We start from the raw sequence: 288,358 nt of genomic DNA on the forward strand, positions 1-288,358 counted from the left end.
TTACGAGACAAATGCCAACGTGGGAGCTGCTGCATCCTCCATGCACTTTCCAAAAACCCTCCCTCCCCTCTCTTAAATCCTCCCTCAATGACAACAGAACTGCGTCCTGAATTCCTCCCCCAAAAGGCATCCGTCCGTCTATAGCTAATGAAAGGAGCTTAAAATAATGTATTTATATCGTCTGCAATGGAAACCCTCATATGTTCCAAAGCTGTTACTTTCCAGGGTTTAATTCAAATTCAAAAGCAGCTTGCAGATCTGCTACTTTGTTCTTTCTTTTTGTCTGATGCTGTGGTACGTTCAAGTATACGAGGTTCATCTACAAAGAAACGAGGTTTCTGCGGCCCGACAGCAACGCAATTACTCTTCGTTTAATATAGGAATGTTCCACTCATACAGTAGTGCTAAAGAGGACGACCTTTATGTCTCCCAAACCCATTGTATGTTGGACAAGGAAATATTCATAGTTTCCTTCCCAATGTGAGAAATCCCACTCATGGCCGGTGCATCACCCCAACAAGTTGAAAATGTGTACAAAATCTTTTGAAAATAGCAGATCAACAAGCGCACACTGCGACACATTGTGAGCTAGCTTGTAGATCGGCTATTTTCAAGCTTTTCGTATAGCTGTAATGTTGATGAGTTTAACGTCGTTCAATACAAGCTGATCGGAAATTTCAATTTCATCAATGGAGGGTATTCCATTATAAATATTAAAATAACTAGTGTTGTTGCAAACTTGTGTAAAATTATTGAAAATTGGAAATAAAATAAATATATATATGTAGTTAACTACAGTACTTCAATAAATGTACAGTACTTTCCTATAGTTACTTTACACCGCTGCAAACTGAGAGGTGCTTACAACAACATGAGCGGAAAATAACTCTCGCCTGCTGCATGCTTTGGTTGATTCTGAAAACTCCCACTCATCATGACCCTAAAACACTGTCCAGGGATGACAAAAAGCGCTGCCTCGATCGGTTCAAACAAAGCCTTTGTGTTTGTTCTCCACGATGAGGCCTCCCAGAGTGACACGTGTGGCTCCAGAGAGATGATCCAGCCAGCTGTGAGGTATAGCGTGAGTCACTCAGACCATGGCTTTACTTTGAGGGGTCTCTCTCTCGTTCTCTCTCTCTCTCTGTCTCAGGCTCAGCCTCTACATACCAGATTATAGAATTTAATTAGAGTTTTAGTGACACCGACGTGAGTCACTCAACTGTATACTCATTGTCAGCGCCTGCTGGTCTGTGTGGGAGCTTTTTTAATGTCATCCAATCGGCACACCGTGATCCATTTTCACATGAACTTGTTGTAATCAAGTTTAATATAGGCCTGCTGGTCAGACCGTTATCAGTGGTGGTGATCAATGCTCATGGTCATGTCGGCTTCCTCCAGGACATTGATCGGTGTGTCTGTCCCCTCCTCCCATCTGACCCTCACAATCTTTCATTGATTGAAATATTTATTAACAGTTTGCAGAATTACTGTACATTTCAAGCACAACTCAATACATTCATAAGGATATTTGCGCGTCGTCCCCGGAACGCAGTATTGGCTGACGACTCGAGTTAGGCGGGCTAGGCACTATCTCTACAAGACGACGTTTCATGCAACAGGTTCCCTGTCATGACGCTTTTCTACGTTCCTCCTGGTGTTGATTTTGACAGTAAATATTTTCATAGTCTTTTGAATACAATTCTCTCAGCATATTTTATTCATCTGAAATGTTTTACTTTTAGTCTAGTTTGTTGTAGTAAATATCATAAGACTTTAGTCGACTAAATCTACAGTTGATTTAGTCAAGGCGGGCCTTGGTGGCGTCGTAATGGCAGATTTTACACTTGGTTGTGTGTTGAAAATAGCCGATCTACAAGCACAGTGAGCCATGTTGTGACTAATGCAATTGAATGCAGACATACCCATCTCAATAGAGGGTATGCGCATGACATCATCATCATACCCGGAAGTTATGCTCAAACCCACAATGCACTAGGCCTATTTTGTTTTCAAGAGTATTGTTGTGTACAAAAACATTGGTAGCATTACAAATTAATGCAACAAACCCGCTCTATTTCGCATTCCAAGTGCATTTGTCTTATATGTAACGCCAGCTCTGTTATTCCAAATTTAGACTATTTTCTGCAATGGTTTAATAGTTTTTTTGGTGGGTATATCTTGTTGAGCTGGTCATTTTGAAAGTAGCTCTCAAGTCCAAAAAGTGTGGGCACCTGGGCCTTGCTCTATACCAACTCAGAATTAAGTTACACTCGAACGAGGCACCATGGCCGAGCATGTATGCCCACGCTGGTGTCTGCCTCTCTGCCGTCTCGGCGCCGTCCCTCCGAGTTGAAAGCCGATATAGGCTTGGCATCGCACAATCTTCCGTGTCGACAGACATGCAATGCGACGGGAAAGGCTGTTGCGAAACGGATATATCATCAAACATCTCATGCTTTCTTAACTCACTAGTTAGTATGACGTGTGGGGGATGCGTGGGGTGGTCCGTGCCTCGATCTGCTCCAAGTAATCTGCTCCATTACTTGTTTAGTATTGTACTGAACAAGTACAAGTTTGAGGTATTTGTAATTTTCTTACTATTTCCAAATTCCAATGCTTTTAATCCTACTCCAATCAGCGGCAACTGTTTCAGAAAGGACATAACGTCAATCAACCATGATTTAGCCGAGGGAGGGGACTCTGCCTTCCACTGTAAAAGTATCCTCCTGCGGGCGATTAATGAGGCGAGGGTAATAACATTAAGTAGTTTTTTGGGTAAAACTACATCCTCCTCCGGGATTCCAAAAAATTCAATTTGGGGGCAAGGCAAAATGGTTGTCTCCAGCACCTCAGAAATGATGTCAAAGAAAGATTTCCAGAATGGCAACAAGACCAGAACATATGGGACAGATTTCCTGGTGATTGTGAACATCTATCGCAACTGTCTGTCACGCCCGGATATATTTTAGATAATCTCATTACAGTAAACTGTAATGAGTTCTGTGGAGAACTTTGAACTGAATGAGGCTAAGCCTAGCACAGGAGGAGGAGGAATTAACCCTCTCCGTTGCCTGCTCCCACCACTCGTCTGAAAATGTGATCCCCAATTCGGCCTCTCAGCCTGCCCTAATCTTATCCAACCCCGGGTCTCTGCGGGGGATAGTCTCATAGAGACATGGAACAACACCTCTAGCTAGACTTGCTGCAGGCATAAAGACCTCCACACCCGACCGTGTAGGTAACTGCGGGAATGTTGGAGAGTGGGTCTTAACAAAGTGTCGAACCAGAAAATATCTAAACCGGTCAGATTGTCGCAGGTTATAGGTTTCACACAAATCTCCAAATTCGGCAAATTGGCCATCTAAGTCTCGGAAGTAAATTAAACCTTCTCTCCCCCATGCAGCAAACTGTTGTCCTTTTACACCACTACATGTATTTGAAAACGTTAGTTACTAGTTATTTGATTATTATTACAAAACATACATGAACCACTTTAGCCCTATACATTTCGGACATTTGAAAATAGCAGATCTACAAGCTCACAATGCGTTACATCGGGCACACGTGGGGGGGGGGGGGGGGGGGTTGGTGACGTAAAACGACTATGTAAGATTGGGAGTTTAGATTGGGGCATTTTTTTTAGGTCTTGCGGTCTTCAAAGACTCTTAAACATCTTTATCTTACTTGTGTGTGTGTTGTGTTTTAAAAAGAAAAATGTGTGGTTCTATATACATTGAATTGCGATTGTTCAGCTGTGAAATTTCAGAGCCTCAATAAAAACACATGAAAAAAATAAAAAATAAACCCTGCAATACAAAAAAAACAAAAAAACAAAAAAAACATCTTTATCTTTAATTGCAAACAGACTGAAGCTCAATGTGGCCCATTGAGGTTCAGTCTGTTTGCAATTATTAAAGATACAAAGTGGATACAATCAGCCCTAAACTAACAAGTAACAAGTCCACTCTGTCCCTGAGCGAATTCCACCTAATGCTTCCTGTAGTCTCGCATATCCAGGTTCTCACAGCAGACTCAGGAAACGGTGCTTTGGATGAGGTGGACGTCCAAAATATATATGCGTACCTCTTTTTTGCATGCACTGTAGATATTTTATAATATATTAGATTTATAAGAACCTTGCACACAGCCTCATTATGCAGAATGTCCTGTTTCAAAAATATTTCAAAAATAGCAGATCTGTATACAAATAGCAGGTGTGTAGATCGCCTACCAAAATTAAGTGTTTTGTAATAATAATCAAATATTGTTTCAAATATGTTTTCAAATGAATGCAGTGGAGTAAAAGTACACTATTTGGATCCGAGATGTGGTAGAGTAGAAGTAAAAGTACAGAAAATTGGAAATACTCCAGTAAAGTAAAACAAATCCTCTAAATTGTACTTAAGTACAATACTTGAGTAAATGTACTTAGTCACTATGCACCACTGGTTCCAGACATCACAACGCTGACCTCTCTCACGCCTTTTTATCTGGTGTCACATCGAAGTCATTCCTTCTCTCGTTCTACAGAGGGAGTGAAGTCATGGACTCGGCATGTTAGCTTTAAAGGGATAGTTCAGATTTGTCAACTTAAGCTGTATGAAATACTTTCCATTAATATAGTGGTTGCAACACTATTAATTGATTGCCCGAGTCCTGTGGTGGGAGTTCTGCTCTGATTTTGGTGAAATATTAAGTAGTTCCAGTCATTTTGTGGGGGGTACAGGGGGCCACGCAGTAAAAGTAAATTAATCCACAAAACTAACGTAATTTGTATTGTTGACCTATTTAAAAAATATTAGTGCCACTTTCGTTCATTTTTTACCCCTCTATCACACGGAACTATGCTTTTTTTGTCCATATCACTACGCCAAAAAAATTGTTCCATGTGATAGAGGGGTCAAAGTTGAACGAAAGTTGTGCTAATATTTTAGAAATAGGTCAACAATACTTTATTAATTTACTTTTACTGCATGGCCCCAGTACACCCCACAAAATGACCGTAACTACTTAATATTGACCAAAACCAGAGCAGAACTCCTACCACGGGACTCAGGCAATCAATTAATAAAATTGCAACCACTATATTAACGGCAAGTATTTCATACAGCTTAAGTTAAAAAAATCTGAACTATCCCTTTAATAAGCAGCTTGTTCTCCCACTATCGGGAGTCTCGGTCTGTGAATGTTGCACTGTGTTGAACGTGGATGTGAATTTGACTGCCATTGCTGTATGCACCTCAGAGCAAATGAGTGCACGTGTGTGTAAAGTATGAATAATCACAATACCGGTATTTAGTTTGGAACAGTTCCCTTTGTGTATCAGGGGTCATCGATGTGTCCCTCCGTACGCAGACAAATGTGACCAGATTTGACTGAGAGAGCTGCCATCGCGCAAATTGCAGCTTTTCACCAGAGGAGAAAAACTTTTTTTTCTTTCCAAAATGAGTTAATATCACATAACAGGCAGACTCTTCACATACTAGAGCATGTCTGAAATAAATGTCAGAGCTGAAATCGACATGTAAATATGAAATAAATGCTTAAACATGTAGCTACAGTAGGTGTAATGTTAGAGTCCACAGAAGTGAACCTTTCAAGCCTGTTTTCTCAACTCGCTGTTTTCTGCAAGGCATTACTCTATGATATAAGCCATATCTCCAAAACTGGTGGGTCAAACTGAACAACCAATATGTCAATTTGAAGCTATGATTCCCTGCTTTCATATGACATGGAAATTCAAAAAAATCCAATGGCAGTCCCTCAGTCAAATTTAGTCACAAATGTGTTTGTGGCATGACTTGTCCACATCCGAGGTAAATCTTTGATGAAAAGATCCAATTATTGCAATTTAGGGCTATAGGTCTATGTGTTTCTGGTATTATAGAGGGTCGGCACATGCATAAAGTGAGTGGCAAATCGAGTGGCAAAGTGAGTTTAACGTTGTCTAATGTCGTTCATTGCAATCACATAGGATGTGTGGGCTGTCAAGGCCAGGAAGTATAGTTTTCAGTCACGCAGTAGACGTTCCCGCATAACTTCCGGGTATGAGTATGATGATGTCATGCGCATACCCTCTATTTATTGGTCACTCATTTTGTACAGTATGTCTGTGACAAAAAGAACAAACAAAACGCTCTAGTATCTTGTGATTCACTTAAGCCCGCTGTGCTTTTGTCCAGAATCACCTCAGCACTCCCATGGCATTCTATCCTATAACGAGCCAATTAAAACGGCTTTGCCAGTTCCCAGCACTACTTGTGTATAAGCATGCTGTCAGCTATTGTAAGCCGAGTCCTGATGGAGTCTGTTGAATAGCTCTGCCTTTCAGGCCTCTGTCGGTGCTACCAACTAAAGCCTATAGCCTCTCTCTCTTGGGTCGGCCTTTTTCCAAAGCTCCCACATGGCCCGGTGTGGCTGAGGAATGCAGCATATTATGCCAGCTGGGCCTGGCTGGCTAGAGAGCCTTAGAAGAGAGGCAGTGCATGACATGTGGATCCTGTCCATGCGCTGCCCCTCTGCATGACAATAATACACTGACTAGACGCACTGGTCTGGTCAGCAGATGCAGGAAAGCTGAAAGATTATGAGGAACTCTGGTATGCATGTGGACTGGACAGGGGAGACGGGGTGAAGCGTCCGCGGTGAACCCAGATGTGTTTTCTAAGATCTGCTGCCAGTTCCACAATCTCTATAAGTTCAGTGGGCTCAGTGGCCAAGCTGGTTGAAGCGGTTAAATGTAACATTGTCCATGTGTAACTTGTTACTACAATATTACTTTTGGGGTGGTAGTAGTTAAATGTCTCTTCTATTGAGACATTTAGATCCTGTCAAAGGTTGTGTCAACCTAGCCTCGGAAACCCAGGCGTTTGTATTTCCAGGGAGAAAGAATCTGGGGCCGATCGAGTTCACTTCAATTCGGCATACAGTAGCCCAAACGTGGCTCACTCTCTGCTGATTTCTGATCTTCTGCACCTTTGTTAAATTGACGCACACTATATACACAGACTACACACTCCTCTCTCTCTCTCTCTCTCTCTCTCTCTAATTATGAGTTTTGCCAAGGATCCAGCTGGCCTACAGAAGAAGATTTTGTGAGATACATAATTAGCTCCAGCATCTTCAATCACACCACAATCACATGGCTTTTCATTCAGAAGAACATTTATTTGTCTTGCCGCATGTTTTCTCATTTTTTTATTTATTTATTTATTTTACACACCCTCCGCCAACCTAGTCCCCATATATGGGGGACACGGGGAGAGCAACGGACTTAACTCATGCTTCCTTCATGCCTGAGTGTCCAAGTTGCATTGCTCCTTTACACCTGACATGGGGGAGTTTCCCTGGTTGGACGTATTGGCCTTATTCCAACCAGTTCCTTTCCCCTCCATCAGGCGCCCCGGCTGGCCAGGGGAAGGCAGTTTAGAGACCAGGATTACTGCATGTTTTTTGGGAACCAATGCTGTGTAGTACTGTATATACTGTACAACAACTAGGGGGAAAAGGCACAATCAAAGGTTAGAACATGACCTTGACCACAGCATTGTCCTAGGCCGTGTGCAAGGTTCTTATTCCTATAGGTTATCAATCTAATATATTATAAAATATCTACTGTGCATGCAAAAAAGAGGTGACGACCGGAAACTACAACATGACGTCACGCCACGGTGGTCACAGGCGCTCACACAACACATCTGTTTGTTTGTTTTTTAAATAAAAGGCAGACAAAAACAGACAAAACAACAGTACACAACATCCTATAAACAATCATAAGTACATGATACATCCATAATCTGCATTACATAATAATAATAATAATAATAATAAAACTTTATTTGTATAGCACCTTTCATGACATGAAATGCAGCTCAAAGTGCTTTACAGAGCAATGGAGAAAAAAGAAGAAAAAGAAAAGCAAGGCAATGACATTAAAAAACAAGCAGTAATGCAATACAGTGAGGACGCAAAAAAATTGCAAAGAAAATTGCAAAAAAAAGATTTGCAAAAAAGAAAATTGCAAATTGCAAAATTGCAAATGGTGAATTGCAAAGTTGTGTCACTTTGCCCTGGCTGAGCTGGGAAGGCTGACAAAGGGTGAATTGCAAAGTTGAAAAATTGCAAAAGATTGCAAAAAAATTGCAAAAGAAATGCAAAAGAAATGCAAAAAAATGCAAAAATAAAATTGCAAAAAAGAATATTGCAAAATTGCAAAGAAAATGCAAAATTGCAAAATTGCAAAGGGTGAATTGCAAAGTTGTGTCACTTTGCCCTGGCTGAGCTGGGAAGGCTGACAAAGGGTGAATTGCAAAGTTGCAAAATTGCAAAAAGAATAGCTAAAAAAAAATTGTGCAAAATTGCAAAATAAATGATTTGTTTTTTTTAGCAAAATTGCAAAAAAAAATCAAAAAACTGACAAAGTTACACAACTTAAAAGCAATGTTGTAGAAGTGGGTCTTGAGCTGTGCTTTAAAAATGTCTACAGAGGCTGCCTGACGAAGGTACGAAGGTAGGAAGGAGCTTGTTCCAGGCCGTCGGCCCGTAGAAGCAAAAAGCTGCTTCCACGTGTTTTTTAGTTGCCATTTTTTTAGGCAAATCGAGCAGGCCAGCAGTGGAAGACCTTAGGGGGCGGTTTGGGACATATTTAGGCAGGCAGTCATGTAGGTAGGAAGGTGCGAGACCATTGAGAGCTTTATACACAAGTAAAATAATTTCACAGCAATCCACAGCAATCCATTCACAGTATACTTTTAAATCAAAAGTCCAGCAGACCTCACACATCCTCAAGCAGAGACGGATTCAATTTCCCGAATGAATTGAAAGAATGGACCCCATATCCTCCCAAACTTATCGGAAGAACCATTAAGGCCTTTGGAGTTTTAATATGAGTGAATACAGTATGGCAATCCTGTGGTGTCCTAGTATTTCAGTGGTCAGTTATATTTTGCAACTTTTCTTTCTCCTTCCCTTTGTTAGTTTATTAGCAGCATGGCCTTCACAGTGACCATGACCTTAATACATTCCTCAGAGTACACTCAATGCATGATATAAATATACACTATGACAATATTGTGGTGTCCCGCACAGTAAAAAAAAAATCTAGTGTTAACCTAACTTCGATGAGTTACATGAATCCTTAGGATTTCACTGATGTTATTTTGCAATCTCCCCCCTCCTTTGTTAGTTTATTATGGCCTTCACTCAGAATGACCCCCCTTTCGGGCCGCTAAATTCCCCAGAGTGCCGTCAGTGGCTCAAGTCAAGCAATACCAATAATAGTCTCGCAAACATGCCAATGTGGACTGAATTGGACTTTGCTCTGAGGCGAGACCAGCGACCGCAACCGTACGTCCCGGGGCAAAGCAGTTCACACCTCTTACCCAATTTCTCTGACTGTGTGTATATTATGCTATGTTGCAGTCGTGGGCAGAAGTATAGGCCTACCCCTCCTTTCTCTGTTCACCACTCTAGTGCGACTTGCCTTTCATGGCGATGTGAATACAGAATGCAGGGGCGGCCGGCAGTGACGCCCACTTGATACTGTGTGACAAGTCCGTGAGGGACAGCCCTCTCTCTCTCTCTCTCTCTCTCTCTGGGCCCCACAGAGAGAGAGAGAGAGAGTGAGAGTGATCATCATCAATGAGTCATCACTGGTGGTGGGAGTGGGAGGTGATAGCCAACAAGCCTTGGGCATAGTGCAGGTATAGCTGGTGAATGATTCCCTTATACATCCTGTGGAGAAAGAAAGACTTGCCACAACCGTGTATACATGGAGAATCTTCAGTGGCGTGCACAGATAGACACTAGGGGGTGCTAGAGCTTCTAATATATTATTTAGGCCCCAAAATCTATAAATCTCACATTATTAAGGCAACCGTCCGGTTCCACGTGCTGCACAAGGTGCCCTTTTTTCACTTGAGCACCTGCCCCTCTAAATGTCTGTGCACGCCACTGAGAATCTTGAATGGTATTGCTAAATGTGCCTTCTTCTGTCACACAGTTGCTATAACATGTCATGATGACTCAGTACACCTTTGAGTTGTAGATCTGCTATACTATAGGGTTGTATCGTCACAATTATTCTATAGCCTGGCCCAGCCACCGTGGTTTCTGGTATAGAGGTGGCGGGTGCCGCCTATAGGATCACTGCGTTCGATCACATTGGTTCACCAGATCTTTGATTAAGAGGCAAAACAGAAATGTAGAACAAAGGGACTCTATACCAACACACCTCAAGCCTGGAACGGCTGGTCCGGTGCATCACGGGAACAAGGACACAGAGGAGAGGACTCTGGAGCAGCTCACGGACATTTCAAGGCTATTGTGACTGACTAGTCACTACCCAGGGCAAGGAAGGACACAACACAGGGCAGCTTTCTTAAGTAGACTGGTTTATTCCTCTCAGGAATAACACAACATATGACACTTTACACAGGAAAGCAGATATAGCTCCCCACTGTCCAGACAGAAGCTCCTCCCGAGTGTTTGTGGAGATGACTGATTTATCCTCTTGTGCCTTGATCAAGTCCATGATGCACAACAGGTGCGCAGCCCCAGCTCTGAGTCCAGTTCTAGTTTGACTCAGGCCAGGTGTGACTGCTTAAATCAGTCATCCTCCATCTCACCACCATGGGCAAGACCTAAGCTGAAAAGACTATCAGCGGAAGTTGCGGGATTTTAGCGGAAGTGAAATCGTTGATGCTTTACAAATCAGTTTACATTCTCCGCGAATGAAACAAGTGTTGTGATTGGTCAATACATTTGACGGCTGTTCCGGAGGATACAACCGCCGATAGCTTCTCTGCCTTAGGTTGTGACCAGGCTTTTCTTTTCGCAGATAAGTAAGCCTGGGACCGAGGCTACCATCTCACAGCTTTTTATTAGGTGCTATAGTAAAAGACTAAACTATAGTCTAGACTAGTCTTTTCTTGTACTAGCACCCAATAAAAAGGCTTGAAATGTCTGTGCTGCTCCGCAGTGTCCTCTCCTCCTTCTGCAAACAGAAATGTAGAGCAATTATTTTGCCCGGCTGCGGGCCCCCAGCTAAAGTGGTTAACATGCAGGCGTCAAAATCAAATTTAACAATTGCACAGCAGATGTACACGCTCTCAGCGAGCTCTCAGCGAGCTTGTACGGTAGATTTTCGATGAAGAGATTTTAAGGGTGTGGAATGGAAAAAGGAGGGGACCAAGTATAGACCCCTGGGAGTGAAGTGCCTGAGTTGAAGTGGTTAATGTGAACACTCTCAGGGCGGTTTGAATGATGCTCAATTGAGATTCTGTGTGTCTCCACTGAGTTTGGAAATGTGCCATGCGTAGTGCACACCTGGAACACCGGCGTGCAGGCTTTGCTGAAGTACTGCTCTCTTGTTTCCCCTAGGGCAGTGGTTTCCAACCCTTTTTATGTCAAGGCCCATTATTTATTCAGCATTTGAGCCACGGACCACCATTTGATGAGACTCTCAGACCCATACCGGTGAATATTTTCTTGTTGTTGGATAATATGATTTTGTCTACAATTCCACGCTGTATTGATGTTGGTACCATTAGGAGAGATAACAGGCAAACGTTGAATTGTGTAGACTTGCATTATTTAGCTGGGGGCCACTTGGAACCCCCTCAAGGACCACTGGTGGTCCCCGGACCACTGGTTGAAAACCACTGCCCTTCAGTCGGATATATCAACTTTGGTCAATCTAAATTGCACACCTGTTTTAACTGATCTTGATAAACCATGACATTTCTTTTTACTGCAGTGGGTTTTCCGAGAATTAAATAAAGGTTGAAATGAAATGAAAATAGGCCTAATACAAGGTGGTGGTGGTGATTGTTGTTTTTTTCGTAGGGGGAAGATGAGGCCACAACTAAGAAGAACATTCTGTACCTGGTACCAGGTTATGGGAACTCTAAGGTAAGACAAAGGAAAATATGGTCTGGTTTGTTGACACTGTTAAATGAACCACTCTCAACATTTAGCTGCTGGTTAATCATTAGGCTACTTTGTTTGAACCCTTCATGGAGAGATTCCCAGTTCCCACTCAGCCATGAGACTTTCTTTCCTTCTTGAGGGGCACCATCCCCTCCAACGTCTGGCTTTCGGAAATTGCGTCATATGGCAGCCAAGTCTATGGACTTTTAATGTTTGTTTAAAGAACTTTAAACAAACATTACCAGGAGCCCCTCACTTCACACGAGTGTGATTTATTTAACATGTGTATTCTCCTGCTGTAGATTAAGATTTCCTACTTTTTGAGGGGCGCTAGGCTAGCCCCTCCTATATACAGGTTTAATGTTGTCAACGCCATTGACAATGAAGTCAAAATTTACGTTATTTTGTCCCTAACACAAACATTAAATGTAACCTCGCCTCACCAGGCTTTCTACCTCGGAGGAAAGCCTGGTCTCTGTTACAAAAGTGCTGCGTGAACCGGTGTGGAAAGCCTGGTGACTGAGGCGAGTCAGTTAACAATAAAGATAATTTAATGTTTGTTTTTTCACCGTTCGTTTTACATCACCATTACATCACCTAATCAACATGAGTTAGACTTTAATATATTAGCGCCCCTCACTTCACACAGGTGTGATTTTTTGTTTCCACCCGAATTAGGCCTACTTGTTTAATGAGTTTGTAAAATATATAGGCCTACAGTATAATATTTTCGATATTGCACTATAAGGCAGGAAATGGGTCAGGTGTTGAGAGGAGGATGTGGATGAGTGGGTGTGAAGTTAATAACGGTGAAGTTGAGAAAGCGTGCTTGAGAGACACGGAGGGCTGTATTTTGCGTGTCTTAAGTACCAGCTATAAATCATTACATAATATTATTATTGGCATGATGAAACCGTGTGCTGTAGATCAAAAACTTCAAAGAACACCAAAACAGCTTGCTGGGAAGGAGGCCATATATTTAGGAGGGGGGAAAAAGTATTTAGCATAGTTCTCATAGCTGTGTCTTGCATGGTAGTTCTCATAGCCTTTTTTTGAAAGGGTCACGCAATCATCCATAACTCCAACTAACATAGAGCGTCGCAGTCCCGCCCCCTTTCAGAACGACGAGTGGCCCAAGAAATGATTCTCCATTAATTTTCTCCATAGGCTTTTCAAAAAGTATTTATATAAAGACGGTTACGCCGCGGACAAAGCCAACTCGGATCGTGACAAATCATGACAACAAACACAATATTTTGGGGCAGATCAAATAATTAGGAAGAAGAAAATAAAGGCAGGATACAACACTATTTGTTTTGTTTTTCTTCTTATAAATTATTTGTTCATTGTCATGATTTGTCACGATCCGAGTTGCCTTTGTCCGCGGCGTAACCGTCTTTAAATAAATACTTTTTGAAAAGCCTATGGAGAAAATGAATGGAGAATAATTTCCTGGGCCACTCATCGTTCTGAAAGGGGGCGGGACTGCGAGGCTCTAATAGCCCATTGCGTTAGGCCTAACCCTTCTTTTTTCTTTTTCTTTTACACAGGGACGGATTAACGCCGATGAGGGCCTCTGGGCCGGTAATATTTGAAGGACCCCCATAGCGTGCGTGCGCGTGACATTTTCGTGTTTCTCTGTGTTTTTATCATCTTTTTAACCTAAATTTAACAATCAACAGCCAATGAAGGGCCCCAGGAGCCCTTTTCAGGGCGTCAAACCTAGTACCTTACGGTCTAATTTCCCCCGAAGGGCCCCTGAGAGCCAAGGGCCCCTGAGAGCCAAGGTCCCCTGGGCCCCACTGGCCCAACGGCTAATTTGTCCCTGCTTTTACGGCAGTAAACTTAATACTGGGACAGGTTTCCTTAAATTACCATTAAGTATGAGTAAAGTAAACGGAACTTTAACAAGCACGACTTTAGTGCATTATAGGCTATCTCCCTGGCTGGCACACTGCTGGCCTCAATAACTCATCATTCTGTCCTGTAAAGGCTGCCATCTTTTGCTGACTCTGGGAACTGCAGCAAGTATGGGGTTCACACACTTTTCAGGTCGAGACCCAAAAAGAGAGGTTTGCCTGGGACTCAAACGAAAATAGCAGATCTACAAGCGCACAACGCATCGTGTCTCACCGCATTGTGCGCTTGTAGATCTGCTATTTCTTCTTAATTTGTTTTTTGTAAAATCATTAAAAAAATATATAAATATATATATATAATATTGATTATATATATTGATTTTTACTCAAGTCGTGAACCATAAAAACGGACCCACATTGACCCGCATTTTTTGTTCTGACAATATATTATTGGTCTGGCAGTCATTAGACAACCTACCTCAAACCCTAACCATAACCGCAAGCACGGGAGCAGCGCATGTTCAACCGCATGTCTGAGGCTTCGTACACACATATCAGACGAACATGCTCTGTGCTGTCCGTGTTTCACGGCCGCCTCAATGCTTTTCCAATGGAAGTCACGTGGTTTGACCAAACAGTTGTGTGTGATGGGGGGAGGGGGGGCAATCAAACACAAGTGTATGGTCAATCCACGTGACTTCCATTGGAAAAGCATTGGGGCGGCCATGAAACACAGGCAGAGCACAGCACAGTTGTTCTTGGTGTGTGTACGAAGCCTGACCGTTGTCGGACTAATGCTCTGTCGGAAATGACCACCGGATCCCCACTGTGCGGTAACTAAGCAGATGTGACTGCTATGCCTTGGAATGTAGTCACATCTGCTGCTGCGTTTGGCAAACAGTGGACTAAAACCATCCAAGCCTGTCTCCAAACATTACACGGCTACAGATAATGTCAGATAATGATGTGTGTGTGTGTGTGTGTGTGTGTGTGTGTGTGTGTGTGTACTGTGTGTGTGTGTGTGTGTGTGTGCAGATAATGCAGCAGTCATTTCAAGATTAGATTTATATGCCTCTCTCCAAAAAGCATCTGTCAAATTAAAAGAAAACTTTGGCACACCTATCTATCATAACATGTTTCCCTCCAAATTAAATTCAAATTCAAACTATTCAAACTACATATTATATCAGTGCTTATGTGTTGGGCCTGGATTGTGTGTGTGTGTGTGTGTGTGTGTGTGTGTGTGTGTGTGTGTGTGTGTGTGTGTGTGTGTGTGTGTGTGTTTGTGTGTGTGAACATTCGGGGTTCGAACCTTCGCTCGTTAGGGTTGGCACTCGAATCCTAATTAATGGGCTTGAACCATTCGTTTGTTTTTGTTTTTTTCCCTTTTTTTTCTCTCTCAGCGAGAATAAGAGTACTATGTTAATGTTGTGTTTACATCGGTTGTAAACTAGCTACTATGACACTTTCCCAAAGTTGTGTGCTTCCTTCTTCCGCATTCCAAGACAGAGACCCAGACAGGACAGGGTCAAGTGTAGCTGGACGGTCAGTGTGGGATCCACAGGGACAACAGAGTGGAGTGTTTATCAAATCCTCCCTTCCCATTCACACACATCCTGTTAAGGTCTAGGGGGAAAATCCCCAGAATCAACATTGCAATTGCAGATTGATTAGGTCTGATTAGATGTATTGAGTGCTGTTCAGAGGTAGGCTAATGTTGAGTATCCAAAGTATAGAATGATGGTTAAAAGTGGTTCAAACGACACATAGGTTTCCCCAGGTTTTAATGGGTTCAGACCAAAAAGACTAATAGCTGTATTAAATACTACTTGGGATGCAGACAGTCAAGTAAGAGATTCAAAGTAAAATGTTTACAGTGATGATAAATCACAATGATAAACACATTTATTACACATTCATTGTGATTTTTCTTTCAAACGGAACCAGCAAGGCTCCACAGAACTGTTATTCAGGGCTATCTATTTACGTGTTTCTGGTAATATAACGTCTCGGAATCCCCCAGGAGGAAGTCACTAATGTTGCTCTGGAGAGGGAAGTCTGGAGCACTCTGGTGGAGCTGTTGCCCCCGCGACCCGACTACGGATAAGCGGTTGAAGATGGATGGATGGATGGATGGTAATATTATTGTCCACTCATTCTGTATGTCCGTGGCAAAAAGAATATGTTGACAAAAATGTCCACCACAAGCCAACATGGCGACGATGACCCCTGGGCGACGATGACCCCTGGGCGATGATGACCCCTGGGCGTGAGTGACCGCTGTGTTTTGTCACTGACCACCGACGGGTGCTTCTTCCACAAAATTGGCGGGAAATATACCAATATTTCCATGACACCGGCCTTCATACCAGTGCTCGTCGACTGTGGAAGAGAAAAAACATTCATTACAATAATTTATAACGGCTTCTTGGATTCTTTCTTTTTTTTTTTACTTTTACAAAGCCGTACACTCAGAAATGAATGCGTTTTCCTATAACCACTTATGTCCTTACAGACTACTTTGCCCCACGACAATAGCAGAAATCACAGATCTCCAAGCTCACAATGCACCATGATGCAACACGTGAGCTTGTAGTAGATCCGCTATATATATTCTTTCTTTTGCTAGTACCATACAAAAATAGTTTGCCCAAAACAACAGGAACGCCAGGGTTAAAAATAACATTTTAATTAAATTGTGATGTTATGAAACATTCAACTACATTTCCCAAAAGTTACATTTAATTTAATTCCGTCTGACCAGAAGCATGGATAAAACATTATCGCCATGCATCAGCCATTATGAAATTAATTGGATTTTCTTGCACAGAAGAATTAAATCCAACCCTGAGCTCACCTTTGGAGAGAAGTGTGATGGCGTCTCCCTTGTTGAACTGAAGGTCCTCTGGGTTGGGAGACTCGTACGAATGAAGAGCGACCAGTTGAGTCTGCTGGGCTGGCTGTTCATCTGTGTGCTAAAAACACAATAACATGACACAGATCAGTGGGTTTCAACAGTGGTGGAAAAAGTACTCCATTATTTTACTCAAAGGGGAATACCACTCATTTTCAACATTTTACTATGTCATTAATATACCTTAGAGCTGTTTGGATTGTGTGGATTTTTATTTTTATTTTTTAAGTAAATGATTCACAATGTTAATGATTTTTTTCCATTTCATTTCAACACAGAATGGGGGGACTTTAATTATTTCCACACAACAGCTCTAAGGTATATTAATGACATAGTAAAATGTTGAAAATGAGTGGTATTCACCTTTAAGTAAAAGTGTCAATAATACTCTGTTACAACTAAGTGAAATACGTTATCTATTCAGCATCGGAGCCACGGACCACCATTTGCTGAGATTTAGCCTCTCAGACACAAGGCACAGAATATTTCATTGTCGACGGATAGGTTTTTGACCACAATTCCATGCTGTATTGATGTGGTACCATTAGGAGAGACAAGATGCAGATGCAAACGATTCAAATAATTGATAAGTTAATTATTATAATTAACATTATCTAATTGTAGTCTTCTTGTAAATTAACTAATGCAGATCTTTAACAATAATTGAACTCTTGAGAGTGTAAAATTAAACCAAATGGACCCGTAATTAAGGCTCTATTTGAGATACAAAAGAGACCAGTTTCTTACCTCCTCCTCCTTCAGATCCTGATCCTGGTCCTTCTTCTCGCACCTTAAAGTGATGCGACCGCCGCTGGCCCGGCTCCAAACCTCCTCCATGTCAGTGTTGGGATCCATCACTGTTTGTCCGTTCTCTGCGGAGCTTAGACTGGGAAATGAATGTATGAATGAACGAATTGTTTATTTTCTTAGTTTACAATGAACCAATATAGACACCTAGCAAGCCAAGTCATGATGACTCCGTTCAGGACTAGGCCAGATCACAGTCCACATGGGGATGATCTTTACGTCATTTCCAAGACGTCTTCACCAGTTAAAATAATATAGCTTATTCTGGGCTAGATCTGACTAGTTCAGTCTGACTTTGATATGCCTTAAGTTGATCTGGCATCTTTTGGACTCTCTCTGATTCATCCAGGGACGTTTGTCTGTTGTTAGTGGGCAGAATGTATGTTCGTTGATATCAGGTTTTATTCTGGGCCAGATCTGACTATAGTCTTGGTTTGACTTGATTTGGCCCCAATAGAGACGTCACTAATTTGTCGTAGGGATGCACCGCTATGCAGTGTGACTCAAGCGTTATTCATAGTCTGGATTTTCGGTGGTGAGGTGACCACCGAACTGCAACATTACGTCAGAGCCGCGGTGAAGAGCAAACCACCGCCACTGCCCCAGCCCTTCTCTCTGTTTTTACTCACCACCGCTCAACGTTATTTCATCTCCGGTGGTCACCTCACCACCGAAAATCCAGACTATGAATGAGCCTTAATAATATGACCAAAAATGTTCGTCGACCACCTTTTTTCATCATTGTTTTATAAAAACTTAGCCATGATGACTAAAACTATGACTAAATATACTGACAATTTCGTCAAAAAATAAAAACTAGACTAAAATGTTAGGAAGGGACTAGTGGACAAGAGATCCAGTAGAAGTTATTTTACACTTGGTTGCATGCTGAAAATAGCAGATCTACAAGCTCACAACGGCGTCGCAGTGCGATCGGCTATCGTGTCATTATGACGGCATCAAGGACCGCCAAAATACATTTTAGTCGACTAAATCAACTGTAGATTTGATTTTTTTTTGGCGACTAAAATCGTATGAACTAGACTAACACTAAAACATTCCAGGTGACTAAAATATGACTAAAACTAAATGAAGTTTTATTCCAAAGACTAAACTAAAATAGAAATTTGCTGCGAAAAACATCACCGCCGCTATGGAAGTGACCGGTATTGACTGTACCTCAAGGTGATGGAGCCAGCGGGCACGTTGAGTTTCCTGCTGATTTCCTGGACCATCGCGGCGTACGGAGATCCTGAGGACACGGACACGGCTATGGTGTACGTGTAAAACACTTTGACTGTGCACAGCGGGCTTTCACCAGGCTCTGAACTCTAAAACACGTACAGGCAGAGATATCAGATTCCAGTGCCACTATACAGTTTAACACTGATATATAGTTAAAATAGTGATGTACAGTTTAACTGTTAAAACTGATATACAGTTAAAGATGGAGTGCCGTGATTTTTTACCACCCTAAAACATGATCATCAGGTATTATTATTATATAAGGAGGAAGAAATGTTTCAGAAAAGTGTGCAGTATTTGTTAAAATGCTGTTTCTATGTGGACATGCCCACCAGTTCATTAAGTAGGCCTGGTTTGCCTGATGGGTGGTGATCCACCTGAACTGAAGCCGCACCCACAGCTGTCGTTGTATGATAAAGGGGGAGGGGTTAGGGGATGGGATGATATTGTGATGGCACTATATCACTGTTTTTTTTTTCATTGGCACGTCAGCCTCCAGGAAGAAACATCAATACAAAGGGAAGATATCATTGCACATAACAACCACACCAAGGGGTCTAATGAAGTACTGTCACCTCTGACCTCATAAACACATGAAAAACTGGGAAAAATTTAATAAATCACGGCACTCCATCTTTAAAACAGCATTATACAACGGGTTGTTTCGAGGAATCAATCTGATTGGTTGAAACAGCCTTCTAGCCGTGCCTCAAACGAGCTTGATGGAACACCTAATCAAAACAAAGACATCACCTGCTTTATTCTCCTTGAGCACAGCATACTCGGTGGCTAGGCTATCGAGTTTCTTGGGACATTTGTGGTCGTAGTGGCTACATCTGTCATTAAAATATTATGATTTCTTTTTGCGATTATCTTAATTTTAAGGTTAATCGTTGTACAATTGCAATATTACACTCGAGGGGGTGCATTAATGTCATTAATGCACTTCTGCGCTGCCTTTCTTTCCTGCAGCATTGCAGGCATGCATTATGAAGTTAAACTACGCCGTCTCGTGTAATATTGCTTAAATGAGCTTTTGGGGTAGGCTGTTATCACGCAATGATGTGCCTCGGCATACCTCTTCCAACGCGTCTCGTTCACTTTTAACGTCGGGAGTGTAGCCTGACATGATGAAAGAAAGAAAGAAAGAAAGAAAGAAAGGGAACAATTAGCATTTTCATCTTTTCCTTCATGTGTATCATGAAACCTTTATAGTCTACATCAAGAACATGACCTGTCACAGTTATTACATGATTGCCTGATCACAATTATTTGAGCTATTAAGCATTATGTTATACTTTAGCTATTGAAAAATAGCAGATCTACAAGCTACGAGCTTGTAGATCTGCTATTTTTGAAGAATCGTGCAAATGTGGCGCAAATCTTTGAATATAATATTCTTTCAGAGCAAACTTTCAGATGGGGGTCCGCGGCCAAATACAGCTAATTCTGGGGGTCCTTGGGCACCACTGATTAACCACCACTGATGGGTTAAATCACAATCCTTGAGTAAAAAAATTACCCTGTGATTCACCTGGCATGCCAAACTGTACCTGGTTGGTGTGTGCTTGCGGTGGTGGTGGTGGGACTCCCTTTCCTCTCCAAAGCAACAGGACTCCCTTTCCTCTCCAAAGCAACAGGACTCCCTTTCCTCTCCAAAGCAACAGGACTCCCTTTCCTCTCCAAAGCAACAGGACTCCCTTTCCTCTCCAAAGCAACAGGACTCTTCTCAGCTGGTCTGTCCGGCTCTTCTCTCCTCTGAGGCGGAGCTGCTCCAGACCCGCTGTTTTTCAGATCCTACAACATACAGTATATGGTACGGTATGGATACATTTATTCAATAGGAGTCACCGGCGACAGACGACATACACCACACAATAAAAGATTATGTAGGCTATTGTTCACAAATTGTTTATAAACATGTTTAGAAGTAACATGAATATTTGATCTCACGCGCGCACGCACACACACACACACACACACACGCACACACACACACACACACACACACACACACACACACACACACACACACACACACACACACACACACACACACACACACACACACACACACACACAGAGACACACACACACACACACACACACACACACACACACACACACAAAATCCATACCTGATACTGCTTAGAAGACAAGCTTATGGGTTGCAGGAAATTGTAAGGAACAAGACCCTTCTGTAAATGAAATAGCAGTGATGAATGATGAATATAGTAATATAGGCTATATATTTTTTTTCTTTCATTTTTTTGCTTCAGTGAATTCACGGCTATATCTCTGAATCTGCAGCGCTTGTAGATCTGCTATTTTCAGAGTGCAACCAAGTGTACTGTATAAAATCAGGCATTGCGACGGCATCAAGGCCCACCAAAACATTTTTTTAGTCGACAAAATCAACTGTAGATTCAGTAGACTAAAACTAGACTAGCACTAAAGCATTTCAGATTACTAAAATATGACTAAATACTGTACCACTTTATTTAGAATCTGAATCTTAGCTCGGTGGTACAGTACAGTACAGTGTTGATTTCATCGACTAATACTATGACAAAACGTTTTCGTCAACTACCTTTTTTTTCACTGACAAACTAAATGGAGACAATATATGTATTCACAATTTCGTCAATAAATAAAAACTAGACTAAAATGTTAGGAAGGGACTAGTGGAGAAGAGATCCAGTATAAGTCATTTTACACTTGGTTGCATGCTGAAAATAGCAGATCTACAAGCTCACAACACGATCTACAATGTGAGCTTGTAGATCTGACACTTTTTTTACAGCGTCAAATCAGCTATTACGACGGCATCAAGACCCACCAAAATCCATTTCAGTAGACTAAATCAACTGTAGATTTAGTCGACTAAAATAGCATGACATTTAGTCTGACTAAACCTAGACTAACAGTAAAACATTTCAGGTGACTAAAATGAAAACTATTCAAGAGACTATGACTATAACTCAAATCTATAAATCTGCTGTCAAAATCAACACCGGTACAGTAACAGTACTTACTCTGTAACAGTACAGTAACAGTACAGTAACAGTACAGTATCAGTACTTACTCTGCCGTTGAAGAGCACGGAGGCCCAGTTGTCCTGGCCCTTGTGGAGCATAAAGACCATATTTCCAGGCACCACGGCCAGCTCCTCGCTGTTCTGAGGGACGAACTCGTACAGGACCATGTGGGGTTCTCCTTCAAACGCCCTGCAGAGATATAGAGGAACACAGACACGTTTTGGTCATTTTATTGTCCTCGGGTTTATGTGTAACACCCGACGTATACCCAGACAGTTTTCAAGTTGCTCGATTCAGTATTTAGATATTTGATTATTCATTTTAGCTGTGCCCGTACGTAATGCCAGATGTTTAACGATAATTTAACTCTTGAGAGCGTAAGATTACGGGTCCATTTGGTTTCATTTTACACTCAAGAGTTAAAGATCTATTCATATAATATAGCTGGGGACCACCTGGAACCCCCTTTCTGGACCACTGATTGAGAACCACAGACTTAAACCCCAGCATCCCCTCCCCTGGGCAATATGTACTTTGAAATTAAGGTTTATTAGGACTGTTGGCCTGATGGTGGTGCTAGAGGAACGTCTATCTGGTGACCAAAAATACAGGTTTATTGGTTACGCCTTCTGGGAGCATGAGTGTGCCACTGTATGTAGGAAATGTTTTTTTTTAATGGTCTGGAGTCATTTATGTAAAGTGATTTGAATAAGCTTGAATACTTGATATTTAAGGCCTGCTACAAAACCTGTGGCTATAGCAACTTGCTATGGACATTAGCAAGATAATTATGTAGCATGAATGCTCAGATCATGTACTATACGTTACACTTAGGTCAGTTAGGTGCCAACTCGTCCTGTCAGGCACGTGCACATCTGCCGTGTAGATCTGCTATTTTCAAATGGCTGCAAAATGTTGTATACAGGGCTGATGTATGTTTTGTAATGATAATCCAAATCTATATAGTAAGTAAGTAACTAACTAGCGGTAACTAAACTTTTCAAATAATTGTAGTGGAGTAAAAGTACAAAAAAAGTAAAAGTATTGGAAATTGGAGATACTCAAAGTACAAATGCCTCAAAATTGTACTTAACGTAACAGTACAGTACTTTAGTAAATGTACTTGGTTACTTTACACCACTTAGAACGCTCTACCTCAGAGTCTCGGGGGGCTTCGGATCGACCGGACTGTCTTCAACCTATAAAATGAAAATACATATAGATAAATAAAAACATTATCTCTGAGGAAAATCTAATACATACAGTATTCAGTATTCACACAACCAAATTTCAAAATAATGCATGCTTTTAACGTAATCAAACATTATAGGTGCAGTGTAGCCTACAGTGTTCATTTTGTCGAGTAGAACTATGGCGAATTTTTTTTCGTCAACTACCTTTTATCAATGGAAAAAACGAAGCTATGATTTCTAAAACTGAGACTAAACATATTGACAATTTCGTCAACAAATTAAAACTAGACTAAAATGTCAGGGAGGGATTAGTGGAGAAGAGTTCCAGTAGAAAGACAAGTCATTTTATGTTTGGTTGTGCGCTCTGAAAATAAGAAAGTAGATTTTTAGAGGTGCAAACAAGTGTAAAGATCAGCCATTACAACGGCATCGGGTCCCGCCAAAATACTTTTCTGTCCACAAAATCAACTGTAGATTTAGTCAACGAAAACCTTCGTCTAAAACTAGACTAACACTAACACACTTCAGATGACTTGAAATATGACTAAACAAACAAAACTATTAGGGCTGTATTTTGCGTGTCTTAAGTACCAGGTCTTATTAACTTAAGACCTGGAGGATCAATGCCATTTGGCTATTCTGAGTGGCCAAAGAGCATTGACCACGCCTCCAGGTCTTAAGTTAAGTAATAAGACCTGGTATACTTAAGACACGCAAAATACAGCCCTATGACTAAAAGCTGACGTCAAAATCGACCGTGGTAGCGTTGGGTATGCCTGACCTGTGGTTGCAGGGGAGCAAACCCAGAGAAGCCAGCGTCCCGAGGGCTAACAGAGGCAACCACCTGAAGGAAGGAAAGGACAGCTGAGTTATGAATACAACTGGTTCCCAAACAGGAGGTCATCCCCATGCTGGCTTTGTGGTGGACATTTTGGGTCAAAATGAAAGTTTTGCCACGGGCCAGGGGTCATCAATACTGTATGTCCGTATACACGGACAAATGTGTCCATGGCAAAGACTCCGTTTTGTCCAAGGCAAATGTTTTACACAAGTCTCCAGATTTTCTTCAGAATATGTACTGCATGACACTGATTTACTACGACACTATAGCATACAACTGTGGTTCTCAAATGTTTTATTTGCAAGCACCCCCTTAACTCTCAGAGTTACACACATGGGTATTCAGGGCTAGCTCTTTGTATTTCTTGTAATATTATTGTCCTGTCCGTGGCAAAAATATAATTTTGGCAAAAATGTCCACCACAAGCCAACATGGCGATGACCCCTGCCAAGTACAGACATACAATATGAGTGGACATTGGACAATAAATATTACCAGAAAGAAACGCATAGAGAGCTAACCCTGAGTGACCATAACATGGTCCATAACTCTGAGCGTGGATGGATTTGGTTCCATTTGCACACACTCAGAGTTAAGGTGGTCCTTGCAAGTGTCATACATATTCTGAAGAAAACCTGGAGACTTGACATTCAGTAATTGGGTCTCATGATGTGTGAAAAAATAAAATAAAAAATGTTCCACGGACAAGGGCCAAGTCTTTGCCACAAACACATTTGTCTGTACGGATATGTTGATGACTGCAGTTGTTACCAAACAATATTGCAAGTAAATAGCTATTATTTTATCATTATTATATAGTCTTGAGCTAAAACATCTTTGGAAATCACTAAGTTATACTGTATAGGCCTATATGTAGCCCATTCCCAAGTTCTCTGAAGAGCAATGCCACTATATGTTGACTGAGCATGACTTTGACATTCACTCATTCGGATATAACCTCCAAAGTTTAACAATATCCTACTGTACAATATCATGATGGCACCCCCATCACGGACATACAAAATGAGCAAAATTAAATAATAATATGACCAGAAAACACAGCTAATCCTGAATGACCATAACAGGTCTGTAACTCTAGAGTGTGTACAGTGTGTACAAATGGAACCAAATGGACCCATTTGTGCACACTCAGAGTTAAGGGGTCCACTATGGTAAGCATGACTTTGCCATTCACTCATCCGGGTAACCTCCACATTCAGTTTAACAATGTCCTACTGTACAATATGATGGGCCTGGCGGGGGGGGGGATAGTACATTATGATATGAATCCTTTGAAGTAAAACGGTACCTTAGCTTTCCCTAGGTAGTCCTTCTTTTCCAGCTCGGCCACATATTTCTGGTTTGGTTTAAAGAGCAGTTTCGCTGGGACCTCGGCCAGCTTGAATAGTTTCCGTTTCTGTCGGCGAGAGAACATTCTAATAATTATTATTTCACATTGGTATATTCCAGAGCCGGACTTACCATTGGGCTAGGGTGGGCTGCAGCCCGGGCCCCCCCCAAAAAGAATATATATATATTATTATTATTATAAAATTGTAAAGTATTGAAATCCAATTCAAGTGAAATGTGTGCCTGCCTCTCTTTTTAGGGGCCTGGGTACCCCAACATGAAAACAGCCCGGGGGCCCTCAGCAAGGTAAATCCGGCTCTGGTATAATCCTTCAACCCCATACCGGAGAGCAACGGAGACTCTTCCGGTCATCCAGTTATTGGCCCAGGAATGTGACCAAAAGAAAAACCATCCCCAAGACTTCAAAATGATAATTGGTGCATTTATATAGCGCCAGGGACGTGCATAGACACTAGGAATGATAGAGCACCTGCCCTTTTGCCCTGTGGACAGCAATGTGTCCTTTACATAGATTGTGCATTACATTCACCGATTCATTATTTATTCCTTCTTGAAGTTACTGAAAATAAATCATTGAACTTTGGGTTTGGTTCATGAAAAGTTTAGCTTTGGGGGGGGGGGGGGGGGATGTTTTTTTTTTAATGTTTTGAAATAATAACAATTAAAAACCAAATCTAGGAAACCAAAAATTTAGGCGACTCATAACAATGTGTCTGCGACCCAGAAAATGGTTCCGGACCCAGTGTTTGGGAAACACCAGGTGCAGTGTTCATGCATGGTCGTTTGGGACTAGCCTGGGCGGCATTCCATGTCGGGTTTATGATCCGGTCGGGAGCAGATGGTAAGTTCCGTCATGTTGTAGTCACTGATTTGTGTGATGTAGAAACTGCCGGATGCTAACTTGCATAATGTTGAGCAATTTTCATAATTGGCATAATATGTGACCATACCATTAACAACCTATATAGAAGGCAAAATATTAAACATTTCATTATGCTTTATCTAGCATGTGATGAGTCAAACTAGGGGGTTTTCATGATGCTGAATCCATTCCAAGCATTAGTTTAGCAAAAAAACACTCATTGGGCTTAAAACGGCCATGCCCACTTGTGATGACAGCATTGGCCGTTTTTAGCCCAATGAGTGTTTTTCTACATGCTGGGGACCCATACTAAACATTTCTAACATAAAACCTTGGTGTACTCAACATGTCCGGGTTCACAATGGGGCTCTATGGGCTGGCTACTAGACTAATCCGCTCCAGACCGGTTCACGCGGCGATTCTGGAACACAGCCCTGCAGGCTTTCATCTGAGGTGGAAAGCCTGGTGACGTGAGGTTAGTTTGGGACTGACCAGTGTGGCCTCCAGGGCTCTGTCCAGGAGGCTGAGCTTGACCTCGGTCTTGTAGTTGAGTGCAGAGACCAGGTGCTCCTGGGCCTTGTCCCATCGGCCCATCTGAGCCCGAGCCAGCGCCATGTTGTGAAGGACCTGAGAGGGACATGCAGAGAGACAGGGGTCATCAATATGTCCGTACATACGTACAGAATACAGATATGACTCTTTTTGATACCGAAATGGCGGCAAGACTAAAGGTGGTTGCACACAGGCCGCGTTTTTCGGAAAACCCATGGAGAAACGCCGCTTTAAAATGCGAATTCGTGCTTGGTGTGTTCAGAAGAGGAGAAAAACTGATTTTTATTTTATTTTATCCAAAATGAGTTAAATAGCACAGGCAGACTCTTCACATACTAGACTGAAATAAATGTCAGAGCTGAAATGTAAAGCTATTGAAAAATAGCAGATCTACAAGCTCATAGCGCGCCTGCTATTTTTTTTAAATCGTGAAAAAGTGACGCAAATCCTGACAGAAAACTGTCAGGATTTAGAAGACATTTTATACATTTTGACGTCAGGCCTAAATGGAACATGTAGCTGGTAGGTGTAAGAGGCCACAGAAGTGAACCTTTTAAGCCTAAATTCTCAACTCGCTGTTTCTCTGCAAGACTCTATAAGCCATATCTCCAAAACTGGTGGGTCAAACTGAACAATTTGAAGCTATGATTCCCTGCTTTCACATGACAAAAAAAATCAATGACTTAGCCTCAGTCAGAAACGGTCACAATTACCATTCTAATGTTCTTATTTTGATCATACGACCCCATGAATTACTGAATGCCAGTCTCCAGATTTTCTTCTGAATATGTATGACACTGATTTATGACACTATGTATGACACATTAGGAGTCCAACTAGTACTAGTTGTTCTCAAATGTTATTATTTGCAAGGACCCCCTTATCTCTGAGGCCCCTTTTCCACCGGTTGGTTCCCAGTGGGAACCGGTTCAGTTCTTTTTGGTTTTTAGTCCATGAGCCAAAATTGGAACGTTAATTATGAATTTAGTGTGCAAAACCATACTTTTTGATTGTTATCACCATGTAACTTAGCAAAGTTGAGTACTTACACGAACACAATGATTTATTGTATTACAAATTTTACATTTTCAAATGAGTCATTATGTAGGACAATATGCAAAATAATCGAAAATATGAAAAAGCTACTACTGTGGAAGGGTTATCATGTATTAATTTACTTGTATTGATCCTATAAACAATTTACCGGTAATATAGGTCTAGTTTTTCCCACCAATTTGGAGCTCTGGCTCATGCAGACTAAGAACCTAAAAGAACTGAACCGGTTCCCACTGGGAACCAACCGGTGGAAAGGGGGTCTGAGAGTGTTCAAATGGAACCAAATGGACCCGTAATGGTCCATTTACAGACCATATGTTATGGTCATTCAGGGGCCAGCTCATTATGAGTTTCTGGTAATGTTATTGTCCACTCGTTTTGTATGTCTGTGGCAAAAATAATATTTCACCACAAGCCAGCATGGTGATTAAAACATTTGTGTACTTTTACGTCCACCACTGAGCATTTGGTATACAGAAAGATAGGGCCCTCGTTGACGTTTAAAATGTGTGTGGGATACTGTTGGTTCTCAGACGTTTTCATGTCAAGGACCCCCAAATTGACAATTATCATCCCGCGGACCCCCATTTGAATATTTTCACAGCTCTAACAGTGACTCTCAACAATTTTATTTTCAAGGACCCCCCCCCCCCCCCCCCTCCCCCAATTAATGGCATTTCAATCTCTGGGACCCCAAGTTTAATTTAGTAAAATCAATGTTAATTTAACTCTGAGATTGTACAAATGGAACCAAATGGACCTGTACACTCTGAGTTACTGATCCACAAGGGTCAATTTGGTTCCTAACTATCATTTAGCTGGGTACCCCCTGGAACTCCCTCAAGGACCCCACTTTGAGAACCACTGGGATACTGTATTGTATTGTGCAACACAGCAGCAGCATGTGTGTGTGTGTGTGTGTGTGTGTGAGCACGCGTGTGCTTGCGTACGTGTGTGTGTGTGTGCGTACGTGTGTGTGTGTTATGATCCATGAACCAGGTGAGGTTTTTTTTGTATACTATTTAAATAGGCTTGAGAAACAAATTCTGCTATTTGTCGCTAAGTGACTGCAAAACTAATTATCTTTTTATTTAATTTTATATAAAGCTTTAAAAATAAACTAGGGCCTAGTGTATAACATGTATATAGGCCTATACTAACAATTGCAATGTGACATAGCTCTGTTTACAAAATGATGTAATTCCTCCAACTGTATATACTTTCCCCATGTTCAACTGTTTTTATTATATTTTGACACTTGCTTTGGCAATGCAAACGTATGTTTTCTCATGCCAATAGAGCTACTTTGAATTTAATTTAATTTAATTATATCGTAGGTGGGGCTGCGTCTTGTCACAGTCTTACTAGTGTGTCAGTCACATTTGGCTGTTGTGTGATGACATCATGCGCCTTTCAGCAGTGTTGTTTTTGGCAGCAAGTTTCTCTTTTAGTTTAGTCATATAGTCTTTAGAATGAAACTTCATTTAGTTTTTTAGTCATATTTTAGTCACCTGGAATGTTTTAGTGTTAGTCTAGTTTTAGTTGACTAAATATCCTAAGGTTTTAGTGGGCCTCGATGCCGTCGTAATGACTGATTTGACACTAGCTGGTTTTACAATAGCAGATATACAAGCTCAAAACGAGTCACACTGCGACGTGTTGTGAGCTGGTAGATATGCTATTTTCAGCATGCAACCAAGTGTAAAATGACTTGGGTCGCGCCTTACTTATACTGGATGGCTTGTCCACTATAGTCCCTTGCAAACATTTACATCTAGTTTTTATTTGTTGTCGATAATATTTAGTCTTACTTTTAGTCATCATAGCTCATAGTTTTCATGAAATTCATGTAGTTTCCATTTAGTCAGTGAAAAAAAAGGAACATTTCTCGCCATAGTATTAGTCGCCTTTCAGACTGCCTTTCAGACACTTACCTCACAAGCATATAAATGGTATGTGAGGCCGAGGCACTTGTAGTCGATAAGCTGGTTGCCTTTAAGCTCCTTTAAGGCATACTGGAAGTCATCGAGACACTCCTCGAACCTTTAAACAGAAAGTCAGAAACATACCAGTCACTCAGTCACCACTGCAATGAATGAACCCACTAATATAAAGACCTGAGGCCGATTCTACTAAATGTCGTCAAAGTTTTATCCTAACCGTTTTCTGAAAAACCTAATATGTTGCTATATCAGTGGTGGTCAAGGACCCTCAAAATTATGTGTATTTGGCCGCGGGTCTTTATCTCAAAAAAGGTTTTGTTCCAGGCAGGGACCCACCAGAAGCAAAGCTCTGAGTTAAAGATGTCTGCTTTATAGAATATATATTCACAGATTTGTAGCAATATTTATGATGTTTTTTCTTCAAAAATAGCAGATCTACAAGCTTGTATATCACATAGTATTATTATTAGTATAGTTAAAGTGATACAATTCTAAAATGACACTGACGCTTTCCCAAATGTAACGGGTTAAACCAGTTAATGATTATAACAGGAGCGTGTTTATGCATTAACCAACAGACACACAGAACGAGTGGACAATATACAGAAACACATAAAGCGCTATAGCAATGACCATGAAAGGTCTGTCACTCTGAGAGTGAACAAATGGAATGGTTCCATTTGTACACTCAGAGTTAAGGGGGTCCTTGCAAATAAAGCATTTAAGACTCATACCATAGTGTGTTGTGGTACGTCAGTGTCATACATATTAATTAATACAGTAAATGAGTGATGAGAAGAAATGAGAACATTGTGTGTAAAACATAAAATCTAAAACGTGCCACAGACAACAAGACTAAGTCTTGTCTGTGGCACGGACGGACACACATGTTGATGACCCCATGATAACAACAAACGATAACAACAGCATTTTGCATTGCATTGGATTTCATGACGATGAGCGAGAGACTTGCCTCTCCTTTTTGTAGAAGGTGATTCCTCTTTGAAAGAAAGCGACCGCCAGATGCTCATCTTTGCCTATGCTGCGGTCGAACGCCTGCATGAAAGAAGAAGAAGCAATGGAGGGAGAATCAGGTAACTTCCTTAATTCTCCTTTTCTACGTGACTTGAGAAAAAGAGAAGACAAACACAGTTACAGGGGTGGAAAAAAAGTACTAAAATGTTTAAGTAACTTGACTTATGTAAAAGTATCAATACGGCAATGTAGAAAAACTCAATTGAAGTTAAATCGAATAAAAGTACAACATGGAAGTATTGGAAATACTCATCAAACCTGTACTTATAAGTACAGTACTTAAGTAAAGTTACTTTCCACCACTAAACAATTATAAAACAGATTTCAGAGATGACATTATAACCTCAGACGTACAGTACCTTCTCGGCAGCATCAAAGTCTTGGTTGATCAGTTGGAGACAGCCAATGTTGTAGTAGATCTTGGAGTTTGGCTCTTGGATAGACAGGAAGATACTGAGGGCTTCAGAGATGTCTTTTCCGTCAGCGCAGGCTACGGCCTTGTCCCAGTGTCGCAGGGTGTCCACGAAACTCATCTTGTCACCTCAGACGCAACCGAGCCGACTGGCTAAATAGAGGAACTCGAAGCCTATTTGAACACATTTCCCAAAAAGGAAGTGTGGCCACACGATGTGACAATTTAGTTCAGACCACAACCATCTTTTTTATGTGATTTTATGTGATTTTTATTCTCTGTTGGCTATTATTTTGTTCGTTTCTTTCATTTTTTACTTTCAGTAAAAATATATTATATATTTTTAAGTAGTCTACTACATACAGCACAGTCATCACATGATTCACTGCTGCGACTACTAAAGTAGACTATAGTAGTCCAGGTGGTCTTCACTCCATGCAGCAGCAAAATGAGGAACTATACTGCAAGTTAGAGTTCTTTTATTGGAAATAGGCCTAGTACAGAGGAAATAGGCTACAACACGTGACACTTTTTGATACAGAGACCGTCATGGGCAAGACTATAACTGTTCTGGAGAGGATATTGCTATTAACTCATTTTAATCCAAAATTAGTTAATAGCACAGGCAGACTCCTCAAGCTCTTTTGAATTGAATTGACTTTAATACATTACACACTACCCTTTAATTTCCTAACAGGAGGAAGTAGTCACAGTGCCGGTGGTGACGGTGTTGACATGCTCATGCTCTCTTGACTCTGGCCCCACAACCAGTGTTGCCATGTCCGCTTGTTATAAGCGACTTTGGGTGCTTGTCTTTCTCCAAAGTTGCTTGTAAATATTGGTATAGTTGCAGGGTTGCGCTTTTTGGGGCGTTCATTGTTTCTAAAGTGGTTATTTGCTTATTTTGGCTTGTTTCTTAATGTTGTTTAAACCAGAGTAAGAGAGTGGCGACACTAGCATTGACTCCCATAATTCCCATTGTAACAATGGAATGCGGAAGTGCTCATTTTGTCTCAATGGGATAGTTCCAGCAATAGGAGCGATGTTTGGAACTATAGCTCATAGGCACCCGCTTTGCGTGTGTCGCTACTCTCCTACTCTACACACTCTGATTTAAACCAGTGGTTCTCACACATTTTCATGTCAAGGAAAGGACCCCCATGTGTTTGTCCACAAGGAGCCCCCCATCTGGAGAATGTTTTGTGCCAGGGAGGGAGGGAGGGAGCCGGGCCCCAGAATACCAACTAGGTATACAGCAGGCGGCGGAACTGCTCAGCCTGGACCTGGTATTCCTAAAGTAAGCTAAGTAAATGATGCTTAAACGGTTAAACCTCAACCTTAATACGTTAATTATGCCCAGGATAGCCTGACCTAAGCAGAGACATTTCTGGTCTAGAGGGGCGGGTCGCGCCTCAGAAATGCGCGCACCCTGATTGGATCTCATCGATCTGTCCGTCACCCCCGGCCCCTCCTCTCCCCCCTAGTGCAGCGCTACGTCACATCATTTAGAGCGACGCCCACCCGGAAGGGTTGACTCCCACTTTTAGACTGGTTCAGCCCACGGCTTTTTCCAGGCTTTCATCTTTCGCGCAGACGAAATGAAAGCCTGGGTATCGAGGCTATGCCCAGGACTACCTTTCACGCAGAGCCTCGGTTTCGATGGGCCCTGATGGGACGCTTGTTTTACAGCGCCAGCTACTACCTACCTCAAACCCTAACCTAACCATAACCGCTAGCACGGAGCAGCGCATCCCTCGCCAACCTTAATCCGGTCGTTTTAACGGACCCCTCACCAACCTTAATCCGGTCGTTTTAACGGACCCCTCACCAACCTTAATCCAGTCGTTTTAACGGACCCCTCACTAACATTAATCCGGTCGTTTGAACGGACCCCTCACCAACCTTAATCTGGTCGCCTGTAAAAGAAGCACCCCCTCAGTGACCATCGACTACCAGGCTCTGCGTAAAAGGTCATTCCCCTTATTCCCAACCTTGTCCTTAACTTTTCATACGACGGCCCCCCGGATCGCTTGTTTCTGTCGCAGGCAGCACAATCTGGCAACACTGATGACACATACACACACACACACACACACACACACACACACACACACACACACACACACACACACACGCACACACGCACGCACGCACACAGACAGTCACACACACGGCAGAGCAGTAGACCAGACAAAACAAACATGGCCGCTCCGAGGAGGAGGAGGAGGCGACACTGGAGGCGACTAGAGAGAGCAAATAATCAGACAATAATAACACAACGTCCTAGAACACCATGCCGACCAATATAACAACAACGCTCTTGCTTAGTAATAAACCCGCGTATAGCTTCTTGTTTGTTAAAGCGCGTGTGTATAATGTATATAACAAAAAACTAAATATGTATTCTTAAAGCTAAAAGCTAAAAAGGCTAAAACAGGCAGCCCACCACCCCCCCCCCCCCCCCCCCAAAAAAAAGAAGCAACATGGACCTGGGAACAATGTTGTACAACAATCTGAAGGATGTGTCGTGGAGTGGGACATCTCTGCCTCTAGACCAGCTGGTCAGCTCCTACAGGCTGCCCCAAATCGTCAGACTGGACAACGGTGAGATTAAAGGATAATATTATATATATATATATGGGTGTCATTTATTTAATTAACAGACCCCTTTCCGGGACACCTCGGTTTACCTTTTCTCTATTTGGACAGCCGTCCAAAATACATAAGAGGTAACTGTTGGGGGCATTTATATGTAATGCATGGGTCAATTATTTTATGAATAATCTTCTCACCACAGTGACATAACGGTGGCTAATGGTCGTTAGCCATTTAGCAACAGGGGGGGGGGGCTATGTGTGAGATGATGAGTGACACATTATAAACAGAAAAAGCAACTCAAATGTTTCACTGCAAGTGAACAGTATCGACAATATACTGCAATATAGCCAATGCTCTGTTACAAGAAGTACAAGTCCCAGCATTCAAAATGTACTTAACTTGGGTAAAAGTATAACAGAAGTATGTATGTAGCTACTTAAAAGTACCAAAAGTGGAAAGCACTATGTTAAACTATGCTTAATGTCCCATTTCAAGTTTTCAAATGTATATATAAATCTTTTGAAAATAGCTGATCTGCAAGCTCAAAATGAGTGAGCATCCTTAGCTTGTGTGTAATTTATAGCCTATACAGCTGATGTGGTTAGTGTATATGTTTTGTAATAATAATTAAAATTTACAAAGTAACCAGTAACTAAAGCTGTCAAATGATTGTAGTTGTAACAAATTGTAAAAAAGTGCAAGTATTGGAAATTGGAAAGACTCAAGTAATGTACAAAGTTACTTTACACCACTGATTATAACAGTGATGCAAATAGCCTGCATCCTTTCACTAAATTGAGGAAGGACCCAATCATTTTTTTGTGATGTATTCCCATGCTTTTTTGTTCTTGCTTAATGTAAATCGCTCTGGATTAAGTCTGCTAAATGCCTAAATTGTAAATTGTAAATCACCCTCCAGGGGTCCTGGGATGCAATACTGTACTCAGTACTTGTCAAAAGGCTCATGGAGACTCTAACGCTGTTGAAGTGGGACTAAATAACAATAAAATGTCCCTGGGACCCATCTAAAAGACCCTGGCCCTTGGTCCCGGGCAGTGGCGTATCCAGGAATTACATTTTTGGGCAGGCAAGATGTGTTATTGTCTCTACAATCGTATAGCACTAAACTAGGTTTTCAAAGAGCTATACCTGCCAGACGAGTATAGGATACAGAGGCACCCATTCCAATGGGTGATTGAGGGTCGCGCTCTACCGCGACGGCCAATCAGCTGTCCACTAATTGTTCTCAGGTCTTGTTTTTGTCCTCTTTTTTTTTTTTTTTCTCATTGTATGGATTTTGGCCAGGCCAGAAATGGATTTGGACAAGCGGACGCCTGCCCTCGCCTTATTGTAGATACGCCTCTAGGTCCCGGGACCCATTACACTGAAAACCTATTTGAAATCACTGTATAAAGTACAGAGTGCTGCAGTCCCAACTCTGTAAAGCAGTGGTTTTCAACCCTTTTCATATCAAGGTCCATTATCTTTTTAGGCATTTGAGCCACGTAACCACCATTTGACGACATTCAGAGTTCAGACTCAAGACACCAAATTCCCACATTTTGGCATGTTTTGTCGTCGTGGGATAAAGATGTGTTGGTGTTTGGAGAGATAACAGGCAACGTTGAACAAAATAACATCCTCTAATTGTGCAGACTTCTTGTAAATTAAGCACTCTGAGAGTGTAAAATGAAACCAAATGGTCCATTTGGTTTCATTTTTTACGCTCTCGAGTTAAAGCTCTGTAATTTGGTTTACCAACTCTCCATCATTTTACTGGAACCCAGGACTTTCAGGACCTCCCTTGTGACTTTATACCTGTCCATTCAAACTCTAGACGGGCCCGCCCCAAAGTTATTAGTGCTGCCGCGCCCGACAGCCGGCGAAAACTAGAGTTCTCAACAGACCCAAAAATGAAGGCCTGGCCCTACCTGGGCCCTCATCAAACCCTGTACACTCAAGACATGCCCCCGCTGCCACCCTTAGATGATAGATCTCCATATATGGAGCTGACCTGTTCTGACATTCCATATGTTGATCTGACCTCATCAAATCCTATACACTCAGACTCAAGACACGCTCCATATATGGCCAGTACAGAATTCATTCCATATGTTGATCTGACCCCCCCCATGCCAAAGCGCCAGCGCTCGCCCAGCAGTCTGTCATCACCCCAGGATGCGTGCACACGATCTTGCCCTTTAGGGCGTCTTACTGGTAATATAATAATTCATATCTAAGCAATAAGCTTGAATGAGGTCTCAGGTTATCGGGCTGGGGGCGTAGGCTACCCCCCAGCCATTGTAAAATACCCGGTAAGCTGGGGCCTCGAGTGGCTTATTGCTTTTCTAAAACGGTTACAAACATATAGCCATATTAACCTAATAAAACTATTGAATTCACAAAAGTAGCTACGCTGTGCACCACCAGAGCGAGCCTTGTTGTGTTCGGCAAGTAGGCTATGTGACGGGAGAATAGCGATTGATGTCTTTACGGGGCCGCCTGGAGCCACACATTCACAGTCATATGAGCCGGGCGGTGCTTAGACGCCCCGCACGGCATGGGTTTGTAAGGCAATCAAGCGCTCCCCTTCCCCAGTACAGCTACAGATCAGTTGCGAATGATATAAAGTGATTGAAGGTGTGGGTTATCGGTGAAATTTACACCGGTCACGTGACGGTAACCAGCCAATCAGAATCAAGTATTGCGACTAACCGTTTTAGAATGTATTGTAATCGCAGTTATAATTATAAGGGTCCATTTGCCGATAGCTGGAGTACTCCTCTACTGTGCACTCATCTACATTACATAGCAATGAGCGTTACGAAGCAATGACCTTCACCTTCTTACATTACAAAGGGGGCATCGATTCCCCCCAGGAGCCAGGGGAGGGGAGGGGGGTACTTTATTTAATGAATGGAAAGGGTAGATATTTTGATGTGGTGCAGTGTAATGCCGTGTGGCGTGGTGCTGAAGCCGCAGTCGAAATCGGGGTTGGTTTTTGGTCCCATTTTAGTCATCTGAAATTGTTTAGTCTTTTATTCTAGTCTTAATCGACAAAATTAACACTGGTGAATGTGTGATATGTTGTAGATGCATAGCCTTGGATCAAGACTCATCATAGATCATACATTTAGATTTAGTCATTTTGCATACACTCAGAAAACAGAAACTACTATCTACCCAAATATATTGGTGAATCATTTTTACACCCTTAATTATCGAGTAAACTTGACTGCTATGAAATCAAGTAAAATCTACCTTAAAAATTAAGTAAGTGCAAGTAATATATTAAAGCAGGTTGAAATGACAATTATTGAGTAGATAAAATTAATATGCATTAGCACCTTGAAATGACAATAATTGAGTAGATAAACTTAATATGCATTAGCACCTTGAAATGACAATAATTGAGTAGATAAACTTAATATGCATTAGAAAACCTAGGTTAAAATTACATATAAATTTGAGTATATGGGATTGAAATTGATAGGTTGATTTAACTATATACGAGTGTATGATTTAATAAAATATATGCGTTACATTTACTCAATATTTTAACTGTATTCAACTCATAGTATTTTAATCAAAAAGGAATTCTGTATTTACCTTTGTCAAAGAGAATACACAATGCAATTATACAGATAAGTACGTTTTTAATTGACCAAAGTGAACATTCAAGTATTAAACATTCACATACTGTATGGGAGGAAACAGTCTGGCCACACGAAACAATGTGCAAATTACAATGTCAGCAAATACATTTTAAGAACATTAAACATTTCCTACTATGGCAGGTAAATAAAACAAAACAAAAGTCCACGCACACTATAGTTGAGAGGACAAACATGATAGGATGGTCATTTGACTTTTTTTTTTAGTCAAGGCTGGGTTTAATGAATTACCTGCCGGTGTCCCACCGAAACTATACCGTATACACGCACGCACACACACAATTTGATTGTCTACCCCCCCCCCACACACACACACACACACACACACGTCACACTATACTTGACATAAACATTTTAGGTTTAGGTTAATTAATTTGCCTGCATGCCGGTGTCTAGCACCCAAATTAGCCGATCTACAAACATGCGCACACACCTGAAAACACAATTTGATTATCTATACCACACACACACAATTTGATAGGCTACTTCATCATAGCAAAAATAGCTGCCATTCTTTTTTGAAAACATTCATCTATGGTCACATGCAGACACCATATTGAAAGTATAGTTGGTCAACAGCCAACACGCATACAATTAAAACCTGGTGTAGTTGTAAAATTGTACAGCACCGAAAAACATGAACCCCAAAAGCATTATTTAACAAGACCCAGACAAATGAACATTAAGTATAAAAGAACTGTGGCCCTTTAAGCAACAAATGTTAGTTTTTAAAGTAATGTGCTTGGAGCAATCAATAACCCATTACTGTATAAGAAAAAAAAAGAAAAAGCAGGAAGGTCAAATGGGGAAGAATTTCTTAATATAGAAAAAATAAAAATAACGTTTTACTGTCTATCGGTGAGGTTTGTACAGATTAATACATTCTAATTGGCTATATGCACTGTGTACACATAAGCACCTCCACTTCAAAACAAGTCTGTCAGACGCACAGATCTGACATGCTGCTGTATGCTTTATACAATAGGCTTTCCTTTTGAACAGTGCAGTATCAGTCAGTGTCGTATGTGATGTGGTTCCCTACTAATCTGTTTCCACTGAAAACATTCAAACTGAAGTTGTCAGTCAGGACACTAGCCAAGCAGACAGTTTTTCAGTGTCTGCACTTTGGGTGTAAGCTGTTGAGGGTCTAGTCCAAGCAGTACCTTTTGAAAAACCTCCAAGATGCATTTGAACTTCTTGGGGTACTTCAAGTTAAACACGTAGGTCAGTCCCAGGAGATAGCAGCAGGCTCTGCTAATATCGCCGAGGTTGTTGAGGACAGGGATGCCCTCAATAACAATACCTACATCAGCAGCTGGTGATTGAGTTTGCAGACTGTAGATAGTCATCAGTTCCCCCGACAACTCCTCTTCTACATCGACACCAGCATCCTGCACACATTGTAAAAATAGAATCTCATGAATGAAAACGTAATGATGATGTTCACGGTATTATCATTCTAAACAGTTACTACTGTTGCACAATTCCCTGCTCTGGGTGGGACCTCCGTCAGTGTCTTGAGTTTGCAATTGAAAACGTTTGCTGCCAACCAGTTGAAGAAATCACAGATTGAGGCCAGATTGAGACCATTCATGTTCATGGAAGAAGCTTGTAAACATGTATTCTATTGCCAATTTGTGACCTTGTAGATCTGCTATTTTTGCTGTACAACATGCTTCCATAATTAAGACATGCTGCCGTCTATGCTGCTATGGAACTTGTATCCATGTGCAGTGCAGACCTGAGTGTATCGTGACCTTACTTAGTATGTAGGAACACATGTCTGAACTGCAGTAGCACTAGACATGCCATCTCACAACCTGATTCTCTGGACACTTTCTCACAAAACAAGCTCCTCACTCTGCCGTTCTTGGCACGTTTGAGATATTGTCTCACAATTAGCCATGATGATGACATTAGTTAAAACTACAAATTGTTAAATACTTTATTTTACTAACTTCAACGTCCTTGATCAGGGCACCAGGCTCTTCTCCCAGATGGTCGATGAGGCACTTGATCACGATTCCTCTGGTTAGCTGTATGGGGTTTCCACTCTGCAGACAAAGTTTTATCCTTAATACAATGCATTACTTTGCACATTCAAGCTGGGCTTTTGTTTACCAACTTTAAAGTCTACCGTTTCAATTGTCTGCACACAGTTTTAGCATTTAGGGCCCCATTTCCACCAGTGCTAAACACATTATCCCGAAACTTCTTTGCCTTTTTTACTCTTTTGAAAAACAAAATTGGTCAACTAGCCAATCTAAATGAACAAAAATGTTTTTCAAAATAGTAAAAAAGCAAAGAAGTTTAGGAATAAGAGGGGTTTAGTACTGACAAGACTATTAAGACATGCATTTCGTCTATCAGGGAATGGACAGGACAGAGACATAGTGATGACTGTTTAGGATACATTAGTATCTAAAGTAAGTGATCGTAATTAACTTAATGGGACTGATCTAGGACATTTGACAGGTTTGCGTTACAGGCAAGATACTACAGTGGAAGTCAATGAGGAACATTTCTCACCCGCATGTGAAGTTACAACATGTCAAGGAAATTACAACACAAACTTTGTTCTAGCTTTTTAAAGTGAATGAATACCGAGAATAGAAGATCTGCAAGTTCACAGACTTCAGTGAGATGCAATGTGAGCTTGCATATCTGCTATTTTCTGATTTAGAAGCCGTTTTTAAGAATCATCCTCAGGTCTAAATGGTTTATTACCTGAAGCAGAGCACTCTTCTTTGCCCGATGTGGCTCTCCTACAGCACCTCTCTTAGATTGGAACATGGACAGCAGTTTAGGTGTGTAGAGGTCCAGTTTAGGTGTGTAGAGGTCCAGTTTAGGTGTGTAGAGGTCCAGTTTAGGTGTGTGGAGGTCCAACATCTCCATGAATTTCGGCTCAAGCTTCATTGTAGTGATCAACTTGAACTCTGCGCTGACCTGAAAAACAGATGAGGGGAAGGGAGAAAAACAAAACACATTGTGATCTTGTACATCCATTTTCCACCACTGTTGCTCCAGGAATGGGTACAATTGGTTAAATACAATGTAAATGTGTGTCACATGCAGGATGTCATTTCTGTTGAACCCTGCTACAAGAATCCAATTTACTCACTTGTGAAGCATCAAACAAGGCCAGCCATCTCTCCTTTACATCCTTGACGCTCATCTAGAAGAGATACACTAGGTGTTAACAGGGAACCAACAGACTGATGTAATGTTTCTTTCAAAAATGAGTTTGACTAATATTTGTCATACCAACTAATCTATAAAAATCACACCTGTGTGAACTGAGCGATGCAACTATATGCATCGTACTGTACTGTACAACTCATACTCTACAGTATAACTCGTACTGTACACTGTACTATGGCTGCTGTGTGTGTGACCTGAATCAGCCCAATCAACCCCAATTCGTACTCATCAGGACATACATATGGACATAGCAGTTGGAGCCGTCAGGCACCACTCAAATCCATATCACTGATAAACTACATCTACTGAGTCCCAACTGTAAAATCTCAATGATTCAACATTTTAATTATCCTCCTCAAGGATCAAAATATTACACAGGGAAGAATTATTGAAGCAGCTGTGTTCATATAAGGCAGCGAGCAGACAACGCAGTGGTAAATGAATAATATCTGCAACACAATGTTTCAGGAATATAGTTGAATAACTGTATAGAAAGGTTGTAAAACAATTATTAAACAGTGTCCTACCAGTAAGGTATCCAGTCACTTGTTTGTCCAGACTGTTGAATTGCTGTCTGTATGAGTCTAGATGCCTGGGGGACAGCCACCGGGAGGCAAAGAGGACAGCATACCGGGAGACAAAGAGTTGAGGTGTAGCTGGAAGACATGGACAGTAGAAAATAAGACTAAATACACAAAAATGAAACCCTGTTAATTTCCCATCAGGCACACTGTTCAATCCTTAGCTCTTGTCAATACTTTGCATTGATTCAATATTTATAAATGCCACAAAGACTAATAGTTTAAAACCCCCAAAAAGCTGAAATTGCAGATTTACAAGCATGCACACAACGCATCACAATGAGACATGCTGTGAGCTTGTAGATCGGCTATTTATTGCTACTTTAAGCGAGCAGACAACGCAGTGGTAAATGAATACTATCTGCAACACAATGTTTCAGGAATATAGTTGAATAACTGTATAGAAAGGTTGTAAAACAATTATTAAACAGTGTCCTACCAGTAAGGTATCCAGTCACTTGTTTGTCCAGACTGTTCAATTGCTGTCTGTATGAGTCTAGATGCCTGGCCCTGGGGGACAGCCACTGGGAGGCAAAGAGGACAGCATACCGGGAGACAAAGAGTTGAGGTGGAGCTGGAAGACATGGACAGTAGAAAATAAGACTAAATACACAAAAATGAAACCCTGTTAATTTCCCATCAGGCACACTGTTCAATCCTTAGCTCTTGTCAATACTTTTCATTGATTCAATATTTATAAATGCAACAGAAAGACTAATAGTTTAAAACCCCCAAAAAAGCTGAAATAGCAGATTTACAAGCATGCACACAACGCAATGAGACATGCTGTGAGCTTGTAGACCGGCTATTTATTGTTACTTTTGTGCAGACACTGTAGTATTGGTGACAAAACATCAAACGTTGAAATATGGAGATATGAGGTTTCTGCCCAACAGCAACGATGTATATATGAAATTATTAATACATTGTGTGTGTTTTTTACGGTTGTTACCTCCTGGAACCCAGGTCAAGCAGTGGTGAGGCTTTATTGTTGGCAGCAGCAGGGAAGGAGAATCAAACAGAGAAGGAGCCAGACATTGATGCCTACAGAGTCTACAGACAAATATGCAGACATGCACATGATCAGACAAAGCAACATACATTTTTATACAGGACTTTAGTCCATAAATAGTCAAATACCTAATCTTGCGATCACAGTCACACGGACAGATGCAAAGATACAGTCTAGTCTACTATTATTTTGTAATGGAAGTGAGCGACATGAAGATACAGCCAATGTTTGTAGCTTTGTATCTTTTGCATCTGCCAGTGTGATTGCAGCATAAGAAGTTGGCTAGTAGTAGGCTAGTACATAAAATGCCTTAATGATACTGGACTTACAGGCTATAGTTGACAATGTCCACTCTGTCTGATGTTGGCTCTTGGCTGCAGTGATTTATTCAACAGTCTACAAAACAAACATTAACCAACATTAAACTGTATACTTTACACTGTATACTTTAAAAACATAAATGTGGAAATATAGCTCATCTACAAGCTCACAAGCAGGCTTGAGTTTTTAGAATGATTACTTTTGCTAACAGACATTTAGCACTGATCTAAATGCATTTCGTTACATGCAGTTTATAATTCCAATGATTGTGTTGGATGACAATGTCCACATGTAATTGCACTGTCTGACCCTGCCTGCAGATTTATTCACCGCATTCTACCGCAAACTACGCAGCTGCGTAGAGGCCCCAAGAGTTCTCCCTGAAAAATGTTTAATATCGCAGCCCCGCCAGCCCGTTCCGCCTATTGCGGTCGGTTAGGGGGGGCTCCGACGGCCCATGGCGTCGCTTCCTCAGCGTCACTTCTTCATGATCCTCCCCCGTTAAGCGACGCCCGGTCGCGGCCGTCCGTCCCGTCGTGGGCTCCCCTGTTGGTCTATGTCCCCCTTAGCAAAAGTAATATTTCTAAAAGCTCAAGCCTATAGCCTATACTGCTGGTCTACGTAAAACATGAACCGCACGCAGGCACCGCAAAACAACAAGCTTATCGTCTAACGTTTACTGTATAGATGAAGCATGTTTAGTTTAGTATTACAGCATAGAATTCAACATAATAAATAAGCCCGCGTTTATAGCGGCCATTTTGATAGTTCTTTCAGTGAGCCATACATACAATCGTAAGTCAAATGAACTACAATTACCATGCAGCCCTGAGCCCTTCCCGTTCGGCGCGAACTTTCCCTCGCAAATAATGTGTAGGCTATTCTATGCATTTTAACATGATATTGTGTATATGTACATGGCTGAAACATGTGTAGTTTATGTGTATAGTGTCGACGACCACAGGCGTTACGTTATGGTGGGGCTGAATGAAAATTAGCATGCACTCTTTAGTCTTGACAGTTGTTAGTTTTGCTAGCCCTATACGAGCGTCATGTAAACCATGGCTTTAGTCCGGTCCAAAAAAAAAGTATGAAGACACGGTCAACATTTAATTAACATTTGATAGCTGGCTACTTACCATGAAGGAGAACTTCTCTTGTAACTTCACTTGCGTGGCGCGGCTCAGCTGCTGCTTCTGCTGTAAATTTTGTAATGGCTGCCAGCCTGCCACTCGGGATGACTCGTATCGGTCCGGCTTTCATCGCTGTTATGAACTCTGGCCAATAAGAGGCAGGTAGGCGTGTCTAATGGGTATCTTAGATCATTTCAACCCAATATTATTAGTAGATACCGTATCTACTAATAATATTGGGTAGGAATGAGTAATAATTACATTTCTTCAAACTGATCTGTATGATTACTCCATTCTCAAATATTATGATGGAAACTTACTGAGACTTGTATATATATTTGACCAATATTACCAGTTTGGCATATACTCATTTATTTTCATGAAATTAACTAAAACAATAGATGTACATTTAACTCACAAATAACAGTTGGATTTTTACTCAATAATTATTGTATATCCAACTAAAATGATCCCATAAGTGATATTCACAGATTTTATTAAGCTAATATACCTTTTTTTAATAGTCGTACTTACAAGGCGATTGTTTTACTTTTTTGAGTGTAGTTATTGATCCGTGCAAAAGTAAAAATGTCAGTCTCGAAAAAACACATCTATGATATCATTTATTCTTGATCCAAGGCTGACAGGTGACACATTATTGCAAACTTCATACGGGGTGCAGGCCGACTCTGTACAAGTTATGCACCGTCATGTGAGTTAATGGTTGATTGATGCTCCGTCCGTGGGTAGAAACATGGTTTACTTTAGATTGTGTCTTGTTTTAACCCATTTAGGACATAGGAACTCCTTTTGCTACTTTCTGTTTTTCTGTTGCTGAAATATCTAGAAACACATATTACACACATTAAAAAACCTCCAGAAAAGTGTTTCTTGTGTTTAAATAAGATCTTGGTTGCAAAAGGTAAAATTTGTAACATTAGTAAAAAATAAAAAATCACACCTGTGTGAAGTGAGCGGTGGAACTATACTGTAATTGTTACACTGTACTGAACTCCTGTACAGACAAGACACTCACTGTGCTCAACAGCGCCACTTTCTCACCTGCTGGTACCCTAAACAGACAAAAGGACAAGCAAAGCTATAGACCGATTCAGAAACGGGCCTCATGGTCGCCTACAGGTATTTCCTGTAGGCGGAGAGGACATATCTGCAGTTTAAATCCGCACCTCTTCTACTACAGTGAATGGAAAAGTGACTGATGTTGGTCTGTCTCAAACGTTACTCTTTTACCTGCGTTTTACTAACACTAACATTACAAAGATGCCCCAGAACATCGGAATGAACCTGTGCAGTGTATGGCTGCTCCAACAGTAGTGGCAACATTCCCAAAAAAAAAAAAAAAAACGAATGTCAAAATATCGGTGGCTGTGACCAGAGCCATAGAGTAATGGTTGAGACAAAGCAGTGAAAGGTCCTGAAAGATACATAACGTCAGTCTTACCCAATACCCAATCTTTTGTGTTTTAGGAACACAAGGCTGCTGTGCTTTATACCTCACACTAAGCATTTAACCCATTCTGGGCGGGAACCCCTTTTGGTGTTAGCATTATGTTGTTCTTTAGCTATTGAAAAATAGCAGATCTACAAGCTCATATAGCGCGCCACCGAGTGGCGTGCTACGAGCTTGTAGGTCTGCTATTTTTGAAAAATCGTAAAAATGTGGCGCAAATGTTTGAATATATAATCTTTCAGGGCGAACATTTTTTAACTCAAAGCTTTGCTTCTTGGGGGGTCCCTGGAACAACATATTTTCAGCTGGGGGTCGGCAGCCAATTACATATGTTTTTGGGGGTCCTTGACATAAAAAATGTTTGAGAACGACTGACATAGAAACATGAGTTTTTCAGAAAACCGTCAAGATTCAGAAGACATTTGTAGAATCGAGCTCAGGTCGAAAGTGAATGTTTTTAACTCGGGTCTAAATGGGTTAAAGTATGTTGTAGACGGTGTTGCGCCCCACCGCTCAAAAAGTAAAAATGTGTGTTGCGCTCTTCTCTCCCATCGCTGCCCCCTGCAGGCGAGCTGGTGGAAGGGCTCCGCGACAACGACTACCTCTTGCTGCATTCCTGTCGCCAGTGGACCACCATCACCGCCCACAGTCTGGAGGAGGGACACTATGTCATTGGGCCCAAGATCGAGATCCCGGTACACTATGAAGGTGAGATAACAGCCAGACTACACACAGTAGTACCCACAGTACACGCAGTACACACAGTAGTACCCACAGTAGTACACACAGTCTGGAGAAGGGCCACTATACAGGGGTTGACACTAGTGACTACATTCAAATAGAGGTATTGGTTTTTCAGTTTGGAGATATATGGCTTATAGAGTAATGTCTTGCAGAAAAGAGTTGAGAAAACAGGCTTGAAAGGTTCACTTATGTGGTCTCTAACATTACTCCTAGCTACATGTTTAAGCATTCATTTCATATTTACATGTCAATTTCAGCTCTGACACTTATTTCAGTCATGCTCTAGTATGTGAAGAGTCTGCCTGTGCTATTAACTCATTTTTGAAAAAAAAAAGAAAAAAAGTTTTTCTCCTGCTGGAGTTTGCGCGATGGCAGTCTCTGAGTCAAATCTGGTCACACTGTAGGTTTCAGAGGCACTTGCCCAGGTCATGTTCTACTTGGCCATGGCATGGGCCATTAACCTGACGCTGCCAGATCCAAGAAGCTTGCTACACAAATTTGTTTCACAGCTTATTGGGATCTGGGATCGCGGAAGCAAATTCGATGACGGGGCTGTTCCTTTTTTTCAAGATACTTAGTAGATGATTCGATGGGACCGTCTGTCTATCACCGTGTGGGCGTGCAAACACAACCAATCATATTGACGTGTCTATATAGCTTCACGTCCGGTTTCGCACATATCCCGCCCTTAGCTCACGCTGATTGGTCCGGTACGGAACGGATTTTTGTCAGCTCAACTGCCTGAGAGATCCCAGATGATTGCTGTGTTGGGAAACATGGTTACCCAATACCGCCCTCATCTGGCAGCGTCAGGTTAATGGGCCATGCCCACTTGTCCGAAAAGTAAATCGTCCTAAAGTCGGCTCTTCGGTGCTACTGAGATTTTCTGACGAGCCGAAATCATTTCGGCACTACAGCGCCGAAACAGCGGTAAAATAGGAGTTTGAATCGGCCCTTAGACCTGAGGTCGATTCTATACAGGATGCACACGCAGATCCGACACACCACGAAGGTACGACATGCGGAAAACGACGGTCGGACATGCGGGCTCCCGTGCGCTGCTCCCGTGCTTGCGGTTATGGTTATGTTAGGGCTTGAGGTAGGTTGTCGGTCTAATGACAGTCGGGGACCAATAGTATGTCGGAAGTAAAGCCTGTAACCGATTCTACCCAAGTCTTACTTGTAGAATACTAACGGTTTTCCGAGGGGAAAAAAAACCCTTTTGTTGCTATATCAGTGTTTCTCAAGCTCCTTTGTGTATGTGAAGGACCCCCAGAATTTTATGCATTTGGCTGCAGACCACCATACCATCTCAAATATTTTGTCCCAGTGAAAATAGCAGACCTACAAGCTTGTAGGTCTGCTATTTTTGAAAAATCCAAGAACGACTGACATAGAAACATAGCTTTTTCAGAAAACTCTCAGGATGTAGAAGACATTTTTAGAATCTGATCTCAGGTCAGAATGGGTTAAGGGTTTAAAACGGTCCACGGGTCGACAGCAGAATATGGGTGACGAATCCGATGAGCTGCTCACACTGTCCATTGTTGCGCCGTCCTTCTGTCAGACAGACAGACAGACAGACACAGTTGCAGCGACATCACAAACAAGCATCCTAAAACATAGATGTTATTGTGACAGGAGACGGCCTGTGGCGTGCACCGTAAATCCATACAATAGTGCCTCTTTCTCCTTTTGTTTGCATATATCGTCTGTTCAAGATGTCATATGTCCAAGATGTGCTACTTTCGATGCTTTTGTGCGATGCTGTAGTTTGGTCGAGTGGAACAGTTTCCCCATTCAGGACAGGAACCTCTTTTGGCGTTTTAATTTTAAGCATTATGTTATACTTTAGCGCTATTGAAAAATAGATCTACAAGCTCATAGCGCTTTGAATATATTATATATATATATATATATATATATATATATATATATATATATATATTCTTTAGTAAACATTTTTAACTAAAATATTTGCTTCTGGGGGGGGTCCTAATAGTTTGAGCGCCACTGATATAGAAACATTTTGTAGACGTTTTTCAGAAAACTCATGTTTTAGAAGACTTTTTAATTTCGACGTCAGGCCTAATTGAGTTAAAAGGACTGTTTGCGTATTCTACGTCTCTTATTCTAAATGCTAACGATGAGAATAATAATATAATAATTATCTTTATTTATAGAGCACCTTTCAGACACAATTTCAGTTCAAAGTGCTGTATGCAAATGAATAGTTTCAAACCTGGTCAGTATTAAAAGTAAGACAATTAGTTAAAATCAAATAAGTTAAAATACTGTGAAAATAAGATCAGTTGAAAGCAAGGTCATGGAAATGGGTTTTTTAACTGTCTCTTAAAGCCATCGACTGATGAAGCATGTCTTCATGAAAATGTCCCAACTGTATTGTGACTGTTGTCCCATGCTGTTCTTAACCCATTTAGACCTGAGGACGATTCTTAAAGAAATGGCTTCTAAATCCTAAAAGTTTTCTGAAAAACCCTATGTTTCTATGTCAGTGGTTCTCAACCTTTTCCATGTCAATGACCCCCAGAATTATCTGTATTTGGCCGCAGACCTCCATCTGAAACTATGTTGTTCCAGGGACCCCCCCCCCCCCCATGCAGAAGCAAAGATTTGAGTTAAAAACGTTCACTCTGAAAGAATATTATATTCAAAGGTTTTTAGCCACATTTTCACGATAAAAATAAATAAATAGCAGACCTACAAGTTCATAGCGCGGCACTCGGTGCCGCACTATGGGCTTGTAGATCTGCTATTTTTCAACAGCTCTAGCATGACATAATGCTTAAAAGTTAAACACCAACAGGGGTTCCCGCCCAAAATGGGTTAAAGTAAGTGACTTTTCATTAAATAACAGTTTATCTCTAAAACGAACAACCTATTGCTTTGTGCGCTCCGACATTCTCGAGATTCTCGACTGCTAAGTCTTCCTGGACCACAAGCACTCTGTAAGCACTGTCGATAACATTCAGACATTCCGTTTTATGTTTGTTCTCAGGCACAAAGAACTAAAACCAACACTTTATTGATGATTAATCATACAAAACATTTCGATTAATAATTTAATTGGGTTTTTGGCATTGAACAATGGAAATATATATTTGTTTAACGTTTCTGTTTGCCTTTCTTTTCTTCCCTTTTGTATTCCCAGTATCCATCTATCTATAAACGCACCATGGGCTCCATTTTCGTCACCGCTTTAAATCCCTTATCCCTGAACTTCTTTGCCTTTTTTTTTACTACTTTGCCAAACATTTTTGAATAGTTAAAATGGCCAGTCTACAAGCTCACAACGTGTCAATGTAGATTGGCTAGTCAAAATAGTAAAAAAAAAAGGCGGCCGATTACGTGTTATTTCCGGGGGGTCCTTGACATGAAATGGTTTGAGAACAGCTGACATTAGAAACATCGGCTTTTTTTTTCAGAAAACTGTCATGGTTTTAGATTAGAAGACATTTTGTAGAATCAGTTCTCGGGTCTAAAAGGGGTTTTGTGCGGGAACCCCTTTTGGTGTTTTAACTAAGCATTATGTTATACTTTAGCTATTGAAAAATAGCAGATCTACAAGCTCATAGAGCGCCACCGAGTGGCGCGCTACCAGCTTGTATAGGTCTGCTATTTTTGAAAATTCGTAAAAATGCGGCGGCAAATCTTTGAATATATATTCTTTCGGAGCGAACGTTTTTTATTTTATTCCGACGTCAGGCCTAAATGAATGTGTTGTCCACAATGTCCTCCTCTGTGTTGCCAGGTCAGTTCAAGCTGCTGGAGCAGGACCGGGACGTGAAGGAACCCGTGCAGTACTTCAACAGCGTGGAGGAGGTGGCCAAGGCCTTCCCTGAGAGGGTGTACGTCATGGAGGAGATCACCTTCAACGTCAAGGTATAGGTTTCTGTCATGGAGGGGATACAACCTTCAACGTCAAGGTATAGGTTTCTGTCATGGAGGAGATCACCTTCAACGTCAAGGTATAGGTTTCTGTCATGGAGGGGATACAACCTTCAACGTCAAGGTATAGGTTTCTGTCATGGAGGAGATCACCTTCAACGTCAAGGTATAGGTTTCTGTCATGGAGGGGATACAACCTTCAACGTCAAGGTATAGGTTTCTGTCATGGAGGAGATCACCTTCAACGTCAAGGTATAGGTTTCTGTCATGGAGGAGATACAACCTTCAACGTCAAGGTATAGGTTTCTGTCATGGAGGGGATCACCTTCAACGTCAAGGTATAGGTTTCTGTCATGGAGGAGATCACCTTCAACGTTAAGGTATAGGTTTCTGTCATGGAGGAGATCACCTTCAACGTCAAGGTATAGGTTTCTGTCATGGAGGGGATACAACCTTCAACGTCAAGGTATAGGTTTCTGTCATGGAGGAGATACAACCTTCAACGTCAAGGTATAGGTTTCTGTCATGGAGGAGATCACCTTCAACGTTAAGGTATAGGTTTCTGTCATGGAGGAGATCACCTTCAACGTCAAGGTATAGGTTTCTGTCATGGAGGAGATACAACCTTCAACGTCAAGGTATAGGTTTCTGTCATGGAGATCACCTTCAACGTTAAGGTATAGGTTTCTGTCATGGAGGAGATCACCTTCAACGTCAAGGTATAGGTTTCTGTCATGGAGGAGATCACCTTCAACGTCAAGGTACAGTATAGGTTTCTGTCATGGAGGAGATCACCTTCAACGTCAAGGTACAGTATAGGTTTCTGTCATGGAGGGGATAAAACCTTCAACGTCAAGGTATAGGTTTCTGTCATGGAGGGGATACAACCTTCAACGTTGACCCATGTAGGCCCTGACGTCGAAATTCTTAAAAAAAGAATTCTTTAAAGGTTTTATGACATTCATTTTCATTTATTTTTCTTTTTTCTTTTAGGTTTTATGACCTCAATTACACCCAAAAAACCTGAACTTTGAACATTCAGTGGATTTTCTGTGGTCTGAAGTTTTCTTTGGGGTTTTTTGGGCCTTTTGAGCTACAATGAAAACAGGCAACACAGTGAAACAGTGACATCTGCTGGCAAATCCCATTGACATATATGGGATTTGCAGTAAGTGATGCGACTTACTGCCGGCAAATCAGAGCACCTGTTTGAGTCAGAAAACCCCAGATCACAGAAAATCTACTGAATGTTAAAAGTTCATGTTTTTTGGGTGCAATTGAGATTAGAAAACCTAAAAAAAACAAGAACAATTCCACATTGTCACAATCCCTTTAAAATCATGACAATTTTCTGAAAAAAACCTCATGTTTCCATATCGGTGGTTCTCAATATTTCATGTCAAGGACCTAAAAAAAGATCTAATTGGCTGCCATGCAACCCTCATCTGAAAATATGTTGTTCCAGGGACCCCCCCCCCCAGAAGCAAAGATATGAGTTAAAAACATTGGCTCTGAAAGAATATATTATTAAAAGATTTGCGTCACATTTTCACGATTTTTCAAAGATAGCAGAGTGCCGCGCTATGAGCTTGTAGATCTGTTATTTTTCAACAGCTAAAGCATAACATAATGCTTAAAACACCAAAAGGGGTTCCCGCCCCAAAATGGGTTAACGTAGGTTTCTGTCTTGGAGGAGATCACCTTCAATTTCGTAATTATTATTATTTTAAAAGACATTCTAGAGATGTTTTTCACCCCACAGAAAATGGATGCTGGGTTCAAGTGGTTAATCGGTTCTTTTGATATATTATATCTACTAGAGTGTTGGCCTACGTACAGTACGTGGAACGATGCAAGTTGGAAATGCATGCCCCGCCCAGTTACGTCCGTGTCCCATGCCCATATATGGAGTTATTTGTCAGGCATGCCCAAATATGGAGTATATGCAGATATGTCCAAAACAACTTTGTGAGGTCAGAACAGGCCAGCTCCATATATGGAGATGTCTGGGGCAGGGCGGCTCTGTCCAATAGGCTGGCCAGACGCGAATCAGCCGTTGGCAAACAAAAAAGCCTGCCGGCGTGATTTGAGTCCGCCTTATTAGCCAGGCTACCTGTCCAGCTCAGTGGCCTTGTGGTTAGAGTGTCCGCCCTGAGACTGGGAGGTCGGGGTTCAATCCCCGGCCGGGTCATACCAAAGACTCTAAAAATGGGAGCCAGTGCCTCCCCGCTTGACACTCAGAATCAAGGGTTGGATTGGGGGTATAAGTCCCTGCGACATACTAGCGTCATGTCCAGGGGGTGTACTTGTACATCAAGCTGCCTCACGCTACAGAAACAGGAGATAGGCTCCTGCCCTATGGGCCTCATGGCTACAGAAACAGGAGATAGGCTCCTGACCTATGGGCCTCATGGCTACAGAAACAGGAGATAGGCTCCTGCCCTATGGGCCTCATGGCTACAGAAACAGGAGATAGCCTCCTGCCCTATGGGCCTCATGGCTACAGAAACAGGAGATAGGCTCCTGCCCCTATGGACCTCATGGCTTGGCAAGGCTACTTACTTACCTGTCCAGAGCCTGGGGCTCAGAGGCTTTTGTGCTGGTTCTGGACAACAGGCAATCCGACAGACTCGACACCGGGGCACTGCATTTCCCGGTGGGGGTGTGGAACGCGTGTGTCGAAAATGAAGTCGGTGGGGCGAACGGTCCTCGAGTTACGTGGATTTAAAGACGCACGTACGCATAGAGAAGAGACGTGGTATTTATTTAGAGGCCATTCTCTATTACTCAATGTCCCACTTAATTGAAAGAGTAAACAATAGAATAATCATCAGGAAAATAATAGGTACTTGCAACAGTAGTTACACTGGACATTCTCTCACAGCAGTCATTAGAGCAGGGGTGGGCAACTTTGACGATGGCGAGGGCCAATATATTTCCACACTCACTCCAGAGGGGGCCACAGTGCATATTACTGTCGTAGCAAAAATGTGACGCGTTTTGAGCTTGTAGATCGGCTATTTTTGCTATATTTGAAAACCTGAATAATTATTTTGCAATTTTTTAAATTGGAATCCTGAAAAGTAACCTTTTTCATGAATTTCAAATGCATTTAGTTTATAGTTATGTTGACTTCATGAACTGTTAATAGTTCTACATTGGACACAAAAAGACAATAACATTTTAATAATAGTCATTAAGTACTAGTCATTTATTCATGAAGTAATTAAAGCGGGTTTGGAATTGTAACAGCTGAAATCAATACTATATCAGTATTCTGATATTAACATATTAGGTGAAGGTGGGGGCCGCATGTGGCCCCCGGGCCGCCAGTTGCCCACCCCTGCATTAGAGTGTACAGAGCTCAGGTGTGATTATTATTATTATTGGTAACCTAGTTGCTATACCAGTACTAATAATGCAACAGTGTTGTTGCGTTAGCTTCCCCCGTGGCAGGGAGCGCTGTCGCAACAACAAGAGGGTTTGGAAGCAACATGTAGGTTGGCTCTATGATAACATTGCATTACAACATTTACCCAATCCAAGCCATCCACTATTATTGCCATCTGGGCCATCCAGGAGACACACAATATTTGATTTAAACATATTAACCCATTTTGACCTGAGATCAGATTCTAAAAATGTCTTCTACATCCTGACAGTTTTCTGAAAAAGCCATGTTTCTATGTCAGTCGTTCTTCGATTTTTCAATAGCTAAAGCATAACATAATGCTAACACCAAAAGGGGTTAAAAAAATATTATTGGTACCTTTTTTTCCCCCGCTTCCGTTGCTACCCTCCACAGGCCTCCCAATGTAGAAACGGCCTCCATGAAAATCTGCGGTACATGTGCACAGTGTTATTATTGTTTTTTCTGCTCAAAATAGGACAAAGTTAGTACCACGTGTGGGACCTTATAATTAAAAAAAAAACCATGCTCGCGCCGAGAAAATGTATCCACCGCGAGTCGTTTTCTTGCAATATCCTGTTGAGGGTTCTGCCTCAGTGCCAAAGGATTAACACGTTATTGAGTAAGGGGGCTGTTGAGAAACCTTGCAGCCTTGTTACAGACTCTCCGTTGCCTCGCAATGTGCTTTGAATAGCTGAAACACCTCCTAATGCATATACATGGGCAACTGGCGGCCCGGGGGCCACATGTGGCCCCCACCTTCACTTAATGTGGCCCTCAGGTGATATAATATTGGTTTCAGCTGTTAAAATTCCACAACATGCAAACATGACCCGCTTTCATTACTTCAGTCTAAATTAGTAGCTCAATGCTCAACACAAGTAATTCAAGGCATTTGAAATGACATAAAAATGTACATTTTCAGGATTCCAATTCAAAAATAGCAAACAATAATTCAAGATTTAAATTCAAATATAGCAAAAATAGCAGATCTACAAGCTCAAGACGCATTTTGAGCTTGTAGATCTGCTATTTTTTGCTACAACAGCAATGTGGCCCTCTGGAGTTAGTGTGGAAATATAGTGGCCCTCTCCATCGTCAAAGTAGCTCACCCCTGTCCTATTGTATGTGCTGAAATATATAGACGACAACTCCCATCTACTGTACGTGAATATGAACGCTTTAAACCTTTTATAGTGAATGTCCAGGTCCAAGACAAAAAAATAAGAAGAAAGACATGCCATCTCCCGTTTACTTTCCTTATCGGCGTGACGTAGGCTGACTTTTTAGGAGATAAAGATAAAAGATAAAGATAAGAAAAATTTATTGTCCATTAAATTGACATAAAATGGAAATTCGTGTTTGGCACACCGGCAGTCAGTTACAACAATAAAACATTACAAAAAATACACGGGTGCATTACAATACATATAAAATGCATTCACATTAACACAGCAACAGTGATCATGAGCAGTGGGGATTAGACTATTTAAACATTTTATTTATTTAAAAACAAGCCACAATATTTGGCACTAATAATATGGCTTTTTTCAGAGAGGAGAGAAAATTAACTCTATTATCGCCTTTTCTCTGTCCCTGCAACACCCCCGCCTGCAGGACTCTAGCACCAGTAAACATACGACTTCATTCGTGGCCAAATATCGAGTTTGATCAAAAACCTAAAATGTGGAGAAAGCCGTTCTGCCCGACAGCAACGATATAGAGGGTATGCGCATGCTTAAAGTGAATGGCACATCGAGTGTCAAAGCAACATGCAAAGTGAGTTTAACGTTGTTTAACGTTGTTTAATGCAATCAGATAGGACTTTTCTATTTGGATGTATTGTCTGTCAAGGCCAGAAAGTAGTTTTTTGCCACTCGGTAGGCGTTCCTGCATAACTTCCGGGTTTGATGATGATGTCACGCGCATACCCCTCTATATATCACTTTGGGGGTCCTTGACACAAACAAGGTTGAGAAGTATATGGGGTTAATTTGGTTAAATGAAGAAAAAAGTGGAATGTCCGCACATGATATAGTTCTGCTCCCCGTCTTTTTTATTTCAACCTAAATATAACAACGTTTCATTCATTCAATCAATTGATAAGCCAATAGGGCCTATTGGCTTATCAATTGATTGAATGACGACACCCAGTACGGCCTATTGGGCTGTATTTGAAGATCCACTCCAGAGCAATACAAATACACCAATTATTCATACCAAAAGGTTTAAGGGTTCTCAATTCATATATCCAAAAATGCTTCCAAAAATCTTTTTTCAGCAGGACAGACTCCCAGTCTCCTCCCCTACGTGTTTTTCTTTTTTCCACTTTTTCTATTCCAATGTATCTTAAAAGCAGACACATTATGGCCAGCTTGCATGAAAATGAGCCGCCACTGGACTGCTGCATATTCTATTCTAATATCACTCCGATGTTCGGTGATGCGCGTCTTAAAACCCATTTTGGTGTTAGCATTATGTTGATAACGATGAGAAATCGACGACTGACATAGAAACATAGCTTTTTCAGAAAACTCAGGATGTAGAAAACATTTTTAGAATCTGATCTCAGGTCAGAATGGCTAAGCGCTCTTGTCGGTCATACCAACATAATATATGCCAGTGAACATGGACACTTTAGCATGTATACTACACGTGTTGATTTACGTGAAATAACCCCCGTTAATTTGGTTGTTTGAGAAGCTCACCGTCATCATTTTTTCGACCGCGGTCGAGATCACGGCTTTCAGAATGCCATCCCATCATAATGTCCTTCATTGCCATCCACCAGTTACTGCTTACTGTTGCATGTGTTCTGGCTTCACTTCACTGGCTTCCGGTTGTTTTTAGGATTGATTTTAAAATTATTTTACTTGTTTTATAAAGCTCTAAATGGTCTCGCACCTTCCTACCTACATGACTGCCTGTCTAAATATGTCCCAAACCGCCCCCTAATGTCTTCCACTGCTGGCCTGCTCGCTTTTCCTAAAAGAAATGTCAACAAAATACGGGGAAGAGGCTTTTTGCTCCCACTGTACCTTCGACAGGCAGCCTCTGTAGACGTTTTTAAAGCACAGCTCAAGACCCACTTCTACACCCTTGCTTTTAATTTATCTTACATTTTTTTGTTATTCATGTCCTCACTGTATTGCATTAATGCTCTTGTTTTTGCCTTGCTTTTCTTTTCTTTTTTATTCTCCATTGCTCTGTAAAGCACTTTGAGCTGCATTTCATGTCATGAAAGGTGCTCATTATTATTATTATTATTATTATTATAGTGATAACATCAGGGAACGACAGTTTTCTACCTCTTGGGTCTGCTTTGAGGCAGGACTCCAAAGAAGGGAAGATATAACCTCATTGAGAAACTAAGGTGGGTTTATGGGGGTTCATTGCTTATTGCTTATTGCTTTTCTAAAACGGTTACAAACATATAGCAATTTTAACCTAATAAAACTATTGAATTCACAAAAGTAGCTACGCTTTGAGCCACCAGAGCGAGCCACATAACTTCCTTGTTGTGCTCGGCAAGTAGGCTATGTGACGGGAGAATAGCGCTTGATGTCTTTACGGGGCCGCCTGGAGCCACACATTCACAGTCATATGAGCCGGGTGGTGCTTACACGCCCGCACGGCATGTGTTTGTAAAGCAATCAAGCGCTCCCCTTCCCCAGTACAGCTAGAATCAGCTGCGAATGATATAAAGTGATTGAAGGAGTGGGTTATCGGTGGAATTTACACCGGTCACGTGACGGTAACCAGCCAATCGGAATCAAGTATTTGGGACTGCCCGTTTTAGAATGAGTTACTAACATGCTCCCCTCGTTTCTTACCAGATGGCGTCGGGCGAGTGCAACGAGGACACGGAGGTCTACAACATCACGCTGAGCACGGGAGACGAGCTGACGCTCATGGGCCAGGCGGAGATCCTCTACGCCAAGACCTCCCGGGAGAAGTCGCGCTTCAACACCATCTTCAAGAAGATCGGCAAGCTCAACTCCATCAGCAAGCAGCTGGGCCGCGGCAAGATGCCCTGTCTGATCTGCATGAACCACCGCACCAACGAGAGCATCAGCCTGCCCTTCCAGTGCAAAGGTATATAGGCTGTTCTCGCACCTGCTGTACTAACGTCGTCCATAGTAGGGGTGGGTGATATGGTGGAGAAAAGAGGTTAACCCATTTAGGCCTGACGTCGAAATTTAAGAAATGTCTTCAAAATCCTGACAGATTTCTGAAAAACCTTATGTTTCTGTATCAGTGGTGCTCAATATTTCATGTCAAGGACCCCAAAAAGTATATGTAATATGCCTCCGCCCCCCCCCCCCCCATCTGAAATTATGTTCTAGGAAGATTTGAGTTAAAATGTTCACTCTGTATATATATTATATATATATATATTCAAAGATTTGAGGCACATTTTCACGATTTTTCAAAAATAGCAGACCTGCTTGTAGATCTGCAACATATCACACTAAGAACATCATTACATTTTTCAGTCATGACATTTTATTTAGCTTCGTTCCGTTGCGCACGTGCGCGCGTGTGTGTGTGATTTCTTTTTCTTTTTTGACCAAAGTTTCTTTATTAATTTCAAGTCACATATGAGTCAAAAATAGCATACACATTTTTTTTGTAACTTTTTTACCTCTCCCTCCCCCCAGAGTTCCCGCTCTGAAAGAGCCACAACCCCCGGTATCTTGTACCAATGTAACAATGAAATAAAAGACACATACAAATATACATATACATATTCAAAAATAGAAGAAATCAATCAAATATTGGACACAATATGCAAAGAAATAATAATAATAATGAGTGTGATCTTTTTTTTGTTAAATAGGTTTTTATTGAGAACAGATTATGAATTGTTGTAGTTTAAACATTGTGACATAATTACATTTTCCTTTTATAGAAAAGAAAAAATGAAAAAGACAAAAAAAAAGAAGGAAAACCCTCAACCCTCCCACCCATACTGCTCAGCGACACTGCATACTATAGAATGAAATAGTAATAATAATTTTAAAAATGGAAAACATCTAAAAAGAAAATGGTGTACACAGTCAACCATATCAGTGGTATCCTGTCTATTAATTGTTTCTACTCAAGTAATGGACAAGGGGACAGCCAAATCTTATCAAATTGTCTCTCCCTGTTCCTCAGGAAATACCTTATTCTCCCCCAGTGTGCTGTGCTGATTGTAGGGTGGATACAGGTGCTCACTAATTGAGAATACAGCAGTGATAGGCTAAGAGGTCAATTTGAGGAGGTCATCATGACCTCAGCTCAGTACTTGAGTATATTTGAGCTGGCCTTTTTCGCACAAGATGAAGCGAGTGTGATCTTTGACGTTGTATTTTTTTCCCCCCGTCCGTCCATCCGTCCGTGCAGGCCGTTTCAGCACCTGCAGCCCTCTGGAGCTGCAGATGCAGGAGGGTGAGCACACCATCCGCGACATCGTGGAGAAGACGCGGCTGCCGGTCAACGTGACGGTGCCCGGTGCGCCGCCGCGCAACCAGCACGACCTGCACCTGATCCGCGAGGGCCACCGCTACAAGCTGGTGAACGTGGGCACCAAGACGGTGGTGGTGTGCTGCGTGCTGCGCAGCAACAAGATCGTCCCCGTGCACTTCCCCTTCCACGCCGCCATGCCCCGGTGAGCGTGTGCAGCGACTTGTTGTTCGACGCAGTTGGTGTACGCAGTTGGTGTACAGTCAGTAACTACTGGATTTAGGCCTGACGTCGAAATGAAAAATAATGTCTTCTAAATTCTGACAGTTTTCTGAAATGCCTATGTTTCTGTTGCATAAGGTGAAGAGACTGGAGCCTTAAAATTATTAGGTCTACAAAGACGTTAGTCTTTGTATACACACATACAAAGACGTTAGTCTTTGTATACTTTAGCACCTAATAAAAGGCTCTAAATGTCTGTGCTGCTCCAGTCTCTTCTCCTTCTGCAACCTATGTCCTTGTACCTGTGAAGCACCGGATCAGCCGTTTCAGACTTGAGGCGTGTTGGTAGACTCCCTTTGTACCTATGTTTCTGTATTAGTGGTGCTCAATATTTCATGTCAAGGACCCCAAACATTATATGTGTTTGGCCGCCGACCCCCCCCCCCCCCCCCCCCCCCGCATCTGAAAATATGTTATTCCAGGAACCCCTCAGAAGGAAAGATTTGAGTTGAAAATGAAAGAATGTATATTCAAAGATTTGTGCAGCATTTTCACATTTTCACATATTGTGCCGCGCTACGATACGATACAAGCTTGTAGATCTGCTATTTTTCAATAGCTAAAGTATAACATAATGCTTAAACACCAAAAGGGGTTCGTGCCCAAAATGGGTTAAAGTTCTCAGTCGCCACGACCGATTTCAGTCATTTGAATTTTTCGGTTATTAGTCATTTCAGTCTTCCATCCAGAAATCCCTAATGATAATGATCAGATATTTCATAACCGCAATCGTTAACGCCCCAATCTGCAATTTCTTCAAACTGATTAGCTTGTATGGCTACCAAAACATTGTCATTTTTACATTAGTGTGTTAAATGTGTGGGTGACTCCTTTCACGCTGTTTCACAAATTACATTTTAGGACTTGGCCTATATATAGCAACATTTTTCACTTGTGAGATTGTCTTTTGCTTTAATCCACGACATGTCCGCCACAAGCCAACCCTATTAGGTCGACGTCTCGGTCCCGGCTTAGACCTTCATCAGGACAGACAATGGAGGTCTAAGCGACCGAAACGCCTTTTTAACCCGTTTTGGACTGAGGTAGATTTTTTTTTAAAGGCTTCTAAATCCTAATTTTTTTTCCTGAAGAACCTGTGTTTCTATATGTCAGTGGTGCTCAACCTTTTTTCATGTCAAGGACCCCCAGAATTATCTCTATCGGGCCACGGACCCCCATCTAAAAATATGTAGTTCCAAGGACCCCCCAGAAGCAAATATTTTAGTTCAAAATGTTTGCTCTGAAATATATATAATATATTCAAAGATTTGTGCCACATTTTCACGACTTTTCAAAAATAGCAGACCTACAAGCTCATAGCGCGCCACTCTGTGTAGTAGATCTGCTATTTTTCAATAGCTAAATTATAACATGTTTAAAACACCAAAAGGGGTTCCCGCCTAAAATGGGTTAATATATGCTCTATTGCCATACGCACCCGTCACCAGCCTTTTGAGGTGTGCATCTGCCTTTTTTTCTATAAAAATCTTGATTTCTATAAAGATCTTGATTAGAAAACATACATTAACCACTTCAACGCTATACATTTCGTCCATGCGACGCAGTGTGAGCTTGTAGATTGGGCTATTTTCAAAGGATTTTGTACACATTTTGAACTTGTGAAATGAGACATTTTTGCAATACGGGTAACATTCTGCAACGGGGACGTACATAGACATCTAAGGGGTCTTTTGCCCCTGCCCTTTTACCCGTCTATAAAACAACTGCCCTTTTACCCGTCTCTAAAACAACTGCCCTTTTACCCGTCTATAAAACAACTGCCCTTTTACCCGTCTATAAAACAACTGCCCTTTTACCCGTCTATAAAACAACTGCCCTTTTACCCGTCTATAAAACAACTGCCCTTTTACCCGTCTATAAAACAACTGCCCTTTTACCCGTCTATAAAACAACTGCCCTTTTACCCGTCTATAAAACAACTGCCCTTTTACCCGTCTATAAAACAACTGCCCTTTTACCCGTCTATAAAACAACTGCCCTTTTACCCGTCTATAAAACAACTGCCCTTTTACCCGTCTATAAAACAACTGCCCTTTTACCCGTCTATAAAACAACTGCCCTTTTACCCGTCTATAAAACAACTGCCCTTTTACCCGTCTATAAAACAACTTACCCTTTTACCCGTCTATAAAACAACTGCCCTTTTACCCGTCTATAAAACAACTGCCCTCTCCAGACCGCGAATGCAGCATTTACTACGGTGAAAGAAATGCAAATGCCACTCCTTTCCATGCCATGCCGGAAGACAGCATTCAGGAGAATTGCTTTTTTCCCCCGAAGTCTCCTGAACTTGAACACAGTATGTTGCGTTGAACACATTTGTTTAAACCATTTAGACCTGAGAAAAGATTCTACAAATGCCTTCTAAATCCTGACAGTTTTCTGAAAAACCCATGTTTCTATGTCAGTTGTTCGCGATTTTTCAAAAATAGCAGACCTACACTGCTATTTTTCAATAGGTAAATTATAACATGCCCAAAACGGGAACCCATTTAGGCCTGACGTCGAAATAAAATTAAAAAAAAGTATTCTGAAAGAATATATATTCAAATATTTGTGCCGCATTTTCACGCTAAAAAGAAAATAGCAGACCTACAAGCTTGTAGCCCGCCACTCGGTGGCGTGCTATGAGCTTGTAGATCTGCTCTAGTATAACACAATGCTTAGTTTAAAACACCAAAAGGGGTTCCCGCCCAGAATGGGTTAAGAAAGAAATCCATGTCGTACACTAGCATCTCATTCTCCACTAGCTAAAGAGCTCTGGGTTTACGCCCTGAAAATGCAAATTTTGTCCAAAAAAAGTGCCCTCTTGCGGGATTTCAGCCCCTTGCCCCTCTTAACACTCTCTGCACGTCTCTGTTCCTCTGCAATACAAGTTCATTATTATTAAATTGTCTTTATTGGTTTTTCTACACACGACAAGACATACCAACATACATACAGCACTAGACTACACATAAGCATACAATGCATTAAGAAAAATAAGTAAATAAAAAAAATGACTGAAATACATTACAATGTTCTCAAACAGATCGTCACTTGCCATACAAGAATAATTAAACTATTAGACAGCTGTCCTACACCTGAACATCCTCAGCCGGGAACTTTTGTTTAAAATAGTCCAACAATGGCTGCCAGACCTTATAGAATTTATGGGCGGAGCCCCCTGGTAGAATATTTGAGCTTCTCAAGTTTGTGCCATCACATCTCCGACCCAGCGTCGATGTGATGGGGGAGTTGCAATACGTGTTCATTCATGGCAGCTCCCCGTTATAGTTTCCTCTGTTGGTAGCGAGCGTCCGGGTTAATCTCATGGAAGATCGTGAGATGGTCTCCGCCGCAACAGAGACAGCGCGCCGAATCGGGGAGGTCGGAGGAGATCAAGTTGCAGGCGTCCGGGGAGTGACTTCTGCCGCACCTGCGGCACCTGCCGCCTCCCTCTATCCATGTCACCTTTTGGTCTCTGGGTGTCTTCTGGAGGACCGGGCATTTGTTCGTGTAGTGGCTCCTGGAGTCGCAGAACGGACAGTGTTTGTGTTCCCGTTTGACGGGCACCCGTCCACCGTCGGTGTCGTCCGCGGCGTAGCCGGGCGGGTTCTCGTCCTGAGCTTGAACGAAGTTATCGATCGCGGCCACTGGGCCGTTTTGTCCACTGCGGTTGTTGTTGTTGTTGTAAACGGGGTTCTGTCTCCAGTTCTGATCTCCCCTGTTGTCGTACCGTCGCGTGCTCCTGTCGTCGTGGTAGCCGTTTGAGGGGTTGTGACGGTTCTGAGGGCCTCTTCTGTTGTTGTCCGACGACGGGTGATAGTTTCGTTCCGGGGAACGGTCTTGGCAGTAGGAGGACGGGCGATCCTGACGGTAGGAGGACGGTTTGGGGTCATTGGGGTAGCAGCGCCCTCGTTTGGGGGAGTGGTCGTCGCTCGGACGTGGGGGTTGTTCCCACGAGTCCTGCTTGTTGCGGTGTTTCCATCGTTTGGCTTTGCTGTCATCCGAGAACCCCGCCAAATCTTTGAAAGTGAGCGTTTGCTTGTTTTCTTCTGCTTTGTGATTCGACCCGTCGTCCCGTGATAACTGCGGCGGCGGTTCGTCGTCGACGGTCTTTGCGAGGAGCACGTCGGCGCAGCGGGTCGCCTGCATGGCCTCCACCTTCTCGGCGAGGAACTCGGCGAGCTGGTCGCACTCGGCGGCCGTCTGCACGCGAGGAGGCCAGTTGAGCGCTCTGTTGTAGAGGATCCTGACGACGGTGTCGAGGTCGGCGTACCGGTCCCGGAGCTTCTTCATGGCGGCGGCGTACGCCTCCGCCGCGTCGGGGATGGAGAGGGAGCGTTCGGTCAGCCTCCGGGCAGGGGCGGCGGTGTGCCGCTCGAGGAAGTTCACGCGGTCGGCGTTCGTCACGGAGGCGCCGCGGTGATCGCCAAAGTGGTTTTGAAAGTCTCGTAGGAACTTGGGGAATTTTAGATGGTCGCCGTCGAAGGATTGGATTTTGACGGCGCGGTTGGAGCGGGTTAATTCGGCCAGGCTGTTATTATTGCTGGAGCGGGCCAGTTCGGCCGGGCCGTTGTTGAAGCAGTCCAGGGGGGTCGACTGATCCATGGGTTGTTCTCGCTGGCGGTTATTGTTGTTGTTGTTGGTGGAGCTGTGGTTGGTCGGCCGAGGAGGAGGAGTGCTCGTTCTGAATCCCTCGTCTCCGTCCTCGGCGTACGAATTGGAGGACGCCGCCGCGTCCGCGCGGGGGGGGAGCTGTTCGTTCTCCGTTTTGAGCTGTCTGTTTTCTCCTCTCAAAGTTTCATTCTCGAGGAGGAGGGCCTCGACGTATTCGAGGACTCTGTCGTTGGGGTTCGTCTTTGAGTCTGTGTTTGCAGACATGTTTTACTGGCTATAGTTGCGCCGGCACCGAGTTGTCCAAGATGTAACCGAGATTTCCTGTGTTTGCAGTGAAGTCTATATAAGGGCTCCCTTTTTGGGGAGGCCTTGTAGTTTAAGGACCTGTATCTTTCCTTAGGTGCTAGGGAGCTGTTTGTAGTTTAAGGACCTGTATCTTTCCTTAGGTGCTAGGGAGCTGTATGTGTGAACTAGTTGTAGTTTAAGGACCTGTGTCTTTCCTTAGGTGCTAGGGAGCTGTATGTGTGAACTAGTTGTATTTTAAGGACCTGTATCTTTCCTTAGGTGCTAGGGAGCTGTATGTGTGAACTAGTTGTAGTTTAAGGACCTGTATCTTTCCTTAGGTGCTAGGGAGCTGTATGTGTGAACTAGTTGTAGTTTAAGGACCTGTATCTTTCCTTAGGTGCTAGGGAGCTGTTTGTAGTTTAAGGACCTGTATCTTTCCTTAGGTGCTAGGGAGCTGTATGTGTGAACTAGTTGTCAGTGAGCCCGAGCCCGGTATTAGTTAGGTACCTCCTTATGTAATTCCAAATACTTACTCACAGTGAGATACTTATACCTATATCATTAGATAATGTACTTGTGGTATTATTGCTGAATGCTTCCATGTGCCATACTTTATATATTGATGTGACGCCATGGCCTAATGTCACGCTGTTTCCGTGACAACGCCGGTACTTTGTACTTTTAATTGAGTACATTTTGAATACAGGACTTTTACTTGTAACGGAGTGCAACTACATTATAGTATTTATACCTTTGCTTAACCCATTTTGGACTGGACTGGATTTAAAAAAACAGTTTTCTGAAAAACCTATGTATGTCAGTGGTGCTCAACCTTTTTCATGTCAAGGACCACCATAATTATCTGTATTTGGCCACGGACCCCCATCTCCAAATATGTTCTTCCCCCCCCGGAAGCAAAGCTTTTAATATATATAAATATATATTCGAAGGTTTGCGCCACATTTTCACGATTTTTCAAAAATAGCCAGATCTACAAGCTCGTAGCGCGGTACTCTGTGCCGCGCTACGAGCTTGTAGATCTGCTTATATTTCAATGGCTAAACATAATGCTTAACCCATTTTGGGTGGGAGCCCCTTTTGGCGTTTTAACTCAGCATTATGTTATACTTTAGCCATTGAAAAATAGCAGACCTACAAGCTCATAGTGCGCCACCGCGCTACGAGCTATGTAGGTCTGCTATTTTTGAAATATCGTCAAAATGCGGCACAAATCTTTGAATATATATTCTTTCAGAGCCAACGTTTCTTTTTTCTTTTTTTACGTCAGGCCTAAATGCTTTAAAACACCAAAAGGGGTTCCCGCGCCCCAGAATGGGTTTAGTAAAAACATTTTGAGTACTTTTTTTCCCTCCACACCACTGCCTTGTGCTGCTAGAACTAAAACCCAAACCGCCGCCCCATGGTGCACATTGATCCCATGTACAGTTTGTCAGTAATTGGTTATTGAATGCAGCTTGCGTCCACCAAAGAGAACTTTAGAGAAGGCATGGACCTGAACTAAATATTCACAAAATAAGGCCTATAGCGACATGTACATACTATATACCGTATGAAACAGAAGACTCTCTGCTTTCATAAGAAAAAAACTAATACTGTAATAACTAGAAAATTCGCAATTTTAAAAAATTGCAGAGTGTGGTTGCCGCAGTGTCTTACATATGCCCCTCCCACTAGTATTGCCAGCCAATTACAATTTCAAGTCACGCCTTAGATCATGCGTAAGTAATTCGGAGGGGATTTAACCCCCGAAATTCATGTTTTTGCGACAAACGGTTACATTTCTCGCATTTGCGGCGCCCCCTATGGATGAAAATGGAATTGCTTTTAGAACTTGGTTGATTGAACCACCCCGGACATGTGATTGAAATTTGGGATGGATTGGACATTCCGTTCGTGATTTATGGCATTTTTTGTGATATAGGCCCCTCCTACTAACTTCGGAAGACGATTACGGCCGAACGATACACACTTTCAAAATTCTGCGGCTCAGTTTTAATTGGATGGGTCCAGAGATCACGTGTGCCGATTTCTGTGAGATTTGGACAAAATCTGTAGGAGGAAAAGCAAAAAGTGTGTTTTGGACAAAATTCAAAATGGCGGAAAATCTATCATGGCGGAAATGGGCGTGGCCTATATGGGGAGATGCGTCATGACCCAAGGAATCCAGGGAAAGAATAATTTTTATTTTACGACCTACGGTTCAAGAGTTATAAGCCAAAAGGTAAAGTGGGCTGTTATAGCGCCACCATGAGGCCGACCGATAAAAATTTAGGGTTAAATAATTTTAGTGATAATGTTGAAATATCCCTAAAAGTTTTGTAACTATAGTGATTACAGTCTCCGAGGAACAAATACTTTTATGTGAATTTTTGCCTTTTCCCATTCATGTCAATGGGGAAATTTAATTCACTAATAAATTCATATCAATTAAACTATACAACATTTCTCTTAACAAAATACAAGCACACGATTCCCGATTTTTCCGGTCAATTTGACATATGGCTCAAGTGCGTACAGCGTACAGTGTGGGAGGTATAAAGCGTCAAAATAAAGACTACTCCAGTGAAATAATAAGTATAAAGTGTTACAATTACTAGAGTCTGGTTGCCCATTCGGGCAACCACACTAATAATAGCAGCACACTGCCTTGTGCTGCTAGAACTAAAACCCAAACCGCCCCCTCAGGTTCATCATTCCCTCAGGTCTCCTCCAGGGGGAGCTGTGGTTGGACACCATGGTGCACCGCTGGTTCACCTTCTGCCAGGAGCAGTTCGACATCGACGACTACTCGCGGGCCGTGCGCGACGTGCGTGTCGACTGGCCCGACGACGGCAAGAGCCCCAAGAAGAGTGAGTTAATTTGCGTTTAACCTATTCTGACCTGAGACCAGATTCTAACGCACAGAAGAATGGTGGTTCTTTAAAGTTTGCATTTATTATTTTAGATGATCGCGAATTATTTTTTGCATGATGTGTGCCTAAATTAACCCATCGGTGTTTTACCCCCTTCTGCTGGAGGGGGGGACTTTATTTCAGAAGACTTACAGTAGGTCAGTATTTAGAAGGTGTTTTTAGAATTAGTCCTAAAGCTTAGGCTGTAGAAAAGCTATTTTGTATTTATTAAAGTATAAAATTACTAAATATGTCAGTCATTTCTGTCCCCGTGCAATCTTTGATTACGAAGCCTGATAAAAGGCAATCTCAAAATGTTCCAACGTCAAAAAACACAATTAAATCTTTTAACCCATTTTGGGGCGGGAACCCCTTTTTGGTGTTAGCATTATGTTATGCTTTAATAAGCTATTGAAAAATAGCAGATCTACAAGCTCATAGCGCGGCACCAAGTGCCGCGTTACGAACTCGTAGGTCTGCTATTTTTGAAAAATCAAAGAACAAAACTGTCCCCTGTAAAATCTGAATCCCGATTTTCAGAAGACATTTTTTAGAATCTGATCTCGGGTCAAAATGGGTTAAATGTGTGTATAATCGTGACAGGCCTGGGCGGCGTCGGCCTCAACGGCATCTGCGGAGGCGGCAGTAACAGCGGCTGTCCCGTGTCCTCCTCCTCCTCCTCCCACGTGGTTGGCTCCTCCTCCTCCCACGGCGGCGGCGTGCACGTCGTGCCCAGCTCGCTGACGTACGCCCGCGACGAGCTGACGCAGTCCTTCCACCGGCTGTCGGTGTGCGTGTACGGCAACAACCTGCACGGCAACAGCGAGGTCAACCTGCAGGTACGGGTAAGAGGGAAAAACACTGGGGGGGGGGGGTTGTGTTGTTTTTTTGGGGGTTTTTTTACGTCTTCTTGGGAGCCTGTCTTGTCTGTCTGTCTGTCCGTCTGTCCGTCCGTCCGATTGAATATATATCCGCTGGTGCGCAACACCTCTGAATGTCAGATAATTGCTCGTTTAGATTTATTCCACCTGCTGCGCAGCACAGCGCTAATCATTGCACAGCATAGGCTATACAAAAGTATAAAAAAAGAGCAATTGGAAACAGTGAAAACAGGCCGTTTTATAGAGGAATATGGACGGTAAACAATGTGTTTATCCTTCGGGTCTCTCAATGCAAAGCCGTTTTGAAGTTACACAAATAATGTTTAATTTCCAACCAAGAAGACGAAGCACTTCGATGAGGTCCATGCGTGCTGTGCAGTGTGCACTGCAGTCAGACCTGCCTGAGAGGAACGGACATATAGCCTATATACTAATCTATTCTACACCATTTAATAGTAACAATAATGTAGAAGATCATCCGTTTTTTTCCTTGTCTTTCCAGATTGGTAATCGCCATAATTAATATCCGTTCTCCAAAAATAGCTCCTCTACAAGCTCATGCATGCGGGCTGCAGATCGGCCATTTTTGGAGAAGAGATTTATAGACATGTGCAAATATAAAATAGCTGTGATACTTATATGTAAGTGGTTGTGGTGAAATAAACCATTAACACTAGTTAGTTTGGAGGGGGGCGAGGGGACTATATGACATCACCGTTTCAGCAAATTAGGCGGCATTTGCTATACACACGGAGACGAGAAAGTGGCGTCTCCAAACTTCCCCACTCTGGAAGGTGGTTTCAAAATGAGCCGTTTAAGTCCCCCAAAATGCCGTCTCCGTGTGGCAAAAAGGGCAGATCGGCTAAATACTTGCCCAGGTAACTCAAAATACGTCCTCGTCTGGATGGCCCCTAAGAAGCCATTTTTTTAGAATCGGCCTCAGGTCTAAATGGGTTAATAATAATCTAATTTAGGTAGCATTTTATGTAGACATAGCACTACAGTGTATATGCATAGTTTCATTATATATATTGCACTGCTAGGTTCTTAGCGTACGTATGGTCCTTGATGACTATATGTTTTCTATGTATTTGGCGTATTGCCACCAGGTGTTGTTCTTTGCTTACTGTGAATCGCTCTGGATTAAGAGCGTCTGCTAAATGCCTAAATTGTAATCTCTCTCTGCAGGGATGCATGGCCGCTGTGCGGGGACTGGGCCCTGTGCTGATTAACCCATTCAGGACCGGGAACCCCTTTTTGTGTTTTTAAGCATTGCGTTGTACTTTTATTACATGGCTTTGGTTTGAATGCTTGATTCTGATTGGTCAATCGCTTAATTCAGCGGTGAGTTGTCTCATCATAACGACCGCTGCGCTGTATAACAGACCGCTGCCTAATCAAACCCTCTGAGCACCAGCTGCGCGGCTGCGCCCCGCTTGATTTACTGCTGTTTCCAACATGACAGCCGTGTAAACACGCACAAACACACACACACACACACACACACACACACACACACACACACTAGTGACACACAATGCCATTTACAGCTAAACATTGCTCTCAACAATGTTTTTGAAAACATTTGAGCGAGAAATAGACGAAGCAGGACCCGGAAATGGATTCTATTTGATCAATTGACCTCCTTATTTTTCCGACAGTGCTCCAGCCCTGCAGCTGTGCCAGACGCAGCCAGTGCAAACTTACGAAATACTTATTTTGTTGTGTTTTGGGCCAATGTATTATTTAATGTTAGGTAGCCATGTAATAAGTGGGATAATATCTTGCTAGGTGGTCATTGTCGGGATATAAAACTCCCTGTCGGTGAATTATCTCCAGACAAATGACCACCTAGCCAGATATTATCCCTTACATATATTCTTTCAGAGCGAACGTTTTTAACTCAAACCTTTGCTTCCGTGAGGGGTCCCTGGAACAACAGATTTTCAGATGGGGGGGGGGGGGGGGGTCGACGGCCAAATACAGATAATTCTGAGGGTCCTTGACATGAAAAAGTTGAGCACCACTGACATAGAACCTTTTTTTTTTTAGAATCAGCTACAGTCCTAAATGCGGTTTATAATAATGTGTCTCGACTTGTCTGCAGGGATGCATGACGCTGTGCAGGGACTGTGCCCTGTGCTGTTTAATATTAATAGTGTGAAGTGACGGGGCGCTCTATTCATCGTACATTCAATAAAACTAAATCAAAATAAGACATGTATTGTCTAATACAACTGCTGTTCTAAATCCTTTAGACCCATTATTGACCTTTTTATACCGACCCTGAAACGTACCTTAGTTACACATCACCAATAATAGTGGTCCCTTATTGGCCAAGGGTTTCCACCGACATACCGACAAGGCGATTTGCTCAGACACATAATGACGTAACTTCTTCCATTCATTGTCAATGGCTTTTTGCGTTTTTGTTAACCCATTTTGGGCGGGAACCCCTTTTGGTGTTAACATCATGTTATGCTTTAGCTATTGAAAAACAGCAGATCTACAAGCTCATAGTGCGACACCGAGTGCCGCGCTACGAGCTTGTAGGTCTGCTATTTTTGAAAATAGGCAATTACATATATTTGTGCGGGTCCTTGACATGAAATAGTTTGAGAACCACTGACACATAGAAAACATGGGGTTTTTCTGAAAACTGTCAGGATGTAGAAGACATTTTGTAGAATATATCGTCTATAGCTGTGTATAGGATGGTCGCTCTAGCCCTCAATAACAACGTGTCTCTGCTCCGCGCAGGGATGCATGACGCTGTGCGGCGACTGGGCCCTGCTGCCGTCGGACTGCGCGCTGCCCACCGACTCCTCGTCTTCCTCTGGTGGCGGCGGCGTGTCCGAGCCGTCGGACCACTTCTTCCCCGAGCTGCTGCTGGACAACAACAGCGGCCACAACAACGCCCCGCCGCAGCCCTCCTCCCTGCTCAAGTCCCAAGACTCTGTCCCGTACGAGGAGCTGTGGCTGAACCACCTGCGAGGAGTCCGCGCCAGCGGCGGCGTCCTCAGGCAGCAGTCGTCGTCGAGCGAGGGGAGCGGCGTCGTCAACAGTGGCGTCGGAGGAGGAGGAGGAGGAGGAGGAAGAGGGGCGGGGACGAACACGACGGCGGCGACGAGCGCCGCCCTGTCTTCTTACCCCGTCACGTCGTGCCCCGCCCCCTCCCTAATTGGTTCTCCCGTCGTGACCAGCCCGGTGGTGGTGGATAATATGTCCCTGTCGCCGCCCCCGGTCCCGCCCAAATCTGAAGCTGTGAGTTTATATACAGTTCAGTTCAATTTCAATGGGCTCTATTCTGTGCACACATGTATGGCCGTTTTGGTAAGAACTTGGGCCGAATGCCTACTAGGGCGTTCACTTCTAGTCATTTTTTACTAGTTGACTAGTTGCCTAGTTTGCTCGTCGACTAGTCGACTAGTTGTTTGATCCATTCTGCACGGGAACCCCTTTTGGTGTTTTAACTAAGCATTATGTTATACTTTAGCTATTGAAAAATAGCAGATCTACAAGCTTGTAGGTCTGCTATTTTTGAAAAATCGTAAAAATGCGGCACAAATCTTTGAATATATATTCTTTCAGAGCGAACGTTTCTACGTCAGGCCTAAATGGGTTAACTACCTATTATCTAAAAAAATTAAAAATCTTTTTTTTTTCTTTGGAAATAAATATTTGTACATTTAAAAACTGTGTACATTGGTGACTATAACTATAATCTACCTGATCTTGAGGCCTACAAAATTGGGAAGAAAAAAACAAAAAAACGTTTTTTTTTTCTTTTCTTATCAACTACTCAACTAGTACCAACAAGGTCAACTAGTGGATTTACTAGTAAACTAGTCGACTAGTTGCTTAATGCCCTACCCGCCTACTAACTTCACAGGTGTTACCGATGATGCTAATGAAGGCTCTGTTCCATTCTGGTCAAATAATTCTCTTGTGTCTGCGTCTCTCTCTGTATGTATGTGTCCAAATGTTTGGCTGCAGCGTAGATTCCCACGCCGTTTTAATATCAACATTATTCAAGTGAGATGTGTTGGTTTTATACATATTTAACAGCAATATTAGGCTAATATAATAATAATAATAATAATAATAATAATAACCACTATGTATAACACCTGGATTTACCCAAGGGATATATTATCATCTATCGATGCAGACAAACAGACTGACTTGCTGTGGATCTGCTGTTTTTGAAAAATCATGAAAATGTTTCAATATATATTCTTTCACAGCAAACTCTTTTTTTTTTTTAACTCGTATCTTTGCTTCCGGGGCGTCCCTGAAATAACACATTTTAAGATAGGGGTCCGTAGGCCCAGGCCGTAGCGTAACGGTCTGGGCACCGGACTGGTAATCCAGTCGCAGTGTGCCGCGGGTTCGACTCCCGGACCCGACACGGCCTTTACTGCATGTCATCCCCCCATCTCTCTCCCGTTTCCTGTCAGCCTACTGTCTGTCCCTTCAAAAATCAATAAAAGGCGTAAGCCGCAAAAAAAAAAAAAAAAAAAAAAAAGAAAAAAAGATAGGGGTCCGTGGCCAAATACAGATAATTCTGGGGCTCCTGGAAATGAAATGATATACTTAGAACCACTGTCAGGATTTAGAAGACCATTTTGTGGAATCTGGCTTAAAAAAATGCACCTATCAATGTTTTGTTTCCCAGGTGAGGGAAGAGTGCCGCCTGTTGAACGCCCCGCCCATCCCGCCCAGGAGTTCCAAACAGGCGCCGGTCATCTCCAAGGCTCGGCAACAGGAGACGCGCTCTCCCAGTCCCACGCTGTCTTACTACTCCTCTGGACTCCACAACATGTAAGCCAACAAGAACACTGAAGAGCATGGGACAATATGATAACAATGCTTTATATGTTTTTTTATTTGTTTTTCATTAAAAGTGTTGGGAATAGAGCGTCGCAGTCCCGCCCCCTACAAGGGCCCAGGAAATGATTCTCCGTTAATTTTCCTCATAGACACTTCAAAAAGTATTTATTTAAGGACGTTTACGCCGCGGACAAAGCCAACTCTTGTCGTCACAAATCATGACAACAAACACAAATTTTTGGGCCGAACAAATAATTAGAAGAAAAAAACTGCAGGTTACAACACTTTTTTTGTTGTTTTTCTTCTTTGTAATTTTTTGTTTGGTCCGAAATATTGTGTTTGTTGTCATGAGTTGTCACGACTTGAGTTCCGATGATACTAATGAAGGCTCTGTTCCATTCTGGTCAAACAGAGTCAGTGTTAATGATACTAATGAAGGCTCTGTTCCATTCTGGTCAAACAGAGTCAGGGTGCTGCTTATTGTGTCATGTTGGCTCACTGGAAACACTCTGCTAAGTGGGTCTCAAAGTGTCCTTGAGTGGGTTCCAAATGGCCCCGTACGGGTGTGTAACTCTGAGTGTACAAATGGAATTTGTAAAAGAAATGTAATACTGTTTTTATTAGGCATTTTTTATATGACATAACTTCAGAATATCATTGACAGATAATGAGTAATTAAGTAATATAAAACGAAAAAAATAATAGTGACGGGTAGTGTAAATGTTCCAAATACAATACATAATAAAAAGGTATATAAATGTGATAAACAAGAAAAAACTAAAAACCAATCAACTTAATTACAGACATTTTTCTTTTTAAATGAAGAATAAAAGTAAAGAAAAAACACTGTTTTTTTTTTTGTTTTTTTTTTTCAATTTTTATTGTGTCATCTATTGTGTAGGATCAGTATCAGTCTGCGAGCCAGTAAGTAGAGTCACACATTTGACCATGTTATATTGGAAAGTAGACTGTTTGACCCCGGGCCTTTTGACTCCTAGAACTGCTGTCAGTGGATCCGGGTCAAAAGGTCTTCCAACAATGTCTGACAGTGATTTAAATATACTTTGCCAAATACGATGTTAGTTTAGTGCAGTGCCAGAAGAGCTAGAGTGGCCTGGCGACTGTCCACATCTGTTGCAGGCCGGATTCACATTTGGATACATTCTGTTGAGTTTTTCCTTTGACAAATGTAACCTATTTTATTCTTAATTGTAGAAGACCATGCCTGGCGCATACTGAAGAAGAGTGCACTAATGTTTTGAGATGTAGACCATTGCTCGTCCGTGATAGATATTCCTGAATTGTTTCCTCAAGCAGTTTTTAAATAATCCAAGGAGGCATTACTATCTAAAAATGAGAGAGAATTATAAATAATAGAAACACCTCCTTTGACCAATGGGTCAGGTAGAAATATAGATTCCATTGATGAGTTGGTAGGTATGTTTGGAAATGAAGCAGTGTGCTGTGTTATCGTATCTGTAGAAATCTAAAAAATAATAATGTGATTGGGGTAAACTAAATTTGCGTCGTATTTGTTCAAAGGTCGGCAATAACCCATCAATATAAAGATCTTTGAAGGAGTGAATACCATTTCTATGCCACACTTTAAACAATGAGTCAGAAAGGAATGGCGAAAAAGCATGGTTAGCGACCAATGGTGCTCGCACAGAACCACGGGTGCCAACCGAAATGCCTCTTAGTATTGAGAGCCACATCTTGAGAGAATGTGAGACTATGGAATTCTTTGGCAACTTAGTATATTTAGAGGCCACTGGGGAAAAGATTAAAGCTGACAACGATGTCGGGGGGTGGGGGGGGCAACAACATTGACCTTCAATAAATGCCCACGTAGGCAATTGATCTTGGAGCCAGAACCAAATGTACCTTTTACAGGTCCATTTGGTTTCCATTTGTACACTCTCTAGAGTTACACATAAAAACGTATACTGGACACTATAGTATCTGATGATCATGTTTTAGTGGGGGGAGCAAATCATGGCACTACCTCTTTACCCCATTTTGGGCGGGAACCCCTTTTGGTGTTTTAAGCATTGTGTTATGCTTTAGCTATTGAAAAATAGCAGATCTACAAGCTCATAAACTTGTAGGTCTGCTATTTTTGAAAAATCGTGAAAATATGTCGCAAATCTTTGAATATATATTCTTTCAGAGCGAAGGTTTTTAACTCAAATCTTTGCTTCTGGTGGAATAACATATTTTCAGATGGGGGGTCCGTGGCATATATATTACATTATCATTTTTTATGATACAATGCTTTATATGTTTTTTATTTGTTTTTCATTAAAAGTGTTGGGAATACATGCCGTTTTTGGAAAGAACTTTGTTTGGGCCCCTTGCTCCTTACTTCCTTCACAGGTGTCACCGATGATACTAATGAAGGCTCTGTTCCATTCTGTTTTCCCGCGCGTATAGCGGAGGCTGCGAGACGGCGGAGGCTCCGGAAGCGGCGACGACGGCGGAGGAGGAGGAGGAGGAGGAGGAGCATCAGCCGAGCGGCGTGTGCTACCCCTGCAGCGGCTGGTCTAAAAGCGCCAGCGACGAGGCCAACGGCGGCTGCAGCGGCGGCGTCGTGTCCCCCGGGACAATAAGCCTGCCGTCGCCATCGGACGCAATGTCCTCCCGCCTGTCCTGGCCCAACAACTTCAGCGGCGGAGGGGAGTCCCACTACGGCGCCGATGACTTCCCGCCGACGAGCGCGTCGAGCTGTAGCCGGAGTTACTACAGCTACCCGCGCAAGCGCTCGCCCAGCACGCCGAAGGCATGGATTTAACACCATTTTGACCTGAGATCAGATTCTAAAATTTGTCTTCTACATCCTGACGGTTTTCTGAAAAAGCTATGTTTCTATGTCAGTCGTTCTTCGATTTTTCAAAAAAAAAACAGACCTACAAGCTCGTAGCGCGCCACTCGGTGGCGCGCTATGAGCTTGTAGGTCTGCTATTTTTCAATAGCTAAAGCATAACTTATTGGTAACACCAAAAAGCCCCCACCATGACTGATTTCAGTCATTTGGGTTCCATAGAAAGCCAAGCGTGTCTTCTGTGAAAGCATTGCTGCGGCACCGAAAATAGCGGATCTACAAGCACCCGAACACGTTGCAGCGTGACGTGTCATGAGCTTGTAGATTGGCTATTTTCGGTCAATATATCTAAGAGGAAAGCGTGTTTGAAGTGATCAAACTAGCAATAGAATCCAAGTTTAGAAGCATCTCCCATAAACACGAATGGTCTCAGAAATGTCCTAAAAGCAAAGAGGTTAATGCCTCAAATCTGTGATTTTTTTCCCCAGTGGAATGTGGAACAGCAGCAACAATAGGTTTTAGAATAATCATTCCTAAACATCATCATTACATTTTCAGTCATTATATCATTATATGTTTTGCTTCATTCCATGTGAAGGCCTGCAGCACCACCACGTCCAGCATGTTCGACTTTGACGGGAGAGAGCGCTCGCTCGGCGTCAACTTCCGAGCGCAGAGAGCGTCCTCGGGCCAGTTCTGCGTCACGTCTTCAAGCTACACGTCTTCGTCGGATGCGTACGCGTACCACAGCAAGCCCATGGACGAGCGGAGCGCCAGAGCGCAGAGCGTGTCCTGTCCCATCCTGCCGCCGCGGACGCCCAAATCGAACGCGACGACGACGGTGGCGGCGCCGCCGAACACCACGGATTCTCTGGCTCGCGACAAAGAGCGAGGAGGAGGAGGCGGGACTACTACTCCTCCTCCTCCTCCCAAGCGGCCGCTCAGCCAACACGAGCAGGGCACCACCACCACCACCAGGAACATCTACTCCGCCTCGTACTCGCCCAACTACCTGTGCGTTTTGCCGACGCCGCCCGCCGCGCTGTGGCGGCCGCCGGCGGAGCTGAGCGGCCTCTCCATCGAGGAGGTGTCGCGGTCGCTGCGCTTCATCGGGCTGCCCGACGACGTCGCGGGCCTCTTCGCGTCGGAGAAGATCGACGGGAAGCTCCTGCTGCAGCTCAGCGACGAGATCCTGAGCGAGGACTTCCGGCTGAGCAAGCTGCAGGCCAAGAAGCTCCTGCAGTTCATCGACGGCTGGAGACCTAAGATATAACGGGGGAAAAAGTCCTCCCCCCGCGTCGGATGTTATATAGACCGATAATCGATTCCCCCCCGATGAAGTTCCTTATCGAGACCATGCGATGGAGGCGATGTTGTCATTTCCTACATACTGCCTATATTACCGCGAGTAGGCGACTAGGAAACGCGGATGTGAAATGACTGCCGCCGAAGCGAAACCGAGGTCGAGCGGGTACAGGGATTTAGTTTCCGACACACCAAAGGTCCCGACAGTCATTAGACCGACGACCTTCCCAAAACCCTAACCTTAACCGCAAGCACGACGCACTCAGGAGCGACAGGTGATTTCCGCATGTCAAACCTTTGCCGTGAGTCATTGGTTAGACGTGGGTTTACGGTTAGGTTTAGGTGTGCTGCCCTGTGGGAGGTTAGGTTTAGGGTGAGGGTTTGAGATAGGTTGTAGTTGTAGGACTAATGACTGGTCTAACCAATGGCTAGTCTAAACCAAAAACTGTCTAAACTAAGTACTGCACCCCATGACACTGCGCTCAACAACTTCTGGCCGGTTAAGACTGAGGTTAAAGTTAGGGTCAGTAATAGGGTTTAGTAGTTGGACCAACACTATACCAACAATGGCCGACAACAACATCAACATGTAAGGAAATGTCCATACTGCCTCCATTGCATGGTCTGTATAAGGGCTGATGACGGAGATTATAATCGTCTGACAGCATCCGAAACCGGCCATAAAAAGTACAATAGAAGACACTACAAAAATCTTGCATTTATTGAAAAGCCCGGGAAAAAAAAGAAAAAAAAACTGACAACCTTTAAAAAAAAACACAACACTATGCACACACGTGGTTGTCGCACAGGGCTATTTTTTTGTTTGTTTTTGTTTTGTATACTAAGATGAATATGAAAAAAAAAAGAGCTTTTGTTACCAGGTCCTGGAGGTGGGTTTGGTTCTCAGCCCACTTGATAAGTCAGTGACTGCTATTTCATAACTGAATGGAATCATTTGGCACTTTTTTTTTCCTACCGACATTCTCGTGTTATTTGATTATTTCCCATCATGCTCTCCGGTGTCGCCCGCATGTATAGAAGTGCTGTGGGCGTCGCCACTCCCATCGTTTATTATGTAAGCCAATGGGAACTAAGCCAGTTGGCGAACAACGCAGCTATCATCATTATGACCCTTGACCCTGGGGGGTCACTGCTGCTGCTGGAACTTACCTGGTCAGCTCCAAGACGAGGGCATTGTGTGTGTGGCTTTGTTTCTTAAAGGAGAATACCACCCCGTTTTAGGCATTTCCATGGCAATACCACCCAGTTTTAGGCATTTCAACAGGAAAACTGGACAATTTTTTTGCCTCAGAGTGTGGCATCCAGCACCATCCTAAGCAAAAACTATTACGATTACAAAGCATTGTTGACTAAATGAGAAATGCGTGTCAAAATTCTGGGGGAAAAACTCCCTCTTGACGATTTACTACATCGAGACCTTACAATGTACCAGTGGTGGAAAAGTATGCAAATGTTTTACGTAAGTAAAACATTTTATGTAAGTAAAAGTATCAATACTGCAATGTGGAGATACTCCTGTTACAAGTAGAAGTCCAGAATTAAAAATTTTACTTGGGTAAAAGTATTAAAGTATTGGTATCCAAATTTATCAAAAAGTAGAAGCTACTCATTATGCAGAATTTCCCATTTTCGCAAGTTTTCAAACGTATAAAAACTCTTTTGAAAATAGCAGATCTAGGGCTGAAGTGGTTACTGTATGTTTCGTAGTAATAATGATTATTACTACGAAATAATAATAATCTACAAAGTAACTAAAGTTGTCAAATAATTGTAGTGGGGTAAAAGTACAATATTTGGATCTGAGATGTAGTGGAGTAGAAGCGAGATTCGGAAAAAAGTAAAGTACAAATGCCTCAATTGTACTTGAGTACAGTAGTAAATGTACTTTCCACCACTGGATGGGAAGACCTTATATCGGTTTTCTGGATTTATGGGTTTTATCGTGGAATAGTTCATATTCGCCAGTGATGGCGCCAGTGTTGATTTCGTCGACTTATACTAATTGAAACTAAATGAAAATTAAGCTATGATGACTAAAACCAAGACTAAATATATTGACAATTTTGTCAATTAGTGGACAAAGAGGTCTAGTATAAGTAATTTTACACTACTTGCTTGCATGAAAATAGCCAAACTACAAGCTCACAACGCGTCGTGCTATTTTCAGCAAGTGTAAAAATCAGTCATTACGACGCTATCGAGGCCTGCCAAAATAAATTTCAGTCGACTAAATCAACTGTAGCTTTAGACGACTATAATCGTATGATATTTAGTCGACTAAAACACTGAGACTAACACTAAGACATTCCAGGTACTACAATCACATTTTGCTGTCAAAATGAACACTGGTCGATTGGCCCAGTGGGTGGAAGTGGCTAGTGGTGAATAATTCTGTGGCATTCAATTGTCAAACCGTGGTGGTATTCTCCATTTCTAAAGGGCCACCACACATCCACTTAACTATGTACAGTTGCCAAGCCAGTGTGTGTGTCTCGTTTTAATTTGATGCCTTGTGTCAATTTCTATAGAGGGGAGTCCTTGTTACTTTATCCCAGTGTCTCCTCAAAAAAATACTTTTATTTATGAAAAAATAATAATAATAACTTGAGGCCCTTTTAACCAACTAAAAGAGTTCTGTATCCAACACTAATATGCATTATAACCACATGACTAAAATTATACAGACCACAACACTATCATACATCGACGTCATGCATTATGCACTTTGGCCATTTTGTCATCCATCCACCCATCCATTCATTCACCCACGCATCCATCCATTCATCCATCCATCTATTCATCCATCCACCAATCCATCCATGATTAAAGGACCACTTCACCACTTTTCAACCTGTCTTCATATCATTTGTCCTCACTAATGTTCATGATAAAACAACACCAGTCTGTGTCTCATAGGAGGGCTGTTGGCAGCTCAGAAACCACCAGTCCACTGTCCACCAGTGACATCGTCGATGGGGAATCCAAGCTAATAGAAACTGAGGGGTTTCTGTTCCTGGAAAATTGCAATGCGATAATGGAAGCCAGCATTCTCGCGATAATAAAAATCTAAATATTACAAAAAATATATAATAATAATAATCTTGTTTGCCTAATGATGATGTCACTGGTGGCCATGTTTCTGAACTGCCCACAGCCATCTTATGAGACACAGTAGTAGGGGGGGAAAAGTGTTATTTTATCATGAACATTCTCGAGGATCAATTATATGAAGATAGGTTGAAAGGTGGTGAAGTGGTGCATTATGGCTGATTATAAGACGATACGAGCCTCGTACGACGATAGACATTAGCGAAGAACCTGAATGCACTACATATACTTTTGCAAGGGTGAAAGGTACTTATCTTTTTCTTGTTTTTTTTTTCATGTATCAAGTGTCCTAAGAAGTAGTAAAAGAATAATAATAAAATAAAACCTTTTTATGCCTTAACCAACTGACCTTAAAACTATTTAAAATGAAGGCGATGTTTCACTTTGGTAGAACATGTTCACTAGGTGTGACATGAGTGACCACACTAAAGGCTCATACATACTCCAGTTTTTGGTGATAGCTTATCACCGCGGTGTAGTTTTTAAAGGGTTGGAAAACTACACCATTACGTCAGTCGCGGTGATGATCAGCTATCACCGCGGACACAGACCCATCTCTCTGTTTTTACTATCAGACAAGTCTTTTCACTCTGGAGCTATCACCCCGTTCACTGATTGGTCTAGAAGTTGGGTAAACCACAGGGAGGTGGGGTCACCTATCACCTAAAACAGTGATAACCTATCACCAAAAACTGGAGTATGTATGAGCCTTAATGGGGGATTCACACTATGGTCCCTGGTGAGCATTCGGGACCACTTGGCAGATGTGGTAGTGTGAATTCTGCGTACCGTTCCCCGGGAGCGGATCACCCAACTGTACCCAGGACCAATTGTAGTGTACTCGGGTACGGATCGATGCAATGTGAAAGCATTGAATACAGTTGATTGAAGTGTACTCGGATACGGATCGATGCAATGTGAAAGCATTGAATACAGTTGAATGAAGTGTACTCGGATACGGATCGATGCAATGTGAAAGCATTGAATACAGTTGAATGAAGTGTACTCGGATACGGATCGATGCAATTATGTGAAAGCATTGAATACAGCTGAATGAAGTGTACTCGGATACGGATCGATGCAATGTGAAAGCATTGAATACAGTTGAATGAAGTGTACTCGGATACGGATCGATGCAATGTGAAAGCATTGAATACAGTTGAATGAAGTGTACTCTGGGTATGGAAGAATCAAGGCCAATATGAATCATGGCCAGCGGGGACCAGGCAATTGTTTTACTTCAAGGAGCATTCAGTGATGTTGGGCGTGTCAGCGTCACCGTCAGGGAATGTTCCCTTTTTAATCAATGAAGGGTGGCTCCACTACCCGTGTTGCGTTGCTTGACTCCATTAAAATTGCCCCGGTTAGTTTTTTTGACGCACGCGACGGAGACGCAACTCGCCCGGTGGAGCCCCGCCGTTATATGGTTAGCACACTCTATAATAGGGAGGGATCACAACAAAAGAAGTGATATTTGAATTAAGTGAAATCACTGAATATACCTTTTAAGTAAAAGTATAGCAATACTGCAACGTAGAATTACTCTGTTACAAGTAAAAGTCTGGAATTCGAAATGTACTAGTCGCTTCTGCGACTTTTGTTCCAGTTTGTCACTCACTGCCTCATCAGATGTACACTAGGGCTGTCACCTTACACATTTAAGTTTAATTTAAGATTAATTGTGACGCAAATAATTGCGATTAACGATTTAATTGTGTTGTTTTTTTAACATTGGAGCGATTTAACAATTTTTCAGATATTTCCTTTTTTGCCTTTTAGGCTTTGTAATCAAAAATTGCACAGGACTGATAAGACAAATATAAGCATGAACATGATACAAAGAAATCCCTGACACATTTAATAATTCTTTCTTTACAAAGAAATTATAAAATAGCGGTATAAACTAGTTTACAATTTTGTGACGTGTTGTAAGCTTGTAGATCAACTATTTCCTGCTATTCTTTAAACAAAAAAGAAGATGTATATGGACATTTTTCAACATGAAAATGATTGACGATTATGCAAAAATGTATTGCAATTATCTCAAATTATTGCGATGATGCGATAATTGTGACAGGCCTATAGCGTATACATGAGATTATGCCAAACGGTTGGAACTGGATGGTCCCCATGTTTGGTGGTTCCTGGATTCTATGCTAAATAATATTCTACCAGGGTGAAATAATTGCTGCTTTGTTTATTCCTACCAGACGTACTATTTTCTATGGCCTCGATTCAGAGCTGACCGACACTAATGCAACTGATCAGCTCAGATATATAAACTATGCACAAGTAGTTTAAAAAAATAAACATTCTTCCTAGTTTTCTTCATTGGTTAAATGTTGTCACTGCGGGGTGGAAATCTCGCAATGTCCAAAACTGTGACTTTTCAGGATTCACATTCATGAACAAGCTCGAGATGGTGGATGTGGTGCTTTTGAAGCTTTTGTGGGACGCTGTAGTATAGAATCTCTTTGGTATGATCGAGTATTGACCTTTTGCAGACCGCGGCCATCTTGCAGTCAGAGTTTGGAAGCACTCGTTTTCAGTAAAGAGACGTCCCACTGCCTCTTACATTGTGCAAATTGTAAACGGGTGGTATGCGGGACTGTTGAGTGATTATCCAACAAGCACTTCTAAACTCCCAACACTAAAAAGAATCACCTTGCAAGGACAGAAAGTAGCTCATAACATGTCTACAGTGGATTTTCCTTTTTAAACAAACACTTTGCAGATAGAGGATAATTCAAGCTTTTCGTACAGCAGCAATGTTGGTGAGTTTGATGTCGTTTAATTCAATCAGATTAATGGGCTGTCAATGGGGAAATTGCAGCTACAGTAGTTACCACCCTGCCATTAACTTATATGGCAAGATGGCTGTGGTCAATGGCACATGGTCAATGGCATTCATTTACCAAAAAACAGTTTAAATGTAGAGATGGTTTCTGCCTGACGGCGTCAACAGTAATTATGACACCAATGTCTGATCTGACCCTTTATTATTTTGTAGTACATTAAACAGTGTACCGTATTTACAAACTGTAGATCTGGTGATCGAGCTCTTCTGTCGTGTAAAAGTCTGGCAACGCATAATTTGGAAGTACAGTCCACCGTTTAAAGCAGTGGTTCTCAACCAGTGGGGGTTCCAGGTGGTCCCCAGTTAAACTAAAATGTTGGAGAGTTGGTGACCAACCACCAGATATTTAACTCTTGAGACCGTAAAATGAAACCAAACGGGTTCATTTGGTTTCATGTTACGTTATCAAGAGTTAAATGATTGTTAAACATCTGCATTAATTAATTTTTAATTAACAGCTCTACACAATCAGTTATTTTACAAGTCTACACAAGTAGAGAATGTGGAAGTAATTGTCATCTTGATCAACGTTTGCCTGTTGCTGTATCTCTCCTAATGCACCATGGAATTGTGGACAAAATCGTATCCAACGATAACAAAATATGCTTTGGTCTGAGAGGCTGAATCTCGTCAAATGGTGGACCGTGTGGCTCAAATGCTGAATCGATAATGGGCCTTGTGATATAAAAAAGGTTGAAAACCCACTGCTTTAAAGAGAAAAGAAACTCTGTCTAGGATGGTTTCTCAGTCACGGTACATTGCTGTGTTGACCACAGTGTGATAATGCTGTGTAATTGTGCAGCTGTTTGCGTCTTTCTGTACCCATCCCCCCAACCCACCTGTTGCGCTGTTTCTCCAGCAGTAAACATCTTGGCCAGTGGTTCTCAAAGTGGGGTATGGGACCCCGCAAAAAAATATAATACTTTTACACTTCAAACCTGGATTTAAACCTAGGTCTGATTTTTTTCTTTTTTTTTACACCACTGAGCCTGCCTGCTTGCTCTGTCAGATGTCTCAATAGAGCACCGCAGTTAATTTCCCATATTTTTTTCCATAAACTATTTAAAAACCTTTAAGCCTCGGACAAAGCCAACAGCCGAGTTAACAAATCATGACAATAAATTATTAAATATAATTAGAAGAAAATGAAAAAAGCTATCTGTGCTCGGACGGACCCAGCCAGCCAGGGGGACACATTGCTGGGCAATGGAGTGGCTGCACCACTCAAAAAGAACAGGGTACAACACTTTTTATTTTACAGTTTTTCTTCTTTCTAATTATATATTTTTTTAAATACATAATAAGTAGTAGGTCTTTGAAGTGAACATGTTTGACAACCCACTGGCCAAGGCCACCTGGTAGGCTAATCAGATTTATTTTGGTAATAATGACCTATGACATTCAGGGAAAAGGCCAAATAAATAACTCAAGGCGCCGGTATTGTGGAGAACTGGTTCCTTGTGATGTGAACATTAGCATTTGACTTGCAACGATTATGACAGGTTTAAACTGCGCAGCATAGATAGCACTCAATATCGCTAGGTGGGTATTGCTTTGTTGCATGTACGCTGATCCACAGTCTGAATCGAGGCCTATGTGAATTATTGCAACTTTATGCAAAAGAGAGGGATACGATGCAAAGTGTCACTGGGTTGATACAATAACAAACAGTTATGGTATTGGTACATTGTCAGTATTATAGAAGAAAACTAAAAAAAACTGGCAACTTATGAGTGGTCATCTGTTTTATAATTAACTCGTCCTTTTGTTCCTTCCTTTTTCTTTGGTTGTACATTATATTAAAATGGATTTATTGATGTCTGGGTGTTTTGTCTATAATTAGATCACATGGATTAATGTCCATGTGGGCCAGGCAACAAGGGATCCTTTTGAGATTTTTTTCTCTTCTGTGCATCCTGAAGTTTTACCCTAACATCGGATACAAACGTCTGAACACATGTACAAACCATTAACACTAGAGCAGTGGTTCCCAAACTTTTTCATGTCAAGGACACCCAAATTGACACTAAAATGCCACAGACGAAAAACAGTCTAAGTCCACACTATTGATCCATAATGTATAAATTATAGATAAGGGTTCAGGACAACGAGGCCTTTTCGTGGAGGGGTCAGAATGAAATTTGGACTTAGACTGTTTTTCGTCTGTGGTACTCAGTTAGCCTGCGGAACCCCATGTGAAAAGCTATGCCAGAGACCCCAATAATAGAATCATTTTACGGCTCTAGCAGTGATTCCCGACCTGTTTAATTTCAAGGACTCCACCAGTTTGTATACAAATGGATCATTTGTACACTCTGAGTTTCAGACCCATAAGGGTCCATTGGGTTCCTAACTATCATTTAGCTGGGGACCCCCTGGAACTCCCTCACGGACCCCTGGGGATCCCCTGACCCCAATTTGGGAACCACTGCATGTGTCTGTGAGATCTTTCTGATGGGTCTTTTTGACCCATTTTGAGATTTTGAGGTTCCCCTTCCATGACATTTCCTAAATATTTGATTAAAATCATATGTTTTTCTTTCTTTCTTTTTCCATCTGAAACATTTCTCTCTAAACATGAATTTTGGCATACTTGTATACCATCGCTGCCTGTTCGTTTTCGGTCAAAATGACCCCTGCCTTTCTCCCCCATGGGAGTGAACTTCACACCTCCAGACAGCCCCTGGGGAGGAGAAGGTGTCAAAGTGTCTTGTAGCTCCAACGGGATACAGTAGAGGAGTAGCCAATATAACATTGCAGTGGAAATGTTTTTGACCTGAAGTCAGTTTGTGTGGCACATGGTGGTACCTGGCCTTGCTAGTGAGTGTTGTATGTTTGGGACACACTTTTATTTTATATCCAAAAGGAACAACGCTTGACAATATGAAAAAGTAAACAATAAGTGAACAGGACAGAGTTCAAGGAATTGCATAACCGTTTGACATACAGTAGTTTCTATATATGTTGCCAACGTTTAGCATTGATGTCCCAAATCAGACTAGCTTTCTCCCTGCTACTGACTGACAGCTTTCTTAGCCTGCACTTATACTTAACCAAATGGACCTCGGATGCAAAAGTACTTCTGTCTGCTGCTCTCGTTTCCTTCTACACCAAATCTCTTCACCGGAAATAGTCAATCTAGAAATTCCTGGCAAATGGTATGTCCCCGATGTCCCCCTCCAACCCCTGATTAAGTGTAATGGTCTCTGTTGGGTGTAAATCTCATATTAGTCCATGGGCTAGAGGCCTATTTCTGGGATATCTGTACCACTAAAAGGGACAAAGGTTGCATATGATTTTTGCATTGCCACATGTCTGTAGTCTATGAAATGATATGATAGCAATCTTAAAATGGCAGCTGATTGCTTGTTTTCAGTTTTTTTTATACCGGGTATCTGATGAAAGCAATTGGTACATAGTGAATGGCATAACTAATGGGCCGATTTGGATGATTCTGCTATCAAAGTGTATGTTTTCTGGGGTGCTGAGTTGATTTCTGAGATGACTGAAGCAATTCAAGTTCGGTCAAAGGTCGAAGGTCAATGCCAAGGTCATTTTCAATCCAAAATGTTAACGGAACTGGCATAACTTGGCCTTCATTTTTATGTTGACCTTGATCTCAATAATACGTAACAAATACAATAAAGATTTGTAGCGAATACACAACAAATAAGCTCAATAGTTTTCGTTTTTTATTATCAAGATAATCAAATATTACATCAGTCTCATTTACTTCCAAATGTATTGTATTTTGCCGTCTGTTCTCCCCTGGCCAAGGCCTTTTCAGTCATGTCCTTATTTTAAGGCAAAGATTAGCCCAGGTCATAAACCGGAAATTAGCAAATGGCTATAACCTTCGATCTCTTTATAATTCACCCGAAATGTAACCCCAAGCTAATCAGATGATAACTAGAAAAAGTGCCCTTCTGGGCACAGGTTTCCACCAGGATTTCTTCCTCAGCCTAGTGGGAATATGCGTGCACAGTTTCATCGCAATCGGACGCTGCGTTGAGGAGTTGTGGCGATTTGTACAAAGCGGGCTACTCCTGAAAACTGTAGGAGCCAATCGTGGCCAATCAGGATGGAATATGAGAAATCAAACAAACCTGCCTTGATCACATGACTATGGAGATCATGTGTACCGATTTGCGTGAAATTTGGATAAAATGTGAAGGAGTAATAATAGAAAATGTGTTTTACATATGTCGGCCTCCTGGTGGCGCTATAAAGAGCAGATGTGAAAAATTCCAGGCAAAGGTTTTTCCTTGGCCTCTAGGGAGTTGGCATACAAAGTTATCCACAGATCCGTAAAAGTACTTTACGCGGTACAAACAGGTAAAAACACTTTTCGGCCAGTTATAGCACCACCTTGAGGCTGAGTTGAAATTGTTGATGTGGCATTTTGTCCTCGGCCTAGTGGGAATGTGGGTGCACAATTTCACGGAAATCACGCGATGTGTTCATGATTTGCAGCATTTTGTTTGAAACTGAGCACTCCTGTGAACTTTGGAAGCCAATCTTAACCAATCAGGATGGAGTGTGAGAAATCTGAAAGACCGGTTTCGTTTAATGGCTCTAGAGAGACTGTGGACCAATTTGCGTGATGTTTGGACAAAATCTGTAGGTGTACTGTGCAAAAACTTGTTTTGCACAAAGCGGCCTCCTGGTGGCGCTATAACAGGCCGTTCTGGAAAGTTTGGGGCAGAGGTTCATCGTTGGCATCCAGGGAGTGTGTGTGCAATTTCTTTTGCACAAAGCGGCCTCCTGGTGGCGCTATAACAGGCCGTTCTGGAAAGTTTGGGGCAGAGGTTCATCGTTGGCATCCAGGGAGTGTGTTTGCAAAATTTGGCATCGACCGGGTTAACGGTGGCCGAGATTAGCTGCTCACGGACACACGGACGGACGGACACACACACGGACGGACGGACGGACACACGGACGGACGGAGTGCAAAACATACTCTCCCCACATGCCTTCGGCCTGGTGGAGACAATAATTTCAGAGACCTTTCTGAATACATATCTAAATATTCTGTGGGTCTTGAAAGATTAAAGTAAAAAATGCTGGCAGTGTGTGCAGACTTTTCTAGAGAAACAGTTAATGAGTTCATAGAACTACGCAATCTCTTCCTCATCACAACTGTCCTGTTCAACTGTAGGCATTGAGTCTTCCTCAGGTGCTTGGTTGTACAGTTCTGGAGTTTGCAGAGGTCTGTACATTTCAACCCACTCAGACAACTGCAGTTAGGAAGCTTGCATAGACCTGCACATTTACAAGCCAAAAACTCAAGGACTACATTTGGTAAAGGGGCTGTGCGCATCCAGTGAATTGCTAACTGTCCATCATCAACAGTTGTCCATCCACTCTGTATGGGATCTGGTGCAGGGTCTGCAGAGAGCATCCCCTCTCCTGGCACCGGAAATCTGGTAGCGGATCTTGTTCACGTCACTGGAGGTGGTCCCAGACAGGTATCAGCTACAAGTGAACTGCTGCAGTTGGTCAAGTGTCAAGTGTCAAACTTCAAGCATGTCTTAAAGACATAAAGAGTTGGATGACCCGTAACTACCTACTCCTCAACTCTGACAAAACGGAAGTTATCGTGATCGGCCCTAAGCCCCTAAGAGACAAGCTAGCCGATGAGAACTTTTCTCTAGATGGCATTACCTTGGCCTCCAAGGCCACTGTAAAGAATCTGGGAGTTACCTTTGATCAAGATATGTCTTTCAAATCACACATCAAACAAATCTCAAAGACTGCCTTTTTTCACCTGCGAAATATTGCAAAGGTTAGGCACATCCTGTCCAAAATAGACGCAGAAAAACTTGTCCACGCATTTGTTACCTCAAGGCTAGACTACTGCAACTCGCTATTATCAGGCTGCCCAGGTAAGTCTCTGAAAAGCCTACAGCTAGTTCAAAATGCTGCGGCGCGTGTGCTGACAGGTACCAGAAGAAGAGACCATATCACTCCTTCACTGGCCTCTCTACACTGGCTCCCTGTCAAACACAGAATAGAGTTCAAAATTATTCTTCTTACCTACAAAGCTCTCAATGGTCAGGCACCACAATATCTCAAAGATCTCATTGATCCTTACAAACCAAATAGAACACCAGTGCGTCTACAGTATGCAAAAATGCTTACTGTTCCAAAAATATCAAAAGTTACAATAGGAGGCAGGGCGTTTAGGTCCCAGGCACCTCAGCTGTGGAACCTTCTCCCGGCTTCGGTCCGTGGGGCTGACACGCTCTGCACATTCAAGACTAGGTTGAAAACCTTTCTCTACGACAAAGCCTATAGCTAGAGTTGTCTCCAAGTCTGGCTGGATACCATGGTCGTACATTGTTGTGTGGGTCTGTCTCCCAGCAGTACTTGTAATATACACTATATAGGCTCCAGTAAGGCCTGCCACTAATCCAACATCCGGGGAATCTCTCCCCGGAGTCTCTTTTCGTCCTCCCCGTCGCAGTTCTGTGGACCTCTAATACTAACCCCCAACTGACTGAATGAGCGTGACCGTGGATCAGGCCTCTTCATGGAGCCCACCAGAAGTGTGACCTGGACCCGGCCTCACAGAGCTCGACCAGATGTGGACCAGATGTGGACCAGACCCCTCCACGGAGCCCACCTGTCTATTTCTGTCTATTTCTCTCTGTCTATCTCTCTCTCTCTCCCTCTACCCCCCCCCCCCCCCCCCTCGACACGGTCGAGGCAGATGGCCGCCCACCCCAGAGTCGGGTTCTGCCTGACGTTTTCTCCTCTCCTAAAGGGGAGTTTTTCGTTGCCATTGTCGCAAAATCGAAATATTGCTTGCTCTGGGTGGATCTTTGTTGGTTGTAAAGTGTCTTGAGACAACTCGTTGTGATTTGACACTATAATAAAATTGAATTGAGTCAAGTGTGTGTGTGTGTGTGTGTGTGTGTGTGTGTGTGTGTGTGTGTGTGTGTGTGTGTGTTTTTCTCTAGACTCTCTATAAGCTAAGTCTAGTGTGTGATCCTCATTTACATGTTTATTACATGGTTTCCTGATTTGAGTTGTGTGCTGGGGTCAGTGGGGTACAACCTTGAGTTTGAGAGTTCCTGACTCTTCAAAGTAATGTCTAAAAGGTTTCTACATCCTCATAAACTCATAAAAAGACGTATCACTCATGATTCTATGATGTTTAATTCAGAAGTTTAAGATGTACCCTGTTTCAGAAAGGCAGTCGTTGTGGATTTGCCCGGTATGGCTACCAGAAGTATAATTCAGCATGTTATATTATGATGTTGGTCATGTCCATCTACGTAAAAAATGTGCATACATTTGAATACTTTTGGAGTTTAGACAACAATGAATGATAAGTTTTGCATAATCACAGTATACCACTAAAATGGTATTCAGCTGCCCTTCTGAAACTGCATTTTCTCACTCTGACACACATGACGCTGTTGTATGAACAAGTAGGGCTGGTAGATCGCGATCTACCTTTTGGGCACCCCGTTAGACTAATCCGCACCAAAAGGTTGTTTTCCATTTAAAACAAAAGTGTGTATAGAAGGGTTCATACAGGTTTGTCAGTCAACTTTCATTTCATATATCCATTGTTGTTGTTTGTAACAGATTTCCAAATAGTTTCTTTCTTTTTCTTTTTCTTTTAGCTTTAAATATATTCCCGACTGCTTAGAATTGTATCTGTCGGCCCAGGCCGTAGCGTAACAGTCTGGGCACCGGACTGGTGATCCAGTCGCGGTGTGCCGCGGGTTCGACTCCCGGACCCGACACGGCCTTTACCGCATGTCATCCCCCCATCTCTCTCCCGTTTCCTGTCAGCCTACTGTCTGTCCCTTAAAAAATCAATAAAGGCGTAAGCCGCAAAAAAATATCTTTAAAAAAAAAAAAGAATTGTATCTGTCTTTCTCAGTAAAAAATACTATATTTTATTTTATGGCATTCAAGCGGAAATGTGTGTATGGTCTGCTATTTCTGCTATTTTTGCTTAAAAAACTGTACGGACATTTTTCAACATGGAAATGATTGACGATTAGCTGATCATGTAATAATTGTGACAGGCCTAGCAATGTTACGTGTTGTGAGATACTGAGCTTGTAGATCTGCTATTTTTGGTGAAGAGATTTTGTGTAGAGGGCTGAAAAAGAAGTACAGTGCCAACTCAGGTCTGTTTTAAGTATAGAGGATGTGCTCTAAGCTCTAAGATAAGTTAAGACTTAATATTTGGGGGTTCTGGGGTACAACATGTCACATTGATGACCTTCATTGGTGTTCATCTCATGTGGAATTGTGACAGCATGCTTTGCATGTCTGGGATTTGGTAGTTAGGAAGATTTGATGTTTGAAACAACGGAAAATACAATGTTGTTATATTTGGTGGATTTTACAACACATGTTCAGATTATCCAGTGTGCAGACTGTTATATTGTTGTTCAGAGACCTCGTGTCTCACAGACTGACACAGTGTATTCCTAGAACTTGAAATGTCCTTCCTTGTAACACTTTAGATGGTCATTAAACCATCTAAACTAAAATGTGGAACACCCTACCAACAGCCGTTAAGATATGTTAATCCCTAGACTCCTTCAAGACCGCTTTCAAAGAGCACCTATGGGTTGCTGCAATTTGAAACTGGCCCCTGTAAAAAAACAAGTTAAAGTCCCCTTCCCACCACCATTTTCCCATACTGTACACTGCACCGTACATCATTATCAGACTTAATTTTATCCTTGAACTTCTTGTTTATGCCCCAATATGACTGGTTATACAGGTTTTGTAGCAGTTGTAGAAATATTAGACCTAAATAATGTTAAAGCTCTTCTAATCATGCAAAGCATACTTTTCTTTAAAAAAAACTTTTTATATATATTTTGGGGGAAAATAGCCAATTTAACACAGAGGTGCCCACTATTCCTTGGTGCCCAGTCTGCCCACCTATCCTCTTACCGTACTGTAACTAAACTGTGCCCATGATATGAATAATTAAATATGTTTAGCGGCAGATAGATTTATTTCATCTTTCTATAGAGCAAATAGAATGTTCCAAGCTAGGAGGTCAGGGCCAGGCTTTTACACTGGAACTGAGTTGAGTCTGTACTTGAGTACTTCCAATTTCCAATACTTTTACATCTACTCCACTACATCTCGGATCCAAATATTGTACTTTTACTCCACTACATTTATTTGAAAAGTTTCTAGTTACTTTGTAGATTCAGATAATTATAACAAAACATACAGTAACCACTTCAGTCTTCAACACTAGGCTATACATTTTGGCCATTTAAAAATAGCCGATCTACAAGCTCACTACAAGCTCGGAATGTGACGCATTGTGAGCTTGTATAGATCGGCTATTTTCAAAGGATGTTTATACATTTGACATCTTGAAATGGGACATTCTTCACAATGACTAGCCTACTTTTACTTTTGGAACTTTAGTAGGCCTACATGTTGAATTCCGGACTTATACTAGAGTAGTTCTACATTGCAGTATTGATATTTACTTCAATAAAACATTTGAGTAGTTTTTCCACCACTGTAGATTGGATAATGTTCCCTGTCTGGAATTTTAGATGCTGGGGTTCTCAAATGGTTGCGTACACATTCTGAGTTGTTGTCCAGCAGGTGGCAGTAAAGGGTTAACATCTACAGTTGCTCAGTGAGGAAATGAAAGAAAAGTTTGCTGGCAGCGAGCTAGTCTTTAGTCTAGTACTCTGACCTTATACACAAAGTCTCTACAGAACCTTTTAACAAGACAAATACTGACAAAATCATTGGTGAGTAGGCTACTGCATTTAGTTAATGATTTATCCTACACAAGGAAACCTGCCTCTCAGTCAGTCTGTCTATTAAACTCTGATCCTGATTTTCTTCCCCTCACGTATGACTATCATAGCGTTTTTCACTTCCCCAAAATGTGTGAGTGTGTTTTGTAGGCCGCATCCAGCTATCTAAATAGGTGACAGGTAGTCTCTGTGGTTAAATATCAAAGTGAATGAACAGTGTGAGATCTGTGAGAGTCTACTCTGTAATCCTTCTTAAAGTCAGGTAGTGATTATTCTTTTGCAATTTTATTGTAGTGTCTTAATGTTGATCTTGCCTCCTTTTTAATTTGTTCTCTATTTTATGTAAAGTGTTTTGGGCTGCATTTGATGTCCTTATAAAAGTGCATAATACAAAAAATAAGAAAATCTTCTTTGGCCTATTGATAATCACCTGTCAGGAGAAGTGATCATTTCCTCTCCATGTGGCCTGCTGAAAAGTGGATTTTCAGGCCTGTTTTAAAAAACAGTGATCTGCATTGTTGAGGGAAGGGGTCAGGACATTCCACACTTGGGTGGCAGTGCTGTAGAAGGAGAATTTACCCATGTTTGTTTTTATAAGATCGTCGTTCTAGGGCACAGTAGTATTGTGGATGTGGGTGTTTTTAGATATTTAGTCAGATACTCAGATATCTGTGAGAAGTAGCATCCAAAAATAAAATATGTTTCACTTTTGCCAATTGGGAGGCCTACTGTATGTTTGCAAAGTTTCACATGGATCCAGTCCAGTGGTGCCAGAGATTAGCTGCTCAAAGACAGACACACAAATGATAATCTCCGGCCTGGTAGAGATACCTGTGAAAAGTAACATCCAAAACTAAAATAGTTTCACTTTTTTTGTTTGCAGTGTGTTGAAATGGCGTGTGCCAGCAGTCTCCTGTCTGAAAAGCAGTTCCTGTGTTCTATCTGTCTGGATGTGTTCACTTACCCAATCACCACTCCATGTGGACACAACTACTGTAACACCTGCATCACACATTACTGGGACACTCGTGATGTGTGTCAGTGTCCTCTGTGTAACAAATCCTTCTGTAATAGGCCAGAATTCTCTGTTAATAAAGTCCTCTCTGAGATGGCCGATCAGTTCAGGAAGTCAAAGCGGCAGAGACAAACTTCCAGCACAAACCCAGAACCTGCTGAACCAGATGAAGTCTCCTGTGACGTCTGTACTGAGACCAAACCCAAAGCCCTGAAGTCCTGCCTGGTGTGTCTGACCTCCTACTGTGACACTCACCTGGAGCCTCACCTGAGACTTGCAGGGTTAAAACGACACAGGCTAATCGAACCTGTGAAGAACCTGGAAGACATTCTGTGCAAGAAACATGACAGACCTCTGGAGCTGTTCTGTAAGACTGACCTCATGTGCATCTGTCAGTTCTGCACTGAGTCTGAACACAAGTTACATAGAACTGTATCTCTGAAAGAGGCATATGAAGGAAAGAAGGCTGAGCTGGGAAAGACAGAGGCTGAAGTTCAGCAGATGATCCAGGAGAGACAAGTGAAGATTCAGGAGGTCAGACACTCAGTGGAGCTCAGTAAGAGAGATGCAGATACAGTCATGGCTGTCAGTGTGCCGCTCTTCACTGCTCTGATCAGCTGCATTGAGAGAAGCCAGGCTGAGCTCATTGATGTGATTGAAGAAAAGCAGAAAAAAACAGAGAAACAGGCTGAAGACTTCATCAAAGAGCTGCAACAAGAAATCACAGAGTTAGAGAAGAGAATCTCTGAGCTGAAGCAGCTCTTACACACTGAAGACCACCTCCACCTCCTCCTCCAGAACTTCACATCCAACACTCCTCCACCTACCAAGGACTGGACAAAGGTCAATGTCCATCAGTCTTCACATGTGGGGACACTGAGGACAGCTGTGGCTCAGCTGGAGAAGACACTCAGTCAAGAGATAGAGAAGAACCTGCATGATGCTGAGCTGAGGAGGATCCAGCAATATGAGATGGATCTAACTCTGGATGCTGATACAGCACACCCTGCACTCATTCTGTCTGAGGATGGAAAACTAGTGAGTCATGGAAATGTAAGGAAGAATCTCCCTGACAACCCAGAGAGATTCAATTCCAATGTCGGTGTCTTAGGAAAACAAAGCAACTCCTCAGGAAGGTTTTACTATGAGGTTGAGGTTGGAAGGAAGACTGACTGGACAGTAGGAGTGGCCAGAGAGTCCATCAACAGGAAGGGAGACATCACACTGAGTCCCACCAATGGTTACTGGACTATAATGTTGAGGAATGGAAATGAGTACCGTGCTGCTGCTAGCCCTCGTGTCGTCCTCCATGTAAGAGAGGAGCTCCAGAAAGTAGGAGTGTTTGTGGATTATGAGGAGGGTCTAGTCTCCTTTTATGATGTGGAGACCAGAGTTCATCTTTACTCTTTCACTCATGGCTGCACCTTCATGGAGAGACTCTATCCATACTTCAGTCCATGTATTAATAAGAATGCTAATAACTCTGCTCCTCTGATCATATCTCCTGTCATTCACACAGATTAGATTAATCGGCACCAAAAGGTTGTTTTTCTATCAATTTCAATTTGTATTCCTGTTTTCCTTTTCGGCTTCGTAATCACAAATTGCACAGGGCAGATATGACGAATAACTTAAAATATACAAAGAGATCACTAACACATCACAACGTGTTGTAAGCTTGTAGATCTGCTATTTATTTTATTTTTGTAAAAAAGTTTGAAAATGTTTGGACATTTTTCAACATTGCAACGATTGACGATTATGCAAAAAATAATCGCGATTATCTCAAATAATTGTGATTAGGCGACCATGTAATAATTGTGACAGGCCTAGCAATGCTACGCATTGTGAGCTTGTAGATCTGCATTTTTTTGGTTTTTTGTTTTGTATGGGGGGGGGGGGGGGGGCAAGTACAGTGCCAACTCGGGTCTGTTTTACGTATAGTGGGTATAAATTGTGATTTGGGCGTTCTAGGTTACAATATGTCACATTGATGACCTTGATATAATACTGTATATGTTGGTGTTCATTTTTATGTGGAATTGTGACAGCATTATGTTTTGCATGGAATTTGCTGGTGAGGAAGATTTTGATGTTTGAAAGTAACAATGAAAAATACTATATTGTTATTGGGTGGATTTACAATAAATGTTCATGGGGAAATTATCCAGTGTGTGCAGACTGTTTTTCTGTCCAACACATGGTGTTTTACTGTTTGTATGTACAGTACTGTACATGTTTAATTTATTATATATTATTCTTCCCCTATATATTACAAAGGATGTTTAATATACATTTGACATCTTGAAATGGGACATTCTTCACAATGACTAGCTTCATTACTTTTGGAACTTTAAGTTCTTTGAATACTTTGAATTCCGGACTTATACTTGTAACAGAGTAGTTCTACATTGCAGTATTGATATTTTTTACTTAAATAAAACATTTGAGTAGTTTTTCCACCACTGTAGATTGGATAATGTTCCCTGGCTGGAATTTTAGATGCTGGGGTTAGTCCGGTTCCTTATGTAATTTTGTAGGCTTTAGACAAAGATTTTTAAAACTATATATTTTTGGAAACCTTATAGCCTAACGTATCAGAAAATGTTTGTTGCCATTTTTTTCGAGGTCGGTAAAGCGGCCATCTTGGAGCTTTAAAAATAGCTACTTTCAAAAACGAATTTCTCAATATCTCTCCTACTAAATGACCTAAAATCAAGATTGCAGTGGTTACATCTACATTTTTGGGGGCAAGGAATCCAATGGAGCTGATTACATTCCATATGAGGCATATATGGGTGGGTATTTCACATTTTTACATGATATATCACGTAAAAATGCTAATTTCCCACATTGGGGAACCCCCTTTTTTAGATTTCTTCATTTGCCCTGCTATAAAAAGTTGGCCACCAGAAATAATATCTATGAACCAGTAGGAACACAACCTATATGGACAAACCAGTCAACTTGCTGCTGGAAATCCAATATGGCCGCCTCAACATTGACCCCTATCAGAAAGTACAGTAGCTTTGCCAATAACTTTTGAACCAGGTGGAATAGAAATGTCTATTTCATAATTTATGAGCATGAGAAACTCAATGGAATACTTACCTTACCTTGATTGGGTGTGTCTGGACCCCTAATTTGCATATTTCCAAGATGGACACCACACAAAAAATAGTTTTACTGTGACTTTTACAGTGACAGTTGACCGTTATGGCAAAAAGTCTGCTTTTAAAGCAATTTGAGCACATTTGGTCAGTTTGAGCTCTCATTTCTATATTGACAATATGTCTGCAGTCATAATGTATGGTATTGTCATCTTCCCTCTGATTCTATCTAGAGTTGTGGGGATGATTGCAAAGAAAAATCTGAAAACGCCCACAATGTAACTTTAAGATGACCCACACACACACACACACACACACACACACACACACACACACACACACACACACACACACACACACAGGTGCAGGTCAAAGGCATTCTCTGTTGTGTCCCTACCACCTTACTCCGGGCAATAGAGACCATGTACACAGCAACAAGATGACCCCAGATGGCAACAGCGAGGAGTTTGACATCTTGGCTGGGGTACTTCCTCTTACTCATAGTCCTGGACTACGTGCTAAGGAAGGCTATCAGTGGACGAGAGCACGAGAGAGACACCCCACTGTCAGACAGACCTGACTACGCAGACGACATCAACCTGCTCTCCGACCACGTGGAACAAGCTCAGGAGCTCCTGACCAGAGTGGAGGCAGAGTCTGCCAACTATAACATCCCTTTGGAACATCCACTTCTGACAACAACAGAAGGCACTGCTTTGAAGGAAGTCAAGGACTTCAAGTACCTGCACGCATGGGTCAATTCAACAGAGCAAGATCTTAAAGTGAGGAAGGCACTTGCATGCAGGGCAAGAGAGACCTAGAGAGGTAGCAGCTTTCAGAGGGTTGATCTATTATTGAGGAACGTGTACACTCTAAGCTTACCCAAGGTCAAAATCCTCTGGGTGGTCAGCTTTGGATGTATATACAGCAATTGTGAGGTTTTGTGCCTGATTGGTGAAAACTCTTCTGATTCCCTCTCAGATGACGTCATCAAACTCCTCAGGTGCAGGGAGATCCAGACACATGCTGGCCTTGAACTATGCCTTCTTGCCAGTTAATGCTGGTGTCGTTACCACTTAGATAAAGGGCAGGGCAACGACACTGTGCGAGCCCCAGTGCTGATACAATTTGATGGACAGGAAGGTATGCATATTGCTCTGGAAGGCATCTGAGGTGGGTTGCTGCATAGTAAAGGCACATGATGATGTCTGTGTCATTGGCATGGATGGCAACTCTGTCAACATTGCCATTCTGGACACTGTAGGGTGTGGAGTATTCTTGTATCAGCCTCCTGTTGTGTGGATTCTACGTCATCTCAAGCATGTGACATGTCAAACTGGGGGGTTTTCATGATTCTGAATCCATTCCAAGCATTAGTTTTGCACAAAATATACTCCTTACGGCCATAGATATCATGACAAATGTGAAGAGGTCAGCACATTTTGGGCACATTTGGGCAAGTGGCTATGGCTGCTTTTAGCCCAAGGAGTGTATTTTGTGCAAAACTAATGCTTGGAATGGATTCAGAATCATGAAAAACCCCTAGTTTGACATGTCACTCACATGCTACTTAAAGCAAAAGGAAAGTTTGACATTTTTGCCAGCCATAGGATGTTAATGGTAGGGTCACACAAGAAACCCCTATAAAAAAGATTACCCAATACTAACAGCCGGTCAGCAAGTGGATTAATGTATGTATGAATATAGACAATATTTTAGGCCAATAAAAAAGACTATAGGCTATACTACATTTCCCGCTTTAAACAAAAGACGGCTGCCGGACTACAATACTATACATTATGACTGCAGCCATATTGTCAATATAGAAATGAAAGTTCAAACTGACCATATGTGCTCACATTGCTTAAAAAGCAATCTTTTTGCCATAACAGTCGGATGTCACTGTAAATTGGAAATATTTTGGAAATATGCTAATTAGGGGTCCAGGCACACCCAATCATAAAGATAAGTATTCCAAGAGTTTCTCATGCTCATAAATTATGAAATAGTTACCAAGTTTGCATTTCTATCCCATCTGGTTCAAAAGGTACTTTCTGATGGGGGCCAATATTGAGGCGGCCATATTGGATTTCCAGCAGCAAGATGACCGATTGACCGGGTTGTCCATATAGGTTGTGTTCCTACTGGTTCATAGATATTATTTCTGGTGGCCAATCTTTTATAGCAGGGCAAATGAAGAAATCTAAAAAAGGGGGTTCCCCAATGTGGGAAATTAGCATTTCTACGTGATAAAATGTGAAATACACACCCATACATGCCTCATATAGAATGTAATCGGCTCCATTGGATTACTTGCCCCCAAAAATGTAGATTTAACCACTGCAATCTTGATTTTAGGTCATTTTAGTAGGCGAGATATTGAGAAATTCGTTTTTGAAAGTAGCCATTTTTAAAGCTCCAAGATGGCTGCTTTACCGACCTCGAAAGAAATGGCAACAAACATTTTCGTCTAAACTCTAAAGCCTACAAACTCATATGGCTGACCACAGGGAACTGGACTAGGTTCTCTGGTTGTGTACACACATTCTGAGTTGTTGTCCAGCAGGTGGCAGTAAAGGGTTAACAGCTACAGTTGCTCAGTGAGGAAATGAAATCTGGTGAAACGAAAGGTAACAGATAAAGGTTTGGTGGCAGCGACACTCTCTAGTCCTTAGAGTATATAAGCTCTAGTCTAGTTAGTAGCCTACTCTCTACAAAACCTTTTTACAAGACGTTATACACAAAGTCTCTACAGAACCTTTCAACAAGACATTTTACACAAATACTGACAAAGTCATTGGTGAGTAGGCTACTGCATTTAGTTAATGATTTATCCTACACAAGGAAACCTGCCTCTCAGTCAGTATGTCTATTAAACTCTAACCCAGATTTTTTTCCTCATGTATGACTATCATAGCGTTTTTCACTTCCCCAAAATGTGTGTGTGTGTGTGTGTGTGTGTGTGTGTGTGTCTGACTGTGTGTTTTGTAGGCCGCATCCAGCTATCTAATAGGTGCAGCTAGTCTGTGTGGTTAAATATCAAAGAGAATGAACAGGTGTGAGATCTGTGAGAGTCTGTAATCCTTCTAAAAGTCAGGTAGTAATTATTTTTTTGTAGTGTCTTAATGTTGATCACATCTAGGGATGTGTAAATGTGTCCAAAATGAAAATCGATTTGTATAATTCAATATTAACGATTAATCAATGAATCGTTTTGAGGGGGGGGATTTTTTTTTTATGAACCCAAATAATCTTCCCCCCAAGGGGTACCTAAGTCAAACAAGTTTGTGAACCACTGATGTAGATGATTAACAATCATTTTAACTCTTGAGAGTTAATAAGGGTTACTAACATCTTTTAAATGAGGACCACTGGTGGTCCCTGGACCAGTGTTGAGCCAATTGATCACCATAGCAACCCCAGCCTAGGCCTGATTAGGTAAATTCCCAACACCTGCTAAATCCTCCAAACCTGCATCTTGATTGGAATCAATCTCCACTCACACTCAGTCACTCACACTCCTCTCAGTCATGCAGCCACACAGACACATCCCAGGCACACTTTGGTAGGCCTATAGCCCTGTTCTGTTTGGATGACAATATTGCCTTTACAACAGATTTTCATAAAAAAGCAAAAACAATATATATCGATTATTAATTTTCATAATCGATTTTGGGTCCTATTAACGATAATCGATGACCCATCCCTAGTTTAATCTGGTTTAATATTATGAATGTTATTTTTCTTTTATTCTCTATTTTATGTAAAGCACTTTGGGCTGCATTTGATGTCATTATAAAAGTGCATATACAAAAAATAAGATAATCACCTGTCAGGAGAAGTGATCATTTCCTCTCCCTGTGTGCCATGGTCTCTCGAGACTGAAGGCCGCTACTGGCCTGCTGAAAGGTGGATTTTTTAGGCCTGTTTTAACCTGCAGTGATCTGCATTGTTGAGGGGGTCAGGACATTCCACACTTGGGTGGCAGTGCTGTAGAAGGAGAATGTATCCATGTTTGTTTTTGTAAGTGTTAAGTTTTTATAAGATCGTCGTTCTAGGGCACGGTAGTATTGTGGATGTGGGTGTTTTTAGGTAATTAGTCAGATACTCAGATATCTGTCTGATATTTCTGGTGATTATCAAGCATCCAAAAATACAATAGGCCTATGTTTCACTTTTGCCAATTGGGAGTACTGTATGTTTGCAAAGATTCACGTGGAATCTGTCCAGTGGTGCCAGAGATTAGCTGTTCAAAGACAGACATGCAAATGATAATCTCCGGGCCGGTATATACCTGTGAGAAGTAACATCCAAAACTAAAATAGTTTCACCTTTTTTTTTTCAGTGTGTAGAAATGGCGTGTGCCAGCAGTCTCCTGTCTGAAGAGCAGTTCCTGTGTTCTATCTGTCTGGATGTGTTCACTGACCCAATCACCACTCCATGTGGACACAACTACTGCAACACCTGCATCACACATTACTGGGACACTCGTGATGTGTGTCAGTGTCCTCTGTGTAACAAAACCTTCTGTAATAGACCAGAATTCTCTGTTAATAAAGTCCTCTCTGAGATGGCCGATCAGTTCAGGAAGTCAAAGCAGCAGAGACAAACTTCCAGCACAAACCCAGAACCTGCTGAACCAGATGAAGTCTCCTGTGACGTCTGTACTGAGACCAAACCCAAAGCCCTGAAGTCCTGCCTGGTGTGTCTGACCTCCTACTGTGACACTCACCTGGAGCCTCACCTGAGACTTGCAGGGTTAAAACGACACAAGCTAATCGAACCTGTGAAAAACCTGGAAGACATTCTGTGCAAGAAACATGACAGACCTCTGGAGCGGTTCTGTAAGACTGACCTCATGTGCATCTGTCAGTTCTGCACTGAGTACGAACACAAGTTGCATAGAACTGTATCTCTGAAAGAGGCATATGAAGGAAAGAAGGCTGAGCTGGGAAAGACAGAGGCTGAAGTTCAGCAGATGATCCAGGAGAGACAAGTGAAGATTCAGGAGGTCAGACACTCAGTGGAGCTCAGTAAGAAAGATGCAGATACAGTCATGGCTGTCAGTGTGCCGCTCTTCACTGCTCTGATCAGCTGCATTGAGAGAAGCCAGGCTGAGCTCATTGATGTGATTGAAGAAAAGCAGAAAACAACAGAGAAACAGGCTGCAGACTTCATCAAAGAGCTGCAACAAGAAATCACAGAGTTAGAGAAGAGAAGCTCTGAGCTGAAGCAGCTCTTACACACTGAAGACCACCTCCACCTCCTCCTCCAGAACTTCACATCCAACACTCCTCCACCTACCAAGGACTGGATAAAGGTCAATGTCCATCAGTCTTCACATGTGGGGGCACTGAGGACAGCTGTGGCTCAGCTGGAGAAGACACTCAGTCAAGAGATAGAGAAGAACCTGCATGATGCTGAGCTGAGGAGGTTCCAGCAATATGAGGTGGATCTAACTCTGGATGCTGATACAGCACACCGTAAACTCATTCTGTCTGAGGATGGAAAACAAGTGAGTCTTGGATATGTAATGAAGAATCTCCCTGACAACCCAGAGAGATTCAATTCCAATGTCGGTGTCTTAGGAAAACAAAGCAACTCCTCAGGAAAGTTTTACTATGAGGTTGAGGTTGGAGGGAAGACTGACTGGGATGTAGGAGTGGCCAGAGAGTCCATCAACAGGAAGGGAAGTCTCACACTGAGTCCCACCAATGGTTACTGGGCTATATGGTTGAGGAATGGAAATGAATACCGTGCTGCTGCTGGCCCTCCTGTCGTCCTCCATGTAAGAGAGGAGCTCCAGAAAGTAGGAGTGTTTGTGGATTATGAGGAGGGTCTGGTCTCCTTTTATGATGTGGAGACCAGAGTTCATCTTTACTCTTTCACTGGCTGCACCTTCATGGAGAGACTCTATCCATACTCCAGTCCATGTCTTAATAAGAACGGTAAAAACTCTGCTCCTCTGATCATATCTCCTGTCAATCATACAGATTAGACTAATCCGCACCAAAAGGTTGTTTTTCTTTCAATTTAAATTTGTATTCCTGTTTTCCTTTTAGGCTTCGTAATCACAAATTGCACAGGGCAGATATGACGAATAACTTAAATATACAAAGCGATCACTAACACGTCACAATGTGTTGTAAGCTTGTAGATCTGCTATTTCTGCTATGTAGCCTACAAGTACAGTGCCAACTCGGGTCTGTTTTACGTATAGTGGGTATAAATTGTGATTTGGGGGTTCTAGGTTACAATATGTCACATTGATGACCTTGACCTTGATATAATACTGTATATGTTGGTGTTCATTTTATGTGGAATTGTGACAGCATCTGTTTTGCATGTATGGGATTTGCTGGTGAGGAAGATTTTGATGTTTGAAAGTAACAATGAAAAATACTATATTGTTTTTGGCTGGATTTACAATAAATGTTCATGGGGAAATTATCCAGTGTGTGGCTGTGTGCAGACTGTTTTTCTGTGTATAACAGACATACTGTTTGTATGTACAGTACGTTTAATGTATTATTTATTATATATTAACTGTCGTGCAGAGACATGGCGTCCCAGACAGTGTATTCCTAGAACTTGAAACGTCATTATTGTAACACTTGGGTCATTTAAACATCTGCCTCACACTGTGACAGACAATAGCCTACATGCGCGAGGAGAGCATGAAGGCCTTATGGAACCGACTAATCACTAATCAGCCAGGGAACAGAGTTGCTAGGAAGATTTTCAACTGGGATGTATCAGTAAAAGGTGCATGGGCAAGTGCAATAGAGGACACTCTTGTACGAACTGGGTTACATGACAGTTTTCTAAATAACAGTGTTGTAAACATCTGCCTAATGTTTCTGTATACACCTCTATGCACATAATCTATTATTTAAACCAGGTATCAGGGAAGGCGTATTTATTTTCAGATTGGAGGAGGTGTCTGAGGCTGAGCCACGTCTAAACATATAGTCCTGTAGGACTGTCGAGGTGTCCTGACTCCTGACCTTGGGCAAGACACTGAAGTTAAGTTCTGACTGTAGTTTGTAATAATCTCCCTATGTGAACAGGAGGAGCCGGGACTCGAAGTGCCGACCCAGGGATCATTGGACGACCTGCTCTACATCCTGAGCCGGCGCTGTCTCATAGCCAATCTGTTCCTAAATATCATTATCAGGTCTGCAGTTTGTCAATGAATCATTCACTTCAGTGGTGTGTGTGCGCATGTGTATGATGTACAGTATATCATTTATTTTTATTTTTCAGCAACGATACTGTTTTTTGTGGGAAGGAAGGGCCCTTGCTTGGCCTCGTCTCATCAGAACAACCAAATATAGATAAACAGCAACTGGCTGAATATCCTTTCCCAGTTGTCTGGAGAACCAATTAAATAGGCTATATTTACCCAGAGATTGATTATTTCACTGCCAGCAATGATGTGATAGAGAACCCTCTGTAATACACATAGGGAGACAGTTGTGTCAATTTTACCTAAGTTTAGATTTAGTCAGTAATGCAATCTATGCAATACTTTAAATTGAATCAATCCGTATCGAATTGATAGAGCAGCTCTGGATAGGCTCTAGGCTTACTAAGGCCCGCCTCCTCCCACAGGCCACAACTGATTGGAATGCCCAGCTCTTGCGCCCACGCAGAGATGACCAGAGTCCACTTTAGAGTTACCGACGCCCCAAAGGCAGCAACAAAGCTAGAAGAAACTTAGCTCTGGTTCATACTGTAGCTCTAATATTATAAAGAGCAGTAAGGATATGGACCAGAGCTAGAAGAAACTACAGGACTATATGTTTAGACGTGGCTCAGCCTCAGACACCTCCTCCAATCTGAAAATAAATACGCCTTCCCTGATACCTGGTTTAAATAATAGATTATGTGCATAGAGGTGTATACAGAAACATTAGGCAGAGCAAAACCCTTTCTAATCTGGTTCAGAATCTTCAGGGAGTTCCTAATAACAAAATTATGATCTAACCGTTTACGTGAAGGCTGTGCTCTGGAGAGAAGCACAGATGTGGTAGTAATGGGAGTGAGGTTTCCGACAGTACCATGGATTCAGTCTTTAACTAGAGTGGGGCGCCAGAGGACCAGTCATCACCGGGAAAGCCCCACTGCCAATAGGTAAATTAAGGCCAGGGCCTCCTTATCTTAATACATCCATCTGCCTCCAGATTGTCTTATTCTTCAGAATATGCACGACACTGATTTACTACAACACTACGGCACATTACTAGGAGTCAACTATATTACTAGTGTGGTTCTAAAACTAAACTAAAACATTTCAGATGACTAATATGACCCCAACTAAATTACATTTCACTCAAAACCTATGACTAAAACGAAATCAAAATGTGCTGTCAAAATTAAAGTTAGTAGTTTTTTGTTAAAAGGTTAAATCTCTATATTCTGATAGTAATCATTGCTATGTGTGTGTTGAGTAACAGGGCTCTCCCTGTCGCTCTTTAATAAACAGAAAATACATTTTCAGGTAGGTGACACATTTTCAGCCAATCATGAGAGAGTAGCTATTTTGTTATTTTCATAGTGTGCCAGTTCCAATTCTGTCTGCTCATTTATTTGTGTCATCGCTTACAATTGATCCACTTGTATACACTGTATTCTGACTGCGTTTTCTATCCTGATTGGATAAAACTGCATGCATTTTTTTTGTTTAATAAAAAGCTGGAGAGACAATTAAGGAGACTCTGGTTACTGAACAAACACTATGTGTGTCCGTAAAACTCTATATGTGCATGTGTCCCTATCATAGACTGTAAATGTGTGTCCCTGCATGTGTCCGAGCACGGAAAGCTGCAACACGGTCATTTCTCGACCGTTTCGGAGGTTGGAAGGCTCTGGATGTTCCAGGGACCCCCGGGGACCCCTTCACGTTAACTCTTTCTCAAAGATTTTTTCCCAAAATAATCAAAGTACAGTACAGAGCACAGTATAGTACAGTAACTATAACAAAACGGTTTTCCGCTTAGGTCTGGAAATGGGGTGAGACACCCCGTTTCCAGACCTAAGCGGAAACCGCAGCTTCTTTTCCGAGTTTTTAGACAGCTGGTGGATGGAAAAGAAGCTCCACATCCGCGGACGACTGCCGCGGAGAAGAGCGTTTCCGGGAATCTGGCCGTCGGGCAAGTCATCCGCGGAAGTGGAGCTTTTTTACCATCCACCAGCTGTATAAAAACCCGGTTTTTCGGCTGTCCGCAGCCGAAAACTCTTTTGATAGTGTGGCAGTACCCAGAGGGAGCGAGAAAGAGAGAGGAGGCGAGTCTCGACGGAATGAGCGAGAATAAAGTAATATTTTATTATCGCGGTAGTAGGCTATTGTTCAGGGGGCCGGGCCAAATGTGGAGGCGGGCCGTATCCGGCCCGCAGGCCGTAGTTTGGGGACCACTGCCTCAAATCATCCAATTGCCATCCAAGGTGTAAGAATAAATGGCACCCTTTTCACATTGGCCTATTATAGCGCCACCAGGAGGCCACAACCTGACCTGCCCTGGTGGAGACCTGTGCCCCGAGGCCGAGGGGCACTTTTTCTAGCTTCCATTATGGTGCTCTGCACAAGCAAACAAAAAGATGACAATCGACATATTATGGTGAGAGGCATATCTAAAAAAGAAAAAAAATAACAATTCATGTAAAACATCACTCAATGACATTATATCAAATAAGATAATATCTGTCTTCTATCTAAATGCACCAAGTCTCTGGGTCCGGAGGAGGGGGAGAGTGACAGACCCCCGCATACCCACCCCCGTGAGCATGATGCAGAGGCACGGAGCCCCCACCGGGGTCGAGGTGGGCAAGGACAGAGAAACTATATTCCGGAGGACGAGGACAGGGACAGATACGCCCACCAGGGCGCACGACCACGAAGCCCATGGGGATGGGAGCGGGGACGGGGTCGGGGGCGACAGAGAAGAGATGGGTCAGTGCCATGATAGGTAAATGCCCAACCCACAAAACTTGAAAACTGTACATTAGTGCACTGGAATGTAAATGGCTGGACAACCGGGAACTGTGAGCTTAGAAAACAAATATTGCTAAATACTAACCCTGACATTATCTCTTTAAATGAGACCCATTTGACGTGTCACCAAGATATATAACTGACAGGGTACACTTGGTTTGGGCAAAATCGTAAAATGCATAGGAGAGCTGTTAAAGGATCAGGGGGAGTTGGCATTTTAGTAAAGAATACAATATTTGAAAGTTATGAAGTTAATATAATTGACAAAACCGTGGAGGGAATATTGGGAATGCGTTTTAAGAATAGGTTTTCTATGAATTGTTTTGGTATTTTTACCTGTTACTTGCCGCCTGAGGGATCTTCAAGAACTATTTCTTCTCATATATTTTTTAGCCATTTACTGGCTCATATATATAGTTTATCTGATGTAGATGATTTGTACCTGTGTGGGGATTATAACGGACGTATTGGCAATCTTAATGACTACATTCCAGACGTTGATAATGTACCACCAATAAATAATATAGACACTTCGATTAATAAATATGGAGAGGTTTTAATTGAATTCTTGAGAGATGCAAAATGCTGTGTAGTAAATGGGAGAACATCAGGTACTGATAACTTTACCTCTGTCTCCACTAGAGGCAGAGCTGTAGTAGATTATATGATTGTTCCCCACGAAGGGTTAAACAATTGTAATACATTTATTGTTTTAACCCCAAATGAGTTATTGGAGAGTTTGGGGCCAGTTACTAGGAGACAGATGTAAAGTGCCTGATCACTCAATATTGATGTTATCATTTCAGACTAGGACAACATTTTGTAAAGAAGTGGAAGTACCCAGGAATCAAAATAATTTAAGATCACAAATGAGAAGTTTCCCTGAAGGTTTTTTGTCATCTAACACATGTAATAATATCTTATTGGAGCTTAATGACCAGTTGAAGTTAAACCCAAATAACCAAGCCCATATGGATGCTTGCTATGATACATTTTGTGAGTGTTTATATACAGAAATGGATAAATGTGGTAAAAACCCTATTAAAAAAGGTTCAAAAAGAATACGTAAACCATATTGGAACCAAGAGCTACAAAGGTTATGGGACCATTTAAGAGATGCAGAGAGGAAATTCCTAAAATGTGTAAATAAGACATTGAGAGCAGATTTGAGAAAGAAATGTAAAGAGAGTCAAGGGGAATTTGATAAAAGGTTGCGTGCAGTGAAGCGCAAGTTTAACAGAGGAATATTGAGCAACTGCAGACTCATAACCCCCAGAAACTTTGGAAGGAAATTAATAAATTGGGTCCCATTAAGAAAAGAGAGATTCCTATGGTTGTAGCATTGGAGAGTGGGGAATGCTGCTCTGACGTAGTATTAGAAAAATGGGAGAAGGATGTCACAGATTTGTTTTCCGGGTGTAATCACTCTTTATTTGATGAGGCTTTCTTGAAAGAAGTTAGCAGTTTAAAAACGTTAATGGTATGTGCAGACACTTACAATTGTAATCCTTATTTAAATGGTAATTTCACTACTGAGGAAGTAAAGAGAGTGATTGAAAAAAGTAAATCAAGAAATAAAGAATCTATATATCTATCTATCTATCTATCTATCTATCTACAGTATCTATCTCTGTCTGTCTGTGTGTAATCCACGTAACTTGAGAACCGTTCGCCCCAACGACTTCAAATTCGACACACGTGTTCCTCACCACCACATGGGGGTGCAGTGGCCGGTGTCAAGTCGGTCGGACACACGGTTGTCCAGAACCGTATATCCATATATGGATACTGGGCATATATAACAAACGGCAGGTTACAACACTATTTTGGTTGTTTTTCTTCTTCGTAATTATTGTTTGGTTCAAAATATTGTGTTTGTTGTCATGAGTTGTCACAACTCGAGTTGGCTTTGTCCGCGGCGTAACGTCTTTAAATAAATACTTTTTGAAATGTCTATGGGAAAAATGCATTGGGCATGATTTCCTGGGCCTGGCGTCGTCATGAAAGGGGACTGCGACGCTCTATAGCAGAGGTCTATAGCAACCACAATGACATCACAACATCCCGTCCAATCAGCAATAACCTGTGACACACCAACATCGCAGAGTATGTGGGAATATAAATAAACGTAAACGTCCCATTTCCCCTGTTTCCAACCGTAGACGTTTTTGTCAGTGCGCCGGTGTTACCGAAAATGGCCTCCGGAATCAAAGTGACAGACGAAGTCCTGGCGATATTCAACGACATGAAGGTCCGCAAGGCTCAGGCCACCAAGGACGAGAAGAAGAGGAGGAAGAAGGCCGTCGTCTTCTGCCTCAGCAAGGACAAGCAGAACATCGTCCTGGAGGACGGCAAGGAGATCCTGCAGGGGGACATTGGGACCACCGTCCAGGACCCCTACAAGCGCTTCCTGGAGATGCTGCCCATGGACGACTGCCGCTACGCCCTGTACGACGTGACCTACGACACGCGGCAGGGCGAGATAGAGACGCGCAAGGAGGAGATGGTGTTCATCTTCTGGGCCCCGGAGAGCGCGTCCCTCAAGAGCAAGATGATCTACGCGAGCACGGTGGATGCCTTCCGGCAGATCTTCACGGGCCTCAAGCACGAGTGGCAGGTCAACAGTCTGGAGGACATCAAGGATCTGAACACGCTCGCCGAGAAGCTCGGCGGCACGGACGTCGTCGCTCTGGAAGGTTGTGCTATAAAATATTAAAGAAGGAATGCCGTGTTCCCCCCCCCAATAAAAACATCAGGTATTATGATTTTACTAGGAGAAGGATTTGTTTCAAAATAAAAAGGTGGACAGTAAAAGTGTTAAAGCGATCTTTTTATGTGGCTACACCCACCAGTTCTTTAAGTATGCCTGGTTTTCCCACTTGAACCGAAGCTGTTGTATGATAAAGGGGGAGGGGTTAGGGGGGTGATATTGTGATGTCACTAACGTGGTGTATTCCAATTGGGCCTTTTGACTCGAAGGTTTTCAGAAATACACAGGGAAGACATATTTCGTAATGTTAACTCCATAGACACATACAAAAATCACGGCACCCCATCTTCGAGGCCTATACCAGAGAAGAGACATCTATCAACCTAAAGTAGATCTGTTCAGTGTCTGTTGAGAACTGCAAATACTAAGGAGGTTCTTCTCCTCGCTGCATAAACTCTATCTAAACACTGCAAACAGAGATAGAGAGTCTTCTGCCTGAGAACAACCGAAGCTTGACAACATGTCAGAGAATCCAGACATATTTGACTGCATCAGAGCCACTCCCTGTCTACTTCCCAGGGGAACTACTTATAGATCCGAAGTCCCGTTAGTCCGAACATGCACTGCTCCCGTGCTTGCGGTTAGGTTTAGGTTTGCTCCCGTGCTTGCGGTTAGGTTTAGGTTAGGGTTAGAGATAGGATAGTAATTTTGGAACAATTAACCTTCTGACTAATGACACGGCACCCTTCCCAGTAGCCTCTGTAGGCCTACCTGGCTTTCTTTTTCGTCTGCGCAAAAAGGGAAGCCTGGAGGAACGCATTGGCCGCTCTGGTCTAGAAGTCCAAATGATGTGACGTAGCGCTGCAATAGGGGGGAGAGGAGAGGAGGAGGTGACTGACGGATCAGTGAGATCCAATCGGGGCGTGCGCAAATCTCTGCTGCGACCTGCCCCTCTAGACCAGAAAGCTAACACATTAGCTCAGGCTAACCCCCCAGTAACAGTATCCATTATACTGTGTATTTAATATACAGTGTTCTGAAAGTGTGGTCCAGGGTTCATTGAGAGACTTCCAAATGGATCCTTACAGGTCTGTAACTCTGAGAGTGTACAAATGGAACCAAATGGACCCTCACACAGGTCTGTAACTCTGAGAGTGTACACATGGAACCAAGTGGAAACATGTGCATGCATTGAACACTGCATGCAGGCCATGAAAAAGTTATTTTTTTGAGGGCCGCTAGCTGCTCCAATGCATGGCTTTTGAAGATTACGTATATGGCGGCCAAGTCTATGGACATTTTAATGTTTGTTTAGAGCCCTTATGATGTAAATCGAATGGCAGCCAAGTTTATGGACCTGTCTGTCATTCAGCACTCAGCAGTTAAACAATCATTGACGACGTGAGACGCCGTGACCGATAGAAATAGAGTGGGCGCCCCTCACTTCACACGAGTATGATTTTTTTCACTATAGCTCTGAGCGAAGGTATAAGAACTACTCTGGAATAGTTGTCTTGAATAGCGATTGGTCAAAATGTCACAAATCTTTTTTTGGTTTTTGTTTTTGAATTCAAGACGTGATTGGTTTTGGCTTTCCGGCCAGTGCCACCAGCCCGCCAGCACCTTTTTTTTGTAAACATACATACAGTAGGTAATGTGGTCTATGAGCAATGTTCAAGGTTGTACCATTGTGTACAGGTATAGGCTACATGTATACATGTAGTATTTATGTAATTAGGAGTATTTATTTTGCTTATTTTGGTTTGGCTTCCTTTAAACAGAATGAATAGTTTTTTCGGTCTTCTGCATGTACTGATCACAACAAACTTTGCAGAAAATATTTTGACCAAAAAGGTGTAGGCTGAATTAAGCTGTAACTTATATTATACTAAAACAATTATAGCAATGATGAAAACAATAACAAAACTTCAGATCAAACAAAGAAGACATATAAAATATTTAGATGAAAGAAAGACTGCAAAGAAGAGCAAAAAGAGAGCATGCAGGTGTGTAAAGCAGGAGCCAGTTGCACCACCCCTCACACTAAAATTAACTTAACCTATAGTTATATCTTAAATTGCTTTTAAGTCAAGAGTCATTACGCCATTTAAGCTCCATCTGTTTTATTGCTTTTACTTTTCCAAATAAAGTTGTACTTTAAATGTTCCCTCCCCTGGCCCCAACACATGTAAAGCATCTTTGAGGAGGCCTACTCAAGAAAAGTACTATATAAATCGCAGATATTATTATTATTATTATTGCAATGAACTGGCTCCAGAGCATCAGATTTGGACGGTAACTGTATGTTATCAATGGATCCCATTCCAATAAGAACAAGATAAAAAAGTCGAGCTAAATCCCACAAAGAGGAGATTGAGGCAAAATGTTTTCAATTCACAGATTGCCCCCAGTGTGGACCTTGAACTGTATTGCACTGTATTGTCATTTCACTTTTTCTTAGATGTTTGTTTATGTCCTGTGTATGTAAGACTGGGAGTGCTCTGAGCAAAAATAATGTTCATTGTATTTATACTCTGTATTTATACATATGACAAATAAACCTGAACCTAAACCTGGAAACATACATTTTTATTTTGGCCTGAATTGAGTTTTTCTTTCTCACACTCAAATATCCTTGAATAATTTCTACAATAATCTAATCACACTTCCACACCATAGACATCTCCACCAAATACACAGACAGACACAACCTGCAACTACATAACTATATCTCAGAATTCAGATTTTAACCATAGCCTATTTCAGAATTCATTGTCTTTTCTTTTTTTAAGCAACTATAGGCCTATACTGCCTCACTCTTTTTAGCACAAACAATGAAACGAACAAAACCAGTCAACCAACTATAACTAATAAGTCATATACTCATGCTCATGACCAGTCCACTGATACAGATACGCACGGACATTGCTGGTTATAGGAGTGGCAGTGGTTGCACCACTCAAAAAGTCAAAACAGACAGACACACATAGGCGCTGTCTATAGTGGCTAGCACCACTCCAAAAATAAATCACAGTTCTGAGGTGTAATCTATAGCAAAGTAAGTATTTTATTTTGAAAGGTGTCACAGGAAGTCTGGGTATTTCCATGCGGTCTCACTTCACAGTCAATAAGGAGGCGTGGTGTGTGTCTTTGTTGTGATTCCAGACAGCAGCAGCAGCAGCAGCACTGCAGTTTGAGTTTGTTTGGATGTTATTTAACATTAATGCAGTCTAGAGAGAGCCATGGCTTCTTCTTCCTCCTCCATGCAGGCTCTGCTGGTGAAACTCCACGCGTGTCTCTCAGAGGAGGAGAGCCGAGCCGCGGCGGCCGTCAAGTGTCACGACATCATCGGGGACGTGGGGCAGGAGTGCATGCTCTCACACACCGACAATGAACTCTGTAAGACCGTCATGTCTGTCCGTCCGAGCGCTTATACGTTTACAAATACAATTCATTATGTTCCTGCATGCATTGCATGCTGCCTGCCCCCGCCAAAAAGAACATATAGTCTACTATTTACAAGCTCAACAACTTTTTGGTCAAGCAGTTATTGTATGTTCCCTGCAGCAGCTTCTGAAAGTCTTTTAAGCTTTTTTTTTCTCCACTGGGATTTTAGAAAGTGCATAGGCCTACATATTATTGTGCTTATAAATATTATACTCATTGTTTGTCCATAAACAAGCCAGGGATTAAAGATAAAAAAGGGTACATATGACGTATCTATTTATAACAGTGTCATAAGTAGTTTGGAAAGTAGCTTCAACGATTTGTATGAATGAATGAAAGGCGCACCCGCCATTTTCTCCCTTCCAATGTGCAAATAAGGTCTCACATATATGTTCAGTTTGAGGCTGGTAGAATGATATGCAGTGGGATTAATTATTGTAACTATATTAGCTTCTCAAATCTCAACAGTGTTATGTTGTAGTACTACAGTCACCTAAGTCAGTGGTTCTCAACCATGCAGTGGTCAGGGGACCATGCACCACCAGTGGTCCTTAGGGGTTCCAGGAGGTCCCCGACTCCCCAGCTAAATGATGGAGAGTGTGTGGACTCTTTGTGTTCTTTTGGGGTGTAGTTGCTTATTTGGGCTTGTTAACTTGTTAACTTTAGGCATAGTTTTGCTGAGGTTACATTTAGGAATAAGGTTAGGTTTAGGCTAGCTCTGGTCCATAGCTCTAATGCGTTTCATTTAGAGCTAGTTACTCTCAATTTCCGCCGCTTGCATGAATGCAGACCAGCCTCTCCTCTTTAGCGTAAATAAAAATAACGTTTTTGCTACTCACCAAAACAAAGGCGGGTTGTGTCATTAGAAAGTCTACTTTCTTTAGTGGAACCACTCTGAGCCCCCCACCACACGTATAAACTGTACTTTTTGTCCAGAAAGGGATTTTCTCTATATAATATTATATTTATAAATATTCTCTATGAGGCAATTCACTGGGCAATATCGGTAGAAGGCGCAGTGGAGTCCCCTTTTGCCCAAAAAGTACAGTTTATACGTGTGGTGGGGGGCTCAGAGTGCGTCCACTAAGAAAAGTAGGCTTTCTAATGACATGACCCGCCTTTGTTTTGGTGAGTAGCAAAAACATTATTTTTATTTACGCTAAAGAGGAGAGGCTGGTCTGCATTCATGCGAGTGGTGGAAGTTGAGGGTAACGTAGCTCTAAATGCAACGCATTAGAGCTATGGACCAGAGCTAGGTTTAGGCATAGTTTTACTGAGGTTACGTTTAGGTAGGAACAAGGTTAGGTTTAGGTGGCATAGTTTTACAGAGGTTAAGTTTAGGAATAAGGTTAGGTTTAGGCATAGTTTTACACTGAGGTTACGTTTAGGAACAAGGTTAGGTTTAGGCGGCATAGTTTTACGTTTAGCACTGCCTTTTAGACCAGCTCTACCTTTATTTGACCACTGGGCGAGCCTTCTTGTAGTGTCTGATAGTCTATGTGATGCTGCAATTTGCCAGGTACATGAACTATGCACACCCACTTCTTGGAAGCTCTTGTTTCATATTGAAGTTATTCGTTGCTATTTTGTCTCAAAGGTCTACAGACATCCTTGCTGTTCTCGAAAGAATATGGACTGCTCGTTTTCCTCAGAAAGTCCCTGGCGTTGGAAGAGGTAGGTCTCTCAAGACAACCGGCAAATGACAATAATAAAATAAAATGAGTGAATGAACTTGTGTCGTCGAGCGATCTTGAATGAACCAATCTGTTTTTCCAGCTCCGGGATACCAGAGTTGAGATCTTGTTTTTCCTCGATAAGTTCTTGGAGAGGATACGTGGAAGAGTCAAAGGATGGGAGATGAATTATGCTGTGGAGATACGGGTATGTTTACGTTATGTGAATTAAGGTTGACTTGACTGAATCTTGACAGAATTGTAGTATTTTTCCTTGCTGAATGTCATGATCGTCAAATGTATGGGATGTTTTACTTTCATTTGAAAAAGAAGACTCATAGCTCGCTTTGTTTCTCCAACCTTTTTCAAAGATTTGCATGTCACCTCTGTCGGTTGGAAACCTCTAAAAGTGTTACGTTTCAGGATTCAAAATAAAAAGCATCTACAAGCTCAAAACGTGTCGTTTTGCACTACTTTTGATGCTTTACTGTATGTGACGCTGTAGTGTGATCGCGTTAATTTACGTATTTACTTTTGTGTATTTACTATACTATACTATACTATACTATACTATACTATACTATACTATACTATACTATACTATACTATACTATACTATACCATTAGTCCCACTTCAACGACGTTAGGAGTCATATTTTGCCATTTGTACAAATTGCAGCATTTAACTCCCATTTCATTTGATATGGTTATAATGTGGTTATATTCATGTAGAAAACAGTAGAATAATTGATTATTATAACTAAAGCTAGCAAAATAAACTAGAATAAAAAAACGTACAGTAGTGCATCCCGTGGATGCAGAGGTCGTTGTTTTATTGCGTCCCTTGACTATAGACTGTGTTTTGGGATGCAAAATGCACCCTATTTTAATCTCTGCTATACTATACTCTCTCATGCAGGACACATGCATGGCTGTGTATACCAAGGAAAAAGCTGCAAAAAGCCGAACCCAAGGGATGGAGCTCCTAATCAAGGTTTGTCTGCTTGTTTTTTTTGCCATGGTCTCCACCTGGATATGTTGATTGTGTTTTGATTGAATATTTTATTAGACAATAAGAAAAAAAATGCAAACACAAGCACAATGTACAGTTCACCTCCTCTCCCTCTGACCTGCTGACAGGTGACATTTTAGGTCTGTTTCAAAGGAGGCCAGTGATTTGCTTGTTTTAAGGGAAGGGGGCAGCGCATTCCACACCTGAATAGAGAGTATGCATGATTTTCCCATCAGGACACGCCACCCCTCATCTATATTGAGTGGCAAAACATTGAGCAGCATGGAGTGTTGGACTTTGGAAGCGCTCGTTGGAAATCACACCAGATCATTGTTTACGCTATGCCTCTAGTTTTGTGTGCAGTGCTAGCTGGTCTGGTGCTGCGCGGTCCTTTCCTTTGCTCAAATGTGAATCTCAATTTTCCTCCACAAGAACCGAGATTACGGTTCTCACACAATTCTCATATTTCCCATGAAAAAAATATGTATTGTCTTTAGTCTGTAGTTGCTCAACATTACTAAATTCAGAATGTGGCACCTGGAGCCATAACTACTGGGACTTTAACGACCCATTTAGGCCTTGACGTAAAAAAAAAAATAGTATTCTGAAAAAAATATATATTCAAAGATTTGTGCAGCATTTTCACGATTTTTCAAAAATAGCAGACCTACAAGCTCGTAGCATGCCGCTCGTAGCACGCCACTCGGTGGCGCGCTATGAGCTTGTAGATCTGTTATTTTTCAATAGCTAAAGCATAACCTAATGCTAAACCTCTCTTAAAGGGTTAGTTCAGATTTTTGGCCTTAAAGCTGTAGGAAATACTGTACACTTGCCATTAATATAGTGGTTGGCTGATTGCAAAGGTATTAATTGCCATTTGGTGGGGGTCTGGGGGCCACGCATTAAACATAAATGAATCCACAAAACTAGCGTCAGTTGTATACTTGACCTATTTCTACCATATGGAGCAACTTTCGTTGAACTCTGTCACATAACGATTCATTATACGCTCTCAGCGACGCCGGCCTCCTCGAGGTTCCCAAAAAGAAAGAAAAAAACGCATATCCTGGGGGCGACAGGGCCTTCTCTGTGGCCGCCCCCACCCTCTGGAATGCTCTCCTCAAACACATACAAGACTCCCCCTCACTTCCTACCTTCAAATCTGCACTGAAAACCCAACTGTTCCGAATTGCATTTCCAAGCTGATATGTTTTAAACTTGTTATGTGCATAGTTTTATTGGTTTTATTCTTTTAATTGTTTTTTTTCTAATAAAGTTGTCTTTTTCTTGTCCCCCCCCCCCCCCCTGGCCCCCACACATGTAAAGCGTCTTTGAGTGTCATGAAAAGTGCTATATAAGTCCCAGATATTATTGTCTCCACCAGGCCGAAGGCATGGGGGGAGAGTATGTTTTGCACTCCGTCCGTCCGTGTGTCCGTCCGTCCGTCCGTGTGTCCGTCCGTGTGTCCGTCCGTCCGTTAGCAGCTAATCTCGGCCACCGTTAACCCGGTCGATGCCACATTTTGCACACACACTCCCTGGATGCCAACGATGAACCTCTGCCCCAAACTTTCCAGAACGGCCTGTTATAGCGCCACCAGGAGGCCGCTTTGTACAAAACAAGTTTTTGCACAGTACACCTACAGATTTTGTCCAAACATCACGCAAATTGGTACACAGTCTCTCTACAGCCATTCAACGAAACCGCTCTTTCAGATTTCTCAGACTCCATCCTGATTGGTTAAGATTGGCTTCCAAAGTTCACAGGAGTGCTCAGTTTCAAACAAAATGCTGCAAATCATGAACACATCGCGTGATTTCCGTGAAATTGTGCACCCACATTCCCACTAGGCCGAGGACAAAATGCCACATGAACAATTTCAACTCAGCCTCAAGGTGGCGCTATAACTGGCCGAAAAGTGTTTTTACCTCTAACTGCACGGATCTGTGGATAACTTTGTATGCCAACTCCCTAGAGGCCAAGGAAAAACCTTTGTCTGGAATTTTTCACATCTGCTCTTTATAGCGCCACCAGGAGGCCGACATATGTCAAACACATTTTCTATTATTACTCCTTCAGATTTTATCCAAATTTCACGCAAATCGGTACACATGATCTCCATAGTCATGTGATCAAGACAGGTTTGTTTGATTTCTCATATTCCATCCTGATTGGCCACGATTGGCTCCTACAGTTTTCAGGAGTAGCAAATGGCCACAACTCCTCAACGCAGCGTCCCATTGCGATGAAACTGTGCACGCATATTCCCACTAGGCTGAGGAAGAATCCTGGTGGAGACCTGTGCCGATTGGCACTTTATCTAGTTATTATTATTATCCTCACCTGTGCTTTAACTCTTGTTGTCTAGGTTCTTCTTCTGACCAAGACGTCCAGCGTTGCTTCAGACATGAGAGTCGGTGAGATATTCAACAGATACTACATGGAGCTCGGCCAGAAGACCAAAGTGGCAGATTCCGGTGAGTCTACCCATACACTTTATTATCCCTGTTGCCTTTAACACATTTTAGAGCCGAGCTCGATTCTACAAAATGTCTTCTACATCCTACCAGTTTTCTTAAAAATTTAAATAGACACATTTAGTTTCTATGTCAGTACTTCTCAAACATTTTCAATAGGGCTGTGAATCTTTGGGTGTCTCACGAGTCGAGTCAATTCGATTCCAATTCTTGGGGTCACGATTCGATTCTCAATCCAAAAACTTTTTTTTTTTCATTCTAAAGCATTTTTTTTCCTCTATTCAAAATGATTCTCGATTCAATACTACAATACAATACAGCTGTGCTGAACTGAAGTGACTAGTACTGACTACAGTAACTTGTACAAATGACTGAAGACATGATGGTTATAATTACTGTGATTAGGGTAAGCTTACATTTCATAACACGAAGCTGAGCTTGTAGATCTGCTATTTTTGAAAATGTTTGCCTATAATAACATGCCCAAGATAGGCATGACCGCCTGGTTGAAATGAGGACACATCGAGTCGCATCATTGCCAATATATTGGCCGGGCCAGTTAGCTCATCGCTAAATCCCACCCCAAAAAAGCGATTGTCCAATGCATATCCAAATAGTTTAGCAACTGTTGCTATGCAGGACAAGCTTTCGCCACCTCATAGCTGTCAATGTTATTTTGCATGGCTGTGTTGTTGAACATACTGTATACACAGCTTAACGTCGGGAAAGTTACACGACTGACCCACCCAGGTGATGGCAATAATACTAATGACCGTAGTCGGGTTGTCGTTAAAAGTAGATTTCTCCCTCTGTCATTTCCTTGTATTTCTAGTTTATTTAAATAATAATATGCAAATTTGTCCAGTGCATAGCCTACTGCAGGCCTGGCTCACTAGATTTTAGAAGACATTTTGATGCTCTTTCTACTGAAATGATGGATTATTTGTATGGAGAAATCCCGTCATTTAACATGTATCTCTCTCTGTGGGGGAAAAGGTCAGCTTGCCCTGTCGCCTCGCTGCTGCCGTGCCTATTGGACAAGGACGGGTTGGGAAGGGACTATTTTGGTGTTAGCATTATGTTATGCTTTAGCTGTTGAAAAATAGCAGATCTACAAGCTACGAGCTTGTAGATCTGCTATTTTTGAAAAATCGAAGAACGACTGACATAGAAACATAGCTTTTTCAGAAAACTGTCAGGATGTAGAAGACATTTTTAGAATCTGATCTCAGGTCAAAATGGGTTAAACCAAAGTTGTATACCTGGCCGTAACTTCATCATCCATCCATTCCAAGACTTTACTCAGATGTTGTTGTTTTTTTGTTTCTTTTTTTCCCTCCTGTTGCAATAGTCCTTGGTAAAATCTACGAGCTGCTGGGAGTCCTAGGCGAAGTCCACCCCAGTGAAATGGTCAACAACTCTGAGAGACTCTACAAAGCCTATCTGGGAGAGCTGAAGGAACAGGTTAGTGAAATGGTCAACTCTGAGGTCCCTTTTCCCCACCGGGGTTGAACCGGTTCGGTTCTCCACCCCCCCCCCCCCCCTCCCCACACCTAATATCGAACCAGTTCAGAGTGTTTCCACTGAACATTAATTGGTTCAGAACTCTAAAAGTCGGTTCCGTCAAAGCACCAAGGTTCCAAGAATCTAGCCCATTTAGGCCTGACGTCGAAATAAAAAAAAGGCTTCTAAATTGCTTGTTAAGTACCTGCCAGACAGACAATCAGATGCAATGAAGGCAGTTGTAGAGTAGAGTGTAGACTAGTGTTTATATCAAGTACTTCATACCAGCCCCTTATGAAACTACTTCTCCCCAAATCCAAATGGATTTCATTTTCCATCCTGAATGGCAGTAACTAGCATGCAATGAGAACTGAGAAGATCTCCACAAAGGTTTACTCATCAAAACTTGACATTATGGTCATTCAGGGCCATAGGGTTTCTGGTGATATTATTGTCCTGTCCGTAGCAAACGTGGAACTTTGATGAAAAATGTCCACCACAAGCCAGCATGGCGATGCCCCATGGTTCAGTTATGTTCAGACGTGTGCCTTTCCAAAGATTGTGTGTGCACTGCATTCATGTTCAATGTCTCTTTCCCGATAGATGACCTCTTCCACGAGAGAACCCAAACTGTTGGTCGTGGGTGGGTGTTTGAGGGGACTCACCGCTCTGATGGTCAATTTCCCCAAAACCATGGAAGAAGGTCAGAACTAGAACAAAATGTCAAAGATATTTGTCCAATATGGCTTGAACCAGAACATGTGGACAGGTGTCGTCATGGCTTTCACAACTCTGCTCGCAAGGCGACATGTATTGTTGCAGTGGGGAGATGATTGTCCACCCCCACACTAGCTCTGGTCCATAGCTCTAATGCGTTTCATTTTGAGCTATGTTACTCTCAACTTCCGCCGCTCGCATGAATGCAGACTCTACTCTTTGGCGTAAATAAAAAGAAAGTTTTTGCTACTCACCAAAACAAAGGAGAGTTGTGTCATTAGAAAGCCTCCTTTCCTTAGTGGACGCACTCTGAGCCCCCACGTATAAATTGTACTTTTTGGCCAAAAGGGGATTTTGTTTCCACCGGGAAAAAAAAAAAAATAGTTACTCCGCTGCGCCCTCTACTGATATTGCCCAGAGAACTGCCTCATAGAGAATATTTTTCCTCCGGTGAAAAAGAAATCCCTTTCTGGCCAAAAAGTACCGTTTATACGTGTGGTGGGGGGCTCAGAGTGCGTCCACTAAGGAAAGTAGGCTTTCTAATGACACGACCCGCCTTTGTTTTGGTGAGTAGCAAAAACGAGAAAAAGAGGAGAGGCTGGTCTGATTTCGATTTGAGATTTAAAACTGAACGTCCCATAGCCTTACTGCGCAGGGCAGAATCGTAGAAGCAGTAGAAGGCTATATGGACCAGAGCTACCCTCACACATGCAATGGCTACAGGATACTGTATGTGTGTGAAATTATGGACATGTGTTTACTTACTGACCAACTGAACTGTTAGTGCGTGCGTGCATGCATGGCTGCATGCGTGCGTGCTATATGTATGCTCATGTTTATACAACTATACACCTAAACTATATGATCATGCGTGTGACTGTGTGTTAGCCTGTCTGACTGAACCACTATTATGTTGATTCGTTTTTTACTTTTTATAAAATGTTTATAAATGTTTATAAAATGGTTTGTCTCTGACTCGTGCAGACCCAGCAACATCAAAGCAGATATTTGAGTATGCCCTGAAGACGATCAATCCACAGGTACGGTACCTGTCCTTTGCTATCCATTAATGTGGCTGTGTGTTAGGCTTCGTACCAGGGGGGCAGTCAGCCAGATATTTCGTGAAGCCTCATTTGAAATCGGTAGTTCATATAATGGCCTGTTGGACTGCTGGACTGGACCCAAAAAGCCCCATAGCTCCATAGAGGCCCATGTATTTTGGCCCAACTTCACCTAGACTGTATTACCTTAATAAACATGGTCATGAATACTTTCTTCTTCCAGTCACTAGTTTAAAGTCTCATTTCTAATGTCATAATATTCTTTTTGGAAGATTATGGTCCCATTAATTAAATGAAGACAAGAGTCTTCTCCTCCCACTCGAGTCAAAATAAAAACCAACGGAGAAGAAGGGGGGAAGTCCCGCCTCGTTGTCTGGGCAGCCAATGACCAGCTGGTACAAAACGGAGCCAGCCAATGGCCAGCTGGTACCAAACGGATCTAGAAAGATGGCGACTTACATCAGGAATTAGCATATCATTACAGGCTTCATTTTACGTTCATGTTAGACCCGGGGAACGCTTTGTCCATATTTTTTACAGTCTATGCTTCGTACACACAAAAAGAACAACTGTTCTGTGCTCTGCCTGTGTTTCAATGCTTTTCCAATGGAACTCACGTGGTTTGACCAAACACTTGTTTGATTGCCCCACTCCCCCCGCATCAAACCATGTGACTTCCACTCAAAGCTTTGAGGCGGCCATGAAACACAGGCAGAGCACACAACAGTTGTTCTTTATGTGTGTATGAAGCCTAATGCTCAATTTGTGCTCTTGTCGTGCAATGGTGCCTCTTCTGGATTATACCGTATTGTCCAGAATATAAAATTACTCTGATTATAAGACGACCCCCACTTTTCAAGACTCATTTGTGGAAAAAGAACATTAAATTTGACAATAGTCTAGTCCCCGATTATAATATGACCCCTGTGTTTATTAGGATATTTCCATTGGATGAAATCCGCACAGTCAAGTCAAGTGTAGAACAGTTGATTTAACTTTTTGTTCTTTACTTATCAGTTATGGTACTGATCATCTAATATGTTAATGCTGTCGAGGCCTATTTGGTGCACACTGATGTTTTTTTATGTCACTTTATGTAACCAATTATTTGCAAGCAATACGATTCAACAGATTGTTCTCGCAACTTTCTTGTAGGTGGAAATGAGTCGCTATGCTGTCACATTTGGTAAGTCCCTAAACACTGAATTCCCAAAATAAATGGTATGATATTATAGGCATGTTATCAACTATCCACATTCTTTTTGAGGGGCGCTAGCCCCTCCAACGTCTGGCTTTCAGACATGACGTCATGTGGCAGCCAAGTCTATGGACTCTTAATGTTTAACCCATTTGGCTATTCTGAGTGGCCCAAGAGCATTGATCACGCCTCCAGGTCTTTCGTTTACTCAAGTTAGGGAATAAGACCTGGTACTTAAGACACGCAAAATACAGCCCATAGTGTCTATTTTACGTCATGATGATGTACAACGATAAGAGCGCCCCTCACTTCACACGGGTGTGATTTTCATTTTTAAGGGGCAGCTTTTGTCCCTACACGTCTCAAGATTTGCCATTGAACACGTTAAGAGCATTCCAGTCAAATGTCCGCTAAATTTTGTTCCTGCCCGTCTCAAGTTTTGCCGTTTATGGTGAACGGAGAAATGACGTCAGATGACTGCTTTTTATGACATCAATTAAACATCAAAACATTAAACGCCATTGACATTGAAGGGAAAATGTACATAAACGAGCAAATCAGCTAACCAATCACAGGCAACAGGCATTCTGATTGGCCAGAATGAACCAATCACAGGCAACAGGCATTTTTATTGGCCAGTATGGGATGATCCATGATGATGTATGATGATAAGAGCACCCCTCACTTCACACCAGTGTTGCTTTCGTCGACTAATACTAAGACGAAAATTGTAAACTAAATGAAAACTAAGCTATGATGACTAAAATTATGACTAAATATATCGACAATTTCGTCAACAAATAAAAACTGGACTAAAATGTTAGGAAGGTTCTATAGTGGACAAGAGATCCAGTATAATTATTTTTATCAAGGCCCGCCAAAATACATTTCAGTCGACTAAATCAACCGTAGATTTAGTGTACCAAAATCTTATGATATTTAGTCGACTAAAACTAGACTAACACTAAAACATTCCAGGTGACTAAAATGTTTTAGGTGACTAAAATGGGACTAAAATAAAATGAAAACTATTCAAGAGACTATGAAAATGTGCTGCCAAAAACGACACTAGCTTCACACGGGTGTGATTTTCATTTTTCCATTTTCCTAGCTGGGCTGAAGCTGTTGTCCAAGCATGCGGCTCAGTTTGGCGGCTGCCTCATGGACCACTACAGGTCCCTGTTTGAGGTCATGTCCAAGCTGTGTGGACACAACAACGCCGAGATGAAGAAGAGCAGCTTCTATGCACTGGAGGCCTTCCTCAAACAGGTAGGCTCGGTATTGCAATTCATCATGAACCCATTAACCCATTTTGGGGGCGGGAACCCCTTTTGGTGTTTTAAACATTATGTTATAATTTAGCTATTGAAAAATAGCAGATCTACAAGCTTGTAGGTCTGCTATTATTAAAAAGTCGTTAAAATGTGGCGCAAAACATTGAATATATATTTCAGAGTGAACATTTTTAACTAAAATATTTGCTTCTGGGGGGTCCCTGGAACTACATATTTTGAGATGGGGGTCCGTGGCGGGCCAATAGAGAAAATTCTGGGGGTCCTTGACATGAAAAAGGTCGAGCACCACTGACCACTGCCAAAAAGTCCTCAGTCCAAAATGGGTTATGAAGTGGTTAATGTATGTTTTGTAATAATAATCAAAATCTACAAAGTAACTACCGGTAGTAACTAAAGTTTTCATATAATTGTAGTGGAGTAGAAGTAAAAGTATTAGTAGCTACTACAGTATCCACCACTGGAACTCTTTACTCTCAGTATCTCATTACTCTAACTTTTACAGGTTGCGTCTCTCGTGGCCGAAAACATTGAGGAGCACAAGGGCAAGTTGAAGTTCTTCATGCAGAAGTTCTGTGGCATCATTAAGACCATGGACTCCTCACACAAGGAGCTGTCCATCGCCATACGAGGATATGGATTCTTTGCAGCGGTAAGTTCCTCATTGTGCACGTCGTGCTAGTATAGAAAGCGGTAGCCTTGCATAGCCAGCCGTCATATTGCCCCAGGCAGATATACATGCAGTGATATTTTGGGGCGGAAACCCCTTTTGGTGTTTTAAACATTATGTTATAATTTAGCTATTGAAAAATAGCATATCTACAAGCTCATAGCGCTACGAGCTTGTAGGTCTGCTATTTTTGAAAAATCGTGAAAATGTGGCACAAATCTTTGTATATATATATTTCAGAGCGAACATTTTTAACTAAAATATTTGCTTCTGGGAGGAACTACATATTTTGAGATGGGGGTCCGTGGCCCAATAGAGATCATTCTGGCCGGTCCTTGACATGAAAAAGGTTGAGCACCACTGACATAGAAACATGGGTTTTTCAGAAAGATTTTAGGATATAGAAGCCCTTTTTTATCGACCTCAGTCCAAAATGGGTTAGTATCGCTACGCGAGGCTAAGAAAGCGGTGGTTACAGCTCAATTTGCATATACGACAAAAATGCAATTGCAAAAAACAAACAAACAAAGGATTTAGGAGTTAGGATACAAATAGAAAACTGTGGTATGAGTTGGAAAAAGTGTACGCAACTTGTGGAGGTGAGGTGGGACTTGTGGGGTGGGAAATTGTGGGCTAATCATTCAAAAACACTGGTGTTGTCCTTTTTAACTCGACACTCTTTTGATGACTTTTTTTTCCATTGGCGCTCGCCGGCAAGACTGTCTTTTGACTTGTTTTTATATATTTATTAATTCAGAATGGTCTTGCTGACATCCACCGTCTAGCAGAGTCCGGCCCGTCGCCAAGTAAATGCTTGGCTCGGCCTAGGTGCCCTGACCAAGTCATATTTTAAGCATCTGAATTTGAAGTTTTAGTCTGCCAGGTAGTTTTAGTCGACTACATATGAGATTTTACTCGACTAAATCCACTTTTTTTTTTTGTCGACAAAAACATATTTTGGCAGGCCCTTCCTAACTTTTTTTTTTTTTTTTTTTGTGGCTTACGCCTTTTATTGGTTTTTTGAAGGGACAGACAGTAGGCTGACAGGAAACGGGAGAGAGATGGGGGAAGACATGCAGTAAAGGCCGTGTCGGGCTCGGGAGTCGAACCTGCGGCACACTGCGACTGGATTACCAGTCTGGTGCCCAGACGGTTACGCCACCGCCTGGGCCTTCCTAAGGTTTTTGTCTATGTTTTATTTGTTGACAACAGGGCTCCAGCGTGCGACTTAATAGGTCGCATATGATACTTAATTTCTTAACGTGCGAGTTAAAATGTAATGAGGTCGCACGGGTGCGACTTGCTGGAAGGATGAGTGGAGGGGGGAAAGAATCCTGTAGTCCTTGCCCGTTCCATTGATAAAAACATTGGACGTTCGCCTGACGCCCAGTGTTGTCCCTGAACGCGTTCAAAGAACGATCGTTCACGAAAACCCACCAATAAGCCCTCCAGACTTGGATGGTCAGAGTGGCGCGATTACATACAAAGTCAATGCAAAGACAAGAATTGCACAAACAGGCACAGCGCGACCTGCCGCGGTACAAACTGGACGAACCGAGGCGAATATATATTCAGGTCTGAACGCATCTTATCCGACACAAATTAACAAATCTTTCTCAGCTGGACAATTTCACTGGAGCGCAGCGTGCATATCTGTCGGTCATCTATGCAGGCAGCCGACTCCTGCGAAAAATAGCTTCCAAAGCTTGTTATTTTTGCACCGAGGAGGTAGCCTTTGTCCATACATGATGATCGGCCAACAAAAGACATCTCCCTCCCAGTGAGTGAAGCGCACTGATGCCTGATTTATTCTTCGCCGTACAAAGTGTTCCGTGCTGAAAATAGCTGATCTACAAGCTCACAACGTGTCACGTCCGCGACGCGTTGTGAGCTTGTAGATCAGCTATTTTCAGCACACGGCGATATGCAGGCTCTGAGAACATTCAGAAACTTTTGCCTTCACAATACAATTATGCAGCTTTCACAAGTTGGCCCATGAAGACAAGGAAAAGCATTAAGAATTCGGTGGCATTTCAGATTGCAAAAATATTATAATAAGGAATTAATTTGGATAATGGTAATGGAGATATTGTAAAAATTGTCACTTTATTAATCCCAAAGGTTTGGACTGCATTTAATGTTCAACACAAAACCTTAAACTGACTTTCTGTGTGTGGAATATAAGTATTGCCTTTATTGACTGAGTGACTGTGTTGGGTTGAGACCATTTACACTTGAAGTATAACCAGGTAGGTTGCTGTTTTTTACACAGTGACCTTTGTAGGGGTTTTACCAAATGAAAAGGTAGGTGGCACCAGTGCTACCTGTGAAAAAGTTAGTCTGGAGCCCTGGTTGACAAAATTGTCAATATATTTAGTCTTAGGTTTTGTCATCATAGCTTAGTTTTTATTTAGTTTTCATGATTTAGAACATTCTTCGTCGTGGTTTTAGCCGACAAAATTAACACTGAGCCCAAATATCTTCCCTAGGGCTGTCACTTGACACTTTGTCACTTTGAGAAAAAAAGAGTCATTATATTTAGAAAATACTTTAAAATGAAATGGATCATTAATGTTGTTTTGTTTCTCAAGCCTATTCTACAATGTAATACAATTACATTGTAGTTGTAGTTATGTAATACAAAAGACAAGCATTCATTTCAATTAATTTGCATTTATTTCTGTATTGAAAACAAACGGAAATATAAAATACAAAATTATATACAGTAGACTTCAGCTGTGTATAGTATAAAAAGCATATATACAGTAGGCTGTGTCAAATGTGCCAAGAAATACATCTGATACAATCTGATTCAAGCATTTTCTTCACTTTGAGAAAAAAAAGTGAGGGGCGCAGAGCTACAGTAGTAGCTTAATGTAGATATTGCATCTCTCTGTGGTCAGAATTGTGTTCCAAAACGTATCCATCACGTGGAAGTTCATCTTTGGTGGTGGGTTTAGCTTCGCCTTTCACAAATGCTTTTGTTTTCACCAGAGTCCAACCAGGACTGCGCCTGTTCCACACGCAACATCTTATTTTTGTCACGTGTAAGTGGCAAAGTTCTGTAAATAAAATAACAATAATTAAAAATGAATAAAAAATACATCCTCCAAACAGTGTCACATTACAGAAATGTTTCTTTTATCTTTTTCTAATTACCGGGTCTTTCCGTGCCTCCACTGAAGTTTTTTGAGAGCTCTTTTAATCGTCCGCACTCCCAAGCTAATATTGTGCCTGGATTCCAGCGCTGCTTTAATTTTTGGTGTCGTCCGTTCATCATTCTCTATAAGCAGAGAATGGATAATTTGCAGGACCTCACTGCAAAGAGAAAAAATAAATACTGCTTTTAATGTTTTTTGTTTTGTTTTACACACACACATACACACACAATTAATTTGATCAAATTATTACAGAATGTCGGCTTACCTGGTCAATTTGCGTGCAAGCCTGGGTTTGTGTGAGAGTCTCGCGACTTTATATCTCCTTATCGTTCGAATCGTCACGTCAGTCCCAGACGACACAAAAACACCACAAACATAAAAATAAAATAAAAAAGGCATCGACATTGCGTTTCAAATTTGTTACATTACATTTTTCTAGGCATTTACTATTGTTTCTCATTCCCCCATACTCTTAAATATTGTCCAATTAGACCATTTGTCCTGCATTTTTTCTAGAATTGAACCTTATTATACAGTATTTTCTGTGTTGGCCTGTCCTCCAGCTGGATAAGGTGAATGACAATGAACCTGAACTTATCAATTGGTCTTGAGTGGTCTATCAGGCAGTGTCAACATTAACAGAAAAGCACGTGCATTGTGTATGATGTTTGATTTATACAACAAATTAATTAATTTTAGTCTCTCTCTCTCTCTCTGTTGATGCTTTGACTGGTCGCAGATTTTTATATAGCTCTCTACTCCCCCTAGTGGACATATCTACATTGTGAAATGCAGATCACGCAAACCTCTGCAAAATAAAAGAGACAATGTCAATGGCCCACAACGGCACGTCTATGGGAACAATGCACGGGCCTGTCATCATCATGAAAGATGAGTAATTTCTTGTTTTTGTGGGTTTTTTTTTAGTCCTGCAAGAAGGTGTCCCCTGACGACGTGGACCTGATGTACACGGAGCTGATCCAGCGCTGCAAGCAGATGTACTTGACCGAGTCCGACACGGACGAGGAGAACTTCTACCAGCTGCCCAGCTTCCTGGACTCCATAGCCAGCGTCCTCATTCACCTCGACAAGGTACGAACGATGGATTCAAGTTCTCAAGTCGAGGTTAAATCAGGACTCCGTTAGGTCGATTACTTTTACTCCTGTAAACAAAGTCTGATCCATCCATGTATTATGTTATACGTATACGTCATTGTTGTTTCCCTCTCCTGTAATGTCTGTGCTAACCCGGGGTTCTTTAAAAAAAACAAAAATAAAAAGTTGGTCACAAAAAAAGTTCTCAAGTCGACACGACCGATTTCAGTCATTTGGATTCCATGGAAGCCGGCGTGTGAAAGCATGCTGCGCACCGGAAATAGCAGATCTACAAGCTCACACAACATGTCGCTCTGCAATGTGATGTGAGCTTGTAGATCGGCTATTTTCGGTCATTAGTTATTTTAAGATGAACGGGTATTTGAAGTGATCAAACTAGTAATAGAATACAAGTTTAGAAGCATCTTCCAGGAACAGGACTGGTCTCTTTTTTCCCCCCAGCTGGTCGGCTGGTATGTAGAACAGCAACAACAATAGGTTTAGAATAGGCATGTAACGATGAGACATTTTGGGCGATATCACTATCCGATATAATTAATTGCTGTTATGGCCGATAACCGATATAACCGATGTCGATATGATCTTATTCTGTATTAAGAAAATATACGGTAATCATTTTTGCCATTCTGAAAAAGGCTTAAAAGCCTCCCCAGAAAACATTGATATAATTTGCAGCCTTCATCATAACAAAAGGCTTTTTCAGGGCTTTTTTCCCCTTTTTTTCTAACATAATAATTATAAATATAAAATATCTGCTAAAACCGATATATTATTTCACCGATACCGATTACCGATAATATATCCTTTCAAGGCCGATACCCATGTGTTTGCCCATCACTAGTTTATAGAAACATCATTGTATTTTCAGCCTTGAGATTTTACTTTTGCTTTATTCCGCGGTGTCCTCATTCTACCTAGACGACGTCTACCAAAATTAAATTAAATTAAATTAAATTAAATTAAATTAAATTAAATTAAATTAAATTAAATTAAATTACATTACATTACATTACATTACATTACATTACATTACATTACATTACATTTTTGTATTGCTCATTCTAGATCCCTGAGGTCTACACGCCGCTGCTGGAGCGCCTCCTGGTGGTGCAGATGGACAGCTTCACGCGCTGCGTGGAGAAGATGCAGTTCACGTGCGTCCGCGCCATCATCAAGGTCTTGGTGGCCATGGCCTCCAAGGGCCCCGTGCTCTGGAGCTTCATCAGCAGCGTGGGTCAGTGCCGTTTCCTTCTGACCTGAGATCAGATTCTAAAAATGTGTTCTACATCCTGACAGTTTTCATTCTGACCTGAGATCAGATTCTAAAAATGTCTTCCATGTCAGTCGCTCTTCGATTTTTCAAAAATAGCGTACCTACAAGCTCGTAGCCCAAAAATGATATGTAATTGGCCACCGACCCCCCATCTGAAAATATGTTATTCCAGGAACGCCTCAGAAGCAAAGATTTGAGTTAAAAACGTTCGCTTTGTGCCACATTTTAGCGCATTTTCAAAAATAGCTTGTAGATCTGCTATTTTTCAATAGCTAAAGTATAACATAATGCTTAAAACACCAAAAGGGGTTCCCGCCCAAAATGGCCTATAAGTTTGATTCTACAAATGTCTTCTAAAACATGACAACTGACAACTATGTTTCTATGTCAGTGGTATTTAATTTCAAAGACCCCCGATGTCATTATGTAATTGGCTGCCGACCCCCTATCTGAAAATATGTTGTTCCAGGGACCTTCCAGAAGCAAAGATTTGAGTTAAAAATGTTCGCTCTGAAAGAATATATTCAATGATTTGCGCCACATTTTCACGATTTTCAAAAAGTATTTTTCAAAGTATAACATAATGCTTTAAAGGGGTTCCCGCCCAAAATGGCTTAAAGTTCTCAGTCGCCACAACTGATTTCCGCGACTTTTTGGGATTCTGGAGATGCCAGCATTTCTTCTATTTAAGCCTTAAAGCGAATAAGCCAAAGTAGTCTATTCTACAAGCTACGAGCTTGTTGAACGCTAATATCTCGGATTCTTCTTTTTGGGTCAAGACAAGCTAAATGGGGGATTTTTTACTTCCTGACTTGGAGTTTCCAGCCAAACTGGCTTTCGATCTAAGAGCCTCGCCCATTGAGGGTTATGTGTGCCGCTCTCAATAATACTAGGAAAGTATAGGGCACGGTGGCACAGTCGGTAGTGCTGTCGCCTCACAGCTAGAAGGTCCGTGTTCTCTCCTCCGCGTCATCAGTGCCCATACCATACCCGAGGCGGGCTTGGCGAAAGGGCCTTTCTGTGTGGAGCATGTTCTCCCCGTGTCCCCTATAGGGTAGGTACCTCCACAAAAACATGCAGTAATCCTGCAAGTAGGGTCCCAGATATAAATGGCATTAAATGGGGGTCAGTAGCCTATGCATGTCAAACTGGGCATCCTTTTCAAATGGGGTCTTGCCCTGAAAATTAATTTTCAGGGCAAGACCTCGACCTCGCGCGTGCAGACTCGGCCCCCAGCCTGGTACGCAAGTCAAAATATGGCCCTTGAGGAAAATTAATTGGGGAACCCTGCTCTAAACTACCTCCCCCTGGCCAGCTGGGGCGCATGATGGAGGGGAAATGAACTAGTCAGAATAACGTGTTCCTTCCACGCTCTACGTCCGGTCAGGGAAATTCTCCCCTGTCAGGTGGAAAAAAAGCAGCTTGCATAGAAGGAAGCATGAGGTCAGTCCGCTGCCCCCCCCCCCCCCCCCCCAGGTTGGCAGAGGAAGTGTAGCGCCCAGGATTACATTAGATAATTGACACTAGGTGAAAAAAATGGGTTGCAAAATCGTGGGATATATATATATATATATTTTTTAATAATAATGATAATTCTAGGACAGTCCTACGTCCATTCCTGCATAATTACTGAACTCGATCATTCTAGGTCAGTCCTACGTCCATTCCTGCATAATTACTGAACTCAATCATTCTAGGTCAGTCCTACGTCCATTCCTGCATATTTACTGAACTCGATAATTCTAGGACTAGGAAAGTCCTAGGAAAGTAAAGCTGTGGTTTTGTCTTTCCTTTTCAGTGCACCAGGGCTTGATCCGTGTCTGTTCCAAACCACTCATCCTTCCAGAGGTCAGACCCTTTTCCCTTTTGATAGAGTTCACAACGTTAACCGTCTTACAATTCAGGCATTTGGCATTTATTCCAGAGAGACTTAGTTCGCAGAACGGGTTACAGTTCAAGGAAAGTACAGGCCAATACAAAATCTGCTAAGAGGATAAAACCAGAAAAAGCACTAAGACTTGTTTACATGAGGGTCCTCCATTTTCAATTCATCAGAAAGTAATTTAGCGGGTAATACATCAAATACATAGACGTAGTCATATATCTTTATTGATAATAAGATTGATCATCTTTATCTTTCTGATTTCAACTTTGGAAGACTTGTGTTGCCACTTGCCACCCACTGAGTGTAATCACAAAACAGTAGTAGATTTAGGATTCTTTACTCTTACTGTATACAGTATGTACTGTCGGTTCATATGGAAATATAATGACCAATGAATGAACCCGTCCTCCTCAGGACAAGGACGGTGACGGCGACGGCCAATCCCGCGGCGGCACCGGGAACAGGAAGGTCCCGTCTAGCCTGGACTACCTGGCCCTGTTCAAAGGTCTTCTGGACTGTGACCAGCTGAAGGTACTTAACCACTTAACCACTTTAGGCCTGAGGACGATTCTAATGTGTTGTTCCAGGGAGCTTTGCTTTAGATTTTGGACTACATTTTCACGATTTTTCAAAAATAGCATACCTAAAAGCTCCGCCGCGCTATGAGCTTGTAGATCATGATAAGAGTATTAATTTAATTTAACGGTCTACACATATTTTACTTGAACTTTCTACATTGAACATGGCAGGAGTACGTCTTAATGTTACAGGGTGCATACTGTCCATTGTACTTAACCTGTGTCTACATGTAGATCTAGCGTATAATAAGAAATGCTTCATGTTCTAACAATTATGTGTACGGATGGTGTCACTTCCCTTAGTACATACTGTGATGATGGTTAAAACTATGACCAAAAATAGTAGTTGTGGACGTGAGTTGATATGTTATCTGACAATTGGTATGAATGACACATGACCATTTACTCTTGATGGTCAATTGAGTCAGTTGTGTGTATTGTCACGGGTTGCTCCCATGGCTCGCTAAATAACAACTATTTAGGAGCTACCCTGACCTAAAAGACGTGGATGGACGTGTGTGCGTTGTGATGTTGTATGCATATGTCAAACTAAATCAAAAGCGGCACTGTCCCCCGTATCAACAACACTCAGAGGTCCACTCACCTGCTGGCTACGGCCAGCTCTGTCGTTGGCCCACAGCCGAAGCGAGGTGCTGGGTCGGTAGTCGTTCAGGTGCGGGGATAACAACCCGCGTAGGTATTATTTTTTATAGCTTTCATTTGTTTTCTTCTGTTTTTTCTCCCGTAGGGTATTTTCTCTTTTTATGTATTAGTCTGTGCACCGCGCCGACACGGGAGGGCAATAAGTGACCGTCAGTAACCTTTCCCAATACGTGAAGCTCCACTATACTCTCAACCCACTTTAAACTATAAGCCTACGTAGGACAGCGCTATCCATCCGTTGCTTATCTTCTGGTCCAGTGAAGCTGATCGGTGGCCTCCGTATGTATGGGTCGGTACTCCTGAGTCGAGTCCTCCTAACAATTGCCTCACTCCCTAAACACCATGCTGTCCAAACATTTCCTCCGTCTCCCATCCCGTTGTGATGACGTCTGTTTTATGACGTCGTACTTGCAGTGGCCGGCCTCCCATGTTGTGACGTAGAGGCGGTGCCAACACAATAAACCAAATAAACAAGTGGAATGATATGACTGATGTATGTATATGTGAACCCCTCTGCTGCCCCAGAGCACAATATCCTAACAGTATGTGTAGATGTGTGTCTTTACATGTACGGTGAGCATGACACTACTGTGTCGTATCAATAACAGTGCATTATTTCTAGTCGTAGGCTATGGTAATTCCACCTTTATCTACTGTGTTAGAAGAAATAGGCTGTGAATGTTGTGGAATGTTTGTTTAGGAGCATGTCTGATTGTCTGTGCCATTGTTAATGGACAGGTGATAATGGGTTTGGGTGTGCCACCCTATTGCTGAATGGATCGACCAAACAATTTGCATGTGATCCTTTTAGTGTAGATAAGTAGAGTGCATACAGCCTACTCCTACAGTATAGTGTGAATGGAGTGGAACATGTATATAGGATTGGGAATTTGCATTTAAATGATTTAGACTGGAAAATTCTTAGCATCCCTGTGACAACATCTGAAAGGTGACAACTTGAGCTATTTGTCACCCCTATACATTTGGACTTTACAAGCTGAAGGTTAAGCATTCCTAATCCTAAATTCACAGCACACAGCAATAGTCATTGTATGACGTCATTCTCTCATGGTCAACAGACATTTCACACTTCAGCCCTTTTGCAACCATATCTTTCCTGGTGGGTTTATGTGGGAAATTTGTGTTTTTAGACATTTTAGTATTTCAAAAATCCTCCTAAGTGTGATGTCATGGACACTGGTCCCACTGCTGGATTACTACAATGACCATAATGCTTTGCTGCACTTGTGGAGAGGGAGAGGACTCTCTTTCAATTATGTCCATGACATCATTGGCACTTTGCGAAACTAAAATATCTAAAAATGATTACACACAAAAAATGTGTTTATTGTTTCCCAAACATCATTAGAATTAGATATGGTTGCAAAATGGGTGAAATGGCCCTGTAAACGCAAGGCAGGCTTGATTTTCTCTCCATGTACAGAACATGTTGAAACTACATGTGCAGAACATGTCAAAACTACTACAGCTACATTCTTCCTATTTTGATGACAGGTGGAACATCATCATCTACAATACATTAAAATAGGGCTTGAGCGGATCAATCGTGACAAAATAATACATCAATAATAATAATAAATTAACTTGAAATAATGCAATTTTAAAATACTACTGTTGGTCTATAAAGCATGGTTTGGATCATCTGATCATGTGTTATATCATCCACCATTGGTCATTTGGGAAAGGTTTGCTTTATGACCCTAGAAAAAAAAACATAATATTCAGTTTAATGTGTCATAAAAAAAAACATGCATGTTTTCATTGAGAATTATTATTCTACACTGACAATGTATTTAATTTATTTAAATTATTTCATTAACTTCCGTTCAAATCCAGGGTCAAATAAGAAAGTTATTTTACTGTATCTGATTGCACTTTTATAATGTTTAATTTCCTTAATTAAATGTGTTTTATATAAAACACATTGCATTGCCTTGTTGTTGTGAGCAGTGATTGGCCAGTTTTGTTTTTGGTGTGTCCCGCCCCACTCACTCTGATTGGCCCACTGTTAGTATTTAACAAGAGCTTGGTCTGCTTTGTGTCACTTTAATCTCTGCTAGTTAAGAGCTGAACCTCTCTGCACTATAGCTGAAGCATTTAGTTTTTGTTTTGGTTCTACTTTACTACATACTTTTATAATATTTTCGCTCAATTTAAAAATATATTTCGGCAAGTTTTGAGTTATGGCTTTACTACAAACATTGAAGTCCTTGGTCAACCAGAGACTATCTGCTGCTGCGGAAGAGATATTTGTGGTTGTTGGAAGAATTCTAACAGAGTACGAGGATGAAGCTTTCCACATCAAGCAAGAAACTGACCGCCAACACAGACTACTGGATATTTTTTTTACAACCAATCGTCAAACTACACAGAGCCGGTTGGTAAAACCTTTACTATGTTTAATCTAACCGTTAATGTTTGAACACAGTTGGAAGAGGAACTGGTCCATTCATGTTAGGGTTAACATAAAAACATTATCTGTGGACATACATGATAGCAATAGGTTGTAGCTAATGATAAATTATATTTGAGGAACAAGGCACTTGTTTTAGAAATGAAGCGTTATTGAGGTAAGAAACAATCATTTTGTGACACTTCACACTGACATCAAAACATTAGGACAGATATGGAACTAACAGCAGCATTTTCATGTTCAAACATGTAATAATGTGTTTCTCTACTGTATCTTCTGTCTAGACTCCATACACATTGTGTGTAAAGAGGAGGTATTTACTGAGCAGCAGGAGAGAACATCCAGTCTGGTCAAAGAGGAACCAGAGTCTCCACAGATTAAAGAGGAACAGGAGGAGATAACCTCCAGTCTGATCAAAGATGAACCAGAGTCTCCACAGATTAAAGATGAACAGGAGAAGATAACCTCCAGTCTGATCAAATATGAACCAGAGTTGATTAAAGAGGAACAGGAGGAGATAATATCCAGTCTGATGAAAGAGGAACCAGCGTCTCCACAGATTAAAGAGGAACATGATGAGCTACTTCAAAGATCAGAGGAGGATGGTGGATCAACAGAGACATTGCTATCAGTGAAACATGAAGATGATGATGAAAACATACAAAGAGAAGCTGTAGCCAGCACCTCATCTCAACAAATGGAAACACAAGCTGATGTAGAGGACGGTGGAACATCACAACCAACTAGTGATGATCAGCTCCTCTCTTCACACTGTTCTGAATCGGACATCACTGAAGACAGTGATGGGTGGGATGAGACCACAGATGACCAGTCAGGTTTAAACACACTGAAATTGTGCAATACACAACACATGGGAGGAAATACTTTGTCTTTGAGCAACAAGCTGCTCCATGTCCTCAAATCATCAAAACAAAGTCACTCCACGAGGAGTCACATAGGTAAGAAATGTTTTAACTGTGCAGATTGTGGTAAAATGTTTAATCGCAAAGAACATCTAAAAAGACACATGATGACTCATACAGGGCAACGGCCATTTGCTTGCACTGTTTGTGGCAAGGGTTTTAGGATAAAGACTGATCTAAAAATACACATGAGGGCTCATACAGGGGAAAAACTATTTACGTGTACAGTTTGTGGCAGGGGCTTTATTCATAATGGGGATTTAAAAGTACACATGAGGACTCATACAGGGGAAAGGCCATTTACGTGTACATTTTGTGGCAAGGGCTGTAATTTAAAGACTGATCTAAAAAGACACATGATGACTCATACAGGGGAAAAGCCCTATACGTGTACAGTTTGTGGCAAGGGTTTTAGTTTAAAGGCTGATCTAAAAAGACACATGATGACTCATACAGGGGAAAAGCCCTTTACGTGTACATTTTGTGGCAAGGGCTTAGTTCAAATGGCTAAACTAAAAATACACATGAGGTCTCATACAGGGGAAAAACCATTTACGTGTACAGTTTGTGAAAAAGGCTTCAGTGTGAATTGCAATCTAAAAACACACATGAAGAGGTGTCATAAAGAGGAAAAAGCTGTTAAATGATTTGTTTTCTTCTTCAAATAAGGCATTATGTCGACACGTAATGTAAAATTTTCAGTTTAGTCCAGCTATATACATTAAACATGATGGACTATACATCAATTATTTTAATCAATTTTTAACTTGCATATTGACCTGCTGATATTGATATAACAATATGCGAAGCAGTGTTTGCCCACATTCTTCAGCAATTAAAATGTCACATTCATTAATATTCACAGACTAGTGATGCAATTGTAACTTGTCTCTGTGTTGACATGTGTTGTTTGGACTAACATATCATCATAGTGTGTAGGAGCCATCTTATTTGATTTGACATATTCGTGACCAAATGGCGCCCCCACTGGTTGCCTTGAGAAATGGCACCATGGTTCCCTTTAATTAAGCCACAGGCCCACAGCTGTAGGTGGAAAGACGCCAGTAGAGTTACAGATTTCAACAGCTCGCACGCAACGCAAACAGCGCAGTTAAAAGAAAAGAAAGGAAAGAAAGAAAGAAAGAAAAGTAGCCTACTTTATTATTTGTTTATGGAACGCTGCGCTCGTCTGTTTTTTGAGACCTTTATTTAGTTTATGTCTGGAGCCTGTTCTTGTTTTGTTTGCCCCGTTTATTTTGAAACCATTGCACTCACAACACAAACTCCTACCATAACATCAACCTGTTGCAGTCATCAATCACCATCGACAAACTACAAGTGAGTAAACAACAAGACGCCCATGTCACAAAGTGTGAGCCCGTTGCTAAACCGTATATATCTGGTGATGTAAGAAAGAAAGGCATATTGGCCCTACATTCAAGTTGAAATCTGCTCTGATACGGACACAAGTATTGAAATTGGATCGATTGGGAGGATCTAACGATAATGGATGTGTCACGCTATTGAAGCTAATGAAATAAGCGCTGCTGTTGTATTCTAAATACGGACTATAAGTTTGGATCTGGAAAATAAGCGCTGCTGTTGTATTCTAAATACGGACTATAAGTTTGGATCTGGAAAATAAGCGCTGCTGTTGTATTCTAAATACGGACGTCACGTCACGTTTTGATGTCTGTAAATGGAGCGGAGAAATTACTCCAGTGTGAAAGAGAGACAGCGCATGAAGATGTTGTTCATGCTACTGATAAAAGTGCACCAGCAATTGAGGGTAAAAGGCAAGTGAAGCCTACACCAAAGGCACTTGAAGCTAATTATGCAAAACAATGCAATGCACGAAAAAATAAACTTGGACAGCTCACAAACAAACAAAATGTATTACAAGCACTCATGGTTGATCACAAAAACCTTGCATTAGTTAAACAAGAGTACGATGAATTTAGTACTAAAACAAACGATTTCAAATCACTTCACAATTCTGTACAGCATTTATTATTAGAAGAAGAGGCCTTAGAGGATCATGAGCAGTGGTATAAGCCTAAACTTCAAAGCATATGTCAATTTCATGACAAAGTTATATCATGGATGAATAATGCCCCTGCTGTTATGGCACAAGTCCCACCAGAAGTGACACCGGATGTTCAACTTCAAGTGACACAAGCAATTAGTGTGAAATCACTGTCAAAATCAATCGATAATGTTTCAATTGGCATGATAAGCAGAAAGAAAACAGCTACAAGCTCCTCTGTATTGAGGGAGGCAGAGGCTGAAAGGGCAGCTCTAGTTGCACGTGCTGCTGCTCTTAAGCAAAGACGAGCATTTGAATTACAGGAGGCACAGCTCAAAGCCAAAAGAGAAGCCTTTGAATTGGAAGTTGAACTCGCAGCCGCTGATGCCAAATTGAAAGCATTAAATATCGGTAAACATGTAGACACTAACTTAATTAACCCATTAATCCACATCAATGAATATTTTGCCTCAATGCAATCTTTACCAGTAGACAGCCAGAAGGTTGATAATTATTATAGATTGGATGATGAAGAGGAAGATGATGATGATGATGAGGATGATGGTGATGGTGAAGATGACGATGATGATGATGATGATGATGACATTGATGACTATGATGAAGAGCAAGGAGCTACTTCACATCCACCACGGAGACAAAGGTCTCAGCATGCCCCTCGTAGCCAATCACGGCAGCCACAGAGACAAATGTCTCAACATGCCCCTAGTAGCCAATCACGGCAGCCACCGAGACAAATGTCTCAGCAGCGTTCACGGTCACGCTTGCCTGTTTCTCACCAACAACCCCCGCAGCCTAACCCAAACATTGGCTTGCAAGATGGTGCTCGGGTTAATGTACAAGCAGGTGTAGGCATGATAGAAATTATGAGAAAACAAAATGAAATCACTGAAATGTTAGTTCAAGAACAGAGGTTCTCACTCTTGCCATCTAGAGAAATTCCTGTCTTTAGAGGTGACCCCTTGAGCTACATTTCTTTCATTAGAACGTTTGAACACTGTATAGAAAGCAAGACAAGCAATGACAGAGATAGACTTCTCTTCCTAGAACAGTTCACCGATGGGCAACCAAAGGCAATTGTGAGGAGCTGCCTCCACATGGATTCCCAAAGAGGCTATGTAAAAGCAAAACGTCTGCTACGCAAACACTTTGGGAATGAGGTGCTTATTGCTTCTGCCTACCAGGAAAAGATTCTGAATTGGGATGTAATCCGTTCAGAAGATAGCAAAGCCCTACACAAATTCTCACTCTTCTTGAGAACATGCTGTAATGCTATGAGCAATAACGAAATTCTACAAGACATGAACAATCCAACACACCTGAAATCAGTCTTATCAAAGCTACCATTCAGGCACAGAGAGAGGTGGAGAACCGTGGCATATGATTATCATGAACGCACACACAGAAGAGCCAAGTTTCCACAACTCGTCAACTTCATTGAAAGACAAGCAAACATTGCTGTAGACCCTCTCTTTGGAGAAATCCAAGATACAAAACAGAAAGACAAGAAACCAAACTTGAAATCCATTCCCGTTTCATCACACCCTAAAAGCAGTTATAAAAGCAGTTTTGCCACAGTAACAGAATCACAAGAACCTAAGTCTCAGTCAAACAACTCTACATCCACCTCACAGAAATCGTGTTTCTTTTGTAAAGGCAATCACAGCACAGATCTGTGCAAAGATTTTGATAAAAAGATGCACAAAGATAAGGTTGAATTCTTTAAAGCCAATGGCCTATGTTTCGGATGTGTAACTCAAGGCCACTTGAGTAAATCTTGTACGAAAAGACTAACTTGTAAAATTTGCACAAAAAAGCATCCTTCTGTGTTGCACATTGAATTTAAGAAAGACTCAGTTAAAGGTCAAGCAAGTCCAACCACTGATAGCATGTCAGTAAGCAGTGCATTAGTCACCATGGAAAAGCCCATCCATACCGGGGCCGGTGACCAGCAAAAATTATCAATTGTCCCTGTGCAAGTTAAATTAACTAATTCCAACCAAATTCTCAAAACGTATGCTTTCCTTGATCCAGGAAGCACTGGAACCTTTTGTACAGACGCTTTAAGGAAGCAACTGAATGCCAAAGCAACACCAACTCGAATCCTACTTCGAACCCTAGGACAAGAAAAGGTCATAAATATCAACAGAATCAATGGACTGGAACTGTCAAGTCTTGAAGGAAAAGATTTCCTAAAACTGCCACCACTTTACACTCAAAAAGAAATTCCTGTAACCAACAAGCAAATTCCCACTCAGGTTGATGTGCAAGAATGGGACTACCTAAAAGAGGTCAAGTTACCATATATTGATGCAGATATTGGACTCCTGATTGGTAATGATGCAGCTAAGTTTATGGAACCTTGGGCAGTAATTAATAGTAAGGGTAATGGGCCCTATGCAGTAAAGACAAGACTTGGATGGGTGGTTAATGGGCTACTAAACGAACCCACAATGAGCTGTAAGCAGCCAACCCATATTTTCAGTAACCGCATATCTATAATAAATTTGAATGACCTCATGATCCAACAGTTCAATTATGATTTTCCAGAAAAGGGTTACGAAGAGAAGGCAGAAATGTCTATAGAAGATAAAAGATTCATGCAAATCATGTCTGACTCCACTCAAATGAAAGATGGTCATTACCAAATAAACCTTCCCTTCAAACAGAAAGATGTTGCAATGCCCAACAACCGCCATCTGGCAGAGAAGCGTGTCATGTCGCTAAAGAGGAAGTTCAAGAAAGATCCTGAATTCCACAAAGAATACACTGACTTTCTTCAAAGTGTCATTCAAAAGGGACACGCTGAAGCTGTACCTCAAAGACAGTTAAAACCTGAGGAAGGAAGAACATGGTACTTGCCTCACCATGGTGTACGCCACCCAAAGAAGCACAAACTTCGTGTAGTCTTTGATTGTTCTGCGTCATTCCAAGGTACATCATTAAACGATGAGCTTATTCAAGGCCCAAATCTAACCAACACACTGCTGGGTGTCTTAATCCGCTTTAGACAAGAGCCAGTAGCAATGATGGCAGATGTAGAAGGCATGTTTCATCAAGTGAAAGTCACACCATCTGACAAAGACTTCCTGAGATTCCTATGGTGGCCGAATGGTGACTTCAGTCAAAGCCTAGTAGAGTACAGAATGACAGTGCATTTATTTGGTGCAACATCCTCATCCAGTGTTGCTAGTTATGCCGTAAGAAGGACTGCTGAAGATAATAAAGACAAGTTCTCAGCAGAGGCAGTTAATACTGTCAAAGATAACTTTTATGTCGATGACTGTCTGAAGGCTATGCCAAATAAGAAGGATGGCATAGAACTATCTAAAGAACTGAGAACCATGTGTGCTCAAGGAGGTTTCCGCCTAACCAAATGGGTAAGCAACAGCCGCACTGTGCTGGCCTCTATTCCAGAAGAAGAGCGAGCCACAGAGGTAAAAGACATTGACTTGGATCAAAAGAACCTACCGGTCGAACGGGCCCTTGGAGTGCAGTGGAATGTGGAGGAGGATACGTTCAGGATTCAAGTGAACTTGAAAAATCAACCCTACACAAGAAGAGGGATTCTTTCCACTGTAAGTTCAGTGTACGACCCACTGGGGTTCTTGGCTCCGTTCACATTCACTGCTAAGCACATCTTGCAGCAGTTATGCCAACTGAATTATGGATGGGATGACAGGATTCCAGATGCCTTTGGTCTCACATGGCATAGATGGCTCACTGGACTAAAGCAGATGGAGAACTTCAACATTCCAAGATGTATTAGATCTGAAGAATTTGGCAAGATCAAGTCAGCCCAACTTCATCACTTCTGTGATGCAAGTGAGACAGGATACGGTACTGTCACCTACCTGAAAATGACCAATGCTCAAAACCAAATTAACATCTCTTTGATCATGGCAAAGGCAAGAGTTGCCCCCTTGAAACAAGTCACAATACCAAGAATGGAACTCACAGCTGCAGTACTTGCAGTGAAAGTGAACAGGATGCTGCAGACCGAATTACACCTTCCACTCAGAAAGGCTGTGTTTTGGACAGACAGTACAGCAGTCTTGAAATATATCAGAAACGATACAAAGAGGTTTCAGACTTTCGTGGCCAACAGAGTCGGCATTATAAGAGAACACTCTTCTATTGAGCAGTGGAGATACTTAAGCACCAAGATCAACCCTGCAGACCATGTGTCCCGAGGTCTCACAGCTGAGGCATTTTTAAAGTGTGAAAGTTGGAAGAAGGGACCAGACTTCCTACAGGAAAAGGAAGAGACGTGGCCTAACTTACCTGCTGATCTCACCTCCATACCAGCCGACGATCCTGAAATCAAAAAAGAGAAGGTTACAGTCAATACCATCCAGACGACAGATCCAGATGCTACTAGCACTCTGATACATCACTACTCAAGTTTCGACAGATTGAAAAGAGCTGTAGCATGGATGCTGAAATTAAGAACTCACCTTTTGCAGCTGAGTAGAAAAAGAAAAGACCTAATGCAAATTCAAGACTCAAACCCAGACAAGCAAAGACAATTGATTCAAGTAGAAATGAAAAGATTCAAAAACACTCTAAGAGTACACAACCTGTCACTGAATGAACTGGACAAGGCAGAGACAGCTGTTGTACAATTCTGTCAAAGGCAAGGATTTCAAGAGGAAATCGAAACGCTACAGAAAGGAAGTTTGAACGTGCGAAAAGACAGTTCAATCTACAAGCTTGATCCCAAACTTGACCAAAGGGTATTAAGAGTGGGCGGGAGATTAAGCAGATCAGCCATGCCGGAAACTGCAAAGCACCCTGCCATCCTCCCAAAAGACCACCATTTGTCTAAACTCATTCTTCGAAAGATCCATCAGCAAGTAGGACACAGTGGGAGAAACCACATGCTCTCCCTACTGAGACAAAAGTATTGGATTCCATGTGCCAATTCATTGTCAAGAAAGATTATCTCTGAATGTGTGACCTGTAGACGTCTCAATGCATCTGTTGGAGAACAGAAGATGGCAGACCTGCCAAGAGATAGGATAACACCTGACCTACCACCTTTCACACAAGTAGGAGTAGATTATTTCGGACCCATTGAAATCAAAAGAGGCCGTGCCACAGTCAAAAGATATGGAGTCATTTTCACATGTTTAATCAGTAGAGCAGTACATCTTGAGGTGGCCCATTCTTTAGATACAGACTCGTGCATAAATGCACTCAGGCGTTTTATTGCTCGAAGAGGCCAAGTGACTGAAATTCGTTCAGATAATGGGACCAATTTCATATCCACTGAAAAGGAGCTAAAGGAATCTTTGAAGACATGGAACTTGAACAAAATAGAAAGATCTCTACAACAGAAAGGAGTCAAATGGACCTTTAATCCACCCGCCGGCGCCCATCATGGTGGTGTATGGGAAAGGATTATACGTTTGCTTAAAAAGACCTTGCTATCAGTCACCAAACAGCAAACTTTGAATGATGAAAGTCTCCATACAGTCATGTGTGAAGTGGAAGCCATACTTAACAGCCGCCCACTCACAACAGTCTCGAATGACCCCAATGACCTGGAAGCACTAACACCGAATCATCTGTTGACTCTTAAGAAACAGCCGATCCTTCCACCAGGAGTGTTCCAGGCCGAGGATGTATATGCAAAGCGCCGTTGGAGGCAAGTGCAATACCTGTCGGATCTATTTTGGACAAGATGGATAAAAGAATACCTACCTATTATGAATGTACGTCAAAAATGGAACCGCATCCGCAGGAACTTTGAAGAGGGAGACATTGTGATCATAGCTGACACAAATGCACCAAGAGGATCCTGGATGCTGGCTAGAGTCCTGGAAACAATGCCAGACTCAAGAGGACTTGTGAGAAGTGTACGTCTTCAGACGAAAACCAGCTTGCTCGACAGGCCCATCAGCAAGATTTGCCTGCTGGTGCCGAAGTCAAATTGAAGAAGCACCAAGATTTAGGCAGGCACATAACACCATGCCTGTTTCCCCCCTCACAAGTATTTATTTTGATTTTGAACCTTTTGGTATGGCTCCAGTTTATTTTGATTTTATATTGTTATTAGAGCATGCCCATAACAATAGGGGCCGGTTATGTAGGAGCCATCTTATTTGATTTGACATATTCGTGACCAAATGGCGCCCCCACTGGTTGCCTTGAGAAATGGCACCATGGTTCCCTTTAATTAAGCCACAGGCCCACAGCTGTAGGTGGAAAGACGCCAGTAGAGTTACAGATTTCAACAGCTCGCACGCAACGCAAACAGCGCAGTTAAAAGAAAAGAAAGGAAAGAAAGAAAGAAAGAAAAGTAGCCTACTTTATTATTTGTTTATGGAACGCTGCGCTCGTCTGTTTTTTGAGACCTTTATTTAGTTTATGTCTGGAGCCTGTTCTTGTTTTGTTTGCCCCGTTTATTTTGAAACCATTGCACTCACAACACAAACTCCTACCATAACATCAACCTGTTGCAGTCATCAATCACCATCGACAAACTACAAGTGAGTAAACAACAAGACGCCCATGTCACAAAGTGTGAGCCCGTTGCTAAACCGTATATATCTGGTGATGTAAGAAAGAAAGGCATATTGGCCCTACATAGTGTATTTCAATGACTTAGTTTGATTATATGTTTATATTCTCTGTATTATGTTGTCTTCATAAAATTGTAAGAGAAAATATTTACTCTGTAAAAAACACTGTCCGTAATTTCTTCTTTTTCAAATAAAGGGTTGACAGCTACATATCCTTTGTGTTCATTGCATGTGCTTCACCTCCTTTAAATATGGACATCTTGTACTGTGAACAATACAGTGACAAAAGCTGCTTCATTTTACATACTGCATGGCAAACTATTACTAGAGCATGATAGGAGTATTCATTAAATAAACAGTCTACACATATTTCACTTGAACTTTAATGATTCTGAACGATATTCTGCTGCATCTGGGCGGCATCATGATCCGCGGAAAAAAACTGTGGACGTGGGACTTGGCGAGAGTTGGGACAGACGGTCCAATTTCGACACACTGTGACTCGCCAGTCAATCCCATATTTGAGCTGCAATTACTACTAGTTAGCATTAGCAACGTTAGCACCTCGCGTTATACTGTCTGTGGTGTGGACACGCCGGCGTCAGTTTCTCTCGATGTGTGTTTGTGTAAATAAATAAAGCATGGGCGTGTGTGAGTAAATAAATAAAACGCTTGATACATAAAACATTTAGTCATACACCCCCCCCCCCCCCCTCTAGGGCTTACAGTACATGCACTAAATAGATATATTAAAAAAGATAACATGCAGCTCAACTGTTGAATAAGGAGAGGATGTTACTCTACATGTCTTAAATTGACTAAGGCTAAAATAATGAAGTAAACTGACCCTGTTGACTGTAAAGTCAACAGGGTCAGACATATATTTTCTATTTTACATGATGGGAAGAGTGTAACTGTAAGGGATTTTGAGATGGGAGTGTTGGACCTGTGTGAAGTGAGCGGCACTCATACATCATCCATTCATTGTCATTTTTGTGACAATGAATGTGGAGGATTGTGTAGGACAAAAATAGCTGATTAATTCTCCATTAATTGTCAATGGCATTTAGGACAGAAATCTACACTATAGCTGACTATAGGAGGGGCTAGCGCTCCAAATTAATTGTTCTATCAGGAAATCAATATTAACATCTTGCTCAATACTCAATCCTTAGGACTGAGGCCGATTCTAAAACAGAAATGCCTTCTGAATCCTGACCCAAGTTTTCTCGTAAAACGTGTTATTAAGTTAAAATAAACCCCCATTGTGCTTAACCCATTCTAGACGGGAACCATTATGCATTATGTTGTACTTTAGCTATTGAAAACTAGCAGTTCTACAAGTTCCAAGCTTAGTTCCTTTACACCACTGGTATACGGTCGGCCCGGTCTGCTCAGGGTCACCACCGCACTTGCAGGCCGTTCCCGGGGCCTGAGGCATCATTTCTCCCATGGCAACAGTGTTGTTTTTGGAAGCAAAATTTGATTTTAGTTTTAGTCGTAGTCTTTTGTTTTGGTTTTAATTTGGTTGTAGTCGCATTTTATTCACCCGGGATGTTTTAGTTTTAGTCGACTAAATGTCATGAGATTTTAGTCGACTAAATCTAGTACGGTTAATTTAGTCGACTAAAATGTATTTTGGCGGGCCTTGATGTGTTGATGCCTTTTTTCCACTTGCTAAATCTACAAACCCACAACGTTGTGAGCTTGTAGATCGTCTATTTTCAGCATGCAACTAATTGTAAAATGACTTATACTGAATCTCTTGTCCACTAGTCCCTTCCTAACATGTTAGTCTAGTTTTTATTTGTTGACGAAATTGTCGGTATATTTAGTCTTAGTTTTAGTCATCCTTTTTTATTATTTTTATTATCTATTATTTACTTTTAACATTTGTGACCAAGCATTTACAACCAGGTAGTGTATACGTTAAATTGAATTGTTGTACTTTTCAAAATGGTTTATTGGGGCACCTAAGGTGTAAGATCTCATTCTTCTGCCCTTTGTTTCAGTGCACACATGTAAAAGCATTGGTCTAAAACTACATAGCCTATATCCATTGAAAACTCTGTTAGCCTACTAGTTACTTTTTAGATTGTATTATTACAAAACATACACTAAACAACTTCAGTCCTATATTTCTTTACTTTAACTCAAGTACTCATGTACTTTCCACGTGTCCACTCAACTGTCATTGACAGCTAACCTAGTGGGGGAGTGGTTAGTGGGTGGGGGAGTGATTATGCAAGAAATGAGGGGTGTGGACAAGTATCTATTGTCACACCCATTCAAGTGGTGCTAAAATTTCAGGATTCTTTGCATGGCAATTCTCTACTTTAAGGTTTCTGTTTCAACAAGTTTGAGATAACCTACAGTCTGATCAAAGATGAACCAGAGTCTCCACAGATTAAAGAGGAGCAGGAGGAGATAACCTCCAGTCTGATCAAAGATGAACCAGAGTTTCCACAGATTAAAGATGAACAGGAGGAGATAACCTCCAGTCTGATGAAAGAGGAACCAGCGTCTCCACAGATTAAAGAGGAACATGATGAGCTACTTCAAAGATCAGAGGAGGATGGTGGATCAACGGAGACATTGCTATCAGTGAAACATGAACATGATGATGAAAACATACAAAGAGAACCTGTAGCCAGCACCTCATCTCAACACATGGAAACACAAGCTGATGTAGAGGACGGTGGAACATCACAACCAACTAGTGATGATCAGCTCCTTTCTTCACACTGTTCTGAAGCGGACATCACTGAAGACAGTGATGGGTGGAATGAGACCACAGATGACCAGTCAGGTTTAAACACACTGAAATTGCGCAATACACAACATATGGGAGGAAATAATTTGTCTTTGAGCAACAAGCTGCTCCATGACCTCAAATCATCAAAACAAAGTCACTCCACGAGGAGTCACATAGGTAATAAATGTTTTAACTGTGCAGATTGTGGTAAAATCTTTAATCGCAAGGAACATCTAAAAAGACACATGACACATCATACAGGGGAAAGGCCATTTGCTTGCACAGTTTGTGGCAAGGGTTTTGGTTCAAAGGCTGATCTAAAAAGACACATGATGATTCATACAGGGGAAAAGCCCTTTACGTGTACAGTTTGTGGCAAGGGCTTTGTTCGAAGGGCTGATCTAACAAGACACATGATGATTCATACAGGGGTAAAGCCCTTTATGTGTACAGTTTGTGGCAGGGGCTTTATTAAAAATCAGGATTTAAAAAGACATGTGAGGTCTCATACAGGGGAAAAACCATTTACATGTACAGTTTGTGAAAAAGGTTTCAGTGTGAATTGCAATCTAAAAACACACATGAAGAGGTGTCATAAAGAGTAAAAAGCTGTTAAATGATGAGTGTTTTTTTTCTTCTTCAAATAAGGCATTATGTTGACACGTAATTTCAATTATTCAGTTTAGTCCAGCTATATACACTAAACATGATGGACTATACATACATCATTTTAATCTATTTTCAACTTGCATAATGACCTGCTGATATTGATATAACTATGATAAGCAGTGTTTGCCCACATTCTTCAGCAATTAAAATGTCACATTCATTAATATTCACAGACTAGTGGTGCAATTGTAACTTGTCTCTGTGTTGACGTGTTGTTTGGACAAACATATCATCATTGTGTATTTCAATGACTTAGTTTGATTATATGTTTAGATTCTCTGTATTAACTTGTCTTCATAAAATGTACTGTCCGTAATTTCTTCTTTTTCAAATAAAGTGTTGACAGCTACACATCCACATCCAAGGAGCAACTTGGACACTCAAGCATGAAGGAAGCATGAGTTAAGTCCGTTGCTCTCCCTAGGTTGGCGGAGGGTGTGTAGAGCCCAGGATCACATCACAGGATGATTGACACAGGGGTGAAAAATGGGTTACAAAATCGTGGAAAAAAAATAAAAAATAAAATAAAAAAATAGAAAATACCTTGTTAGAAGACATGGTGTTCGGTTTTCGGTGAGATTTGCCGGGATCCGAATTCCCCAGAATGCAAGCAGATCTAGCTAGGTTTAACACGCACATTGGTTTGTTTCTTGCTTCAATAATTTCCTTATTTTACGAATCAAACATGCTTATTATAGGGTTTTTATTAATTCATTATTAAACATAAAACACATAACTAGAAAAAGTGCCCTTCTGGGCACAGGTCTCCACCAGGATTCTTCCTCAGCCTAGTGGGAATATGCGTGCACAGTTCCATCGCAATCGGACGCTGCGTTGAGGAGTTGTGGCGATTTGTACAAAGCGGGCTACTCCTGAAAACTGTAGGAGCCAATTGTGGCCAATCAGGATGGAATATGAGAAATCAAACAAACCTGTCTTGATCACATGACTATGGAGATCATGTGTACCGATTTGCGTGAAATTTGGATAAAATCTGAAGGAGTAATAATAGAAAATGTGTTTTACATATGTCGGCCTCCTGGTGGCGCTATAAAGAGCAGATGTGAAAAATTCCAGGCAAAGGTTTTTCCTTGGCCTCTAGGGAGTTGGCATAGAAAGTTATCCACAGATCCGTGCAGTTAGAGGTAAAAACACTTTTTGGACAGTTATAGCGCCACCTTGAGGCTGAGTTGAAATTGTTCATGTGGCATTTCGTCCTGGGCCTAGTGGGAATGTGGGTGCACAATTTCACGGAAATCACGCGATGTGTTCATGATTTGCAGCATTTTGTTTGAAACTGAGCACTCCTGTGAACTTTGGAAGCCAATGTTAACCAATCAAGATGGAGTCTGAGAAATGTGAAAGACCGGTTTGGTTGAATGGCTCTAGAGAGACTGTGTACCAATTTGCGTGATGTTTGGACAAAATCTGTAGGTGTACTGTGCATCTTTGGCATCCAGGGAGTGTGTGTGCAAAATTTGGCATCGACCGGGTTAACGGTGGCCGAGATTAGCTGCTCACGGACGGACGGACGGACGGACACACGGACGGACGGACACACGGACGGACGGAGTGCAAAACATACTCTCCCCCCATGCCTTCGGCCTGGTGGAGACAACATTCACACTTTTGTTCAAACTTCCCCACACAGACTGATAATAGTACCCTGGATTTGTGACTTAGCACGCCCTTAAAGTCTATCACCTAACCCTGCTCTCATTTGGAGAAGTGTAGTTATATTGAAACATATTTATGGTATTCCTCTTTGCGAGGTTCCATTAAAAGTGTGCATGTGTGCTGTATTCCACTTTGTGTGGTTCCACTATGCTCACTTTGTAATGTGTGTGTGGTTCCACGTTTGTGTGGTGTTCCACCCACTAACCAGGTATGTGGCCACTTGTAACTGTGTGGTTTTAAATCTACCGTATCAAGATTATTGATTGGAGAAAAGAAACACAAACACTTGGTTACAATCTAATTATCATATTACACATTAAAACATAGTTATGAATAATGCACAAATCATATCATTATAATTACCGCTGGCCTTTCTGCTGCTTCTGTCACGATGGTCTGGTGAATCTAATTCAACTATGGACCAAACAGTATACTAGACCAGAGAGAGTTGCCTTTGCAACCAATCAAATAGCAGGGTCAGTTTTTCTGCCCCTGTCTTTAGCCAATGGCCATCCTGCTTGCCTCAATGAGACATCAGTCTTATTTAGTGCAGGGCTTCATGCCTGCACAGTAATGTCTAACCAAACTGCTATCGTTCTAGATTAACTGTTGGATCATTACATTTATTTATTATCTAGGCTTTTACCAACCCAGTATAATAGGTTACTAGAACACATCTTCAAATTAAAAGGACTTATTTCTTCCTAGTACATAGACATGTCCTTTAATCAGTGACCTGCGTTTCTGCCTGCCTGTGGAAGTCATAAACCTCATTCTCACAGCAGATCAAATAAGCAACCCCCTACCAGAGTGGTCGCATGCAAAGGAATGCGCCTGTTAGACCCATTTCAGTCCCTTGCAGTTATCAGTGTGGAACAGCTGATTAATCATTTTGACCCACTATATCTTTTTACCACCAATTCTGAATAATACTTTCCGTACATCCATATATAATTCGACACATGGGTTGTGAATAAATGGTAAATGGTGCATTTATATAGCGCCTTCCAATGCGCTTTACGGAGTAATTTTGTGCATTACTGTCACCCATTAACACACATCCATACACAGACATGCAAAAGTGTAGCTTTTCGCCGAAAATCGCCTCTTTTATTCCAAATATGGCACCTGTGTGATTTATGCAAATCCGTAAAAAAAAAAGAAAAGTGGGGTGAGGGGGTCTGTGGGTGGGGGGTGGAGCCCGCTGCCCGGCACATTCTCTGACGGACTCACGAGACAAGAACTGTAATGATTCTGAACGGTATTCTGCTGCATCTGGGCGGCATCATGATCCGCGGGAAAAAACTCGTATTGTGTGGACACGGGACTTGGCGGGAGTTAGGACAGACGGTCCAATTTCGACACACTGTGACTCTCCAGTCAATCCCATAGTTTTGCTGCAAGTACTACTAGTTAGCACCTCACGTTATACTGTCTGTGGTGTCAGTTTCTGTCGCTGTGTGTGTGTGTGTGTGTGTGTGTGTAAATAAATAAAGCATGCGTGCGTGTGAGTAAATAAATAAAACGCTTGATACATAAAAATTGTAGTCCTACACCCCCCCCCCCCCTAGGGCTTACATATACTAAATAGATATATTAAAAAAGAAAACATGCAGCTCAACTGTTGAATAAGGAGAGGATGTTACTCTACATGTCTTATATTGACTAAGGCTAAAATAATGAAGTAAACTGACCCTGTTGACTGTAAAGTCAACAGGGTCAGACATATTTTTCTATTTTACATGATGGGAAGAGTGTAACTAAGGGATTTTGAGATGGGAGTGTTGGACCTGTTTAAAAAAAAATCACACCGTGTGAAGTGAGCGGCACTCTTATCATACATCATCCATTCATTGTCATTTTTGTGAAAATGAATGTGTAGGATTGTGTAGGACAAAAATAGCTGATATATGACATTAATTCTCCATTCATTGTCAATGGCATTTAGGACAGAGATCTACACTATAGCTGAATATAGGAGGGGCTAGCGCTCCTAATGAATTGTTCTTCTATGACTATCAGGAAATGAATGTTAACATCTTGCTCAATACTCAATCCTTAGGACTGAGGCCGATTCTAAAACAAAAACGCCTTCTAAATCCTGAACCCCTTTTGGTGTTTTAAGCATTATGTTGTACTTTAGCTATTGAAAACTAGCAGTTCTACAAGTTCCAAGCTTAGTTCCTTTACACCACTGGTATACGATCGGCCCGGTCTGCTCAGGGTCACCACCGCACTTGCAGGCCGTTCCCGGGGCCTGAGGCATCATTTCTCCCATGGCAACAGTGTTGTTTTTGGAAGCAAAATTAGATTTTAGTTTTAGTCGTAGTCTTTTGTTTTGGTTTTCATTTGGTTGTAGTCACATTTTAGTCACCCGGGATGTTTTAGTGTTAGTCTAGTTTTAGTCGACTAAATGTCATGAGATTTTAGTCGACTGAATCTAGTACGGTTGATTTAGTCGACTAAAATGTATTTTGGCGGGCCTTGATGCATTGATGCCTTTTCTTTTCCGCTAAATCTACAAACGTTGTGAGCTTGTAGATCGTCTATTTTCAGCATGCAACTAATTGTAAAATGACTTATACTGAATCTCTTGTCCACTAGTCCCTTCCTAACATTTTAGCCTAGTTTTTATTTGTTGACGAAATTGTCGGTATATTTAGTCTTAGTTTTAGTCATCCTTTTTTATTTATTATTATTATCTATTATTTACTTTTAACATTTCATCATACAGTTACATATAAAAATTACATTTCCTAACTAAACAACCCCAACCCTTCCCCGACACCCTTCCCTTCCTAGTACTATCAAATGCATGATTTTCTTCTGAATAGTATATGAGTTTTAGTCATCCTAGCTTAGTTTTTATTTAGTTTCCATTTAGTTTTCGTCAGTGGAAAAAGGTCGACAAACATTTTTTTGTCTTAGTTTTAGTCGACGAAATCAACACTGCTTGGCAAAGACTGGCTGAAGACTACGTATTTGATTTCCCATGCGTGAGAACCGGGGGGTTGAATCTAAGTGGGTGGGTCACGTATTTCAATACAAACAGGCCACCAGGTCGATCCCTGTGGGCTCCCCCAGAGTTAGTGTGGAAGTGTCCTTGAGCAAGACTCTGAACCCCCGAATTGCTCCACGATGTGCAGGTTGGTGCCACTGCCTTGCATGGTTTCCTCCGCCATCTGTGAATGAATGTATATGTGTGAATGGGTAATGTCAACAATCTGTGTAAAGCATTTTGGATTAAAGTGTTATCATTTACCATTTGTCATTAGTTTGAGTGCAGCTATTCCCTCCTCCGTTAATACTTGTACTGTATCTTGTTGCTGTGCCTCTCTACGTCCATTCTGGCAGGATTCCGGATTCTTGGACGCGGCCTTTGAAAGCCAGAACACGGCCCTGCCGTCACTGAGTCGCCTGCTTTATGATGAAGTGGTGAAGTCCATTCTGAGGATCGTGGAAAAGCTGGACCTTTCTGTGCAGAAAGTGGCCTCAGCAGATGATGTGAGTTTCTCCTTCATGTACTTCTCTGTGACGCCGGTTCTCTTAGCCTTGTCATGTAAACTCCTAAAATAAGGTTCGGAAATTTAACTTTGGTCCGTTATTTCTCCCCTTTAATAATACCACATTTCTATTGTTAATTAGTCACCTTTACAAAGAGGCATAGCTTGTAAGGATCGGGCATTGCTGGAAATGAGTGTGCCTCCAAAATGGCAAATGGCTGGTATTCGCCCTTGTGTTGAGTTGCTTAGCGGATTGGATGAATGCACTCTCCCACAGTAATAAGGAAAAAAACAACACATATTATTGGCCATTTTTACACTTTATCTGTATGTCTGTCTGTCTGTGTCTCTCTCTCTCAGGGTCCAGATGAAATGACCAGCGTAGTGCTGCCCTCCTCCGACCCCACAGCTCATCTCCTGCCCAACAAGGTCAAGGACTTCACTGCTTTCATCAACCTGGTGGACTTCTGCAGGTACACCAGACCAGTAGTGGAATTAGGTTCATAACGTGACACCAGGGGGGCAGTCAGCCAGATATTTTGTGAAGCCTCATTTGAAATCGGTAGTTCATATAATGGCCTGTTGTGGCGCTGGACTGGACCCAAAAAGCCCCATAGCTCCATAGAGGCCCATGTATTTTGGCCCAACTTCACCTAGACTGTATTACCTTAATAAACATGGTCATGAATACTTTCTTCTTCCAGTCACTAGTTTAAAGTCTCATTTCTAATGTCATAATATTCTTTTTGGAAAATTATGGTCCCATTAATTAAAAAAATGACCATAAAGTCGCGTATGTTCTGAGGGGCGTGGCTACCGTTACAGTCTATGATCGGGATTCCCCTCCCACTCAAGAGTCTTCTCCTCCCACTCGAGTCAAAATAAAAACCAACGGAGAAGAAGGGGGGAAGACCCGCCTCGTTGTCTGGGCAGCCAATGACCAGCTGGTACAAAACGGAGCCAGCCAATGGCCAGCTAGTACCAAAAGATGGCGACTTACATCAGGAATTAGCATATTATTACAGGCTTCATTTTACGTTCATGTTAGACCCGGGGAACGCTTTGTCCATGAGCTGTGAGCTTGTTTAACTGCTAAGAATCTTTGGCATGTTTCGCATCATGATTGGCCTCACGAAGTATGAGTATACCTAATGCATGCTTGTTGGGAGGTATTATTGCCCATGATGACATGAATCTTTGCTTTTCACATTTCTCATGCCCTCTCTCTGCCCTAGAAATGTCTGACCTGTGTGTGGGTGTGTGTGACTGCGTGCGTGCGTGTGTGTCTTTCTTTTGCAGTGAGCTGCTGCTGACCAAACACGTGGAGTACTTTGAGCCCTGGGTGTATCCGCTGAGCCACCAGCTGGTTCTCCTCTCCATCAGGAACCCGCTGGTCAGCGGCTTCTACAAACTCCTGTCCGTCTCCATGAACGTGGCCAAGAGGATCAAGTACTACCAGGTATAGCATCCATTCCTCGCCCATTAAAGTTCTTAAGTCGCTGTGACTGATTTCAATCATTAGGATTCCGCACAAGTCAGAAGTACTTATTTACAAGCTTGCGACGCGTTGCAAGCTTGTAGATAAGCCTATTTTTGGTTATAAATAATTTTACTATTAAATAGTCATATAAGTTAAGTGGTCAAACTAGTCATGGAATACACGATCAATCTTCCAGAAAAACATTGATCTTGGATATTCCATGAAAGCAAAGGTTAAAGCCTCAATCTGCAATTTCTTTCAAACTGTTCCCCCGTGTGTGTGCGTGTGCGTGTGCGTGTGCGTGTGTGTGTGTGTGTGTGTGTGTGTGTGTGTGTGTGTGTGTGTGTGTGTGTGCGTGTGTGTGTGTGGGATTATTTTGGCCTGTCACAAAGATGCTAAACGATATATATCTAATTGACTTTTATACCACTTAAATGGTGTACAAGATCGGTTTCTCCAGATTGGGTAAATTGCCGATCACCGATCGAGTCATTTTGAGTGAATATGGGCTGATCGGAACACCTCTAATTCCTGTTTAGACTCCATCCAGGTCTCTTTCCTGGCGTGCTTTGAGCATCCATGTCTCAGCCCCATTAGCAGAGTAATATAGTAAGAGAGTGGCGACACTATAGTGTTGATTCCCATTGTAACAATGGAATGCGGAAGACAGTGCTCATTCTATCTCAATGGGATAGTTCCAGCCATAGGAGCAATGTTTGGAACTATAGCCCATATAGGCACCCACTCAGATCGGCGAGATCAAAGCGTGTCGCTACTCTCCTACTCTACACTCTGGTGTTTTAAACATTACGTTATAATTTAGCTATTGAAAAATAGCAGATCTACAAGCTCATAGCGCGCTACGAGCTTGTAGGTCTGCTATTTAAAAAGAAATCATGAACATGTGGTGCAAAGCTTTGAATATATACTCTTTCAGAGCGACCGCTTTTTTAACTCAAAGCTTTGCTTCTGGGAGGTGGTCCCTGAAACATCATATTTTCAGATGGGGGTCAGTGGCCAATTTCATATATTTTTGTGGGTCCTTGACATGAAGTATTGAGAACCACTGATATAGAAACAGGGGAAAAAAAACAATTTCATTTTTTTAAATTTCGACGTCAGGCCTAAATGGGTTAAATCGATGAAAGGTTGTCGACTATGAACGTCACTAGTAATCCTGTTTTTCTTCAACAGGGAGTCGGCCCAAAAAGCTGCACAGCCCAGAACGTTGACTCGGTAAAGAGCGCCAGCTTCGCGCTGTACTCCAAGTTTGGAAAAGAGGTGAGTGATCTGTTTGTGTCCTGTAATCATTCTGGGGGACGTTGACGTGAAACAAGTTTGAGAACCGCTGACATAGAAACATAGGTTTTTCAGAAAACTGTCTTCACTGGATTTAGAAGACATTTTGTAGACGTCATGTCTAAATGGATCTTACTCTTAGTCTTAACCCATTTTAGGCCTGACGTCGAAATGAAAGAATATAAATTCAAAGACTACAAGCTCGTAGCGTGCCACTCGGTGGCGCCCTAGGAGCTTGTAGATCTGCTATTTTTCAATAGCTAAAGTATAACATGCTTTGTTAAAACACCAAAAGGGGTTCCCGTTCAGAATGGGTTAACCCATTTAGACCTGAGGACGCATCTGTGTCATAGCTTTAAGGACTTTAACCATTATTTTTTAAACTAGTTGTTAAATAAACGTGAAAATGTGTGCGGCAAATATTTTAATATATATTCTTTCACAGTGAATGTTTTTAACTCAGATCTTTGCTTCCGGGGATCCCTGGAACAACATATTTTCAAATGTGGGTTCGGCGGCCAATTCAAAATGTTGGGTTCCCTGCATGGAACCATGGGGGTGGGAGGACAAGTTCATATATTTTCTGGGGTCCTTGACAAGAAATATTGAGCACCACTGATATAGAAACATGGGCATTTCAGAAAACTGACAGGATTTAGAAGACATTTTGAAGTCTACATGGATCTTTAAACTCTTTCAGCGCCACCTGGTGGTCACCAGTTTAGGCTTTGGTTGCCAATTTGCCCATTATAAAAAAATCAAGAAAATGTAATGCTATTATGCATGTAATGTGCATGTCATCACCTGTACACCAGATTAGAGGAATTTTCAAAATATGGATTAAAAAAAAGAAGAAATCCATGGCAATCAGTGCATAATTGGATTCAGCTCGTCTTAACGTTTATGGCACTGTTGGATCCCGTCATGCAGGTGTGTGTGAGGATGAAGCAGTACAAGGACGAGCTGCTGGCGTCCTGCCTGACGTTTGTGCTGTCGCTGCACCACGGCATCGTCCAGCTGGACATCAAGGCCTACTGCCCCGCTCTGGAGGTCAGATTTTATTTTATTTTATTTTATTTAACCTTTTATTTAGCCAGTAAAACACACACTGAGACTCTTTTACAACTCGCCAAGAGGCAGAAATAAAATTACACATGGGGTCACCAACAGTGTTGTTTTCGTCGACTATAGAAAACTAAGACGAAAAATGTCCGTCGACTACCTTTTTCTACTGATGAAAACTAAATGGAAACGAAATGAAAACTATTCAAGATGACTACTAACATAGACATTTGCTGCCAAAAACAACACTGCTCTCTGGGGTCACCAACATGTCTGTACACGGACAAAATGTATCCGTGGCAAAGACTTGGTCATGTCCGTGGCACATTTTATGATTTTCTGTTTTACACACCATTATATTGTTCTCATTTTGACCCAATTACTGAATGGCGTGTGTGCGTGTGTGTGTGTGTGTGTGTGCGTGTGCGTGCGCGTGCGTGCATGCTCGCCCCCTAGGCGGCGCTGAAACTGGGCCTGAGTCACATTCCGTTGGCCAACGTGGCGCTCGACGCTCTGGAGGCGTGGTCTTCCTCCATCCCCGCGGACGACATGCAGCCCTGCTACAGGACAATACTGCCCCTGCTGGACGGATACCTGAAGAGCAGCTCCGTCAGCGGTACGCCCGTAACGTCACAGTGGTTGGACCTGTTTGTGGGTCGTGGAACAGATTTCCACGGGTCCCTTTTATGTTTAAAATAAATAAAATGAATGTCTTAAAAGTGCTGTTTTTCTCTTTTTAGAGATTATTTTCATAATCCTCCAAATAAACCTAAACAGTGCATTTTGTTGTTTTGTGGACTTGGTCGTTCCAGAGAAGGACGACAGCTGCTGGGAGATGCTCTCCTCGGTGTCTACGAGGAGTGAGCGAGGACACGGCCGCATCATCACCCGACTGCTGAAGAAGTCCAAGCTTCTGGCCATGGTATCGCACCTTAATAGCTACTTTAACCCATTCTGACCTGAGATCAGATTCTAAAAATGTCTTCTACATCCTGACAGTTAACCCATTCTGACCTGAGATCAGATTCTAAAAATGTCTTCTACATCCTGACGGTTTTCTGAAAAAGCTATGTTTCTATGTCAGTCGTTCTTTCGCTTTTTCAAAAATAGCAGACCTACAAGCTCGTAGCGCACCACTCGGTGGCGCGCTATGAGCTTGTAGATCTGCTATTCTTCAATAGCTAAAGCACCAAAATGGGTTAACCCATTTAGACCTGGGAACGATTCTAGAAATGTCTTCGAAGACAGTTTTCTGAAAAAACCCCATGTTTCTCTGTCAGTCGTTCTAGAACATTTTCATGTCAAGGACCACCAAAAATGTATGTAATTGGCCACCGACCCCCATCTGAAAACAATGTTGTTCCAGGAACCTCTCAGAAGCAAAGATTTGAGTTGAAAACGTTCGCTCTGAAAGACTATATATTCAAAGATTTGTGCCACATTTCAAGATTTTTCAAAATAGCAGACCTACTGTACAAGTTCATAGCGCGCTACCGAGTGGCTATTTTTCAATAGCAAAATTATAATGTTTATAACACCAAAATGGGTTAACCCATTTAGACCAGTGGCCTCTCAATCAGTGGCCCTTCAGGGGCTTCCAGGTGGTCCCCTAGTCAAAACCTAAATGACGGAGAGTTGGTAACCAAATGGGCCCTTATAAATTTAGGTCTTTAACTCTTGAGAACGTATTTATTTGGTTTCATTTGACACTCTCGGGTGTTAAATTATTGATCCACAATTTTAATCCTGAAAATTAACGGTTTCGGACACACACATTTCCATATTCAAAAGCACATGTGCTTTTGAATATGGAATTTAGCGTGTTACCTGCTTAGATATATATATATATATATTTATATATATTTTAAAGTTACGTTGAATGATGCATTCACTTTTGAACGCACAGGAGGTTGGCTGTGTTGGTGCTAAAAGGCAGGTTGTGTGAACATGAGGATTTTCGGGGGAATTGCACCCGACCGCACTGAAGACAGTCAAGACACTGTCCAACACCGCCCTCCCCTGGCTAAATCAGGCACGGGCCCCCATGAGGTTTATGAAAACTATTCGTTTCTGACTCTATCCCTGCAGATTTGCAGAACAAGAGCTCCTTTAGCTACGTATACGTTCCTTTAAAGAAGCCCAGACCAAGAGCATGCTTAGACTGGCGAAGAGCATCTCCTCTGACCCCTTACATGTTTTAAATGATGAATATCAACGGTTGCCCTCCATGAGGCCGTTTAGAGTCCCTACATTTAAGAGAAACAGACTGAATATCTCATTTTTGTACATCGGTCTATCTCGCTTCTAAACCAAAATCACTGAACCAGTGGATATGTTCTCGTTCCTGATTTGTTTCTGTGATTTTGGTCCTGTGATGTCTACCATCTTGTCTGTTTCTTGAACGGTGACGTCATGGACGCAAAGCGAATTTCAGTCCAAGCTGACAATAAAGTCGTATCGTATCGTATCGTAGCTCAGAGCATGCTGTGTTTTCTTTCTGTGTTGTTGCCACTAGGATGACTCTCCCCAGGTGCTGGTGAGGCTGAGGGTGGTGAGGATCCTGGGTCGTCTCGGAGGCCAGGTCAACAGGAACCTGGTCACAGGTATGGGGAAAGGAGGGGCATGTCTGATAAAAAAAATCACACCTGTGTGAACCGAGTGGTGCAACTCCCCTCCCCCCCTCTTCTCTCTCTCTCTCTCTCTCTCTCTCTCTCTCTCTCATTAGCAGACACAGCACTACCCCTCTCTCTGTTTCTGGCGCCCCCTACTGGTATTAATAAGTCACATACTCGTGCTCATGACCACTGATAGAGGTACACGGACATTGCTGGTTGTAGGAGTGGTTGCACCACTCAATAATAATATCAAATATCTAAATGCTGAATCAAGCAACTTTTAAGAACTGTGAGGTTTTCACAAAAAGCTGGAGTAGATGATACAATGACCCTAAACATCTTTTAACCCATTTGGGGCGGGAACCCCTTTTGGTGTTTTAACCCATTTAGACCTGCGATTGATTCTACGAATGTCTTCTAAATCCTGACAGTTTTCTGAAAAACCCTATGTTTCTATATCAGTGGTTCTCAAACATTTTCATGTCAAGGACCCCCAAAAATATATGTACGACCCCCATCTGATAAATATGTCGTTCCAGGGACCCCACCAGAATCAAAGATTTGAGTTAAAAATGTTCGCTGTGAAAGAATACATATCAAAACATTTGGGTCACATTTTCATGATTTTTACTCCTCATGCAGATTGTCCCATTTCATGTTTTCAAATGAAAATGGCAGATCTACAAGCTCACAAATGTGTTGCAACACGACGCACTGTGAGCTTGTAGATCGGTTATTTTGGCCAAAGAATTGCCAAAATGTATATGATAAGGCTGGAGTCTTACTGTATGTTTTGGTAATACTGTAATAATCAAAACCTACGTGGTAAATGGGGCATTTATCCAAGGCACTTTACATAGATTGTGTATTACATTCACCCATTCACACACCGATGGGCCGAGGAATCCATGCAAGGCAGTAAGTCACCAAGCTGCACATCGTGAGCAATTATAGGCGTTCAGCGTCTTGCTCAAGGACACTTAGTAGTAACTGAAGTTTTCAAATGCATAAAGAGGGGGAAAAGTACAACATGTGGATCCGAAATGTAGTGGAGTAGCAGTAAATGTACTGACAATTTGACATACTCAAGTAAAGTACACATACCTCAAAATTGTACTTAAGTACAGCACTTGAGTAAATGCACTCGGCTGCTTTACACCATGGGTTCCCAACCACGAGCCCCCCTCTGGTGGTACTCAGAGGAGGTAGTTGTTCTGACCAAGTAATTGGTTGAAATAGGCTCTCCAGCCGTGCTGAAATGAGCATGACCTAGCCGTAAGATCGTAGGACGGATGAATCACATTAGAAATATATCAGTTGTGCATCAGAGCAGCAGCAACATTGTCTTAGGAATGGAACAAAAACAAAACAATTTAAATAATAAATGACATTTTCCTCCTGGGTTAACCCATTCTGACCTGAGATCAGATTCATACGAGGTTTTCCACTGGACAACACACTGGTCTGATGAACCCATTCTGACCTGAGATCAGATTCTAAAAATGTCAGTCGTTCTTCGATTTTTCAAAAAATAGCAGACCTACAAGCTCGTATCACGCCACTCGGTGGCGCGATATGAGCTTGTAGATCTGCTATTTTTCAATAGGTAAAGCACGACATGATGCTAACACCAAAACGGGTTCCCGTTCAGAATGGGTTAATAATAGCTGAATAGGATGGGGCAGGTCTACGCTGTATTTTAACATCAGTTATTATGATGGCAGTGCCAGATATTGTCTGTGGTGGTACTTGTGTATAAAAAAGGTCGAAAGCCCCTGCTTTTACACCACTGATTTTGACCGAGCGTTGCCGTGTCCGGTGCTCTTTTCAGCGGTGTCGTCGGAGGAGATGATGAAGAAGTGCGTGGCCTGGGACACGGAGAAGAGGCTCAGCTTCGCCGTGCCGTTCAAGGACATGAAGCCTGTGATCTACCTGGACCCGTTTCTGCCTCGCATCACCGAGCTGGCCCTGTCCACGAGCGACAGGCACACCAAGGTACGTTTGCTCCTCTGTGTCCACGAGCAACAGGCACACCAAAGTATACGTGCGCTCATCAAAGTGGTGTCGATTTTGACGGCAACACACGAAGCTTTATACTTCACCCGTGTCTTGACATGACTTTCATCGGCGTTGGTTCTGGTCTTGATCCAGCGTGTCGTGTATTCTTTCGTTTGGCAGGTGGCGGCGTGCGAGATGCTGCACAGCATGGTGGTCTTCATGATCGGGAAGAGCTCCCAGATGGCGGACGGCGAGAACAAGCTGCCGGCCATGTACAACCTCCACAAGAGGCTGTTCCCCGTGCTGCTGCGGCTGGCCTGTGACGTGGACCAGGTCAGTGTGCCCTAAAACACATTCTGACCTGAGATCAGATTCTAAAAATGTTCTTCTAGATCCTGACAGTTTTCCATTCTGACCTGAGATCAGATTCTAAAAATGTTCTTCTACATCCTGACAGTTTTCCATTCTGACCTGAGATCAGATTCTAAAAAATGTCTTCTATGTCAGTCGCTCTTCCATAAAAATAAAAAAAAGCAGACCTACAAGCTTGTAGCGCGCTGTGAGCTTGTAGATCTGCTATTTTTCAATAGCTAAAGCATAACGTAATGCTAACACCAAAATGGGTTCCCGCCCAGAATGGGTTAAGTACCAGGTCTTATTACTTAACTTAAGACCTGGAGGCGTGGCCAATGCCATTTGGCTATTCTGAGTGTCCAAAGAGCATTGACCACGCCTCCAGGTCTTAAGTTAAGTAATAAGACCTGGTACTTGAGACACGCAAAATACAGCCCTGTGTTTCTTAAGTACCAGGTCTTATTCCCTAACTTGAGTAAACTAAAGACCTGGAGGCGTGATCAATGCCATTTGGCTATTCTGAGTGGCCAAAGAGCATTGATCCAGGTCTTTAGTTTACTCAAGTTAGGGAATAAGACCTACTTAAATACAAAATACAGTGTCTAATCCAGTGTTGTTTTTGGCAGCAAATTTCTATTTTAGTTTTAGTCGTAGTCTCTTGAAACGTTTTCATTTAGTTTTAGTCACATTCTAGTCAACTGGAATGTATTAGTGTTAATATCATAAGATTTTTGTCGACTGAATCTACAGTTGATTTAGTCGACTAAAATGTGTTTTGGCGGGCCTTGATGCCGTCGTGATGGCTGATTTTACGCTTGCTGAAAATAGCCGATCTACAAGCTCACAACTCGTCGCAGCGCAATGCGTTGTGAGCTTGTAGATCGGCTATTTTCAGCAAGCACCAAGTGTAAAATGATCTCTTGTCCACTAGTCCCTTCCTAACATTTTAGTCTAGTTTCTCTTTGTTGACGTAATTGTCAGTATATTTAGTCTTAGTTTTAGTCACCATAACTTAGTTTTCATTTAGTTTCCATTCAGTTATCGCCAGTGAAAAAAGGTAGTTTTTGTCATAGTTTTAGTCGACGAAAACAACACTGGTCTAATCGCCCACATGTTGGGCCTATAGTAGCCTAGGCTATAGCGAGACAAGACGCTACATCTTGATTTTCATTAAATAGTTCTCTTGTCTCTCTCTGTGTGTGCGTGTGCACGCAGCCACGCAACGCGCGCACACACACACACACACACACACACACACACACACACACACACACACACACACACACATACATTTTAATCATTGTTTTATGTCCACATAAGAGATACAATGCAAGGAGTGCAATCAGCAAATTCCGGACAAATACCCACACACCCTTCATGGGGTACAAGTAACGGCGTCTTCGCCATATTTGGCGGATATACCGATAGTGGAAGAGATTGCACAGAATTTCGCGAGCCGTTTGGCTGCTTTTTTTTTTGGCATCCCACGTCGTCGGAAGCCTCTCACAACCAAACTGTGTTCGTGTCCTACAGGCTGCCCAAGATAAACACAAGGAGATTGCACCTGTAGCCTATAGTTCAATGATGGTCTGGAGGAGCGGCTGGTACCATTTTGACATTTGAAAATGACAGTTTTCTGAAAAAGCTATGTTTCTATGTCAGTCGTTCTTCGATTTTTCAAAAATAGCAGACCTACAAGCTCGTAGCGCGCCACCGAGTGGCGCGCTACGAGCTTGTAGGTCTGCTATTTTTGAAAAAGCTATTTTTCAATAGATAAAGCATAACATAATGCTAACACCAAAAGGGGTTCCCGCCCAAAATGGGTTAATGACTTTGGTCATAAAGGCTTCCTCTAAGCTAGAATCAAAGGTGCAGGCCACTTCAAGAATGAAAAAACACACACGCACACACACACACACACTGCTGCATTTGCTGCAGCATTGATTCCGAGATGCGGTTTTATCAACATCATTCAAGTGAGATGCGTTGGTTTTAGAGACTATATATTTAAGAGCAATACAGACTAATATAGCTACCAATATGTATGACACCTGGATTTACACACGGAATAGTTATTATCATCTATCGATACAGTCAGACAGACAGACAAGACAGACAGACAGACGTTCTGTCTGTCAGCACAGCTGTCTGTGCTCTCATTGGCTGTAATACGGAACCTTCGCGGGGTGCGGTCACAACCCCCGTCGTTCATGTCCGTTTGGCGAGAGAGCCAAATATCGAACTATATGCCAGATATTCAGAAACGGTCGGGAAGGCATCGGTGAGTGCTTTTATAGCCGCTGGATCTTCTCACACATCCTTTCACACGCAGGAAGCAAAACCTCTGCGATCAAAGCCCCGATCTTGCGTCGGATCGGGGGTTTGACGGCGAGCGCCAAAAAAGCTCCCCCCGACAGCATAATCGGAGCAAATATCGTGCCTAAAACAGACAGACATGCATCTAGACCTACACACAACCAGTCATTGGAGCACGTACAACGCTATACCCGACATTAGTTTAATGCGTTTAATTCGCCGTTTTAAAATAATTAAAAAGAAACTCTGATCATAACAAACCATCAAACCATTTGTCGCCGGATTTTCATGGTTGAAAGCTGCAAATACTTCAGCGTATGCTCCAAAGGTAATAAAACAATCTCTGCAGCGTAGATAGAATATTTGATTAAATAGCGGGTAAAGCATTTTATGCCCTCAAACTGTTTTAACGGCATATGAATATATTGGATGTTTCTGTGCGTTTCCAGGTAACGAGGCAACTCTTTGAGCCTCTGGTGATGCAGCTCATCCACTGGTTCACCAACAACAAGAAGTTTGAGAGTCAAGACACCGTGGCAGTCCTGGAGGCCATCTTGGTACCGATGTCATTTTGTCTTATTATTAGTATCTATCTTTCGTTATTAGACATTTTCCCTTTAAGTGACTAAATTCACTATAGTTCTGCATATAAGCATAATTATGCAGGTATCATTAGAGTGTGTGTGAGGTCGCTCTGACCCATTCTGAGATTTTTAAGTTGATTATCTTTGCCCGTGAAGATCTCAGAAGGATCCCCTTTTATGACTTTTACTAAATATTCGATTTAACCCATTCTGAACGGGAACCCCTTTTGGTGTTTTAACTAAGCATTACTTTAGCTATTGAAAAATAGCAGATCTACAAGCTCATAGCTTGATATTATCTTGTCTGTACAATATATTATCTTGTACGTACAATATATTATCTTTTATTATCTTGTCTGTACAATATATTATCTTGTACGTACAATATATTATCTTGTACGTACAAGATATCATCTTTTATTATCTTGCACGTACAAGATATCATCTTTTATTATCTTGTACGGACAAGATAATATCTTGTACGGACAAGATAAAATATATTTTGAATGCATGGCCATTCAGGGGAGTTAAAACATCTCAGTTTCTTTTTTTTTCTTCTGAAACATTTTCTAATTTGGATATCATGTCACGACGTTCTCCTCCCAGGACGGCGTCATCGACCCCCTCGACAGCACCCTGCGGGACTTCTGCGGCCGCTGCATGGAGGAGTTCGTCCGGTGGTCCATCAAGCAGACCACCCCCAGGCAGCAGGAGAGGAGCCCGGCCAACATCAAGTCTCTGTTCAAGCGCATCTACAGCCTGGCCCTGCACCCCAGCGGCTTCAAGAGGCTGGGCGCCGCCCTGGCGTTCAACAGCATCTACAGGCAGTTCAGGTCAGTGGTGTGCTTTTCTGTTCTTTTTTCTTCATCGAGACCCTGTGAGACCAGATTCCACAAATCTAGTCTTTTAAATCATGACAGTTTTCTGTTTCTATGTCGGTGGTTCTCAAACTATTTCATGTCAAGGACCCCCGAAAGTATATGTAATTGGCCGACGACCCCCATCTGGAAATATGTTGTTCCAGGGCCCCCCCCCCCCCCCCCCCCCCCCCCAGAAGCAAAGTTATGAGTTAAAAATGTTTGCTGTGAAATAATATATATATTGAAAGATTTGCACACATTTTTCACGATTGTTTTCAATTGTTAAAGTCTAAACTAATGGTTAACATGGTGCTTTTGGAAAACTGGGCTCATATACTGATGGATCCTACATGGTACATAATTGTAGTTATGAGTATTTGTGCCAATGTGCTCTTCTGTCCTTCCAGAGAGGAGGGAGCCTTGGTGGAGCAGTTTGTCTTTGAAGTGCTGGTCATCTTTGTTGAAAGTCTGACTCTGGCACACTCTGATGAGTCATCCGTGGGTAAGGGCTTTTAAACACAATCAGTGCCGGGATTCCTTCAAAATAGAAGCTTCGTCGTGCCGGGAAGATATGGCCGCTTTTACTCTGTAAAGCCGGAAGGGGGGGGGGGGGGGGGGGGGGAGACGTATTTTTGCTTTCTTACCTTGCTCTCGTTTGGAATAACATCACTCGATGATCCCTCGTGTTCATATTTGGAACGAGAGGCAGGTCAGAAGCCACAAATGAAGAGCTTAGTATATCCATCTGATCAAAACCACGGAGAGCTCCTTGGATTAGGAGATACGAGGGATTCTTGCGTGTCGCAGTGCCGTTGACCATAATATGGTTGAAATTAACCCCTCAGGTACCGTGCAGCAGTGTTGCAGTGCCATTGACCACCTGAAGAGGATCATCAAGCACAAGGCCGACAGCCTCAACAAGCACAACGCAAAGAGACGCGTTCCAAGGTTGGTGCCAAAAAAGGTTTTAGTTGTTGGTGTTACTTGAAAAAGCTGTGCTGTGAATACAATTCGTAGATTACAAATATTTAATCTACGAGCGTGCCACGCTGCAAACTTGTATATGTTCTATTTTTGAGTGGTGCAAGAACAGCAATGTCCGTGTTAACCTATGTGACTATGTGGCTATGTGACTGAGTACCAGTAGGGGCAAAAGTGGCGCTGTTGTGCCAGAAACAGAGAGAGAGAGAGAGATAGTGTTCCACTGTTGCTAGTGTAATTACAGAGAGAGAGAGAGAGAGAGAGAGAGAGAGAGGCAGGGGGAGAGTCGAGAGGGGATAGGGGAGTTGCAACACTCCATTACACAAATCATCTATTCCCTGGCACAAACCGTATTTCAAATGGGCGTGCCGTGCACGGCTGTCCACATCCACAGCCAATGATCTAAATGCATGCTAATCAAAAAGTATCCCCCCCCTCCCCCTCCATCCTCCTCTTCCAGGGGCTTTCCCGCGGACGAGAAGGTGTGCCTGGCGGACGTGGTCCTGTGGCTGCTGCAGCAGTGCGGTCGGCCCCAGACCGAGTGTCGCCACAAATGCATGGAGCTCTTCTACGAGTTCATTCCCTTGCTGCCAGGTGAGCATATTATAGCCAGTGGTCCGGGTGACCATACCAGTGGGCCCTTGAGAGAGGGTTCCAGGTGTTCCCCATAAGCTAAATGATGGTTAACCCATTTTCCCATTTTTCTAAAAAAAATGTCTTTTAAATCCTGACGGTTTTCTGAAAAAGTACAGTATGTTTCTATGCCAGTCGTTCTTCGATTTTTCAAAAATAGCAGACCTACAAGCTCCTATGACCTATGAGCTTGTAGATCTGCTATTTTTCAACAGCTAAACCATTACATATTGAAAGTTAGAGCTTGTAGATCTGCTATTTTTCAACAGCTAAAGCATTACATAATGCTAGCAGTCCCGCCTCCCGACGAGCGTCCCAGAAGATAATTTCGTATTAATTTCTTTCCCATAGACGTTTCAGAAAGTATTTATTTAAACAGCTGTAAGAAACTCGGATGGCGACAACTCTGTTTCAGTTTTCAGTTTATTTTTACTTATAGTGCACCCCAAGGGGTCTCTCTGTGCACTTCACAACAATACACAGCAAAAAAAGCAGAGAATACAGTAGCACAATAACAAGCATAATACGATGTGTCAATACACATGGATGACATAAGTACCATACTATGGCAACTCATGGCAACTCATGACTACTTTCTGAAACGTCTATGGGAAAAGTGAATGAGAAATTCTGTTCTGCGACGCTCTATAATCGGCAGCGCGTCAAAATCTGCTCACCCTATAGCTATCTCTGAGGGAGATGCCAGTCACCCACCTGGGGAAAATAACCAAAAAAATCATGGTGGCCGCTTGAGACTATCATATCATGAGTCATATCATATCATCATCATCAAACTATAATTAACTCAATGTCTGAATGTCTGTCAGAAACACCGCCGTATATCCTCACCGCCTCCACCAATCGCTCCCACTTTCACACAGGCATGTGTCCCGATTTAACAAATTATAAATTAATAATTAATTTATTAGTGAATAGAAAATGCAAAAACGGACCCAGGGAGCAGTACCCCCCGTGGCCACAAGGTGGCAAGTATTTTTCTTAATGAACGGCAATTAAAGATATTTATGGGTGGGCAATATCTCACAACGGGTAAGGGCTAGTTCTAATAATCTATGCTTGTCGATTGAACTCAAAGGCAAGACGTCTCCGTCCCAGTGGCTGGAGGCCCTGCTGAAGGAGCGCGGCGTGGCCTTCCTGCTCTCCAGCCTGGAGGGCGGCGCGGGCGCCGGGGGCCTCCTGGCCGCGCCCACGCTCCGGGACCTCCCGGCGGGGCCCTTCAGCGTCAGGGTCACCCTGCAGTGGATGGACCAGCTGCTGGCCGCCCTGGACTGCTACAACACCTTCATCAGCCTGGGCATCGTCAAGCCCCAGCTGCTGCTCGGTGAGTATATAGGAAACACACTGCGTCCTATTACTTTGGGCTACTGGTTGCCCGATGCCGAGGATCTACTTCAGACGTGTGATAAAAAGACTGATATCCAAACGTTTACTTAAAGTTCAAAAATGATATTTATTCACTGTAACTTGTATTAAATAAATAAAGCAAAAGAGTGTCAAAACCATATAAATCACCAGCCTGTGTCTCACAGTCAAAAAACTGTTTGCCTTCACATCAGAACAACAACAGAGCATTCAATCAGGTCTCATAAAATAGGCCAACCTTGGCCTTGACCAAGCCCATCAAAAAACATAGAAATAAAATGAACAGAGAAGAAATGTCTCTTACACACACATTTAACCCGTTTTGACCTGAGAAAGATTCTGCAAATGTCTTCTTAAATCCTGACTGTTTTCTTGAAAAAGCTATGTTTTTCTATGTCAGTCTTTCTCAAACACTTTTCATGTCACTTTTCACGATTCTTCAAAAATAGCAGACCTATACAAGCTCGTAGCGCGGCACTCGGTGCAGTGCTATGAGCTTGTAGATATGCTATTTTTCAATAGCTAAAGCATTGTGAATTACATAATTGCGTTATATACAGTAATGCAACACCAAAAGGGGTTCCCGCCCAGAATGGGTTAACCTGTTTAGGACTGAGGCCCGATTCAGTGGAGGGGGCACGGTGGCACTTTTGGTAGTGCTGTCGCCTCACACGTAGAAGGTCTTGGGTTCGATTCCTGCTGGGGACGCTGTATGGGTGCTGGGGGCGTGTTCCCTCCTCCACGTCATCAGTGCCCATACCCAATGAGGGGTTGGCAAAATGGCCTTTCTTTTCAGTTTTCTGAAAAACATATTATTATTTTCTATGTCAGTGGTGCTCAACCTTTTTCATGTCAAGGACCCCCGGAAATATCTGTATTTGGCCGCGGACCCCCATCTGAAAATACTTTGTTCCGGGGACCCCCTAGAAGCAAAGAATATATAGTAAAAGATTTGCACTACACTTTCACAGGTTTACAAAAAAAATAGCAGAACTACAAGCTCGTAGTGCGGCGCTCGGTGCCGCGCTATAAGTGTGTAGATCTGATTTAATTGAACATTGGAACGTTACAATTTGCATTTCTGTTTTGCTTTTTAGGCTTCGTAATCACAACTTGCACAGGACAGCTATGACATGTAACGTAAATATACAAATAAATTGTGCTTCTTTTTGAGTGGTGCAACCACTCAAAATCGTCTGTGTTAACCCATTTTGGGCGGGAACCCCTTTTGCTGTTAGCATTATGTTATGCTTTAGCTATTGAAAAATAGCAGATCTACAAGCTCATAGCACGCCACCGAGTGGCACGCTACGAGCTTGTAGGTCTGCTATTTTTTTTTTTATCGTGAAAATGTGGCGCAAATCTTTGAATATATATTCTTTCAGAGTGAACGTTTTTTTACTCAAATCGTTGCTTCCGGGGGCCTTCCTGGAACAACATATATTCAGATGGGGGGGTCGGCAGCCAATTACATATAATCTTGGTAGTCCTTGACATGAAAATGTTTGAGAACGACTGACATAGAAACATAGCTTTTTCAGAAAACTGTCAGGACGTAGAAGACATTTTTTTAGAATCTGATCTCAGCTCAAAATGAGTTAACCGCTTAACCCATCTGAAAGTTACGTTTAACTAGTTTTCCCTTCCCGTCTTCCCTTCCCAAGGCTCTAAAGAACAGTCGAGCTTCCTGAAGGCCGTCGGCTTCTTCCTGAGCGAGCTGGCCACGCGGGAGCTGTCGGCGGCTGAGAGCTGCTTCCCCCTGCAGGGCCAGAGGGAGAACTACAGCCCCCGGGAGCTGGAGCAGTACAACTACAGCAAGTGCACCATCACCGTTCGCCTGCTGGAGTTCGGCACCATGGTCCTGGGCAAGTGTGACCAGGACGTTTGGAAGGTATATCATATCATCATACTCTAATTAACTCAATGTCTGAATGTCTGTCAGAAACACTCACCGTATCTCCTCACCGCCTGCACCAATCGCTCCCACTTTTCACACAGGCATTGACCATAATAATAATGGAGGTCTTAACAAAGCCCTTTTTCCAATTTAACAAATTATAAATTAATAATGAATTTATTAGTGAATAAAAAATGAGAAAACGCACCCAGGGTGCAGTACCCCCCGCGAGTATTTTTCTTAACACAATTCTTGCCAGGGAATTCTTCAAAATAATGTCACTAGAGTGCCAGCCGATGAGGTAGATTTTACTCTGAAAAGCCCCGCGTTCCGTTGCCCCCCCAAAAAACCGGGGAGGCATAATCTTCTGTTCTTACCTCGCGCTGGTACACCTAAAGTCTCTCTAGAAGCGTTTATATCCAAACGAGAAGTCAGAAATGAAGACGAAACATTGCCCCCTTTGGTCAAAACCACGGAGAGCGTCCTATATTTATAGTTATGACTCTGAGCCATTAATGTAGCTGTAAACAAGGAAGTGAACGGCAGTGCGTGTTGTGATCTCTAATTGGACCCTCGTCTGGTTCTAACAGTGTGCAGGCTTGGTGGTGGTGTGTGATAATCTGGTTGAAGTATTCCTTTGGTACGGCGGCGGCGGCGGCGGGCCCGGGAGAACAAATAATGAGACAGTATCGCGTTAAAGGTTCACAAAGTTTATTACACAGATAAACCTATATAGTGCTGGATCATAATGATGTGACAATAAGATATGAGACATAGAAGAAACGTGACATGATAATGACTAATGCAGCAAGGCTGACCTTGCTGGCGCTGAGATGTCTCTCGTAGCCTATCCATAAAGTATGGTACAGCACAGGCAGTACACAATACATATCGAGTACACTGTATCTCAAGTTCCAGTACGCCGGAACTTATTTGTGAATTAAAAAAGCGAAAACGCACCCATGGCGCAGTACCCCCCGCGGCCACAAGGTGGGTACTGCGCCCGTCTCACAACGGGTAAGGGCTAGTACTGAATAAAAGTCGATTACAAACCGTATAGTCACGATGGACTCTCTCCACACAGCTCCTGGAGCCGGACGTCTTCTCCCCCGTGTTCTTCGAGCTGACGGCGCTGGCGGTGTGCCAGCCGTCGGCGGTGGGTTTCAACATGGCCGACGTGGAGGTGATGAGGAACCTCCCGCAGGTGTGCGTCCCGCTGCTCGTCGCCCTAGCGGGCTCGCCCTACCGCGGACGCCTGGAGGGCGGCCTGCGGGCCAGACTGTCACGCAAAAGGTATATATACGTGGATCTGTAATGTCCACGCCCACAATCTGGTGATGTCACCAATTAGTAATTATCAGCACCTGAGCTGTATTGTTTTGGAGCTCTTTAAGAGTAAGTTCTTTGTCTGTGAAAACCATAGCACTGACGAAGGTCTGAGGACCGAAACGTTTGCTTTTTAATTGCACCACGAGCACAGAGCACCATAAGAGCATGATAAAATAAAAGAAAAAATATTTTTCTAAGTCTCAGTCTAAGGAGTTTTACTTATTTTTCCATACGGTGAGCGAGCTACTGTAGTCAAGTTTGAAAAAAAAGGACGAAGAAAGGTGCAACAGTTTTCTCAGTGATACCGTGGATTAACCCATTTTGACCTGACCTCGAAACTTCAAAATCCTGACAGTTTTCTGAAAAACCTTATGTTTCTGTGTCAGTGGTGCTAAATATTTCATGTTAAGGACCCTAAAAATTATATGTAATATGCCTCCGCCCTGAAAATATGTTGTTCCAGGGACCTCCCCCAGAAGCAAAGATTTGAGTTAAAATGTTCACTCTGTAATAATATATATTCAAAGATTTGCACCACACTTTCACGACTTTTCAAAAATAGCAGACCCACAAGCTCATAGCGTGCCACTCGGTGGCGCGCTATGAGCTTGTAGATCTGCTATTTTCCAATAGCTAAATTATAACATAATGTTTAAAACATCAAAAGGGGTTCCCGCCCAAAATGGGTTAAAAGTTCTCAGTCGTTTGGATTTGAGTTCTCCGGTATTCTTTCATACTATACTTATATAATACTTTCATAATATCTCTGGGTATAAATATCTCATGGTATAATTATATAATATGTCCTCAGTGTGGAGCAGCTGTGTGCTGTGGACCTGTACCAGAGCAGCACTCTGGGCACCAACAACGACCGCATGGAGCTGGTTCTGTCTGCCTGCAGGCAGATCCACAAAGCGGACCTCCTCAACACCATTCTGGACAGCCAGGTAACTCACACAAAATAAGACTTCCATTCTAGACAGCCAGGTAACTCACACAAAATAAGACTTCCATTCTGGACAGCCAGGTAACTCACACAACATAAGACTCCATTCTGGACAGCCAGGTAACTCACACAAAATAAGACTTCCATTCTGGACAGCCAGGTAATTCACAACATAAGACTCCATTCTGGATAACAAGGTAACTCACACAACATAAGACTCCATTCTGGACAGCCAGGTAACTCGCACAAAATATGACTTCCATTCTGGACAGCCAGGTAACTCACACAACATAAGACTCCATTCTGGACAGCCAGGTAATTCACAACATAAGACTCCATTCTGGATAACCAGGTAACTCACAGCATAAGACTCCATTCTGGACAGCCAGGTAATTCACAACATAAGACTCCATTCTGGACAGCCAGGTAATGGCCAGAGCATTTCCGTGGTTCCCCAGCCAAAAAGGTTGAGAACCCCTGCTTTAGCAGACAGTTTGAGGGTCCAATGGAGTTAAGATGTTTTGTCCAAAGTGTTGTTTACTACTTTCCATTGGTTCAATATTTCTTGAAAGGGTGTTTAATAGCACTGATTTATGCAAATAATATAAAAATCAAAAACCTCAAATATGGAGTTAGGAGGTTTCCACCCGACATCAACATTATGTTGATTCTATATACCGGTAATAGAGTCACAACACATAAGACTCCATTCTGGACAGCCAGGTAATTCACAACATAAGACAGCGGATTGAACATCTACAGTCAGGTGGCTCAATGTTCACAGGGCTTGCATTGCAATGGTTGGCCCCTTCGCGCAAGTGACGGTTTAAGAGTACATATGTGCCAGGCCCGGACGGTTAGCTCAACTTGAAACTAACGTGTCAAGTTTCTGTGCGCTTACAGGACTCGTCCTATGCGACGTCCCTGGGCTCCCAGCTGCTGATGACCGTGTACAAAGGCATAGCGCCTGGAGAGGAGAGGAAAGCTCTGCCCTCCCTGGATGTGAACAGCAGGAGGCTGGCAGACGGCCTGCTACAGCTGGCCTTCTCTCTCAGTCAACAGGTAAACACGCTCTGGACCTTATTTTGCAGTGGTTGTGAAAATACATGCAATTTTACGCTTGCTGAAAATAGCCAAACTACAAGCTTATAGATAGGCTTATTATTTCAGCATGCAACCAAGTGTAACATAACTTGTGTCTTACTCATACTGGATATCTTGTCCACTAGTCCCTTGCAAACAATATACGGTAGTCTAGTTTATATCTTGTTGACGAAATTGCCAGTATATTTAGTCATAGTTTTAGTCATCATTTAATTTCGTTTTCATGTAGTTTTCGTCAGTGAAAAAAAGGCAGTCGACAAACATTTTTCATCATATACGTTTAGTCAATAGTAATAGTCAAACTATTACACTTGCAGTAATTGCACTCAGATTGAGGGAACATCGGGCTGAGGGAACATGGGGTCTGTTTTGTAATGAGGGAACGTCGGGCTGAGGGAACATAGGGTCCGTTTTGGAATGAGGGAACGTCGGGCTGAGGGAACATAGGGTCTCTTTTGGAATGAGGGAACATAGGGTCTGTTTTGTAATGAGGGAACATATAGGGCTGAGGGAACATAGGGTCTGTTTTGGATTGAGGGAACGTAGGGTCTGTTTTGTAATGAGTGAACATGGGGCTGAGGGAACATAGGGTCTGTTTGCGAATGCAGTGATTGCGAACGCAGTGAGCCACTTACTATGACAGCAAGGGCTGAATGTCTGTGTGTGTGTGTGTGTGTGTCCCGCTGTTACACCACCCGCCCGCCACCAGAGGGCGCAGCTGTAGCACACACACACACACACACACACACACACACACACACACACAGGGCGCAGCTGTAGCACACACACACACACACACACACACACACACACACACACACACACAACCAACCACACACACACGAGCTGCGTTCGCTTCCCGCGTTTGCGCGTCTTACTTGTTTGTAATGAGTGAACATGGGGCTGAGGGAACATAGGGTCCGTTTTGGAACGAGGGAACATGGGGCTGAGGGAACATAGGGTCCGTTTTGGAACGAGGGAACGTCGGGCTGAGGGAACATAGGGTCCGTTTTGGAATGAGGGAACATGGGGCTGAGGGAACATAGGGTCCGTTTTGGAACGAGGGAACGTCGGGCTGAGGGAACATAGGGTCCGTTTTGGAATGAGGGAACATGGGGCTGAGGGAACATAGGGTCCGTTTTGGAACGAGGGAACGTCGGGCTGAGGGAACATAGGGTCCGTTTTGGAATGAGGGAACATGGGGCTGAGGGAACATAGGGTCCGTTTTGGAACGAGGGAACATGGGGCTGAGGGAACATAGGGTCCGTTTTGGAACGAGGGAACATGGGGCTGAGGGAACATAGGGTCCGTTTTGGAACGAGGGAACATGGGGCTGAGGGAACATAGGGTCCGTTTTGGAATGAGGGAACATAGGGCTGAGGGAACATAGGGTCTGTTTTGGAACGAGGGAACATGGGGCTGAGGGAACATAGGGCATGACCCCCTCTCCTCGTACTTCCTCTCCAGCGCGAGCAGCTGGTGGACCTGCTGCTGAACTCCATCATGCTGTCCGTGCCGCTCTCCGGGAGTCACGGCGACAGCTTCCTGAGCTTCTCCCACGGCGAGTACTTCTACAGCCTCTTCCAGAGCACGCTCAACACGGAGCTGCTGAAGCACCTGACCACCACCGTGCCACACCTCATGAAGGCTGCGGCGCACAACCCCGGCATGGTATATATATAGGACCTTCTCTCCTCTCCTCTCCTCTCCTCTCCTCTCCTCTCCTCTCCTCTCCTCTCCTCTCCTCTCCTCTCCTCTCCTCTCCTCTCCTCTCCTCTCCTCTCCTCTCCTCTCCTCTCCTCTCCTCTCCTCTCCTCTCCTCTCCTCTCCTCTCCTCTCCTCTCCTCTCCTCTCCTCTCCTCTCCTCTCCTACTGACCCCCCATTTAATGCCATTTATATCTGGGACCCCCTAAACCAAGCTATAAACCAAGCTTTTGTGTGTTCAGGTGAGCGTGGTGCTCAACGGCATGCTGGACCACAACTTCCGCGAGCGCTCGCTGAGGAAGAGCCAGGGTGTCCGGCTGGTGGAGGAGGTGCTGTCCAGGTGGGAGTCTCTCTACTGTCACCGTTTACACATTTAATTGTCACACAGATAATTGCGATTTAGACTGATTTGGTATTGATTGTGACAACTCCCTGCGTGTCATCATGTGCAGGTGGGACTGCCTGCAGCCGTGGTGGGGAACCAACGCTGCCACGGCCGAGAGCAAGACCTCCACTCTGCTGCTGCTCTCCAAGCTCTTACAGGTATTACCCATAGAGTATTAAAAGGATAGAGACGCATTGTGAGCTTGAAGATCTGCTATTTTCAGCATGCAAACCAAGCATACAGGACTTGTTTTGTTCTACTGGATCTCTTCTCCACTGGTTCCCTCCCTAACATTTTAGTCTACTGTAGTTTTTATTTGTTGACGAAATTGTCACTATTTTTAGCCTTAGTTTTTAGTCATCATAGCTTAGTTTTTATTCCGCGTTTTATTCCGTTTTCCTCCGTGTAAAACGGTAGTCGACGGACATTTTTCTTCATCGTTTTAGTAGACAAAACCAACACTATTTCTCTCTTTAGATCGACTCCTCAGTAGGGCATTAAGCAACTAGTCGACTAGTTTACTAGTCGACCTTGTTGGTACTAGTTGACTAGTTGATAAGAAAAATAAATATATATATTTTTTTTGTATTTTTCATTTTTTCCCCGATTTTGTAGGCCTCAAGATCAGGTAGATTATAGTTATATTCACCAATGTACACAGTTTTTAAATTATTTATTTATTTTTTACATGATAGTAGTTAAACAACTAGTCGACTAGTAAACTAGGCAACTAGTCAACTAGTAAAAATCACACCTGTGTGAATTGAGTGGTGCAACCCCCCCCCCCCCCTCTCTCTCTCTTTCTCACTCTCTCATGCAGGCAACAGTGCAGCACTATCTCTCTCTCTGTTTCTGGCACAACAGCGCCCCTACTGGTACTAGTCATACTCGTGCTCATTAATGTCACACGGACACATAGGTGAACAACACATAGGCAGGCACGGACATTGCTGTTCCTTGGAGTGGTTGCACCACTCAAAAATGACTAGAAGTGAATGCCCTAATCCTCAGTGTGCTCTGACATTTCTTTCACTGCTCTCTCTCTCTCTCTCTCTCTCTCTCTCCCCCCAGATCGACTCTTCCGTGTGCTCGGACGTCGGCCACAAAGCCTTCAGAGGAGTGTTCTCCACCTTCACCTCTCTGCTGGTCGATGTGGCGCTGCCTCTGAACCTCAAGGTAACGGCCAAACTAGAGCAATAATATAACACGCGACACCACCCTTCTTTTTTGATACGCTTGACCCATTACGTTTTCTGAAATACCTCATGTTTCTGTATCAGTGGTGCTAAATATTTCATGTAATGTAATATGCCTCCGACCCCCATCTGAAAATATGTTGTTCCAGGGACCCCCCCCCCCCCAGAAGCAAAGACTTGAGTTGAAAACGTTCGTTCTGAAAAAATATATATTCCAAATTTGCGCCACATTTTCACGATTGAAAAAAGAAATAGCAGACCTACAAGCTCGTGAGCTTGTAGGTCTGCTATTTTTCAATAGCTAAATTATAACATGTTTTAACTCATTCTAGACGGGGACCCCTTTTGGTGTTTTAACTAAGCATTATGTTTTACTTTAGCTATTGAAAAATAGCAGATCTACAAGCTCATAGCGTGCCACCGAGTGTCGCGCTACGAGCTTGTAGGTCTGCTATTTTTGAAAAATCGTAAAAATGTGGCACAAATCTTTGAATATATATTCTTTCAGAGCAAACGTGGGCCTAAATGGGTTAAACACCAAAAGGGGTTCCCGCCCAAAATGGGTCAAGACCTGAAGCACGATTCCACATAACAGTTCTCACATCACTCTCATGCCTGTGTCTGTGTGTGTGTGTGTGTGTGTGTGTTTCAGAGCCAGGCCCTGCTGGTGTTGCCCTTCTTCACGGCGCTGCCCGAGGACCCCCTGGCCGACCTGCGGAGGGCGCTGGAGGCCCTGGTGGCCTCCCACTTCCCCATGCAGTCCGACGAGTTCCACCCGGGTTCCCTGCAGCGCAACAACTACATGGACTGTGTCCGCAAGGTGAGTGACCGGCCGCAGGGGGCGCTGTCGGGACCTAGATGCGTTGGAGCTGTCACAATGATATGGTTTCTCTCTTTCAGCTCCTGGATGCCTTGGAGCTGTCACAATGATATGGTTTCTCTCTTTCAGCTCCTGGATGCCTTGGAGCTGTCACAATGATATGGTTTCTCTCTTTCAGCTCCTGGATGCCTTGGAGCTGTCACAATGATATGGTTTCTCTCTTTCAGCTCCTGGATGCCTTGGAGCTGTCACAATGATATGGTTTCTCTTTTTCAGCTCCTGGATGCCTTGGAGCTGTCACAACGATATGGTTTCTCTCTTTCAGCTCCTAGATGCGTTGGAGCTGTCACAAAGCCCACTCTTGCTCAAACTCCTGGCGGAGATTCTGTGTCGAGACGCTAAGCAACACATCATGGAGGAGAACTTCCAGACGTGCTTCCAGCGGATCGCTAGGCGGTCAGTACAAGTTCCTTCGTTTATTTCCAAAAAGGCGGGGGCATTACGTTTTTTTTGCTGTTAAAATAAGTGTTAAATAGCTCTATGTTGTGATAGTAATCGTTGCTATAGAGTGTTTGTTCAGTAACAGTGTTAAATAGCTCTATACTGTGATACTACTCATTGCTATGGAATGTTTGTTCAGTAACAGTGTTAAATAGCTCTATACTGTGATACTACTCATTGCTATGGAGTGTTTGTTCAGTAACAGTGTTAAATAGCTCTATACTGTGATACTACTCATTGCTATGGAATGTTTGTTCAGTAACAGGAGTCTCTCTCAAACCGCCCATGCGTGGACGCCGAGGTGATTTCCGCGTCCACATTTTCCTACATTTTGTTTTTAATTATTATTAGTTCAAGGCCTTTAAAAAAACCCATTGTCAAAACATTTTAACATTTGTAATAAACCAGACCGTTTGTAAACCTGTGAAGATTTGAACGAGTTAAGAGCATTTTATGTTGTTTGAGCAGATCACCACCGACCATTACCGTAGTAATACCAGTGAAAGTTCACTGTAGCAAGATGGCCACCGGCGAACGCCGCCGGAGACTAGCCTTTATATATATCATGTCTATGCTCAAGCCCCCCTTTTGATGTCTACACAGGTCGAGCGTCGAGCGCCAACTGCAGCTGCTGTGCGCCGTGTACCAGGTGCTCCAACAGGGGGAGCTGTTGCCCGTGGCCTCCATGATGGCGGCCATGACGGACAGAGTGCTGCTGCCGCTGGCGTCCCACTGCGGCGCCGAGGCCCTGGAGACGTTCTACGTCCAGAGCATCTCTTCCGCCATGGACACGCTGCTCACACGCTTCACCAAGGTCGGTGTCGCTAGCTGCCAGCAGGGTGCACTGTTGGGCAATGTTACTCAAGAGAGTAATGCTACTTATTATATATTACTGCCCATTTAGGCCTGACGTCGAAAAAATGCCTTTTTACAATGTATTTTTTTCCTGAAAAACCTCATGTTTCTGTATCAGTGGTGCTCAATATTTCATGTCAAGGACCCCAAGAATTATATGTAATATGCCTCCGCCCCCCCCCCCCATCTGAAAATATGTTGTTCCAGGGACCCCCCCCCCCCCCAGAAGCAAAGATTTGAGTTAAAACACATAATATATCTTCAAAGATTTGAGGCACATTTTCACGATTGTTTAAAAAGAAATAGCAGACCTAAAAGTTGCCACGCAATGAGCTTGTAGACCTGCTATTTTTCAATAGTATAACATAACGTTACAACGTGTGTGTCTCTTCTAGTTCAACCCGGGCGCCTTCGAGGTCCAGCTGCTGAAGAAGACGGCCTGCTACAAGCTGACGGAGCTGCTGTACTCCAGGCTGCCCAAGGACCAGGTTTACTCCAAGGACTCCCTCATCAACCAGGCCTACTGCCGCGCCGAGGGCACCAAGACGGAGGGCAACGAGCTGTCCAAGGCCTTGATCAAGTAGGGTTTTGACCTGAGATCAGATTCTAAAAACGTCTTCTACATCCTGACGGTATTCTGAAAAAGCTATGTTTCTATGTCAGTCGTTCTTCGATTTTTCCAAAAATAGCAGACCTATAGCAAGCTCCTATGAGCTTGTATATTAGTACAGTATTTGTTAAAATGTTGTTTTTATGTCGGCACGCCCACCAGTTCATTAAGTATGCCTGGTTTTCCTGGTGGGTGGTGATGGGTGGTGATCCAACTGAACCCACAGCTGTAGGAGGGGCTGTAGGAGGGGCTGATAGTGTGCTGTCACTATATTAATGTTTTTTTCATTGGCCCGTTTGACTGTCAAGGGTTCAGCCACCAGGAAGAAACCCTAAATACAAAGTTAATACACCATTGCACATAAAAACGACTCCAGGGTGTCTAATGAAGTACTGTCACCTCATAGACACTGGATAAATACAAAAATGGTGCCACTGAGTCCCTCTTTAACCCATTTAGACCTGAGACCTGATTCTATAAAATGTCTTCTAAATCGTGACAGTTTTCTGCAAAAAGAACTATGTTTCTATGTCAGTGGTTCTCAAACTACTTCATGATGTCAAGGACCCCAAAACGTATTATGTAATTGGCCGCTGAACCCCATCTGAAAATATGTTGTTCCAGTGGACATATGGACATAAAATGTGCTTTGTTGAAAACTAAGCTATTCTTTCTTGACTAAATAAAAACAAAATAAAAAAGAAAGACTAAATGTACTGACAATTCCGAGATGCGAGATTAGAAGTAATCTTTTTATGCTCTGTTGCGCTCGGGTGTTTGCGATCGGCTATTTTCAGCATGCGACCAAGTGTAAGATTGGCCATTATGAAGCCATCAAGGCATAATACATTTCCATTGACAAAATCAACTGTAGTCGATTGAAATCTCATTTAGATGACTAAAAATGTGAATGAAACTAAATGTAATCTTATTCAAAAGACCTTGGCTAAAACTAAATCCAAATTTGCTGTAAAAACTTAACACATTATCATTCGATTCAGATCGAGTTTCGAGGCGTTCACGGAGAACATGGCCGGCGAGCACCATCTCCTGGAGGTCCGCCGGCGCTACCACTGTGCGGCGTACAACGCCGCCATCGCCGTCATCAGCTGCAGCTTCAGCGAGGCCAAGTTCTACCAGGGCTTCCTGTTCACGGAGAAAGCAGAGAAGGTAAAGAGTTCTACCAGGACTTTCCTCTGTTCACGGAGAAACCCTTCCTCTGTTCACGGAGAAACCAGACGAAGGTAACGCGTTCTACCAGGACCTCCTCTGTTCACAGAGAAACCAGACGAAGGTAAAGCGTTCTACCAGGACTTCCTGTTCACAGAGAAACCAGACGAAGGTAAAGAGTTCTACCAGGACTTCCTCTGTTCACGGAGAAACCAGACGAAGGTAAAGAGTTCTACCAGGGCAGGAAATCAGAGAAGGTAAAAAGTGTTCACCAAAGGTTCTGACATAAGGAAATCACCCGTCGCTCCCGACAATGCGTTGGTCTGACAGGTCAGACAATGTGTTGGTCCGACAACCTAGAGGGTATGCGCATGGGTATGCGCATGCTTAAAGTGAATGGCACATCGAGTGGCAAATTGAGTGGCAAAGCAACATGCAAAGTGAGTTTAACTTTGTTTAACGTTGTTTAATGCAATCAGATAATGTATGTAAGGGCTGTCGAGGCCAGAAAGTAGTTTTTTGCCACTCAGTAGGCATTCCCGCATAACTTCCGGGTTTGATGATGATGCGCATACCCTCTATTACCCAAACCCCTAACCTAACCCTAAATGGCCGTGCTTGCGGTTAGGGTTAGGTTAGGGGTTTAGGTAATAGGTTGTCGGTCTAATGACAGTCGGAACTAAAGCCTGTGCCCTAAAAAGTTCTACCAAAGCTTCCTCTGTTCACAGAGAAACAACGAGAGAAGGCAGGCATGTGCAGATAATGTTAAATGTTAGACTTTTTTTGCAAAGGGAAAAAACAAATGCGAAAATAGTAGATCTACAAGGTCTCAACGCGTCGCAGTGCGATATTGAAAGCTTGTAAATCAGCTATTTCCGACGTGAAACCCTGTACTGTGTAGCTACTGGAGATGTTGGCGTACGTACGACATGGATTTTTAAACAAATTATTATGCGGTCACATATTTCTAGCTTTTAGATTGCCTATGAATTTCGCTATGAATACAGTTTGACTTTACCATTGGAGTGTCACAAAGCGTTTTAAATCCACTGGTTTACATTACTCTTGCTTTTCTTATCTTTTTTTCCCCCAGAACCAGTACATTTTGGAAAATCTGATTGATGTTGGACGGATGTACAACTTTCCAATTGAGGTTGAGGTATGTAAAAAGGTCCTTGACATGAAACAGTTTGACCACTGACATAGGAACATATAGGTTTTTCCAGAGACATTTTGTAGAATCTCTTGTCAGGTCTTAATGCGTTAATGAATGCTGAATGAAAGTAACGCATTACTTTGTTGTCAGGTTGCCCTGGAGAGAAAGAAGAGATACGTCATGATCAGAAAGGAAGTGAGCGAGGAGAATGGAGGTATGATTGACAGCATGTTCCTCAGCTTGTGTGTGTGTGTGTATATATATATATATATATTTTTATTTTTAAATTAAGGACACCCATTACTCTGAGAGTGTACAAATGGAACCAAGCTGCAGTAACCTTTCAGGTTTACGTTTAGCATTGAGCCCTAGCATTTGCACCTCCGCAAATGCGGAAGTAGAGCGTTCTTCCGGTTGCTTCGAAACGCCACTGAGCAACTTCGGCTGGCCGCACTCTATCCTGTATAACTCCATGGAGCCAACACGCGTAATAGCAGCACCCTGACTCTGTTTGACCAGAATGGAACAGAGCCTTCATTAGTAGTATATATTCTTTGTGAACGATTTTAACTTAAGTTAAAATCTTTGCTTCTGAGGGTCCCTGAAACAACATATTTTCAGATGGTGGCCCGGCGGCCATTTACCAATTTTTGGGGTTCTTGACATGAAATAGTTTGAGAACCACTGACATAGAAACATAGTTATTTTTCAAAAAACTGTCAGACAAGACATTTGTAGAATCTGGTCTGGTATATTGTGTTAATTCCCTGTGTGTGTGTGTGTGTGTGTGTGTGTGTGTGTGTGTGTGTGTGTGTGTGTGTGTGTGTGTGTGTGCGTGTGCGTGTGCGTGTGCGTGTGCGTGTGCGCATGCATGCAGTGGAGCCAGTCTACCTGTCCTCCCAGTCCTACATGGCCGACAGCAGCCTCAGCGAGGAGATGAGTCAGTTCGACTTCTCCACGGGCGTCCAGAGCTTCTCCTTCAGCTCCTCCCAGCGTCCTGACAGACGAGTCCACCGCGCAGCCACCGCCGCCGCTGCCAAGCCAGTAAGACAGACAGACAGACCAGACAGGGTTATAGAGTGTCCACCCAGAAAACTGGGAGGTCGGTGGTTCGATCCCCCGCCGGGGTCATACAAAAGAAAATGGGACCCAATGACTCCCTGCTTTGCACTCGGCATCAATGGGTTGATGGCTGATATTTGCGCTTGCTGAAAATATCTGATCTTCAAGCTAGATCTGTCATTTTCAGCCTTCAACCAAACATAAAATGACTTGTTTTTTTAGTTCTACTGGGTCATTCTCTTCTCGACCACTAGTCCCTCCCAAACATTGTAGTCTATTTTTTTATTATTTTGTTGACAGAATTGTCAATATATTTAGTCTTTTTTTCGTCATAGTTTTTGTTGGAGAAATCAACACTACTTGTATATTCTCTTTCACTCGTGATTTGTTCCGTTTTGTGCGTGCGTGTGTGTGCGTGTGTGTGCGTGTGCGTGCGTGTGTGCGTGCGTGCGTCTGTCCGTCCCAGGAGGTGCTGGACAGCGGTCCTTCCCAGGATGCATCTCTGGACCTGGAGATGGACGAACTCAACCAGCACGAGTGCATGGCCGCCATGACCACTCTGATTGGTCACATGCACAGGAACAACATCACTCCCAAAGTTGAACAGGTCAGTTGTGATTGGACACATAGTAGGGCAGCTCAGTTCTGATTGGACCGGAAAAAGTAGAGCGGGTCAAGCTCCACACGTCTTAGGCTTCACTCACACCTTTCGATCTAGCATACAACATTGATGCATGCTAGATGTAAACAATAAAGGGTAAGTGTCATGGCCGCCCCAATGCATTTCCAATGGAAGTCACGTGGTTTGACACAACATTTTGTGTTGCACGGCTTTCGGCTGTGTTTCGACTGCCCCCCTCCCCCCTCATACAACACAAATGTTGTGTCAAACCATGTGACTCCCATTGGAAATGCATTGCGAGCTTGCATCAGTAAACAAGTCCCATGCATCAGCCATACATCAATCTGTTGTGAAGGTGTGAGTCAGGCCTTAGACTTCTCTCCCTTCCCTAAAACATCCTGGACAACGTGCCATGTGTTCTAGACTCTTCTCCCTTCTCTAAAACACCCGGGACAAGGCTCCACACGTCCCAGACTCTTCTCCCCTCGTTTCACCCACCTGGGACAACGCTCCACACGTCCCAGACTCTTCTCCCTTCCATAAAACACGCTGGACAACGCTACACGTCCCAGACTCTTCTCCCTTCCATAAAACACCCTGGACAACGCTACACGTCCCAGACTCTTCTCCCTTCCATAAAACACCCTGGACAACGCTACACAGGTCCCAGACTCTCCTCACTTTCCTAAAACACCTGGGACAATGCTTCACTCGTCTCAGACTCTTCTCTCTCCTGGCTCCCAAACTGTGGAACAAACTCCCCGTTGCGGTCAGAACTGCAGACACACTCCCAAGTTTATGGCTGAAAAGTAACATTTAATGTCAAATGCGAATTCAACTCCAGTCAGTAATTTGGTGATTTTTTTTTTAAATCTCATAATAACGACTGACATAGAGCACCGAAGTCTGACGTCAATATCGGTAGAGGGCGCAAATCCACAGGTTCATGTACTTTTTATTTGCATTGTAATCCCCATAGGGGGATTTTAGATCTGTGTTTGAAAAAGAATCCCGGCCGCTTCACTCATATGGATTATGAAGAATCAACTGACTGAGAGAAAACGTGCTACTGAATTAGTTACATTTTCGCTAGAAGCAGACTGTATCATATATATACAATACAATTATAGTGCTGTCTACATAACATACTACTGACTGTTGCAAACGATACAGAGACACCTCCCTGACAATAATGCAGAGACAGCTTGTTTATTTTTGGACCACAACGCTTATAGTAGACGATATTAAGATGAGCCCATGTTATTCTCCATAGAGAAATTACTTCTGCGAACCAGGGGAATCGAAGGGATGAGAGAGTTACGTCAGGACTTCGGTGCTCTTTAGAAACATAGCTTTTTCAGAAAACTGTCAGGATGTAGAAGACATTTTTAGAATCTGATCTCAGGTCAGAATGGGTTAAACGTTTGTCCTTTTCCACGTTGTTGAACAGGGAAGTACGCCCAGTGAGCTCCCAGGGTGGATGAAGTTTCTACACGGCAAACTAGCCAATCCAGCCACACCGCTGAATGTCCGACTTTTCATCTCAAAGTTGATCATCAACGCTGAGGAGGTAAATGTAATGTGGAGGTCAAATCTAGCTTGCTCATAATGGGACAATTCATACAACTCTGAGTGAAATTGTCATTTAACATGACAAAACAATTATAACAGGTATTTTTCTGTTGCATATCCTGTCTTAAACGCCTCAACTTCGTCAGCGTTTTAACACTTTTTGTGCCCAACATGTCCCCACACGTCTTTAGAATTACACCCATAGGAGGCCCATGACGTCTGGGGATGTCTTGGCGAGAAATAAAACCCAGATGGCAAGGATGATTAACAGTTCTACTACACTTTATCCGCATTTTAATCAAATATTCTACGCTGCCGAGTATAAGTATTTGGGCTTTTGATCCGTGAAAATCCGGCGAAAAAAGGTTCGTCCGTTTGTTATGAACGATCGCACCACCCGCCATCTTGGTGCGCCACAAGACCGCACCACAAGACCCTCCTCCATGAGTCGTTGTACCCCGTTCATTTGCATTGGCCTCAATTTCCCAGAAGACCTATAGCAGCCCACAGCATGTGTTGATTTCCGGTTTCGTCATCATAACATGAAGGTCTGCTAAATGCCTAAATTGTACACGTGGGTGTTTGTTGGCAGGTGTTCCGGCCGTACGCCAAGCTGTGGCTGGGCCCGCTGCTACAGCTGGTGGTCTGTGGGAACAACGGAGGAACGGGCATCCATTTCATGGTGGTGGACATCGTGGTGACGCTTCTCTCCTGGACGAGCACGGCCAGCCCCAAGGTTCACGCATTTCACATTTTTACAATCAATAGACTAGGGTATGCAAGTGACATCATCGTACCTGGAAGTTATGTGACTGAGTGGCAAAAAACTATACTTTCTGGCCTTGACAGCCCATTCATCCAAACAGAAAAGTCCTGTCTGATTGCATTACACAATGTTAAACTCACCAACATTGCAGCTGTACGAAAAGCTTGAATTATCCTCTTTCTTTTTTTTTCTTTTTATATTTTTTATCCCACGATTTTGTAACCCATCTTTCACCCCTGTGTCAATCATCTAATGTGATCCTGGGCTCTACACACCCTCCGCCAACCTGGGGAGAGCAACGGACTTGAACTCATGCTTCCTTCATGCCTGAGTGTCCAAGTTGCTCCTTTACAACTGACAGGGGGGTGTTTCCCTGGTTGGACGTAGCGCGTGGAAGGAACACGTTATTCTAACCAGTTCCTTTCCCCTCCATCAGGCGCCCCGGCTGGCCAGGGGGAGGCAGTTTAGTGACCAGGATTACTGCATGTTTTTTGTGAGGGTACCTACCCTAGGGGACACGGGGAGAACATGCAAACTCCAAACAGAAAGGCCCTTTCGCCAACCCCGCCTTCGGGTATGGGCACTGATGACGCGGAGGAGGAAACACGCCGCGTCTCCTCTTTCTATCTGCAGTTTTGTTTCATAAATATCCACTATAGAAACGTTACGAGCTACTTTCTGTCAAGAAATGCCAGAGTTTGGAAGTGCTTGTTTTCAATAACACAACATTTTGCTGCCTCCTGCCTTATGTGACATTTAGAAACGGGTGGTATACGCAGGACGGTTGAGTGATTTCCAACGAGCGCTTTCAAACTCCAACACTCCATGCTGCTCAATGTTTTGCCACTCAGTCTAGATGAGGGGGGCGTGTCCTGATGGGAAAATCATGCATGTGCATACTCTCTATACTGTGTCACATTTACACACATCAGAAAATGGCTTTGTGACTTTGAGGGGCACGGTGGCACAGTCGATAGTGCACAGCTAGAAGGTCCTGGGTTTGATTCCCCGCTGCGTGTTCTCTCCTTCGTCATCAGTGCCCATACCCGAGCACTGGGTTGGCGAAAGGGCCTTTCTGTGTGGTGGAGTTTGCATGTTCTCCCCGTGTCCCCTAGGGTAGGTATACCCTCACAAAAAACATGCAGTAATCCTGGTCTCTAAACTACCTCCCCCTGGCCAGCCGGGGCGCCTGATTGAGGGCAAAGGGACTGGTGCATAGAAGGAAGCATGAGGTCAGTCCGCTGCCCTCCCCAGGTTGGCAGAGGAAGTGTAACGACCAGGATTACATTAAATAATTGACACTGGGTGAAAAAATGGGTTGCAAAATCGTGGGATAAAAATGTAGAGGGAAAAAAAAAGAAAATAGCCTTGTTTTTATTGTTTAAGCATAATCCGCTTAATTTTACTTGATGGGTATTTTTTACTTTGTTTTACTTTGAAATGAATAAAGGGTATGCGCGTGACATCATCATCATCATACCAGGAAGTTATGCGGGAATGCCTATACTGAGTGGTAAAAAACTACTTTTCTGGCCTTGACATCCACACAGAAAAGTCCTATCTGATTGTATTAAACAACGTTAAACTACATTAAATTCACTTTGCCAAGTCACTTTGGCACTCGATTTGACACGTTTTCAGGGGAACATCAGAGATGAGGTGCTGGCCAACCGACTGCTGGAGTTTCTGATGACGAACATCTTTGACGCAAAGAGGGCCGTGTTCCGCCACAACCTGGAGATCACTCGCACACTGGTGGAATGCTGGAAGGACTGTCTGCATGTTCCTTACAGGTAAAAAGGCATATATTTCAGTGGAAATGGCCATACATATATAGGCTTCACATTAACCGATTCCGTACATAGGACGTTGCCACACGTCATAGGGGTCCCAACCGACGTACATAGGACGTCCTAGCGCATCCTCAATGATACCGGGCGAGATAAGAATATTCTGAACTTTTTCCTTAATTTTTTTTGTCAGTTTGCCTTTCGGCTACCGTATGCTACGCTCTGCACTAAAATTAGCTTACCGTTGACTTAGCGATATACTGGCGCTTCATTTCTGCTCCTCATCCGTCTCTCCCGCAAAATATGAACGCTTCTTGGATCGCATATCGTATAAATTAAAACGAAATTAAATGAAATATATGAAAATATGTTGTTCCTCCAGGGGACCCCCCCCCCTAGAAGCAAAGATTTGAGTTAAAAACGTTCGCTTTGAAACAATATATATTCAATGATTTGCACCATATTTTCAGGATTTATAAAAATAGCAGACCGAGTGCCGTGCTACGAGCTTGTAGATCTGCTATAATAGCTAAAGTATAACAAAATGCTTAAAACACCAAAAGGTGGGTTACATCGATCTATCAATCCGTAAACATCGTTTTGATTAATTTAATTAAGTATTAACACACAATGATAATGTAAGATAAGCTATTTCCGCAATATTGACCTATAGCATTTATAAAAATGCCACTGATTTCTTATATTGTATATTTTTATATTGTATATTTCAATTATTTTTCATATCTGCCCTGTGCACTTTTTTTATCACGATGCCTAAAACGTTTATTTTTACAATGAAATCGTTAATCGCAATTATTTGTGTAATCGTGACAGCCCTAATTGCTATCATCATCATCATCATTATCATCATCATTATCATCATCATTTATGTTGTGGTTGTGCTCCATATGCAGAGTGATATACGATCGCTTCTCTGGCACCGACCCCAACAGCAAAGACAACTCTGTAGGACTTCAGCTGCTCGGCATCATCCTGGCCAACGGCCTCCCGCCTTACGATGCCTCGTGTGGAATCGAATACGACAGGTAATGACAGACGTTGCAACACTAAAAGGGTTGCCCCACCTTGCCCTGGCAGCGAATTACAACTTTCAGGGAGGTGGAGTTTGCTTTCAGGTTGCCCCGAATGGGCTAAAGGCCTATTCATAGTCGGTGGCGAGGTGACCACCGCTGCGGTGGTGAGCTGACCACCGGAGCTGAAATAACCTTGAGCGGTGGTGAGTAAAGACAGAGAGAAGGGCTGGAGCGGTGGCGGTGGTTTGCTCTTCACCGCGGCTCGTGACGTCATGTTGTAGTTCGGTGGTCACCTAACCACCGAAAATCCAGACTATGTATGAGCCTTAAGTGCTTGTTTGGGAGGGGAGGACGCAACTGTCTATAAAGTTTAAACACAACACGAGATATCTGCCTAATCACCTGTATACATGGCCAGAGCGCTCCATCTTCTGGTCTGGTCACTACATGCGGCTCTAAGATGGTTAAAGGGATAGTTCAGATTTTTTTAACTTGCCATTAATATAGTGGTTGCAACTGTATCAATTGATTGCTCGAGACCTGTGGTGGGAGTTCTGCTCTGGTTTTGGTCAATATTAAGTAGGTCCGGTCATTTTGTGGGGGGGCCATGCAGTAAAAGTACATTTATTCACAAAATGAACGTAATTTGTATTGTTGACCTATTTCTAAAATATTAGCGCAACCTTCGTTCAACTTTGACACCCTTTATCACATGGAACATTTTTTTGGGCGTAGTGATATGGACACAAAAAACATAGTTCCGTGTAATAGAGGGGTAAAAAATGAACGAAAGTTGCACTAATATTTTAGAAATAGGTGAACAATACAAATTACGTTAGTTTTGTGGATTAATGTAATTTTAATGCGTGGCCCCCTGTGCCCCCCACAAAATGACCGGAACTACTTAATATTTCACCAAAACCAGAGCAGAACTCCCACCACAGGATTCGGGCAATCAATTAATACAGTTGCAACCACTGTATTAATGACAATTATTTCATACAGCTTAAGTTAAAAAAATCTGAACTATCCCTTTAAATATTAAATAATGTAGACAAGATTACCATGACATACATGACTACGAGTCGGGTCATATTTAAAGTAGCTAAAAGTAAATCCATTTAGTGAAACGCCATAATTTCTGTTGTGTTTTTCAGCTACATGAAGTCTCTCACCAACAACATGGGCTTCACGAGGTACAAAGAGATCTACGCTGCAGCTGCAGAGGTCGTTGGCCTCATCCTTAAAGCCATGACCGACAACAGTCAAGTAGGAGCCTTTTGTTTGGTTTTATACCGTTGAATACATTAGCATCGTGTTGATTTGACTAGGCATGTAACGATATATCGTATATCGATATATATCGATATTAATCCCGACGATATGAATCGATTCATTGAAATAAAACAATCTAGTCATATTCCATCATATTCAAGTGCTTTTGGAGAGGAATGATTGTCACTTTCAGTAGTAGAGCACTGTAGAGGGGAGCTGTGTGGGTCTGTGACTGTGCCCAGGTGATGGTCGTTGATGCTCATCAAGGAAGGCAATTATGTTTCTGCACTGTCAAAAGTAATGCTACTTCTTTTGCAATGTAGTTAAATAAAAAATCTCAGGGGGGAAGATAAATTATATAAAATTAAAAAAAACTGTAATTTTTCTTTAAAATATATATATGTTTTAATATCGTGAAAAATCGTATCGTGAACCTCATATTGTGATACGAATCGTATCGTGAGTTGAGTGAATCGTTACATGCCTAGATTTGACTGACTAGAATCTTTTGTTTTTCTCCAAATTGTCTTTTTTTTTAGGATCCCCAGGCACTTCTCAATCTGGCTTCGGGCAAGCTAGTGGATTTGAAGAAAAGGGGTGACCTCGATGACAAGTTCATCGTTTGCCTGAGCAAAGTTTCCAAGCACTTCCCTCCGTTCATGGACCGGTACGTTAAAACTAAGTAGTAGTTGTATACTCAGTAAGGAACGCCATTTACAATTACAATATGCGGGGAGGCAGGCCTGTCACAATCATTTACACAATCGCCCCTAATCGCAGTTGGAAATGATTTCAGCCATTTGGATTCCATAGAAGCCAAGCTGTGTCTTCTGTGAAAGCATGATGCGCACGGGGGGAAAAAGCAGATCTACAAGCTCACAACACGTCGCAGCGCGATGTGTTGTGAGCTTGTAGACTGGCTATTTCCGGTCATTAGTTATTTTTAGGTTAAAGAGTATTTCAAGTGATCCAACAACAACTGAGTACAAGTTTAGTAGCATCTTCCAGAAACATGAATGGTCTCAGAAATGTCATGATTTCTTCAGCTGGTTGGCCTAAAGCAGGGCTGCCCAAAAGGTAGATTGTGATCTGCCACTTGAATTAATGTGTAATTAATTAATGTGTCAAACTGGCAAATGACACACAGTGCTTCCCCCAGTAGGCTACCTTCACATTCAGTAGATCCTGTGATCTTTTGTGGCCAGATGTAATTTCTTGTAATGTCAAAAACAGCTAAAATCCCTAAAAAGAAAGAAAGAAGCAAATAAAAAAAATGAACACTCATCTTTTACTTTCTCTCATAACAACCTAAAACATGAACCTTGGTTGAAAAAAACTAAAGTTGTCCTTTAAGTTGACCTTATTGATTAACATCAAATGGGGCCTGTCAGCTCAAACCCACAATGCAATACCGGTACTTTGTTTTCAAGAGTGTTGCGCACAAACGTCAGATGCATTACAAAGTTAGACAAAACAAAACGGTACCAATTCCATTTCCGCCCTCTTATTTCCCATTCCAAGTGCGTTTGTCTTATGTACATAACACCAGCGCCGCTATTCCAAAGCCCCTTCAGGTACATGTTTTAACTATTTTCAGCAATGATATAATATTTTTTGTTTTGTTTCAAAGTAGTGCCTCTCAAGTCAAAAAAGTGCGGGCACCCCTGGCCTAAAGCATCACAATTCATTTGTTTTTTTCTTGTATTTTTATTTTGTGTAAGTCATGTTAATTTTGTATGCTTTATTGAAAAAAATCATTAAAAAAACTTTGATAAAAAATAAAGTATTGAGATTTTATTTTGCTTCATTCCATGAGTATCCTACATTTTTATGTGTGTTTTTTTTTTCTTTTTCTCCAGCTTTGTGAATTCGGTGTTCTACCTGCTGCCCAAGATGCACGGCGTGCTGAAGACCCACTGCCTGGAGTGTGTTCTGAGCCGCGCAGAGGTCATCCCCGACATCTACCTGACGCTCAGCACCAAGGGCTTCATCCAGATGCTGGCTCACAGGTCAGCGGATTGCGGGATGTTATCGGATGATTTAATCTCCGTCATCAGCCCCTTATCAAGACGTGTGGAGCCAGTATCGGACATTTCCTTACATGTTGACGTCGTTGCCAGTCCATTGTCCGGCGTCACGTTTGGAGCACTGTCCGACTTCTAACCCTATTACTGACCCTAACCCTAAACTCTTTGGCCTGACGTCGAAATTAAAAAAATATATATATTTTTTGGTGGTGCAACCACTCCAAGGAACAGCAATGTCCGTGTTCACCTATGTGTGGTTAACCTATGTGACGTTAATGAGCACCAGTATAATGAGTACCAGTAGGGGCGATGGTGTGCCAGAAACAGAGAGAGGGATAGTGCTGCACTGTTGCCTGCCAATGAGAGAGAGAGTGAGGTGGGGGGGGGGGGAGGGAGGGAGTGGCACCACTCAGTTCACACAGGTGTGATTTTTTTCTGATAAACCTCATGTTTCTGTATCAGTGGTTCTCAATTCATGTCGAGGTCCCCAAAAACTATCTGTAATTGTCCGCCGACCCCCATCTGAAAATATGTTGTTCCAGGGACCCCCCAAGAAGCAAAGATTTGAGTTAAAAATGAAAACTCTGTGGCGCGCTATGAGCTTGTAGATCTGCTATCTTTCAATAGCTAAAGTATAACATAATGCTTAAAACACCAAAAGGGGTTCCCGCCCAAAATGGGTTAACCGGCCACAAAGTAAACATAAAGCAAAGTTGTTGTATAGCACAGTTTCACAATGTTTTTGCTTCGGCGTTCCCTAGTCCCCTACTCACTGTAGGCAGTGTGTGTAAATGTCGCCTCCATTGAAAGTTCCGATAAGGAGCATACTGGTGATTATCGGTTGATAACGTTCGAAGTGGATGCACAGGACTCTTAGCATAAAGGTGCTTCATCCATGATGTCGGCTCACACGAGATGAGGCACCGGGTGATTTCTTTCTTTCCTAATTTTATTTATGTTTGTTTGCCCCGTCGTCTACAGGGACGAGACCCGGCAGAGAGTGTGTCTGGACATCGTCCATAAGATCCTGGCCCTGCTCACCCCCGTGCAGCTCCGGGAGGTCCTGGGAGCGGTGGCGGCGTTCACCTCCCACCCCTCGCCGCTCTGCAGGGAGAGGATGTACCACGTCCTCATGTGGATCCAGGATAACTACAGGTAAACAAACACCCCTTTGATGTAGTCTTAGGTGGTCTTTACACGAGAATGGTGTTCGTAGAAAACGGCACAATAAAGTATCGTCTGCTGTGGTCCCTTTAGACGAGAACGGTGTTTTCAGGAGGAAGTGAAACCACCTCCCAGAGTGGAAATCTTTGAGAACGCCGTTTTTATCCCTTCTCCATGTAAACAGGCAAAACGGTGAATCCGCAAAACGTATGACAGCATGGTTCACGTTGGCTCACAGCGCATATGTTTATTACGTTGATGCAGATCCATGTATGATATAATGGAGTTCCTGAACAAGCCTTCGTTTATGTAGCCTAATCTATTATAAAATGTATATCCATCCCGTGGCGCGCTCTGCCTTTATGCTCTGTGCTGCCTGTTGCGTGAAGGGGGAGCTGGCTCTTCTTCTTGTGCATAACGTGGGCGACTGGTCTATTTGGCAGCCCGTTACCGCCACCTAGCGACATTATAGCGTTTTCATAAAGTGTGCATTCTCGTGTAAATGAATGACAGAGCATGGATGACAGTACATCGGTGGAGGTGTTGAACACAGCCAAAGACATCTGAAAAGAATTCTAAATGTGAATTTAAGCCCTTTAGCACATGCTAAAGGGTAATCAAATAAATAATAAAATAAAAAATGAGAACGCAACGGGACTTTGACGTTTTATCTGGAGATGGTCGCCATCTAAAAGAGGCATTAGTCTTTTGAATAACACATCACTCTTCTCAGTCTTCTGAAAAACCTTTGTCTTTTAGTATTTTTAGTCTTGGTTATAATGCAATGTTAATTTAGCCAGGAAAGATTTAGATTGAAATTGTCTTTGTTGCTAAAGTACAGTATTTAAGTTTTGTTTTGTTTTCCAGTGATACAGAGAGCATGAATGACAGCATTAAAGTATTTAAGCGTTTGTTTCCCAGTGACACCGAGAGCATGAATGACAGTACATCGGTGGAGGTGTTGAACACAGCCAAAGACACCCTCATTCAGGGACTGACCGATGAAAACCAAGGCCTGCAGTGAGTAGCCATGTTTTATTAATATTTTTCTTGTAGATCGGCTATTTTCACAATGTTTTCCTTGTTCATATATGTGATATTTGACATTTTTACTTTTACTTTTGTTGATACTTTCGACGCAGTAATGGTCAGTAATTTAAGTCACTTCATACTAACCTCGCATCACCAGGCTTTCCACCGCCTCGGAGGAAAGCCTGGTCTCTGTTTCAAAAGTCCGTATGATCCGGGCTGGGGCCGGATGATGTGGTTACGTCATGTTGTAGTATTGTTCTGTAGTCGCCAGACAGGATGAACAGGCGGCGGCAACTTCCTTTTCCCTCTCAATAAAAGCTCTCGTAAGCGAGAGCTTTTATTGAGAGGGAAAAGGAAGTTGTCGCCGCCTGTTCTTCCTGTTTGTTGTAGGCAAACCATTGCCTACAACATGACGTAAGCATATCATCCGGCTCCAGCTTGTAGGTCTGCTATTTTTTGAAAATTCAAAGAACGACTGACATAGAAACTTTTTCAGAAAACTGTCAGGATGTAGAATCTGATCTCAGGTCAAAATGGGTTTCTCTATGGCTCTGGTCTCTCGTTCTCCTCTCTCTCTCTCTCTCTCTCTCTCTCTCTGTCTCTCTCCCTCCCAGGCTGTACGTGCGTAACTTCTGGAGCCAGGAGAAGCGGCTGCCCTCGGCCACGCTGGAGCGCATGCTGGAGGTGCTCCACTCGCTCTACTCCTGTCACATCGAGAGGAGCTTCCTCAGCCTGGCCACCGACCTGCTGCTGGAGACCACCAGCCAGAGTCCCGACTACGCGCGCAGCATGTTCGAGTACCCGCTGTCCGAATGCACCTTCCAGGTCCGTCCGTTGGGGATCGGGTGGGCTTAGTTAGTAGTAATGATAATCAGGGGGTCATTCATGGCCATGCTGGCTCGTTGTGGTAGACATTTTCTTTTGTCAGAATGAAGGTCGCGTTCTAACCTCCACTTCGGTGGACTCGATGCGATTGTTGCGCGGAGTTACATCAGTTACGTCATTCGTGCATATTTAATTTGCTGTGTTTGCGTTCACACTGCGCTGTATCGACCACAGCGTGTGCCCGTGTGCATGCGTGCACGCGCGCGTGTCTGTGCGTGTGCGCGCGCGTGTGTGTGCGTGCGCGCCTGTTCTTTTGGGAGCATTGCGGAGGCACAGCGGTAACGTGAGCACAAAATTATGAATTACAGTGGTTTACAAAATGTACTGCCATAGTTGATCTGATCGCCATATAAAGTTATTATGCATAATGCCATGTTAGCTATAGTTTATAGATCATGCTGAGCTATGTGTTTCATTTTGAAGTAGGATATTTATATTTAAACGAGATGAAGAAAGTCCCCATGCACTGGAGATTCCGTCTTATCAACATTGCGCCGCGTATAAAATATGCCCTCTCCGTCTCCGAACTGTGTTTACTCCAACGTGTGTGTGTGTGTGTGTGTGTGTGTGTGTGTGTGTGTGTGTGTGTGTGTGTGTGTGTGTGTGTGTGTGTGTGTGTGTGTGTGTGTGTGTGTGTGTGTGTGTGTGTGTGTGTGTGTGTGTGTGTGTGTGTGTGTGTGTGTGTGTGTGTGAGTGTGAGTGTGAGTGAGAGTGAGAGATTGTTTGATCCAGCACCAGAATTCAAATGAGCCTTCAAACAAAGCGCACTTTCCGACAATACGCAGCTGTGATTTGTTTTAATCACAGTACAGCGTTCTGGTTGTGAATGCCACCTATTTTTTTTACCACGGACATACAATATGAGCGGACAATTATATTACACATCATATAAATACAGCTACCGTCCGCCCCATTCAAACATAGCGGGTCATAATTATTATCACTGTGTGTGTGTGTAGCTGGCCTCTTTCCCCATCAGTGTTGATTTCGTCGACTAAAACTATGACGAGAAGTGTCCGTCGACCACCTTTTTTCACTGATGAAAACTAAATGGAAACTAAGCTATGATGACTAAGACTAAATATATTGACAATTTCGTCGACAAATAAAAACTAGACTAAAATGTTAGGGACTAGTGGAAGAGAGATCCAGTATAAATAAAAGGCAATGAAAATAGCCGATCTACGAGCTTGTAGATCTGCTATTTCAAGCATTTTTATCGACAAAAAACAACTGTAGATTCAGTCGACTAAAATCTTATGACATTTAGTTGACTAAAACTAAACACTAAAGCATTCCAGATGACTAAAATATGACTAAAACGAAACCAACACTTGCTCTCCATGCATTCACACAGGACTATGTGATCGACGCCAACTGGCGTCTCCGGAGCACAGTGATGACCCCCATGTTCGTGGAGACCCAGGCCTCGTCGTCTCAGGGCGCCTCAGGGAGCACGGCCGGGAGCGCCTCCCTGCAGCCCGGCATGGCGGCGGGACAGCTACGTGCCACGCAGGCCTCCCTGGAGTTCACCCAGACACAAGGAGCAGGTTAGGCCTCCCTGGAGTTCACCCAGACACAAGGAGCAGGTTAGGCCTATCTGGAGTTCACCCAGACACAAGGAGCAGGTTAGGCCTCCCTGGAGTTCACCCAGACACATGGAGCAGGTTAGGCCTTCCTGGAGTTCACCCAGACACAAGGAGCAGGTTAGGCCTTCCTGGAGTTCACCCAGACACAAGGAGCAGGTTAGGCCTATCTGGAGTTCACCCAGACACAAGGAGCAGGTTAGGCCTATCTGGAGTTCACCCAGACACAAGGAGCAGGTTAGGCCTTCCTGGAGTTCACCCAGACACAAGGAGCAGGTTAGGCCTTCCTGGAGTTCACCCAGACACAAGGAGCAGGTTAGGCCTTCCTGGAGTTCACCCAGACACAAGGAGCAGGTTAGGCCTCCCTGGAGTTCACCCAGACACAAGGAGCAGGTTAGGCCTCCCTGGAGTTCACCCAGACACAAGGAGCAGGTTAGGCCTCCCTGGAGTTCACCCAGACACAAGGAGCAGGTTAGGCCTATCTGGAGTTCACCCAGACACAAGGAGCAGGTTAGGCCTTCCCTGGAGTTCACCCAGACACAAGGAGCAGGTTAGGCCTTCCTGGAGTTCACCCAGACACAAGGAGCAGGTTAGGCCTTCCCTGGAGTTCACCCAGACACAAGGAGCAGGTTAGGCCTATCTGGAGTTCACCCAGACACAAGGAGCAGGTTAGGCCTATCTGGAGTTCACCCAGACACAAGGAGCAGGTTAGGCCTCCCTGGAGTTCACCCAGACACAAGGAGCAGGTTAGGCCTCCCCTGGAGTTCACCCAGACACAAGGAGCAGGTTAGGCCTATCTGGAGTTCACTCAGACACAAGGAGCAGGTTAGGCCTTCCTGGAGTTCACCCAGACACAAGGAGCAGGTTAGGCCTATCTGGAGTTCACCCAGACACAAGGAGCAGGTTAGGCCTTCCTGGAGTTCACCAACACTCAACAAAATACACACAATACTGGAGCGGTGCCCGTTGGGCGCTGGCTTACGTGGAACGATGCAAGTTGTAAATGCATGCCCCACCCAGATATTATGTCTGTCCTTTTTATGCCCATATAATATGGAGTTCTTTGTCAGGCATGCCCAAATATGGAGTCTATGCACTGTGCGTCGGCTCGTCGATTGTCCACGAGCCATCGAGAGTCATTGAGCTCGAGTCAAAGTCGAGTCTGGGAGTCTTTGAAGGGCGAGTCCGAGTCTCATTTGTGGCCACTCGGGTCTTTAACTCGAGTCGCCATCTCTGTTAACGGGTTCCCTTTCTCCCCTCCCAGGTGGTCGACGTTCTGCATACAACTGGCTGACGGGCAGCAGCGTGGACACCCTGGCGGAGTACACGCCCTCCTCCTCCTCCGAGTCCGTCTCCTCGCTGCTGGTGTTCGGCATGAAGTCGGAGAGGCAGGCGGCGGCCATGAGGAGGCCCACGGGGGAAGGCTTTGGCACCCGGCGCCTCGCCGCGCCCGCGGACGAGGGGGACAGTCGCAGTAGAGGTAAACGCTTCTCTGAGAAGATAAGAGACCGGCCAGTGGTGGAAAAAGTACTCACATTATTTTACTTAAGGTAAAAGTATCAATGCTTGCAATGTAGAAGTACTCAAAGGTAAGAGTGAAAGTACAAAAGTACATGAGAAAAGACAATTTAGGCCCTTAATTTATTAACGGGGTGCAAGTAATAAAGCGACAACGATGTTTCAGTTACGTCTTCGTCAGGTCATAGCCTGACGAAGATGTACAGTAACTGAAACATCGAAACTCCAGTGCCTCCTTTCCTCCTGTAACCTGTCCTGCCTCTGGGTACTGCCACACTATCAAAAGAGCCGCGCACGTTCTCGGCTGTCCGCAGCTTCTTCTTCCGGGTTTTTAGACAGCTGGTGGATGGAAAAGAAGCTCCACTTCCGCGGACGACTGCCACGACGGCCAGATTCCCGGAAAACGCTCTTCTCGGCAGTCGTCCGCAGAGGTGGAGCTTCTTTTCCAGAGGAGACAGCTTCTTCTCTCCGCAGCGCAAAACCGTTTTGCGCTTGGTTCTGGAAACGCGGTCTGAGATGCACCAGACTGGCCTGCCATAGGCTTAGAGGCCTCTGAGATGCACCAGACTGGCCTGCCATAGGCTGAGAGGCCTCTGAGATGCACCAGACTGGCCTGCTATAGGCTTAGAGGCCTCTGAGATGCACCAGACTGGCCTGCCATAGGCTTAGAGGCGCGGTTGGAACTCCCTTCTGCATAATAGTACACAAGTGTTGGTATCAAAATGTACTTAACCCATTCTGACCGGGCACCCATTTTGGTGTTGGCATCATGTTATGCTTTAGCTATTGAAAAATAGCAGATCTACAAGCTCATATCGCGCCACCGAGTGGCGCGATACGAGCTTGTAGGTCTGCTATTTTTTGAAAAATCGAAGAACGACTGACATTTTTAGAATCTGATCTCAGGTCAGAATGGGTTCATCAGGACCAGTGTGTGTCCGGCGGAAACCTCGTATGAATCTGATCTCAGGTCAGAATGGGTTAAAGTACCAAAAGTGAAAGTACCGTAGTCATTTTGTAGTATGTCCCATTTTAAGTTTGTCAATTGTTAAAAATCTTTTGAAAATAGCAGATCTTGTAGATCGGCTATTTTCAAATGGCCAAAATGTATCTATCTAGGCCAAAATGTTGCTGGTTCCCTATTAAACCATTTCCCTGCATTTGAAGACAGTGTGTGCCGGGAGTCCCCTCTTTTTTCGTTAAATATTCTGGAAATTCATTAAAGTCAGTGGTGCTTTTAGCCAAATGTGTCTTTGACGTTGAGAGATCAAGAACCTGTTTGTAATTTAACTATTCTCTCGCCTTTTTGTGTCGACCCCGTCAAGCTGAGAGCGAGCGTCGTTTGGACATCCTGCGACTGAGACGCCGCTTCCTCAAGGACCAGGAGAAAGTCAGCATGAGCTTCGCTCGGAAAGAGCTCGCCAAACAGAAACAGACAAAGGTATTCGGGGCAACGATCCGCTGTCCCAATGGGCTACACTCACGCAGAATAACTCTTCCTACTTCCGGGCTAGCCCTGGTCCCATCTCTCTCCGCCTCTCTCTCAGCTAAGAGGTCCTTCATGGGCAGAAAAACGTTGAAGAGCCCTGTTCTATACTCAGCCCAACTCACTCACCGTGTAACTCGGCATTGGTTTGTCACTGTGTGTGTGTGTGTGTGTGTGTGTGTCCACAGGAAGATAAAGCTGACCAGCGGTTAAAGAACGAGGCCCAGGTCACGCTGTACCGTAGCTACCGAGTGGGAGACTTCCCCGACATCCAGATCCCTCACAGCAGCCTCATCGCCCCGCTTCAGGCCCTGGCCCAGGTTAGTGGTGCAAACCTCCTCGACGTCCAGAGATGGGCAAAATACATTGAAAATGTATTTTGATACAAAATACAAATACTGGGTCAAAAATGTATCTAAATACAAAATACAAATACTGGTCTGAGAAATGTATTTGAGATACAAATACGTATTTTGTATTTTGAAAATACATGAAAATACATTTTCATGAACATGTGTATAATGATAAGTAAATTCATAATTGATTGCCAAATATTAAATGAATGACCTGTCAGAATGTCTAATACATTGAAGATTATTAAGAAGAACTTGAAGATATGAGCCTTGTGAGGTTAGTCTCCAACAACTGAAGGCCCGCCCTACTCTGCCTCTCATTTGTGGTTCAATTTGAGTGTGTAAGCTTTGATTGATTGATTGATTGATTGATTGATTGAAATATGTATTAACACTAACAGTTTGCAGAATTACAGTACATTTCAAGCAAAAAATCAATACAAAGACTGTTAACTGTGAGTGGACGACCCAATTAATCATTACACTTGTTTACAACAGGGTCCACCGCATGTTCAATTCATCAAAACATTTAGAGACGTACAAATAGACACTTCTATTTAGTCAAAGAACAGAACAGGAATTCATCATAAAGGAAGCAAAAAGGGAAAAGAAACATATACAGTGAGGGAAAAAAAAGGGGGGGGGGTCGGGGGGGGGGGGGGATTCAGATTTTCCGGGGGCCAGTTTCGAATTGCAGCCGTCCGTATAGGTGCCCTTTGAGAGCGGTTCTGAAGGAGTCAAGGGATTCATATGTCTTAATCACTGTTGGTAGGGCGTTCCGCATTTTGGTGGCATAGGAGCGAAAATAATTTAGTCCCTTGTTTGTGCCGAATCTGGGTTGTACATGGTTTGTTGCACTCCCTCTGGTGTTGTGGGTGTGGACTTTGTTTACATTAAGGAAGTATTTAGACAGGTACATGGGTATCTTGGTGGTGTATCGAATCTTGTGGACCAGACCCATTGCAAGATGCTGTAGTCTGTCGTCGACCCTAAGCCATCCCAGCCTGTCAAAGTGGGCAGGGGTGAGGTGGGTTTGGGGGGTGAGGCCAAGTAGGAGCCTGACCAGTTTGTTTTGGAAGGTCTGGAGCCTTGTTTTAAGGGCCTTTGAGGTGCTGTGGCACCAAGAGGTGCATGCATATAGTGTTAAAATGGCCACCAACGTAATCAAAAAAGTCAATCAAAGAACAAGATTCCTTTACAGGATCTCCTCACTGGTCAACAAAATCACCTTGAAGACCTTAACAGGAGGCTTCGTACAAGGTTTCTTTGACTATGCATGCACCTCTTGGTACCACAGCACCTCAAAGGCCCTCAAAACAAGGCTCCAGACCTCCCAAAACAAACTGGTCAGGCTCCTACTTGGCCTCACCCCCCGAACCCACCTCACCCCGTGACCCCTGACCACTTTGACAGGCTGGGATGGCTTATGGTCGACGACAGAGTACAGAATCTTGCAATGGGTCTGGTCCACAAGATTCGATACACCACCAAGATACCCATGTACCTGTCTAAATACTTCCTTAATGTAAACGAAGTCCACACCCACACCACCAGAGGGAGTGCAACAAACCATGTACAACCCAGATCCGGCACAAACAAGGGACTAAATTATTTTCGCTCCTATGCCACCAAAATGTGGAACGCCCTACCAACAGTCATTAAGACATGTGAATCCCTTGACTCCTTCAAAACCGCTCTCAAAGGGCACCTACGGACGGCTGCAATTCGAAACTGGCCTCTGTAAAATCTGATCCCCCCCCCCCTTTTCCCCTCACTGTTATGTATCTTTTCCCTTTTTGCTTCCTTTATGATGAATTCCTGTTCTGTTCTTTAACTAATAGAAGTGTGTATTTGTACGTCTCTAAATGTTTTGATGAATTGAACATGGTGGACCCTGTTGTAAACAAGTGTAATGATTAATTGGGTCGTCTACTCATAGTTAACAGTCTTTGTATTGAGTTTGTGCTTGAAATGTACTGTAATTCTGCAAACTGTTAATAAATATTTCAATCAATCAATCTGATTGATTAATCAGAAGGCGGAATAAAAGTGACATCACACATTGTGTTGTGTTGTGTGTATGGGTGGGTGCGTGTGTTTTGACCCTACAGTTTAAACCTGAGGCAGTGTAAATGTTTAACATGTCCATTTGAGAATAAAATTACATTAAAACAAAAAAAGTATTTTATGTATTTGAAATACAGAAAATACTCAATCTGAAAGTATTTAGATACAAAATACATCTCATTTCTTCCATCCCAGCGAAATACAAATTACAAAATACAAAAAAGTATTTCAAATACGTATTTCAAATACATGTATTTCAAATACTGCCCATCTCTGTCGACGTCCCCAAAACCAAACTCTGCACGTGGGGTGACAGAGCTTTCGCCTTTGCTGCCCCAACCCTGTGGATTGCCCTCCATTTAAGGCACTCGGAGATGCCCCCACCCTCCAAACTTTCAAGACCCACCTCTTCAATATTGCCTTCCCTATAGCTAACCCTTTTCTTTTAATGTTCTTTAGCTTTTGGTGTTTTTATTCCTTTTTTTCTAATAAAGTTGTTTTTATTTTGTTGTTACCTCTGTAAAGCCTCCCCATGTAAAGCGTCTTTGGGTACTCAGAAAAGCGCTATATAAGTTTGAGATATTATTATTATTATTATAGTGGCCCCATCGCCCCGGTGCAGGCCCTGGCCCAGGTTAGCCTGGCAGCATTAAAACACATTAAATGCCAGGCGGTTCTTGGGCGCCCCTTTTACCCGTGCCAGGCAAAAACTACAAAAAGAGGACCCTGTGGACGCGGCTCTTGAACCGGAAGTATTAACCGACGCTGTTCCCGTCGCTCTATCTCAGGGGTTCTCAACCCGTGGGTCGCGACCCCTCAGGGGGTCGCCAAATTATTTTGGGGGGACCCCAATTTTTTTTTTTTTTTTTGCAAGTCAATGGCTGGAAAATGGAAATTTAGAGTTTACATAGTACACATGCATAAACTTTCCTTAATGATTATATCTGGTTTCAGTATTAATTTATGATATATTTTCTCTATTTTATTTTTGCAGTCAGTTTGCATTGGTGGTGGGGAGGGGGCGGGGCGGCCGGGTGTCGCGAGACATGGCCAAATCATTTCCGGGGGTCCCCAGCCAAAAATGTTGAGAACCCCCTGCTCTATCTGACCTTTCACTAGCATGATCAACACGCTAATCTGCTAACCGGACCTCCTAACATCGTGCCTCACATCATATCACCTCATCTGAGCTTCAATTCAGAGATAAACGCCATTACAGGAGTCTATGGAGCCCGCCTCATCGCTGCCAGGGGCCGAATAATGTATTCACCTGTATGGCTCGGTATGCGCTAACTCGTTTACTGCCAGAGTAAATTAATACATTATTTGGCCCCTGCGAGCGATTTTTTTGTTTTGTTTTTCCTTACTTTTCAAGTAGTTACAGAATATCTATCTCCAGTGCGATCGATCACCGATCACAGAGGCTTTCTCTGTGCTTCCGCAATATAATAATGTATTTATTGACAGTCACTGGTGTTGTAAACGGTGTATTGCCTTGGCGTAGGCTGACCAGGTGTCCCCCTTTGCGTGGGACAGTCCCTCATTTCGAAGACTTTCCAGGTGTCCCACAAATTGAGACCCTGTCCCACATTGTGACTGGTGGGCATCAGTGTTCAAATGCCATAATAGTCCCCTATAATAGTTGGCTTCTGTTGTAAAGCTGTCTCTTTTTCCTGCAAGATGTGTTTTTAAGCCTGTTAAAATAACATGAGAAATATCCCGTAGGCCTATAGGCTACAGTACCAAGTTGGCCCCGCTCATACCACCTATAACCAACATTGGCATTTTAAATCAAAATGTGAGACTCCAGAGGGGTTTAATAACACAATGATAGGCAATATTAGACCTATGGAATATGACACAAGGCATTTTAATAGCAACTTAAGTAATAAGTTGCTAACCCTGTCCCATCCCCCCATCCCACTTGTCCCAGACAAGTCATTCAGCAAATCTGGTAATTGCTTCCAAACATTATGTCAAAGTCCATTTAGAATATATTAAAAAATAAAAAGGTTGGAAATCAAAAATGCAATTCCCACCACCACACTTCCCTTCCTATATGACATCCAAGGAGCAGCAAAACGGCTTGAGGCACCCTTTCATTTCTGCAGCGTTTCTCATTCCAACGTGTGGTCATTGAACTCCCTCTCTGGGCGTGATCGTGGGCGGCTGTGGCTCAGGAGGTAGAGCAGGTCGTCCAATGATCCGTGGGTCGGCGGTTTGAATCCCGGCTCCTCCTCCTGTCCACATGTCGAAGTGTCCGTCCTTGGGCAAGACACTGCCCTATACATTGCCTCCAATGAGTCGGTCGGTGTGTGAATGTGGGAAAGTGAGGACGCTGGCGTCGACTGTTCGCCGATTCACCTCCCCAATGTATGAATGAATGAACCATTGTAAAGCGCTTTGAGCACTTGGAAAAGCACTATAAAAATGCTATTCATTTTTGCGAATGATGAGACCTAGCAGAACATGTCTGTTTGTCTGTGTGTATCACGCTGTAACACCACCCGCCCGCCACCAGAGGGCGCAGCTGTATCACACACAAAACACACACACACAAAAACTTAACTAAAAAAAAAAACGTAACTTAAAAAAAACTTAAAAAGATAAAACTAAAAAAAATTACAAAAAAAAAAAAACTTAAAGAAAACTTACAAAAAAACACAAAAAAACCCCACAAACCCACAATATTTACGAGCTGCGTTCACTTCCCGCGTTTGCGTGTCTTACTTATTATTATTATTCTCTCCCTCCCCCCCACCTTTTGGCAGAGGGACGCCATCCTAGCCAAGCAGCTGTTCAGCTCTCTGTTCGCTGGCATCCTGCGGGAGTCGGAAGGCCACCGGGAGGCCGGAGAGAGACTTTGGAAGACGGAGCTCCTGGCGGACATGAACGCTTTCCTCAACAAGAGCACCATGTGTTTCCCGCCCTTTGTGGCCTGTGTGCAGGTTGGAATCATTAACCCATTCTGAACTGAGATCAGATTCATACGAGGTTTCCACTGGACACACACTGGTCTGATTAACCCATTCTGACCTGAGATCAGATTCTAAAAATGTCAGTCGTTCTTTGATTTTTCATAAATAGCAGACCTACAAGCTCATAGCGCGCCACTGGGTGGCGCGTTATGAGCTTGTATGCGGCAAAGATTGTCGGGATCGGGACTCGAACCCGCGACATGCCGTCATGCTGGATTACCAGGCCTGTTTGGACATTTTTGAATGATATTTAATACAAATCTTTGCTTCTGGGAACCCCTTTTGGTGTCGGCATTATGCTATGCTTTAGCTATTGAAAAATAGCAGATCTAACAAGCTCATAGGTCTTGTAGGTCTGCCATTTTTGAAAAAAGAACGACTGACATAGAAACATAGCTTTTTCAGAAGACATTTTTAGAATCTGATCTCAGGTCAAAATGGGTTAATACAAATCTTTGCTTCTGGGGGTTCCCTGGAACAACATATTGAGAAGGGGGTGTCGAATAAAACTAGACTAACACTAAAACATTTCAGATGACAAAAACATGACTAAACTAAATTATGACTATGACTAAACTAAAATCAAATGTCGTCAAAAATCAAACACTCCCGTCCCCTGTATGTACAGGACATGAGCTACCAGCACAGGGAGCTGCTGCAGCTGCAGCCGTCCGCCATCAGCTCCAGCTGCCTGGCCAGCCTCCAGCAGCCGTCGGGCATCCTGCTCCTGGAGGAGGGCCTGCTGCAGGGCGCCGCCGGCCTGCAGGCCCAGGAGGAGCCGCCGCCCGCCAAGCGGCCTCGGGGGGGAGGACGCAGGGTCGACGTGCCCCCCGAGACGGAGAAATGGATCCATCTCGCCAAGTATGTGCACGACTTACTTGACTGTTCTTGTGTCTTTGAACCATAGAGTATTAAAAGGATAGAGACTGCTCTGGCGCGAAGCTCCGCCCCCCCCCCCCCCCCCCCCCCCACTATTCATGTCAGTGGAAGTTGCTCAGTGGCGTTTTGAAGCACCCGGAAGGACCGTCTACTTCAGCCTTTTTTCGCCGATTCAGCATTTGGGCGCCGATTCAGCATTTGGGCACCAAATTTTGGTGCCCAAATGCGGAAGTGCAACCGAGCGCTCAATGTTAAAGCCCAGCTGCACGGGGTTTCCTCGTCATGAATCCACGGGTCCGCAACCGTCCGCCTGCAGTCCTTCCTCTTACCACTAGGGCCCAGTGCTTCAACGTTGGAGTGCCTCACTGGCCCCTTGCTTTGAACAGGCGATTGAATGGACTTTTCCGTGTTCTGTTCCTTTCTCTTCCTGCCCGGAAGAAAGCACCTATAAGGGACAGGTCAAATTTAACACAATCCCTTTACTTTTGGCAGAATGCTCCGTCATAAGGAATGTAATAACCTTCCACTCCTGGCGGAATGCTCCGTCAGATTAGCTTTATTATTGATATCAAACCGCATCGCTGATTTCTATTTTTTTCATTATTATTTTGGCTCTGCCTTTCCTTCTTTAGCGATCCTAGACCGGGTTGCGCAACAGCGGTCCCGTCCACCTCCCATTATACAGGCTGACTAAAAAGCTGAATAACTCCTAATCTACGGAGCTCTCCATGCTTTGGTCAATTAGCGCGATGTCCGGAGGTCTTTGCTGATTATCCGGTGGTCTAGAGATGGAAACATTGGTGCTTTCTAGAGCAAGGATGGCTATATTTTAGCTCGCTAGCATTGACGCTATTTATTTAGCATAAGATGGATGCCCACAACATCCGTTTCTGAGCTGTGTGCGCAACCTCTAAATCGCCCCCACAGACCGTGGCAGTCAGAGGTTGGATTTGCGTCCAGCAGGTGGCAGTAAACCTGCTTTAGTAGGGGTACCCCCCTGGAGTAAATGTATAAAATTATATAAAATACCATCACCCTCCCTCTGAATGAAAAATCCAGTCCCCTGAGTCCCCACTCATTTTGACCTGAGATTCTAAAAATGTCTTCTACATCCTGACAGTTTCTGAAAAAGCTATGTTTCTATGTCAGTCGTTCTTCGATAAAAAAAAAAAATAGCAGACCTACCACCTTGTAGCGTGCCACTCGGTGGCGCGCTATGAGCTTGTAGATCTGCTATTTTTCAATAGCTAAAGCATAACATAATGCTAACACCAAAAGGGGTTCCCGCCCAGAATGGGTTAAACAAAAATTAAGCACCCTGCCCTAACATGACTATACCTCGTCCTCAGTACAATTATGCCTAAAACCTTAATCTTTATTCCTAACTTAGTATCAGTAAAAGTAGTGTTTTTCTGAGAAAATAAATTGTCAGTGTTCAGATTCGATCCTGCAGACCGTCTCATAGTCCTCCAAACGCTACCCAATTGCTGATAAAAAAACTTGTGGGAGTTACAAATGTAACAATAGTTTCGGCTCACGTCATTTTTTATTCTTGCATGATGGATAAATGACCAATCCAATGTTTATGTTCACACGAACCCGGACAGCTGAACCAATGGAAAGTATTAAAATTCGCTTCACACCTCTTAACTCCATTGGACCCTCAAACTGTCTGCTAAAACAGCTAACTCCACCACCTCTCTGCCTTGCGTGCAAGTAATTGACAATATATAAAGTCACAACGCCAACTTGGATGAGGCAGTATTGCTTTGTTTTAGTTAGGAGTTAGGTGGTTTCTTCTCGACAGCAGATATACTGATTTTGAAAACACAGGACATGATGTTAAGTCCAAAGTGCTCAGGGACTCGACCGCATACCTAAAGATCGAAGACTTGAGCACTGTGATGTCGAGACAGCTGGACAGACACTTCACAGGGGTTGTCAAGTGGGGTCCTACTTTCACCAACGTTTCGCTGATTTAACCCCACGACATCTCCAGTAGGCTCAGCAGTGCATTCTGGCGTCCCAGAAGCACCCCCCTTTGCATCTGCCCAGCCTGCTTATTTGGGAGACCAGCTAGGGTCTTTCCTTTTCAGCCAGAGCCACTGGCTACTCCACTCTGCCAGTCTGGATAGCTCCTTGATGGCCCGACGTAGGACTTGTCCGCTGATGCCAAGGTCCTTCATCAGCCTCACAGTTGATGTTGCCACAAAACCCTGACATCCATCTTCTGCTGGACAGACCTTTGCTCTCCAGCCCCGCTGTTCTGCCTCTGCTGCAAGATCTGAATATTGCAGTTTCTTTCTTTCAAAGGCTTCCTGAACTGCATCCTCCCAAGTGACTGTAAGCTCCACAAAGTACACTCTGTGCTGCACTCAGGTTGGTGATGACGATCTCTGGTGGAACTGTGAGTCGTTGGCCCACGTCCACTAGCATCTGCCAGTCTCTGGCTGCCTCCAGTTTGCCTGTATATAACTCGGAATGCATGTCCGGGGAGGAAAATAACATGCCCAGGAAACCTGGCCAGTCGGATGCATGTTTCATCTGTTTGTGTTTGTTTGTGACGTCACTCCCACCTCCTAGTTAGTCTATATAAAATGCTGCAGGGTGAAAGAACACAGTTGTAGACCGAATAAACAGAAGATAAGAGGAACAGCCACAGTGAGATGCTTCGGTGGACAGTGGCCAGAGAGAATGGAGGGAAAGAGAGAGCCGGTCAAGCCGTAGTTGCGGTTGGACCCCAGGTTTATTCCTTCGCTGATTCAGAAAGCTACGGCATGGATCGCATTGATGTGAGCGTCTTCAACACAGTGTCTTTGCGCTGGCGGACATTGCCCCCGGTTACAACCAGAAAAATGAGAAGGAAACATCACAAGCGCTACAGCCACACAGCTGCGCTGATAGACCATGTCGTCTACATCTTTGGGGGTGTCACGACGTGGCTGGAAGACGTATCGATGAAGTACCTCGGTGTTGTTTATGCGTTTAACGTCGACACACACAGATGGTTCATACCGGGGATTTCCGGGGCCGTTCCAGATTCAAGGTACCTCCACTCGGCATGTGTCTTGGGGAAGGTCATGTTTATTCATGGAGGACAGACCGAGCTGACTGGACCCACCAATGACCTCTACAAGTTAGACACGACCTCGATGGTCTGGACTTTAATTAAGACCAGAGGAACTCCACCACCCAATTATTCATCGATTCGCAGTTCCACCATCATCGGGACAAAGATGTTTGTATGTGGGGGGTGCAGGCTGCACCCCCCACATACCTGCAGAGTGCAGGCTGCACCGTGCAGCCTCTTGGTCTCAGTGTTTGACACGGAGACCAACCTTTGGCTGAACACACCTTCTGCACAGCTTCTCCCAGAACCACGTTATGATCATTCAGCTTTTACCTACAACGGAGAGCTGTACATACTCGGTGGCTGGTACTGGAATCAGACCTTCAATGACCTGTGGAAATTCAACCCAGAGACCTTCTCCTGGAAGAAGGTCGAGGTCAAGGGGGAACAGCCACTGTTCTGCGGTAAGTACAGGTTGTGCTGTTGCATGGTGGGAGATCGTGTCATCATCTTTGGAGGATACAGAGGCGGATACAGAGACGCCGTGCTACTGAACGACCTGCACATGTTAGACTTGAGTCCTAGTCTGAAGACGCTATGCAAGTTAGCAGTTATCCGTTGCGGTCTGGAGCAGTCTGGACTCCCACACAATATCAGGTGGGAACTGGCGGTCAGGACGGGCCAATAGCAACGACATGACAATGACACATGGTATGTGTGCTTTCACAGAGTGGTTCCGGACCGGTCAAGGTTGTTATTAGGTAAAAACAAGAAAAGCAGTTCCTGCAAAAAACTGTGTGGGCTTGCTGAAAACCCTGCAATGTATATGATAAGTAAGTAAGTAAGTAAGTACCTTGCCGAGCCATGAGGCCCATAGGGCAGGAGCCTATCTCCTGTTTCTGTATAGCGTGAGGCAGCTTGATGTACAAGTACACCCCCTGGACATGACGCTAGTATATCGCAGGGACTTACCCCCAATCCAACCCTTGATGCCGAGTGTCAAGCAGGGAGGCATTGGGTCTCATTTTGTATAGTCTTTGGTATGGCCCGGCCGGGGATTGAACCCCGACCTCCCAGTCTCAAAGCGGACACTCTAACCACAAGATCACTGAGCTGGTATATGATGTACAGTAGAAAATGTATTAGAAACTGAAGAAAACATTTAAAAAATTTACAACAAAAATGAACCATTGGTCCCGGTCACTGCCGCCCCCAGGAAGCGGCAGAGGTGTGTTATAGCAATCACAGAATCAGAAGCACCTCACAAGATGAAATAATTGTAAAAAAATAAATGCAAGCCTAATACAAGCATAAATAACCGCATGAAGCTAAACGTGTTGAAGTTTCTAGCACAAAGTATGTGTGGAAGTATCATCATACATACATACTTGTCATCTCTTCCTAAGTACTGCGTAATGTCTGACATCTCTCTACCGACAACGGGTAACCCACATCATGGCACATTCGTTATGGGATGCTCAAACACATGACAATACATCTCCCATCATCTCATTCCAGCCAATTAGGACACTGCTGGCCATGCATTGTCAATGTTAGAACAATGGTTTTTTTTACAGTGTAAACCCTCCTATGTCCAGCTTTGAGGGTTTGTGTAAAGTCACTTTACACAAACCCTCAAAGCTGGACATAGGAGGGGCTAGCGCACCTCAACAACCACGGTTCCTCTGTCTTCATGATTTGCTCTGGTCCATAGCATTTGAAGGAGCTAGGTTATGATTACATGCTAGCAGGCTGTCGGGCAGAAACCTCTTATCTCCATATTCTTTTTTTTCTCTCCTAAATTAACCCCCTGCTTGATCACACCGCAGTGTCACACAAGAGCATCAAAAGTATAGCAGATCCACAAGCCCTTTCAGCTTGTAGATCTGCTACTTGAATTAGAATTTGCATCGTGAAAAGTAACCGTTCCGGACATAATATGAGCTTTCCACCCGACATAGACGACATCACGCATCCTCTGTTTTTTCCAGGCTGTACAGATCGTTGGAGGATTACGATGTCGTGCGTGGAATCTTCGGCGGAAAGATCGGGACCAAGTCCATAACGCTGAGCGCTCTTCAAGCGGAGGCCAGCAGTGACTTTGCAGAAGCCGTCCGGCTGTACAATGAGGTATTATTGATCAGGCTTTATACAATGAGTATAGAGCGTCGCAGTCCCACCCCCTTTCATGACGACGCCAGGCCCAGGAAATGATTCCCAATGCATTTTTCCCATAGACATTTCTATGGGACAGGTAAGGTATTTATTTAAAGCCGTGGACAAAGCCAACTCGAGTCGTGACAACTCATGACAACAAACACAATATTTTGGACCAAACAAACAATTACAAAGAAGAACCTTTGTAACCTGCCGTTTTTTTCTTCTTTCTAATTATTTGTTTGTTTGTTGTCATGATTTGTCACGACAAGAGTTGGTTTTGTCCGTGGATAATCATTTCCTGGGCCCTGGTAGGGGGCGGGACTGCGACGCTCTACTGAACAGAATGCTGTTTTTGAGCGGTGCCTAACCGCTCCAATGACTGGCTGTGTGTGTCTATGTATATGTATGCATGTCTGTTTGAGTATAGACAGCTGGGTGACCTACCTTTCTAGTGGCGCTGTTGAGACGCATGCACGTACTGTGTGTGCTGTGTGCACGCATACGTGCACACAGCACAGCACAGTAGGGGAGTTTTGCACAAGCTGTTTTCTTACCGTATATGAAGATGCGTATCCATTAGTCATTAAAACGACAAAAAAAACAAACATGCTGAGCGTTTCATAAGGAATTAGCAGATTTACCGTCCATGTGGGTCAAAAAAGGCTAGAACTCCTATTCAATCGCGCAATTGCTCCGACAGGAGATCATTTTCTGCTGAGCCTGCTCTGTCACCAGTTGGCAACACTGGTTGCCAAGCCTGCATATCCAGCCTAACGTGGATTCATTCACAGTTGCTGCCTGGTTTGGTTTTTGGAGGCTGCTTAGCTTATTTCTGTCATGACAGTTGCCACCACTGGCAACAACCCATAACATCCCATCGTCTGCACGGCATGGCTAGTCGAGCATTTCTGATTGGCTGCCTCGTCTCCAGCCATGTTGCCTCAGAATTCTTTAGGGTCACTAATTTGAGCATAACAGCGGAGCGCAGCTAAAAAGTGGCATAACGTCAGCAGCAGACCCACAGATAATAATAATGCAGGGGGTAATTAATTGATTTAATCAATTTGGGCTTGTTTTGTTTACATCTGTCGTAGATGATGTGACAGGTTAGTCCATGAGGTGTTGTTGCTGCACTCTTCCTGGTCTATACGTGTTGCTTACGGGTTTACAGGTGTACAGGAAGTGGGTTATTATTATTATTTTTCCACAAGCTCCATCGCTTTTGTTGTTTTTCACGAAGAGAGGAAGAGAAAAACAGAGGTGGTCAGGCCTTGTTCAACACTAATGGTACAGGTGTACAGGTCAGGAACTGTTGTTGCGAATGCAGTGATTGCGAACGCAGTGATTGCGAACGCAATGACCTAGCAGAATATGTCTGTCTGTGTGTGTGTGTGTGTGTGTGTGTGTGTGTGTGTGTCACGCTGTAACACCACCCGCCCGCCATCAGAGGGCACAGCTGTATCACACACAAAAAACACACACATACACACACAAAAAAAAAGAACTTAAAAAAACACTAAATTTACGAGCTGCGTTCGCTTCCCGCGTTCGCGCGTCTTGTTTAGATAACCTAGTTTAATATAGAGTGCCAAAGTCCTGACATCACACCACGTGTCAGTAATCGGGGGAATCTATGGGGAATAACATCAGCGCATCTTAGTATCGTCTCATATAAGACTTGTGGTCCAAAAATAAACAATCTGTCCGGGCGATATTGTCGCGGAGGTGGCTCTGTATTGTTTACGATAGTCAGCCACTCTTATACGATACAGTCTTGTTTGTGGCAAAACTTTAACCAGTTTGGCGGCAGTAACATTAGTGTCAGTTGTTTCTTCATATCCATATGAGTCAAACCGCCAGGTTCATGTGTTTATTTTCGGAACACAGTTCTTATTTGACGCTATATTAACCAATTTGGGCCTGACACAAAAAAATTAATAAGTCTTCTGAAAGAATATACTTTCAAATATTTGTGCCGCATTTTCACGATATTGTCAGACCTACAAGCTCTTTTTGCTAGGGTAGGTACCCTCACAAAAACATGCAGTAATCCTGGTCTCTAAACTGCTTCCCCCTGGCCAGCCGGGGCGCCTGATGGAGGGAAATTCCCCTCTGTCAGCAGCTTGGACTCCTCATGCATTGAAGGAAGCATGAGGTCAGTCCGCTGCCCCCCCAGGTTGGCAGAGGAAGTGTAGCGCCCAGAATTACATTAGATAATTGGCACTGGGTGACAAAAAAAAACTGGGTTGCAAAATCGTGGGATAAAAATGATTAAAAGAAAACCTACAAGCTCAACCTACGAGCTTGTAGATCTGCTATTTTTCAATAGATAAAGTATAACATAATGCTTAGTTAAAACCCCAGAATGGGTTAAACACGTTTATGGGAATTCCGAATGGAGAAATAAACTAAATGGACTTCGGTGTTTTGAGAAAGCATCTTTAACGTCCTTCCTTGTCGTCGTATAGGCTCTGAACACGGAGGAGTGGAGCGACGGGGAGCCCAAAGACTCCGAGAAGGACTTCTGGGAGATGGCGGCCATGGAGGCCTACAGCCACCTGACGGAGTGGCGCTCCCTGCAGTACTGTGCCACCGTCAACATCGACGACAGCAACCCCCCCAACCTGGAGAACATGTGGGCGGAGCCCATCTACCGGGTATATACCGCCACAACTTACCTTTTCACAATTCACATGACGAAAAACAAAACAACTATGGTGTTTTGAGTGGTGCAACCACTCCAAGGAACAGCAATGTCACCTATGTGTCCTCACCTATGTGACTGTGAGTACCAGTAGGGGCAAAAGTGGCGCAGAAACAGAGAGAGTGAGATAGTGTTGCACTGTTGCCTGCTAATTACAGAGAGAGAGAGAGAGAGGGAGGGGCAGAGGGAGAGGGGAGTTGCACCACTCAGTTCACACGGGTGTGATTTTTTTGGCCTCACGTTGCAGCGTCGTCACTAGTCTCAACATCGACAGTATAGCCAGGTTGCACCTGGCTTAAAAACACAGATCTACAAGCTCAAAACGTAGCGGTTAGCTATTTTTGCTACTTTAGTGTGACTGTAGTACGACAAAGTTTTGCATTGATTTATTTCATGAAAAGCTATGAGCTATGGCTGTCGTTAGTGATGTTTTAGTGTCTGTTCTAGTCTTAGTCTGCTAAATCTACAGTTGATTTAGTCGACTAAAATGTATTTTGGCGGGCCTTGATGCCGTCGTAATGATTTTACACTTGCTGAGATATAGCCGATCTACAAGCTCACAACGCGTCGCAGCGAGCCACGTTCTGAGCTTGTAGATTGGCTGTGACGTGTTGTGAGGTTGTAGATCTGCTATTTTCAGCATGCAACTAAGTGTAAAATGACCTATACTGGATCTCTTGTCCACTAGGCCCTTCCTAACATTTTTAGTCTAGTTTTTATTTGTTGACGACATTAACAGTATATTCAGTCTTAGTTTTAGTCATCATAGTTTCCATTTAGTTTTCGTCAGCGAAGAAAGGTAGTCGACGAACATGTTTCGTCGTAGTGTTAGTCGACGAAATCGAGTTGAACCCTAGCTTCTTCTTCTAGCCTAGCCCCTTAGATAGCACTTTATGTTGACTTAGATATATATATAATAGTATTTTAAACAGACTTTTAGCTTGTTACGTAGACAGCACTAGAATTGCATTTTATGTAGTCATAGCACTTTATAGTACACATGTATAATATAGTATAGTATGTATAGTTTACATAGATACTCCACTGTTACGTTCTTAGTTTATACATGATTCATGATAACTACTTTTTATATTATGTGATGTATGCCATGCTTTTGTTTTTGCTTAATGTAAGTCGCTCTGGATTAAGAGTGTCTGCTAAATGCCTAAATTGTAAATTATTCTTGGGCCAACATGGCCGCCGTGCAGGAGATGTACCTGTCGCACATGGTGCGCAGCATGCTGAAGCAGCTGCAGCTGGGCCAGCGCGACCAGGCGCTGCTGAGCTTCGTGGACCGCGCCATGCGTGTGGAGGACCACAAGGCCGTGCTGGAGAGCCACTACAGCCAGGAGCTCAGCCTGCTCTACATCCTGCAGGAGGACTACGACCGCGCCGGCTACTACGCCGGCCGCGCCATGACGCTCTTCATTCAGGTTGGCCGTTTTAACCCATTCTGACCTGAGATCAGGTTCTAAAAAAATTCTTCTACATCCTGACAGTTTTCTATGTCAGTCGTTCTTCGATTTTTCAAAAATAGCAGACCTACAAGCTTGTAGGTCTGCTATTTTTCAATAGCTAAAGCATAACACAATGCTAACACCAAAAGGGGTTCCCGCCCCAAAATGGGTTAAAACTGTTTTAATGCCAGTATTAAACAATCGTGTTTCAGGTCTCACTGCCATGTTTTTTTTTTTTTTTTTAGATTTTTTTTTTTGCGGCTTACGCCTTTTATTGATTTTTGAAGGGACAGACAGTAGGCTGACAGGAAACGGGAGAGAGATGGGGGGATGACATGCAGTAAAGGCCGTGTCGGGTCCGGGAGTCGAACCCGCGGCACACTGCGACTGGATTACCAGTCCGGTGCCCAGACCGTTACGCTACGGCCTGGGCCCCACTGCCATGTTTTAACCCATTTTGGGGGGGTTGGTGTTTTAAGCATTAGGCATTAGCATTATGTTATACTTTAGCTATTGAAAAATAGCAGATCTACAAGCTCATAGCGTGGCACCGAGTGTGGCGCTATGAACTTGTAGGTCTGCTATTTTTGAAAAATCGTGAAAATGTGCCTCAAATCTTTGAATATTCTTTCAGAGTTTCAGTTTCTCAAATATTTGGTTCTGGAGAGCGGTCCCCTAGCGGAACAACATATTTTCAGATGGGGGGTCGGCAGCATATTACATATAATCTTTGGGGTCCTTGACATGAAATATTGAGAACCCCTGACATAGAAACATGAGGTTTTTCAGAAAAAAATACATTTTAAAAAGACATTTTTAAAATGTCGACGTCAGGCCTAAATGGGTTAATTTACTTTTTTACATTTAAGACATTATTCCATTTAATAAACACATTGGCTATAATGCATTATGACACAGACATTACAGCACTTCTCTATGTGCCTTTATAACCACCTAAGTTATAATAGTTATAATGTGCTGTTCCACTGAGCATAATAATGCTCGGCGATCCTCCCACGATGGATTTGGTTAGCTGTTTTCTAACCGGACGTCAATCGCCTGGGGTATTTTTTCCCTTGAAAGTGTTAAAAACAAAAGCCTCGTTATTTGTGATAAGTGATTTTTATCCTTTCTCCACTGGATGCAGAATTACTCCAGCGTGGACACGTTGCTGAGCCAGAGTCGTCTGAGGATCCTGCAGTCGGTGCAGGCCTTGACCGAGATCCAGGACTTCCTGCAGTTCATCAGAGGAGAGGGTGAGTGAGACAGGAACAAACTACTGTTTATCAGACGGGAGGGTGAGACAGCAACAAACTACTGTTTATCAGAGGGGAGGGTGAGACAGCAACAAACTACTGTTTATCAGAGGAGAGGGTGAGACAGCAACAAACTACTGTTTATCAGAGGAGAGGGTGAGACAGCAACAAACTACTGTTTATCAGAGGAGAGGGTGAGACAGGAACAAACTACTGTTTATCAGAGGAGAGGGTGAGACAGGAACAAACTACTGTTTATCAGAGGAGAGGGTGAGACAGGAACAAACTACTGTTTATCAGAGGAGAGGGTGAGACAGCAACAAACTACTGTTTATCAGAGGAGAGGGTGAGACAGGAACAAACTACTGTTTATCAGAGGAGAGGGTGAGACAGCAACAAACTACTGTTTATCAGAGGAGAGGGTGAGACAGGAACAAACTACTGTTTATTAGAGGAGAGGGTGAGACAGGAACAAACTACTGTTTATCAGAGGAGAGGGTGAGACAGCAACAAACTACTGTTTATTAGAGGAGAGGGTGAGACAGGAACAAACTACTGTTTATCAGAGGAGAGGGTGAGACAGCAACAAACTACTGTTTATCAGAGGAGAGGGTGAGACAGGAACAAACTACTGTTTATCAGAGGAGAGGGTGAGACAGCAACAAACTACTGTTTATCAGAGGAGAGGGTGAGACAGGAACAAACTACTGTTTATTAGAGGAGAGGGTGAGTGAGACAGGAACAAACTACTGTTTATCAGAGGACAGGGTGAGTGAGATGGGAACAAACTACTGTTTATTAGAGGAGAGGGTTAATGAGACAGGAAAAAACTACTGTTTATCAGAGGAGAGGGTGAGACAGGAACAAACTACTGTTTATCAGAGGAGAGGGTGAGTGAGACAGGAACAAACTACTGTTTATCAGAGGAGAGGGTGAGACAGGAACAAACTACTGTTTATTAGAGGAGAGGGTTAGTGAGACAGGAACAAACTACTGTTTATCAGAGAAGTGGGTTAGTGAGACAGGAACAAACTACTGTTTATCAGAGGAGAGGGTGAGTGAGACGGGAACAAACTACTGTTTATCAGAGGAGAGGGTGAGTGAGACAGGAACAAACTACTGTTTATCAGAGGAGAGGGTGAGTGAGACAGGAACAAACTACTGTTTATCAGAGGAGAGGGTGAGTGAGACAGGAACAAACTACTGTTTATCAGAGGAGAGGGTGAGACAGGAACAAACTACTGTTTATTAGAGGAGAGGGTGAGTGAGACAGGAACAAACTACTGTTCATCAGAGGAGAGTGTGAGACAGGAACAAACTACACAGGGTGAGTGAGACAGGAACAAACTACTGTTTATTAGAGGAGAGGGTGAGTGAGACAGGAACAAACTACTGTTTATTAGAGGAGAGGGTGAGTGAGACAGGAACAAACTACTGTTTATTAGAGGAGAGGGTGAGTGAGACAGGAACAAACTACTGTTCATCAGAGGAGAGTGTGAGACAGGAACAAACTACACAGGGTGAGTGAGACAGGAACAAACTACTGTTTATTAGAGGAGAGGGTGAGTGAGACAGGAACAAACTACTGTTTATCAGAGGAGAGCGTGAGTGAGACAGGAACAAACTACTGTTTATTAGAGGAGAGGGTGAGTGAGACAGGAACAAACTACTGTTTATTAGAGGAGAGGGTGAGTGAGACAGGAACAAACTACACAGGGTGAGTGAGACAGGTGTGATTTATACTATATCTTGTGTGTTTGTCCAAACAGTGTCGGTGAATTCTCTGAAGGGGCTCATCAGATTATGGACTGACCGCTACCCTGATGCTAAAGCGGACCCTCTGAATGTATGGGATGACATCATCACCTCTAGGTAAGACCCTCTGAATGTATGGGATGACATCATCACCTCCAGGTAAGACCCCCTGAATGTATGGGATGACATCACCTCCAGGTAAGACCCCCTGAATGTATGGGGTGACATCATCACCTCCAGGTAAGACCCCTGAATGTATGGGCAAAGATGCAGTCTGCCATTCATTGTCAATGGAAGTCAGCGTCACTCATGACGATGCAAAGATGCAGTCTACCATTCATTGTCAATGGAAGCCAGTGACATTTGGTTGCAGCCTTTGCATCGTTTCATCTGTCTGTGTGTGTGTGTGAACGCACCAAAATACCCCTACATGTCTGGGATGACATCATCACCTCCAGGTAAGACACGTACAGAGGAGGGACAGTGAGATGGTTTGGACACGTACAGAGGAGGGACAGTGAGATGGTTTTGGACATGTACAGATGGTTTAATGTGGCCCTCAGGTATATATCGCAATAATATTGTTGATTTCAGCTGTTACAATTCCAAACATGGAAGGGCCACTATAGTTCCACACTCACTCCAGAGGGCCACTATAGTTCCACACTCACTCCAGAGGGCCACTATAGTTCCACACTCACTCCAGAGGGCCACTATAGTTCCACACTCACACCAGAGCGCCACATTGCATATTACTCGTATATGTCGCAGCAAAAATAGCTGATCTACAAGCTCAAAACGTGTCGCACTGCGACGCGTTTTGAGTCCAATACATTGGACCTAAAATAGACATTTGAATACTAGTCATTATACTATTATAGACGGAGGTAATTAAAGAAGTTGCAATTCCTTGTTTGAAATCAATAATATTATTGCGATATAAACCTGAGGGCCACATTAAACCATTTTGGGCGGGAACCCCTTTTGGTGTTTTAAGCATTATGTTGTGCTTTAGCTATTGAAAAATAGCAGATCTACAAGCTCACAGCGTGCCACCGAGTGGCGCGCTACGAGCTTGTGCGTCTGCTATTTTTGGCCGCCAGTCGCCCATGATTAGATATTCTTTGCCCAGTGTTATATAACCGTACACGTCACCCTGTGTCGCCGTGTGCTCCAGATGCTTCTTCCTGGACCAGATCAAGGAGAAGCTCGCCGGCCGCCACCATGCTCCCATGGAGGTGGACTCCGCGTCGGAGGAGTCTGGCGGAGACGTCGACGCGTTGGTCAGCGACTGCAAGTTCAACATGAAGCTCACCATGGCCGACAGCGCGTGGAAGCAGGTACTGTTTTTTTTACAAGCTCGACGTTTTACATATGTGGCAGTGGATCAGGGGGTAGAGCGGCCGGTTCGATCCCTGTGGGCTGAGCTCCTAATTGTCTCCACCAGGCCGAAGGCATGTGGGGAGAGTATGTTTTGCACTCCGTCCGTCCGTTTGTGTGTCCGTCCGTGTGTCCGTGAACAGCTAATCTCGGCCACCGTTAACCCGGTCGATGCCATATTTTGCACACACACTCCCTGGATGCCAACCATGAACCTCTGCCCCAAACTTTCCAGAACGGCCTGTTATAGCGCCACCAGGAGGCCGCTTTGTGCAAAACAAGTTTTTGCACAGTACACCTACAGATTTTGTCCAAACATCACGCAAATTGATACACACACTCCCTGGATGCCAACGATGAACCTCTGCCCCAAACTTTCCACAATGGCCTGTTATAGCGCCACCAGGAGGCCGCTTTGTGCAAAACAAGTTTTTGCACAGTACACCTACAGATTTTGTCCAAACATCACGCAAATTGGTACACAGTCTCTCTACAGCCATTCAACCAAACCGGTCTTTCAGATTTCTCAGACTCCATCCTGATTGGTTAAGATTGGCTTCCAAAGTTCACAGGAGTGCTCAGTTTCAAACAAAATGCTGCAAATCATGAACACATCGCGTGATTTCCATGAAATTGTGCACCCACATTCCCACTAGGCCCAGGACAAAATGCCACATGAACAATTTCAACTCAGCCTCAAGGTGGCGCTATAACTGGCCGAAAAGTGTTTTTACCTCTAACTGCACGGATCTGTGGATAACCTGGTGGAGACCTGTGCCCAGAAGGGCACTTTTTCTAGTTACTCCTGATGTGCAGGTTGGTGCCTTGCCGTGCGTGGTTTCCTTCGCCATTGGTGTATGAATGAGTGTGTGTGAATGGTTGAATAACACGTACGTGTGTGTGTGTGTGTGTGTGTGTGTGTGTGTGTGTGTGTGTGTGTGTGTGTGTGTGTGTGTGTGTGTGTGTGTGTGTGTGTGTGTGTGTGTGTGTGTGTGTGAAAATGTAATGCAGAATCTATGTAAAGCACGTTGGATAACAGCTACATAAATGCACCATTTACCGATGAGATGCGTTCCATGTGTGACGTCGGGCATAGATGTGACCGACGTCACACGGCTTATAGACAGACAATAAAAAAATGAAAATAAAACGTGTCTCACATTGCAACCGTTTTTTGCATGTTTTTTTCCCTCTGTTTTACAACAGAGTAACTTCCCCGTCGCCACCAAGCTCCTGAAGGAGCTCCACAGAGACGCCAAGACCCAGAGGGGTCGTCTGAGACGCTGGGTGCACAGCTTCAGCCGCTTCAGTAACAAGCGCAGCCTGGCCCAGGGCCCCGTGGAGCAGATCAGCTCCATGCTCAAAACCATCCCACTGCTGGGTAAGTAGACCCCCAGGAACACGCCCAGGGGGGCGGCCCTGTTCCGGCGAGCCTTCCCGCGTCCGAAACGGTCGAGAAATGACAGAGTTATGCCGTGTTGCAGCTTTCCGCGCTCGGACAGACGCGTACGTACGTACAGGGACACGCATACACAGGGACACACATAGCTGCGTAATGGAGCGGAGGCACCGCTCAAAAACATCTACAGAGGCTGGCTGCCTGTCGAAGGTCGTTACCACAGGTCGTTTTGAGGAAGCAATCTGATTGGTTGAAACGGCCTTCTAGCCGTGGATCAAACCACCACCTAATCAAAACAAAGAATTCAGCTGCTCTGTTCTCCCAGAGCGCTAGCAAACTCGGTGGCTAGGCTAGCTAGTTTCTTGGGACATTTGTGGTCCTAGTGACTACATCTGTCATTAAGAAAATAATATATTCTTTCAGCGATTTTCTTAGTTTTAAGGGTAACTGTTGTGTAATTGCAATATTACACTCGAGGGTGTGGTTTAACGTGATTATTGCCACGTCAGTGATGCTTGCGGAACTCGACTTTTTCGTCACGTTCCTGACCTGCATCACTGGCAATAATCACGTCAACCCACACCCTCTCGTGTAATATTGCTTAACCCTTGGCCTACAATTCACGGAAAAAACGGAATTAATCGAAAAATCTAAACCTCCCGTTAACGGAAAAAACGGAATGACAATCAATATCAGTTATCGCGGGGTCAAAAGAGCAAAAATTAATATTTTTTCGCTAATATCACTAATGTTGGATGTAATTTACCAAAAAACGGCCGAAATCCGCGTGATCGTGCGCTATCGTGCACGCGCGCCGTCTCTATGGGCGTCGCTGTAAAAAAATTGATATTTTGCGATCTTTTGGGGTTGATTTGAGGTTAATTTGACTTAGTTATGAAAAATATAGCATTAGCTTAGCAATCCGGACCAGCCAAGCTATTGACTAGGGTCAAAATACTACAGGATGTTGTTGATCGTTGAACCGGAAGTGACTTAGGAAGATCCGTCTATTTTTGCCAAAATCAGCATAATGGTGCTTTCCCGCCATCTGGTGGCGAATCGAGAGAATACATTTGCAATGAATGAAAAAAAAAAAACATCTCTTCAATCCACCAGATCTTTCTTGTATGTTAAAACGATGAATTAAAAATATGCCAATTTGTTACCCAAACAAAAAAATTGGGACTGGTAGTCCAAGGGTTAAGTGCGGAATCTTTGCTATGATGTTTTGTTGCAAAGATGTTTATCAGCCATCTCCCCCTCTCTCTCTCTCTCTCTCTCTCTCTCTCTCTCTCTCTCTCTCTCTCTCTCTCTCCCTCCCTCAGAGGACGTGGCTTCGGAGTGCTCCTCGGCCTCCTCCAAGGTGTTCCGCGACCAGCAGAGCCTCCTGGGAGCGTCGTATGACATCCTGGCGTTGGCGCTGGGCCGGAGCCCGTCCGCCCTGGAGGCCGCCGGGCGCGACAAAGCGGACAAGGTCCTGCTGCTGGCCGGATGCCCGTCCACGTGCACCAACGCTAAGGTATACAACCGTACCCATCTTTAGCTCCAGATATACAACCGTACCCATCTTTAGCTCCAGATATACAACCGTACCCATCTTTAGCTCCAGATATACAACCGTACCCATCTTTAGCTCCAGATATACAACCGTACCCATCTTTAGCTCCAGATATACAACCGTACCCATCTTTAGCTCCAGATCCGATTCCGATCGTTTGAAATGTTGCGATTAGACCAGTGTTGATTTCGTCGACGAAAAATGTTCGTCGACTACCTTTTTTTCCTGGCGAAAACTAAATGGAAACTAAATGAAAACTAAGCTACGATGATTAAAACTAAGACTAAATATAGATCTACAAGCAAACAACGCGTCGCGCTGTGATGCGTTGTGTACTTGTAGAGATCTGCTATTTTCAGCAAGTGTAAAATCTGTCATTACGATGGCAAAATACATTTTAGTCGACTAGACTATGACTAAAAACTAAAATAAAAAAATTGCTGCCAAAAACGACACTGGATTAGACGACTATTATGTAATGATCGTGACGACGATAAGACGATAAGCTGCAGCTTATTATGTAGCTTATTATGCAGCTGCAGCTTATTATGTAATCATCGTACCACGGACGACAGGAGGCGGAGGTGAGGCTGCAGCTGCAGCTTATTATGTAATAATCGTACCACGGACGACAGGAGGCGGAGGTGAGGCTGCAGCTGCAGCTTATTATGTAGCTTTTTATGCAGCTTATTATGCAGCTTATTATGTAATAATCGTACCGCCGTCGACAGGAGGCGGAGGTGAGGCTGCAGCTGCAGGCGTTGAGGCTGCTGAGGGAGGGAGCGCGGAAGGCCGACGAGGAGCTCCAGTCCTACGGCCAGGAGTGTGTGGACGGCAGCGTCACCGACTCCCACATGGCCCTGGCCGGGTTCTGTGACCGGCGGCTGAGGGCCGAGGAGCAGTCCAGCACCAGTGAGTTTAGTCTGTCTGTCTGTCTGTCTGTCTGTCTGTCTGTCTGTCTGTCTCTCTGTCTGTCTGTCTGTCTGTCTGTCTGTCTGTCTGTCTGTCTGTCACCAGCGGTGTAAAAAAATAAGAAAAATAAACTAGTGTGAATTGAGGGGCACTCTTATCATCATACATAATCACAATCACAATTGGCGTCCTCAGATCTACAAGCTCATAGCGCGCCACCGAGTGGCGCGCTACGAGCTTGTAGGTCTGCTATTTTAGAAAAATCTAAGAACGACTGACATTAGAAACATAGCTTTTTCAGAAAACTGTCAGGATGTAGAAGACGGTTTTAGAATCTGATCTGGGGTCAGAATGGGCACGGCAGTGACGTGATGTAAGTGTCTCATCACTAACAGTCAGCGAGGACCCAGAGCTGCTGACCCTGCCCGTCCACGTGGTCCTCAGCCTGCTGAAGGCCCTCCGGATGAACGGCGAGGAGGCTCGCCTCCAGTTCCCTCGCCTGCTGCAGATCATCGAGATCTACCCCTCGGAGACGCTGGACCTCATGGCCAAAGAGGTTTACGTCTAATAATAATAATAATGAATTGTATTTTTATAGCGATTTTCCAAGTGTTTTACAATGGTTCATTCATTCATACATCTACTGATTGATTGATTGTTTATTTATTGTCCTGCACACAATGTGCCCAACCCTCATGGGTTTATAAGACACCATTTCACAATTGCATTTACAGCATGTTTTACATTACATAAATCACGCATTTACAGCATGTTTACATTACATAATTAATTATATTACACCTCAGATGTATACAGAGTATACTCTGTCTTCTTTCCCAAGCTTGACAAATAAAATCTGCCACAACAAAAGTCCCTTTGGCAAAACATATCTCCATTTTAAATCTAGGATATCCCGACAGATATAAGACATCTTATTAACCAAAATATCCCTTAAGTCGTCATCATCTACTCATGGCTTTGAGTGTGAACACCCCGGACAGTTTTTTTTTTAATGTTAGGGAGGAGAAGAGATCCAGTAGAACTAAAAAGACAAGTAATTTCATCAGTCTGAAAATTGCCGCTCTACAAGCACACAACGCCTCCCGCTGCAAGGCGCTGTGGGCTTGTAAGAGCGGCTATTTTCAGCATGCAAATGAGTGTAAAACTTCCAGATGACTAAAATATGACTAAACCTAATTGGAATATATGTGACCAGATTTGACTAAGGGACTGCCATCGTGCAAATTACAGATTTTCACCAGAGGAGTTTTCTTTTCTTTTCTTTTTTAAATGAAAAAAGTTAATATCACAGGCACACTCTTCACATAATAGAGCATGTCTGAAATAAGTGTCAGAGCTGAAATCGACATGTACATATGAAATAAATGCTTAAACATGTAGCTAGGTGTAATGTTAGAGACAAAAAAAATCAACACTTTCTCTTCTTGTGCGCGCCACGACAACAGATGAGGTCAGTTCCCTGCTGGCTGCTCATTGGCTGGATCAGTCAGATGATGTCGCTGCTGGATAAGCCGGAGGCGGCGGCAGTGCAGCATTCCCTCCAGCAGGTGGCAGAGTGCTACCCTCAGGCTCTGGTGTACGCTCACATGATCAGCGGAGAGAACTACAGCTTCCAGGACTCCGCCACGGGACACCAGCAGAGGGAGTTCTACAACAGGTATAGTAACCCATTCTGACCTGAGATCAGATTCCAAAAATGTCTTCTACATCCTGACAGTTTTCTGAAAAAGCTATGTTTCTATGTCAGTCGTTCTTCGATTTTTCAAAAATAGCAGACCTACAAGCTTGTAGATCTGCTATTTTTTCAATAGCTAAAGCATGGCATGATCTTAGAGTATATATGAATAGAGAAGACACCCGAGTTCTCCTCCCATCCACTTGCATTAAGTTGCTCAAAAGCGCATGAGGCGATTTCACTCCTCCTTCCGTGTAGGAACAGAGTGCATTCTGGGATGGATTGGCCCCAAACACATGAACGCGCTGCCGTTGACTACCATTGTGCCGTTTGTGCGCGTTCACGTATGAAACATTCGTTCACGTGTCATGGCCCCAAACACATGAACGTGCGCAATGATAGTCAACGGACCAGCGCTGGCTCGAGCTGCAATACCAAATTTGGCCACTATGTCCATTTCGCCTCAGGGTTTCCTCCGGGTGCCGTCTCTATTCATATATACTCTTAAGGGCATGATGCTCAGGACTCCGCTACGGGACTAAGCAGAGGGAGTTCTACAACAGGTATATTAATCCATTTAGGCCTGACATCGAAATTTAAAAAAAATATTTAAAAAATGTATTTTTTCTGAAAAACCTCATGTTTCTATATCAGTGGTTCTCAATATTTCATGTCAAGGACCCCAAAGATTATATGTAATATGCCGCCGACCCCCATCTGAAAATATGTTGTTCCAGGGACCCCCCCAGAAGCAAAGATTTGAGTTGAAAACTGAAATCGATTTTTCAAAAATAGCAGACCTACAAGTTCTACATCTGCTATTTTTCAATAGCTATTAAGTATAGCAATGCTTTAAAACACCAAAAGGGGTTCCCGCCCTTAGAGTATACAGTATATTAATAGAGACGTGGTGGCCGAAAGTGGTATTTCACTGTGGGCCACGGCACTATGCATGTTCCATACGTAGAAAGATATGGCCCATAAGCAATCCACAGAATGCACTGGTTCCAACCCGGAAGAACGCTGAAAAAGTCTCTATTTATTACTCTATGATATTAAAGCACTGTTGCTATCGTTGTTAAAATGTACAATGTAGGCATTTAGCAGGCACTCTTGATCCAGAGCAATTGACAGTAAGCAAGAACAACACATGGTAATACATCAAATACATAGAAATAGTCGTCAAGGTAACAGTAGAATATCTGTACAATGGTACTAAACAATATGGAATGCTATATGTCTACATAATATGCGATAATCTAAATGACATATTTTTGGTCTTTGCATAGTATTATTGTCAACCCATGTTGGGCAGGAACCCCTTTTGGTGTTTCAAGCATTATGTTATACTTTAGCTATTGAAAAATTGCAGATCTAAAAGCTCATACGAACTTGTAGGTCTGCTATTTTTGAAAAATCGTAAGAAATGTGGCGCAAATCATTGAATATGTATTCTTTCAAAGTGAATGTTTTTTAACTAAATGGATTAATATACGGTAATCGTTGGTCCACAGACTGACGTCGCTGCTGGACAAGGGTGGAGCCCATAAGAGCTTTGTGAGTGCTCTGCAGCAGCTGACCAGCCCTGACCTGCTGTTCAAGGTATAACCCAGCACGATCATTCACCACACCTTCAGTTTAACACATGACAGTTTTCTGGAAAGCTTGTAGATCAGCCATTTCCCGTCGTACATTTTTTGGGGAAAAAACTATAATGATATTAAACATCATTAAATGTGTCAGTGATTTATTTCTGTATTTAGGTTATATTTGTCATATCTAGCCCTGTGCAATTTGTGGTTATGAAGCCTAAAAGGCAAAACAGAAATACAAATTGTAACGTTCCAAAGTTCAATGCGGAAAGACACAATTAAATCGTTAATTGCAATTAGTTGTGTGACAATTAACCGTCAACTTAAAGGACAACTTTAGTTTTTTTTTTCCCACCAAGGTTCATGTTATAGGTTGTTATTGGAGAAAGTAAATAGATGAGTGTTCATTATTTTTCATTTGCTGCTTTCTTTCATTTTAGGGATTTTAGCTGTTTTTGACAGGGGGGCGGGGGCATTCGAGCATGGGGATAAATATGTTTTTTTTTTGTTTTACAACATTTTATAGAGATTTTTTTATTTTATTATTTACTATAGTCCTACTAGACCCAAAGAAATTACATCTGGCCACAAAAGATCACAGGATCTACTGAATGTGAAGGTAGCCTACTGGGGGGAAGCCACACTGTGTGTCATAGGCTCAAATGTATACGTTTGACACATTCAGTAGATCCTGTGATCTTTTGTGACCACATGTAATTTCTTGGGGTCTAGTAGGACTATAGTACCGTAATTTCCGGACTATAAAGCGCACCTGAATATATGCTGCACCCGCTAAATTTAGGGAAAAAACAAATGTGTACATACAAGCCGCACTGGACTATAACGCCAGGGCTCCACTGGGCGCGTTGCGTCACGCGTGCGTCACGCGTGCGTCACGCGTGCGTCACGCGTGCGTGCGTCAAAAAACGAACCGGTTCAATTTTATGGTGACGGAGACGCGACGCAACGCGGGCAGTGGAGCCACCCTCCATTGATTAAAAGGGCACATTCCCGACACTGACGGAGACGCGACGCAGACGCGACGCAGACGCGCCGCAGACGCGCCGCAGACGCGCCCAGTGGAGCCCTGGCGTAAGCCGCAGGTGTTGTGTGAAACGACCATAGAGATAGAGTGGCCGTTAGCTGTAAAAATCCATAGATTAGCCGCACTGTTGTATAGGCCGCAGGGTTCAAAGCATGGGAAAAAAGTAGCGGCTTATAGTCCAGAAATTACGGTAAATAATAATAATAATTAAAAAAAACATATTTTTAGCCCCATGTTCGAATGCCCCCGCCCTGTCAAAAACAGCTAAAATCCCTAAAACGAAAGAAATCAGCAAATGAAAAAAAATTAAAACTCTCATCTTTTACGTTCTCTAATAACAACCTAAAACATGATCGAACCTTGGTTGCAAAAAAAACTAAAGCAACGGTGACAGCCCTGTGTTGATCTGAAGCCTGTTCTCGTGGTCCACGTCGTGGCTTGTCTGTTTCAACAGGACTGGTGGGACGACGTGAAGAACGAGATGGGAAACCCCGCGTTCGGCAAGAAGAGGATGGCCGTCCTGTACGACGAGATGCGCTCCTGCCTGGGGAACCCCAAAGCGCAGGGCTTTGGACCGTTCCGCAGGAAGTTCATCCAGGTCGGGTCTCTGGGGTCTCGCGTTACAATTGACAGTAGTAGGCATTTAGCAGACTTACTCCAGTCCAGAGCAACTTATAGTAAGCAAGAACAACACATGGTAATACATCAAATACATATAATTATATTACTTCAGGGGCGCCCGCTGGCCTGGGATGAGCATCAAAAGTAGCAGATCCGCAAGCTCGATGCTTGAGCTTGTAGATCTGCTACTTTTGCTATTTCAGAATTTTGGAGATGTGAGGTTTCAACTTTGCACCCGACAGAGACGATTTATGTACCGCACAAACTTCCAGAAATTCAGCTCTTGTGTTCTGCTTTGTACGGATTTTGGATTGGCTCCAAACTATTCCAAACTAGATTTTTTTTAAATAAACAGAACCGGCAAGCAGTGGAATAGGACAGTAGCTCAGCTAGAGGTTTAAAAGCACCATTTAGGGACCCTGAAGCAAATTAGAAAACGATTGTTTTTATCGCCACGTTCTCGGGCACTCACTCTCGTAAATCTTTTTAAACATTGAACCAGAAATTCGCTGGCAACGTGGAGAAGCTGTTTGGCTCTCAGGGCGTCAAGCTGGTGGAGAACAAGACGGACAAGAGCTTCATGAAGCAGGTGGACGAGCTGATGTCGGCCATCCGCGAGGCCCAGGGCGACCCCGGGAACCTCAAGGAGTACTCCCCCTGGCTGAGTGGCTTCAAGGCAGACCCCCTGCACGCACTGGAGGTCCCAGGTAAGATGGAGGAGTTACTGTCCCTGCACGAGCTGGAGGTCCCAGGTGTTATGATACTGTTCTAAGTATTGGACCCTCGTCTGGTTCTGGTGTTTGACGACCTGGTTGATTATTTCCTTGGTTCGGCGGCGGACAGACAGACGGGCCGGCCCGGGAGAAGATTAACATGACACGAGACTGGTCACATTAAAAAGTTCACAAAGTTTATTACACATTACAGAATCATATATAGCTCTGGATCCAGGTGTCCTCATGACGTGCCACTGAGACATAACAATAACAATCGGCTAACAGCAAGTCGACCTTGCTCTCCGAGCGGTCTCCAGTGGCTAACAAGACAGTCAGTCTGTTACTCTCCAGGCAGTACACAATGCATATCAAGTACATTGCATATTCACGTACAAGTACATTGTACAAGTACACAGCATGTTGTATACTACAACACCAGGTAAGATGGAGGAGTTACTGTCCCTGCACGCACTGGAGGTCCCAGGTAAGATGGAGGAGGAGTTACTACCCCTGGCTGAGAGGCTTCAAGGCAGACCCCCTGCACAAACTTGGAGGTCCCGGGGTAAAATGGTAAATGGTGCATTTATAGAGCGCCTTTTATCCAAGGCGCTTTACAGGAGATTGTGCATTGCATTCACCCCATTCACGCACACACATTCACACACCGAACCAGAGGAGAACACTGCACATCGCCGCATTTTGAGGGGCGCGCCTCTGCACCGTTATTGGTTAGCGAAATGCAAGGAAGTGGGGCTTTCTTACTATGCCAGATTTACGAATGCGTTTCACCAGGCTTCAAATTTTGAGCCGAATGCGAACGGAAATAAAAAATAAAAGTACCAAGGCTACTGCCCCCTGCACCAGCTGGAGGTCCCAGGTAAGATGGAAGAGTTACTCCCCATGGCTGAGCCCGACAGAGACGATATGCACATATCCTAGACATCCTGTCAATTAGTGATTGAATGGCACACGTATCCCTCATGTTCTGTTCCAAATGGTGCTTTTTTTTCTGTATAATTTTAGGACAGTATGACGGAAGATCCAAACCTCTGCCAGAGTACCACGCAAAGATAACAGGATTTGATGAACGGGTATGTATGAGATCCAAATATAACAGGATTTGATGAACGGGTATGTATGAGATCCAAATATAACAGGATTTGATGAACGTGTATGCATGCTCTAATTAGCCTTTGCCACAGAAGGAAAGAAGAGTTACACCAATAGGTAAACTCTTGAACGCTATTGTCCCTGTTCTTGGGGGGGGGGGTGAAGATCGCAGAAAATATTTTCATCTATTTTTAGGCCAAGCTACTTGGTGTAGAGGGAAATAATTAGAGGGACTCGGTCAACTAATTCACACAGGATTTGTATTTGACTTCCTGCGTCGTTTCCGAGTCCCTGGCCATCGTATAACCCATTTTGGGCGGGAACCCCTTTTGGTTTTTATAGCATTATGTTATACTTTAGCTATTGGAAAATAGCAGATCTACAAGTTCATAGCATGAACTTGTAGGTCTGCTATTTCTTTTTTTATCGTGAAAATGTGCCTCGAATCTTTGAATATATTCTTTCAGAGTTTCAGTTTTTAACTCAAATCTTTGCTTCTGGGGGGGTCCCTGGCACAACATATTTTCAGATGGGGGGGTCCTTGACACAAAATATTGAGCACCACTGATACAGTAGCCCGGAACTCACCTATGCTTTCTATGGCATAGGCAGCTCCCGGCGGGAGAAACTGTGCGCAGCTGCTGGACATGAGACTAATTAATTAGAGCGACAGAGAGAGAGAGAGGAGTGTGAGTGTGTGTACGGGTGTGCGTGTGTGCGTCAATTTAACAAAGGTGCAGACGATCAGAAATCAGCAGAGAGTGATCAACGTTTGCGCTACTCTATGCCGAATTGAAGTGGACTCGGACCCAGACTGTTTTTTCCTCCCTGGAAATAAAAACGTCTGGGTTTCCGAGGCTATACTGATACAGAAACATGAGGATTTTCCGAAAGATATGACATTTTAAAAACCTGTCTGTCTGTCCGTCCTCCGTCCAAGGTGAAAGTGATGACGTCCATCCGCCGGCCCAAGCGCCTGGTGGTGCGCGGCGACGACGAGCGCGACCACCCCTTCCTGGTGAAGGGCGGCGAGGACCTGCGGCAGGACCAGCGCATCGAGCAGCTCTTCTCCGTCATGAACATCCTGCTGGGCCGCGACATGGCCTGCACGCAGCGCAACCTCTGCCTGCGCACCTACCAGGTCATCCCCATCACCTCCAGGTAGGCATGTAACGATATACCGTATATCGCGATATATCGATATGTATCGATTTATTAAGAATAATTCGATTTTCAACCCCCCACCTCCTGATGCTCATTAATACATCAAGGAAGGAAATTATCTTTGCAATGTAGTTAAATAAAAATTGTGAAAAAAGCTTTGGGGGGAAGATAAATCATTAAAAACAAAATTGGAGGCCCAGGCCGTAGCGTAACGGTCTGGGCACCGGACTGGTAATCCAGTCGCAGTGTGCCGCGGGTTCGACTCCCGGACCCGACACGGCCTTTACTGCATGTCATCCCCCCATCTCTCTCCCGTTTCCTGTCAGCCTACTGTCTGTCCCTTCAAAAATCAATAAAAGGCGTAAGCCGCAAAAAAATATCTTTAAAAAAAAAATAAAAAAAAATTGGTCATTTGTCTGGAAAATCATTGTGTTGAAAATATCGTGAATAATCGTATCGTGAACCTCATATCGTGATACGTATCGTATCGTGAGTTGAGTGTATCGTTACATGCCTACCTCCAGGTACCGTATAGGTCGTCCACATTCAGGACTGGGATGAACCTAGCCTGGGCAGTGGGCACCATTTAATTTAGGGTATATGTTCCTGTCGGGAGCGGACGATATCGTTACGTCATGTTGTAGTATTGTTTTGTAGGCAGGAACAACAGACGGCAACTTCCTTTCCCCTCAAACCGAAGCTACAGGCTATACGAGAGCTTTTATTGAGAAAAATCGGTTTGAGGGAAAAGGAAGTTGCCGCCGCCTGTTGTTCCTGCCTGTCGACTACAAAACAATACTACAACATGACGTAACGATATCATCCGCTGCCGACAGGATCACACAGACTTTTGAGACAGAGACCAGGCTTTCCTCCGAGGTGGTGGAAAGCCTGGTGAGGCGAGGTTAGGCCAAAGCCTATATGTGGCATCACTGGCATGCGCCTGGACCGCTAGGCCAGCCAGGCGCCCCGATTTTATTTTTGCTTTATGTCCTTGTGTTTGTAGAGTCGGCCTGATAGAATGGATGGAGAACACCCGGACGCTCAAAGACCTTCTGAGCAGCACCTGGACCGAAGAGGAGAGGCAGTCGTCCAACAGGTATACCGCACTGAGGCCACAAACATCTGTATCTCCTATTCCTTGTGGTCAAAACAGGCTTTATTCCACTTTTGTCATTTTCTTTAAGGCCTGCGGAGATGTACGAGAAATGGCTGGACAAAGTTGGCCCAAAGGTCCAACCTATTAGGAGATATGCTGAGTCTTACAAGTAAGTCAAATCACTTGTATTGTGTGATACAAATCATCTTAACAGAGGCAACGCACATCCTACATCTATCTATATGTGCCGTCTCTTTTCCCCCAGGAAGGCGAGTCGCGCTGAAACCGTCGACAACTTCACAAAGATGTCACAGCTCGTGCCCGCTGACCAGCTGAAGTAAGTCGCCCTGTTCTGTCCATCATCCAACACATCTACAGTATAGTCGTTCATAGCCGGAGATCTCTGCCTATTCGGCATATTCATTTTTTTCATGGCCACCATGTGAAGGCACCCCCCGAGCTTTAACCCATTTAGGCCTGACGTCGATATTAAAAAGAAACGTTCGCTCTGAAAGAATATATATTCAAAGATTTGTGCCGCATTTTCACGATTCTTCAAAAATAGCAGACATACAAGCTCGTAGCGCGCCACTCAGTGGCGCGCTATGAGCTTGTAGATCTGCTATTTTTCAATAGCTAAAGTATTACATAATGCTGGCCAGCCGGGGCGCCTGATGGAGGGGAAAGGAACTGGTTGGAATAATGTGTTCCTTCCACGCGATACGTCCAACCAGGGAAACTCCCCCCTGTCAGGTGTAAAGGAGCAACTTGGACACTCAAGCACGAAGGAAGCATGAGTTCAAGTCCGTTGCTCTCCCCAGGTTGGCAGAGGGTGTGTAGAGCCCAGGATAACATTAGATAATTGACACATGGGTGAAAAATGGGTTACAAAATCGTGGGGAAAAAACAAACAAAAAAACACCAGAATGGGTTAACACAGCAACTTACATAAAAACATGGGGTTGTCCCCTCTCTCCTTTCCCCAGGAGAGCGTTTGTTCGCATGAGCACCAGCCCAGAGGCCTTCCTGTCCCTGCGCTCTCACTTCATCAGCTCCCACGCCCTGCTGTGTGTGAGCCACTGGCTGCTGGGCATCGGAGACCGCCACCTCTCCAACTTCATGATCAACATGGAGACGGGCGGGATGATCGGCATCGACTTTGGTCACGCCTTCGGCTCGGCCACGCAGGTTGGTGGTCTCACTTTATTAACCCTGTAAAACCCGGATTAATTTCTACTTGCAAAAAACCGATTTCAACATTACTTTTTACTACTAGGACTTATCAGAGGAAATTATGTAAAAAAAATATATATTTACATTTGGGGGATATCTTTCACAATAATGAATAAAACATGTTCTAGACATTCTAATGATCACAAAAAAACAATTTTTTTACTTACTTTTATTAGGGTTAAAGGTCAAAGGTCATAGGTTGAAATCCTGGGTCCAGAGATTTTTAATTTGTGTGAATTTCAGCCTCTGTGGGGGGTATTTATATGCAAATATCATGACCAATGGCATTGAAATGGCATTGCAATTAACATCAATGATGACGTTTAGGTAAAAAAAGAGCATTTTTTATTTTATTTTATTAAGTAATTGAAATATGTAGTATTGCAACGCTGGGTGTTACAGGGTGATGTTTGCTGCTTCTTCTCTCACGGAAAATTGCCACAAAACAATGGCGCGTGCGCAAGGAAAATAAATAAAGAAAACATGATTCTTCTCACCCCCACCCCGAGGTCATAATAGTTTTGTATTTTGCATTATAGTTTAGTTTAGTTTTGCCTCTTTTTTTTCTAATTCAGTTAGTTTTCATTAGTTTTTATAGCAGCTTGCTAGATCAGTTTTTATTTTTGAGACACCGCTTCATTTAGTAACTAGAAAAAGTGCCCTTCCGGGCACAGGTCTCCACCAGGTTATCCACAGATCCGTGCAGTTAGAGGTAAAACACTTTTTGGCCAGTTATAGCGCCACCTTGAGGCTGAGTTGAAATTGTTCATGTGGCATTTCGTCCTCGGCCTAGTGGGAATGTGGGTGCACAATTTCACGGAAATCACACGATGTGTTCATGATTTGCAGCATTTTGTTTGAAACTGAGCACTCCTGTGAACTTTGGAAGCCAATCTTAACCAATCAGGATGGAGTCTGATAAATCTGAAAGACCCGTTTCGTTGAATGGCTCTAGAGAGACTGTGTACCAATTTGCGTGATGTTTGGACAAAATCTGTAGGTGTACTGTGCAAAAACTTGTTTTGCACAAAGCGGCCTCCTGGTGGCGCTATAACAGGCCGTTCTGGAAAGTTTGGGGCAGAGGTTCATGGTTGGCATCCAGGGAGTGTGTGTGCAAAATATGGCATCGACCGGGTTAACGGTGGCTGTTTTGCACAAAGCGGCCTCCTGGTGGCGCTATAACAGGCCGTTCTGGAAAGTTTGGGGCAGAGGTTCATGGTTGGCATCCAGGGAGTGTGTGTGCAAAATATGGCATCGACCGGGTTAACGGTGGCCGAGATTAGCTGTTCACGGACACACACACGGACGGACGGACGGACACACAAACGGACGGACGGACGGAGTGCAAAACATACTCTCCCCACATGCCTTCGGCCTGGTGGAGACAATAATAAATCAACAACTCAACAAAAGATACAAGTAAGACGCGCAAACGCGGGAAGCGAACGCAGCTCTGTGTGGTTGTGTGTGTGTGTGTGTGTGTGTGTGTGTGTGTGTGTGTGTGTGTGTGTGTGTGTGTGCTACAGCTGCGCCCTCTGGTGGCGGGCGAGTGGTGTCACAGCGGGACAGACACGATCTGCAGGGTCTCATAGTTAGTGCTCATTGCGTTCACAACCATTTAAAAATATACATATTCAGTTACTGTTGGTAACAAGAAAAACTAAGGGTATTTTTGTCTATAATATCAGTTTATTTTAGTTACCGGTAGTTTTGTAAACACAATAAAGTTTCAGTTATGTTTTTTTTATTATAGTTTGTATTTAGTTCAGTTAACCTCTCGTCTCCCTGACAGTTCCTCCTCTCACCACAGAGCTCATGATTCTTCTATCCTCTGCCTGAACAGTTCCTCACAGAGCTCATGATTCTTCTCTCCTCTCTCACTGAACAGTTCCTCCTCTTACCACAGAGCTCATGATTCTTCTCTCCTCTCCCTGAACAGTTCCTCACAGAGCTCATGATTCTTCTCTCCTCTCCCTGAACAGTTCCTCACAGAGCTCATGATTCTTCTCTCCTCTCCCTGAACAGTTCCTCCTCTTACCACAGAGCTCATGATTCTTCTCTCCTCTCCCTGAACAGTTCCTCCTCTCACCACAGAGCTCATGATTCTTCTCTCCTCTCCCTGAACAGTTCCTCCTCTTACCACAGAGCTCATGATTCTTCTCTCCTCTCCCCTGAACAGTTCCTCCTCTCACCACAGAGCTCATGATTCTTCTCTCCTCTCCCTGAACAGTTCCTCCTCTCACCACAGAGCTCATGATTCTTCTCTCCTCTCCCTGAACAGTTCCTCCTCTCACCACAGAGCTCATGATTCTTCTCTCCTCTCCCAGAACAGTTCCTCCTCTCACCACAGAGCTCATGATTCTTCTCTCCTCTCCCCTGAACAGTTCCTCCTCTCACAGAGCTCATGATTCTTTTCTCCTCTCACAGAGCTCATGATTCTTCTCTCCTCTCACAGAGCTCATGATTCTCCTCTCCTCTCCCCTGAACAGTTCCTCCTCTCACCACAGAGCTCATGATTCTCCTCTCCTCTCCCCTGAACAGTTCCTCCCGGTGCCGGAGCTCATGCCGTTCCGGCTGACGCGTCAGTTTGTGAACGTCATGCAGCCCCTGAAGGAGGCGGGTCTGATCCAGAGCGTCATGGTGCATTCCCTCAGGGCGTACCGGGCCGAGCCGGAGCTGCTGCTCAACACCATGGACGTGTTCGTCAAGGAGCCGTCCCTGGACTGGAAGGTTAGTGAGGACTGGAGGAGGTTGTGCTTTGTTGACAGCAGTGGTTTCCGTGGACCCCACCCCCCCATGTTTTGTTCCAGGGACCATTATAACCCATTTTTGACCTGAGATCAGATTCTAAAAATGTCTTCTAAATCCTGACAGTTTTCTGAAAAAGCTATGTTTCTATGTCAGTCGATTTTTCAAAAATAGCAGACCTACAAGCTCATAGCGTGGCACTCTGTGCCGTGCTATGAGCTTGTAGATCTGCTATTTTTCAATAGCTAAAGCACAACAAAAGGGGTTCCCGCCCAAAATGGGATAAGCAAAAGGATGCACAGCACAGCAGTCCTTGTGAGGTGCCAGCCAAACGGGAAAGTTAAGATTGAGTGAAAAAATGTACACTCATAGCTGCCAATGCATAAGTGTTCCAGGGACCCCCAAAAGAGAACATTTCTGTCAACACATTACGACCCGAGACAAAGATTCCACAAAATGTCTTCTATATTAGTGGTTCTCAAGCTATTTCATGTCAAGGAAGCAAAGATATGAGTTAATTCTTCTTAATTCATAACTTTTGCTCTACACTGGACCCCAGGCATAGAAGGAATGACGCTTGTGTCTCCACCTCCTCTTCCTCTCCCCAGAACTTTGAGATGAAACAGCTGAAGAAGGGCGGCACGTGGACGGAGTCTGTCGACACCAAGGAGATCAACTGGTACCCGCTGCAGAAGGTCCTCTTTGCCCGGAGGAAGCTGGAAGGGGCCAACCCGGCCGTCCTAACCAGGTAGGTGAACCTGTAATAAATTAACCCGGCCGTCCTAACCAGGTAGGTGAACCTGGTAATAAATTAACCCGGCCGTCCTAACCAGGTAGGTGAACCTGGTAATAAATTAACCCGGCCGTCCTAACCAGGTAGGTGAACCTGTAATAAATTAACCCGGACGTCCTAAAACCAGGTAGGTGAACCTGGTAATAAATTAACCCGGACGTCCTAAAACCAGGTAGGTGAACCTGGTAATAAATTAACCCGGACGTCCTAAAACCAGGTAGGTGAACCTGGTAATAAATTAACCCAGACGTCCTAAAACCAGGTAGGTGAACCTGGTAATAAATGAACCCGGACGTCCTAAAACCAGGTAGGTGAACCTGGTAATAAATGAACCCGGACGTCCTAAAACCAGGTAGCTGAACCTGGTAATAAATGAACCCGGACGTCCTAAAACCAGGTAGGTGAACCTGGTAATAAATGAACCCTGACGTCCTAAAACCAGGTAGCTGAACCTGGTAATAAATGAACCCAGACGTCCTAAAACCAGGTAGCTGAACCTGGTAATAAATGAACCTGGACGTCCTAAAACCAGGTAGGTGAACCTGGTAATAAATGAACCTGGACGTCCTAAAACCAGGTAGGTGAACCTGGTAATAAATGAACCCAGACGTCCTAAAACCAGGTAGGTGAACCTGGTAATAAATGAACCCGGACGTCCTAAAACCAGGTAGGTGAACCTGGTAATAAATGAACCCGGACGTCCTAAAACCAGGTAGGTGAACCTGGTAATAAATGAACCCGGAGGTCCTAAAACCAGGTAGGTGAACCTGGTAATAAATGAACCCGGAGGTCCTAAAACCAGGTAGCTGAACCTGTAATAAATGAACCCGGACGTCCTAAAACCAGGTAGGTGAACCTGGTAATAAATGAACCCAGACGTCCTAAAACCAGGTAGGTGAACCTGGTAATAAATGAACCCGGACGTCCTAAAACCAGGTAGGTGAACCTGGTAATAAATGAACCCGGACGTCCTAAAACCAGGTAGGTGAACCTGGTAATAAATGAACCCAGACGTCCTAAAACCAGGTAGGTGAACCTGGTAATAAATGAACCCGGACGTCCTAAAACCAGGTAGGTGAACCTGGTAATAAATGAACCCGGACGTCCTAAAACCAGGTAGGTGAACCTGGTAATAAATGAACCCGGCCGTCCTAACCAGGTAGGTGAACCTGTAATAAATTAACCCGGACGTCCTAAAACCAGGTAAGTAGCGTTGCCAAGCCATGGGGCCCATAGGGCAGGAGCCTATCTCCTGTTTCTGTAGCGTGAGGCAGCCCTGATGTACAAGTACACCCCCTGGACATGACGCTATGTCGCAGGGACTTACCCCCAATCCAACCCTTGATGCTGAGTGTCAAGCAGGGACGCATTGAGTCCCATTTCTTTAGTACGTTGGTTAGACATACTAACAGTCCGACAACACCGTCACTCACCATTGTCAAGGTTCAAGATTGCTTTATTTTTTATTTTATGTGTTTTTCCAAGTACAAAACACACCAAAGCTAAATAGCCTAAGGTTTCTCTTAGTTAAAAGACAGCATAATTCATACAAGAATAAAAGAATACTCTGAATTAATTATTATTAATAATTATTATGAATTACTGAATTATTATCATCGTCATTGTCAAAATCATTGCAGTATAATTATGTCCTGTCAGGTTGAAACCCTGTATGGTCCAATCATTTGAACTTTTCAGGAAAGTGTTCCAATGCATCTAATGTAGTTGTAAGCCTCAATCTGTGATTTATTCAACTGGCTGGCTGCATATACAGTAGAACAACATTTACAATGATGATAACAGCTAGACATCAATCATGAGATTGTGTTTGTTCTTCATTCCCTGAAATCTATTAGTTTTGATTAACCGACTCACTCCTAGTCCTAACACATGTGTTTTATTAATACGGGCAGATGCAATGGTGCAAAGCTACACAGCATATTTGTAGCTTTCCAACTTTGTAGCTGAAGTTGAAGCCAGTTCATCTCATTTGCAGCTTTGTAGCTTTTGCAGCTTCTACAAACATCTTTGCATCTTCATGTCGCTCGCTTACTGTACATTGACAACGAACGGTAGACTGCATCTTTGCATCTGCCCGAGCGAACGCAGCATTAACCCATTCTGACCGGGCACCCATTTTGGTGTTGGCATCATGTTATGCTTTAGCTATTGAAAAATAGCAGATCTACAAGCTCATATCGCGCCACCGAGTGGCGCGATACGAGCTTGTAGGTCTGCTATTTTTTTTTAAATCGAAGAACGACTGACATTTCTAGAATCTGATCTCAGGTCAGAATGGGTTAATCAGACCAGTGTGTGTCCAGTGGAAACCTTGTGTGAATCTGATCTCAGGTCAGAATGGGTTAATGGGCTACACTGTGTTTTATTATCATCATCTCCACAGTGAGGAGGTGAAGCTGGGCTTCGAGAAGGACGCGTGCTTCAAGGGCATGCAGGCCGTGGCGCTGGGCTCCAGGGAGCACAGCGTGCGCGCCCGGCTGCCCGCCGACGGCCTCTCGGTGGAGCAACAGGTGGACTGTCTGCTGGACCAGGCCATGGACCCCAACGTGCTGGGCAGGGTGTGGCGGGGCTGGGAGCCCTGGGTCTGACCCTCCCGACGTACCGGCCTGGGGCTGGGAGGGAGCCCTGGGTCTGAAGGCCTATTCATAGTCTGGATGTTCGGTGGTGAGGTGACCAGGTGGTTGAGCGGTGGTGAGTAAAAACGGAGAGAAGGGCTGGAGCGGTGGCGGTGGTTTGCTCTTCACCGCGGCTCGTGACGTCATGTTGTAGTTCGGTGGTCACCGAAAATCCAGACTATGTATGAGCCTTGACCCTCCCGACATACTGGCCTGGGCAGGGTGTGGAGGCCGGGGCTGGGAGGGAGGGAGCCCTTAGGGTCTGACCGACCTTATAATGATGACCACTTGGAAGTCCCTCGACTATAGGCTACATTTACACACTCTTTTTCTCCTTGCTATAGTGACTCTTTTCGCCATGTTAAGGTTTTTGCGCCGTTTGTTTTCAAACGTGTGTCACGTCGAATGTCAAGTGATGCCAGAGGTCGTTTCTGTAATCTCTTTGAGCGCCCTATCCCCTCTAACGCATGGCTTTTGAAAATGACGTCGTATGGCAGCCACGTCTGGGATTTGTATTGTTAATGTTTGTTTAGGGTAATTTGCTAGCCAAGTCTACATACAGACTTAATGTTGTTTAGGCTTTAGGGCACCACTTGGGAAGTAAATCGTTTGCTAGCCAAGTCTATGGACTTTACTGTTTTTTAGGCTTTAGGGCACCACTTTTTCTTCGTAAGGCCTACTTAATCGTACAACAGCGTCACACAAAACCATCAAAAGTAGCAGATCCGCAAGCTCGTTTTGGGCTTGTAGATCTGCTTTTTAAAAGTAATAGTTTTGGAAGCAATTTCCAGATTGGCTATTCCCGGCGAAGAGATTTGGTGTAGAAGGAAACGAGAGCTGACCAACTACTTTTTCAACCAATTAAGGTACGTTTGGTTAAGTATAAGTGGCTAAGAAACCTGTCCGTCAGTAGCAGGGAGAAATATAGTCTGAGTTGGGACATCAATGCTAAACGGTTATGCAATTCCTTGAACTCTGTCCTGTTCGGTTATTGTTAACTTTTTCATATTTTCGAGCGTTGTTCGATTTTGATATAAAATAAAATGACTGTCCAAACAATCGGTGAGCTTCATGCTTTGTAATATGTGCTCAGACATGCAGTGTATCCCGTTGGGTCTGCGGTCTCGACGTGCTACAGAGGTATTTGTATCCGACGTTGGGTCAAGGTTTCAGGACACAGAAGCTAAATCTCAAAGGATCCCCTTGTTCATTTGTTGGCCCACATGCTCATTAATGTGACCTAATTATAGACAAAAGACAACAAGGATAAAAGGACGAGTTAATAACAAAAACACATAACTCATACGTTATACAAAAAAGAGGATGAAACCATAAAAAGAACTAAGACTTGTTTACATCAGGGTCCTCCATTTTCAATTCATCAGAACATTTAAAGACATGTACGACGTATATGTACAAACAAAACAAAAATCATCATATAGGTGTAGGTTACGTAAGAGAATGGCCCTCCCCATCACATTGTGCCAAAAAGTGACAAACATTTTCCTGCATTCTTATCTTATCCCCCGGGAAAAAAACCCTCACTTGTCATGCCAGGATGTTTTGAGAGCTGTCCCATCTGGTTCATGGAACACACGCTCAAGGCCATTGACGGAGTACATTGTTTACTTAAGTACAACGTAGTGCCAAAAGTAAAAAAATATCTTTAGAAGGTCCCATTTCCCAATTTTCAAACGTACCTGGTATAAAATGGATAAAATAACAATCATTTGTTAATGGCAGATCTCAGAGCTCACCAAAATGATGAAGGGAGGTAGGCTACAATATGCCTGTTTACCAGTAGCCTACAGGTACCGTGGTACAAGTTTGAGGCATTTGTACTTATACAGTACTACACAACATCTCAGAAGCAAACTCCTACTTGAGTACACTTTGAATTCCGTACTAGATATTTCACCATGGACTGCTGTTTACCTTAACACCCAGTCGAACGTATATGGGAGGAGTGCTAAGCTGTTACTTTATACTATATATGAGGCCTGTTTAAAATGTACAGTGCTGTTCTCCTGGCCATGCAACATGAGGACGTTGTCTGTAACATACAGGTTCTCCCGGTGGAGTCTGTGGTGGCCTGGACATAATATGGTATATCTTCTGCGACATCTGTGAGTCCGCACAGTATTCTTTAAAGCTTTGCTTAACACATTAGTTGCACATATTTGTGACCAGATTTGACTGAGAGACTGCCATCATTTTTATCAGAGGATAAGAATCTTGTATTTTTTATTTATTTTTAGTTAATAGCACAGGCAGACTCTTCATATACAAGCATGTCTGAAATAAGTGTCAGAGCTGAAAATTACATGTAAATATGAAACAAATGCTTAAACATGTAGCTAGGTATAAAGTTAGAGACCACAGAAGTGAACCTTTCAAGCCTGTTTTCGCAACTCGCTGTTTCTGCAAGACATTACTCTATAAGCCATATCTCCAAAACTGGTGGGTCAAACTGAACAACCAATATGTCAATTTGAAGCTATGATTCCCTGCTTTCACATGACATTAAAAAAAACGATAATTCAAAAAAGTCCCTCAGTCAAATTTGGCCACAGGGCAACCACGCTATTGTTGTTCATTGTGTGATCTCCTTCTGTCGTCATGTGGGTCTATGGCAGTGGTTTTCAACCCGTTTCATATCAAGGTCCATTGGTTATTCTGCATTTGAGCCACGTACGGACCACCATTTTGATGACATTTAGCCTCTCAGACCCAAAATGTCTGTGGTTGTCGTTGGATAAGATTTTGTCCATGATTCCATGCTGTATTGATGTTGGTAGTTGGCATCTTAGCAGAGATAACAGGCAAACGTTGATCAAAATAACAATTATTCTACATATTCTAATTGTGTAGACTAAATTAACTGATGTAGATGTTCAACAATAATATGAAACATATGAAACCAAAATGGACCCTTATACCAATTTACACTATCAAGAGTTAAAGATCTAATAAGGGTCCATTTGTTTACAAAATCTCCATCAATTAGCTGTGGACCACCTGGAACCCCCTCATGGACCACTGGTTGAAAAGCGCTGGTATATGGGGTTTTCCCATTATGTAATGATGATGTCATAATAATCTATATGGCGTCTATTGGGTTTTCCGTCCCATTATTAATCAGACCAGTGTGTGTCCAGTGGAAACCTCGTATGAATCTGATCTCAGGTCAGAATGGGTTAACAGCAGCATCTCCTCTTATAAATTCTGGTAAAATGTATAGTAATAGGCAACACTTTCTAGTTTTAAATTAGTATAATGATAGCACACGGCCACACGCACGTGCGCGCGAACACACACACACACTCCACATTTATTAACCATGGTGTTTTACATACAGTAACATGGGGTGGAATTATTCGACACGTGTGCTCACATTGTTGTAACTTATGGCTTAAATACATCACTAAACGTGTGATGTTACGTAATTTGAAAGCTGCTAAATTCACATATTATTATTTACAGTTAAAAAGATTGATTTCATTTGTGAAACGTTGATTTACATTGAATTGATGCATTTTCCATTTGTATTGCCTGTTATCCACAATGCTTTGTGGCAAAATCCGTTTCTTTGTCAGTCGTTCTTCGATTTTTCAAAAATAGCAGACCTACAAGCTCGTAGCGCGCCACTCGGTGGTGCGCTATGACCTTGTAGATCTGCTATTTTTCAATAGCTAAAGCATAACATAATGCTAACACCAAAAGGGGTCCCGCCCAAAATAGGTTATTGTTGTCTCCACCAGGCCGAAGGCATGTGGGGAGAGTATGTTTTGCACTTCGTCCGTCCGTGTGTCCGTCCGTCCGTCCGTCCGTCCGTGTGTGTGTCCGTGTGTCCGTGAACAGCTAATCTCGGCCACCGTTAACCCGGTCGATGCCAAATTTTGCACACACACTCCCTGGATGCCAACGATGAACCTCTGCCCCAAACTTTCCAGAACGGCCTGTTATAGCGCCACCAGGAGGCCGCTTTGTGCAAAACAAGTTTTTTCACAGTACACCTACAGATTTTGTCCAAACATCACGCAAATTAGTACACAGTCTCTCTAGAGCCATTCAACGAAACGGGTCTTTCAGATTTCTCAGACTCCATCCTGATTGGTTAAGATTGGCTTCCAAAGTTCACAGGAGTGCTCAGTTTCAAACAAAATGCTGCAAATCATGAACACATCGCGTGATTTCCGTGAAATTGTGCACGCACATTCCCACTAGGCCGAGGACGAAATGCCACATGAACAATTTCAACTCAGCCTCAAGGTGGCGCTATAACTGGCCCAAAAGTGTTTTTACCTCTAACTGCACGGATCTGTGGATAACCTGGTGGAGACCTGTGCCCAGAAGGGCACTTTTTCTAGTTGATGTTTGTTTAGGGCACTCATCATGTAATTTGCTAGACAAGTCTACAGACTTTAATGTTGTTTAGGCTTTAGGGTCACCACATAGGAAGCAAATCGTTTGCTAGCCAAGTCTATGGACTTTAATGTTTGTTTACATGTCGTTTTTTTCAAGTCAATTTTATTTATATAGCACATTTAAAAACAACGGCCGTTGACCCAAAGTGCTTTCCAGAACAAATATTCACAAATATTCATATGGCACTGAATGACAAAGCAGGACGTCATTATGGCCAATATATCATAATAAGTTAAGATAAACAAGCCAGTATGGATGTTTATATCCTTTATTACATGATATCCACCAAAGCAAAAAAGGCACACCTCAATTTCACAAGTGATTTTCTTTTAAAGCCTAACTTAATTATCTTATTACGATGCCCTGCCAAGCCATTTTGACCGTAGTAAATTTACACACATATACTTGTAAATTGTAATAACACATTACTTTGACTTTTATATGGCAGTAGTAGTGTATATACAGTACATACATATATATATATATATATATAATATATGATTTATAGATATATGTTTTTATTTTCATATTTGTATTTCTTCAGACAGACCACCGCATCAGTTTACACAGCTGTCAACTGGAACTCAAAATCCCACACTGGATGTAACCGTTCACTTGGTGTGTGTGTGTGTGTGTGTGTGTGTGTGTGCGTGTGTGCGTGTGTGCGTGTGTGCGTGCGTGCGTGCGTGCGTGCGTGCGTGCGTGCGTGCGTGCGTGCGGGCGTGCGGGCGTGCGGGCGGGCGTGCGGTGTGGCGTGTCGTGGCGTGGCACAGCTTCCATCAAGTTCAGCTGAGTTCAACTTTACTATGTGTATAAATACAAAACAATACAATGTGTGTAAATAAATAAAATAGCAGCTCTACAAGCTCACAGTGTGTCGCTATTTTTGATCTTTTAATTTTTTTTAAAATAATTATTGAATAATTGTTTTAACCCAACCATTCTCCTCTGCCATGGCGGTGCCCGCATGGCACACAGCAATTTCAGACGGCGAGTCGTCCGGCAATTTCAATTCGGGGGTTCCTATATTATGGAATGGGGGAAAAAAAATAACTACCGCTTTAGAAGGCATGTGTAGAGTCGACCTCGGGTCTCAATGGGTTAACATAATGTTTCAAACATTATGTTATAATTTAGCTATTGAAAAATAGCAGATCTGCAAGCTCATAGCGCACCACCGAGTGGCGCGCTATGAGCTTGTAGGTCTGCTATTTTTGAAAAATCGTTAAAATGTGCCTCAAATCTTTCAGAAAATTGTCATGATTTAGAAAACATTTATTTAAAATTTCGACGTCAGGCCTGAATGGGTTAAGAGGTTTATTTGCTAGTGCCAGTGTTGCAGATACCGACCAACCGAGGAGGATGCTCGGTCCAATCGAAGTGGAGGAGGAGGAGGAAAGGATGCTCGGTCCAATCGAAGTGGAGGAGGAGGAGGAAAGGATGCTCGGTCCAATCGAAGTGGAGGAGGAGGAGGAAAGGATGCTCGGTCCAATCGAAGTGGAGGAGGAGGAGGAAAGGATGCCCGGTCCAATCGAAGTGCCGGTCAGCCGTATTTTGGGGAGGAGCCTCCTCTATAAAGGCTGAAGGAACATGGATCTCTGGAATCTGACGTCGTATCGCCGTCGGTCACCATGATGAAGGCAGCACTGCATGCTGGGGTAGTGGTCATACTCGCTCTGCTCCACCTGGAGACCACCTCTGCCACTTCTGTGAGTTTCACCTTTCTATATACTTTTTTTGTATGTTTTGTTTTGTGGCTTTCGCCTTTATTTTATATTTTTAATGGGACAGACAGTAGGCTGACAGGAAATGGGGAGAGAGATGGGCGGGGGGTGACGTGCAGTAAAGGATCGGGAGTCGAACCCGCGGCACACTGCCAGACTGGATTACCAGCCTGGACCACTGAGCCACGGCCCAGGCCAAGTTTGACCTTTCTATCGTCGTATGAAGTGTTATTGGTTCATTTAACCATTTTAATCCATGTAAGAGCGGGAATGCTTTAAAAGTTAAATTTTAGATTTGAGCAAAAAAAAAAGCAATTTTTTTAATATACTTTGGCTGTTCAAAAATTTCCGAACAGCCAATTGTGAACAGCCTCACAATTCAATTAGGATTCACCAGGTAACAATTCGATTTGTTTCTACGATGCATCAAAACAAATTATATTACTGCACAACACGGCACATTTTTCATCTGTTAATACAAGCAGATATACTGAACAGTAACACAACACTTTTTGAAAAAAAGTTTCTAATAATATATACAGTATTGTAATTATTATGGGGTTTCCTGAATAATTATACATAATTATATTTTGGCTTTGATTTTCGATGATGTCACATTGCTGCATTGGTGCACGGCCGAATCGCGATGCATTGCTCTACTGGTTTTTTTTCACACCACTAATAGAGCTGATATTTTTGTGTATAAAGCTGTGAACATCTTTGAATGTATATTCTTTCAAAGCAAACATTGTTTTTTAACTCAAATCATTGGTTCTGGCGGTGACTGCATGAACTAAATGTTTTGAGGTGGAGGTCTGGAGGCCAAACACATGTGGGGAACCTTGACATGAACAGGCTGGAGAGCTCTCTACTGACATAGAAGCATGTTAGGAACTTGTTCGACCTCCAGGTCTTAATGGGTGTTGTTTTGGGCAGACCATTTCTATTTTAGTTTTAGTCATAGTGAATAGTTGAATAGTTAGTTTTAGTCACATTTTAGTCACCTGGAATGCTTTATAGTGTTAGTCTAGTTCCAGTCGACTAAATTTCATAAGATTTCAGTCGACTAAATCTACAGTTGATTTAATCGACTAATATGTATTTTGGCGGGTCTTGATGCCGTCGAAATGACGATACAGAGAAGAAATTGGAACGATACAAATTGGAATGATACAGAGAACCAATAGACGGGAGTTGCACCACTCGGTTCACACTGGTGTGATTTTTATATGAATACTGAACGAATGAAAAGTACAATCAAGCTTGTGACTAAATACATAATATTATAATGGCCTGGGTTAGTGTGTTAATAAACACATTGATAACTAAATGGGTTTAGTAGTGTGTTATCCCATTTTGGGCGGGAACCCTTTTTGGTGTTTTAAACATGTTATAATTTAGCTATGGAAAAATAGCAGATCTACAAGCTACGAGCTTGTAGGTCTGCTATTTTTGAAAAATCGTGAAAATGTGGGCACAAATCTTTGAATATATAATTATTCTTTCAGAGCGAATGTTTTTAACTCAAATCTTTGCTTCTGGGGAGGTTCCTGGAACAACATATTTTCAGATGGGGGTCGGTGGCCAATTACATATAATTTTTGGGGTCCTTGACATGAAATATTGAGCACCACTGATATAGAAACATGAGTTTTTTTTAATTTTTTCGACGTCAGGCCTAAATGGGTTAATGTGCTACTGAGTGGCGCGCTACGAGCTTGTAGGTCTGCTATTTTTTTTTTATCGTGAAAATGTGGCACAAATATTTGAATATGTATTCTTTCAGAGCGAACGTTTTTAACTCAAATCTTTGCTCAGGCCTAAATGGGTTAATAGCAGATCTACAAGCTTGTAGCGCGCCAGCGAGTGGCACGCTACGAGCTTGTAGGTCTGCTATTTTTGAAAAATCGTGAAAATGTGTCGCAAATGTTTGAATATATATTCTTTCAGACTTCAGAGCGAACGTTTTTAACTAAAATCTTTGCTCAGGCCTAAATGGGTTAATATGGTGTCTTCCAGCTGGGCGTGGTGTACACGGAGGGAGGCATGCTGGAAGGGGAGAACATCCGCCTGGGACTGGGTCGTCACATGGACATCTTCAAAGGGGTTCCCTTCGCTGACATCCCGGGGAGGTTCGAGAAGCCCAAGCCTCACCCCGGCTGGGACGGTGGGTACTAGACATTTAACAAGGGACCGGTTAACCCATTTTGGGGCGGGAACCCCCTTTTTGGTGTTAGCATTATGTTATGCTTTAGCTATTGAAAAATAGCAGATCTACAAGCTCATAGTGCGCCACCGAGTGGCGTGCTACGAGCTTGTAGGTCTGCTATTTTTGAAAAATCGAAGAACGACTGACATAGAAACATGGCTTTTTCAGAAAGCTGTCAGGATGTAGAAGACATTTTTAGAATCTGTTCTCGGTTCAAAATGGGATAATCAAACTAAACTAACTAACTACCTGCTGACCGCGTTATCTCTCGCCTCTAGGTGTTCTCCGGGTCAAGAAATTCAGGAACCGATGCCTCCAGCCTAACCTGACGGGACGCTCCTCAGAGGACTGCCTCTACCTCAACATCTGGGTTCCTCAAGGCTATAAAGGTATGAATTAATTCATTAATTCATTCATTTTATTTATATAGCACCTTTCCAAACATAAAGTCACAAAGTGCTTCACAGACAGGATTAAAGACAACAATCATAAAGAACATCAAGAACATCAGAAATAACAGCATAAACATCACATCAAAACACATCAAGGATAGAAAGAAAAATAAATAAGTTGCCACCCTGGCCCTGCCCTTAACTTAACGCATTTTGGGCGGGAACCCCTTTTGGTGTTTTAAACATTATGTTATATATTAGCTATTGAAAAATAGCAGATCTACAAGCTCATAGCGCGGCACCGAGTGCCGCGCTACGAGCTTGTCGGTCTGCTAATTTTTGAAAAATCGTGAAAATGTGGCGCAAATCTTTGAACGTTTTTAACTCAAATCTTTGGTCCCTGGAACAACATATTTTCAGATGGGGGTCCGCGGCCAAATACAGATAATTCTGGCCTGGGGGTCCTTGACGTGAAAAAGTTTGTGCATGCACCGCTGATACAGAAACATAGGGTTTTCAGAAAACTGTCATGATTGAGAAGCAGTGTTGTTTTTGGCAGCAAATTTCTATTTTAGTTTAGTCATAGTCTTTGGACTGAAACTTCATTTAGTTTTAGTCACATTTTAGTCACCTGGAATGTCTTAGTGTTAGTCTAGTTTTAGTCGACTAAATATCATAAGATTTTAGTCGACTAAATCTACAGTTGATTTAGTCGACTAAAAGGTATTTTGGCGGATCTTGATGCCGTCGTAATGAGTGTTTTTACACTTGCTGAAAATAGCCGATCTACAAGCTGACAACGTTGTGAGTTTGTAGATCGGCTATTTTCAGCATGCAACCAAGTGTAAAATTACTTATACTGGATCTCTTGTCCACTAGTCCCTTCCTAACATTTTAGTCTAGTTTTTATTTGTCGACGAAATCGTCAGTATATTTAGACTTAGTTTTAGTCATCGTAGCTTAGTTTTCATTTAGTTTCCATTTGTTTTTGTCAGTGAAAAATACGTAGTCGACGAACATTTTTCGTCTTAGTTTTAGTCGACGAAAACAACACTGTTTAGAAGACATTTGTAGAATCGTCCTCAGGTCAGAATGGGTCAACGGCAAGATGGCCGACCGTGTGAACAATGGTCTATATTTGGTTGTCGTCTTCTTCCCCACCAGTGTCTACTAAGCTGGCGGTCATGGTGTGGATCTACGGAGGAGGATACCTGGCCGGAGGCTCCATGGGAGCTAACTTCCTGGGGAACTATCTGTACGACGGCCAGGAGCTGGCCGACCGGGGAGATGTCATCGTGGTGACCATAGGCTACCGGCTGGGACCACTGGGCTTCCTCAGCACGGGAGACTCCAGCTTACCCGGTATAGGTTTACGTTTATTTTATACGTAATAAGCGATATTACACGAGAGGGTGTGGTTTAACGTGATTATTGCCGCGACAGTGATGCGGTCAGGAACGAGACGTAGTCGAGTTCCACAAGCATCACTGAAGTTTTGAGCTACTAAAATACCCACATTAGAATGAAGACAACTAGCTTTCTACCATTCTAGCAGCATTTTACTGTGAGAGGGGTGCATGGGGGGAACAGGGGGCATACACAAAAGGAAACAATTCAAGGCCCACATGTAGGCTACTCAGGACAGGATTATAGGCTGATTCTGGCTACTTCTTTCCACCGCTGTCACCAGGAAACTACGGCCTGTGGGACCAGCACGCCGCCATTGCCTGGGTGCACAGGAACATCCGTGCGTTCGGGGGAGACTCCGACAACATCACCGTCTTTGGCGAGTCTGCCGGTGGAGCCAGTGTCAGCTTCCAGGTCTGCCCACCCGGAACATTCCGCTCCATCTTATACATGCAGCACCATCACCCTACAGTGATGTAGGGTGATGTGTATGAGTATGACTATTAGTACCAGTAGGGGCGCTGTTGTGCCAGAAACAGAGAGAGAGAGATAGTGCTGTACTGTTGCCTGCTAATGAGAGAGAGAGAGAGAGAGAGAGAGAGAGAGAGGGCCCCCCCCCTCTCTCTCTCTCTCTCTCTGGGGGGGCGGAGAGGGGAGTTGCACCACACTTTTTTAATACAATCAGATAGTATATATGGCCCATATGGTTATATGGGCTGTCAAGGCCAGAAAGATGGGGTTTTTTTGCCACTCGGTAGGCGTTCCTGCATAACTTCCGTCCGGATACGGTGATGTCACACGCATAGCCTCTATAAACTAGATGTGCATATACTTATAATAATAATCTCTGTCTGTCTGTCTGTCTGTCTGTCTGTCTGTCTGTCTGTCTGTCTGTCTGTCTGTCTGTCTGTCTAGGCCCTCTCTCCTCACACCAAAGGGCTGTTCAGGAGAGCGATCAGTCAGAGCGGTGTCGCCCTGTGCCCGTGGGCCATCAACAAGAACCCCCGGGCGTTGGCGGAGAAGGTATGGCCGACGGATCCTTTCACCCGTGCACCTGTTCTGACTATATCAATGTGTCATGCTTTATATTAGTTTTTATTCATATGATCTATCTGTATTTTTTATTTATATTTATATATCATTCCAAAGCAGTGGTTTTCACCCTTTTCATATCAAGGTACCATTATTTATTCTGCACTTGAGCCACGGACCACCATTTGATGAGATTTAGCCTCTCAGACCAAAGAAATTAAGAATATTTTGTAGTCTTGATCTTTTCCACAATTCCATGCTGCATTGATGTGGTATCATTAGGAGAGATAACAGGCCAAACGTTGATCAAAATAACAATTATTCTACTGTACATGCTCTAATTGTATAGACTTAAATTAAGTAATGCAGATGTTTAAAATAATTTAAACTCCTGAGAGTTTAACATGAAACCCTAATTGGTTCCATTTTACCCCCTTCGAGATCTCTAACAGGAGTGAAACATTGTTTAATCACTCTTTCACGTAGAGGTGGATGTTTCTGTAATAGTATTTTCTTTTATCCTGTCTTTTGTAAATTGTACCATTCATGTTTTATTTTTTAACAGATTGCTCTGAAAGTCGGTTGTCCTACTGATGCCAACATGGTCGCCTGTTTGAAAATGACTGATCCTGTGGCGATCACCAACGCCGGAAATCTATCGCCAGCCAGCTCGCCCGATAGTAAGTATAGCCTATACTACGGTATACACTAGCTCATTTTCGGCGGGAACCCATTTTGGTGTTAGCATTATGCTATGCTTTAGCTATTGAAAAATAGCAGATCTATGCAAGCTCATAGCGCGCCACCGAGTGGTGCGCTACGAGCTTGTAGGTCTGCTATTTAAAAAAGAAAAACTAAGAACGACTGACATAGAAACATAGCTTTTTCAGGCATAAAAGGGACACAGACGGATGGGTGGAACGGGTACTCTGACACGGGTACAACGGGACACAGAACTCCATATATACATATATATAATAAAGGGACACATAATAACAGGGTGGAGCATGCATTTCAACTTGCATCGTTCCAAGTAGGCCAGTGCCCAACGGGCACCGCTCTAGTTATGATAGAGGAGCGGGAACAGCATGTCAAGTGTCATGAAGAGTCGACTTATAGGCAAAAAAATACAAATTTCCATAAAGAAAAATCCATTATTTTAAGAAGGTGACGATAGTATTGTCCTTATTGTCCAGAGCCCGTGGTGTTCAACCTGGAATTCTCCCCCGTGGTGGACGGAGACTTCCTGCCGGACCATCCCGCCAACCTGTTCCACAACGCCGCACACCTGGACTACATGTCAGGATCTAACGACATGGACGGTCACCTGTTCAGTGGCCTGGACGTCCCCTCCATCAACAGACCCCTGGCGGACGTCCCCATGTGAGTATATTATAATTATTAATAATTCAGTAATTCAGGTGGTGCCGTGGATGAAAAAGGTATTTACAGGGGTGACTTGATCCAAAAGATGGTTGAGAAACGCTGGCATACATACTGTATTACATTTTTTGCCAATAAACCAAAAGGTTCAAACATTGTTGTGCTCCATCATGTGGTCGCAGAACCGACGTCAAGAGACTCCTGGCCGCCTACACCAGGGAGAAGGGCCAGGCCGGCGCGGACAACGCCTACCTCACGTACAGCGCCGACTGGGGGTCCAATCCCAGGCAGGAGGTCATCAAGAAGACCGTCGTGGCCATCGGCACGGACTACATATTCCTGATCCCGGTGCAGGAAGCCCTCCACCGCCAGGCTCTCAACGCCACGTAAGAAAAACCCCCATCTTTCTACTGACCTGAGATCAGATTCTAAAAATGTCTTCTACATCCTGACAGTTTTCCATTCTGACCTGAGATCAGATTCTAAAAATGTCTTCTATGTCAGTCGCTCATCGATTTTTCAAAAATAGCAGACCTACAAGCTCGTAGCGCGCCACTCGGTGGCGCGCTACGAGCTTGTAGATCTGCTATTTTTCAATAGCTAAAGCATAACGTAATGCTAACACCAAAATGGGTTCCTGCCTAAAATGGGTTAAAAAAAACAACATCTTTCTGTTTCTCTTCCCAATACATTTATTTTGTATTATTAAAACCCATTTAGCCCCGTTGCAACCTATACGTTGTTATTACCTTTCAATCCGGATGCTATACCCCTGTGTCTCATTAGTTGTTGCGACATAATTATTTATATATACTGTGTGTATTTTTATTTTTATTTTTCAGAAAACTTTAGGTTAAGTTTTAGTAGAAGGCGTTTCTGGAATCACCCTTATTATGAATTAAATAAATACACCTCTAGAAGTGCCTCTAGAACGTAATCCACATTCTGTTAGATCACCCCACTTATAGTTTCTTGTTTCCCAACGTACTATTCGGGGGGCTATTATAAAGTCATGGTTATAATAATATAATATTATGGAGCAGCGGTGGACGAACGGTTTGCGGAGCGGTCTTGACACCGGAAGGTCGCCAGTTCGAATCCCCGGACCGGGCACGTTAAAATTTCCACCGCTGAAGTGCCCTTGAGCAAGGCATTGAACCACTACCATGAAATGTTCTATGAGCAGGGTGTGGATGTAAACAAGCATCTCGAGCTTAAGTCCACTTCCCTGGGTAAACCAAGAACTTTGCTTTGTGTAATGATATGCTTTAGGTATTCCAGGCCACTAGGTGGCACTGTTGTCTGTGAAAATACACTGCTGGGTATTTGGAGGGAGAACGCAGAATAAAGATTAATTCATTGTTGACTAGTCCTGAGTATCAGACATCAGCTCATTACACTTTGCTTTGCTCCACTTCTCGTCTGGCGCGTCACACAGGACCGGCCGTATCTACTCCTACCTGTTCAATGAGCCGAGCCGCATGGCGGGCACGCTGCGCCCTTACCCCAGCTGGATGGGCGCCGACCACGCCGACGACCTGCAGTACATCTTCGGGAAGCCCTTCAGCACGCCCCTGGGCTACTGGCCCAGCCACCGCGACGTCTCCGGATACATGATCGCCTACTGGACCAACTTCGCCAAGACCGGGTACACTAGCAACACTAGCAACACTATAGCAACACTACTATTCAGATTTTACAGAGGCCAGTTTCGAATTGCAGCCATCCGTAGGTGCCCTTTGAGAGCGGTTTTGAAGGAGTCAAGGGATTCACATGTCTTAATGACTGTTGGTAGGGCGTTCTACATTTTGGTGGCGTAGGAGCGAAAATAATGTATTCCCTTCTTTGTGCCGAATCTTGGTTGTACATGGTTTGTTGCACTCCCTCTGGTGTTGTGGGTGTGGACTTCGTTTACATTAAGGAAGTATTTAGACAGGTACATGGGTATCTTGGTGGTGTATCGAATCTTGTGGACCAGAGTCACCAGACCCATTGCAAGATGCTGTACTCTGTCGTCGGCCCTAAGCCATCCCAGCCTGTCAAAGTGGGCAGGGGTGAGGTGGGTTCGGGGGGTGAGGCCAAGTAGGAGCCTGACCAGTTTGTTTTGGGAGGTCTGGAGCCTTGTTTTAAGGGCCTTTGAGGTGCTGTGGTACCAAGAGCTGCATGCATAGTCAAAGAAACCTTGTACGAGGGCTCCTGTTAAGGTCTTCAAGGTGTTTTTGTTGACCAGTGACGAGATCCTGTAAAGGAATCTTGTTCTTTGATTGACTTTTTTGATTACGTTGGTGGCCATTTTATCACCGGAAAGATTGGCCTCCAGGATGGAACCTAGGTAGGTAATTTCATCTTTTCGTGTGATAATATTGTCACCCACTAACCAAGAAGCCATCTGCCTTGCTGAGATTACTATTTGATCCGAAGAGAATGGATTCAGTTACAGCTCACTGGGAGGGGGGCGGGGGGGGACAGTGTTCCGTTCACCTCCACCATCTGTTCCCTCCCCTCCAGGTAGGATTGCATCCAGCTCACTGATGTGCTATCAAAACCAATAGCTTTAAGCTTGTTAACCAGTATGGAGTGGCCACGGTGTCAAAAGCCTTTTGGAGGTCCAGCATGACCATGCCGCAGTTGATGTGGAGGCATCAAATACTGTAGAGGAGGCATGTGTCAGTGGAGTGGGATGTTCTAAAACCAGATTGGAACTTGTACAGCAATTTATTAGTGGCAAGATACTTTTCAACCTGTTCATAGACTATTTTTTCCATCACTTTCGAGATGGAGCTTAGAATAGAAATAGGGCGGTAGTTGCCGGGTTCTAATTTACCTCTCCATCAAACAGGGACCTGTCCCTGTTTGATGGAGAGGTTACTATGTGGGTGATGACTGGAGCTATGAAAATGGCTGAGTCTCTGAGAAATTTGGAGGGAATATTGTCATGGCCAGTGGCCTTGTGGGGTTGGAGGGCACTCAGTTTTTTAAGTACCTCCTCAGTTGTTACCATAGCCATTTTAAAATCATCTTTACAAACACCTAGGTTTTTGTAGAAGGCTTTGATGTTCTCTACACCAAAACGCCCAGAGTGGGAGGGCAGTTTGTTAACCAGCATTGTTGCAATGTTTGTAAAGAAGATGTTCAAGTGGTTGGCTACATCAAGCTTGTCAGTGATGAGGGTGTTATTCGATTTGATGTTTATGTTAGTAAACCTGGTTTTTAGTTTCTGACCACAGCCTAGTTGGTTGTTTAGTAGCTTCCAGAGCTCCCGAGGATTGTTTTTGATTTCCTCTGCTTTATCATTGATAAAGTTACTTTTGGCTGATTTGGTCATGGCAATTACACCGTTTCTTAGCTTGTTACATTGGGTTTTTAGGATGCACAGTTTGGTTTGGAGATCACTGTCGAAGCGCTTGCGCTTGGCTAGCTTGGACTTGCATTTAAGAAGTTCAGAGCATTTGTTGTCTCTGGCTTTCATTGCAGTCAGTATGTCCGAATTCATCCATGGCTCAGAGCGGGTTTTGACCCTGATGGTTCTCAGAGGAGCCATTTAAAAGATATAGTGCTGTGACCCCCCCCCCCCCCCTACAATATCATCATCAGGTATTATTATTACATGAGGAGGAAGATTTGTTTAAAAAAAAAAAAGTGTACAGCTTTGTTAAAAAATCGTTTTTTATTTGGACGCGCCCGGCCAGTTCATTAACCCATTTTGGCCTGACGTCGATATAAAAAAAAAATCTTCTAAATATATATATTCAAAGATTTGCATTTTCACGATTTTTCAAAAATAGCAGACCTACAAGCTCGTAGTGCGGCACTCGGTGCCATGCTATGAGCTTGTAGATCTGCTTTTTTTCAATAGCTAAAGTATAACCTTATGCTTGAAACACCAAAAGGGGTTCCCGCCCCAAAATGGGTCAAGTATGCCTGGTTTGGCTGGTGGGCGGTGATCCACCTGAACTGAAGCTGTTGTTATATGCTAAAGGGGGAGGGGGTGATATTGTGATGTCACTATATCACTTTTTTTTCCATTGACACGTTTGACTGTCAAGGGTTCAGCCTCCAGGAAGAAACCCTAAATACAAAGGGAAGACATCATTCATTGCACATAACCACCACACCAAGGGGCCTAATGAACTATACTGTCGCCTCATAAACACATGAAAGGCTGGGAAGAAATACAAAAATCACGGCACTCCATCTTTTAAAAACAACAACATGAAAGGGGCATCTTCTTAAACTTGCACCCTGCTTAAAATAGGGTGTGACAAATAGCAAAAAAGTTGCATCGTTGTGAGTTTGGAACATGAAGAGGAACTGCATGCCCCTTATCCTTTTACTCAGAGTAATATTCTGAGAGAAGTACTTTAATTAACTCAGTGGGTCACGACGTGTCGCGCTGCGACGTGTCGTGAGCTTGTAGATCTGCTATTTTCAGCATGCCACCATCCGAGTGTAAAATCAAAAGCCATTACGACGTCATCAAGGCCCGGCGAAATACATTGTAGTCGATTTAGTTGACTAAAATCATATGATATTTAGTCGACTAAAACTGAAACATTTCAGATGACTAATATATGACTAAGACCAGACTGGAATTTTATTCCAATGACTATGACTAAAACGAAGTCAAAATTTCAGTCAAAGCCGATCAGAACCTTGATAAGACTAGACTGGTATTATTATATTTTTTTCTTTAACCCATTTTGGGTGGGAACCCCTTTTGGTGTTAGCATCATGTCATGCTTTAGCAGAGCTATTGAAAAATAGCATGCAGATCTACAAGCTCATAGCGCGGCACCGAGTGCCGCGCTACGAGCTTGTAGGTCTGCTTTTTTAGAAAAATCGTCGAACGACTGACATAGAAACATAGCTTTTTCAGAAAACTGTCAGGCTTTAGAAGACATTTTTTTAGAATCTGATCTCAGGTCAAAATGTTAACGTAATTCTTTCACTTTCCCACGCACGCAACTTTGTGGCCTACACATACAGAGACCCCAACAAAGGAGGGCTGCGCGTGCCTGTCACCTGGCCCGAGTTCAACAGCAACACGCAACACTTCCTGGAGATCAACGCCGGCATGAACAGGAACTCTGTCAAGCAGCGGCTGAGGGCACGCTTCGTCCACTTCTGGACCAGTGTCCTGCCCAACCTTCCATAAGTCTGTCAAACAGCACCAGTGTCCTTCCATAACTCTAATGCTGAATTCCAATACCCAGAAATCTGGGCCACTCCGCTCACTCACTCACACTCGGTCTCTCCAGCAAGGCGGTGTTACGGTGATATTGGTGACCTGCTGAAATATGTGACAATCGAACGTAAATCTTTGCGGTTTGTTCATTAACAACCTATAGCTGTATTTACGGCCCGTAAAGACCTCCATGTATATGTGAAGTCCACAAGATGGTCACATATTTTGGCAGGTCACCATTTTCGTGTAACGCCGCTATGCTGGAGTGAGCGAGTGCATGTGGGCGAGCGAGTGGCCGAGATTTGTCCTATTGGAATTTGGCTCATGGGTTTAGATGAAGATTCATTAACAAGCTTGTGTGGCATGTCTGGTAGTCCAAAGCTGCATGCGTTCACACGGGCAGATGCAAAGATGCAGTCTACCATTCATCTTCAATGGAAGCCAAGCTCCAACAGCCATGGAAAAAGTTGAGCTAGTTTAAACTTCAGCTAAAAAAAGACACAAAGCTACAAATTTGCTGCATGTAGCTTATATTATATTAGTTTGCATCTTTGAATCGATTCTTTTACATCTGCCAGTGTGAACGCAGAAAAACGCTGCACGATTCTGTTCTGTCATTACTTAATTAACACAATAAACACTTATGACAAAATGCATTAGAAATTGCTCTTGTTTTCATTTAAATCGCCATACTGGTCCACATTATATGCCATGCCTCGTGTAATAGACTCTAATCAAAGTCTTTTTTTAATAATAAAGTGTAATTTTGGCCAATCTGTATGGTAGAGTATGTTAATACATAGTGGTTCTCAACCAGTGGTCCTTGAGGGGGTTCCAGGTGGTCCCCAGCTAAATGACAGAGAGTTGGTAACCAAATGGACCCTTATTACGGTAGATCTTTAACCCATTTTGGTGTTTTAAACATTGTTATAATTTAGCTATTGAAAAATAGCAGATCTACAAGCTCACAGCGCGCCACCGAGTGGTGCGCTACGAGCTTGTAGATCTGCTATTGTTTTTTAATCGTGAAAATGTGGCACAAATCTTTGAATGTATATTCAGTTTTTAACTCAAATATTTTCTTCTGGGGGGTCCCTGGAACAATATATTTTCACATCGGGGTCGGCGGCCAATTACATATAGTTTTGGGTGTCCTTGACATGAAAATGTTTGAGAACCACTGACATAGAAACATGGGTTTTTCAGAATACTGTCATAATTTAGAAAACATTAAGTAGAATCGGGTCAAAATGGGTTAACTCTTGGTAGCGTAAAATGACACCAAATGGACCCTTAATGGGTCCATTTGATAATATAATTAAAATTAAACAGTTACTTCACACAATGTGAAGTAACTTGGTGAAAAGGGTCATATACGTCATGACAAATAAAGTCATAGTGTTTATTTCTGGTCCTGTATCTAATCTCTGGAATGTTCTGCTCGGTTGTTGTGAGAATCTGTCCGTCTGTCTGTTTCCCTGAATCATGTGAATCAAGGTCGTCGTCGTGCTTTGATCTCCACATATATACCCAACGTGTCATCCAAGGTCGTCATGCTTTGCCCCCCGGATTAAAAAAAAAATAGCAGACCTACAAGCTCGAGTGGCGCGCTATGACCTTGTAGATCTGCTATTTTTCGATAGCTATAGCTGAAGCATAACATAATGCTTAGTTAAAACACCAAAAGGGATTCCCGCCCAGAATGGGTTAAAAAAAAAAAAAAAGCGTCATGCTTTGATCTCCACACCCAACGAGTCCGAATGCGCTGCACAAAGCCCAGCTGTGTCCACTTAACCCCTTCAATCCTCTTCCTAAACTAGGTGTTACATTAACCACTTGATCCCTAGCATCCGTATACTAAGGAGAACAAGGTTCCAGGTTCTTTATTATTTGTCTCCCGAGGAAGAAATTTGTCTTAGACAAAGGGCCCGCATGCAAGCGCAGCCCTTATGCCCATGTCGCCACAGAGCAGGGCCAAATACATATTTCTTGCAACATCAAAGAAAAATAAGGAAAAGGTCAAAGGTCAACTTTACTAGGGTAAGTATTGACAGTTTAAGTGGTTAAATGACCCACACACACACACACACACATGAACTCAAATCCAACACAACAGACAACAATGATGACAGTGCGGCTGTCAAACATGTCTATGAAACCATCTACAATGAAATCTAAGTTATATGTTTGCTGAGCCTTGCACCCCCGCATTTGGTCCAAATTGAACATAAATGGTCTTGTTCTTCATTGCTTTTTCTGCTCAAGTAATTAAAGTGGGTCATGCATGTTTGGAATTGTAACAGCTGAAATCAATGATGTATCAGGATATTCCGATATTAACCTGTGGGCTGCATTAATACACTTTATAGCACCCAATTTCATACATAAATGGAGCTCAAAGTGCTTCACAGGGCAGAACATAAAAATAGCAATAAAACTATAGTTAAAATGAATAAAACAATGGCAAAGAAAATAAAACATAACATGCAGCAAATCAGTCAGGACAGAGTAGGAACACGGATAATAAAACTCAACTAAAAAAGAGTGAAGAGGTGAGTCTTATGAGTTAAGCTTTATGTCTACAGAGGGTACGTTTCTGAGCTGAATTGGTAGCGTATTCCAGGCTGTTGGCCCGTGAAAGCAGAAGGCTGCCTCACCATATTCTTTTGTAGACATTTTTTTTAGGCACTTCAAGCAGGCCAGACCCGAGGGAGCGGTTGGGAACATATCTAGGTATAGGCAGTCACGGAGGTAAGAAGGTGCAAGACCATTTAGGCCGGGATTTATAAACCAGTACAAGAATTTAAAAAATCAATCCTAAAGACCACTGGGGAGCCAATAGTGATGATAACACTGGAGTAATATGTTCTCTCATTTTAGGTCTAGTTAAAACTCTAGCAGCCATTTTGAACAAGTTGGCCCGAGAGGTGGGCATTACAATAATCTAGTTGAGAAAAGACAATAGCATGGACCAACGTTTTAGCATTGAAGTGAAGGTGGGGGCAGCATGTGTGGCTGTACTCTCTAGTCCAGTGGTTTTCAACCAGTGTACCAGAGACCACCAGTGGGCCATGAGGGCGTTCCAAGTGTCTCCAGCTATAAATGATGGAGAGTTGGTATAACCATTTGGTTTCATTTTATGCTCTCAAGAGTTACATTATTGTTAAACATCTGCATTAGTTATATAATTTCAAAAGAAGCAACACTTTCTTTTTTTTTTGCCGTCCATCTCCTAATGGTACAACATCAACACAGCATAGAATTGTGGACAAAATCTTATCCAACAACTAAATATTCTTACGTTTTGGTGGTCCGTGGCTCAAATGGCCAATACATAATGGGCCTTGGTTTTAGCATTATGTTATGCTTTAGCTGTTGAAAAATAGCTTGTAGGTCTGCTATTTTTGAAAGATCGAAGAACGACTGACTGAGTTAGAAACATAGCTTTTTCAGAAAACTGTCAGGATGTAGAAGACATTATTAGAATCTGATCTCAGGTCAAAATGAAATATGAAAAGGGTTGAAAACCACTGCTCTATGGTCTATTGTCACTGCTTTTGTAGATAATTTGATTAGTCCATTGGATAGAATAGATGGAGAGAGACAGAGATGAAGCAGGTGAATCTACACATTGTAATCAGTGCCGGAAGTGCATCAAAATAGAAGCTCCGGGGTGCCAGAGTTGTCTGATCGCATTTACTCTGAAAGCCATGAACCGGAAACACTTTCCTAAAAAGGTTGACTTTACAAAGAGACCTCACATCCCCGATCATCTTAATTAATTTTTTTACGCTCCAAAAAACGTTCATATTTTGCGGGAGAGACGGATGAGGAGCAGAAATGAAGCACCAGAATATCGATCCATTCATCACCACGGAGAGCGCCCTGGATTAGGAGATAGGAGTCATTCTTTCCGCCGCGCTAACATGGGAGTCAATGACAAGCTAATAATTGCACTGAGCGTTAGCATACGGAAAGCCAAAAAAAAAAAGGAAAAATTCTGAATATTCTTATCTCGCCCGCGTCGCTGGGACGTCGCTAGGACGTCCACAGATGTCGTAGGCACTAATATTTTGGGATCCTTATGACGGCCTCAGGCGTCCTATGAACTGAAACGGTTAAAGTCGGTGTGCAGTACTTAGTTCAGAACGACGATGTACATGTAGTCTTGTACGACATGTACCTTTCTAAATACTTCCTTGTCAACAAAGTCCACACCCACAACACCAGAGGGAGTTCAACAAACCATGTGCAACCCAGATTCGGAACAAACAAGGGACTAAATTAATTTAGCTCCTATGCCACCAAAATGTGAAACGCCAACATCATCTGCGAACAGGAACAAGTTGCAGTCACAAGCTGATGTCATGTCGTTTACATATTTTAGGAACAGTAGGCTAAAGGCCCTAGTATGCTTCCTTGTGGAACGCCACAGCTCACTGGGAGGGGAGGGGACAGTGTTCCGTTCACCTCCACCATCTGTTCTCTGAACTTCTCTCCCCTCCAGGTAGGATTGCATCCAGCTCACTGATGTGCTATCAAAACCAATTGCTTTTAGCTTGTTAACCAGTATGGAGTGGCTACGGTGTCAAAAGCCTTTTGGAGGTCCAGCATGACCATGCCACAGTATTTGCCAGCATCCACCTCGTGTTTGATGTGGTCGCTCAAATAGAGGAGGCATGTGTCAGTGGAGTGGGATGTTCTGAAACCAGATTGGAACTTTATTAGTGGCAATATACTTTTCAACCTGTTCATAGACTATTTTTTCTTTGCGGGGCGTGGGGTTTGCCTTGAGCTGCCTTGGGATCCATAATAATAATGCGTGCATGTATTTAAGTGCTCAGGTGGTGCACGCCAACATTTATCACACGCCGCCACCACCACACACAGGCCAACAAGCAACACTGCTAGTGTTTGTTACAACAAGCCGTTTGTGTAAATAAACAACTCGGAATGTAACATTTATTGACATGGACGTCGAGTAAAGTATAGAGTCGTCAGTTTTGAAAAACAAAAAAGCTTCTAGGCCTACAAGCTCTGGAAACAGAAGTTTGCAGCCTATCAAACTCAGGTGAGTGTTTGCAGGTGTTAGCTTAGCTCAGTGGTTTTCAATCTTTTTCACATGGTCTATTATTTATCATGATTTTCACAATTTTCAAATCATGAAAATTAGCACACTATAGTATGCGGTCCGAGACCATAGACTATAGCCTGTCGCTTTTCCGTGATTTTCACATTGAAGAAAAAAGAAAATGGCACCCTATAGTATGCGGTCTGAGGCACTGTACAGACACTGGGGAGGCACTTGGCATACACTGGGGAGGCACTGGGGGGACACTGAGGCACTGGGCAGACACTGGGGAGGCACTGGGCAGACACTGGGGAGGCACTGGGGGGACACTGAGGCACTGGGCAGACACTGGGGAGGCACTGGGCAGACACTGGGCAGGCACTGGGGAGGTACTGGGCAGACACTGGGGAGGCACTGGGGAGGCACTGGAGAGGTACTGGGGGAGTGGGGGTACACTGTGGAGGCACTGGGGGGGCACTGGGCAGACACTGGGCCTCCCCATGTGTCTGGGGGACACTGGGGATGCACTGGGCAGACACTGGGGAGGCACTGGGCAGACACTGGGGAGGCACTGGGCAGACACTGGGGAGGCACTGGGGAGGCACTGGGCATGCATGGTGAGGCACTGGGGAGGCACTGCGGAGACACTGGGGAGGCACTGGGCAGATACTGGGGAGGCACTGGGGGGCACTGGGCAGACACTGGGGAGGCACTGGGGAGACACTGGGCAGACACTGGGGAGGCACTGGGGAGACACTGGGGAGGCACTGGGGGGCACTGGGCAGACACTGGGGAGGCACTGGGCAGACACTGGGGAGGCACTGGGGAGGCACTGGGCAGACACTGGGGAGGCACTGGGCAGACACTGGGGAGGCACTGGGGAGACACTGGGGGAGATACTGGGGGGACACTGGGGAGGCACTGGGCCTGTAAATGACAACAAAACTAAAATGAAGGAACCCCTGGTTCCATCACTCGAGATGGAGCTTAGAATAGGCTACAGTAGAATTAGAATTAAAATCTAGCTTGCATGTGTGTGTGTGTGTGTGTGTGTGTGTGTGTGTGTGTGTGTGTGTGTGTGTGTGTGTGTGTGTGTGTGTGTGTGTGTGTGTGTGTGTGTGTGTCTGTGCGAGCGCACGCGTCTTTGCGGGGGATGGGGTTCGCCTTGAGCTGCCTTGGGATCCATAATAATGCGTGCATGTATTTAAATGCTCAGGTGGTGCACGCCAAGATTTGTCACACGCCACCACCACACACAGGCCAACAAGCAACACTGCTAGTGTTTGTTACAACAAGCCGTTTGTGTAAATAAACAACTCGGAATGTAACATTTATTGACGTGGACGTCGAGTAAAGTATAGAGTCGTCAGTTTTGAAAAACTAAAAAGCTTCTAGGCCTACAAGCTCTGGAAACAGAAGTTTGCAGCCTATCAAACTCAGGTGAGTGTTTGCAGGTGTTAGCTTAGCTCAGTGGTTTTCAATCTTTTTCACATGGTCTATTATTTATCATGATTTTCACATTTTTTTTTAAATCCTCCAAAATCAGGAAAATTAGCACACTATAGTATGCGGTCCGAGACCATAGACTATAGCCTGTCGCTTTTCCGTGATTTTCACATTTAAGAAAAAAGAAAATGGCACCCTATAGTATGCGGTCTGAGGCACTGTACAGACACTGGGGAGGCACTTGGCATACACTGGGGAGGCACTGGGGGGACACTGAGGCACTGGGCAGACACTGGGGAGGCACTGGGCAGACACTGGGGAGGCACTGGGCAGACACTGGGGAGGCACTGGGGGGGACACTGAGGCACTGGGCAGACACTGGGGAGGCACTGGGCAGGCACTGGGGAGGCACTGGGGAGACACTGGGGAGGCACTGGGGAGGCACTGGGGAGGCACTGGAGAGGTACTGGGGGAGTGGGGGTACACTGTGGAGGCACTGGGGGGGCACTGGGCAGACACTGGGCCTCCCCAGTGTCTGGGGGACACTGGGGATGCACTGGGCAGACACTGGGGAGGCACTGGGCAGACACTGTGGAGGCACTGGGCAGACACTGGGCAGGCACTGGGGAGGCACTGGGCATACACTGGTGAGGCACTGGGGAGGCACTGCGGAGGCACTGGGGGGACACTGGGGAGGCACTGGGCAGACACTGGGGAGGCACTGGGGAGGCACTGGGGGGCACTGGGCAGACACTGGGGAGGCACTGGGGAGACACTGGGCAGACACTGGGGAGGCACTGGGGAGACACTGGGGAGGCACTGGGGGGCACTGGGCAGACACTGGGGAGGCATTGGGCAGACACTGGGGAGGCACTGGGCAGACACTGGGGAGGCACTGGGCAGACACTGGGGAGGCACTGGGGAGACACTGGGGGAGATACTGGGGGGACACTGGGGAGGCACTGGGCCTGTAAATGACAACAAAACTAAAATGAAGGCACTGGTGTTGGCACCCCTGGTTCCATCACTCGAGATGGAGCTTAGAATAGGCTACAGTAGAATTAGAATTAAAATCTAGCTTGCATGTGTGTGTGTGTGTGTGTGTGTGTGTGTGTGTGTGTGTGTGTGTCTGTGCGAGCACACGCGTCTTTGCGGGGGATGGGGTTTGCCTTGAGCTGCCTTGGGATCCATAATAATGCGTGCATGTATTTAAGTGCTCAGGTGGTGCACGCCAACATTTGTCACACGCCACCACCACACACAGGCCAACAAGCAACACTGCTAGTGTTTGTTACAACAAGCCGTTTGTGTAAATAAACAACTCGGAATGTAAAATGTATTGACATGGACGTCGAGTAAAGTATAGAGTCGTCAGTTTTGATAAACAAAAAAGCTTCTACAAGCTGTGGAAACAGAAGTTTGCAGCCTATCAAACTCAGGTGAGTGTTTGCAGGTGTTAGCTTAGCTCAGTGGTTTTCAATCTCAATCTTTCAACTGGGGGGGCACTGGGCAGACACTGGGCCTCCCCAGTGTCTGGGGGACACTGGGGGACACAGGGGGGGCACTGGGGGGGCACTGGGCATACACTGGTGAGGCACTGGGCAGACACTGGGGAGGCACTGGGGGGACACTGGGGAGGCACTGGGCAGACACTGGGGGGCACTGGGCAGACACTGGGGAGACACTGGGGAGACACTGGGGGAGATACTGGGGGGACACTGGGGAGGCACTGGGCCTGTAAATGACAACAAAACTAAAATGAAGGCACTGGTGTTGGCACCCCTGGTTTACCGGGACAGGGTTCAATTCCCTGAAGTGCCCTGCTCATTTTGTTGTATTTACACTTACATAGTTTATTATATTTTCTGCGTTTGTCTGGTTTGACTGCTGCTGAGGATCCTCAACATTATTAAACAAGACTCACGACTTTTCACGGTTTTTGAGCTTTTGAAAGAAAGATGAAAATCACGAAAAAACAACATACTATATATATATAGTTCATGGTTTCAGACGGAATACTATGGCCTGTCGTTTTTCACAATTTCTTCACGAACATTGACGCACTATAGTGCGCCGCTCAATGATCTTGACCAGTATCAATGACCTTGTGCAGTATAAATGACCTTCATAAGACTAGTAAATGACCTTGGCCAGTATAAATGACCTTGACCAGTATAAATGACCTTCATAACACTCGTAAATGACCTTCACCAGTATAAATGACCTTGACTGGTATAAATTACCTTCACCAGTATAAATGACCTTGACCAGTATAAATGTCCTTGACCAGTATAAATTACCTTCATAAGACTAGTAAATGACCTTCACCAAAATAAAGGTTTTTCACCCTTTTTTTCGAATCATCCAAAATCGAGAAAAATAACCTTTTTTACAAATTGAAAAACTCCATTCACACTTTTTAACACCTAGCAACCCCATTCTAGCCACTTTACGTGGCTAGAATGGGATAAAAACGTGACGTGCGTCTAAAAATGGGATAAAAAACGTCTAAAAATAGACGTCTAAAAAACGTCTAAAAATAGACGTCTAAAACACGTCTATTTTTAGACGTGTTTATAACCCATCGTTTTTTTATTTATTTATTTATTTTTTAACCTTGTATTTCATCATTTTTGAACATGGGCTATAGCCCATACCGTACGGCATACTATAGCACGCCGTTTTTTATCATTTTTGAGGATTTGAAAAAAAAAAAAAAAAAAAAAAACATGGGTTATAGCCCATCGTTTTTTGAAATTTTGAAAAAAAGAAATAACCTTGTTTTTCATCATTTTTGAACATGGGCTATAGCCCATATCGTACGGCATACTATAGCACGCCGTTTTTCATAATTTTTGAGGATTTGAAAAAAATGAAAAAAAAAAAAAACATGGGTTATAGCCCATCGTTTTTTGAAATTTTGAAAAAAAAAATTAACCTTGTTTTTCTTCATTTTTGAACATGGGCTATAGCCCATACCGTATGGCATACTATAGCACGCCGTTTTTCATCATTTTTGAGGATTTGAAAAAAATGAAAAAAAACAAAAAAACATGGGTTATAGCCCATCGTTTTTTGAAATTTTGAAAAAAAAAAAAAACTCGTTTTTCATCATTTTTGAACATGGGCTATAGCCCATACCATACGGCATACTATAGCACGCCGTTTTTCATCGTTTTTGAGGATTTGGAAAAAAAAAAAAAAAAAAAAACATGGGTTATAGCCCATCGTTTTTTGAAATTTTGGAGAAAAAAAAATAACCTCGTTTTTCATCATTTTTGAACATGGGCTATAGCCCATACCGTACGGCATACTATAGCACGCCGTTTTTCATCATTTTTGAGGATTTGAAAAAAATGAAAAAAAAACAAACATGGGTTATAGCCCATCGTTTTTTGAAATTTTGGAAAAAAAAAATCCTCCGCAACACTCCGCAATTCCTCCGCATCCTCCGCAACACTCCGCAATTCCTCCGCAACACTGCTTTGAATGCCAGCATCAGAGTTTTGTATTCTGTGACTACCGGCCGTTAGCAAATTGCGGAGTGTTGCGGAGGAATTGCAATTAACCTCGTTTTTCATCATTTTTGAACATGGGCTATATAGCCCATACCGTATGGCATACTATAGCACGCCGTTTTTCATCCTTTTTGAGGATTTGAAAAAAATGAAGAAAAAAAAAAAAAACATGGGTTATAGCCCATCGTTTTTTGATTTTTTTTATTGTATAGCAGTGGCTCACAGCCTCAGCCTGATGACCTCAAAAGTCTCATATCTCCCCTGAGCCATAGGCAGTTGCTTTGGCTTAGTGGTTAAGATGTTGTCCTTCAGTGCAGGTGACCTGTGTTCGATTCCTGGGTGTTACACTCTGATGAACGTGATTCTATGTTCAACTCTTGATTCTTTCAACTTTACTATCTGAAGGCTAACATACAAAAGATCGCTTCAACAGTACAAAGAGGCAGATGTTACTGAGTGATGGTGTAGTAGGGGTTATTCCGCACAGAGAGTTCATTTTCAAATCCCACTCTTCCTAAAGTTTAATGCTAGTTATTGAGCTTCATTTACTGCTATTCTAGCAGTGGCTCACAGCCTCAGCCTCAGCCTCAGCCTGATTACCTCAAAACTCTAATTGTCGTAGTGGTTAAGATGTTGGCTTTCCACGTGGGAGACCAGGGTTCGATTCCCGGCTGTTACACTATCATATAAAAGAAGACCTCAACAGCGCTAAGAAACATCTGATTAATATGATTCTGTGTTATTTAAACTTTACTAACTGAAGGCTAACGAACAAAAGATCACTTCAAAATGACCAGGAGACTTTGCCTGAGAGTGTCTGACTGATGGTGCAATGGTCTAATCATCAGTCTTTCAGTACAGACATTCCATGTTCAAGTCCTGTTCCTCCTACAGTTCAATGCTGCAGTAATTTGAACTTTTCAAGGCTTGAATGAAAAATAAAAACTCAAAAGCACCAGGAGACATCTGCTGAATGCCCAAAGGTGCCTTGGCGTAATGGTGTGGAGCGCTTGACCCGTTGCCTCTGCTACAGGCAGTTGGCAGGTTCAAGTCCCATGTCATGACATCAAGGGTTTTGGAGGACCATCGGGAGAGGGTGCTCTCTCCCCCTGTTTCCTGAGATGTAATGGTTGGGGCTTATGTCTGAAAGAACCCTGTCCAGCTAACCTTTTACCATGAAAATGTCCAATTTAACATACTCTTACCACCTCTCAGTTTGCCCTTTTCCAACTGGCCTGGAAGCCAGACATAAAAGAGGGACTTTCCAACCAAGTTTTGGCCCAGTATGCAAATAGACAGACTATTCTTTCTGTCAGATGATGGGCCAAATTGCTATTTTATTTTTAAACGTTTGACCTAATTCTTATCTGTAAAATTTTAGGTGGACAGGGTTCTTTCAAACATAACCCCCAACTGCTACTTTTCAGGAAACAGGGGGAGAGAGCACCGTCTCCCGATGGTCCTCACTAGTACCTTGCATGGGACTTGAACCTGCAGGCAGGTGGTAGCAGAGGCTACCGATCAAGCACACCACACCATTGAGCTAAGGCACCTTGGGGCAATCAGCAGATGTCTCCTGGTGCTTATGAGTTTTTATTTTTTATTCTAGCCTTGAAAAGTTCAAATTACTGCAGCATTGGTTGAGTATTAGTTTTGAACCAGTAACCTTTGGATTATGAACCTCAGATTTATCTTTTGAGCCACATCGGCATGTAAGGTACAATCGGGAACTTATATTTAACCAGCCGTTTAGAATTTAGATGGACAGTGAAAATGTTCTTCAGGAGAATTGAACCCGGAATGTTCTGCTTATAAACCCCAGGTTTATCTACGGTGCCACACTGGCATGTGAGGTACAATCGGGAACTTATATTTAACCATCCGTTTAGAATTTAGATGGACAGTTCTGTTTATAAACGTCTAAAACAAGTCTAAAAATAGACGTGTTTTAGACGTCTGTTTTGAGGATATGAAAAAAAAACAAAAAACATGGGTTATAGCCCATCGTTTTTTGAAACTTTGAAAAAAGAAAAAAAAAACTCGTTTTTCATCATTTTTGAACATGGGCTATAGCCCATACCGTACGGCATACTATAGCACGCCGTTTTTCTACATTTTTGAGGATTTGAAAAAAATGAAAAAAAAAAAAAAACATGGGTTATAGCCCATCGTTTTTTTTAATTTTGAAAAAAAAAATGACCTCGTTTTTCATCATTTTTGAACATGGGCTATAGCCCATACCGTACGGCATACTATAGCACGCCGTTTTTCATCATTTTTGAGGATTTGAAAAAAATGAAAAAAAAAAAAAAACATGGGTTATAGCCCATCGTTTTTTTTAATTTTGAAAAAAAAAATGACCTCGTTTTTCATCATTTTTGAACATGGGCTATAGCCCATACCGTACGGCATACTATAGCACGCCGTTTTTCATCATTTTTGAGGATTTAAAAAAAAAAAAAAAAAAAAAAAACATGGGTTATAGCCCATCGTTTTTTTTTATTTTGAAAAAAAAAATGACCTCGTTTTTCATTATTTTTGAACATGGGCTATAGCCCATACCGTACGGCATACTATAGCACGCCGTTTTTCATCATTTTTGAGGATTTGAAAAAAATGAAAAAAAAAAAAAACATGGGTTTATAGCCCATCGTTTTTTTTTATTTTGAAAAAAAAAATGACCTCGTTTTTCATCATTTTTGAACATGGGCTATAGCCCATACCGTACGGCATACTATAGCACGCCGTTTTTCATCATTTTTGAGGATTTGAAAAAAATGAAAAAAAAAAAAAACATGGGTTATAGCCCATCGTTTTTTTTAATTTTGAAAAAAAAATGACCTCGTTTTTCATCATTTTTGAACATGGGCTATAGCCCATACCGTACGGCATACTATAGCACGCCGTTTTTCATCATTTTTGAGGATTTGAAAAAAATGGAAAAAAAAAAAAAAACATGGGTTATAGCCCATCGTTTTTTTTAATTTTGAAAAAAAAAATGACCTCGTTTTTCATCATTTTTGAACATGGGCTATAGCCCATACCGTACGGCATACTATAGCACGCCGTTTTTCATCATTTTTGAGGATTTGAAAAAAATGAAAAAAAAAACAAAACATGGGTTATAGCCCATGGTTTTTTATAATTTTGAAAAAAAAAATGACCTCGTTTTTCATCATTTTTGAACATGGGCTATAGCCCATACCGTACGGCAGGGTTCCCCAATTAATTTTCCTCAAGGGCCATATTTTGACTAGCGTACCAGGCTGCGGGCCGAGTCTGCACGCGCGAGGTCGAGGTCTTGCCCTGAAAATTCATTTTCAGGGCAAGACCCCATTGGAAAAGGGTGCCCAGTTTGACATGCATAGGCTACTGACCCCCATTTAATGCCATTTATATCTGGGACCCTTAAAAAAAAAAAAAAAAAAAAACATTTTTTTTTTTTGGAAATTCTTTCATGGGCCACAAGGGGGCGCTCTGTGGGCCGCAAATGGCCCGCGGGCCGCCTATTGGGGAACCCTGCCGTACGGCATACTATAGCACGCCGTTTTTCATCATTTTTGAGGATTTGAAAAAAATGAAAAAAAAAAAAAAACATGGGTTATAGCCCATCGTTTTTTTTAATTTTGAAAAAAAGAAATGACCTCGTTTTTCATCATTTTTGAACATGGGCTATAGCCCATACCGTACGGCATACTATAGCACGCCGTTTTTCATCATTTTTGAGGATTTGAAAAAAATGGGAAAAAAAAAAACATGGGTTATAGCCCATCGTTTTTTTTTTTTTTTGAAAAAAAAAATGACCTCGTTTTTCATCATTTTTGAACATGGGCTATAGCCCATACCGTACGGCATACTATAGCACGCCGTTTTTCATCATTTTTGAGGATTTGAAAAAAATGAAAAAAAAAAAAAAACATGGGTTATAGCCCATCGTTTTTTTTTAATTTTGAAAAAAAAAATGACCTAGTTTTTCATCATTTTTGAACATGGGCTATAGCCCATACCGTACGGCATACTATAGCACGCCGTTTTTCATCATTTTTGAGGATTTGAAAAAAATGAAAAAAAAAAAAAAACATGGGTTATAGCCCATCGTTTTTTTTAATTTTGAAAAAAAAAATGACCTCGTTTTTCATTATTTTTGAACATGGGCTATAGCCCATACCGTACGGCATACTATAGCACGCCGTTTTTCATCATTTTTGAGGATTTGAAAAAAATGAAAAAAAAAAAAAAACATGGGTTTATAGCCCATCGTTTTTTTTTATTTTGAAAAAAAAAATGACCTCGTTTTTCATCATTTTTGAACATGGGCTATAGCCCATACCGTACGGCATACTATAGCACGCCGTTTTTCATCATTTTTGAGGATTTGAAAAAAATGAAAAAAACAAAAAAACATGGGTTATAGCCCATCGTTTTTTTTAATTTTGAAAAAAAAATGACCTCGTTTTTCATCATTTTTGAACATGGGCTATAGCCCATACCGTACGGCATACTATAGCACGCCGTTTTTCATCATTTTTGAGGATTTGAAAAAAATGGGAAAAAAAAAAAAACATGGGTTATAGCCCATCGTTTTTTTTAATTTTGAAAAAAAAAATGACCTCGTTTTTCATCATTTTTGAACATGGGCTATAGCCCATACCGTACGGCATACTATAGCACGCCGTTTTTCATCATTTTTGAGGATTTGAAAAAAATGAAAAAAAAAAAAAAAACATGGGTTATAGCCCATCGTTTTTTTTAATTTTGAAAAAAAAAATGACCTCGTTTTTCATCATTTTTGAACATGGGCTATAGCCCATACCGTACGGCATACTATAGCACGCCGTTTTTCATCATTTTTGAGGATTTGAAAAAAATGAAAAAAAAAAAAAAAACATGGGTTATAGCCCATCGTTTTTTTTAATTTTGAAAAAAAAAATGACCTCGTTTTTCATCATTTTTGAACATGGGCTATAGCCCATACCGTACGGCATACTATAGCACGCAGTTTTTCATCATTTTTGAGGATTTGAAAAAAAAAAAAAAAAAAAAAAAACATGGGTTATAGCCCATCGTTTTTTTTTATTTTGAAAAAAAAAATGACCTCGTTTTTCATTATTTTTGAACATGGGCTATAGCCCATACCGTACGGCATACTATAGCACGCCGTTTTTCATCATTTTTGAGGATTTGAAAAAAATGAAAAAAAAAAAAAAACATGGGTTTATAGCCCATCGTTTTTTTTTATTTTGAAAAAAAAAATGACCTCGTTTTTCATCATTTTTGAACATGGGCTATAGCCCATACCGTACGGCATACTATAGCACGCCGTTTTTCATCATTTTTGAGGATTTGAAAAAAATGAAAAAAAAAAAAAAACATGGGTTATAGCCCATCGTTTTTTTTAATTTTGAAAAAAAAATGACCTCGTTTTTCATCATTTTTGAACATGGGCTATAGCCCATACCGTACGGCATACTATAGCACGCCGTTTTTCATCATTTTTGAGGATTTGAAAAAAATGGGAAAAAAAAAAAAAACATGGGTTATAGCCCATCGTTTTTTTTAATTTTGAAAAAAAAAATGACCTCGTTTTTCATCATTTTTGAACATGGGCTATAGCCCATACCGTACGGCATACTATAGCACGCCGTTTTTCATCATTTTTGAGGATTTGAAAAAAATGAAAAAAAAAACAAAACATGGGTTATAGCCCATGGTTTTTTATAATTTTGAAAAAAAAAATGACCTCGTTTTTCATCATTTTTGAACATGGGCTATAGCCCATACCGTACGGCATACTATAGCACGCCGTTTTTCATCATTTTTGAGGATTTGAAAAAAATGAAAAAAAAAAAAAAACATGGGTTATAGTCTATCGTTTTTTTTAATTTTGAAAAAAAGAAATGACCTCGTTTTTCATCATTTTTGAACATGGGCTATAGCCCATACCGTACGGCATACTATAGCACGCCGTTTTTCATCATTTTTGAGGATTTGAAAAAAATGGGAAAAAAAAAAACATGGGTTATAGCCCATCGTTTTTTTTAATTTTGAAAAAAAAAAATGACCTCGTTTTTCATCATTTTTGAACATGGGCTATAGCCCATACCGTACGGCATACTATAGCACGCCGTTTTTCATCATTTTTGAGGATTTGAAAAAAATGGGAAAAAAAAAAACATGGGTTATAGCCCATCGTTTTTTTTTATTTTGAAAAAAAAAATGACCTCGTTTTTCATCATTTTTGAACATGGGCTATAGCCCATACCGTACGGCATACTATAGCACGCCGTTTTTCATCATTTTTGAGGATTTGAAAAAAAAGAAAAAAAAAAAAAAACATGGGTTATAGCCCATCGTTTTTTTTTAATTTTGAAAAAAAAAATGACCTAGTTTTTCATCATTTTTGAACATGGGCTATAGCCCATACCGTACGGCATACTATAGCACGCCGTTTTTCATCATTTTTGAGGATTTGAAAAAAATGGGAAAAAAAAAAAAACATGGGTTATAGCCCATCGTTTTTTTTTATTTTGAAAAAAAAAATGACCTCGTTTTTCATCATTTTTGAACATGGGCTATAGCCCATACCGTACGGCATACTATAGCACGCCGTTTTTCATCATTTTTGAGGATTTGAAAAAAATGAAAAAAAAAAAAAAACATGGGTTATAGCCCATCGTTTTTTTTAATTTTGAAAAAAAAAATGACCTCGTTTTTCATTATTTTTGAACATGGGCTATAGCCCATACCGTACGGCATACTATAGCACGCCGTTTTTCATCATTTTTGAGGATTTGAAAAAAATGAAAAAAAAAAAAAAACATGGGTTTATAGCCCATCGTTTTTTTTTATTTTGAAAAATAAAATGACCTCGTTTTTCATCATTTTTGAACATGGGCTATAGCCCATACCGTACGGCATACTATAGCACGCCGTTTTTCATCATTTTTGAGGATTTGAAAAAAATGAAAAAAAAAACAAAACATGGGTTATAGCCCATCGTTTTTTTTAATTTTGAAAAAAAAATGACCTCGTTTTTCATCATTTTTGAACATGGGCTATAGCCCATACCGTACGGCATACTATAGCACGCCGTTTTTCATCATTTTTGAGGATTTGAAAAAATGGGAAAAAAAAAAACATGGGTTATAGCCCATCGTTTTTTTTAATTTTGAAAAAAAAAAATGACCTCGTTTTTCATCATTTTTGAACATGGGCTATAGCCCATACCGTACGGCATACTATAGCACGCCGTTTTTCATCATTTTTGAGGATTTGAAAAAAATGGGAAAAAAAAAAAACATGGGTTATAGCCCATCGTTTTTTTTAATTTTGAAAAAAAAAAATGACCTCGTTTTTCATCATTTTTGAACATGGGCTATAGCCCATACCGTACGGCATACTATAGCACGCCGTTTTTCATCATTTTTGAGGATTTGAAAAAAATGGGGGAAAAAAAAACATGGGTTATAGCCCATCGTTTTTTTTTATTTTGAAAAAAAAAATGACCTCGTTTTTCATCATTTTTGAACATGGGCTATAGCCCATACCGTACGGCATACTATAGCACGCCGTTTTTCATCATTTTTGAGGATTTGAAAAAAATGAAAAAAAAAAAAAAACATGGGTTATAGCCCATCGTTTTTTTTAATTTTGAAAAAAAAAATGACCTAGTTTTTCATCATTTTTGAACATGGGCTATAGCCCATACCGTACGGCATACTATAGCACGCCGTTTTTCATCATTTTTGAGGATTTGAAAAAAATGGGAAAAAAAAAAAAACATGGGTTATAGCCCATCGTTTTTTTTTATTTTGAAAAAAAAAAATGACCTCGTTTTTCATCATTTTTGAACATGGGCTATAGCCCATACCATACGGCATACTATAGCACGCCGTTTTTCATCATTTTTGAGGATTTGAAAAAAATGAAAAAAAAAAAAAAACATGGGTTATAGCCCATCGTTTTTTTTAATTTTGAAAAAAAAAATGACCTCGTTTTTCATCATTTTAGAACATGGGCTATAGCCCATACCGTACGGCATACTATAGCACGCCGTTTTTCATCATTTTTGAGGATTTGAAAAAAAAAAAAAAAAAAAAAAAACATGGGTTATAGCCCATCGTTTTTTTTAATTTTGAAAAAAAAAATGACCTCGTTTTTCATCATTTTTGAACATGGGCTATAGCCCATACCGTACGGCATACTATAGCACGCCGTTTTTCATCATTTTTGAGGATTTGAAAAAAATGGAAAAAAAAACAAAACATGGGTTATAGCCCATCGTTTTTTTTAATTTTGAAAAAAAAAAATGACCTCGTTTTTCATCATTTTTTAACATGGGCTATAGCCCATACCGTACGGCATACTATAGCACGCCGTTTTTCATCATTTTTGAGGATTTGAAAAAAATGAAGAAAAAAAAAAAAACATGGGTTATAGCCCTTTTTTTTTTTTTATTTTGAAAAAAAAAATGACCTCGTTTTTCATCATTTTTGAACATGGGCTATAGCCCATACCGTACGGCATACTATAGCACGCCGTTTTTCATCATTTTTGAGGATTTGAAAAAAAAAAAAAAAAAAAAAAACATGGGTTATAGCCCATCGTTTTTTTTAATTTTGAAAAAAAGAAATGACCTAGTTTTTCATCATTTTTGAACATGGGCTATAGCCCATACCGTACGGCATACTATAGCACGCCGTTTTTCATCATTTTTGAGGATTTGAAAAAAATGGGGGAAAAAAAAAACATGGGTTATAGCCCATCGTTTTTTTTTATTTTGAAAAAAAAAAATGACCTCGTTTTTCATCATTTTTGAACATGGGCTATAGCCCATACCGTACGGCATACTATAGCACGCCGTTTTTCATCATTTTTGAGGATTTAAAAAAAAAAAAACAAAAAAAAAACATGGGTTATAGCCCATCGTTTTTTTTAATTTTGAAAAAAAGAAATGACCTAGTTTTTCATCATTTTTGAACATGGGCTATAGCCCATACCGTACGGCATACTATAGCACGCCGTTTTTCATCATTTTTGAGGATTTGAAAAAAATGGGGAAAAAAAAAAACATGGGTTATAGCCCATCGTTTTTTTTTATTTTGAAAAAAAGAAATGACCTCGTTTTTCATCATTTTTGAACATGGGCTATAGCCCATACCGTACGGCATACTATAGCACGCCGTTTTTCATCATTTTTGAGGATTTGAAAAAAATGGAAAAAAAAACAAAACATGGGTTATAGCCCATCGTTTTTTTTAATTTTGAAAAAAAAAAATGACCTCGTTTTTCATCATTTTTTAACATGGGCTATAGCCCATACCGTACGGCATACTATAGCACGCCGTTTTTCATCATTTTTGAGGATTTGAAAAAAATGAAGAAAAAAAAAAAAACATGGGTTATAGCCCTTTTTTTTTTTTTATTTTGAAAAAAAAAATGACCTCGTTTTTCATCATTTTTGAACATGGGCTATAGCCCATACCGTACGGCATACTATAGCACGCCGTTTTTCATCATTTTTGAGGATTTGAAAAAAAAAAAAAAAAAAAAAAACATGGGTTATAGCCCATCGTTTTTTTTAATTTTGAAAAAAAGAAATGACCTAGTTTTTCATCATTTTTGAACATGGGCTATAGCCCATACCGTACGGCATACTATAGCACGCCGTTTTTCATCATTTTTGAGGATTTGAAAAAAATGGGGGAAAAAAAAAACATGGGTTATAGCCCATCGTTTTTTTTTATTTTGAAAAAAAAAAATGACCTCGTTTTTCATCATTTTTGAACATGGGCTATAGCCCATACCGTACGGCATACTATAGCACGCCGTTTTTCATCATTTTTGAGGATTTAAAAAAAAAAAAAAAAAAAAAAAACATGGGTTATAGCCCATCGTTTTTTTTAATTTTGAAAAAAAGAAATGACCTAGTTTTTCATCATTTTTGAACATGGGCTATAGCCCATACCGTACGGCATACTATAGCACGCCGTTTTTCATCATTTTTGAGGATTTGAAAAAAATGGGGAAAAAAAAAAACATGGGTTATAGCCCATCGTTTTTTTTTATTTTGAAAAAAAAAATGACCTCGTTTTTCATCATTTTTGAACATGGGCTATAGCCCATACCGTACGGCATACTATAGCACGCCGTTTTTCATCATTTTTGAGGATTTGAAAAAAATGAAAAAAAAAAAAAAACATGGGTTATAGCCCATCGTTTTTTTTTATTTTGAAAAAAAAAATGACCTCGTTTTTCATCATTTTTGAACATGGGCTATAGCCCATACCGTACGGCATACTATAGCACGCCGTTTTTCATCATTTTTGAGGATTTGAAAAAAATGAAAAAAAAAAAAAAACATGGGTTATAGCCCATCGTTTTTTTTAATTTTGAAAAAAAAAATGACCTCGTTTTTCATCATTTTTGAACATGGGCTATAGCCCATACCGTACGGCATACTATAGCACGCCGTTTTTCATCATTTTTGAGGATTTGAAAAAAATGAAAAAAAAAAAAAAAACATGGGTTATAGCCCATCGTTTTTTTTTTTTTGAAAAAAAAAATGACCTCGTTTTTCATCATTTTTGAACATGGGCTATAGCCCATACCGTACGGCATACTATAGCACGCCGTTTTTCATCATTTTTGAGGATTTGAAAAAAAAAAAAAAAAAAAAAAAACATGGGTTATAGCCCATCGTTTTTTTTTATTTTGAAAAAAAGAAATGACCTCGTTTTTCATCATTTTTGAACATGGGCTATAGCCCATACCGTACGGCATACTATAGCACGCCGTTTTTCATCATTTTTGAGGATTTGAAAAAAATGGGGAAAAAAAAAACATGGGTTATAGCCCATCGTTTTTTTTTATTTTGAAAAAAAAAAATGACCTCGTTTTTCATCATTTTTGAACATGGGCTATAGCCCATACCGTACGGCATACTATAGCACGCCGTTTTTCATCATTTTTGAGGATTTGAAAAAAATGAAAAAAAAAAAAAAAACATGGGTTATAGCCCATCGTTTTTTTTTATTTTGAAAAAAAAATGACCTCGTTTTTCATCATTTTTGAACATGGGCTATAGCCCATACCGTACGGCATACTATAGCACGCCGTTTTTCATCATTTTTGAGGATTTGAAAAAAATGAAAAAAAAAAAAAACATGGGTTATAGCCCATCGTTTTTTTTAATTTTGAAAAAAAGAAATGACCTCGTTTTTCATCATTTTTGAACATGGGCTATAGCCCATACCGTACGGCATACTATAGCACGCCGTTTTTCATCATTTTTGAGGATTTGAAAAAAATGGGGAAAAAAAAAAACATGGGTTATAGCCCATCGTTTTTTCTTATTTTGAAAAAAAAAAATGACCTCGTTTTTCATCATTTTTGAACATGGGCTATAGCCCATACCGTACGGCATACTATAGCACGCCGTTTTTCATCATTTTTGAGGATTTGAAAAAAATGAAAAAAAAAAAAAAACATGGGTTATAGCCCATCGTTTTTTTTAATTTTGAAAAAAAAAATTACCTCGTTTTTCATCATTTTTGAACATGGGCTATAGCCCATACCGTACGGCATACTATAGCACACCGTTTTTCATCATTTTTGAGGATTTGAAAAAAATGAAAAAAAAAAAAAAAACATGGGTTATAGCCCATCGTTTTTTTTTATTTTGAAAAAAAAAATGACCTCGTTTTTCATCATTTTTGAACATGGGCTATAGCCCATACCGTACGGCATACTATAGCACGCCGTTTTTCATCATTTTTGAGGATTTGAAAAAAAATGAAAAAAAAAAAAAAACATGGGTTATAGCCCATCGTTTTTTTTTATTTTGAAAAAAAAAATGACCTCGTTTTTCATCATTTTTGAACATGGGCTATAGCCCATACCGTACGGCATACTATAGCACGCCGTTTTTCATCATTTTTGAGGATTTGAAAAAAATGAAAAAAAAAAAAAAACATGGGTTATAGCCCATCGTTTTTTTTATTTTGAAAAAAAAAATGAGAAAGAAATGACCTCGTTTTTCATCATTTTTGAACATGGGCTATAGCCCATACCGTACGGCATACTATAGCACGCCGTTTTTCATCATTTTTGAGGATTTGAAAAAAAACAAAAAAAAAACAAACATGGGTTATAGCCCATCGTTTTTTTTAATTTTGAAAAAAAAAATGACCTCGTTTTTCATCATTTTTGAACATGGGCTATAGCCCATACCGTACGGCATACTATAGCACGCCGTTTTTCATCATTTTTGAGGATTTGAAAAAAATGAAAAAAAAAAAAAAACATGGGTTATAGCCCATCGTTTTTTTTATTTTGAAAAAAAAAATGACCTCGTTTTTCATCATTTTTGAACATGGGCTATAGCCCATACCGTACGGCATACTATAGCACGCCGTTTTTCATCATTTTTGAGGATTTGAAAAAAAAGAAAAAAAAAAAAAACATGGGTTATAGCCCATCGTTTTTTTTAATTTTGAAAAAAAGAAATGACCTCGTTTTTCATCATTTTTGAACATGGGCTATAGCCCATACCGTACGGCATACTATAGCACGCTGTTTTTCATCATTTTTGAGGATTTGAAAAAAATGGGGAAAAAAAAAAACATGGGTTATAGCCCATCGTTTTTTTTTATTTTGAAAAAAAAAAATGACCTCGTTTTTCATCATTTTTGAACATGGGCTATAGCCCATACCGTACGGCATACTATAGCACGCCGTTTTTCATCATTTTTGAGGATTTGAAAAAAATGAAAAAAAAAAAAAAACATGGGTTATAGCCCATCGTTTTTTTTTATTTTGAAAAAAAAAATGACCTCGTTTTTCATCATTTTTGAACATGGGCTATAGCCCATACCGTACGGCATACTATAGCACGCCGTTTTTCATCATTTTTGAGGATTTGAAAAAAATGAAAAAAAAAAAAAAACATGGGTTATAACCCATCGTTTTTTTTAATTTTGAAAAAAAAAATGACCTCGTTTTTCATCATTTTTGAACATGGGCTATAGCCCATACCGTACGGCATACTATAGCACGCCGTTTTTCATCATTTTTGAGGATTTGAAAAAAATGAAAAAAAAAAAAAAACATGGGTTATAGCCCATCGTTTTTTTTAATTTTGAAAAAAAAAATGACCTCGTTTTTCATCATTTTTGAACATGGGCTATAGCCCATACCGTACGGCATACTATAGCACGCCGTTTTTCAAAATTTTTGAGGATTTAAAAAAAATGAAAAAATGAAAAAAGATGGGTTATAGCCCATCGTTTTTTGAATTTTTTTATTGTATAGCAGTGGCTCACAGCCTCAGCCTGATGACCTCAAAAGTCTCATATCTCCCCTGAGCCATAGGCAGTTGCTTTGGCTTAGTGGTTAAGATGTTGGCCTTCAGTGCAGGTGACCTGTGTTCGATTCCTGGGTGTTACACTCTGATGAACGTGATTCTATGTTCAACTCTTGATTCTTTCAACTTTACTATCTGAAGGCTAACATACAAAAGATCGCTTCAACAGTACAAAGAGGCAGATGTTACTGAGTGATGGTGTAGTAGGGGTTATTCCGCACAGAGAGTTCATTTTCAAATCCCACTCTTCCTAAAGTTTAATGCTAGTTATTGAGCTTAATTTACTGCTATTCTAGCAGTGGCTCACAGCCTCAGCCTGATTACCTCAAAACTCTAATTGTCGTAGTGGTTAAGATGTTGGCTTTCCACGTGGGAGACCAGGGTTTGATTCCCGGCTGTTACACTATCATATAAAAGAAGACCTCAACAGCGCTAAGAAACATCTGATTAATATGATTCTGTGTTATTTAAACTTTACTATTAAACTGAAGGCTAACGAACAAAAGATCACTTCAAAATTACCAGGAGACTTAGCCTGAGAATGTCTGACTGATGGTGCAATGGTCTAATCATCAGGCTTTCAGTACAGACATTCCATGTTCAAGTCCTGTTCCTCCTACAGCTCAATGCTGCAGTAATTTGAACTTTTCAAGGCTTGAATGAAAAATAAAAACTCAAAAGCACCAGGAGACATCTGCTGAATGCCCAAAGGTGCCTTGGCGTAATGGTGTGGAGCGCTTGACCCGTTGCCTCTGCTACAGGCAGTTGGCAGGTTCAAGTCCCATGTCATGACATCAAGGTGCTGGAGGACCATCGGGAGAGGGTGCTCTCTCCCCCTGTTTCCTGAGATGTAACGGTTGGGGCTTATGTCTGAAAGAACCCTGTCCAGCTAACCTTTTACCATGAAAATGTCCAATTTAACATACTCTTACCACCTCTCAGTTTGCCCTTTTCCAACTGGCCTGGAAGCCAGACATAAAAGAGGGACTTTCCAACCAAGTTTTGGCCCAGTATGCAAATAGACAGACTATTCTTTCTGTCAGATGATGGGCCAAAATTGCTATTTTATTTTTAAACGTTTGACCTAATTCTTATCTGTAAAATTTTAGGTGGACAGGGTTCTTTCAAACATAACCCCCAACTGCTACTTTTCAGGAAACAGGGGGAGAGAGCACCGTCTCCCGATGGTCCTCACTAGTACCTTGCATGGGACTTGAACCTGCAGGCAGGTGGTAGCAGAGGCTACCGATCAAGCACACCACACCATTGAGCTAAGGCACCTTGGGGCAATCAGCAGATGTCTCCTGGTGCTTATGAGTTTTTATTTTTTATTCTAGCCTTGAAAAGTTCAAATTACTGCAGCATTGGTTGAGTATTAGTTTTGAACCAGTAACCTTTGGATTATGAACCTCAGATTTATCTTTTGAGCCACATCGGCATGTAAGGTACAATCGGGAACTTATATTTAACCAGCCGTTTAGAATTTAGATGGACAGTGAAAATGATCTTCAGGAGAATTGAACCCGGAATGTTCTGCTTATAAACCCCAGGTTTATCTACGGTGCCACACTGGCATGTGAGGTACAATCGGGAACTTATATTTAACCATCCGTTTAGAATTTAGATGGACAGTTCTGTTTATAAACGTCTAAAACAAGTCTAAAAATAGACGTGTTTTAGACGTCTGTTTTGAGGATATGAAAAAAAAACAAAAAACATGGGTTATAGCCCATCGTTTTTTGAAACTTTGAAAAAAGAAAAAAAAAACTAGTTTTTCATCATTTTTGAACATGGGCTATAGCCCATACCGTACGGCATACTATAGCACGCCGTTTTTCATCATTTTTGAGGATTTGAAAAAAAAAAAAAAAAAAAAAAAACATGGGTTATAGCCCATCGTTTTTTTTAATTTTGAAAAAAAAAATGACCTCGTTTTTCATCATTTTTGAACATGGGCTATAGCCCATACCGTACGGCATACTATAGCACGCCGTTTTTCATCATTTTTGAGGATTTGAAAAAAATGAAAAAAAAAAAAAAACATGGGTTATAGCCCATCGTTTTTTTTAATTTTGAAAAAAAAAATGACCTCGTTTTTCATCATTTTTGAACATGGGCTATAGCCCATACCGTACGGCATACTATAGCACGCCGTTTTTCATCATTTTTGAGGATTTGAAAAAAATGAAAAAAAAAAAAAAACATGGGTTATAGCCCATCGTTTTTTTTAATTTTGAAAAAAAAAATGACCTCGTTTTTCATCATTTTTGAACATGGGCTATAGCCCATACCGTACGGCATACTATAGCACGCCGTTTTTCATCATTTTTGAGGATTTGAAAAAAAAAAAAAAAAAAAAAAACATGGGTTATAGCCCATCGTTTTTTTTATTTTGAAAAAAAAAATGACCTCGTTTTTCATTATTTTTGAACATGGGCTATAGCCCATACCGTACGGCATACTATAGCACGCCGTTTTTCATCATTTTTGAGGATTTGAAAAAAATGAAAAAAAAAACAAAACATGGGTTTATAGCCCATCGTTTTTTTTTATTTTGAAAAAAAAAATGACCTCGTTTTTCATCATTTTTGAACATGGGCTATAGCCCATACCGTACGGCATACTATAGCACGCCGTTTTTCATCATTTTTGAGGATTTGAAAAAAATGAAAAAAAAAAAAAAACATGGGTTATAGCCCATCGTTTTTTTTAATTTTGAAAAAAGAAATGACCTCGTTTTTCATCATTTTTGAACATGGGCTATAGCCCATACCGTACGGCATACTATAGCACGCCGTTTTTCATCATTTTTGAGGATTTGAAAAAAATGGGAAAAAAAAAAAAACATGGGTTATAGCCCATCGTTTTTTTTAATTTTGAAAAAAAAAATGACCTCGTTTTTCATCATTTTTGAACATGGGCTATAGCATATACCGTACGGCATACTATAGCACGCCGTTTTTCATCATTTTTGAGGATTTGAAAAAAATGAAAAAAAAAACAAAACATGGGTTATAGCCCATCGTTTTTTTTTATTTTGAAAAAAAAAATGACCTCGTTTTTCATCATTTTTGAACATGGGCTATAGCCCATACCGTACGGCATACTATAGCACGCCGTTTTTCATCATTTTTGAGGATTTGAAAAATATGAAAAAAAAACAAAAAACATGGGTTATAGCCCATCGTTTTTTGAAACTTTGAAAAAAGAAAAAAAAAACTCGTTTTTCATCATTTTTGAACATGGGCTATAGCCCATACCGTACGGCATACTATAGCACGCCGTTTTTCATCATTTTTGAGGATTTGAAAAAAATGAAAAAAAAAAAAAAACATGGGTTATAGCCCATCGTTTTTTTTTATTTTGAAAAAAAAAATGACCTCGTTTTTCATCATTTTTGAACATGGGCTATAGCCCATACCGTACGGCATACTATAGCACGCCGTTTTTCATCATTTTTGAGGATTTGAAAAAAAAAAAAACAAAAAAAAACATGGGTTATAGCCCATCGTTTTTTTTATTTTGAAAAAAAAAATGACCTCGTTTTTCATTATTTTTGAACATGGGCTATAGCCCATACCGTACGGCATACTATAGCACGCCGTTTTTCATCATTTTTGAGGATTTGAAAAAAATGAAAAAAAAAAAAAAACATGGGTTTATAGCCCATCGTTTTTTTTTATTTTGAAAAAAAAAATGACCTCGTTTTTCATCATTTTTGAACATGGGCTATAGCCCATACCGTACGGCATACTATAGCACGCCGTTTTTCATCATTTTTGAGGATTTGAAAAAAATGAAAAAAAAAAAAAAACATGGGTTATAGCCCATCGTTTTTTTTAATTTTGAAAAAAGAAATGACCTCGTTTTTCATCATTTTTGAACATGGGCTATAGCCCATACCGTACGGCATACTATAGCACGCCGTTTTTCATCATTTTTGAGGATTTGAAAAAAATGGGAAAAAAAAAAAAACATGGGTTATAGCCCATCGTTTTTTTTAATTTTGAAAAAAAAAATGACCTCGTTTTTCATCATTTTTGAACATGGGCTATAGCATATACCGTACGGCATACTATAGCACGCCGTTTTTCATCATTTTTGAGGATTTGAAAAAAATGAAAAAAAAAACAAAACATGGGTTATAGCCCATCGTTTTTTTTAATTTTGAAAAAAAAAATGACCTCGTTTTTCATCATTTTTGAACATGGGCTATAGCCCATACCGTACGGCATACTATAGCACGCCGTTTTTCATCATTTTTGAGGATTTGAAAAATATGAAAAAAAAACAAAAAACATGGGTTATAGCCCATCGTTTTTTGAAACTTTGAAAAAAGAAAAAAAAAACTCGTTTTTCATCATTTTTGAACATGGGCTATAGCCCATACCGTACGGCATACTATAGCACACCGTTTTTCATCATTTTTGAGGATTTGAAAAAAATGAAAAAAAAAAAAAAACATGGGTTATAGCCCATCGTTTTTTTTAATTTTGAAAAAAAAATGACCTCGTTTTTCATCATTTTTGAACATGGGCTATAGCCCATACCGTACGGCATACTATAGCACGCCGTTTTTCATCATTTTTGAGGATTTGAAAAAAAAAAAAAAAAAAAAAAACATGGGTTATAGCCCATCGTTTTTTTTATTTTGAAAAAAAAAATGACCTCGTTTTTCATTATTTTTGAACATGGGCTATAGCCCATACCGTACGGCATACTATAGCACGCCGTTTTTCATCATTTTTGAGGATTTGAAAAAAATGGGAAAAAAAAAAAAACATGGGTTATAGCCCATCGTTTTTTTTAATTTTGAAAAAATAAATGACCTCGTTTTTCATCATTTTTGAACATGGGCTATAGCATATACCGTACGGCATACTATAGCACGCCGTTTTTCATCATTTTTGAGGATTTGAAAAAAATGAAAAAAAAAACAAAACATGGGTTATAGCCCATCGTTTTTTTTAATTTTGAAAAAAAAAATGACCTCGTTTTTCATCATTTTTGAACATGGGCTATAGCCCATACCGTACGGCATACTATAGCACGCCGTTTTTCATCATTTTTGAGGATTTGAAAAATATGAAAAAAAAACAAAAAACATGGGTTATAGCCCATCGTTTTTTGAAACTTTGAAAAAAGAAAAAAAAAAATCGTTTTTCATCATTTTTGAACATGGGCTATAGCCCATACCGTACGGCATACTATAGCACGCCGTTTTTCATCATTTTTGAGGATTTGAAAAAAATGAAAAAAAAAAAAAAACATGGGTTATAGCCCATCGTTTTTTTTTATTTTGAAAAAAAAAATGACCTCGTTTTTCATCATTTTTGAACATGGGCTATAGCCCATACCGTACGGCATACTATAGCACGCCGTTTTTCATCATTTTTGAGGATTTGAAAAAAAAAAAAAAAAAAAAAAACATGGGTTATAGCCCATCGTTTTTTTTATTTTGAAAAAAAAAATGACCTCGTTTTTCATTATTTTTGAACATGGGCTATAGCCCATACCGTACGGCATACTATAGCACGCCGTTTTTCATCATTTTTGAGGATTTGAAAAAAATGAAAAAAAAAAAAAAACATGGGTTTATAGCCCATCGTTTTTTTTAATTTTGAAAAAAGAAATGACCTCGTTTTTCATCATTTTTGAACATGGGCTATAGCCCATACCGTACGGCATACTATAGCACGCCGTTTTTCATCATTTTTGAGGATTTGAAAAAAATGGAAAAAAAAAAAAAACATGGGTTATAGCCCATCGTTTTTTTTAATTTTGAAAAAAAAAATGACCTCGTTTTTCATCATTTTTGAACATGGGCTATAGCATATACCGTACGGCATACTATAGCACGCCGTTTTTCATCATTTTTGAGGATTTGAAAAAAATGGAAAAAAAAACAAAACATGGGTTATAGCCCATCGTTTTTTTTAATTTTGAAAAAAAAAATGACCTCGTTTTTCATCATTTTTGAACATGGGCTATAGCCCATACCGTACGGCATACTATAGCACGCCGTTTTTCATCATTTTTGAGGATTTGAAAAAAATGAAAAAAAAAACAAAACATGGGTTATAGCCCATCGTTTTTTTTAATTTTGAAAAAAAGAAATGACCTCGTTTTTCATCATTTTTGAACATGGGCTATAGCCCATACCGTACGGCATACTATAGCACGCCGTTTTTCATCATTTTTGAGGATTTGAAAAAAATGGGAAAAAAAAAAAACATGGGTTATAGCCCATCGTTTTTTTTAATTTTGAAAAAAAAAAATGACCTCGTTTTTCATCATTTTTGAACATGGGCTATAGCCCATACCGTACGGCATACTATAGCACGCCGTTTTTCATCATTTTTGAGGATTTGAAAAAAATGGAAAAAAAAAAAAAACATGGGTTATAGCCCATCGTTTTT

The 288,358-nt window shown here is 42.5% G+C and overlaps 7 protein-coding genes and 1 long non-coding RNA gene across 9 annotated transcripts; 5 read left to right on the forward strand and 3 right to left on the reverse strand.

Annotated features, from left to right (window-relative positions):
- Positions 1 to 16,056: 16,056 nt before the first annotated feature.
- Positions 16,057 to 31,178, reverse strand: ncf2 (neutrophil cytosolic factor 2). Its single transcript, XM_083778226.1, has 15 exons — positions 31,004 to 31,178; positions 30,583 to 30,665; positions 29,601 to 29,709; positions 26,551 to 26,685; positions 25,135 to 25,242; positions 23,766 to 23,828; positions 22,947 to 22,990; positions 21,839 to 21,980; positions 20,892 to 20,951; positions 20,307 to 20,550; positions 19,832 to 19,875; positions 18,688 to 18,839; positions 17,449 to 17,587; positions 16,645 to 16,762; positions 16,057 to 16,169 (listed from the first exon to the last, which is right to left on the reverse strand). The coding sequence occupies exons 1-15, from the start codon at positions 31,175 to 31,177 to the stop codon at positions 16,078 to 16,080; spliced, it is 1,707 nt and encodes a 568-aa protein (XP_083634352.1). The 5' UTR covers position 31,178; the 3' UTR covers positions 16,057 to 16,077.
- Positions 31,179 to 33,256: 2,078 nt separating this feature from the next.
- On the forward strand, positions 33,257 to 84,304 carry garem (GRB2 associated, regulator of MAPK1). 2 transcript variants are annotated; one of them, XM_083778332.1, is made up of 11 exons: positions 33,257 to 33,660; positions 45,615 to 45,755; positions 49,564 to 49,694; positions 56,946 to 57,204; positions 58,498 to 58,762; positions 66,454 to 66,617; positions 67,263 to 67,504; positions 70,301 to 70,804; positions 72,219 to 72,364; positions 74,807 to 75,152; positions 75,793 to 84,304. In XM_083778332.1, exons 1-11 carry the CDS (start codon positions 33,540 to 33,542, stop codon positions 76,465 to 76,467), a joined length of 2,994 nt encoding a protein of 997 aa, XP_083634458.1. In that variant the 5' UTR covers positions 33,257 to 33,539; the 3' UTR covers positions 76,468 to 84,304. The 2 variants fall into 2 exon arrangements, with proteins under 2 accessions (XP_083634458.1, XP_083634459.1); XM_083778333.1 differs by having other exon boundaries at positions 67,263 to 67,498.
- LOC310868118 (uncharacterized protein) lies at positions 38,420 to 41,622 on the reverse strand (the record flags this gene model as incomplete). Its single annotated transcript, XM_083778380.1, has 6 exons — positions 41,550 to 41,622; positions 41,076 to 41,185; positions 40,450 to 40,503; positions 40,056 to 40,274; positions 39,287 to 39,382; positions 38,420 to 38,719 (listed from the first exon to the last, which is right to left on the reverse strand). The coding sequence occupies exons 3-6, from the start codon at positions 40,501 to 40,503 to the stop codon at positions 38,420 to 38,422; spliced, it is 669 nt and encodes a 222-aa protein (XP_083634506.1). The 5' UTR covers positions 41,076 to 41,185; positions 41,550 to 41,622.
- Positions 41,649 to 43,649, reverse strand: LOC310867985. Its single transcript, XR_014570045.1, has 4 exons — positions 43,583 to 43,649; positions 42,452 to 42,518; positions 42,063 to 42,163; positions 41,649 to 41,684 (listed from the first exon to the last, which is right to left on the reverse strand). It is a non-coding gene; the product is annotated as an uncharacterized lncRNA (long non-coding RNA).
- An 8,843-nt stretch (positions 84,305 to 93,147) lies between the features above and the next one.
- LOC310867563 (uncharacterized protein) lies at positions 93,148 to 102,497 on the forward strand (the record flags this gene model as incomplete). Its single annotated transcript, XM_083777678.1, has 4 exons — positions 93,148 to 94,783; positions 96,885 to 97,162; positions 99,049 to 99,180; positions 100,726 to 102,497. The coding sequence occupies 4 exons, from the start codon at positions 93,148 to 93,150 to the stop codon at positions 102,376 to 102,378; spliced, it is 3,699 nt and encodes a 1,232-aa protein (XP_083633804.1). The 3' UTR covers positions 102,379 to 102,497.
- Positions 102,498 to 108,568: 6,071 nt separating this feature from the next.
- Positions 108,569 to 109,090, forward strand: LOC310867564 (cofilin-2-like; the record flags this gene model as incomplete). The annotated part of the gene is made up of 1 exon (XM_083777679.1): positions 108,569 to 109,090. The coding sequence occupies one exon, from the start codon at positions 108,569 to 108,571 to the stop codon at positions 109,088 to 109,090; it is 522 nt and encodes a 173-aa protein (XP_083633805.1).
- A 3,190-nt stretch (positions 109,091 to 112,280) lies between these two features.
- On the forward strand, positions 112,281 to 240,754 carry prkdc (protein kinase, DNA-activated, catalytic subunit; the record flags this gene model as incomplete). Its single annotated transcript, XM_083778143.1, has 87 exons — positions 112,281 to 112,483; positions 114,129 to 114,205; positions 114,308 to 114,412; positions 115,124 to 115,198; positions 117,585 to 117,693; positions 119,045 to 119,157; positions 119,800 to 119,899; positions 120,898 to 120,953; positions 122,130 to 122,160; positions 123,284 to 123,441; positions 123,970 to 124,116; positions 128,223 to 128,387; positions 129,477 to 129,645; positions 131,483 to 131,532; positions 131,984 to 132,100; positions 153,194 to 153,343; positions 153,703 to 153,815; positions 154,642 to 154,801; positions 156,017 to 156,103; positions 157,052 to 157,171; positions 157,640 to 157,799; positions 157,996 to 158,105; positions 159,699 to 159,786; positions 161,630 to 161,793; positions 161,977 to 162,129; positions 164,916 to 165,023; positions 165,657 to 165,883; positions 166,318 to 166,412; positions 166,756 to 166,858; positions 167,352 to 167,485; positions 168,621 to 168,866; positions 170,572 to 170,798; positions 171,889 to 172,097; positions 172,945 to 173,080; positions 173,983 to 174,141; positions 175,651 to 175,854; positions 176,131 to 176,228; positions 176,341 to 176,431; positions 177,345 to 177,449; positions 178,122 to 178,289; positions 178,615 to 178,745; positions 179,394 to 179,604; positions 180,041 to 180,225; positions 181,257 to 181,425; positions 182,519 to 182,584; positions 182,732 to 182,795; positions 183,459 to 183,625; positions 184,110 to 184,250; positions 185,716 to 185,835; positions 186,430 to 186,573; positions 188,245 to 188,396; positions 189,308 to 189,439; positions 190,585 to 190,696; positions 191,242 to 191,369; positions 192,562 to 192,711; positions 193,711 to 193,884; positions 194,815 to 194,913; positions 195,540 to 195,750; positions 197,168 to 197,360; positions 198,661 to 198,876; positions 200,240 to 200,355; positions 200,589 to 200,720; positions 205,592 to 205,768; positions 206,427 to 206,659; positions 211,739 to 211,877; positions 214,376 to 214,564; positions 215,820 to 216,044; positions 217,216 to 217,324; positions 219,094 to 219,196; positions 220,257 to 220,419; positions 221,666 to 221,840; positions 223,184 to 223,377; positions 224,148 to 224,328; positions 224,724 to 224,884; positions 225,795 to 226,006; positions 227,539 to 227,626; positions 229,116 to 229,259; positions 229,785 to 229,989; positions 231,022 to 231,089; positions 232,049 to 232,269; positions 233,279 to 233,371; positions 233,460 to 233,540; positions 233,637 to 233,708; positions 234,358 to 234,559; positions 237,146 to 237,334; positions 237,961 to 238,100; positions 240,550 to 240,754. Exons 1-87 carry the CDS (start codon positions 112,327 to 112,329, stop codon positions 240,752 to 240,754), a joined length of 12,426 nt encoding a protein of 4,141 aa, XP_083634269.1. The 5' UTR covers positions 112,281 to 112,326.
- Positions 240,755 to 246,840: 6,086 nt separating this feature from the next.
- On the forward strand, positions 246,841 to 258,511 carry LOC310867565 (bile salt-activated lipase-like; the record flags this gene model as incomplete). The annotated part of the gene is made up of 11 exons (XM_083777680.1): positions 246,841 to 246,918; positions 248,953 to 249,100; positions 249,421 to 249,531; positions 250,699 to 250,896; positions 251,225 to 251,355; positions 251,857 to 251,964; positions 252,539 to 252,653; positions 253,170 to 253,356; positions 253,539 to 253,742; positions 254,795 to 255,004; positions 258,343 to 258,511. 11 exons carry the CDS (start codon positions 246,841 to 246,843, stop codon positions 258,509 to 258,511), a joined length of 1,659 nt encoding a protein of 552 aa, XP_083633806.1.
- Between the last annotated feature and the right edge of the window lie 29,847 nt (positions 258,512 to 288,358).

The sequence above is a fragment of the Protomyctophum parallelum genome (assembly GCF_964188405.1).
Source record: "Protomyctophum parallelum genome assembly, chromosome: 12".
NCBI classification, from domain to species: Eukaryota; Metazoa; Chordata; class Actinopteri; order Myctophiformes; family Myctophidae; genus Protomyctophum; species Protomyctophum parallelum.

Bases quoted from the DNA above. Each gene is read 5' to 3' on its own strand.
- garem (XM_083778332.1), top strand. From the start codon at position 33,540: ATGGACCTGGGAACAATGTTGTACAACAATCTGAAGGATGTGTCGTGG. The intron at 57,205-58,497 runs GTATATAGGCTG...CCGTCCGTGCAG, and splicing joins CCTGCCCTTCCAGTGCAAAG to GCCGTTTCAGCACCTGCAGC. The intron at 67,505-70,300 runs GTAAGAGGGAAA...TGCTCCGCGCAG, and splicing joins AGGTCAACCTGCAGGTACGG to GGATGCATGACGCTGTGCGG.
- ncf2 (XM_083778226.1), bottom strand. From the start codon at position 31,177: ATGAGTTTCGTGGACACCCTGCGACACTGGGACAAGGCCGTAGCCTGC. The intron at 26,686-29,600 runs GTAAGTGTCTGA...TGTCCCTCTCAG, and splicing joins ACCATTTATATGCTTGTGAG to GTCCTTCACAACATGGCGCT. The intron at 23,829-25,134 runs GTACCGTTTTAC...TCCTTCCTTCAG, and splicing joins ACTACCTAGGGAAAGCTAAG to GTGGTTGCCTCTGTTAGCCC.